At 36.1% G+C, this 282,016-nt stretch overlaps 33 protein-coding genes, 3 long non-coding RNA genes, 3 other non-coding genes and 4 pseudogenes across 53 annotated transcripts; 18 read left to right on the top strand and 25 right to left on the bottom strand.

Moving 5' to 3' along the window:
- Positions 1–10,892: 10,892 nt before the first annotated feature.
- LOC125215324 (ras-related protein RABE1c) lies at positions 10,893–14,383 on the bottom strand. Of its 2 annotated transcripts, none has more exons than XM_048116713.2 (9): positions 14,257–14,383; positions 13,904–14,055; positions 12,831–12,903; positions 12,651–12,751; positions 12,147–12,212; positions 11,973–12,070; positions 11,518–11,580; positions 11,348–11,440; positions 10,893–11,267 (listed from the first exon to the last, which is right to left on the bottom strand). In XM_048116713.2, the coding sequence occupies exons 2-9, from the start codon at positions 13,974–13,976 to the stop codon at positions 11,184–11,186; spliced, it is 651 nt and encodes a 216-aa protein (XP_047972670.1). In that variant the 5' UTR covers positions 13,977–14,055; positions 14,257–14,383; the 3' UTR covers positions 10,893–11,183. The 2 variants fall into 2 exon arrangements, with proteins under 2 accessions (XP_047972670.1, XP_047972669.1); XM_048116712.2 differs by having other exon boundaries at positions 14,129–14,270.
- A 10,151-nt stretch (positions 14,384–24,534) lies between these two features.
- LOC125214729 (actin-depolymerizing factor 3-like) lies at positions 24,535–27,001 on the top strand. Its single transcript, XM_048115863.2, has 3 exons — positions 24,535–24,666; positions 26,153–26,412; positions 26,510–27,001. The coding sequence occupies exons 1-3, from the start codon at positions 24,664–24,666 to the stop codon at positions 26,658–26,660; spliced, it is 414 nt and encodes a 137-aa protein (XP_047971820.1). The 5' UTR covers positions 24,535–24,663; the 3' UTR covers positions 26,661–27,001.
- Positions 27,002–45,292: 18,291 nt separating this feature from the next.
- Positions 45,293–47,883, top strand: LOC125214633 (actin-depolymerizing factor 3-like). The gene is made up of 3 exons (XM_048115737.2): positions 45,293–45,424; positions 46,998–47,257; positions 47,355–47,883. Exons 1-3 carry the CDS (start codon positions 45,422–45,424, stop codon positions 47,503–47,505), a joined length of 414 nt encoding a protein of 137 aa, XP_047971694.1. The 5' UTR covers positions 45,293–45,421; the 3' UTR covers positions 47,506–47,883.
- A 3,168-nt stretch (positions 47,884–51,051) lies between these two features.
- Positions 51,052–54,762, top strand: LOC125211912 (uncharacterized). The gene is made up of 11 exons (XM_048111874.2): positions 51,052–51,329; positions 51,473–51,557; positions 51,896–52,089; positions 52,433–52,515; positions 53,164–53,209; positions 53,308–53,364; positions 53,492–53,546; positions 53,643–53,743; positions 53,860–53,923; positions 53,997–54,130; positions 54,414–54,762. Exons 1-11 carry the CDS (start codon positions 51,252–51,254, stop codon positions 54,585–54,587), a joined length of 1,071 nt encoding a protein of 356 aa, XP_047967831.1. The 5' UTR covers positions 51,052–51,251; the 3' UTR covers positions 54,588–54,762.
- Positions 54,763–55,108: 346 nt separating this feature from the next.
- On the bottom strand, positions 55,109–57,770 carry LOC125215161 (THO complex subunit 4A). Its single transcript, XM_048116495.2, has 5 exons — positions 57,460–57,770; positions 57,169–57,294; positions 56,681–56,749; positions 56,406–56,602; positions 55,109–55,629 (listed from the first exon to the last, which is right to left on the bottom strand). The coding sequence occupies exons 1-5, from the start codon at positions 57,619–57,621 to the stop codon at positions 55,446–55,448; spliced, it is 738 nt and encodes a 245-aa protein (XP_047972452.1). The 5' UTR covers positions 57,622–57,770; the 3' UTR covers positions 55,109–55,445.
- Positions 57,771–62,630: 4,860 nt separating this feature from the next.
- On the top strand, positions 62,631–64,272 carry LOC148930186 (uncharacterized; annotated as a pseudogene).
- A 3,160-nt stretch (positions 64,273–67,432) lies between these two features.
- Positions 67,433–67,535, bottom strand: LOC125198956 (U6 spliceosomal RNA). The gene has a single exon (XR_007172491.1). It is a non-coding gene; the product is annotated as a U6 spliceosomal RNA (small nuclear RNA).
- Positions 67,536–72,530: 4,995 nt separating this feature from the next.
- On the top strand, positions 72,531–73,871 carry LOC125210890 (uncharacterized). Its single transcript, XM_048110516.2, has one exon. The coding sequence runs from the start codon at positions 73,017–73,019 to the stop codon at positions 73,746–73,748; it is 732 nt and encodes a 243-aa protein (XP_047966473.1). The 5' UTR covers positions 72,531–73,016; the 3' UTR covers positions 73,749–73,871.
- Positions 73,872–85,597: 11,726 nt separating this feature from the next.
- LOC125213749 (U-box domain-containing protein 13-like) lies at positions 85,598–91,802 on the top strand. The gene is made up of 4 exons (XM_048114461.2): positions 85,598–86,061; positions 88,460–88,576; positions 88,773–89,222; positions 90,348–91,802. The coding sequence occupies exons 1-4, from the start codon at positions 85,789–85,791 to the stop codon at positions 91,494–91,496; spliced, it is 1,989 nt and encodes a 662-aa protein (XP_047970418.1). The 5' UTR covers positions 85,598–85,788; the 3' UTR covers positions 91,497–91,802.
- A 6,989-nt stretch (positions 91,803–98,791) lies between these two features.
- On the top strand, positions 98,792–101,408 carry LOC125217105 (putative E3 ubiquitin-protein ligase XBAT31). The gene is made up of 8 exons (XM_048118931.2): positions 98,792–99,037; positions 99,149–99,208; positions 99,307–99,378; positions 99,469–99,590; positions 99,675–99,815; positions 99,900–100,007; positions 100,214–100,472; positions 100,548–101,408. Exons 1-8 carry the CDS (start codon positions 98,858–98,860, stop codon positions 100,944–100,946), a joined length of 1,341 nt encoding a protein of 446 aa, XP_047974888.1. The 5' UTR covers positions 98,792–98,857; the 3' UTR covers positions 100,947–101,408.
- Positions 101,409–103,450: 2,042 nt separating this feature from the next.
- LOC125210636 (protein S-acyltransferase DHHC9-like) lies at positions 103,451–108,067 on the bottom strand. 5 transcript variants are annotated; one of them, XM_048110181.2, is made up of 14 exons: positions 107,754–108,065; positions 107,510–107,644; positions 107,135–107,201; positions 106,878–106,971; positions 106,744–106,794; positions 105,938–106,034; positions 105,722–105,805; positions 105,457–105,497; positions 105,271–105,336; positions 105,096–105,155; positions 104,428–104,479; positions 104,038–104,314; positions 103,765–103,872; positions 103,451–103,647 (listed from the first exon to the last, which is right to left on the bottom strand). In XM_048110181.2, the coding sequence occupies exons 1-12, from the start codon at positions 107,923–107,925 to the stop codon at positions 104,208–104,210; spliced, it is 1,026 nt and encodes a 341-aa protein (XP_047966138.1). In that variant the 5' UTR covers positions 107,926–108,065; the 3' UTR covers positions 103,451–103,647; positions 103,765–103,872; positions 104,038–104,207. The 5 variants fall into 5 exon arrangements, with proteins under 5 accessions (XP_047966138.1, XP_047966141.1, XP_047966139.1 ...); XM_048110184.2 differs by having other exon boundaries at positions 107,863–108,038; XM_048110182.2 differs by lacking the exon at positions 105,096–105,155 and having other exon boundaries at positions 107,754–108,066.
- Positions 108,068–110,584: 2,517 nt separating this feature from the next.
- On the bottom strand, positions 110,585–112,043 carry LOC125211678 (fasciclin-like arabinogalactan protein 4). Its single transcript, XM_048111571.2, has one exon. It carries the CDS (start codon positions 111,983–111,985, stop codon positions 110,804–110,806), a length of 1,182 nt encoding a protein of 393 aa, XP_047967528.1. The 5' UTR covers positions 111,986–112,043; the 3' UTR covers positions 110,585–110,803.
- Positions 112,044–113,381: 1,338 nt separating this feature from the next.
- LOC125212552 (mitochondrial import inner membrane translocase subunit Tim9-like) lies at positions 113,382–115,225 on the top strand. Its single transcript, XM_048112758.2, has 2 exons — positions 113,382–113,609; positions 114,772–115,225. Exons 1-2 carry the CDS (start codon positions 113,512–113,514, stop codon positions 114,953–114,955), a joined length of 282 nt encoding a protein of 93 aa, XP_047968715.1. The 5' UTR covers positions 113,382–113,511; the 3' UTR covers positions 114,956–115,225.
- Positions 115,226–116,177: 952 nt separating this feature from the next.
- Positions 116,178–117,139, bottom strand: LOC125211270 (uncharacterized). The gene is made up of 2 exons (XR_007174487.2): positions 116,453–117,139; positions 116,178–116,359 (listed from the first exon to the last, which is right to left on the bottom strand). It is a non-coding gene; the product is annotated as an uncharacterized LOC125211270 (long non-coding RNA).
- A 573-nt stretch (positions 117,140–117,712) lies between these two features.
- Positions 117,713–120,239, bottom strand: LOC125211444 (uncharacterized; annotated as a pseudogene). Its single transcript, XR_016136544.1, has 3 exons — positions 119,910–120,239; positions 118,565–118,778; positions 117,713–118,434 (listed from the first exon to the last, which is right to left on the bottom strand). The product of XR_016136544.1 is annotated as an uncharacterized LOC125211444 (transcript).
- A 3,887-nt stretch (positions 120,240–124,126) lies between these two features.
- LOC125212788 (elongin-C-like) lies at positions 124,127–126,873 on the top strand. 2 transcript variants are annotated; one of them, XM_048113049.2, is made up of 4 exons: positions 124,127–124,306; positions 124,643–124,748; positions 126,372–126,496; positions 126,638–126,873. In XM_048113049.2, the coding sequence occupies exons 1-3, from the start codon at positions 124,201–124,203 to the stop codon at positions 126,448–126,450; spliced, it is 291 nt and encodes a 96-aa protein (XP_047969006.1). In that variant the 5' UTR covers positions 124,127–124,200; the 3' UTR covers positions 126,451–126,496; positions 126,638–126,873. The 2 variants fall into 2 exon arrangements, with proteins under 2 accessions (XP_047969006.1, XP_047969005.1); XM_048113048.2 differs by having other exon boundaries at positions 124,129–124,306; positions 126,633–126,873.
- A 261-nt stretch (positions 126,874–127,134) lies between these two features.
- TRNAS-AGA (transfer RNA serine (anticodon AGA)) lies at positions 127,135–127,216 on the top strand. The gene has a single exon. It is a non-coding gene; the product is annotated as a tRNA-Ser (tRNA).
- A 4,026-nt stretch (positions 127,217–131,242) lies between these two features.
- LOC125211965 (copper transporter 1-like) lies at positions 131,243–131,979 on the top strand. Its single transcript, XM_048111940.2, has one exon. The coding sequence runs from the start codon at positions 131,310–131,312 to the stop codon at positions 131,721–131,723; it is 414 nt and encodes a 137-aa protein (XP_047967897.2). The 5' UTR covers positions 131,243–131,309; the 3' UTR covers positions 131,724–131,979.
- A 2,151-nt stretch (positions 131,980–134,130) lies between these two features.
- LOC125217081 (copper transporter 2 pseudogene) lies at positions 134,131–135,226 on the top strand (annotated as a pseudogene).
- Positions 135,227–135,782: 556 nt separating this feature from the next.
- LOC125213209 (uncharacterized) lies at positions 135,783–138,427 on the bottom strand. Of its 3 annotated transcripts, none has more exons than XM_048113616.2 (5): positions 137,981–138,427; positions 137,841–137,912; positions 137,513–137,780; positions 136,785–136,898; positions 135,783–136,218 (listed from the first exon to the last, which is right to left on the bottom strand). In XM_048113616.2, exons 1-5 carry the CDS (start codon positions 138,248–138,250, stop codon positions 136,133–136,135), a joined length of 810 nt encoding a protein of 269 aa, XP_047969573.1. In that variant the 5' UTR covers positions 138,251–138,427; the 3' UTR covers positions 135,783–136,132. The 3 variants fall into 3 exon arrangements, with proteins under 3 accessions (XP_047969573.1, XP_047969574.1, XP_047969575.1); XM_048113617.2 differs by having other exon boundaries at positions 137,513–137,765; positions 137,981–138,425; XM_048113618.2 differs by having other exon boundaries at positions 137,513–137,759; positions 137,981–138,425.
- A 2,061-nt stretch (positions 138,428–140,488) lies between these two features.
- On the bottom strand, positions 140,489–143,505 carry LOC125213207 (serine/threonine-protein phosphatase PP1 isozyme 2-like). Its single transcript, XM_048113614.2, has 4 exons — positions 143,028–143,505; positions 141,462–142,021; positions 141,161–141,376; positions 140,489–140,733 (listed from the first exon to the last, which is right to left on the bottom strand). The coding sequence occupies exons 1-3, from the start codon at positions 143,224–143,226 to the stop codon at positions 141,206–141,208; spliced, it is 930 nt and encodes a 309-aa protein (XP_047969571.1). The 5' UTR covers positions 143,227–143,505; the 3' UTR covers positions 140,489–140,733; positions 141,161–141,205.
- A 4,496-nt stretch (positions 143,506–148,001) lies between these two features.
- LOC125210795 (myosin heavy chain-like protein) lies at positions 148,002–151,749 on the bottom strand. Its single transcript, XM_048110389.2, has 15 exons — positions 151,575–151,749; positions 151,401–151,482; positions 151,280–151,326; positions 151,077–151,166; positions 150,925–150,978; positions 150,661–150,738; positions 150,504–150,572; positions 150,252–150,407; positions 150,038–150,164; positions 149,533–149,573; positions 149,212–149,301; positions 149,038–149,142; positions 148,617–148,790; positions 148,317–148,426; positions 148,002–148,211 (listed from the first exon to the last, which is right to left on the bottom strand). The coding sequence occupies exons 1-15, from the start codon at positions 151,608–151,610 to the stop codon at positions 148,136–148,138; spliced, it is 1,335 nt and encodes a 444-aa protein (XP_047966346.1). The 5' UTR covers positions 151,611–151,749; the 3' UTR covers positions 148,002–148,135.
- Positions 151,750–160,992: 9,243 nt separating this feature from the next.
- LOC125214484 (methylsterol monooxygenase 2-2) lies at positions 160,993–166,085 on the top strand. Its single transcript, XM_048115533.2, has 7 exons — positions 160,993–161,157; positions 162,623–162,760; positions 163,769–163,914; positions 164,614–164,733; positions 164,840–165,052; positions 165,153–165,233; positions 165,722–166,085. The coding sequence occupies exons 1-7, from the start codon at positions 161,128–161,130 to the stop codon at positions 165,801–165,803; spliced, it is 810 nt and encodes a 269-aa protein (XP_047971490.1). The 5' UTR covers positions 160,993–161,127; the 3' UTR covers positions 165,804–166,085.
- On the bottom strand, positions 166,027–168,349 carry LOC125214483 (tropinone reductase homolog At5g06060-like). Its single transcript, XM_048115532.2, has 5 exons — positions 168,075–168,349; positions 166,984–167,191; positions 166,629–166,845; positions 166,438–166,544; positions 166,027–166,351 (listed from the first exon to the last, which is right to left on the bottom strand). The coding sequence occupies exons 1-5, from the start codon at positions 168,266–168,268 to the stop codon at positions 166,163–166,165; spliced, it is 915 nt and encodes a 304-aa protein (XP_047971489.2). The 5' UTR covers positions 168,269–168,349; the 3' UTR covers positions 166,027–166,162.
- A 1,110-nt stretch (positions 168,350–169,459) lies between these two features.
- Positions 169,460–170,107, bottom strand: LOC125209244 (uncharacterized). Its single transcript, XM_048108847.2, has one exon. It carries the CDS (start codon positions 170,060–170,062, stop codon positions 169,460–169,462), a length of 603 nt encoding a protein of 200 aa, XP_047964804.2. The 5' UTR covers positions 170,063–170,107.
- LOC148930185 (uncharacterized) lies at positions 170,083–173,465 on the bottom strand. The gene is made up of 4 exons (XM_089066378.1): positions 172,736–173,465; positions 171,236–172,444; positions 170,174–171,126; positions 170,083–170,088 (listed from the first exon to the last, which is right to left on the bottom strand). The coding sequence occupies exons 1-4, from the start codon at positions 173,463–173,465 to the stop codon at positions 170,083–170,085; spliced, it is 2,898 nt and encodes a 965-aa protein (XP_088922504.1).
- A 2,536-nt stretch (positions 173,466–176,001) lies between these two features.
- Positions 176,002–180,884, top strand: LOC125215170 (transcription initiation factor IIA large subunit-like). Of its 2 annotated transcripts, none has more exons than XM_048116506.2 (11): positions 176,002–176,306; positions 176,507–176,680; positions 176,775–176,993; positions 177,148–177,196; positions 177,344–177,402; positions 178,298–178,417; positions 179,186–179,302; positions 180,007–180,070; positions 180,154–180,308; positions 180,429–180,512; positions 180,603–180,884. In XM_048116506.2, the coding sequence occupies exons 1-11, from the start codon at positions 176,178–176,180 to the stop codon at positions 180,624–180,626; spliced, it is 1,194 nt and encodes a 397-aa protein (XP_047972463.1). In that variant the 5' UTR covers positions 176,002–176,177; the 3' UTR covers positions 180,627–180,884. The 2 variants fall into 2 exon arrangements, with proteins under 2 accessions (XP_047972463.1, XP_047972462.1); XM_048116505.2 differs by having other exon boundaries at positions 176,003–176,306; positions 177,145–177,196.
- Positions 180,885–181,000: 116 nt separating this feature from the next.
- Positions 181,001–185,236, bottom strand: LOC125216247 (ATP-dependent zinc metalloprotease FTSH 10, mitochondrial-like). Its single transcript, XM_048117905.2, has 8 exons — positions 185,136–185,236; positions 184,783–185,011; positions 184,652–184,699; positions 184,171–184,307; positions 183,061–183,576; positions 182,161–182,934; positions 181,842–182,069; positions 181,001–181,752 (listed from the first exon to the last, which is right to left on the bottom strand). Exons 1-8 carry the CDS (start codon positions 185,184–185,186, stop codon positions 181,336–181,338), a joined length of 2,400 nt encoding a protein of 799 aa, XP_047973862.2. The 5' UTR covers positions 185,187–185,236; the 3' UTR covers positions 181,001–181,335.
- A 3,087-nt stretch (positions 185,237–188,323) lies between these two features.
- On the top strand, positions 188,324–191,930 carry LOC125208916 (uncharacterized). The gene is made up of 5 exons (XM_048108443.2): positions 188,324–188,562; positions 188,646–188,774; positions 189,733–189,836; positions 191,344–191,473; positions 191,570–191,930. Exons 2-5 carry the CDS (start codon positions 188,646–188,648, stop codon positions 191,606–191,608), a joined length of 402 nt encoding a protein of 133 aa, XP_047964400.1. The 5' UTR covers positions 188,324–188,562; the 3' UTR covers positions 191,609–191,930.
- Positions 191,931–192,417: 487 nt separating this feature from the next.
- Positions 192,418–197,804, top strand: OVA1 (methionyl-tRNA synthetase / methionine-tRNA ligase / MetRS (cpMetRS)). The gene is made up of 12 exons (XM_048116805.2): positions 192,418–192,754; positions 193,073–193,216; positions 193,303–193,452; positions 193,580–193,747; positions 194,050–194,174; positions 194,310–194,403; positions 195,516–195,614; positions 195,762–195,942; positions 196,257–196,372; positions 196,666–196,821; positions 197,225–197,353; positions 197,434–197,804. Exons 1-12 carry the CDS (start codon positions 192,467–192,469, stop codon positions 197,599–197,601), a joined length of 1,818 nt encoding a protein of 605 aa, XP_047972762.2. The 5' UTR covers positions 192,418–192,466; the 3' UTR covers positions 197,602–197,804.
- A 75-nt stretch (positions 197,805–197,879) lies between these two features.
- LOC125215401 (uncharacterized) lies at positions 197,880–199,191 on the bottom strand. The gene is made up of 3 exons (XM_048116806.2): positions 198,660–199,191; positions 198,251–198,580; positions 197,880–198,145 (listed from the first exon to the last, which is right to left on the bottom strand). Exons 1-3 carry the CDS (start codon positions 198,718–198,720, stop codon positions 197,967–197,969), a joined length of 570 nt encoding a protein of 189 aa, XP_047972763.1. The 5' UTR covers positions 198,721–199,191; the 3' UTR covers positions 197,880–197,966.
- A 1,113-nt stretch (positions 199,192–200,304) lies between these two features.
- On the bottom strand, positions 200,305–202,427 carry LOC125213604 (tubulin beta-2 chain). The gene is made up of 3 exons (XM_048114244.2): positions 201,980–202,427; positions 201,297–201,566; positions 200,305–201,192 (listed from the first exon to the last, which is right to left on the bottom strand). Exons 1-3 carry the CDS (start codon positions 202,371–202,373, stop codon positions 200,516–200,518), a joined length of 1,341 nt encoding a protein of 446 aa, XP_047970201.1. The 5' UTR covers positions 202,374–202,427; the 3' UTR covers positions 200,305–200,515.
- Positions 202,428–205,153: 2,726 nt separating this feature from the next.
- Positions 205,154–215,996, bottom strand: LOC125215521 (uncharacterized). Of its 3 annotated transcripts, none has more exons than XR_016136634.1 (9): positions 215,853–215,996; positions 214,722–214,981; positions 214,435–214,650; positions 211,876–214,354; positions 211,028–211,773; positions 210,754–210,935; positions 210,551–210,669; positions 210,419–210,470; positions 205,154–207,334 (listed from the first exon to the last, which is right to left on the bottom strand). XR_016136634.1 is itself a non-coding variant. In XM_048116958.2 (8 exons), exons 2-7 carry the CDS (start codon positions 214,926–214,928, stop codon positions 210,588–210,590), a joined length of 3,912 nt encoding a protein of 1,303 aa, XP_047972915.2. In that variant the 5' UTR covers positions 214,929–214,981; positions 215,853–215,996; the 3' UTR covers positions 210,249–210,470; positions 210,551–210,587. The 3 variants fall into 3 exon arrangements, 1 of the variants encoding a protein (XP_047972915.2); XR_016136635.1 differs by lacking the exon at positions 205,154–207,334 and adding an exon at positions 210,039–210,247; XM_048116958.2 differs by lacking the exon at positions 205,154–207,334 and having other exon boundaries at positions 210,249–210,470.
- Positions 215,997–218,096: 2,100 nt separating this feature from the next.
- LOC125213984 (beta-galactosidase 3-like) lies at positions 218,097–222,360 on the bottom strand. The gene is made up of 18 exons (XM_048114813.2): positions 222,094–222,360; positions 221,934–222,029; positions 221,734–221,846; positions 221,571–221,637; positions 221,410–221,502; positions 221,180–221,323; positions 220,981–221,069; positions 220,787–220,892; positions 220,454–220,541; positions 220,261–220,379; positions 219,996–220,160; positions 219,652–219,830; positions 219,453–219,562; positions 219,258–219,367; positions 219,038–219,148; positions 218,840–218,953; positions 218,499–218,701; positions 218,097–218,418 (listed from the first exon to the last, which is right to left on the bottom strand). Exons 1-18 carry the CDS (start codon positions 222,253–222,255, stop codon positions 218,301–218,303), a joined length of 2,187 nt encoding a protein of 728 aa, XP_047970770.2. The 5' UTR covers positions 222,256–222,360; the 3' UTR covers positions 218,097–218,300.
- A 7,577-nt stretch (positions 222,361–229,937) lies between these two features.
- Positions 229,938–233,315, bottom strand: LOC125212335 (uncharacterized; annotated as a pseudogene). Its single transcript, XR_007174647.2, has 2 exons — positions 232,737–233,315; positions 229,938–230,346 (listed from the first exon to the last, which is right to left on the bottom strand). The product of XR_007174647.2 is annotated as an uncharacterized LOC125212335 (transcript).
- LOC148930184 (U6 spliceosomal RNA) lies at positions 230,760–230,860 on the bottom strand. Its single transcript, XR_016137490.1, has one exon. It is a non-coding gene; the product is annotated as a U6 spliceosomal RNA (small nuclear RNA).
- Positions 233,316–234,237: 922 nt separating the features above from the next.
- Positions 234,238–241,803, bottom strand: LOC125213539 (uncharacterized). 2 transcript variants are annotated; one of them, XM_048114140.2, is made up of 18 exons: positions 241,292–241,803; positions 241,114–241,174; positions 240,963–240,999; positions 240,736–240,875; positions 240,381–240,557; positions 240,045–240,123; positions 239,820–239,953; positions 239,302–239,441; positions 238,346–238,396; positions 238,148–238,230; positions 237,996–238,050; positions 237,391–237,505; positions 236,598–237,078; positions 236,304–236,517; positions 236,089–236,159; positions 235,450–235,618; positions 235,232–235,361; positions 234,238–235,103 (listed from the first exon to the last, which is right to left on the bottom strand). In XM_048114140.2, the coding sequence occupies exons 1-18, from the start codon at positions 241,388–241,390 to the stop codon at positions 234,412–234,414; spliced, it is 2,928 nt and encodes a 975-aa protein (XP_047970097.2). In that variant the 5' UTR covers positions 241,391–241,803; the 3' UTR covers positions 234,238–234,411. The 2 variants fall into 2 exon arrangements, with proteins under 2 accessions (XP_047970097.2, XP_047970098.2); XM_048114141.2 differs by having other exon boundaries at positions 240,745–240,875.
- Positions 241,804–243,189: 1,386 nt separating this feature from the next.
- Positions 243,190–244,564, top strand: LOC148930183 (uncharacterized). Its single transcript, XM_089066377.1, has 4 exons — positions 243,190–243,194; positions 243,352–243,428; positions 243,523–243,875; positions 243,959–244,564. Exons 1-4 carry the CDS (start codon positions 243,190–243,192, stop codon positions 244,562–244,564), a joined length of 1,041 nt encoding a protein of 346 aa, XP_088922503.1.
- A 1,598-nt stretch (positions 244,565–246,162) lies between these two features.
- LOC148930182 (uncharacterized) lies at positions 246,163–249,050 on the bottom strand. Its single transcript, XR_016137376.1, has 3 exons — positions 248,808–249,050; positions 248,617–248,702; positions 246,163–246,663 (listed from the first exon to the last, which is right to left on the bottom strand). It is a non-coding gene; the product is annotated as an uncharacterized LOC148930182 (long non-coding RNA).
- Positions 249,051–251,676: 2,626 nt separating this feature from the next.
- Positions 251,677–252,399, bottom strand: LOC148930181 (uncharacterized). Its single transcript, XR_016136556.1, has 3 exons — positions 252,254–252,399; positions 252,039–252,099; positions 251,677–251,924 (listed from the first exon to the last, which is right to left on the bottom strand). It is a non-coding gene; the product is annotated as an uncharacterized LOC148930181 (long non-coding RNA).
- A 1,125-nt stretch (positions 252,400–253,524) lies between these two features.
- LOC125212174 (33 kDa ribonucleoprotein, chloroplastic-like) lies at positions 253,525–254,905 on the bottom strand. Its single transcript, XM_048112262.2, has 4 exons — positions 254,704–254,905; positions 254,489–254,549; positions 254,339–254,375; positions 253,525–254,245 (listed from the first exon to the last, which is right to left on the bottom strand). Exons 1-4 carry the CDS (start codon positions 254,806–254,808, stop codon positions 254,026–254,028), a joined length of 423 nt encoding a protein of 140 aa, XP_047968219.1. The 5' UTR covers positions 254,809–254,905; the 3' UTR covers positions 253,525–254,025.
- A 16,737-nt stretch (positions 254,906–271,642) lies between these two features.
- On the bottom strand, positions 271,643–274,977 carry LOC125212170 (putative receptor-like protein kinase At2g21480). Its single transcript, XM_048112257.2, has 2 exons — positions 273,865–274,977; positions 271,643–273,563 (listed from the first exon to the last, which is right to left on the bottom strand). The coding sequence occupies exons 1-2, from the start codon at positions 274,876–274,878 to the stop codon at positions 271,827–271,829; spliced, it is 2,751 nt and encodes a 916-aa protein (XP_047968214.2). The 5' UTR covers positions 274,879–274,977; the 3' UTR covers positions 271,643–271,826.
- A 1,738-nt stretch (positions 274,978–276,715) lies between these two features.
- Positions 276,716–280,314, top strand: LOC125212171 (26S proteasome regulatory subunit S10B homolog B-like). The gene is made up of 10 exons (XM_048112259.2): positions 276,716–276,899; positions 277,589–277,708; positions 278,097–278,233; positions 278,336–278,497; positions 278,583–278,669; positions 278,744–278,830; positions 278,918–279,055; positions 279,138–279,329; positions 279,395–279,493; positions 279,786–280,314. The coding sequence occupies exons 1-10, from the start codon at positions 276,794–276,796 to the stop codon at positions 279,858–279,860; spliced, it is 1,203 nt and encodes a 400-aa protein (XP_047968216.1). The 5' UTR covers positions 276,716–276,793; the 3' UTR covers positions 279,861–280,314.
- The last annotated feature ends 1,702 nt before the right edge of the window (positions 280,315–282,016 follow it).

The raw sequence follows: 282,016 nt of genomic DNA, 5'->3' as shown, positions 1-282,016 counted from the left end.
AAAACAATACATGTCATTTAATCACGAAGTTGGAGGAAAACAATATTCGACTATATATGCTGATTAGTGAAGGAGCTCATGATGGCTGAGACACATTTTTCATTCACAAATGGCGTTCTATCTACGTTGGACCCGTTCAAGTCGTCAACTTTCACTATGTCGAGGAAAACATTCGACTACATATGCTCATTAACAAAGGAGCACATGATGTCTAAAACACATTTTACCTTCACAAAACATAGTAACAATAGGTAAAATAAGGAATTATTGTTCTTGTGAATAAAATTATTATTGATATATGAATAAAAATGACATTTATTCTTTAAGAAATACTACATAAATAGTAAACATGCGTGAAAGTGCAAGAAGATTAGTTTAAGCAAAAAATAAGAATATCTTATTTTGTTGCCATAAAGTAAGCAATAAAGAAAAGGATAACTAAAATAGATGACAAAAATGGGAAATATAAGTGGCTTTTGGAAGCCTCTTTAATTTAGGCCCTTTCAATTTTATTTGCCCAATACTGACAAACATAGTTGCTAGGATTAGGCCCAAGTGATCCTACACTACAGAAATTAAAATTAAGGAGTACTGGATTGGGCCGGTTCAGGTCAAACACGGGTATGGGTTCATCCATTTAAAAATGGCGTCATAATTGGTAAACTCGCTAGTTAATATTATCATACAAATGTAATTTTGCTTTCACTTTAATTGAAATATTTATGATAAGTGTGACAATGCCACCTATGGAGCAAAAAAAAAAAAAAAAAAAAAAAAAAAAAAAAAACTATCCGGAAATTTGAATAAGAACATTTCACTCCACGACGTGCATATATGAGTATATCTTTATTTTTAGAGTGAACTGCGTGCGTGAATGGTACCTGATTTTTATTTTATATCATTTTTTATACCTGTAAATCACATTTTTAGTATCTGATGCAATTTTCACCCCAAAATACCCTCTAAACAAATTCTTTTTCCATTTTGTCATAAATAATATTTTAGATGTTGACAAAACTAGTACTAAAAGTGATATTATAATATCTTCTCTCATTCTTCTCACTCTTTATACTAGTATTATTAATCAATATTAATATTATTATTTTGATTTTGTAAATTAATAATTAATTTATTGTTAATATCATTTAAATATACTTAATCATAATTATAGTTATAATTATATTTAATTATTATAACAATATTATTGTTATAATAGTAAAAACTAGTAGTAAATATAAGTAATAATTATTATTTTATATTAAATTAATAACTAATAAATATAATCTTAATTAAAATTTAAAATTGTGAATTGTATTCATAATGATAAAGAGTTGAATATTTTTAGTTTGTCTCAACCCTAAAATGAGTATAAATAATTTAATTAAAAATATTTAATTAATTTAATTATTTTAAATAATTAATTTAATTAGGTGTTTTTGTTATTGATTTATATATTATGAATGCAATTAGATGTATGAATAAAACACTAAAAATAAAGAAGAAAAAGAGAGAAAAGAAAAAAGAAGAAACATAAACTAAGAAGGAAAGAGAACGAAGAAAGGAAAATAAAATACTAAAAAGAAAGAAGAAAATGAAGAAAAAAGAAAGAAGAATAAAAAAAGAAATAAGAAAGGAAGAAAAAAAATCACAATTTGGTTCTATTTAATTGAAATATCCAAAAATATTCTTTATAACAAAAAAATCACATATTTGGTACCTAGGGTTATTTTTGTCATGAAATATCAAAAATGATATAAATATTAGGTACCATTTATGTGCGAAAGTAAAAGATCAGGTACAATTTATGTAGTTCACTCTTATTTTTATTGTAGCTACAACTATTTCTATGCTTTGCCACATTTGCCACATAGCGAAATTAAGGTTTTCTTTTTGGTACTGACTTTACAAATATTTTACTAACTATTATGAAAGTGTGAAGATTTTAATAAAATATTCGATATATTTAACTCTTGATGTTTTATCAATAAATTATGTAATATAATACTATGTAAATTGGCTTATAAAATGTTAAAAATATTAAAGTGAATTGAAAATTCAACATCTTATATTTAACGCGTCAGGGAAAGTTGTAGTATTATTTAATTAATAGTTTGTAGTTTAATTATATTTATGTGTGGATTTTTGCTTATATTTATGTGCATTGTTTATAGTTTATTATGTGATTTCTTAGACACCATTTTGCTGCGGAGTCTCAAGTGGTGCAGTTCGTACAATGCGGGTCGGGTCTGGAGTTTCAGTCTCAATCGGTGCAATTCGAATAAATATTTTGACAATGTTAAAGATAGTTAAGTGTATAGAAAATTCAATATTCGTATAAATATTTTGACAATGTTAAAGACATTTGTATGTTATAATCAATGCTTAAGTTAGATTCCATTATTAATAATCCGTATTTTGCATTTATGTGTGAATTTTTTGCTTACATTTGTTTGCATGGTCTGTAATTTCTTAAAAAAACAATAACAAAATTGGCATATCTCTTTATTAACATGCTCACTAAATTAATTTTCTTGCATATTAATTATTCCATAAATTGAACTACGTAGTATTTATATATTCTACACAGGAATATTTAATATGGTCAAGAAATTAATTATTTAATTATCTAGTATTTTTTTTTATAACTTTATATTTTATTTTAACTATTACTATTTCAGTGCATAATTAACTCATACGTACATTGCACATGTATCGCACAAAGAAAATTTAGTTCTTATTAAATAAAAGCTTCAGTTTTTAGAATAGTACATTGTAAATAAAAACTAATTAGATATTTTATAAATGTAAAATATTACTTACGATGCATAAAAAATTCAGGTATTCAACATTCTCATATTTAGTGTGTCAACGAAGGTTGGATCCCTTTATTGTTCATAGTAATCCGTAGTTTGTATTTATGCGTGGATTTTCCACTTATATTTATGGCATTGTTAGTAATTTTTCAAAAAAACAACAATCTAAAATTGCATAATCCCTTTATTAGTAATCGTATATGACTTCCTATGCATCATTATTTTTCATTTTTCTTCATGACCATCTTCTTATCCCTTGCTCAAGTCAAAACATAATTTTTTTTTATTTATGTGTTTATATAATAGAGTGAACTACAAAACTAGCCCATATGTAAGACTGATCGAACGCAGGAGGTATAATAGAGTCAATGACGGATCCAGAAAGCAAAACTCGTAGGGTCGGATATGAATAAGAATTAACGATATATTATACTTAGTATATATATATGTATAATTAAAATATTTATCTGTAAAAATAAAATATTAAATAACTAGTATTTTTTTTTTAAATATTACTACCAAATAGCACTATTGTTTATTACTCCCTCCGTCCCCTATTAGGAGTCACTCTTTGACCGAGCACGGGTTTTAAGAAATGTAAAGAAAAGTTGGTTGAAAAAGTTAATGGAATGTGAGACCCATTTTTTATATTGGTTTTATAATAAAATGTGAGTGAATTGAGTTAGTGAAATGCGGAACCTATTTACTATTTATGGTAAAAATGAAGTGTGACTCTTAATTGGAGACGTACCGAAATGAAAAAGTGTGACTCTTAATGGGGGACGTAGGAAGTACAAAATAGTCGATAAGTACAATATCTATATCTTAAAGTATAAGGAACATAACACACAAACAAATTTTTACATTTTTTATTTTTCAAAATATTTGTATCTATTATTATTAGTTGTATTTAAACTATAAATAAAATCAAAAGCAAATTACAGATAAAATTAATTAACAATAGTATCAAATAAAAGTTATTTTTATAATGTATACCGATTTTAGTGGTACCTAAACACGCATATTAAATGAAGTATTAAAAAATTTAAAATATAAAAATAACTAGGATTTAAAAATAAAATTTATTTGATCCACTTTACAAAATAAAGGTGTCTCTCTTCTTCTCCAAGAACCACTTCTACAGTTCCACAGTTCCACGCCGTTCTTTTCCTAATTCTTTCTCCAAAACAAACTTTGTAGTTGCAAAATTCAAACTTTGTCACGTTATTCTTTCACCGTGTTTGTAGTAATATTATTCTCCATCTCTCTGTTTCTCTAATTATCCAAAAAAAATTTCATTTTTTAATTCTCTTTCGAGCTGGAGCTGCCGTGAGGTCGAAAGAGAAGCTACCGTGGGACGGTGAACTGACAAAATGAAATTTCTCAGCGTCACCATGGACCGATGGTGGGGTCGGCCAACCCCGCTCGGCCCCACCTCCGTCCGTCATTGAATAGAGTGAACTACAAAACTATCCCCTACATATTACTGATCGAACGCAAGAGGTACATATAACTTTAATATTCTGTGTGAGCTTTTGTTGGATCCTTTTGTCCGTTCTTGTTAATCTAGGTAGGTGTTTTGGCTCTATAGTCATTCTAAATGTGGTTTGAGCCTTTATTTTATCAAAAAAAAACGTAAACACTTTTTAAATATTTAATAATGTTAAAAATATTAAAATGTATAGAAACTTTAATGTTTTTATCTTAAATGAGTCAACGAAAGTTGGATCCCTTTATTGGTAATCTGTGGTTTGCATTAACAAAAAGTACTAGCACATTACTCCTATAATCTAAAATTGGCATAATCTCACACGAAATTAGTTTTCTTGCATATTAATTAATTCCATAAAATTGAACCAGGTAGTATTTGTATATTCTGCATAGGAATATTTAACTTGTTCAAGAAACTAATTATTTTATTATCTATTTTTTTAAAAAAAATTAACTTTGTTTTTATTTTAACTATTACTATTTCAGTGCATTATTAACTCGTACATTGCACATACATCGCACGAAGAAAATTTAGTTCTTAATAAAGTAAAAGGTTCATTTTTTAATAGTCTATTGTAAATAAAAACTTTTTAGATGTTTTAAAAATGTTAAATACTATAGAAAATTAAACATCCTTATATTTAGCACATCAACGAAGGTACGATCCCCTTATGCATAGTAATCCGTAGTTTGTATTTATGTGCGAATTTTTTGCTTATATTTATTGCATTGTCAATAATTTTCTTAAAAAATACTACAATGTCAGTAAAATTGCATAATCCCTTTATTAATACTATACTAATATGCATCATTATTTTTTATTTGCTCTTCATGACCTTCTCATCCCTTGCTCAAGTCAAAATATAAAAAACCATTTAATTTATGTGTTTATATACTGATGTTAGGCTAATATATTAGCTTAAATGGGGAATAGTCTATTATAAGTAAAAACTTTATTTTTAATTGTCTATTATAGTAAACACTTTTCAAATATTTTGACAATATTAATAATATTAAAGTATATTGACAATTCAGTATTCATATTGAGTGAACTACAAAATTAGTACCCAGAAAATGAGGTTTGCACATTTTAAGTACCCAACATTTACTAGATCACATTTTAGATCAAAAGTTCATAAATCTCAAATTCAGTCCTCATTCTTACTATTCTACCCTTTAGCCATTGAGGGGTATATTTGTTCATTTAATTTGATTTGAGGATCAAACTTGTGATTTTAGGTAGTACTTATATATTCTACATAGGAATATTTATCTTGTTCAAGAAATTAATTACAACTATTCCATAATTTTTTTTAAATGTTTATACCTTCATTTTTTATTTTAACTACAACTATTTCAGTACATAATTAACACGTATATTGCACATGCATCACACAAAGAGAAAATTTAGTAGTACTTAATAAAATAAAAGCTTCATTTTTTATGAATAGTCTATTATATAAAAAAAAAAGATCTTTTAACAATATCAAATATTACGGTCTTATATTTAGCGCGTCAACGAAGTTCGGATCAATTTATTCATAGTAATCGGTACTATGTATTTATGTGCAGAATTTTCGCTTAATTTATGATTTATTTGCATTTAATTTTGCATTATCTAATTTCTTAAAATTGGCATTAACATCTTTATTAACAATCATAGTACTTACTACTTAGTAAGTGTATATGATTTCCTAGGCATCTTCATTATGCATTTTGCATTTTTCCTTTTTCCTTTTTCCTTTTTCCTTTTTCCTTTTTCCTTATGACCATCATCCTATTCTTATCTATTGCTCAAGTCAAAACATTAAAAAACATTTATTAATGTGTTTATAAAATAATGTTAGGCCATTCTATTATCGAGCTACCCCTCTCACTCTTCTGTCTATCTCGGCTGAGAGTCAGAACACATGTAAGATTTGTTTACAGCCTCAAGCAGTAGGCGTGTATGCCATTTTGTCTTTGCACATTGCCTTAAAACTCCACGCCAACCCTAAAAATCATGTCTTTATTCAATTTCCTCAAACCTTTCCCTGCAAAGCACCTGCACTTCTGCTCAATCTCTTCAATTTGCATGCTGCAAAAACACCCTGGCACCTGCTAATACCCTATAAACATACTTATATCTACATGTTTTTCTGTACTAGTTGCATGCTCTTTGCTTTTTGTGGCTTGTTCATGATCATTTGATGTCTGTGCCATATTTACCACAAATGGGTGCCTGCTTTTTTTTGAATTGTAACAGAGTTTTCCTTGAATTCTTGCTGTTTGTTTCTCGAATTGCCGGGGTATTTTGGGTATTTGATTGAATTGGGTTTTGCTAGTATAGAGTGATGGCGCCTTTGAGAGGAGGTAAGAAGAAGAGGAGAGTTGAGAATCAAGACGAAGATAGTAAATCTTTGGCTTCTGGGTCTTCTTCTCAAGAGGGTTTTGCTGAATGGTGGGATGTTTTGTCCAACAAAATTAAGGGTAACGATTCTTAATGTTCTATTTTTTCATTTGATTTGTGTTTTCTTGATGTTTAAAGTTTGAATCTTTATGATGTTGGAATTGTTGATCACCTTAAGATTTGGTGGGGGTGTTATAGTTAGTGGATTGCTCCATTGGAATCTTTGTTTTGAGCTTGATGTTGTTCTTGACAGTTTGTTGATGGCAGATTAATATGTTCAAGTAGGATCCCTAATTTTACTTTTTTTTGTTTGTAAATTTTGGATCACGGCTAGATGTTTGTGTGTTTTATTTGCCTTGTGACAGCAGGAAATGTGGTGAGAGTCTGTAAATGCAGAAGTGAATTTGTGTTGGTAGATTGTATGTCAAGTTCTCTGATTTGTGATGATTAAAAAGATTTAATTGCGACGACAATGTTTGATGCATTTGTGAATTCAGCAAGGATATTTGAAAATATATATAGTGGTGTGCTTAACAAGGAAGGAGTCTTTTCAGTTTCCTTTTGTAGTGAAACAGAGTTGAGAGGATTTCTTAGTCTCATGTTTTCGGGTGGAAATGCATCATCATTTCCTAGTCTCTTGTTAGTGTCTTGACCGAAAGCCATGATAGAGAAACTGCATTTCTGATTATATAGGAGTAGTTGTTTAATTAAGCTGTGTGCATGATCCGATCTTTTGGCGTTGAGTAAACATTTGAGTCGATTCCTCATTCTACAAGTTTCTCAGATATGCAGATGCTAGTGAATTCTATTTCACATAGACATACTTGGGCCGTTTTTGTCTTAAAGAAGTTTCTTGTCTGATATATGAGGTTATTTTCCGAATAGCATCAGAGTCTGTCACTTCCAAAAGTCCCAAAAAATATGCATCTGAAGAAATGTTACTTAATCTGAGTCTATGTAAAGCTCCTATGAGTTCTAATCCGTTGGTTCTGTTTCTTTGTATCTTTTCTATTGTTTGCTTTTTTATTTCGAACCCTAGGATACAAAACTGTTTGCATTTTTCAATGGATTTATGTCAAAGGTAGCTACTGATTTTTACTTGTCAATATTAGCATCCAGTTTATATTTTTGTTGGCATCTAGGAGAGATACCATATGCCATAGAATGTTGCAAGTAAAAGAGCATGGATTAGGTTGAAGCTCATTGTTATCTTGGAAAACTGTCTCTTCTGATTGGTTATCATTTTATAACATGCAATCACGGTGATTCTAAACTACTATAAACTTTTGCCCTTGATTAAGTAGTGTACCTCCATGAAAATGTTACGTCTCTGTAGACATATTTTTTAAAAGATCTGAAGTTAAGTAACACTAGGAAGTTTCTTGAAATGTTTTTCTTGTATTCTGCTTCCTTGGAGTAAATAGAGTGTTGTGCTTTAACAAAATGCTTGTTATTTAGTTTGGAGGACTATTCGTGGCAAAACTATATCTATATATTGAAATGCTACTTGCTGGCTCCTTTTTCTGGCAGTTGGACAGTCGACTGTCATCTGTTTTTGTGGTTTTTTCTTTAGACAAACAAGAGATGCAATGGCTTATTTGCTCGTATTCTTCTGATTAAACTTAGAAAAGTTAACTACTTTTCCACAACATATAGATCAATCAGAACTCAAAAGGATCAACATATTTACTTTATGGTTAATTGCCAGTGAATACAGACTATGGTCAGATAATACACGAACTTTACGAAGTTGAAAAATCTGGAAATCTCTCGACGATAGCTTTCTTTTGGTAACCATAATGTTGGGTTTTGGTCTTCTGAAGTAGTCAGAAAATGTCCTGGAAGTTGTTGAGCATTTTCACTTTCTTGATGTATTGCTTCCTTAGCAGTATTTTCAGATTGATAATGCCATTTATCTGTTCTACAGGCAATCCATCGATGACGGGGACGTTGGACCCCTTCAAGTCGACTTTCGCGATGTCTAGAAAAACATTCGACTACATTTGCTCCTTAGTAAAGGAGCACATGATGTCCAAAACACATTTCGCCTTCATAAATGGCAATCCTATGTCGCTGAACGATCAGGTAGCCTTGGCACTGACAAGGCTCAGCTCTGGCAACTCCCTCATCACCATTGGGGAATCCTTCGGGGCCCACCACTCGACCGTCTCCCAAGCAACGTGGCGCTTTGTGGAGGCCATCGAAGACAAAGGACTCCGCCACCTTAGTTGGCCCTCCACAGAAGAGGAGCTCTCGGAGATCAAGTGCGAGTTTGAGAAAATTAGAGGGCTTCCCAATTGCTGCGGCGCAATCGCCACAACTCACATCACAATGCTACTAACCTCCTCCGACCCGGAGGCGGACAGCTGGCTCGATTCCAGGGGGAAACACAGCATGATCCTGCAGGCCGTGGTCGACCCTGATCTCAAATTCCGGAGCATCATCACTGGATGGCCAGGAAAGATGAATGCTTCCTCGGTTCTCCAGAGCTCAAGCCTCTTCAAGCAATGCCAGAGAGGCGAGAAGCTCAACGGCCCCAAGATGTTCGTCTCTGAAGACACGGGGTTAAGGGAGTACATAGTAGGCGACACGGGTTATCCCTTGCTTCCGTGGCTCCTCACTCCTTATCAAGGGAACCGGATCAATGACACGAAGACGGACTTCAACGAGCGCCTTCTTGCAACTCATTTTGTCGCGTATAAGGCGCTGGCGAGGCTGAAGGAGGTATGGAAGATGATGAAAGGCGATCTGTGGAGGCCGGATAAGCACAGGCTTCCAAGGCTGATAACCGTGTGCTGCATTCTTCACAACATCATCATAGACATGGAGAAGGATGAGGATTTGTTGGAGTTTCCCTCGGATCTCGTGCATGATGCCGGATATGGGCCGGAGATCTGCGAAGCAGTCGACAAAACGGGCTCCGTTGCAAGGGATAAGGTGTGTAGGTATTTAAGTGGGAGGTAGTGTTGTTGAAGAAAATGATAGACATCTTGAGCATAAGAGGTGAGTAGATAGAAGATTTAGTGAGAAATTCATTGTTGTGATTCTGAATAAGTTTCATGTTTTTTAGTAGTTTGTTTTCGTTGTTCATTCTCAGCATATGCTGCTCTTTACTAAGAAGAAAAAGAGTGTCATGGCAAATATATAGATAGGTTTTGAACAAAAAATAACACATTATAAAGTACTAATACATTAAATCATTTCTATGTAAATTAATACTAATGCATTGTGCAATAGAGTGTAAATTTTGGACAGATGTCTTATTTTTGTTTTCTTCTGAGTAAAGGAAGAGATACTTAATCCACTAATTTGCACGAAAGAACATACGTACCTTATAGATAAATATTAATAATATTGTTTTGTGATTGACATTTAGGTAGAAACTGGAAACCAAACTGATGAAAGGAAAGATCAAAGATAAAATAAAATTAGGTAGGTTATCTGAATAAATACAATTTCAAATTAATAAGATCAAGTTTGGTTTATCTCACATCTCACTTGTATTTGAAATAGATACTACAATGTATGTGGAATGACATCAAAACTTAAAAACTCATTGCTATTTTTCATTCATAAGTTGCTTGAGTATTAAGAGCATCCACGACCCTTAAGCACTACATTATTTTCTATGATTTTAAACACTAGTATATTATTCATGTGTTTTTTTTTTAACTTTTCCTATTTGTTATTTTTTTTTTTTTGGTGAGTTATTTCTTTTTAATTATAACTTTCTATTAACTTAAATTATGAATAAGGAGTACTAAAATTTCATTAAAACCACTAAATTTCCTACTTAAACTAATTACATAATTGAAATTAAAAAAATACAACTAACTAAAATAAAATATAGAGATAAGGAGAAGAATAGAGTTTGAGTGTGAATTGACGCGTGATATGTGTGGTAATTATAGATGAAGATAAGAATTAAAAATAATAAAGAAAAGAAAAACGCACCATTTCGTGGGGAAAATTTAGTTTACGTTTTGAATTGAGATTGCACCTAATTTGTGTTTAATGGGCTGGCATTTGTGTTCTAGAAATCATGCCAACTTTCTGATTCTGATATTCCTAACATTACTTTGTATTTAATTTTTGAAATAGAAATTCTCACGTTTTGAGCAATCGTAAGGTAAATTGGTTATTGATTTATGTATATATTAATATTAAGGAGAAGCAAAAAAATTTCCTACAGTACGTACTAAATTAAATGACAAATGTTTTTTGAACAAGTAGTTTCAGAACATAGGTCTTTGCACATCGCACATAAAAATATGAAATCTGCGTGGACATTTGAATGTAGAATACGTGCGTTAAACTTAATAGTTATAGCAACACTCAAATTCCTTTGTCTCAAATCAACATGAACCTATATCATTACCACACTAGAGACCCCCATTTCCAGAAGCCAAAATTCCACAAATATTCACCCCCCCTGTTTCTTCTTCCCCGCGCGACACTGGTGCCCATTGCTCTTGACGTTCTCTGCTCGTTCAAGAACCACAGCACGCCGACTTCTGTGCAAGTTGCCCGCCTCCAGCAGATCCGTCGGGTTGATTGATTTTGATGGTAGTCGGCTGCAATCAAGACAAGGGTGTGAAAACACAACCTACTAAGGTTGGCAACAAAAGTACACAGACGAGACTAGATTGCTGACCTCTGCTTTCGTGTCAGTATCGGAAAGCCTTTGCTTTATGTCCCTGGCTATTGAGAAGAAAACTTCTTCAACATTAAGATTTGTTTTCGCACTCTGCAGAAAATGATAGTATTTCCTTAGATGAATCTAAAGTTTGTTTATCTACTTAAAGAAAATAAACAAGTACTTACGGTTTCAAAGAATTTGATGCCATACTCATCAGCGAGTGCTTGGCCCTTGGAGGTTGGAACGGCCTAGTTCATATGCACAGCAGAAGGTCAATTACTAAGAAATATAAATATCATATCTACAGTTACAAGAAAACAAACCAGTCATTTTAATAATAGAAGAATTATTTTAAGATCAATTTCTAGAGTCAGATCTCTTTTCTACTAATTCAAAGTTGGCAGACATCTCACAATGTTTTGGGATAAGGGTATGTATTATGTAACCAGAACATCATAAACCTGTAAGCCTTGAGTAACTACTAACTCCGTAGAATTGGAAAACTAAATGCCCCAATCTGAAGATATGAGTGAACGTAAAGGAAAGGCAACCCTAACCACACTTTTCTCTTTTTCCAAGTACTCTCAAGTCAGAATGAACTTGTTGTAATACAAAAATGAAGTTGCTGAAGGAGAATTACCCTTTTGCTTTCGTCCATGTCAGCTTTGTTTCCTACCAATATCTTGTTGACGTTGTCAGAAGCATGCTGTTCAATGTTTCTAATCCAGTTCCTAATATCTGTGAGACAAGCGCGACTTTTAACAGTACTACAGAAATTAAGAAAAAGGGAAAAATGGAAAGAAAGAAACCTTACTGTTAAAAGACGATTCATCAGTAACATCATAAACCAGCAATATTCCCATTGCACCACGATAATAAGCTGGAGGTGCGAAAAAACAAAAAACTGAATATCCGAGCATGATGATTATAAATATGCAAATACATATGTGATTGATAACAGATGAGTATATAATTGAGAAATCCCATACACGAGTGCATGTCTTTTAATACTTACTACTGTCCCAAACCAAACTCTCTTACATAATGCAAAGTAGACAAGATTAATTCCCACTGGTTCATGTTAAAGAGGAATGGAAGTAAACCGAAGTACAACTAGTAGCTTACCTGTCTTTCATGTCTTAATACCAAGAAAATTGAGAAAGAAGATTGTTGGCACATTTAAAAGAAAACATGAATTTGGAAATATACTAGCACAAGCCCCCAATGTTATAAGGAAATATATCTATGAACTAACCACTCTTTGTGGAAAACAAAAAAGAAGAGAGCTAGTTTGGGTTTTAATAAAACCAAATTGCACCTGTGGTGATAGTGCGGAATCGCTCTTGTCCAGCTGTATCCCAAATTTGAAGCTTGATCCGCTTTCCGTCAAGCTCAACAGTTCTTATCTTAAAATCAATTCTACAAAATACAGCCACACATTAGAAGTTAAAAGGACAATTAACTCATCCAAAGTTATGTTTCAAAATAAAAATCTTACCCAATGGTAGTGATGAAACTAGTTGTGAAGGAACCATCAGAGAATCGCAAAAGAAGACAACTCTTACCCACACCTGCAGTTCAGGAAACAAGTATGATAAAATCCAGAATAATTTCATCACTGATATTATAATATTCTTCATATACTTTTTGTGTTTTGGACAAAAAACATTGGAAATTTTATTAAGTTCTGATACAACAGAAGTCATAGGTTCCATTTATCAATTAAGGATAAGCTGAACGGCCCTAACAACACATGCCTAGAGTAAACACAAGTAACTAAAAATAATTAGTACTACTACATGTTTGAGGATGATTTAAAGTAACAGATCATGCAGCTATCTGATACTAACTGCTTAAAAGGACATCGATCAAAATTGAACACTTGTTCCACCAGTAGCATTGGTATAAAGCTCTACCATACAAAGGCAATGCACCTACATGTGGAACATTGCATCATGTTTACCTTAAAGAACGAGCGTACTACCTATCTGCTCATGCGCATAGAGATTGGACAAAGAACTAATAGTGCCCAAAACAAGAACGAAAATTCAAAGTTTTATCCAGCAATTTTTTCAACATTAGTTAGAACAAAGCTGTATGTAACACTCTGTTTAAAGCAGTTAGGTGAGAATGCTAAAAAGAAACAATGTCCCCACAAGAGCACCTTCAATGAATTCCATCTAAACCAAATATACTGGTACCGAAAACAGCATGAAGGCCACCAGCATCAAAACACGGTGTTAAACTCAAAATAGCATGTACATATCTAACAACTATTCAAATTTTTAAGGCCTCAACACAAACAAATAACACACACTTCACACTTATTATAGAATGAAAAAAATCTTTCAAGCTATTTCCGAACCTATTTTCCGCATCAACTCCTAATTAAAGAGGCCAAATAGTCAAATTCATTTTTAAAAATATCATCATCCACCTCAAGTCCAGATCCACACTTTAAGTAGACGAATTTTCCAAAACAAGCACTTGAATCGACGCGCTAAGCATCGAAAGCGCCAAACGCGGAACGACAAAAAACAAGCAGAGGCTATAGAAATGGTTGAGACTCACCGCTGTCGCCGATGAGGAGAAGCTTGATGAGGTAATCATAATCCGCCCTCGCCCTCGCCGGTGGTGCGGCCATTGACTAATCGATTGCAAGCCTCAAAATCAGCTTCTGTGTGGTCAGTCTCGGGTCTCAAGTGCACAAATTATTCGCAGATCTGCATCAAATTAGATCATCACACACACGGAGAGAGAAATCGAACCGTGAGAGACAGGGAGGAAGAGGAATACTTGCAAATACGTATACTGTGTACAAATTGAAATCAATACGATAGGTCAAAATTGTAGAGACAGGACAGATCGGCAACTTTTGTGATTATAATTCTAGAGAGAGAAAAAGAGAGAGAGAGGGAGAAAACCAGTTGGGAGACAGTAGTTGGACAGGTTCGCCGTCCGATGGTTGCTAATATGCGCATCTTGTTTGGAGTGCACTCAGAGAGTAATCTAATAATATCTGTGCCAGATTATATTATAAATAAATATTAAATAAATATATCTCCAGAATAAATATGTAGTGCGTTTAGTTTGTGTGATTCAATCCAACAACTCAAATTTAGATTAATATAATCATGGGATAACTAGTCATAGTTTATTTATTCAAACTAAAATAGTTTCACAACTCTATCGCAAGTTATTATCTTAGTACTACTACTATTTAATCTAGAAAACCAAACACCACCTAAATTTACAACAAGGGCTGCAATAAACTACATGCGAGCGCACGGGTGGTGTGATAATTGAAATATTCCTTGGTTATTATTTTTATATTTTATATTCCATCCATCCTCTAAAAATATGAACTATTTTCTTTTTAGTCCGTCTCAAAAAAATGTGCATTTTCTAATTTTGAAAATTCTTTTCTCACATTAGTGGACTAATTCTCCCCTAATAATAATTTAATTATTTTTTCTTTCTACCTATCTTTTACTTATCAATTTTGGAATAAAACTTTTTTCAAACTAAAATGCATTTTTTTTGGGGTGGAGGTAGTAATTATTACTTTGATAAAAGGTTATAATGATTATTAATTGTAAATGCTTATTATTATTATTATTATTATTATTATTATTATTATTATTATTATTATCCAAAAACAATTTTCCGTCAACTGTAGTTATAATCATTTCAATATTTTAACAAAAAAAATTCATCTTGTTGGTATTGAAATGGAGAGAGCAGGTATATAAATTAGAAAATGGAGTACTAGGCTTAATTAAGTGGTGTATATATGATCTAGCTACAGTACAACGGTCGGAAATGGTCATCATTTAATCAGTAAACATGTTTATTGATTAAATAATTATTCTAGCCAATAATTTCCCATAATGACTTAATTGAATATGTAACAGTTGATTCATTCCTCCTCAACAGTGATCTGGCTGGGCTGGTCGGATTGTATTTAATTTGATAGTTGCAAATTTAGTGATGCGATATTATTCGAATCTTGATTTGTGTATACAAAATTGTTAATGATTAGCAAAAATTTCACTTTCTGGATCATTTTTTTATATATGCAAAATGGAGAACTAGTATTATTGAACTGTAGTTATTACCACATACACCATATTTTATAGTACTGTATAAAAATTAAAAAGCAATAGTACTAGTAGAACTTAAATGCATTGTAATTTGTAACACAATTAGTTTGATAAATCCGTGGCATCTCGAATATCAAAACTCATAATGAAAATTGGATGCGGCTAAATTTATTATCCATAATTGAACTAGGTAGCTAATAGCATATCCAACATTCATAAGTTTTTTTAAAAATATATGTATAAAAGAATTTGAAGTTTGACCAATACAAAACGACTCAAGAACTAAATCACGAAAGTTCATTGTTAGACAATACGGAGTTCATAATTAGTTTGTTTTTAGTTGGTTAACATTTTATGTGGATACTCGCGAGATGAATGAACCATAATACCAAAATTTTTAGTTCACCATATGAAATTCGGATTTTTAATGACTTAGGTCATTTTTGGATCATTTGATTGAATTAATTCATCTTAAAATTCAAATTTCGAACTAAAAAAACAAAGATAAATGACCTTAACAATTGGTTTTGGCATTTAATAGGTGTTTTACTTTTAACGCTGCTATATGCCTGAAACATCTATCAAATTAGTACTATATCATAATCCTACTTAACAAATGAAGACAGTAGCAAACTGGTCAAAAAGACCTACAAATAATCTCACATTATGCAATAATATGACTCCACTAAATTGTGGCAATATATACTAGTAGTCCTATATTTAGAATTCTTACATTATGCAATAATATGACTCCACTAAATTGTGGCAATATATACTAGTAGTCCTATATTTAGAATTCTTACATTATGCAATAATATGACTCCACTAAATTGTGGCAATATATACTACTAGTAGTACTATGTTTAGTATTCTAACGCTGTGCTATTTTACAAATGTCATGCTACTCCCTTATGTCCATCAATAATAGTCTTACTTTATTGTTTTCCCTTCTGTCCATTAATAATCGTCTCATTTTGTTGTTTTTGTTCGTCAATCGATAAATATCACATTTTTTTTAATAATTTTAATAATAAATCTTATTTTTCACTAATTTTATCTCACTTATATTTATAAAACTAATAGTAATACTACTATAAAAATATGATTTGCATTCTACTAACCTTTTCAATTTATTTTACTATATTTTTTAAATTTCATGTCTGATCAAAATTGATCTTAATTTTATTTTTTATATACGGGGAGTTTGATTGATTAGATTACTTAGGATGAAGTGGGCCGGATCGATTGATTAGCCAACATGACAGAGCCGAATGCACGTACCCGAAATAGTTAAGACATAATTATTTAAAATTGTAGTGGACTTGATGCAAACCACCGAATAACAGAACATTTGATTTAATCACACAAATAATAATAATATAAAAACGAAAAAAATGGGCAAAAGTTAATGGTTGAAGGCATATGCTAAGAAGATCCCCTTCCACCGAATCACTCCACCACTCTCTTAATTTCAAGCTAAACACATTTTTTTCATTGCACCACCTATTATTCTCTCTCTAAAATCAACTCTTTCTTCAATAATCTCAATGGTTTCCCAAAAATGGAGGCAGCAAATGCAGTTTAGTAGATGGTTTGAGAGAGGATGATGAGCATCTCTCTCTCGAACTCCCTCTGTTTCTATCTTTGGGATTTGGGCAACTACACAACCTTTGGCAAATGGTGGGAAATCTTCGTAATTCTCAGCCTTTATCAGTTTAAGTTTCTTCTTTTTATTTAGAAAGGTTGCTTTTTTTGTTAGTTTTGATTTCTTGTATCGAAATGAAGGTTTAAAATATACTCCTATATGTGGACTTATTTTTGGAGATGATGTGTTGTAAATTTCTAAAACCTCTAATAGCTATTTGTGGATCAACTAATGCTTGAACATGAGATCGATTCTCTTCACTAGTGTATTTCATACTACTATGTTAATCCATCCACGAATCCGTTTGTTTGGATGGAATGCTAGATTGATTGTATTGTTCGGATGCTTCATTAGAATCTTGGTAAAAGTTGGAGTCCAAAATTAGAAAAAGCTGAGAATGATAAGACAATTGAGAAGAAAAATGATACTAGTAAATTTGGAGAATTTGAATAAATATGATATTTATATGAGGGGATGAGATTAAAAAAATATTAACATGAAAAAAAAACATTTTTAAGTAAAAAATAAGATAATTATGAAGTGTTAATGTTTCTTATTTGGACTGAGATATTGACTTATACGAAGACTTGCACGCCAGGCCTCCAAATTTTGGTTGAAAAATAAACATATGTCCATGCTCTTCTATTGAAGGGCCATTGATCCTTGATATAATTAATTTAGGCATAGTTCTTGATTTTCCACAAACATTAAATTTGATTATAAAAGTTGCGAACTTTTGTTGCTATTTGAGGTTTCTCACAATACACATTTCCAGCAAGATCAATTCCTATGTGATATTAACTGATACAGATGTGTCGTAATCAATGTTTATATATGTGGACATTATCTATCCATAAGTAGCATGTCATGTAACAAACTAAAAGAAAAACAAAATTAAAAAGCAAAAGTTAAAAAAAAATTGCCAACAGTTCAGTATCATTTTTAATTATCATGGTAGAGAAAAGCAAAGGGAAATGAAAAAATGGTCATTATTGATTATCCAAAAATAAAATGTAAAGGATATACTTAGTTGATTTATTCTCCTATCAAACATTTGCATGAAAGTGAAAATTTTGCTCAGGTCTTCGAGGAAGAACGCATTGCCGACACGGCGTTACTGGATAGTGGCCGGTGGTGCGCGGACGACAGCCGCCGTGGAAGAGTAGCTGAGAGGAAGATGAGAGAGGAAGTTATAAAATTAAAGAATAAAAATAGAAAAAAAAAATAGTTACTCTTACTATTTAAATTTGTTGGTGTGGACAAATTAAAAACGACGATATTTGGATTATCAAGATTTTTCGATAAGCCAAGCAGGAATCAATTTCACCGGAGTTGTCAATTGTGGGAAATTCTAAATAACAACCATATTTATAATTTTTAGAATTAAATTTAAGTTATTGAAAAATTCCGAATTCAACTAATTTTTATAATATTAACGACCATGTGTCCTTTATTAAAATCATTGAAAAAATATATGAAAGCATGAGCTTTCATGTACAGCTTGAAAGGGTGTTCTATTAGTTGGTTGCACGTTAAAAAAGGTCTTGCTATAGTATTTTGGGCTCCTACCCCACGAAGATAAGTCTACATAATTTATTCAGCGAATATGTATATATATTAGTAATATACAGAGTTAATTGTTGAGAGTTTAAATTATCAAATAAATCATCGAATTTGAAAAAAAAAATGCAATTAACTCGTCCAAACAAATTTCGATGGCGTCTGTTATCAAATAAAATATATATTATCTTACTAGGGATGTAATTAATTACTCATTAGTTACTAACTAATTACCAATCCCAAAACCAATTTTCAATCATTAGATTAGAAGATCTTGTGTAGGGGTGGGTAGGTAAGGTATACCTTACCGAAACCACCATACCGTATACCTTAACGTAAATACGGTATGTGAAAAAGTCATACCTTTACCTTACCAAAGTTTTCGGTATACCGAACTTCGGTATACCTTATTTTCGGTATGATAAATTTTTATACCGATACCGTACCTCATTTTCGGTATATACCGTACCGAAGTTCGGTATACCTTACTTTTGCGGTATACCTGACTTTCAACATCAATTAAAATAGAAAATTAGAGTTTTTAAAATATTATTTATAATTTATAATTTTAAAAATAAATTAAATATAATTTATTCATAATTATATTTATATTTCACAATAGATTTTATAATTTAAAAATATATAAAATATATTTTATATATAATTGTGTTTATATTTTTGTGGTATATACCTTAATTTACGGTATATACCTTAATTTACGGTATATACCGAATTTCGGTATGCAGCGGTATACCGCGGTATTTGAAAATTCATACCGTTATCTTACCGGAATCTTTCGGTAAGGTATCATACCATACCGAAAGTCACGGTATACCGAAAATTCGGTATTTTCGATATTTTTTCGGTACGATAAGGCCGGTATTTCGGTATTTCGGTATTTTTCCCCAGCCCTAATCTTGTGATTAATATAATACTAAATGTAATATATTTTAAATTTAAATAATTATTAATTAAATTAAAAAGGTATTAATATCAAATCCTATATATAGTAATTATAACTAACTACTTTCTCTCTCCTCAAAATCATCTCAAATCTTTAAATTTACGTAACTCTCTCAATTTAAATTATTTTTTCGCAAAAAATATATCAAATTAAAGATAATTTAATAAGGATTCCAACGAGATCTCAATTGCATATGTTCCGACGACGTTCGGATGATGAAATTTAATATTTTTTATTTTAGTTTTCGTAAATGTTGATACCCAGATTTTTATCAACAAATACATCAAAAAATCTCAATAAAACCATGTAAAAATCTCAATAAATATGTGTTGATATTTTCTTGTACTAATTTTGATATTCTTATATCATATTGTTGATATTTGTAATACACAATGTTGATATAAAAAAACACCCACGAAAATTATCATATGATAACATAATGACGATATTACCCTTTTGTTGATATTTTGTTTACTATTTATTGAGATTTGTGAGCTTTAATCTCATCCACTCATTTTAAAATTCAAGGGTGGAGATTTAGTCTTGATTTTGGATTAGGGTGCTATAAGCATTAGAATAAGACCCTATCTTATGATATGGACATATATTATGCATTTAATATCCTCCATAAATTTAGAATATAGTTTAATATTATTCTTATTATTTATATTTATTTCCACATATTTGATTAATTTGTTTAGAACTTAGTAAAATCACTTTGTACTCTTTGATTATTGGTAAAAATTATTAAATAAAATATTTTTTTATTAAAGCTTTCCCCTAGAGAATTTGGTTTCTCTCCTTCCATAAACACATGTGTGGAGTCTTTGATTATTGGGAAGAATGTATAAATAAAATATTTTACTATTATTATGTTTTCCCAGAAATTGGTTTCTCTCCTTCCATAAACACACGCCGGTTGTATATGGAGTATTAATACTATATGCCACCTTTAAATATTTCAAAATTCCATTCAGTTGTTCAACCGAAGAAATTAAAACAAAATCGAACACAATCGATTTAAAAGAAATAACTCATGCTTTAAATATTAAATTGAGAATGAGATACGGGTTTATCATTGTTAATTCTTATTTCACAAAGTTTAATTTAGATAGTTATGTATTGTTCATGATTTATCACATTTATCAGTTATCTTACTCTAGCGTCAATGAGCCAGACAACTACACATTGCCTTTGAAATTATCTCTAAAAGTTGGAATAAATCATTCTGAAAATTTAAAAGGTAATTTAGTAAGTAGATAATATTATAATTAATATTAAAATTTAAATTGATTTAAATAAAATGCTCAGGTCAAACTAAATATTTAGGGTTATTGTTTTAAGTATCTTTATTCAATTCAGCAGTAGAGATTACAAACTCTCCATTTGCCTACATATGGTGTATGGAGCGTCGACATGCTTTCTCCTCGATTGAATTTTCCTTGAAGCAAATTTAATAAGAAATTGTGGATGTATATCATGGTCAATTTTAAATATTCAAACTAAAATTATAGTATGACAATATTTTGTGTTAAATTCTCTAAATTATGTCTCACATCGACTTGGTGATGATCCTATCTAATCTATATAAGTATGGATAACCCTCCCCCTTATGAGGCCTTTTAAGGGGTGAGTGGCCCATTTCTAATATGGTATCAGAGCGGGCCCAAGTCGATGATGGTTTTCTCTTTACCTCTTATCTACCTCACGAGTGGAAGACCGATGTCCTTTCTGGCCCACATCGATGATGGTTCTCTTATCTCTAGCATTGCCTACCCACGTGATGGAAGACCGATGTCCTTTCCGGCCACACGTGAGGGGGCGTGTTAAATTATCTAAATTCTGTCCCATATCGACTTGGTGATGATCCTATCTAATCTATATAAGTATGGATAACCCTCCCCCTTATGAGGCCTTTTAAGGGGTGAGTGGCTCATTTCTAATATTTTGAGCCAAAATGGGAGACTCATATAAGAAAAAAATCATAATGAGACCGGTGATGGTGGATTTGTCAAAAATTATATTAGAAGATAGCCTAGGTGATTCAGTTAGAGATTCCAGAGTTGGTTGTTCCGTGTTCGTTACATGCTTGAGAAAAAAATTGTTGGCTAAACCCCTTCGTTTGTTTGGCTGGTTGTTTAAATGTTTAAATTGTTTTGATCTATCTCTTTCTATTGTTGGTTTCTTTGTTGGGCTCATTGTATACCATGACAACTGTGCAAGTGGACTACGTTTTTTTGTTTTTTTTTGTTACAAGAGCCATAACCCTTAAGAAGATACTATAGCCTGTCCAGCTCGAACATATGAGGTTTTCAAACGATCGCTCAATAACAAGTTCCGCACCCCAATTGGTGGCGCATCATGTAGGTACACACCTGTATCCCGACCTGACGACCAGCTTGCCAAGAAATCTGCAACTGAATTAGCCTCACGATATACGTACTTGATTACCACAGACCAGTTTTTGTCACACATACTCCAAATATTTCAAACGAGACTGAAGCAACTTCCATCCTCTCTATTCGAGTTAACCATAAAGACCACTGCTTGGTTGTCACTCTCGACTTCAAGGCGTATTCCGTTGTCCCAGGCAAGTTGCAGACCATCATATATGGCCCATAATTCAGCCACAATTACCGAACCATGTCCTAAGCTCCTGGAGTATCCTTTAAACCAGACCCTGACATCATTCCTAATAACACCACCGGCTGATGCCACTTGAGATACTCCCTTCACTGCCCCGTCCGTATTAAGATTCCAGCTACCTGGCGTTGGAGGGGACCAACTAACTAACTTGCTTACTGGAACTGTGTTCTTGACTTTGCGTGTAACATAGTTTTGCACAGCTTGCGCCCAAGACCTGCTCTGGCTTATCATGCTATCCACCGACCACGTCTCACCCCCAAACACTTTAGCATTTCTGTTTTTCTATAGTCTCCAACAAATTAAACCAAATATAGTACTCCAAGAGTGGCCATCTGCTACTTTGCTTAAGTTCAAATTTTCAATCAACCAAGCCTCAAATGATATAGAGATAAACCTGAACCAAATATCTCTTGGGACTATCTTACTCCATACGGAAAAGGCAGTCGGGCAGCGTCTCAGGATGTGATCAATGGATTCTTGTGCTCCCCCACAAACAATACAACTTGCCTCATCAGAAATATGTCTACGACACCTCTCAACATTGGTAAGTAATCGGTCTTTGAATGCAAGCCATAAAAATTGCCGAACTCTCTAAGGGCCTTTATAACTCCATATCGAGACCCAACAATTATCCTCTGTACCCCACCGATCACGAGACAAATAGCCATATGCTTCCGCCACCGAGCACTTCCCATTTGATTTCCATCGCCAAACACAAAGATCATCGCCTGCTTCCTCGTTTGGGGGACATATACTAGCAATATGCATAGCTGCCGACTGAGTAATAACAACATTTAAATCAGCCCACTTCCAGTTCCCACGCTCATCCACAAAATCACAGACATAGGCATCAACTTCAACAATCGCATCACTCACCGTATGGTTGACTAATGGCCCTAAGCTCGGGATCCACAAATCTAGCCAAAATTTTGTGAGCTTCCCATTACCAATCAACCAACAAACACTATCATGGACCTCATTCCAGACTTTCGATAATGAGCCCCAGAGAAAGGAACAATTGACTCGTTTTATTATAGTTGGGCTACATATTGATAGTTGATACAAGTTTTGTAGTAGTTGTGTAAATGCTTCATGACAAATTGTTGATACCATTGATTTGTAGTAGTTGGCTCAGTTGACTACATTTTTAGGGTGTAAATGCTTCATGACAAATTGTTGTAGTTGTAGTATTTTTTATTTTGCATTTTTGTTTTGTAATTTGCTTTGGCCGCTAATAACTTGTTTGAACTTTTATTTTTTACATGAAATAATTATATACCTTTACGATTATTCTAAATATAATTGGAGGGGAGTGATGAATTGCTAACTCATTATTTAATTGTTAACTACAACTAATTTAAGGCCATATGATTTTAAAAAATGTGTGGTCTACAATTTGCCACGTGTAATTTTCGTTTTTATTAATTAAATTGAAATTTTTTTTAAAAAAAACGTCAAATTAGGGTTTTGGATGAAAATGTCAATATAGTGTTTCGAAAATATCAACACAATGCTTTGAGAATGTCAACACAAATTTAGGATTGACATTGTATATGCTTTATATTGACATATTATCTTGGCTGTATTGACATTAGCATGTGTACGAAAAATACGAAAATTCTAGATTTTTTTTAAAAAATTTTGATGTCGGAACATATGCATGTAGTATATCGTTGGAATCCTTATAAAATTATCTTTAATTTGATATATGTTATATGAATTTAAAGTTTTGGGATTTCTTTTAAAAGTTAGTTATAACTAACTTGACATTAATATCCCTATTGATTTTTATTGGAATTAATCATATAGCTTTATTGACGTTTTTTGTTGATCGTATTGACATTTTGTGATTAATGATCTAGGCCTTTAATTTGAATATCTAATGATTATTATTGAATTATAATTAATAATTAAGCATTGAGTTAGCAATATAACACTCCCCTACAATCGAACCTTTATTTCTACTCTAAATTTAATTGGAATGATGCCGTTTCTCATATCAAAGACGTCGACATTGTCTCGTTATTACCGTACATCACACATGCCTGGATCTGCTTTTAGAAAAATTGATTGATCTCGTAATGATAAAATATGGTAATATGACATTTAAGTAGTACTAAAATTTGAAATTTAAAAATATGACTTTTCTAATAATTATGTTTTTTTGACATAACTTTTTAATAATCCAACGTGATTCCGTGAATAGACCCATCGGCGCGTGTGAAGGGTAATCTCGACAATTCAGATTATTCCGCTCTTCAAAAAGCATAATTTATTTATTTTCTGTGGAATATTGTTGTCTGTGAACATATTCATTTCTGGTCTCATCTCCATCCACCCCTTTTCTTTCGCAGCCCTAAAATTTCTCTCTCTAAATTTCGCCCTCGATCTTCTCCGATCATCCCTCGCTACCATGGTAATGATTTCTCTGCTTCCTGTCTCATTACAATTATATCCTTTTTATGTACTTCTGTTACTGTTTTGCGGCTGCGATCTCAATCATTTTTGGTGTTTTAGTTCCGATCTTTAAGGCGCTGTTACCGAATTCAGAACTCTAGTTCAGCTGCCAGCTGAATTCTGATTTATTTTTTCTTTTTCTTGCCTTTCTCCCGCTTTTCTCGTATGGATCGTTAGATCTGATTTGGTGTTACATTATATGAATTGGCTTTAATTTTGCATGATGAAGACTTTATTTTACGCCGATCTCGTATTGGTAAAATATTAGATCGTAACTGTGACATATTTGGGGTCAAATTGATTTTTATCTAGCTGATTGGCTTGTTTGATGATCGCTGAGATTTGGTTATATGTGGCTAACAAGTAATGACCATGCCATTATTTACTGGGGGGAGGATGAATTATATTTTCATATTTGTGACTAGAACAGTTAGCTGTTATGTAAGTAGGTAATTTGTATATTTTGAAAATGATTATGTGTAAGTATTTGAGCTGAATTATAGCTATAACTATATAATACACTTTTCAATATTTAAACTACAAACAAACTTGTACTTTTTTCCTACAATTGTCACGACCTTTACCTAGCATACTGTAGTTCCTCGCGATATTATCAGTGAACTCCATAGGTTCATGTTTGAGTTCTTTTGGATTCTATGTGTGATGCCGTCAAATCAGGGCTCCTTTGTTAATTGATGGGATTTCAGTCTACGTTGTTTGATAGCAATGTCGTGGAACAAACAAGAATAGTAACACATGCCCTTTTATCTTATTTGTGTTGATATATGATTTTGGATTCCCTTGATTGAGCTAGCTGCTCTAGCCTTCAAGTCCTCCAGCTCTCGAATCTCCATAGTGGCCTTGTTATTAACATTATATTATGTGTTGCTTATGAATAGAGAAAATACATGTAGCTAATAGTAGCTATTTCATCTCTTTATTTTTGGACATCTTGACACATCAGTTAAACCTATTTTTGACCAGCTATCAAACTAATGATTCTTATAAGCAAGCTTTTCTTCACAAGTGTTCTTTTCTTCCTTTCTCTTCTGCATGTATAGTTTAGAATGACCTTCCTCCTCCACTGCCTCAATCTCTCTCTCTATATATATATAAATTTTTTTATCATATCTATGCAGTTTTACTTAGTTTTTTTTTTGGTATGGAAAAGGTCAATTAAATGGCTGCCTATTGGCAAGTCTGCAGGGTAGATTTTGGCTTTGAAAGCTTCCAATAGTTTCATCACTTCATGGTTTGTTAAAAATACATAATTTCTTGAAAGCTTTTTCAAGGTGGGTATTGCAGCAAGCCCCATTCCCCACTCTCTCTCACACAGCGAGATCCATGATATTGATTGTTATGAGTAAACAATTAGAAGGGTTTTGCAACCCACTAAATATTGATTCGCTATCTGTTCCAACATCTCACTTCCCTTGTGCTTGCAGGCCAATTCAGCATCTGGAATTGCTGTGCATGATGAGTGCAAGCTGAAGTTTATGGAGTTGAAAACTAAGCGATCGCACCGTTTCATAGTTTTCAAGATCGAAGAGAAGCAGGTCATCGTGGAGAAGCTTGGAGAACCAGACAAAACTTATGATGACTTTACTGGACACCTTCCTGCTGACGAGTGCAGATATGCAATTTTTGACTTTGACTATTTCACTGAAGAGAATGTCCCAAAGAGCAGGATATTCTTCATCGCCTGGTAATTCACCTTTCTGTTGAACATAATTAATCTCCATCTCTGTGTCAGTTTAAATGTCCTTTTGTAATTATGTGTGCGTTTTACTTGTGCTTATAAGGTCCCCCGACACTGCTAAAGTTAGGAGCAAGATGATCTACGCAAGCTCAAAGGACAGGTTCAAGAGGGAGCTGGATGGGATCCAGATTGAGCTGCAAGCAACTGACCCAACTGAGATGGGTCTGGATGTCTTCAAAAGCCGCGCAAATTAAAGGCTTCTAGAGTAGCAAGTGGAGTATGATACTAAGCTCTTTGCTTTGCTCTACAGAATGTTAATAGTTTGTGGAACTATGGTGCTGGCTAAAGCTATTATACCTTTTCTGGTCGAAGCTTATATTCTGTAGCCATGTCTTTGTCTAGAAGAAGCTGTGATTTTTGATCCGTTTTTCTGTGTGGAGTTTATTTTCTGGATTTCGTGGGATGGATTGGTTTTCTGTATTGCAGAAGGAAAAAAGTATTTGTCCAAAATTTCTTGTAACTCTCGGTTTATGTTGCCATGAGTGTGAAGTATCAAACACTTGGTAACAGAATGAGCATTCTTGGTTTGGCGTTATTGATTGCAATTCAGGTTCCGTTATTGTATATCTGTGGTAATCTGCTCGCATTTTGAGTCGAGAAAGTCTCAGGTGGCCCCTTTTCCGGTAGTGTTGCGTGCTCCCTAATAGCCCGGAGGGCCGGAATCCACTTCTATGAAATGTTGTGCCTTAGTCCTTTACTAACAGGAAATTTTTGATTAACAAATCTGGTATAATTAGTAATTAGCGATTGGTTAGTTATGTGTTGTTTGATTATGATGCTATTTTCTAAACACTACTGATATACTATCAATGTAACATTAAATATAAAAGTGTCTTACTCGATAAATTAAGAGTAAAGGTCAAATGTGATCCCTAACATATGACCGTTTTATCAATTTGATCATAAATATTATCTTTTTGATTATTTAGTATTCACAAATGAATTCAGACCCGAATCGGTCCTCACTTAAAAGAACCGTCTAAAACTAACGGTCAATGGCATTAAAGCATGTTTTGACCAAAATTAATCATTTGAATTAATAATTTTAATTATATCAGAAAAATAAAAAATTCAAGGAAAAAACGCATCAATGGCGCCCATCCCCGCCGCCGGCTACCAGAAATCGAGCTTCGCTATTTATTTTGATGCTAACACAAAATAATTAACCCAATCTTATAATCCAGATAAATCACCCTCATCCCCGCCGGGTTCCCGAAATCGAACTTCGCTAACGCATCAATGGCGCCCAGCGGCACTATCTGCACCACCACCGCCTTCTCCGGTAGGAACACCATTTTCGTCAGCCCCGCTCCGTGCACCCCCGCCATCGCGTCGCAGGAATTCACCAGCTGTGAGAATTCCGTCAGATTCGCCTCCGCGCCGCCGCCGCCCTCGGCGGAGACCACCTCGAACCCTAGCTTCGTCGCTGCGCGCGAGATCTGTTTCTCGTTCGTCAGTATTCGAGTTTTTTTTCCTTGAAGTGATCATCAGGTGAGGCCTGCGGCGGTGGTGGGAGATTGTTTGTTCTCTGTTGTAGGTGTAGGCGCGGGGTGTTGGAAATAAGGCTGGTTTTGATGACCTAGAATCAGCCACATCCAAGAAGCTTCGGTTCCTTGAAAGCAGAAACGGTTAAGGGGAATTAGTTGTGAGAAGTTTATTCGTTATTCAGTTTCTAGAGCTGAATTAGATTTGGGAAGCTAAGATATAAAAGGGCCTCTCATCGGGTAAACAAAAACAGAGAGTTCAAGAAAAAGATTCATCAAGATAAGTTGAGTTTCTTCTTTGAGTGAGTCGACAGATTGAGAGAAACACTTGTATCATCTAGCTGAAATTGCATCTTTCTTGTTGAGTTTTCGTAGAATAGATTGCGTGAGGAATAGCTAGTGTTGGTGAGAGTGTTCAGCTCGTTCTTGAGCTTGGTCGTTGTCTTGTAATTGTTCCAAAGCTGTGACTAATACAACCTCCATCTTCCCTCCCGTGGACGTAGGTTCGAAAGAGCCGAACCACGTAAAATCTCTGAGTTCTTTTCTTGTTAGTTTATCTGTTGCATTGAAGGTGTTTGTTGTTTTGTCCGAGTGAGTGCGATTCTCACTGACTTGATCGTAGCTCATTCTTCACAAATTGGCGCCGTCTGTGGGAATCTCAGCCCACGACGATGACTACGGCTAAGTTTGATTTGGAAAAGTTCACGGGTAAAAACGACTTTGGGCTATGGAGGCTTAAAATGAAGGCCGTGATGATGCAGCAAGGTTTGTGGGACATCTTGAAAGAAGAGAAAGAAGAGGCAGATGAGAAGGAAGGAGTCAAGAAACAAGATCTTCAAGATAAGGCGTATTCTACTCTAATCCTCAGCCTGAGCGATCGAGTTTTAAGAGAGGTTTCAAAGGAAGAAACCGCAGCTGCTGTGTGGAAAAAGCTTGAGTCATTGTATATGACTAAGTCCCTAACAAATAGGCTTCTCTTGAAGCAGAGGTTGTTTACATTCAAATTCTCTGAGTCAAGAAACATCGGAGAGCAACTTGAGGAGTTTGCCAAATGTATAGATGACTTGGAGAACATTGATGAGGCCATCAAAGATGAAGATAAGGCCCTCATGCTCCTCAATGCCCTTCCAAAGAGTTTTGAGCAGTTTAAAGATGCCATCCTGCTCGGGAGAGACTCGAAGGTTACATATGAAGAAGTGCACTCTGCATTGAAAATGAAGGAGTTCCAGAAGACTGCTTCAAAGCCTACTGATCAGATGGCTGATAGTCTGAATGTGAAGTTTGAAAACAAGAAGAAAAAGAAGTTTGGCAAGAAGAAATTCACAGGTGAAAAGGTTGTGGAAGGAAAGGAGACAAGATCTTGTCATTACTGCAAGAAGCCCGGGCATTTAAAGAAAAACTGTTTTTCTTGGAAAAGGAAGCAGCAAGAAGAAGAAAAGGAGGCCAATGTAGCTGAAGTAAATGAACCGGTACAGACTGCAGAGGCTCTGAATGTGCTTGAGGGCGATATCAGAAATTTTTGGATCATGGATAGTGGCTGCAGTTTTCATATGTGCCCACACAGAGATTGGTTTCAAGATGTTCAAGCAGCAACGGGTAATGTGTTGTTGGGTAACAATCAAGTATGCAAAGTGAAGGGGATTGGGAGCATCAAGCTAAAGATGGAAGATGGTTCAGTCAGAATGTTAACTGATGTAAGATACATTCCAGACATAAAGAGAAATCTCATATCTCTTGGAGTTCTAGAGGATAAGGGCTACATCTTCATCTCAGCTGCTGGAATCTTAAAGGTGATGAAGGAATCCAAGGTAGTGATGAAAGCAGAGAGGAGACAAAGTCTCTATTACCTCATGGCAGATGTCATAAAAGGAGAGGTGAATCTCACAGAAAAAGACAACCTCAAGATGTGGCACTTGAGATTGGGGCATGTATCAGAAACTGGGCTCAAGGAACTGGGAAAGAAAGGAGTGATCGATCTCAGCAATTCAAAGGGTCTAGGGACTTGTGAGGACTGCATTCTTAGCAAGAGCAAGAAGAAGTCTTATGAATCTGGAAGGCACACCTCAACAAAGCCTCTAGACTATGCACATAGTGACATTTGGGGGCCTGCTCAGACAGCTTCCATTGGAGGAGGCAGGTACTTTCTGACCTTTATTGATGATTTTTCTAGGAAGATTTGGCTATATATCTTGAGAGAGAAATCAGAAACATTCAGTAAGTTCAGAGAGTGGTGTACTGAGGTGGAAGTTGAGAAGGGGACTTCATTGAAATGCTTAAGAACAGACAATGGGATGGAATTTCTTTCTCAAGAGTTTGATGGTTTCTGTAAGCTTAAGGGTATAAAAAGGCACAGAACGGTTCCTAATCATCCACAGCAAAATGGAGTGGCAGAGAGGGCTAATAGGACAATACTAGAAAGGGTTAGGTGCATGCTCTCAAGCTCAGGGTTAGAAATGAAGTTCTGGGGTGAGGCTGCTGCCACAGCTGTTCACTTGTTGAACAAGTGTCCTTCATCAGCAATTAATATGGATACACCTGATTTCAGATGGTATGGGTCACATGGAGATTATCTGAGGCTGAAGCCTTTTGGCTGCAGAGCTTACTCATACATCAGAAGAGGAAAGCTCGAAGCAAGGGCAATGAAATGCATTATGCTCGGTTACCAAAAGGGTGTTAAGGGCTATAGGCTATGGTCTCTGGAACCTGGGAATCATAAAGTTGTGATAAGCAGAGACATAACATTTAGAGAAGTTGAGATGCCTTGCTTGAAGGATAAAGCTCAGAGTGAGGAAAGTGACCACAATACTTCAGTCAAGGTGGAGCTACTGGAAGATCAGCAACAAGAGAATTCTGAGGAAGATGGAGATGATCCTGAAATCACTGAAGTTGAAGATGACAATGGGACTGAAAATAATCAAAATGACCTAAGGGACTATCAACTGGCTAGAGATAGAGTCAGGAGAACAAGGATCACCCCACCAGCCAGATACAGTAACTCAAGTCTGGTCTACTATGCACTGTGTGTAGCAGAGGGAATTGATAGCTCAGAACCAGCAAATTTCAGAGAAGCCATGGAATCAAGAGAAAGGCAAAGATGGATGAAAGCTATGCAAGAGGAGATAGATTCCTTGATCAAAAACAAGACTTGGATATTGGCGACAAGAGAAAGCTTTCAGAAATTGGTTGGATGTAAATGGATTTTCAAGAAGAAAGTTGAAGCATCTGAAAATGATAGAATAAGGTTCAAAGCAAGGCTTGTAGCTAAAGGCTATACTCAGAAGGAGGGAATAGACTACAATGAAGTTTTTTCTCCGGTAGTAAAGCACAGCTCAATCAGAATTTTGATGGCATTGGTAGCACACAATGACTGGGAGTTAGAGCAGATGGATGTAAAGACAGCTTTTCTGAATGGAGAACTGATTGAGAAGATATACATGGAGCAGCCTCCTGGTTTCATCAAGAAGGGAGATGAGAACAAAGTATGCCTGCTGAAGAGAAGCTTGTATGGCCTGAAGCAGAGTAGCAGACAGTGGAATCTAGAGTTTGATAAGTATATGATGAATATTGGTTTTGAAAGGTCAAGCTATGATTCTTGTGTGTACCTGAAGAAAAAGGCAGGTAATACAGTTGCTTACTTGCTTCTATATGTTGATGATATGCTCATAGCTGGACCAAGTATGATTGAAATAAATGAAGTAAAAGGAGACCTCAGTTCCAGATTTGAAATGAAGGATCTAGGGGCAGCAAAAAGAATACTTGGTATGGACATTGTAAGGGACAGAAGGAAGAAGACTTTGTGGCTCACACAACAAGAGTACATCAGAAAAGTGATAGAAAAGTTTCAGATGGCTGACTCAAGATCTGTTACAACTCCTATGGGGCAGCATTTCAAGCTAAGTGTGAATCAGAAGCCTCAAGATGATAAGGAAAGGAAGGAGATGGCTGATATCCCTTATGCAAATATAGTTGGGAGTGTGATGTACACAATGGTGTGTACAAGGCCTGACATTGCTCATGCCATCAGCACAGTGAGCAGGTATATGCCAGATCCTGGTAAGACTCATTGGCAAGCTCTCAAGTGGATACTAAGGTATCTAAAGGGATCTCAGAGTTGTGGAATTTTGTACAAGGGTGGATATGATAGCAGTAAAGAGGCTGCAATGGGGGTACTGTGATGCAGATTTTGCAACAAACCTTGATAGCAGAAAGTCTCAAACAGGCTATGTATTTACTCTATATGGATCAGCTGTATCTTGGAAGTCAGGTCTGCAGTCAGTTGTAGCTTTGTCAACTACGGAGGCAGAGTACATGGCACTTACAGAAGCGGTGAAAGAAAGTTTTTGGTTGAAGGGAATTCTAAATGATTTTGGAGTCCGACAAAAGGCCATTACAATTCACTGTGATAGTAGTAGTGCAATCAGCTTGACTAAGCATCAGATTTTCCACGAACGTAGTAAGCACATTGACATAAGGTTACATTTCATCAGGGATGAGATCTCAAAGGGTGAAGTGAAGGTGCATAAGATTGGGACAGATGATAACCCTGCAGACATGCTTACTAAGGTTTTGCCAGTTTCTAAGTATTTGCATTGCTTGGATCTGGTGAATGTTCTTCAGAGGTAAGAAAGGAAGTGGTGGAGAGGAGATGGAGCAGGTATTGGTCATGCTGCAACCAGGGTGGAGATTTGTTGGAAATAAGGCTGGTTTTGATGACCTAGAATCAGCCACATCCAAGAAGCTTCGGTTCCTTGAAAGCAGAAACGGTTAAGGGGAATTAGTTGTGAGAAGTTTATTCGTTATTCAGTTTCTAGAGCTGAATTAGATTTGGGAAGCTGAGATATAAAAGGGCCTCTCATCGGGTAAACAAAAACAGAGAGTTCAAGAAAAAGATTCATCAAGATAAGTTGAGTTTCTTCTTTGAGTGAGTCGACAGATTGAGAGAAACACTTGTATCATCTAGCTGAAATTGCATCTTTCTTGTTGAGTTTTCGTAGAATAGATTGCGTGAGGAATAGCTAGTGTTGGTGAGAGTGTTCAGCTCGTTCTTGAGCTTGATCGTTGTCTTGTAATTGTTCCAAAGCTGTGACTAATACAACCTCCATCTTCCCTCCCGTGGACGTAGGTTCGAAAGAGCCGAACCACGTAAAATCTCTGAGTTCTTTTCTTGTTAGTTTATTTGTTGCATTGAAGGTGTTTGTTGTTTTGTCCGAGTGAGTGCGATTCTCACTGACTTGATCGTAGCTCATTCTTCACACGGGGGAAGGAAGGGAGAGATATGCATTGAAGGAGGATGAGGAGAGAGTGGATTTGCTGCAGTTTGAGGAATTCCGGCGAGGAATTGTTTCCTCTGGGATGGAATTTACGCAACAAGTAACGCACTGCAAAATTCAAAAATCTTGAAATTGGGGGCAACCAGCATTTAGCCTATGATGAACTCCAAAAATTCATGCCTTTTTAATAATTATTTTTCTATTTTTCTGATATAATTAAAAATATTAATTAAAATGATTAATTTTGGTCAAAACCTGCTTAAATGCTATTGACAATTAGTTTTAGACGGTTCTATTGAGTGATGACCGATTCGGGTCCGAATTCATTTGTGAGGGACTAAATAATAAAAAAGATAATGTTTAGGACCAAATTGATAAAACGACTATAGGTTAGGGACCACATTTGGCCTTTACTTATGAATTAATAAGTCTTAGACATTTTTCTACCCACCAAGCAATATTGATGGTAAGTCAGATATTTTCGACCACAAAGCAAAATGGTTGGTTTTTTGTTCAAGACCAAAGATAAAAGGTAAAGTCACAGATGAATAATAGCACCAATTTGTTTGGTTGAATAAATATTTTTAACTATTATGGACTAACAATAAGGACGAACATAACCTCATAATATTTGGTCTTTTTTTTAAGTATAGGTCAACCTATGACTATTTTACCATTTAGATCCTAAACTTTATCTTTTGAAACTATTTTACCATTTAGATCCTAAACTTTATCTTTTGAATTTTTTAGTCCTGCACATATGGAAATTTGATCATTTTGGTCCTCTGTCAATAGTTCCGTTAAAAACTAACGGTCAACCACCTGATTTTGACCTAATTAAACTCTTAATTCTGATTTTTAATTCACTAATTAATCTCCTGATTAGTTTAACAAAAATCAATTTAAAGTTAGAATTAAAAATAATTCTATTTGACGGAGATTGGAAGTCGAAGGATAGATACTTCATTCTAGGATGCGGAGAATGATTTGGAGCGGCGGAGTTGAGGGATGAAGGTAGTGGTGGGTTTCAAGGGCTTGGGCTTGGGCTTGGAAGTGGAGGAGAAGAGGGATTTGATTGCGGCGGCGGAAGAGGGGCGACGAGAGGAGGAGCTGTCGAGGGTGGTGAGTCGCTCGCAGAGGAAGGACGGGCAGAATCCGGTGAATTGCTCGATGGGGTGGCGATCGCAGCAGAGGAAGTTCTTGCACCGGCGACTTGTTCTTCCTCTCTCTTTCCCTCTCACTAACGACTGTCTTCTCCTCTTCTTGCTGCTCCTCTTTCAAGCTCTTGAAATTCAGTTTCCTGTAACCAGCCTCCTGCATATTTCTCCAATACAGCACATCCAACTCATTCTCATCCACAATCAGCCCCTTCACATTCTCGCCGTATCTCCTCAAGCCTTACTGCTCCATGGATATTTATTAAAATAATTAGGACATTAATTACTGAATTTAAAATCAGAATTATAAGTTTAATCTGGTCAAAAATAAGATTGACCGTTAGTTTTTATCGGAATTATTAACGGAGGACCAAAATGATCAAATTTCCATATGTACAAGACCAAAAAATCCAAAAGATAAAGTTTAGGATCAAAAAGATAAAATGATATGTTCAGGACCAATTTTGACCTTTACTTTTTTTTTTTTTTTATAATTGATGAACAATACACATGGTAGTGCCAGCTATTTTCTTGAAATTTGAGTTGGATTAGAGTGCCTAGCTATTAGAAAAAAAGACTCAGAACTGGAATTACAACTTAAATAAGTCAATGAAGAACTTATAAAAATCTATTTTTTGTTGTAGAAGCCATTATCAGATTGTCTTGAAATTTCAACTAGAGGTAGAAGACTTGTTAAGCTTCATTTTGACCGAAGGAAATCAAATTTGAACGGCTAGATCTTCAGTTATTTATTTTTGAATGTGGTTGCTGCTTCTTAAAATATTTATTCCATCTATTTTGAATTTGTGTTGATTATCTAGTGATTTGTTGTGTCGTTAAAAACTAGATATCATTGTCAACTTTTAGGTTGCATTTTTTCCTTGGTGATATTGAATTTGGTAGATCGATGAGTCTTGTTGTTTTTATCTATTTACACATTGAAAAGAGCTAGTTATTTTCTTTTCTTTTATTTTTCAACTAAAACGTTGTAATTTGACGAACATGCTATAGTTAAACCAAAACACTTATGAAATTAATGTTTGGTCAAATAATTTTTAAATTGCTGAATAAGTAGTGATTTTTGCAAATACTCGTATTACTAGTAATTTGTAAAAAATGAAACAAGTAATCTGCACAAACAAGATGAATATCCATATAAAATGTCAGACCAATTAACCTCATGACTCACTTCCATTACCATCATCATAATTTGCACACTGAATCATCTCTCTCTACCTATAGAAAAAAAAAATTAGAGAACATAATGCCTTGAAGCAATTTTGTGCGTTTTGTCATAATATCAATATAAAGTAGGATTACCACAAGATGCAAAAAAACAAGCAAAAATAACTATAAAAGCTAAAATATCTGTAAGAAAAACATGTGGAAATGTAAGAGGTTTAATCCTTTCATTTCCTTAAGATCTTTGGCCTTTCATATGTTGTAACCTCCAATATGTTTATGAGGTGCCTTAATGCCGAGACCTCTCGTGTGGCCACTCCTATCCTATAAATAGGTGTGGATTTGAGAGATGAGAACACACCAACAAAAAACATTCTCTCTTCTCTCAAGTTCTCTACACCATAGTGTGCATCATAGGAGCATTGTATAGCTCGATCCTCGGAACTCCATCAAGTTCGCCGGTGCCTAGCGGGTTTGAGGTGCTTCTACACGCTAGGAGGAAGTCGTTTTTATCTTTGGGGGCAATACGCCATTCCGTGAGCACTAGCCGGGGCGTAATTTGTCTTGCGGAAAGAGGGCTTCCCTCGACTCGACTTATAGTTCGGTTTGTTTTATTAATTCTGTTGTAATTTTCATTCCACTTATTGTTATTATCTTCCTTCGATTGTAATAGTTAGAGTACCGCCTGTAACGGCTTGGGAATTTTATCCCATTATTTCTAACAATCGCAAGACAAATTAGTGTACTCTTCTAAGACAGGGTTATACCAATCGAAGTTGGAGGAAACATGAGCTCCAAAGCTGGAATGAAGAAACGAACAGTCGCAATGTCGATGTGCAATGAAGTGGTTAATTCCTTGAGATATATTCTCTTGAGAATTGTGTTTATCGTTTGTCATTTGACAAGCAAGACCAATTTTGACTTGGTAGTAATAATTGGGATGCATGTGGTGTTGAATATACCAATGCACATATGGTTCAATATAATTGTGTACTTATTGATGGAGACAATATTGTGCAAATTATTTGAACGTGTTGTTATAAACAACAAAGATCACGAGGTGGTCGCAATGGTCTTCGACGTGGACCATGGTAATAATCCAAATGAATGGTTTGTTGATACGGGTGCCACATGTCATGTGTGCTCCGAGAGAAACGTTTTTCTACTTACAAATCTGTTGGAGGTAGAAAAGTACGCATGTGAAACCAAGCCTCTTCTGAGGTAGTTGGTGTGGGTAATGTGTTCCTAAAACTAGGATCTGGAAAGGTTCTTACCCTTAAGGATGTGCGCATGTCCCAGACATTCGAAATAATTTGGTGTCAGTCTCACTTCTAGTAAATCATGGATTTTCACTAGAATTTGAGTGTGAAAATGTTATATTGACCAAGAATGGAAAATTCATAGGTGAAGGCCACCTAGTGAATGGGCTTTTTGAGCTGAATGTTACGGTCATTCACAGTGGAAAAGGAATATGCAATAAAGAAGATGACACATCCTCTTATTTGCTTAAGAGCTCTGGTTTATGGCATAATAGATTGGGACATGCAAATCTAAATGCTATAAAAAGATTAGTAAATCTTAATTTACTAAAAGTTGATAAGTTTAACTCACAAGAAAGATGTGAAGTGTGTGTTGAAGCCAAAATGGCTAAGCTGCCGTTCCATTCGGTAGAGCGGAGCACAAAACCTCTTGAGTTGATCCATATAGACGTATGTGATTTGAAATTTGTGCAAACAAGAGGTGGTAAAAAGTATTTCATCACATTTATAGATGATTGCACAAGGTATTGTTACCTTTACTTATTAAGAAGTAAAGATGAGGCAATTGAAGCGTTTAAAGACTTCAAAAATGAAGCCGAAAATCAACTTAATTGTCGAATTAAGTGTGTTCGAAGTGATAGAGGTGGTGAATATGTGGCGCCGTTTGCAGAATTATGTAATGCAAGTGGTATAATTCACCAAACCACGGCTCCATATTCTCCTCAATCGAATGGTGTTGCTGAACGCAAAAATCGAACACTGAAAGAGATGATGAATGCTCTGTTGATTAATTCAGGTTTACCCCAGAACATGTGGGGGGAGGCTGTGTTAACGGCAAATTATATCCTGAATAAGATTCCACTAAAAAGTAGGGATGTGACTCCCAATGAGTTGTGGAAAGGCAAGAAACCTTCGTATTCATACCTCAAAGTGTGGGGGTGTTTAGCAAAGGTAGAAGTGCCGCCTCCGAAACAAGTTGCTATTGGCCCTAAAACAGTCGATTGCATCTTTATTGGCCATGCACTTAATAGTAGTGCATATCGTTTCCTAGTCCATAAGTCAGTTGTGTCTGGCGTGGCTGAAGGATCAACGATAGAGTCAAGGAATGCTATATTCTTTGAGAATGTTTACCCTTGCAAGAGGCAGGAAGATCTTTCTAGTGAAAGAATGATGGATGAATCCACTAGTTCTAATCCTCCAAAAAGGACGAGGTTAAGTCCCGAGGATGTAGAACCAAGACGTGGTGAAAGAGTTAAAATTGCTAAGACTTTTGGTCCCGACTTCATAACCTTTATGTTGGATGATGAACCAAAGTCGTTGGCGGAAGCGCTGTCTGGCCCAGATGCGCCATTCTGGCAAGAAGCAATCAATAGTGAAATTGAATCAATTATGAGAAATAACACATGGGTATTAGTAGACTTGCCAGAAGGTTGTAAGACCTTAGGGTGCAAGTGGATCCTGAGAAGGAAATATAAAACTGATGGTACTATTGAAAAGTACAAAGCTCGCCTAGTTGTAAAAGGCTTTAAGCAGCAAGAAGGACATGACTTCTTCGACACGTATTCATCCGTTACGAGAATCACTTCCATTCGGGTGCTTCTTGCGATTGCTGCTTTGCACAATCTTGAAATTCACCAAATGGATGTGAAAACTGCATTTCTGAATGGTGAATTGGAGGAAGAAATTTATATGGAGCAACCTGAAGGGTTTGTAGTACCTGGCCAAGAAAGGAAGGTATGCAAACTAGTGAGGTCTCTATATGGATTAAAACAAGCGCCTTTGCAATGACACTTGAAGTTTGACAATGTGATGTTGTCAAATGGGTTCACTATCAACGAGTGTGATAAGTGTGTTTACATTAAGAACACAAATAATGACTTTGTTATTGTGTGTCTTTATGTGGATGATATGTTGATTATGGGCAGCAATAGTGCCATTATCAACGAGACCAAAAATATGTTGAATAGAAATTTTGACATGAAAGATATGGGTCTAGCTGATGTGATTCTCGGAATCAAGATTAAAAGGAATCCTGAGGGAATAGCTTTGACACAATCTCATTACATTGAGAAAGTGCTTAAAAAGTTTCACTCCTTTGACTGTGAGCCAGCTAAGACTCCATTGGAACCCAACGTGCATTTGAGTAAGCACACGGGTGAGCCTGTAGCTCAAGAAGAATATTCCTAGAAGCTGAGTGGCTTAGAAACTTCCTAGAAGATATTCCATGTTGGAAGAAGCCAGTGCCGACAGTAGTGATACACTGTGATAGCCAAGCGGCTATAGGGAAAGCACATAGTGGCCTATACAATGGTAAGTCTCGACATATTCGTCGGCGACATAATACCGTGAGGCAGTTGATCACAAGTGGTGTTATCGCAGTTGGCTATGTAAGGTCATTTGATAACTTAGCGGATCCGTTAACGAAAAGTTTAAACCGTGATCAAATGCATAAATTGCTAAAAGGAATGAGACTGAAAACTACATTTTAAAAGATGATTATAGTGGTAACCCAACCATACGATTGGAGATCCCATGGGCTTGGTTCAATGGGAAAACAAAGCTATATGACTCTAGTTGTAACACTCAGAAGATATTTTATCTTCGCCCATTCTTTTGAAAGCATTGAGTGTTGTAACCTGCATGTGGTAAGAGGCTAAGTTTTGACTTTTAATGATTCTTAGAAGCCTCGAGGAGGTGGGTATTGCAGGATACCTGGAAAAGAATCACCTATGTAAGTGAAGAAGTGTGGGCCGCTTCAACGTGTGAATCACTTATGAATCCAAAGTGGTGTTCCATGGCCAGTAAAGGACACAAACGTGAGAACTGATGAGTTTGTAAATAGTATTGTGTCAATATTATTGTCTCGGTATACACCAAGGAGGAATGGTTCAAGGCATCATGTCCACCAGGCCGCCGGTATGCCCGATAGTGTTGACTATGGAAAGTTCAAAGCCCCAAGCTACTATTCCAAATGCAATATTGTTTCCCGAGGATTGAGCAAAGAGTCTGCATACATGCATTTGTGTCTAGTGTTGGTTTGAGCTTGCAGCGCTCTAACCAATGTGGGGGATTGTAAGAAAAACATGTGGAAATGTGAGAGGTCTAATCCTTTCATTTCCTTAAGACCTTTGGCCTTTCATATGTTGTAACCTCCAATATGTTTATGAGGTGCCTTAATGCCGAGACCTCTCGTGTGACCACTCCTATCCTATAAATAGGTGTGGATTTGAGAGATGAGAACACACCAACAAAAAACATTCTCTCTTCTCTCAAGTTCTCTACACCATAGTGTGCATCATAGGAGCATTGTATAGCTCGATCCTCGGAACTCCATCAAGTTCGCCGGTGCCTAGCGGGTTTGAGGTGCTTCTACACGCTAGGAGGAAGTCGTCTTATCTTTGGGGGCAATACGCCATTCCGTGAGCACTAGCCGAGGCGTAATTTGTCTTGCGGAAAGAGGGCTTCCCTCGACTCGACTTATAGTTCGGTTTGTTTTATTAATTCCGTTGTAATTTTCATTCCACTTATTGTTATTATCTTCCTTCGATTGTAATAGTTAGAGTACCACCTGTAACGGCTTGGGAATTTTATCCTGTTAGATGATTGTCATTGCTGAGCAGAAATGAGAGCTGAATCAGCAGCTCAAGTCAAAGAGGAAGAATTAAGAGAAGAATGACTTGTTCTTTAGCTGTGACAAGCAGTAGCCGTTGGATTAGTTTTGATGCTATGATTAGATCTGAGCCGTCAGATCAAACTCAGTTTTTCCTATTCTTTTAGTCGATTGCTCTTATTCTTTTTCCCCAATTTTTGTAATCACTCTCACTGATATTGGAATAACAAGATTCACTTTATCTCACAAAAATCTAGTTCTCTCTCGTTCTTGATTGTAGATTCAAGCTCAGAAGCTAACAATTGGCGCCGTCCGGTGGGAATCGAATCTACGATCAAATATTTGCAGCGTTCATCATGACATCGCAATTGGAAGCTGAGAAATTCACGGGCAAAAATGACTACGGCCTGTGGAAGATGAAAATGCGTGCAGTTCTCATTCAACAAGGGCTTGCTGCGGTCTTGACTCAAAATGAAAAGGGGAAAGAAGCGGCGCTTGATGAGAAAGCACAAGCGAAGCTTGATGAGATGCAGATGAAGGGGCATAGTGCGGTCATCTTATGTCTCGGCGACAAAGTTTTGAGGGAAGTTCAAGAAGAGACCACCGCGGCTGGGATTTTAAAGAAATTGGATGAAGTATACTTGGCGAAATCGCTAGCCAACAGACTCTACCTGAAGAAGAGGTTGTATGCGTATAGTTTTGCTGCGGATAAATCCATCATTGAGCAATTGGAGGATTTTAACAAGATCATAGATGATCTTGGATCTGTTGATGTCAAAATCATAGATGAAGACAAATCCATTCTAGCCCTAAATGCATTGCCGAGCTCGTATGACCAGCTGAGTGACGCCATCATCTATGGGAGAGATAAGCCGATTACCTACTCCGAAGTTCATGCTGCTTTGATGGCAAAGGAGATGCAAAAGGGAGCAGTTAGAGGCTTGGATCAACAGGCCGAGAGTCTTAATGTCAAGAAGTTCAAGAAATTTAAGAAAAAGCCTGATGGTTCAAAGCTCTCTAGCTCCGAAATGAAGGAAACTCGGTCTTGCCACTGGTGCAAGAAGCCGGGGCATCTCATCAAGAAAGATTGCTTCGCGTGGAAGCGGAAGCAGGCCGCTGATGGTGGAAAGGCTGTTAATACAACTGAATGTGGTGAAGAGAGTGAAGAGTCTCTTGCTTTAAATGTCATGGAAAGAATTGATTGTGGACTCTGGGTCATGGATTCAGGGGCTAGTTTCCATATGACCTCAACTCTGAGTTGGTTTGAGGAGATTGCTGAGACAAATGGTTCTGTGATTCTTGGAAACAATCAGGTTTGCTCTGTTCGAGGGATTGGCACAGTGAGGATGAGATTGAATGATGGGAGTGTGAGACTATTCAATGAAGTAAGATACATTCCTGAGGTGAAGAGGAATTTGATCTCATTGGGTGTGCTTGAGAAGAAAGGGTGTATGATTATTTTTGTAGATGGAAAAATGGTTGTCAGTAGGGGAGGCAAGGCATTATTGCAGGCTGAGAGGAATGGGAGTTTGTATTATATGAAGGCTTCTATTGAAAAGAAGAATTTCAGTGAGATACTCTCTGTGACTGATGATAGCTTCAAAGCCTGGCATGCACGTTTGGGCCACCCAGCTGCTGGCAGTGTTAAGGAACTAGTGAAGATGGGAGTGCTGCGAGGAGTGGGCGCAGATGATCAGTCTCCTTGCGAGGAGTGTGTTCTTGGAAAAGCCAAGAAATTGCCCTATCCCAAAGGTAAGCACACTTCCTCAAAACCTTTAGATTATGCCCATACTGATTTGTGGGGACCAGCTCAAGAAAAATCTATTGGAGGGGGGAAGTACTACATGACTGTGGTAGACGATTTCTCTAGAAAAATGTGGTTATACATTCTTAAAGAAAAATCAGAGGCTTTTAGTAAGTTTCAGGAATGGTGCTCTGAAGTTGAGAGGGAAAAAAGGTGTGCGTTGGGTTGTTTGAGAACGGATAATGGCCTTGAATTTCTGTCAAGAGAGTTTGATGTTTTCTGTAAGACCAAAGGGATAAAGAGACATCGAACGGTTCCACTTAATCCCCAACAAAATGGGGTGGCTGAGAGAGCAAACCGAACGATAGTTGAAAGGGTTAGATGTATGCTATTGGCTGCTGGTATGGAGAAAAGATTTTGGGCCGAAGCAGCAGCCACAGCGGTAAAGCTACTCAATAAATGTCCATCTTCAAGTATAGGTGGAAAGACCCCTGATTTTCTATGGTATGGGAGTCATGCAGATTACTCAAAGTTGAAGATTTTTGGATGTAAAGCTTTTGCACACATTAAGCAAGGAAAACTGGAAGCTCGAGCCTTGAAATGTGTCATGCTAGGCTATCAATCAGGAGTGAAAGGGTATAGATTGTGGTGCATTGAGCCAGGAAATGCAAAGATCATCATTAGCAGAGATGTGATTTTTTGGGAGAATAAACTGCCATTCAAGACCAAGGCTGATGTTTCTGTGAAAGAAAATGTTACTTCTGGAGTTGAGGTGGAGCCTCAGGAACAAGAAGTGGAACATCAGGAAGTTAGTGCTAGTGAATCTACTGGTTTGCAGGAGGCTCAGCATGATGCATCAGAGGATCTCAGTGACTATATGCTTGCAAGAGACAGGGTCAGGAGAGTTGTGAAACCCTACTCAAAGTATTCTGACAGTGAGATGCTATACTTTGCTCTATTTGTAGCTGAAGATGTGGATTATGCAGAGCCTTCTTCATACAAGGAAGCTATGCAGTCTAAGGAAAGTGATAAGTGGATGAGGGCTATGATAGAGGAGATAGAATCTCTATTGAAAAATGGAACTTGGGTTCTGGTTGAAAGAGTTCCAGGAAGAAGAGTTGTCACTTGTAAGTGGATATTCAAGAAGAAAATTGAAGGTGGGGAAGCAGATAAAGTCAGGTTTAAGGCCAGACTAGTGGCTAGAGGTTTCACTCAAGAAAAGGGTGTAGACTTCAATGAGGTTTTCTCACCGGTTGTTAAGCACACATCCATTCGAATATTGCTAGCCATAGTGGCTGAAAGGAACTGGGAACTCGAGCAATTAGATGTAAAAACTGCATTTTTACATGGTGACTTGGAAGAGACAATATACATGTCCCAACCCGAAGGTTTTATCAAAGCTGGACAGGAGAATAAAGTATGTCTGTTAAAAAGAAGTTTGTATGGACTCAAGCAGGCAAGTAGGCAATGGCATAGAAAGTTTGATATGCACATGTTACATAATGGTTTTGTGAGATCCAAATTTGATGAGTGTGTCTATATTAAGAGTGAAGGTGGAGCTCCTGTAGCATACCTTCTACTCTATGTAGACGATATGTTGATTGCTGGGACTTGCAAGAAAGTTGTACAGAAAGTTAAAGATGATCTTGGGGTGGCTTTTGATATGAAGGATCTGGGGCCAGCAAGAAGAATTCTTGGCATGGCAATAATCAGAGATAGAGATAAAGGAAGTATTTGGCTGTCACAATCAGATTATGTGTCAAGAGTTCTTGATAAGTTCAAGATGAATAATGTAAAGGAAGTAGGAGTACCAATGGGGCAGCACTACAAGTTGTCTGTTCAGCAGAGTCCCAAGAATACTGCAGAGGAACAGGAGATGCAAAACATTCCCTATGCTAACATAATTGGGAGTGTGATGTATGCTATGATTAGCACACGCCCGGATATTGCTCAAGTTGTGTCTGTAACTAGCAGGTTCATGATGAATCATGGAAGAGAACATTGGTCTGCACTAAAATGGTTGCTAAAGTACTTAAAGGGAGCTGCTGATGTTGGAATTTTGTTTAGAGGCAGCGAAGGATATGAGGGAGATCCATTAAAAGGTTTCTCTGATTCAGATTTTGCAGGAAATGTAGATAATCGCAGATCTCAATCAGGCTATATTTTCACCCTTTATGGATCAGTCATCAGCTGGAGATCTAGCCTTCAGAGTGTTGTGGCATTATCAACGACTGAAGCAGAATTCATGGCACTAACAGCTGCTGTAAAAGAAAGTGCTTGGTTGAAGGGAATTCTGAATGACTTTGGTGTACAGCAAGACACTGTAGCTATTGGATGTGATAATAGCAGTGCTCTATGTTTGGCAAAACACCAGGTTTATCACGAGAGAAGTAAGCACATTGACGTGCGGATGCATTTTATCAGAGAAAAGATAGAAGAGGGGGAAGTAAAGGTGTTTAAGGTTCATACATCAGAGAACCCTGCTGATATGTTGACAAAACCGCTGCAGAAAGGGAAGCTTGAAGTTTGTATGAATCTGATCAATCTTTGCAAACTAAGTTCAGACAGCAAGTGATCAATCAAGGTGGAGATTTGTTAGATGATTGTCATTGCTGAGCAGAAATGAGAGCTGAATCAGCAGCTCAAGTCAAAGAGGAAGAATTAAGAGAAGAATGACTTGTTCTTTAGCTGTGACAAGCAGTAGCCGTTGGATTAGTTTTGATGCTAAGATTAGATCTGAGCCGTCAGATCAGACTCAGTTTTTCCTATTCTTTTAGTCGATTGCTCTTATTCTTTTTCCCCAATTTTTGTAATCACTCTCACTGATATTGGAATAACAAGATTCACTTTCTCTCACAAAAATCTAATTTTCTCTCGTTCTTAATTGTAGATTCAAGCTCAGAAGCTAACATATCCCATTATTTCTAACAATATATTCAATAGATACTAAACCCCAACACCATGAATTGATAAAACGAAATAATTTCTGATAAAAAAAAAGGCATCGGAATAAGAACAAGCTTTGAGAGAATAATCAAACGTAATGTAAATAAATTATGAAGGGTAATTTCGACAATTCAGATTATTCCGCTCTTCAAAAAGCATAATTTATTTATTTTCTGTGGAATATTGTTGTCTGTGAACATATTCATTTCTGGTCTCATCTCCATCCACCCCTTTTCTTTCGCAGCCCTAAAATTTCTCTCTCTAAATTTCGCCCTCGATCTTCTCCGATCATCCCTCGCTACCATGGTAATGATTTCTCTGCTTCCTGTCTCATTACAATTATATCCTTTTTATGTACTTCTGTTACTGTTTTGCGGCTGCGATCTCAATCATTTTTGGTGTTTTAGTTCCGATCTTTAAGGCGCTGTTACCGAATTCAGAACTCTAGTTCAGCTGCCAGCTGAATTCTGATTTATTTTTTCTTTCTCCTGCTTTTCTCCCGCTTTTCTCGTATGGATCGTTAGATCTGATTTGGTGTTACATTATATGAATTGGCTTTAATTTTGCATGATGAAGACTTTATTTTACGCCGATCTTGTATTGTTTATATTAGATCGTAACTGTGACATATTTTTGGTCAAATTGATTTTTATCTAGCTTATTGGCTTGTTTGATGATCGCTGAGATTTGGTTATATGTGGCTAATAAGTAATGGTCATGCCTATGTTTATTGGGGAGAGGATGGATTATATTTTCATATTTGTGATTGGGTTAAGTTAGCTGTTATGTATGTAGATAATTTGTGTTTTGACTGATGATTATTGGTAGGTCGTTGAGCTGAATTGTAGCTATAACTATACTATACACTTTTCAATTTGCAAACTACTACTCCCTCCAGTCCCCAGTAGAAGTCCCATTATCAGTGAACTCCATAGGTTAATGTTTGAGTTCTTTTGGATTGTTTATGTGATGCCGTCAAATCACGTCTCCTTTCGTAATTGTAATTACTACTCCCTCCGTCCCATAAAAATGGAGACTCTTTCTATTTTGGTTAGTTCCATAAAAATAGTTCACTTTTATTTCGTACCATTAGGATCATATTTCAGTCTACGATGTTTGATAACCATGTTGCATAACAAATAAGAATAGTAACACACACACACCCTTTTATCTTTTAATATATCATGAAAACTCTTATTTTTGTTGACATTTGCTTTTGGGTTCCCTTGATTGAGCTAGCTGTACTAGCCTCCAAGTCCTCCAGCTCTCCAATCTTCATAATGGTTTGGTTATTAACATTATACTCCTTGTGTATTATGAATAGGACAACATACATGTAGGGTTATTGACATTTTGACGTTCCATTTAAACATAATTATTGGCCAGCTATCCACTAATGGTTCTTATAAGCAAGCTTTTCTTCACGAGTGTTCTTTTCTTCCTTTCTCTTCTGCATGGATAGTTTAAAATGACTTTCCTCCTCCACTGCCTCCATCTCTCTCCTCCTGTCTCTCACTATCTATAATATTTTAATCATATTACTCTATGCAGTTTTACTAAGTTTTTTTTGTATGGAAAAGGTCAACTAAATGACTACCTGGTCCTATTGGCAAGTCTGGGGGGTAGACTTTGGCTTTGATTGAGACCTAAAGCTTCCAATAGTTTCATGTTCTAACATATATCCTCAACATTGTTTGTAAATACATGATTTCTTGAAAGCTTTTTAAAGGAGAGTGTTGCTGCAAGCCCCATTCTCTCTCTCTCTAACAGAGAGATCCATGATATTGATTGTTTTGAGTGAATAATGAGATGGGTTTTGCGGCCCACTAAATATTGATGCTCTAACTGTTCCAATATCTTACTTCCTTTGTGCTTACAGGCCAATTCAGCATCTGGAATTGCTGTGCATGACGAGTGCAAGCTGAAGTTTATGGAGTTGAAAACCAAGCGATCACACCGTTTCATAGTTTTCAAGATCGAAGAGAAGCAGGTTATCGTGGAGAAGCTTGGAGAACCAGACAAAACTTATGATGACTTTACTGGACACCTTCCTGCTGACGAGTGCAGATATGCAATTTATGACTTTGACTATTTCACCGAAGAGAATGTCCCAAAGAGCAGGATATTCTTCATCGCCTGGTAATTTACCTTTCTGTTGAACATAATGAATCTCCATCTCCATATCTGTTTAAATGTCCTTTTGTAATTATGTGTGCCTTTTACATGTGCTTATAAGGTCCCCCGACACTGCAAAAGTTAGGAGCAAGATGATCTACGCGAGCTCAAAGGACAGGTTCAAGAGGGAGCTAGATGGGATCCAGATTGAGCTGCAAGCAACTGACCCAACTGAGATGGGTCTGGATGTCTTCAAAAGCCGCGCAAATTAAAGGCTTCTAGAGTAGCAGTGGAGTATGATACTAGCTCTATGCTTTGCTCTACAGAATGTTAATAGTTTGTGGAACTATGGTGCTGGCTAAAGCTATAATACCTTTCCTGGTCGAAGCTTATATTCTGTTAGCCATGTCTTTATCTAGAAGAAGCTGTGATTTTTGATCTGTTTTTCTGTGTGGAGTTTATTTCTGGATTTCGTGGGATGGATGACATCTATTGGATTGGTTTTCTGCATTTCAGAAGGAAAAAAAGTATTTGTCCGAGTTTTTCTTGTAACAACTCTCGGTTTATGTTGCCATGAGTGTAAAGTTATCAAACACTTGGTAACAGACTGAGTATTCTTGGTTTGGGGTTATTGATTTCGGTTCAGGTTATCTGTTATTGTTTATCTGTGGTAATCTGCTCGCGTTTTGAGTCGGAGGGCTGCCTCAGGTGGCCCTTTTCCGGTAGTGTTGTGTGTGCCCTAAAAGCCCGGAATCCATTTCTATGAAATGTTGTGCCATCGCCCTTTACTAACTGTAAATTTTGATTAAAAAGATTTGGTATAATTAGTAGTTAGTGATTGGTTAGTTATGTGTTGCTTGATAATATGCTATTTTCAAAACAATACTGATATATCAATGTTAATATTCAACTTGAAAGTGTCGATAAATTAATAAGTCTGTCAATCTCGACCCACCAAGCAAAATTGATGTTATAAGTTGGATATTTTCGACCACGAAGCAAAATCGTTGGTAATGATAAAGGTAAAGTTGATATCTTACACAAATGAATAATAAGTTTGTTTGGTTGAATGAAAATATTGATTATTTTATTGCCTTTTATACACTATATTTTCTGGTATGTTGAACTAACAATTAGGGATATACCCTCCAATCTCCATTTCTCCATAATATCTGATCTTTTATTTTTGAGTGAACTACATAAACGGTACCTGATCTTTCACTTTCGCACGTAAATGGTACCTGATCTTTATTTTATATCGTTTTTGGTACCTATAAATCACATTTTTTGTACCTGATGTAATTTTCTTCCCAAAATGCCCTTTAAACAAATATATTTTCACATTTATGTTACGGAGGGTATGCATAAAATTAGTACCAAAATTGATATCATAATATCTTCTCTCATTCTCCTAATTCTTTATACAATTATTATTAATCAATATTAATATTATTATTTTAATGTTATAAATTAATAATTAATTTATTTTTAATATCATTCAAATATATTTAAATATAATTATATTTAATTATTATTATAATACTAAAAACGGATAGTAATTAATAATTTATTATTTAAATTATGAATCACATAATATTATATAATAATAACAATTATTATTATTATTATTATTATTATTGTTATTATTGTACATTAAATTTGTAACTAATCAATATTGCCTTAATAAAAATTTAACATTGTGAATTGTATTCATAATGATATAAAAGGTTGAATATTTTTGGTTAGGTGTTTCAACCTTAAAATGGGTATAAAATAATTTAATAAAAAAATATTCAATTGATTTAATTACTTTAAATAATTAATTTAATTAGGTATATTTTTTTAATATTATGAATGCAATTAGATGTATATATAAAACACTAAAAAAGAAGAAGGAAGAAGAAACATAAACTAAGGAGAAAAAAGAAAAAAAGATAGGAAGATAAAATACTAAAAAGAAAGAAGAAAATAAAGAAAAAATAAAGAAGAATAAATTAAAGAAGAAAAGGAGAAATGAGAAGGGAAGAAAAAATAATCACATATTTGGTACTATTTAATTGAAATTTCTAAAAATATCCTCAATGAAAAAAAATCACATATTTGGTACCTAGGGTTATTTTTGTCACTGGGTACCAAAAACGATATAAAATAAAGATCAGGTATCATTTACGTGCGAAAGTGAAAGATCAGGTACCGTTTATGTAGTTCACTCTTTATTTTTTTTACTACTAAGATGACATGACCGTGCTATTGAATTTTATTGAAAGTTGTGTTAGGCTACACCGCCCAACTAGCGGGAAAAAAATTCAAATAAAATAAGTCTCATTTGACAATTTAAATAGGTCAACGTAGAACTTATAAAAATTCACTTTTATTGTAGGAAGCTTCATGATCGGAAGTCCAAACGTTGTCTGATCGTTTTGAAAATTTAATTGGAAGTAGAAGATTCGTCAAACTTTATTTTAACCGTAGGAAATCAAATTTGAATGGCTAGATCTTCAGTTATTAATGTTTGAACGTGGTTGTTGCTTCTTGAGATGTTTATTTCATCTATTTTTCAGTTGTGTTGATTATCTAGTGTATTCGTTGTGTTGTTACGGACTAGATATCATTGTAAACTTCTTGGATGTATTCTCTCTTGGTAATATCGAATTTGGTAGACCTGTGTGTCTCGTGGTTTTTATCTCTTTACATTAAAAAAAACTTTCCACATAAAAATATAGGTGTTGTTATTTTCTATTATTATCATGTAACATTTTCATCTCATTGATTAGTCTATATTAGATACTTGTGCTTTTAGCAAATTGGGGAAGATTGTTTGTTCATTGTGCTTAAAATTAGGTCACACCCCCAACAATTTGAGCAGCAAATTTAATATCGTTTGTAATAATATGCTTTAGAGCTATTATTGGGCAAGTAATAGACTAAAAATTACCTTAGTTTTATTCGTCTACCATTTTGTTATAAAAAAAATGAGCTTATTAGATTTAGATTTTTAGCCCATTTAAAAAATTATTACAGATCCCAATTTTGTTTATTTTAATTTCATGAGGAAGGCAGGACGATCATATATAGTGATAAAAAAAACAATGTTAAAAAACTATTACCACAATTAGATCATTTATGTAGAAATAATTGGATCAAATTAGTGAATTTGTCAATAAAGGTTTCTTCTTGTATTTCTTCAAATGTTGAGTCGGAAAAAGAATTGGTTATAGATAGTCGCACGAAATTAAAATTGTGTAGTTATAAATTTGCCATGTTTTTGTTACTGCTTGCTTTTTAAATTCATTGGAATTGAATAGCCTTGTCGGAACGTAAAGTCAAGCTGTCAACTTCCATTTTTTTAAAAAAAAAATCTTTAGCAGCAATCCTCACCTACTCAACGTGCTTAATACGGAGTATGCTACTAGTACAAATATTTTACATAGTTGTGACTCAAGTCACTCAACTAGCAATGTGGTTTTTAATTTTTGTTGATTATTGCGAGATATTTATGTTCTTGTCAACTAAAATGTTGTAATTTGACAAAAAGGCTACTCCAAGCATTTATGTGAAATTAATGATTTGGTAAAATAATTTTTAAATTGCTGGATAATTACTAATTTTGCCAATATAGTATATTAATTTGTAAAACAGGTTGACCTCAATTTATCACTGAAAATAATCTCATTTTCTCTTTCTTAAAACCTTATACTAAATGAAATTATTTTGTTTTTGGATAGATAGAGTATTGATTTGGAGATATTTAAGTAATTTAATTTGAATCAACTGCATCGATTTGACACTATAAATAATGATTGTAAAGCACGCCAAGATCTTTACAGGTGTGTGCATATGAATTTCATAGCTGACTCATCGAAGCAATCTCTCCAACTCTCACACGCCAAATGCTTCGATTCCATAAAGCTTCCCGTCGGTGTATCACTGTGTGATCAATTGCATTACTCGAGCGAGAGAGAGAGCGAGAGGTGTTAAAATTTTCGTATGATCGGCGAGTTTGAAGATTCCGATCAGAATGTCGTCGGCGTTGACTCCTCGCGCAGCTGCTTATCTCGGTGCCGTCGCTCTACAAATTGAGAAGAAGCTCCAACGCGTATGTAGTCGACTCACACATCGACTGAATTTTTCTCTCTCTCGATCTTCTGTTTTTCTCTCTCTCGATCTTCTGTTTTTCTCGTTCGCTAATCGGTAGTTAATTCAGTCATCGTGATAAAGTGCGTGGTGCTTATTCTTCAGGCTTTAGCTTCGGCATCGCAGAGCCGGAACTTGCTGCAGGAGTTGTTCGCCGACATAGCTTTGGAGGTGGATGATCGCGCTAAAGGTATATCTCGCATTTGTTATTTGTCTAATTGATCGGAGTAATTTCATGAAGTAGCTCTCTATAGCCTATAGGTGAATTGTATTTTTCGGAGTTAGGGTGGGAAATAGACGGAGTCAGCTTCAATTATAGCTCTACACATGATCTAGGGAAATTTTGAAATGCTATTCGTGGAGAAAATATTGTAGAAATTTTAGATGTATACCTGCATCAGTTATGCCTATAATACAATTTCAAAGTTCATCTGGTTTAAAATGCTTTTTTAGTCCTTAGGTAGCTGAATAATGCTTATAATTCATGTTTGTTTAGTGATGCTTATTATTTTCTGTTGGTTGGAACAGAGATTATTTTTGAAGAGGAAGGTGTAGTTTATGGTGCAGAAGATAGATATGGTCGTGCATACTGCTTCTACGATGTCCTCGCTGATTATTTTGTAAGCACGCCGAAGAGTGGAGATTCGATAATTGATCTCATAGTACAACTCTGGAGCCAGTCATTTGCATCTAATATATTTTGCCTTTTGTTCTACAAGAGGGTATGAATTTAACTCCTGATTGTCCTTTCCTTTTTTGTAGTGTTTAGATGTATCGGGGTGTATCTATGTTGGGGTTAGTTCTCTGGAAATCCCGCAGTGAGGCTGGGGAGAGGTTTTATAGTAGTATAATTTAGAAGTTCATTTATATGTGAGTGAAAATCAGATATAGATTTGGATAGAGGTAATGTCCGTTCATATGGTAATTATCTTCCTAAATTCCTAGATCAGCTTCCAATAATAAGTGACTTCATAACTTCTAATTATTTGTTGAAGCTAACTTGATCATCAAATATTTCCATTTTTCAGTTTCACCGATATTTATAGCTATGCTCCTCATTTGCAGATGTTTGAGGTTCGGTTTGATAATCTTGATGTCATACTGCGTTACTCATCTGCTCTAGTCCAAGGTGCTAAAAATGTCTTCTGGTAAAAATCTTGCCCTTTACTTGTATGAGAAATTTAGTCCCATAAGCTTCTTTATAGAGAAAAGGTCGGTGGGGTAATTACCAAAAACTGTTAAGTATGCTGTTTTCGTATCAACCAATCCTCACTCTTTTTAGTACTACAATCTTACTTTCGTGTGGAACACAAGCTGGTTATATTCAATTCCATGTAAAAGAAAGGAACATGATTAGAGAAGTCTGGAACTTACTTTTCTTGTGGATTGTTGCCATTTATTGTATCAACCCATACATTTCTTGCTGGTTGTCCTGCATGGTGGCTGTACGAAGAAAATATAACTTTGAACAGCCAGTGGATGCCGCATAAAATCTTTCAATTGCCAAATTTGTTGTTTCTTAGGTAACAATCCCGTAGGGACGTGCATTTGGTTTTCTAGCACTTGGAATGGATAAATGGACAAAAGAGGGAAATAATATTTGTACATTTAATAAAGAAGGTATTATGCCCTGGATGTCTCACATGTGAAGTTTCAGGAGAAAGGATCACACTTATAATTTCTAAAAAATTGTAATTATGTGTATCCATGTGTGTGCATATGTATATGATTTATTCTTAAGAAGATGTTTCTAAGTGAAATTTCCTTATCATGGAATTTGTAATTCGTACTTGCAGGACTGACGTTCATACGAATGCAAGGCGCTTCTCAAGTCTCTTTATTGTGAGATTTTTTACCTAAGAAACTAAATAACATGTCATTTGGTTCATAATATACGATTAGTTGTTATCTAATACGCTTCCTTCTTTTGATTTTTGTAGTATCTTCTTGAAGAAGTTGCTTTCCGTCCAGAGAGATTAAAGACGATCTCCCCACAGGTATAGCATTTGTTTTCTCTGTTATTATGTAATTCCTTGTAGGCGTCCCAAACCTTGATCTTATCTTTTTAACCATTAAGTTATAATACTTCATAAATAACTTCTGCTGTTAAAAATTTCTTGACAGGCTCAAAGAGACCTTTTTCTTCTTCTCTCAAGATTCCTATTTTTCTATGACACAGGTAAATCCATTTATTTTTGTATTGTTTGAACTTAGATACATACCAGTCTTCCAATTCGATTGTACTTCTAAGAACTGCCCTCTTCCCTCTTTGCAGATGATCGACTTGAAATATTTTTGAAGCAATTTCCAGATTTTCCAAATGCCATTTTAGTTGGTGGTGCACCAGACATATTTGTCAGTGAACTAGCTAATCAGGTATGTAAAAAGATCATGAGATAAAAGACGTTTGATTGTTGTCTTCATTATCATAAATTTTTTTCCTATTTTCAGTCTTGCTTTATCTAATCTGTTATTCTTCATTCTGTTGCCAGCTTCAGGAATTGAAGGTAGAACCGGTTCTTCTTCATTACTTATCTCGTGTAAAAGTTCTTCAAGGTATTGTCTCATCTACCTTCTCTCTCTAGCGCGCACACATTGATTTTTGGATATCTGACTAATATCTGTACAGGCCTAGAAATAAGAGTAGCAACAAGTAGAAGATTAAAAACATGCTTATATAGTTTCACATCCCCTGGTGGTCCCATGTACCCGACAAGAGATGTTCGTCATGCAGCATGGGATGCTTTAGACTTTCTTTTCCCTGTAAGCCACTATATTTCACATGTTTACTATGATAGCTACAATAGCCATGTGTTTCTACTCTTAATTGCAGTTTTGAATATAACACTCTTTTCATTAAGTATCTGGATATACTCTCACCATTTTAATGATTGAATTAGTTCATGGAAGTGAGGCTATATGAGCTGAATGTGTGAAAAATGGAAGAGAGAACTGATATATTATAAAGACAACAAACAATGAACCCTTGTTAACTTTACAAATTTGATACTCAAGAAGTGCGAAATTGTTTCGTATTGTTTTGCAGGTTGGGAAATATCCTAGACACATAATCAGTCTCTTCTTTCAACTACTTTATCCATGGTACTGGCCTTCTACTTGTTGGAACTTGATACGTTCTTGTGTAAGAGCTATCCTATATTATGTGTTGATGTTGTTATTCTCCTCCTGGGAAAGACTGACCAAATTGAAACCGTCATAGGTGTCGATAACTAGTTGTGAAAGGAATATAGAGAGGGTTGTGCGAGTCTAATTCTAATGTTGGACCCTGCCTAATGTAATGGCATTGAATGCTGTGTTGTGCAATATGTAATAATAAATGTAACTCAATTATGTAGCACTCGCAAACTCTGGCAATATTATAAAGACTTCATTCACATATTCGGCTACAACTCAAACATCAAGACAAATATGCACACAAATCTCATGCAATGTATGATTATTAATACTAGTATTTAATGTGGATTGGATATTCTACAACTAAATACTAGTACTACCTAATTAGCATCACATCAAATGAATCAATTGATCTGCACAAACAAGATCAATATCCATACTTCTCTAAAATACTGTTACCAACATATTCATATTAAATCCACGTTAAATCCAATGTATGACTAATAACCCACGTTAAATCCACATTTAAGCAACATATAAACGCACCCTTGCTAATAACCCACAAACTCATACACCCCTAAACAGTGAAAATGGAAACACAGAGGCTGGGAGCTTCAACACAACATGTGTAAAGATAAATGAATATACACCCTTCATGATACAACTACTGGGAACGTAGTGAAGACTCGACCAATAGTCCTGGTCCACAGTATAAGCAGACAGCGGAGAACAACAGCAACGGCGAAAGTAAATTACACACTTATCTCTTTAACCATGTAAAAAGATACAGTGAATGGAATAAAACAAGTTTCCTCACTGTCTCTACTTTAGATATCTGCCTTCTTTAAAAGTGCTAATATAGGTCGACATAGAAACTTCGTTGAACTTCAAGTACCAAACAGGCAGGGTGAATGTTAATCCAGCAATTATGCCAAAGGAAGGATTAGTTTGTCTGCATTGCATCTGCATGGTACTTCTCTAGATCAGCATCAAGATCTTCAGCAGATACCTTCTCACCACCGCGGCCCCCTCTTCCCTGTCCACTTCCTTGTCCGCGACCTCTTCCAAATCCACGACCTCCTCCTCTTCCACCCCGTGGCCTTCCAAAACCACCTCTCCCTTGTCCACTGCATATGGAAAGTAAGATAATTTAGATAAAAACAACCGAGATAGTAATGGAGTCTTATTCATTTAACTACAACATCTTTCATCTCCGAGGATTTCATCCTAGATGGAAGCAGAGTTATAGAAGTGTAACAAACTTATTTCCATTTTCAAACGGACATGGTTGCTTATTCAATATTTTCAATAAGTTCCTGAAACTTATGTACATCAGTGACTTAGCTTAGTTTCCTAGTAAAAACCTGCTTTCAGAAGCATCAATTACTCTTAGTTCTTAATGTACTAGTAGAGGTAGCAAGCTAGTCACATATTATCAGAAAATAATATGAACACCTAGAACAATATTAAAAGAAAACAGCAACTCAATGAATACACTTTTTAATCAAAGATACCCAACTAGTTACCTCAAATGACAAGTGCCAGAGTAATTATCTAAACATTAGTTCTCTCAACTCATTCCTTTTCAGTCTAATATTCTAGCAATCAAGCAGAAGAACAATTCTATTACGCAAGAAATGGTTAACCCTAATCCAGCAGTCCATGTCATGTTACATGTTTCTTCATCCAAGTTAAAGACTGGAAACACCAAAAACAGATGAAGGAACAGTGGAGCACCCTATTGATTCACTTTCAAGATGGCAATTCCAAGAGCCCAAGAAAAGGAAAATTTACATATGAGCTATCTAAAGTATATCATATCAATCGAGACCCTTAATAAAGAAAGTAATTTTAAAATGCCAAAATACTAAATCACTCATCGAGCCAGGAATAGGATACAGACCTTCGAGGAGCTACATTTGAATCGCCAAAAGCACCAGCAGAAGGAAAAGCTCCAGCACCAGCACCAGCGCCAGGAGTAGTAATGTTTGTTCCAACAAGTTCTAGTTTCATTGGTTTACCATCAAGCTGGACATTATTATACCTCTTTATAGCAGCCATGGCATCTTGTCGTCTTGAAAAGACTACTTCAGCAGTACCCTGCAAATAAACATTACTCCTAAACCGTTCCAAGACACAAAACTACAGAACAAGCAAGAAATGATCAAATTCAGCTACCTTCGATCGTCCACTCCTATCATAGTGTACAACATTTCTTTTCAGGTCTCCAACCTCCGAAAACAGCTCCTATTATTGCATAAATATCCTTATGAGTTCAAATGTAAAGCACCTTTCAACAGTATTATAAACTCAGAACGAATTTTGGGTGCCTTCCTCAGTATCTTAATCATGTCAATATATAAAATTTCAGCGCGAGTAACCTCATGACTAACAGTTCTATTACCATCATCATAATTTGCATAAAACAAACTATGTACTGTAGAATATAATGTCTTGAAACAATTCTCTGCATTTTGTCATATTATCATTGCCTACTAACTACAGTACCACAGGATGCAAGGAAACAAGTAGAAATGGCTGGTTAAAGTTAAAAGACCTTCGGTAGATACTAAACCCCTCCACCATGAATTGAAATAATTAGTGATATTAACAAGTGATCAGGAAACATATGGGCATTGAAAAAGAAGAAGCTTTGCGAGAAACACCTTAATATCCTCATTCGATACCCCATAGTCCAAATTGGAAATATACAACTTCGTCCCTGTCTCTATACTGGAAGATCGACCGCCACCAGCTGCGAACATGTCATGGCCCCACGCCGTCTCAGGAGCCTACATCACAAACACGATTCATCACTAAATTTGTATAACACCACAATGCGGCCATACGTGTGCAGAAACAACAAGCTAGCAGTTCCCTCCTCCTCAAATTAGGTCTTGGAGTGAAAAAAGCGACAAATTGAAGAGCGAGTTGAGAGAAAACGAAGGCGATCTGACCTTGGGAGCGGAATAGGGGGTGACGCGATTGGCGAAACGGTTGTTGGGGCGGCGCGCGGGGCCAGGGCCGGCGGCGCGGGCTCTACCGCCGCGGGTGGCGCCGGACTTCTTGTTGTTCTTAATAAGATCGTCGAGAGACATGTCGAGTGCAGCGCCTGACATCTTGGGATTGGAGAGAGGAGGATCTGAAGAAGCTGCTGATAAAATTAGGGTTGTGAAGCGGGAGGAGTTGAAATGGGTGGGGTTTGGAGAGAGAGATACCGGATGTAGTGAGAGAAAGTGACCAAGCAGGAGCTATTTTTTCAACTTACTTTCTAAATCTTTTTTTATACTGCTCACTTTCCAACTTAAATCTCTCTATGTTTACGTATTTCCAATCAGATCCTTCTACTTTATGCTTATTCCTTACGAGTGCGGAGTTTCCATTTTAAGGACTGTGAAGGTTTTAAGAATTAGATTTATAGCATATCATATGTACTTCAACCAAAAAAGCGTATCATAGCCTAATTTAAACTAGGGGCCAAAATATCTGAAAATAAAAAATTCAATCTGAATTAAATCATAATTTAAAATTTGGTTTTGTTCTGATTAGATTGAATTATTTAAAAATTTTGATGTTCGGATTAGATATTCAAAATTCGAAATATATTTATACATATTATGTATATACATATTAAATCTTTATTATTATTACAGATTTTGGCATTGGATTTTCAGATTTTCTTATCCTTGGAATACTCAATAGCATATTTTATCAATATATCACATCATTAAAAATAAGAGTAATGTTACGCGGCCATAATGTGGCTGGCCACATGGTGGCAATTTTGTAAATAATGGAAAATATAATAATAATTAAATAATGGTTTTTGATAGTGCGTACGTCCTTTTACATAATCACCCTTTTCCACCACTCTACCAAATACTACCCCTACGGCTACAACTCTTTCCCTAAAATAGTATCGGATCCTTAAAGCCATGAAAAAGTAATTATTAAACACAAATGATTTCAAAATTAAATCTTAATATCGTGACATTTATAATGTAACTTCAAAACTTAATTCACCTAATGAATAAATTAAAAGTACATACAAATAAAACAATAAATATGATATTGTACTAATCATATGAACTTTATAAATTATAATTTTAAAAAATTAAATGTGATAGAATAATAATTATTATTATTGTTTATTAATGTTTTTGTTATTGTCGTATTATAGACTTTATTACAGTGTCATATATAATATTATTTTTAAATTTTATCATTACCTTCAAATTTTAACACTATATTTTACTTTATATCACTATATTTATATTAATTTATTATATTTTATTAGTATTATTATTTAATTAACAATGTAAAACACGACACTACACTATGACATGTACGGTAAAAATAATATATATATATATAGGGGTGCTTTAGGCTCCTTTGCACGCTAAGTGTCTTATTTCATACTTAATCTCAACCCTTCGATCCTTGAATTGGATGGTTGTGATCAATGCATTATTAGTCTATAATATTGCATTATTAGCCGCTGTGCATTATTAGAATGAAAATGTGCATTATTAGTCTATAATGTTGCATTATTAGCCGTTGTGCATTATTAGAATGAAAATGTGCATTATTAAATGACACGTGACATTAATCTAACCGTCAGATGACAAAATCGTGGGGCTAGGATTAAGAAGGAAAAAGGACAAAAGATATGAAAAGTATTTGAATACATCCCTATATATATATATATATAGGGTCCTTACAGCATCTTCGCGTAAAACACAGCACAAATCACAGCCCTTGGATTATTAGATTGGATGGCTGTGATTTGTTACATTATGATACTAAAAATCTACATTATTAGGCGAGGTACATTATTAGACTAGAAATGTACATTGTAAGACTAAAACTGTACATTTCTAAACTAAAATGCTACATTATTATCCGAGCTACATTATTAGTCTAAAATTCTACATTATTAGATGACACGTGGCATTAATCTAACCATTAGATCATATGGACTGCAAGTGTTTTGAGTTTTACTTATACTTAGCGTTCTGACCTGAATACATCCCTATATATATATATATATATATATATATATATATATATAGGGTGCCACTAGGGTGCCACCATAGATAGGATAACACCATACCACCAATATAGTCCGTTAGATCTCATCTATGGACGCCTAGGATTAAGTTTCGTGAAAAAACACGGGTTTGCAGTCTACTATATTAGATATTGCAGTCTACTGTATTAGATATTGCAGTTGTGGTAAACTGCAATATTGTTGTGGTAAGACTGCAATATTCAATTAATAGCACTGCAATCTGGTAACGTAAAATTAGAAATTGCCTATTTTACCCCTCCGTGTTTTTACACGTGGCAGCATGACAAGCACACGATTTTCAGATCCAATGGCCTAAAATGGTGGTATGGTGTTATAATAAAGAGGGTTGTCATCTTAGTACATTCCTATATATATATATATATATATATATATATATATATATATATATATATATGGGTGCACTATGGTGCCACCATAGATAGGATAACACCATATCACCAATATAGTCCGTTAGATATCATCTATGGACGCCTAGGATTAAGTTTCGTGAAAAAACACGGGTTTGCAATCTACTGTATTAGATATTGCAGTCTACTATATTAGATATTGCAGTCGTGGTAAACTGCAATATTCAATGAACAGCACTGCAATCTGGTAACGTAAAATTAGAAATTTCCTATTTTACCCTCCGTGTTTTTACACGTGGCAGCATGACAAGCATACGATTTTCAGATCCAATGGCCTAAAATGGTGGTATGGTGTTATAATAAAGAGGGTTGTCATCTTAATACATCCATATATATATATATATAGGGGTGCGTTATAATGATAACCCCAATTTGTGTGATAACCCTATAACTAAATCTCCACCACACATTTTTAAAATATGTGGTCTAGATTTAATCTAACAAAACTATCATTTTATCAAATAAAACTATCATTTTCGAATATATTAAGGGCAAAATTGTCATTTCATTTTAAAATTTGGTGGGAAAGAAGAAAACTGGACTCAAACGCTCCATTCAATTTCTCTCACACTCAAACCCTGCATTCAATTTCTCTCACACTAAAACCCTCTGAATCGCGTTTCAAACCCTACGAATCGAAGGAAAAATCATCAAAATTCTGGAATATGTCGAAGGAAAACGCTCGAGCATCATCGAAGAAAGGTTGGATGAAGTTTATTACTTATTTCACTTTTGATTTTGCTCGATTTATCATTTTGCTTGAGATTTTCTCGATTTTTTTTAGATTTTTTAGTGTAGATATTTCTTATATTTATACAATATCGTTCATGCATGACAATATTGAGAACAACCTATATATTTAGATTTACATTTTGCTGTGTGTGCTGCTGCTGTGTGTTTTTCTGTGTTTGTGTATGTGTTTTGCTTTGTTTATGTGTGTTTTGCTGTGTGTGTGTGTGTGTTTGTATGATCTGTTTAAATGTAGAAATTGTGTTTTTGCTTGATAAAATGATACTTTGGGTGCATAAAATGATAGTTTCTGAATAGTGTTTTGTTCTACTTAAGTGACAAGTTATGCCCTCTCTGCTTTTTTGAACTCATTGAAATTTAGAAAATGATAGTTTCAGAAGATAAAATGATAATTGCCCTTGATAAAATGATAGTTTCAGATTATAAAATGATAGTTTCATGGGATAAAATGATACTTTATGTTTGTGTGTGTGTGTCCTGATGCTACTGCTGTTGTGTTTGTGTGTGTTGTTGTGTGTCTCTGTGTTTTTGTGTGTGTGTGTGTTGCTATGTGTTTGGATGATCTGTTTAAATGTAGAAATTGTGTTTTTGCTTGATAAAATGATACTTTAGGTGCATAAAATGATAGCTTCTGAAAATGATAAAATGATACTTTGTGAATAGTGTTTTGTTCTACTTAAGTGACAAGTTATGCCCTCTCTGCTTTTTTGAACTCATTGAAATTTAGAAAATGATAGTTTCAGAAGATAAAATGATAATTGTCCTTGATAAAATGATAGTTTCAGATTATAAAATGATAGTTTCAGATTAGAAAATGATAGTTTCAGAAGATAAAATGATAATTCCCTTGATAAAATGATAGTTTCAGATTATAAAATGATAGTTTAAGATTATAAAATGATAGTTTCATGAGATAAAATGATACTTTGACTTTATATAATTACATAAACTGTTTAACACATTGGAATCTTTTGTTTATTAGGAAAGAACATTCGTGATGTTGATGATGATGAACATAGAACATTAGCAGAAGAAGTAGAACATATAAAAAATAAGAAGAAAAGAAAGAATGATGATGCAACTGATGGTAAGACAACTTCAAAGAAGGGCAAGGAAAAAGTTGTTGAAGATATTACAGTCATTAAGAAAGCAACTTTGGCAGGAAGAAGGAATACTGACTTCTTCGTTGACATGCTTCAATCTCTAAACAAGAATCAAAGAAGAGCTGTTCGAGAGATTGGGTTTGGCGCACTCCTAAACTTCAATATAAGAAGTTTCCCAAGAGCATTGGGGTATTATCTGATCTACAACTTTAACCATAAAAGTTCATCAATTGAGTTGAACAGTGGGGAATCACTGTTTTTGGATGATGAAGATGTTCACATAACTCTTGGGTTCCCGATTGGATCTTTACCTATCAATAAAACCAAATTTCAGAAAAATATCCACATCAAAACTGAAATTGCTAGATTCTGTAAAGGTGGAGAGAAAAAAAATGGTGCCAAAGTATGTTGTAGAGCAGATGGAGAGAGACAAAGAAGGTGGTGAATTGTTTAAATGGACTTTTATGGTTCTCATGGAGTATGCCTTGATTAACACTCCTGCTGATGGAAATATGAGGCCAAAAATTTTAGATTACATAGCTGATGTTGAGAAGATCAAACAATACAATTGGTGTAGCTATGTCATATCTAGATTGCATGAAACACAAAAGAGATAGAAAAAAAACACAGCAAAGATATTTGCCGGGCCAGTTATCTTTGTAGTGGTAAGAATATATTTGTTTTCCATTGTCTATGAATCTATTTACAGAAAAACTAATATTTAGTTTTTGTTTAATGTAGGCTTGTTACGTGGACAGGATTGTCTTTCAAAAAAAATGGTGCCAAGATGTTATCCAACAGTTAAAGGATGGACTGCCGAACTGTTGAAAGAAAGACAAAGAGCAGAAATGGAGAATTCAGCTTTTGGTCTAGGTCATAAGTATGACCGATATATAAAGAAGCCATATGAAGAAAATGATGAAGATGATGAATCTCAAGATGTAGAAGGTTTGAAGACAAATGATCATGATGAAGAGAGGACAACCAGTGAATGGGAGAATTTCATAAATGAATGGAAGGGAGCTGCAAAGGATGTTAAAGCCTCAATGTTGAAGATTGTTGATGTCCTTGAAGCAGCGCCGGATAAACTCAGGAATCTCAATAGCTTTAAGATAATATGTGATACAACAAGAAATGCAATGAGATTGAGAGAGGAAGGTGTGCAGCATGTTATAGAAAGTCAGAATACAATGACACAGGCTATAAACAATGATGAAACTGATGATCCTGAATGGATTGATATCATGATTGAGTTAACTAAAACTGCTGAGAGGACATATATACTGAAAAATAGGAATGAGTTCCCTACCTTTACTCTGATACCTGAATGTGACGACAGTCCTAATGAGAATCAATAATTTAATCGGGAAAAGGATATGGAGAAGGAAAATGATGATGAGGTGCAAAACGAGCAAGAGAAACAAAATGAAAGTGAAAAGGAAATGGCTGATAAAGCAGCTCGAAAAGAAAAGGAAAAAGTTTCAGAGAAAGAAGTTCAGAATGAAGAATATGAGGTAACTTTTAAAAATGATAGTTTAAGTACATAAAATGATTGTTTATATGGTTAAAATGATATAGGTTTAATGATGTTTTTTGGTGGTTCTGTTTTATTTGAAAACTGATACTTTTGCATCATAAAATGATAGTTTAAGCGGATAAAATGATACTTTTGTTTCATAATGATAGTTTTAGCTGATAAAATGATACTTTTGGCTGATAAAATGATAGTCATAGCTGATAAAATGATACTTTTGGCTGATAAAATGATAGTCATAGCTGATAAAATGATAGTCATAGGTGATAAAATGATACTTCTGAATTATATAATGACAAAATGATACTTGCAACAGATAAAATGATACTTTTGGCTGATAAAATGATAGTCATAGCTGATAAATATAATTCATTTTTATGTTATATTCTGAAGGTATTGCATTATTTTTGGCTGATAGTTTTCGATTTTTATGTCATAGCTGATAAAATGATAGTTACTATTGGTAAAATAATATCTCTTCTGTCAAAAATAATTTATATTTTTTTAAATGAAAGCTTGACAGAGTTGATAACATAATATCCACTGTCATGGAGGATATAAATGGTGAATCAGGAGATGATGAAGTTTTAAAACAGAGAGAAGAAAATTTGAATAAGGACAAAGAGAAGAAGATGGTTTCTCCAGAACCTCCAGTCGAAAAGGAGAAAGTGGTCAGAACAACAAAGAAAATTGTTGAAGCAATGTGCTCTCCCTACAATGTCAGAGCAGTAAATCTGAAATGAAAACTGAATAAAGAAAAGAGAGATATAATGTACTGGTTGATGACACATGAAGAAAGTGAATAGTAAGTTTTGAATTACATAATTATATTCTTATTCAGTTCTTTTAACTAACATTAAATATGAATTTGAAATCAGTTATGAGGTAGTTTATGAGAACGACAAGATCACAATGTTCAAGATTGACTTCCACAGCCTTGCTCCACGTACATACGTTAGGATCAACATCATAGATGCATGGGTTGTGTTCCTCAACTACAATGAAAAATTCAAATCAAAGGCATCACCGAGTCGTCATTTCATCAACACCGCACCTACGGTACAGTAAACGAGTAAATAAATAATAGTATTACATTAAAAGTTAAATATATTTACAAAAATGTAAACATGACAGATTTACAACATTACTGCAAGGAGATCTGGTTGGACTAAAGCAGAGAGTCGAGAAAGATTTTGCTCAAACTTGAATGAATTTGTGTCAAAGATTGAAAAGTTCAAATGGGAAAATTATGACCTGGTAAGTCATAATTAGATATACATTACAGAACAGGGGTGCGTTATAATGATAACCCATATTTATGTGATAAGCTAATAACCCTATCATTTTATGGGTCAAAAGTATCATTTTTACTAAAAATGATATTAATACACGATAAAATGATACTTTTAATCCATAAAATGATATTCTGTTCTATAAAATGATACTTTTCGTCCATAAAATGAGTGTTATTAGGTTATCACCATAAATATGGGTTATGATATGATCACATCCCTTACAGAACAACATACCTATATTTTTGAAAATGAGATTTGCATATAATGTTTTGAAAAATAGATATTCTTTTCGATCTGGGCGTACGAACATTATTATATCATCTGCTTCAATCTCAAAATGCAAATGATGGATGTGATTGACAATTCTCTAGTTAGTGAAGAGTTAATTGAGAAGAAATATGAAGATACACCAAGTACTCTGGTATGTTTAGTTAAATGCATTCAATATTTATTAGTTAAAATGCATTGAATATAATTCAGTACGGAACATAATATCATTTTTAATCAACCTCGTGTATGTTTTATGTTATTTGAATAGAAAAATTTCTTCCGAATTTATCTTGGAAATGGAGTCAATCCATCAATGGGGAGAACTGTCAAACTGTCAAAAACCAGTTACATGAATATGCCATGGCAGAACGATACAAATAAAGTTGACTGTGGAATTTATGTGATGGGCCATTTGGAGACTTACATGGGTGGTCCTGTTCGTAACTGGAATTCGGGTTTAACGAAGAAGGGAACAGAGTCTTTCATAAAACTCCGTGCCAGATATACTGAAGCATTGTTTATTGGAGATACTAACAAGAAGGCTTTTGACACATTTACAATGATCCAGAAGAAGTTTGAGAATGACAGCAAAAAAGGAGAAATTGATGTTGAAAAGATGATAAGAGAATTTAAACCCCCTGAATACTAGCTTGTTTGACTTGAGAATAACGTTTTGTAATAGTGGTTTCGAATATAATCACCCAAGATTATCATTTTGTCATTATATAATTCAGAAGTATCATTTTATCTGCTGCGAATATCATTTTATAATTTTATCAGTCAAAAGTATCATTTTATCAGATTATATATCATTTTGTCAGGTTAAATTATCATTTTATCCGTTGATAGTATCATTTTATCAGCTTATACATCATTTTATAAGGTTACTGTCATTTTATTTGCTGCGAGTATCATTTTTTCAGGTTAAAGTATCATTTTATCAGTTTATAAACAAAAGAATCATGTTATCAGCCAAAATGTCATTTTATAAGCCCAAAGTATCATTTTATTAAACAAAAATGTCATTTTATACACCAAAAATACCTAAAGAATATAAATGGCTTCAATCTGTCTTCTCATTGACTCTACCACAATTTCTTGAATCATGACGACCCAGCTCATGACATTTACCACACCGTCGTAGAGGCTTATTTGCTTTCCTTATTGCACTCTCCCTCCTTGCTACTCTGTCACTAGCTGATCCTTTGGTACTAACAACGTCTGGAGGATGTACATAATTACATCAAGTACTGCCATTCCATAAAAATCCTCAACCATCTTCTTCTTTTCAATGACTAAAGGTGCTGCACAATTTCCAAATATATGCTCTTCCAAATCATCAAGACCAGCACTTAACAAAGACAAATGATCCATACTTCCCTTAGACTTTTGGACTAATCGATAAAAGTTGGAGAACAACTTTTTCTTAACTTCCTGCTTTTCATCCAAATATGCAAGATAAAGATAACATTATTACTATAAATACTATCATTTCTCTGACTGAAAAATAGAATTTTTATAAATAAGGTTAAAATTGGAGCACACGTTCAAATGGTTGTTGTTCCTCAGATGGTAGACCATGGGCTGCTTTTAGTAAAGAGCTCTTCAACCACCTTCGACCAAAATATTTCTCAAGAATGAGATTAGCAGACTTATTCTTCAACAAACAAAATATATGACAACATAACAAACCAATTCTGGAAAACTTCTTGCAACTACAGTCGAATGTGTCTTGCTTACAATCATAATTAACATCCCATGTTCTACCATATTGGTCCTTGACCTGATGCATCTTGATGTTATCCTCAACAGTAGTTATAGAAACAATCTCACATACCATACTTATTTCCTGTTGTACATGTTTGAAAATAGAATCAGTGTAGATTGTAGATGCATGCTTCTCAATAGGCAATTGGGTTGACAAATCAGGAATAGTTGAGTAATCCAAGTAGTTCAATCGTGAATTGGCATTCCTTTGATCTCCCACAGCATAATTAAAGAAATTGATGAACTGTACAAGATTTGCACGTGGCTTTGTGTAGTTTTTAAAAAAGCTATTCTCCGATTCAGACATCGATGTAGTCCTAAGAAGCGACCCCATGGGAAAATCTCGAAAATAAGCAGGAGCCCAGAATTCTCTATCTTCAAACATTGATCCAAACCAGTGCACGTCTTCTAATCCATACCGTTCCATTATATCAAACTCATCAGGCTCTAACAAATCAGACCAAACACATGCATTCAACTCTTTTTTGAAATCTTCATTACCAAGTAAAGATTTGGGCAACTTATCTGACACCTTAACCATGATATGCCACATACACCATCGGTGCCTTGTTTGTAAAAGTACTTGTTGAACAGCAAGTTTGATCCCCCAATCTTGATCAGTGATAATCAATTTGGGTGCTACCCCCATGCATCGAACAAAACAGCCAAACAACCAAGAATAGGAGTCTCTACCTTTACTTTTTTTAAAAAAAAAAAATTGGACCATTTCTCGATTTATGCGTGTCATCCTTGCGCAGGGGCCATGCAAATCTTCTCTGTATCGTTCCAATTTTATCGGATGTCCCCGAAGGGACAGTCTCTACCTTTACTTGATAACAAGCCAGCTCCAAATGTAACTGGTCTAGAATGGTTATCTTTTCCAGTGAATGAAGCAAAAATCATGCAATACCTACAGAATATAACATAAAAATGAATTATATTTATCAGCTATGACTATCATTTTATCAGCTGTGAGTATCATTTTATCAGCCAAAAGTATCATTTTATCAGCTATGACTATCATTTTATCAGCCAAAAGTATCATTTTATTAGTAAGAAGTATCATTTTATCTGCTGCAAGTATCATTTTGTCATTATATAATTCAGAAGTATCATTTTATCACTTATGACTATCATTTTATCAGTTATGACACGTCTGAAAAGTATCATTTTATCAGCTATGAGTATCATTTTATCAGCCAAAAGTATCATTTTATCAGCTATGAGTATCATTTTATCAGCCAAAAGTATCATTTTATCTGCTGCAAGTATCATTTTGTCATTATATAATTCAGAAGTATCATTTTATAACATAAAAGTAATTTAATAAACAAAAAGTATAATTTTATGTCTATTAGCAACAAAAGTAATATACCTGTTAGTGTTGTATGTTGAGTCAAATGAAATTACATCTCCAAACATATGATAATTTCGTCTTGAAATAGCATCAACCCAGAAGAGTCTAGTTAACTTTCCATGAGATCCTATCTCAATTTCATAATAGAAGGCATCAGATGATTTCTTTTGAGAACGCATATAATCAAAAATCATTTGAGCATCTGAACCATCAATATTGGACATAATATCACGATAACCATTTCTAATATCAATAATATCACATCCAACATTTTCAGGTCCACCCATTATCTCCTTCAAAAGTTTGAATGTGAGAGTGGGACCAATATTACACCTGCCACAATCCTCCATAAACCTCCGATGGATAGGATCCAGATTGCGATTGGCCATCATAAAATGCCTATGCTCATCTGCAACCATTAAGTGATTATGATACTCAACAAACTGATAAACCTCATATCCTCTGCTCTTGCCATCTGAAAAATATCCCAAATTGAGCTTAGCAAGACATTCACACCTAAATGACCGACACCTACGCTTCTTAAAAGACACTTCAGTTGATTGGGATGCATGACCAGGTATAAAATTCTTAGAGCCTTGTCTGCTGCAAGCCAAATACTGTCACTTAGTAATACCTTGAACTGATTATACTCATTTTACGAATACCAAAACCAACTGAACGAGCATAATGTTCATAGAAACCAACTGCTTCTACTAATGTATTGAATTTCATACCAATCATTGGCTTCAAAGCATCATCACAAACAGGAATGTACATACCTACAAATCAATAAAAGTATCATTTTATCATAATATCATTTTATCCGACAAAACTATCATGTTATGCAGTAAACCTAACATTTATAAGCCAAAAGTATCATTTTAACACATAATCGACAATACATAATATAATCAAATAAGAATTTCAGTACATCAGAAACATAAACCAATCGACAACTAATATTAATCTAAAATCAAATTCAATACATGAATATGAACACAATCAATAAGCTAAATAATAGATAATGATTGTTACCTTCGTTATTTGCTACAGATTCCATCGAAGCAAATTTTCACAGCAATTGAAGAGGTAATCAATGAAAATAAGAACGCAAAATTGAAAACATCTTCCCGATCACAATTATGGAAACAAAATCTGGAGACTAGGAATAATGAACAAATCGAAGAAAATCTGGAGATGTTGAAATAAAATAGGCGAGAAATATGGAAGATGAAGATGAGAGAATCGATCTGTTAATTGTGAAGATGAAGATGAAGGTGAGACAATTGAGTTCAAACAGAATGAAACCGTGAATCGCGCGTTTGGAGTAAAATTCAGAAATTAAATGAAGAAATTACATTTTTACCCCTCTGCGCCTTTTTTATGAAGTAATTCTAAGTTTGAATCTCAACCACAAGATTATCAAATATGTGTGGTCCAGATTTGGTTATAGAGTTATTATGTGATTTAGGGGTTATGATATGATCACATCTATATATACATATATATATATATATATATATATATATATATTTAATGATAATATTAAATTATACTCCACTACATTTACTTAATATTATTAATTCTTTTTATAAACAAAAACCTGAGCAAATAAGAAAAGAAATGTTACGTATAAAGAGTGTGTCTTATAGAGAGCTAAGGAAAATATTTCTGGATATATATAAGGAAAGGGTAGAATAGTCCTGGAAATTTTGATAATTTTTAAGCGCATTAAATTTGATTGAAATGGGTCCAATTTTCTATTAAAAATCTGATTATGGCCGGCCATAACGTGGCCATTTAGCATCGCTCTAAACATAAACACCCTGCATTTAAGTAACTACTGTAAGAATGCTGTATATTACTAATTGGTTGACACTGCCCTTAACTCCAATGAATTTTAGAGAAGTGTTATTGGCCTATTTTCTGTGTGTGTTCATGATAATAATTTTTAATAATTTAGTCATTTGTGTAAAATTAATGCTATTTGATTGCACATTATGTTTGGCTGGTTGATATTAGAAATTAGAGTGTTATTTAAATAAGTTTATATATGTATATTTCAGTAAAAGATTAGTTAGAACTAAGAGTACAATAATGTGAATCAAATAACGCACTGATTAAGTATAAGGCATTGATTAGAGTGAAATAAATACTCCAGATTAACTCCAAGATTAAAATACAGATCAGTGAACTCCAGTGCATTGTATTTTCTATGAGTTTGGAGAATGTGACATTTATTGAATTCAGCAATCCTAAATCACAGTCTATAATCCGTTGCTTATCATGTTTCAACTTTAAAAGTCAAAAGGTGTAAAATTCTAACTCACCCCACTATGAAATTATGATGTGTCATGGGGATTTAATCTGTGCAAAATTTGATTTCGTGTGAAATTATTTAAACACTCAAAGTTATGTATTTTTCGCTACATTTAAAATGTGTAAAATAGATATTTAAATTTAGATATAAGTTCGTGTATTAATGTGCCATTATCCCTTAGAGCCCAAATTAGGGCTTTTCAGATTTCATACTTGTTAGGTTTATGGGAACAAGATCGTTATAGGCCCATTGATCTAGGCTAACTAGACTGGGCTTCTCATGAGAAGATTGGGCCTCTGTAACAAATAAGACCCAAATCCAATTTCAGTGCAGGAGCATATTTGGAAATTTGATTTTCCAATTTTACTGGTAATAATCAATGATCTATCCGTTTATTAATTTCTGGGGATTTCGTAAATGAATAATTACTCCCTTATATTCTCTGGTATACATAATATATGTGTATGTCTACATTGTACACCGCATGTGTGTGTATCTGTGTGAAATTCAACTCTAGATGTTACTAATATGACTATGATATGAATATCATGAATAAACTATAAAAGTCCAAATCTGTATGCTGCACCACAGTGCACTTTATCTGACTATAAAATATGCCAAAGAATCAACATAGTAATATTTTGTTGCCAACAAATGTAAACGCATGTGACACTAGTACAAATTCAGATGAACCAAGTCATATACTAGTATATCGTGATTTCGTTGCATTTTTTAAATGACTTTTTCTTCCTTATTTTAGTACTCCACTGAAAGATACGCTGCCTTAATTTTTACTACTATCCTGTACAAATGTACAATCAACTTGGATAAGCGTGAGTTGTAATAACAATAAATTTAATAAAAAAAACTTCTAGTACGGATGAAATTGAAATATATGGGTAGTGGCTCGCATGTTTCGTCCTGGTTATGGAATGATTTTATTCTATTATTAGATAATGAAATTAATTTATAGGTGGTTTAGTCCACTCTGATCAAATTTATCACATACGGAGTATATAATAACAATACAATATATACTAGCTATTTTTTTTTTTAAAATATTACTTTCATGATCAAATTTGCAACCAAAATCAAAAACAGCTGTGTATAAATTTCTGACAAATTCTGAAATTATTAGAATAATTTTTTAATCATTTTACAAAAATAATTATTTTAAATTATTACCCATTGCTCTTGCCCCATCATCAGTTATCTCTCTTGTTCTTAATTCTTAATTAATAGTGTAAGTTTTTGGAGGCAAAAATATTATTGTAGAATAGACTCAACACTTCACAGTTCACAGCATTGTCATCCTTATTCTAACAATTTGGCCCACCTCGTTTTGGTACTATCAAGTTTCCAAGGACAATGAAACATAAATAATTTTGACAACTAATATAATATTATATCCCTTGATATAATATTTGACATTCATAACATTCAAATTATCAATTGAAACATTAACATAAATGACATGCCAGTTGGCATATAATAAAGTCAAATTCTGTGTTTTTGTATATCATAAAATTTTCTAACTCTTAATTTTATAGTGTAATCACATTTTCTCAATTTATTAATTACTTTCTTTTTGTTTGTTTTCACATTTTCTCAATTTATTAATTATTGTATTCACATTATTCTTTTTCTATGTATTGACTCATTATTATTCTTTTCAACTTTACTATTCTACTTTTTTCTTTTTCACCCTCTATCAGTTTCGCATTAAAACTCATGTCGTTTATTAATGCAATTATTTTTTGATGGACTATGAAATTAAACTAAATAGAGTATGTCATGTTTAAACCATCTCTAACCATTTACACCAATCTCAAACTCATTTTTGAGTATACGTCACACCAAAAAGTAGTTTTACTTCAACCATTTACACCAAATTCAAAATTTACACCATTTTGAGTTTTTGTCTCATAAAATTTTTGCAGAAACATCATATCTGGTGTTGTTTAACAAAAAACACCAAAAATGGATTTGAGTTTGGTGTATAATTGGAGAAGATTTCTACATTAAAATTCATTTTTGGAGTACTGGCGATTGGAGATGGTTTTAGTTATATGAATGTGGGGATGGCGAAGCTCTTTCAACTGCAAATACTCTCTATGCCCATTGGAAGCCTTTTGTCCGTTTCTCTCTGCATTAATCCATGCTTTTGGCTTTTCCCATCCCATGTGAGATTTCCAGCCAACAAGATGTGACCCTTCCAACTCTTCTCTCTCTTGCCCAAAACCTTAATCCCTCTTTTCATGTTAAATAACTTTCTTCTCTAGCTTCATACTATTGCTTTTCTAAGTTCATCATATGTAGAATTGTTTAAAAGCTAGTCAGATTTTTTTCCATTTCCCTTTTTCGCTGTATCGTGTCGCTCAGGCAATTCACCATACACCTTGTCCACAATTGCCACATTTGAAGATGATGCAATTGCTGGGGGTACAAATGTAATTTCCTAATTTACTCCCCCTCTCCTTTTCCAGCCGTCGTCTTATTATAGCCATAGCAATAGGTATATTTTTCTAGATTTTTTTAGGGGGGAAAGTTTGGAAAGCTTTCTCAATTTCCGGTGGCAGAAAATCCCCATGACTCGAGCGTGAGATTTTCATACCAAAAATGGGATCTTTCAGCGGATTAGGGATCGGTTTGAGCTTTGTGTTTGGCTGCATTTTAATGGGCCTTGTAGCAGAGCTTTACTACCTCCTCTGGTGGAAGAAGAAGCTCTCCACCACCACCACCACCGCCGCCGCCACCACCAAAGAAATGCAAGAATTCAGCCTCCTCTTCTGCTGGCGAAAGCCCAAATCATTCAGCAACAGCAGCAGCCAAGAACTCACAAATCCAGCAAACAACCACCAAGAAATCCAAGATTTGGAAATTGGGGGAAACAAAGAGCTTGCCCTCAAATGCGAAGAAGGAATTGAAGCGGAATTGATGAGGGTGCACAATCTCTGTGGCCCACCGAGATTCCTCTTCACAATCAAAGAGGAGAGCAAAGAAGATTTGGAATTATCAGAAGATGGGAGATCAAGAAAGGGGTCGAGGACAAGAAGCTTGAGCGATCTCTTCGTCGACGGCGGCGGGATCATCAACCCGCTGTTCGAGTCGCTCCCGGAGGCGGAGCTCCGGCGCCTGCGGTCGTCGCCGCCGCCAAAGTTCAAATTTTTAAGGGACGCGGAGGATAAGCTGCTGCGGAGGCTGGCGCAGGAGGAGGCGGAGAGGAGAATCATCGACCAGAATCTTCAGCAAGATTCGATTTTGGAAGATGGGTCTTTTCTCAAATTTCTTAATGTGAGAGACAAGATTCACAATCAGGTATTGCCATTGCCTTCTTCTCCAACAAATTAGTGTAAAAAAATTGGAATGTTCTGAGTTAGTTGAAATTCATTAGTAGTTTGCTACTGTGTGTTTGATGATACTACACTACACAGATTGTTTTTATTTTGTGGATGTTTTTTTCTTCTTCTTGAATTAGTGGCATTCTACTGATATAGAGCAGAAATTCTTCTGAAAAATGTGTTCTTGAAATCTTGATTGATTTTTAGGCTTTTTGTGTGTGTGTTTTGAGTGGTGGTTAACGTAGGTGAAATTATCATTATTGTGAGGAGATTTATGAATTTTGCTGTGTCTGGTTCTGGTAATTTGGTGAGGAAATTTGAAATTTTGAGAATGAGATAGAATTGAATGAGATAGAAATCTATTTGGTGTTTTCTAAAGATAAAATAGGTAGATTTATGAAGTGAAAAGGTAGGGAGACAAGTGGCATTGGCTATGTTGAAGTTAGGACCAAATAATCATTTATTTTCCTTTCTGTCGTTTGTTAGTAGTAGTATATTTTTTTTATAAAGGAGAAATGTTTGTGTGTTTAGTTTGCTTTTGTGATTCGCAAATATATCTCGTTATTAACAGAAAAAAGAAAAAGAAAAATATAACTACTCCTATTTTCTTCAACATTGTTGCCTATTGCTCTCACATTTCTACATTGTATAATCTTGAAACAGTTGAAATAAATATATATGTCTATTAAGGTGAAGTTTGGTTTACTCAATATATATTTCAATGGAGGTATTATAATTAGTATATTGCAGAATTTGTATAAAAATTTACGCAACAAACATTTCAATAAATGTATCATTATAGTAAAATTTTAGGTCACGAATATAGTTATAAAATAATGTAATATAGTGGTATTGTTATAAAGTTTACGCAATAAACATTTCAATAAATGTATTATTATAATAAAACTTTTGGACACGAATATAGTTATGAAATAGTAAAGCGGAAATGTTAAAAAAAATTCCGCAATAAACATTTCAACAAATGTATCGTTATAATTAAACTTTAGATCACGAGATATATTTACTGAATACTTAGTGTATTAATATATGCATGGTCACATATATATTGTGGAATTGTTATAAAATTTACGCAATAAACATTTCAGTAAATGTATTACTCCTATAATAAATGTAGTCAAGAGAGAATGCAATATTGCTAGACAAGGCAATGTGGTGGTTTGGCAATTGGCACCAAATTAAATACTAACCGAATTTGAAAACAAAATTTGGAATAAACAGAAATTGAAAAGAAAAGGAAATCCAATAGGAGTATAATTGAATTATAAGTGGTAGCATGAAGTATCCTACCATTTCAATTCATGTCCATTTTAATGAAGAGGTCAATTAATCGCATTAAAATTAGTCTTGGATTCTTTATTTAATTGCGCAGCCTATCATTATACTTTTGGCCTGACAACCATAAAGAAGGTAAGCCAAAATTTTACTATACACTGACCGAGAAAAATTATTACTATCATTAGCATTTACATAAATACTAAACTATTTTATCATTTAATAATCACTAATGTTATTGAAATTCATAGATACGGACATACGGTAATAGGCAGTGTGTAATTTGCTTCTCCCCCTTTTTAAAAAAAGTTATTGCTTGAACTTAATTGATTATTGCAAATGATTGATCTTAGCTATGGTAGGGGCCTAGGAGCTCCATTTTTAGAGATGTGGATCTTGCTTTTCCTTTATACTCTAATTATTAAAATTGGTTTATGTTGAACATGCACTTCTATCATTCCTTTAATTTTGGTTTTGTAATTTGGTGCACATGAGATGTCGAGTAGTACTATTTATGTTTGACTGTAAAGTGTGGGATGATGTTTTTCTTTTTTAATGAAGCTATTATATCGATATGAGAAGGTATCTAATATAGCCTAAAATGTTTGTGATCTCTTATTAATTATGATATAGTTGTATTAAAAATGTTAATTCATTAATTCCACTTTTGATCTCGAAAACTCAGTCACTAATGTGTTAGTACAAGTTCATCTATCAATGTCACTAATGTGTTCGATCACAAGTTGATTTTTTGGGTATTAGGAGTATTATTTAAATTTAGGTTATTTTTTTAAAACATGGACGTTGATAGTATGGAAGTTGATATTTCAATAATGTGCATACACTAATTAATTTGAATGATTAGATCACTCCATATTATGATATTAATTTGAAATGATATGTGCCGTACAACTTCGTGTACAAACATTTGAATGTATTTAATTAATGTACTAATTATTAGGTCATGCCCTCACATGTGAAGTAGAGGTGTATAATCATGCAATAGTTCAAAAAGTAGGGAAAATGTAGTACGGAGTATAAATTAAAAACCCAAATTAATTGTGCACGCGTGGGTAATATAGTTTTTATGATAAATAGCAATAGTCATTTATTCTATATATTTTTCTCATTGTTAAAACATACTATAAATACGATGTGAAAAAAAACAAGTAGGAGTATAGCCACAAGTTAAATCTAATTTAATTTTGAAAGAGTACATTGAATCTCATCATTTTCTAAGTTAAAGAGTATAATAACCTCAAAATAAAGCTAAAGAGTCAAAAGTTTTTTTTCACTAGTGCTGCTTTAGCCGAATTAATACAATGTAATTGCGCTAGCTAGTGATATGGATGGGCACTGTAAATTTCATAATTTAAAAATTAAGAGTAGTTTCAATTGTTGACAAATTAAAAAGCATACGGCATTTGTCAACTTGTTTATAATAAATATAAGATATTCCTACTACTATTTTAACCTATAAAACAGTATAGTAAACTTACAATACATATTCAAAATTCAAAGCCGCAGATATTCACAAATTGTGATATAGTATTAGTAGTGGTGGTGGTGTATGTCATAAACTCATAAGTGAACTGATACAAATATGTACATTACCTCATACACATACATATACACACTGTAACATATTTTTTAGACTAATGTCGCACATATATATACATGTGAAAATTATCAATTTAATTACAAATTTTCTTTTAACTTCTTGTCAATTCGAATCTGGAATATAAAATTGCAAATTTTTTAAACTTTTTTTGCAACAGCCTCATGAAAGACAAAACAACATTATTTTAATTAATACTCAAAATTGAACCGTAGCATTTTGCTTAAAACAAAAGTAGTTAAAAATGAACCAATTCTATTTTTTTTAAAAAAAATTCGTCTCATTCTCCATTAACAATTAATCATTTTTTCTTTATATATCTTTCTTACTTTACCAATTGTGTATTAAAACATGCGTCGTTCAAATGTTGTTTATGTTTTAGGGATGGAGGGAGTATTTGATTTTGTCATATTTATTTTGATGTTGATCATTGAGAAGCAATTGTAAAAAAATAAAAAGTTTGTACAATGATTTTGTATTCTGATTTTAAAATTGTAGAATTGATCAAAGTTAACAAAAAGTTATAATTTAAATCACAATTATTAGTTTATTACATAGTTGCTCTATATATGAATCACACGTAACTAGTTGTTCTATATATGTATATAGGTGATGCCGTTGCTTGAGTGCTTTTTTTTTGGATTTGTGGAGCCTCATTTCACTACTTTCATCAAAAGTCATAATATCCTCTTGAAACTTCACACCTAAGACAATTATAGTAGTACTAGTATACTAGTACAAAAATAAAAATTCATACCTAATGAATCATACGTGGACTCATACAAGTTGATAGCATCATAATTTATTTTGGTATTGCACGGATTCATAAAGTCATATTATGCCTACAATGATGACAATATGTTACATTACATACATACTAACATCTCCATATGGAGTACTATAATTTACATTAGTCTTGCACATTATACTTTAGTACTACTCCTACTATAATTAATTTGCATCAACACGATTTTATATTTTCACAAATTCAACGTCACATCGAAAAGTAAAACGTCGTTAACCTACAATTCCGACTATTCTTCATCTCCATCTATTTGAGGTTTGAATTTAATTAACCACTGACTCCGCTCCAAAATCTGTCACTTTCATGCAAATCGTTTGCAAACATTACAAGCTACTCTACAACACATATATTAGGAAATTTGTTATGTTCATTTCCCTCATCATTGTCTCCTTGAATTTTTCTCTAGATTCTACAATAATTATTGTGTTATGTTTATATATCTGCCACAAAAAATCTTGCGTCACACCAATATATCCCGTGCATTTGTTCATCTAAAGTTTTATTTGAACCGATTTTATTTTGTCCACATATTCAATTTGATTCAGTCATGTTTAAATACACATTTAATGTAGGCATGTAGCATAGATGGTCGATCAACCTCCTATTTCTTTTATCGTGCAAATTATGTAATTAAATATTCTTAATCTTCAACATATATTTTCTATTTATGGCGATACCACAATTATTGCTATTTGGTAATGTGTTGTTTTTAGTAAGTAAATCATAAATAAACAATAGACTTAAGTGTAAGTAAAATTATGAAGTTTTTGTCAAATCTATCTATATATAAAGGGACAGTTTTTTTGAAGCCCATGTGGCACACTTTTGAGCGGGAAAACTATCTATTGGGCAATCTAAAAGACAAATATTATTGGATAAAAATTGGTCCAATGAAATGCAGAAAAATTGGCTTCTACAATAAGTTTAAGACATTTATATAGACAACATTAATTGAATCTGCATTTTTGTGGGCTGATTTTCTGAATTTTGATTGCAGCATAGCGTGGTGCTTGGAATCCGGCGACAGCTCCGACGAGAGGGTGGCAGGCTGAGGGAGACGGGGCGGTGGCAGAAAGGCGGCGGCTGGCCGAGAGGATAGGAGGGATCCGTAACGAGAGAGACGGGAGGAAAGTTGAGAAGATGAGAAAGAAGAGGAAGGAGAGAGAGAAGTACGACGGCGGCAGCAGCACATTCATTCAAAGATCTGATCTTTCTCGCTGGAGAATAAGAAAAAAGGAGAGGAAAAGATAAGAGTGCCGGAGTCGGGAGATGAGGGAGCTGGCGGGTGAGGTGAGCCTGGCGGCAGCTGAGGTTCGGCTGTGTGTTGAAGGGGCACAAACTGGAGGTACTACTGCGGCGACATGGAGATTGTTGTTCAGTGGGCCGACAGACAAGAGGAGTTGCCGGCGGCGGCGGCAAGTTGGTGTTTAGCGGGTTCCACCGATTAGAGGGAGAGATAGAGAAGGAAATGAGGGAATGAAGGAAGCAGTTGGCGCTGCTCACCGGCGAGGTGTGTGAGGCGGCGGCGGTTAATGGAGAGAGACGGTGAGAGAGAGTGAGAGTGGTGCATCATTAGTTTAGGGTTTCATAAAATGTGGCTGTTGTATGCTAATTGGGCTCTAATTTGGGCTTATAGTGTATGATATAATTTCAGCTGTAATAGTATAGTAGTAGTATAGATTTTATAATTAATGTTTTTATTTATTTAAATAGCATTTTAATTTGGATGTTGAACTCTATTATTATTATTATTATATTTTAAATGGTTCTAATTTAGACTTCTAAATTATTGTATTTTGTATAATATATATTTTATTAAGTTAAATTATTTTTTAATTGAATAATTTGAGTTTTAAATTTGGGTGTCATGACTATAAAATTATTATGTCTTAAAAGTTTGGTTTTATTTGACTACTAAGTATTACTATTATTTATTCGTTCAAATAATTTGGTTTTATTTGACTACACTCATATCAAATATTAAAGGGATATTGGCACTTAATATCACGAGACTTTCAAAAAGTTGGGTTTTTCCCACGAACATTAAAATTGGCAAATAATATCACGAACTTTACACCGTGTTTGTTTTTTCCCACGAATGAAAAAATTCCCACAAATAATATTATGATGCAGATTTTTTTTCGTAATTTCTCGACAACAATTTTGAAAGCTTCAAGTTTTTCAATCTTTGAAGATAGTTTTTCTTGAAGCACACCCTCCAAAATTATTCTTCAATCTATTAAAATAACATGAATTTTTTCATTCATAGGAAAAAACAAACTCGGGGTAAAGTTCATGATATTATTTGCCAATTTTAAAATTCGTGGAAAAAATCCAACTTTTTGAAAGTTTCGTGATATTAGATGTCAATATCCCAATATTAAAATAGTATATAATCATCTGCTAAAATATGAAATGTTTATATTCTTTTTACTTCTCAAAAATTTGGAATATGTTTATACCGAATTCAAATATGGCTAAACCAAATAATTATGAAACACCAATAAATAATGATATAAAATGAAACTAAATTAATATCATTATCAAACAAATAACAATATTTGTATGTCTTATTCTATTTCATCCACACATCTCCTCTTTTGTTATTTCTTTTATTTTATACTACAATCATATCAAATATTAAAATAATATATAATCATCTACTAAAATACAGTAAAATGTTTCATTGAGAGTGGGTCGAGAGAAGTATAATTGTACAAATAATTTTTTGTCGTTGTTTATAATATTACAAATACTTATGTTAATTACTCCCTCCGTCCCCTATTAAGAGTCACACTTTTCCATTTCGTTCCGTCCCCAATTAAGAGTTATACTTCATTTTTACCATAAATAGTAAGTAGGTTCCACATTCCACTAACTCAATTCACTCACATTTTATTATAAAACCAATATAAAAAAATGGGTCCCACATTCCACTAACTTTTTCAACAACTTTTCTTTACATTTCTTAAAAATCGGGGACGGATAGAGTAGTTCTTATCTATAAATATATTTTTATACTTATTTACTCTATACTATTTATTATAAATTAATATATCTTCATTATTTAAAAATCTTTTGTCCTGTGCATAGCACAGGTGTAAACACTAGTTCTGATTAGTTGTGCACTTTTCAAATTTGGAATGACAAATCACCAACTTAAAAAATTCATCAATTATCCCATGATAATATTTTTGATGCAAATTAAATGTTAAATTGATGCACACAGGAGTATTTTGGTGTTGTCAATAAAGAGTGACGTAACTATGTATTAATGTGACAACATGGGCAACTCAACGATGTCATTTTAAGCTTAAAAAATTAAAAATAGTTGCACAAAAATAGTAAATTAGAACAATTGATAAAAAAATTTATTACGTAGTATAATATTTGAATCTGAGTTCATAAATCCATCTACATATTTGGACACATCAGAATTTTGATCAAATTTTGTAATGTTATTATAAGCAAATAAGGTCATCCATAATGGGACGGACGATGCATTGTCCGTCACATAGTCTGTCACTGCAGCATCTCACCCTATGCCCAGTCGCATAGTCCGCCACTGCAGCATCTCACCCTAAGTCCAATTCTTAGTTCGCGCCCTATGCATTGTCCGCGGACTATGCACACATTTTTGCATAGTCCGGCCTATCGTCCGCCCCATTGCAGGGGGTAAGGACGATAGTCCGGACTATGCACACATTTTTAATTTTTTTTATTTTGTTTTTTTATTTTCTTCTCTATATATAACCAATTTTTTTACTTCATTTCACACCTTTCACTCTCTTCCCTATCTCAAATCCTCTCTAAAATCAATAATGAATTCCGACGATTTCCATATCTGCAAGCATAAAATATCAAAAATAAAAAATAAATACGGACAATAGGATATGCTTTTAATTTGTGGTGTTTTTATATTTTTATTCTTGCTAATTGATATATTTGCAAACATAAAAAATAAGATTAATGAATTTTTGTAGTATTTAAATATTCAAATAATAAATAAAATGCTTAGGGCGGGGCTTAGAGTGGCTATAGTCCGCCTCATTGCAGGTGAAAGGGACGGAAGATAAAATGTTGACGTGGGTGTGCATAGGGCGAGGCTTATGGCGTCGTACAGTGGGTGCCCTAAGTGACAATATTTGCAACTCTTTTTTAATATATAGTACTCCGTACTAGTATTATATTTGAATCCGAGTTCATAAAACCATCCACATATTTGGACACATGAGATAATCCCTCACAACACTCCCGTAAATATCACTATCTCGATATATAGTTTTTGTGTTTTATTGATGTATAAAATTAAGAACAAGAGGTAATATATATAATCACGAGAGAGAGAGTAGTGTGAATGGGCAAACTTTATCCCAAAAAACAAGAAGCGTGTCGCTATCGTCACGCGATGTTACCGAAAAGTCGCCCCCACTTTGATAGCACTACCCATGTTTAATTTAAACGCAATTTGCTGCCCCTCTTTCCAAAATAACCAACTCTTCTTCTTCCAATTTTCAAACACAATTTTTACGTTCACAATACTAAAACTTACAAGCATCAATATATCTGCTGTACATAAGCTGTCCTGGTCCCACACGGTAGTTTTTCTTCTTCTTTTACACAACTAATAAAATATTAGTGCTTGTTGAGTTGTTAATATAGTTTCAGAAATGAGAAAATGAAGACATTGAACAAGATCATCGTTGGCATCGAAAGGTAATGGTTGGGTGATGACATCCATCATTTGCATAAGCGATTGGCGAAGAATGAATGGGTTAGTCGACCTGACCCCACTTGGATTTGCCACTGCATTCGGTAATTAATGAGATTTCAATAGATTTTAGAACCGATGATATGGTTGCCTGAAGGTTTAACAAATGGGATACCAAATTTCAAATTAAGTGTTTTTTGTAAACCAAAAAATCGACTTTAATCATGTAGCAATATTAGTAGACAAGTGTGATAGCCCATTGGGATTTATATGAGTTTGGATCCATGAATTTAAAAACCCATATTGATTGGGTAAACGGCCATTTTGATTGGGCTGAATTAGATAATGGGCCTTAACCTAAATCCATATGTAAGCTGAAATTTGTGTAATATAAACGGTTCTATATGTGTCACAAATAAAATCAAATTATTTTATAATAAAAGTTAGAAAAATATATGCATCACAACTTCATTTATTCCGATGTGACCTCACCATCCTCTTTTCATACATATCTTAAACTTTCAATTATTATTATAATAACAATAACAATAACAATATTAATAATAATAGCTCCGATATCACCACATTTTTCGTATTTAATGTGATATGAAAACCTAAGAACATCATAATGCGATTATTTTAGGGTAAATATGAAATACTATTTGCTATTTCTTTATAAAATCTATCAATAAATTTGAAATTTTTGTTTTTCCATTACGCATTTACGCTAGCTATCAAAGTTGAAAATGGAGGGAGTTTTTCCTTACACTTTCATTACAATAATCATGCAATAGCATATTTTCATTACCCTTTTCTTACACGTATAATTATGTAAGAATTGTGTAGGTGATCACAGATTTAATTAACAAAGCCTATTATTTTTACCTATTAATACATATTTTAGTGATGAGCATTTCTCGGAAAGTGAGGTGTAGTATTTTATGCAAATCTGCATGGGCTGGACCTAAAGTGGGCCCTACCCAACTCATCACACCACCATACTTCTACTTGTAAAGTTTAATGCATTTAATACTTTTTGAGGTTTATATTTATACACACACAAACAATTTCATATTTTACGTTGAAGGTTAAGACTTTGGGAATTTGCAGCTGTATAAATCTACAACTTTCGAATATTTAAAAATTGCTTTAGGTAGTTATTTCTGCATAATGTAAAAGTACTAGTAAAGGTGCATTTTATGCAAAGTTGAGGTGGTCAACAAAAAAAAAAAATTGCTACTCCTTTTTATACAATTACCCTAAACTCAAAGTTAAAATTCAATTTCCATTTTATTGAAGTACTAGGTCAATTCTTAATAATTATCTTTACGAATAATGATACTATAAGATAATACCATAATTATGCATTTTATCCTTTTATTTGAATTATGATTTAGTAAAACAAGAGTAACGATATTTGTTTTACATAAAACAAACATGCGTATTGTTAAACATACAACTAGCTAGTTTCATTAACGCAGTTACACATGAAGAAAATTATAAGACACGAGAAAGAGACCGATAAATAATAAATGTTATTGCATATGATCACAATGTGATCGTTTAGCATCACTCAGTAATTAATACTCTATTAGATTTGTACCCAAATTAGTGACTTATAATGCGTTGATTACTGAAACACATGCCTAAGATTGTTAATGCTGATGTGGTGATTAGTGCTAAGAAATTTCGAGGCAAGTATTCAAACTTTGTCTATTTTTAATGTGCCCAAAAAGAATTTGTCATGGTTTCAATAGTCGATCCTAATTATTGAAGCATGACATAATTTAATACATTTGAGTGCAGTTAATGCGGACGACAAGTGCACACCATTGTCTAAGGGGGCATCTTCACTTCATATAATCATTAGATTATACTATACGTCTATACCACATGATTAACATTTAACTGATGCACCAAGTTTTACATATCTATAACTTTAAGATGATATTTGGAACAATGCAAAAATATCTTAATTTTTCATTGTGTTTTTTTGTAAAATCAACGCTCTCAAATTGTATGACTAACCGGATAGTTGAAGTATAATGCTTCACTGAAGTCAAAATGACACAAGTCTCAATAATTTCATTTCGACTAGTTTTGCACATGTAACCCCTCAATGCATTTCCTACATACATTATTTGAAAATTATAAAATACTATATAGAAAAATCACCATTAATTTGATGTTTCATTTTGGAATAAATATTTTTTATCTGTCAAATAGTCCAAAGACGTGTATTATACATTTACAAGATGAGTGAAACAACCAAAATAGCAATTAATTAATATAATGCGTGTCATAAAATGTAAAATTTCTAAACTAACTAATATAGCATAAGGCAATTAAAATTTATCGTATTTTGCCTTGTAAATATATACTATATGCTATTTTCTGAGAAATGACTTTTTGACCTAATATCTCGATGCCACAATACAATTATTATTCCTATAAATATTTTCCCACACATATGCTATTTTAACTAATACTCCATATCCTTGAATACCATAGAATCATAGATTATAATTGTGATATGTGTGTGAGATAAACCATAAAAAATCACAGTTATAAGTTATTTATCTCAAATTGTGGATTATAATTGTGATTTGTGCGTGAGATAAACCATCAAAACTCACTGTTATGAGTTGATGGCACACGTATTACTATTTGAATGGCTTTCAAGTTCAGTTGAATCAATTAAAATATAGATTAAACTTGTTTTTCTAAAAAAAAACTACTACTACTAGTATACTATCGATTAAATTTTTAACAATATGTTAGCTAGGTTTAACATAGTTAAGCAACGTCCAACTAGATGATGGCCTAACTGATGCTGCCATCACTTCCTTAATTACTAATTTTAGCAAGTATTTAGGGATACGCTCAGATTCATTAATTTCGCATATAATACTCCTTTCTTAAAATTCAAAATGTATCTTTCCAACTCTATTAAAGAAGCAAAATCTTCTGATATTTATCCCAATATTCTATCTTCAAAGAAGTAAATCAATACACAAATTTATGAAATAGGAGTAGTATTTATCTACTCCCCCATATATAAAAAAATATCTTATTTTATCATTTCAGATTATCTGTGATTTAAAGTCTTATTTACTTTTTTTTTTTTTTTAGTTTAAGGGAGTGAATTCCACTATTCAATTAAATCTTACACTGACAGGTTATTATAAAACGAATAAGTGAAAGCTACTTTTTTCATTTTTTAACTACTTATTTCATTTTTTTTTATATTTAAATAATTTATCGTAATTAGTCAAAATAAAATTATAAATGAAGCCGAATAAAGTAAGATGAAAATATGAAATGAATATTTGAAAGCAGAAAAAGTATGCGTAATATATTGAGCCGGCAATCGGAAAGGCAGTAAAAAGTAAAAAAAAGAAAAGAAAAGAAAAACTCACTTCCACCATTGTCGTCGAGCTTAAAACTTAAAAGTGAGGGGATCTTCACTTTCTCTCTCCAACAAATCTCTCTCTCTCTCATGGAGAATTTCTCTACCTATTTCAACCAAGCGCCAGCTCAAATTTAGCTCCCGCTCCGTTGACTCCAATTTCTTCTCAATTTCACCGATTCTTCTTGACGAATTTCCCCTAGATCTCCCGGCGATGGACGAGGACGACAAGGCCGCGCTGTCTCGGAAGCTGATCGATCTGGTTGGCGAAATCTCGGCCTTCTCCGACTACCGAGCCTCCGTGAAGAGGCAGTACACCAATCTAGCTCGGCGGCTGAAGCTGTTGACCCCAATGTTCGAAGAGATTCGCGATTGCAAGGAGGCGCTGTCCGAGGATTCGATCAGAGCGCTGGCGGAGCTCGCAGGCGCGCTGGAATCGGCCAAGGAGTTGCTCCGCTTTGGCAGCGAGGGGAGTAAGATTTATCTGGTCGGTATGGCGTGCTTTATGATTTTTTGCTCTTTTTGTGTTGGTTTTGGGCCATTAGTTGTTCCTTGTTTATCGGATCAGTGAGTGATTGTTTTTGTTTGTTTGATTGATCTGCTTGAATTTTTGTTTGGGCTACAATTGTTCATAGGTTTATCTGAAGTTGATTGTTTTTGAGTTTTTAGAAACAAACCAGCATTGTTAGTAAGAACAAATAAGGATTTATTGGTAGCATCTCTTAGGATCCGGTGAGGCAGATTTTGGATCTCATAGATGCTAGTTTCAATGGTATTTGAGGCTGTTGCACGACTTGTTTATGTAGAGGATTGTCTGGCATTAGTTGGAGAAAATGATGGAAGCAAATTGAAAAAGTTTCATTTTGTATTGGAGATCGGAGTCCATGCAAAATCTCTTTCCGTTGGTAGGGTCTTGTTTGCATTAACTGTGTATAGCGTAGTTACCGCCGCAATTTCTTTGGAATATGCTTTGGCCGGTTGAAATTTGGTTCGACGTGTTAAATGCGCCTAAAGTTTGCAGCTTCGCTGTCATGTCTACGTTTTGCAGCTAGTTTTCCAATCCTTTTCCACTATTTTTCTGTTTCATCTATTAATCATAACTCCATACACCACAATGACACCACCATGGTGAGGGAATTTATGCTATAGAGATCCCGACTAAAATAGTCTGAATCGAAAGCTTGAGAAACTCTACAGTCAGATGTAAAGTGCTAATGGTGTCTCTCCATTCCTTGGGAAGACAGCCACAATTTCTTGCTAATAATGGGTGCCGTCACATTTTTGGAATATTCTATTCCGTATTACAAATCTAATGTAGAAATCATATGGTCTTTACTTGTTTTGGTAATGCAATTCTCGGTGTTTTATACTGAGTCAGCTTGCATAATCTGCTATCATGCTCCTTATATACTAGAGTTAATGTGCTACGCTACAATTCTCAAGTAAAAAAGTTGATGAAATTTGTTGAACTATTTTGCAAGATAGTTTAGGGTGTTTACAGTCTTACTCAACCTTTGAGCTTGGATGGAGACGGAATGCGTCAGCATGTCAGATCGTGGTTATTGTTAAGATGTCTCATGTGGGAAGTCCACAAAGTTGATTCTTAGTCAAACTTAAGAGTCCAAATCTGTATTACTCAACAAAAATCCGCTGCACCGGAGAAAGAAACATAATTCGAAACAAGATTATTTTGACGTGTCCTTTTTCATTAATTGGCAACTTTAGCTGCAGTTATTATGATAGGTTGAAAAGGAAATTATTTCGTTTGTCCTGTAGTAAAGTCGCGATGTTCACACGATCCCTATATGATTTATGGATGGTATTCACATGATTCCCATAAAATTTTGTGGATCTACATAATAATAATAATAATGCCTCTTGGGGCGTGATAAGTTATACAAGATCTGTTTAATCATTTCCTCTTCTAGATCCATGGCTCTAGGCATGTTTTAAGAATGTCAAAGTTTCTCTATCTGTTCATGTATAATTTATTGCACATAAGTCTATATATTATTTCATACGTTACGTAGATTAAGTCAACTTTGGTATCTAGTAGGGGCATCTCTTCAGTCTGCCTGTTTTACCCTAAGTTAGGGTGATTATCTAAATATGCTTAAGAATGTCAGATTTCCGTGCCCCATTTTTCAAATACATTACTTGGAATTGTTGACATAAAAGCATGAAAACATTGAAGCTGCATACATTCCTTTCCCAGGAATGTAATCAAGCAATTAGTTCGTTCTACTTCCAAACCACTTCTTCATCTATTCATCCCATAAAGTGTGGTTCTAATTAATTGTACAGTATTTAACATCAACTTTTGTCTGCTCTTGGTTTTTCTTGGGGGAAGGGATTTGAAAATGCATGTGCTATTTTACCCATTTTATTTATGAATTCACTCTCCACTCCAACTGTCCAAAAGTGTCACTAATTGGAAACTGCAAATTTTTACAACAACTAAATAAAGTTTGCTACTTAGCAAGGAAAACACTGTTTTTTATAGTTAGTCGCTTGCATTACCAAGTTTTATCTACTTTTTGCTTATATGAGGACCTTAGGAGAATTCCGATGGATTAGGAGAAAAATAATCTCGATGCATGAGATGAGAGAAAATAAGGGGAAGATATTGGTGAATACTCGAAGGATTTGATATGCCCCTTGATCAAAGACAATTGTTCAATTGCTAGCCACGAAACGTACCTATTTACTTAATGCTAGTTTAGCTTGAGATACTTTGCAGCATGTTTTCCTCCAGAAGGCTGTGCCTTATGTTCTTCTTTATTTGATCTCCTTTCTCAAAACTTAAATGCGATTGACGTTTGGCACAGACAAGAACTTTGGTTCATCCAAATTTAATAAAATCTCAAGTGTATCTTTGCATGCAGGTCTTAGAGAGGGATCAAATCATGAATAGATTTCATGAAGTGACAGCTGAGTTGGAACGAGCTCTAAGTGGCATTTCTTTTGAGAAACTTGACATATCTGATGAGGTTAAGGAACAGGTATTTCTTTTGAGAAACTTGACATTTCTTTTAATTACTGCAACCCTGTATTCTGTTATTTTCAGTTCCATTGTCCAATTATGGGTTGATTTAAAACTTTCACTCTTGTTGTCTGATGGTATAACAATGTGACGTTGAGTCTTTGACTTACCGAACTATCTAAAATTACTAAGTATATATCTTTAAATATTCCCAGGTTGAGCTTGTTCTCGCTCAGTTCCTAAGAGCCAAGGGAAGGGTAGATGCACCAGATTCTGAGCTGTATGAGGATCTGATGTGTATTTACAACAAGAATAGTGACGCTGGAGAAGATATAGATGTATTAAGGAGATTGGTTGACAGACTACAGCTTAGTGGTATTGCTGACTTAACTCAAGAATCACTAGCTTTGCATGAGATGGTTGGAGCCACTGGTGGAGACCCAGAGGAGAGCATCGAGAAGATGTCAATGCTGTTAAAAAAAGTTAAGGAATTTGTGCAGTCAACAAATCCGAATATTGATTCCACCACAGCTGAGAATTCTACCCCAACAAGTAGTGGTGGAAAAGTACTGACAAATCAGAAGAGCCTTGTTATACCAAATGACTTTCGATGTCCTATTTCCTTAGAGTTGATGAAGGATCCTGTCATTGTCTCAACAGGACAGGTACCTTCCTGAACAAAGCTGTGCCCTGACTTCAACTAGTTTTTTGTCATAAATGCTCATCCGTTTAATCTCTGAATGATGCCTGGTAATATAATGCATTTCTCTGCTGCTAGTTACTTCCAATGCAGTAAGGGCTACAATGTTGACTGCCTTGCACCCACAGTATCATTTCCCTTGACTTTTGAATTGATAAATCTAAATAATGGAATTATGATTAGATGCTTTAACTTCTTTGATAATATTTCCTTTCAAGTAATAGCTAGATGACAACATCTGGAGTCAGCTCTATACGGGTCCTTTTTTTGTTTCAATCGAAGTCATGCCCATGTTCATGTTTGAGGCTCTCTCTACTTCAGACCGTCGTCCCTTCAAGTTTCTGGAAAAAAAGTTCTTGTACTCATAGCCACAATAGTATTCCATGTTGTATCATTTATACTTCATTGTCACACACAAAAAACAGTGTATCATTTTGTCCTTTCTCAAAACTTTTCTCTCTGGATAAACTCTGAGTTGCAAATTGCAAACTTCCTACCATCAAGGCTTTCTACTTCCCCCATCCTCTACTGATGGTATAAGTTCTCCTTTTCTCCCCTATCTGGAAGTAGTTTGTTTCTGTCATTCAGGTGGAAGCATCTTCCTCTCTTCTTTCAAGGATCTTTCTTTCTCTCTGGCACATTTGAAGATTTTGGTTTGAGGGTTTGTTTGTGTCATTCTGAAGCTTATTTTAGATCCGTCAGATTCGCGAAACTATAAGGAAGTTTTGTTTATGGTCAATTGCTCACTCTTGTAAGTTTGATAGTCGCTTACTAGGTCTATGACCCAGATTTAGACATGCACAGATTTTATTGGATTTTCTTTTAGTATTTTATTCCCTGTTTGTTTTTGCATGTGGATTTCTTTTCTGATTGAGAAGATTGCATACATGAAAATCTTTGCAGTTCTTTGCATTTCATTATGATAGACGCACAATCGTAAAAGATTCCCAAGATGCTCACACTCGCACACGCACACGTGCTTTCCCTCATACACCATCATGTGTGCTTTATGGTCAATGTATTTGTATAATCTTCTTAAGTTGTATGATCAAATGACAAGATTTTTACTTGTGTATTCCTTCTCCTGCAGACATATGAAAGGTCGTGTATCGAGAAATGGCTGGAAGCAGGGCATAGTACCTGTCCCAAGACACAGCAAGCTCTCACTAGCAATGCTCTAACGCCAAATTACGTTCTTCGAAGTCTCATAGCACAATGGTGCGAAGCAAACGGCATTGAAGTACCCAAGAGACCGGGCAGCTCTCGCCCCAAGGCTGGATCTGCATGTTCCCCTGCAGAGCGTTCCAAGATAGGAGCCCTTCTCTGTAAGCTTACATCCGGCAACCCTGAAGATCAACGGTCTGCAGCAGGTGAAATCCGCCTCCTTGCAAAGCGTAATGCTGACAACCGTGTGGCTATAGCTGAAGCTGGCGCCATCCCTCTGCTTGTCCAGCTTTTATCGACTCCTGATTCCCGCACACAGGAGCATGCTGTTACTGCGCTTCTCAACCTTTCCATATTCGAAGATAACAAGGGAAGCATAATATCCTCTGGTGCCGTGCCTGGTATAGTGCACGTGCTCAAGAAAGGGAGCATGGAAGCGCGGGAAAATGCTGCTGCCACGCTGTTTAGCCTCTCGGTGATTGACGAAAACAAGGTAACCATCGGTGCTTCAGGGGCAATTCCTCCATTGGTGGCGCTCCTCAGCGAAGGCACCCAAAGGGGGAAGAAAGATGCCGCAACAGCGCTCTTCAACTTGTGCATATACCAAGGCAACAAGGGTAAGGCCGTGAGGGCGCGCGTCATTCCCACATTGATGCGACTGCTCACCGAGCCTCAAGGCACCATGGTGGACGAAGCGCTCGCCATTCTGGCTATACTGTCCAGCCATCCCGAGGGAAAGTCAGCCATCGGAGCCGCCGAGGCAGTACCTGTTTTGGTGGACGTCATCGGCAACGGCTCACCCAGGAATAAAGAGAACTCGGCCGCCGTGCTGGTGCACCTGTGCTCGGGCGACCAGCAATACCTTGCTGAGGCCCAGGAACTCGGCGTGATGGGGCCGCTGCTTGAATTGGCGCAGCATGGGACGGAGAGGGGCAAGAGGAAAGCAACCCAGCTGCTCGAGCGGATGAACAGATTCGTGGAGACACAGAAGGCGGCGCGGGCAGCGCAGGCGGAGAATCAAACACAGAATCAGGCGTCCCAAGCGCCGTCGTCCGGTAACGCTGAGATGAGTTGATGATTCTTGATTTTGTGTTGATTGTTGTTGGTTTTGAGTTATAGCTTGGTTAGAGGGGCAAAGATGGAAGATCATCTGCCCATCCTAATTAAAGTAATTTATTGTTTTTAAGTAGAGAGAGAAGAAAGTGAAAGTGGCCAAGCTATGACATATTGTGAATGCCAATTGAACCATGCATAATACAAGTGATCATCCTCAGTTTTTATTTAACAACATTGTTGTCTTCATACCTTGAAAAAAGTGACTCCTTTGCCAAGACTCGGCCCCAACATAATGAGAAATTAAGGTTTCAATTTCATTTTATTATTTTCATAATGTTGCATTCTCTTTTGGTACTTAGCTCCTCGTTGCTCGTTTATACTTTGATCCATGCCATTGTATTTATTTCTTTCTAAGGTAGAATCCTAAGGACGGTTGATTCAGTATGATACACGTTGAATCGAAAAATTGGGATCAATTTCAACAAGTTTTGCTTTTGAATTGGAAACTTGTTCGAAATGGATCCTTTCACTTTTTCATATATTTACAAAGGTGTTCCAGTTGATTGGCATTAGGCGTGATTCAGTAGAATTCTCCATTTTATTATTATCCTACTCTATGCTTAGCAAGTAAACACATAACTTAGTCTTATAGTAGTAGTACGTATTTTTCTAGTTGAAGTTGTAAACCAACCAACGTTATAGCATTTTCTTCTTAGAAATTCGCTGCAAAAACATGACATAATTTTAGTTGATGGCCCAATAGTGTTATGTAAGCAAGTTATCAAGTTATGTTAAAATCAAAATTTTAATTAATTATAAAGTCAGAACAAATCAATATAACTTGGTTACAAAAATCAGAACAAATTCAATATTTCGATAATTTATATGCAAAATCATTATTTAAAAAGTTTAAAAATTCACTGTTACATTATCCTGTATACTAATAATCTATATATAGACGCTTTTTCAAGTTTTTTATTCTCAGACAGTACACTAAATATTAGGATTAAAAAACACTATTGGTAGGATCGTGTATATATATGTTGGTCAAACTATGACAATATAAAAACTAAATATGAGTAAAATACTGTTTGCTAAATTTATTTGATTATGGGACATTAATTTGTATGTCAAAAGTTCACATACCTAGTAGTCATTTTACAGAGCCCCAAAAATAGGGGGATTTAACACACTTCCAAAAAAAACAAAGAAAAAAAGTGTATATATCTGAAACTTGCATCGACTGTAAAAAGATATCTGGACATGCAAAGAAAGTTCAAATTTAAATGAAAGATGAAATCAACAATCAGATTTTGAAATATAGGATCCTATTCCTAGCTATCCCATCAAAAAGTATGTTTCTGAAACTAAAAGCCCCAGAAAATAAAAAGGCAACAATCGCATTATAATTGTCTGGTAGCATCTTATAATTCCATTGGTTCATCCATTCAAGAATCAGTAAAATGAAGTTATATCATATCTATAATATGCATAATCTATGTAACCAATTTTGGTAACACTAAAATAGATTACGAAACATGATATGGATATGAAAATAATGGTTAAATCCAAATGAACTTGATCGAGTTACATTCCTTTTCCATTCAAGAGTTCTTATGTGTTTCCATCCCGAAAAGTGGATAAGTTCTTTTTCTTAAATCTTGAATAAAACGCATACAATCGTTCCTTCAACTATTGGAGATTCATAGCAGCAATGAAAAAAGGGAATATAAAGGGGAAAAACAATAATAAAAAGAATTAGTTACACCAACCGCTATGATGTGCATGAAGGAAAACTGCATACATATATATAATTAATTCTGACTAATTTCCTAGTAATTAAATCTGCTTCAAAACACAAAAAAGAAAAATAATCATAAAAGCTGGGTCCTAATTTTCTTGATCTTACCACACATAAAATCCCTGATAACATTAGAAGGAAACATGGAGTCAATTTCATCAGACAAATCCAGCAAATAAACCCTCGCCTTTCTCTTGTGCAGCAGTGGCACTGCCTTGGGTTTTCTCGGCGGCGGAGGAGGGCATTTTGGTAATACCAAATCTCCACCATCCTCCGCTTTTGGCGTAGTGCACCCTCCATCTTCCTCTTCAATATCTCCTCTAGCTTCCACCTTGATCTTCAGAGCCGGAGTTGAAATTGTTAGGGTTTCGACTTGTCGTTTCGTCGTCACATGCAAATCTTTGTCCTTGCAACTCATCTTGTTTGCAACTCCCATTGATCAAGATTTTCACTATGAAATGATAATGTTGCTCTTGTTGAAATATCTAGGGTTTGGGACTGGGTGATATTGATGTATATATATATAGAAGGAGGGGTGAGAGTTTTTCAACAAATATAATCATCGATTTTCTCTATTGATTAATTTAGTTGACTTCTTTTTTTCATGTTTTGCCTTTTTCCCAATGTTTTTTTGTTTGTAATAGTGTGATAATTGAATTAGAAAAGGTTCTTTTTGGTGAGGAATCCAATGCAAAGCAACCGTTTCTTATTCACTAATCTAAATCACATTAAAAAGGAGCAAAAGAGTGTGATTTTTCGCATTGCCTTTCATGATTCTCTACTAATTTTTGTGCATCTTACACTTTGTTATGGGAAAAGATGCACTTTAAGCTATACCTGTTTTTGTTTTTTTCTGCATGTAAGTATCATAAGCCTGATTTTTCTTTCTTCAAATTTAATTTGACTATGGATTTCGCCTATGTATGTGTTTGCATTAATTTATATGTATAGTATCAATGTTGTATCTATTTTGGTAAGTTGCATTGTGCATTAACTCTGTAGGAAAATAGAAGAAAAGGTCAAGAGTCAAGACCTATCACATTTCATTGATACATTAATCTGTGACTAATGTCGGAAATGAATTGAAATGAATCAAAGACATTCATTGGATACTTCCTCACCCGATGAAACAGAATAATTAAAGGTGAAATAATATTTATAAATAAAAAACAAAGATATGCCTTATCTACTAAAAAAAGTAGGTTATATCCCATGTGATATTTGGGATAATAAACCAAACCTAATGGATTAGTTGCCACCCAATCCCTTGACACCCCATCACTTCATGGCCCCAATAATTATAATGCACTTCTCATCCAACTCTACCATCACATTTAATATTGTTCCACTCTTACATATCTCCATTCACATAGAATAAATGAATGATTGACCAAAAACACAATTTCTTCTAGTCCCATCGGAAATATTATTATTCCTCTATCTAAGTACCTTCAATATTCCAATTTCCCACTCATTCATTCTAGTCTCTAGAGTCTAGAAGCCAACCACCTAGAACTAAACTATAATTTTGTAAGTTCGTTTTTTAAAATTGTAAGCTATTAATTGAAGTTGTAACTAAACTAGAACTAATTAACCCTATGTTTTTGTCATGAGGGCCCACGTCAAAGAAGCATGCTATGTTGTTATTCAAGTGTACAATAATATTATTGGAGTGGCAACATGCATTATTTCTTAGCATGGTTCGTTTTCATATCATCTTAGGATTCCCACTTACAATTTGGATTCAATTTTTTTTTCATTTTCTTTATAATTTGCCGCCTATGTAGTGGAGGGGACATTATTGTTTTCTGAATTTCATAATGTGGAGCAGAAAAGAAAAGGGTCATGATGCCAATAATTATGAAATAGGAAGATGAAATGATGAAATATGTAGTCTAGCTAGGGAGACAATAATAATGTATTGAGCGTTACTGAATTAAATGTCAATTCTAAGTACTTTAATACCTATATATAGTCCGAGATTGTGACATATTTATTTTGAGATAACACAAGATTTAATCAGTTAAATTTTCCGAATGTTTCTTTATGGTGCCCGAGCTTAAAATGGACTATATGCAATAGGGTGTTAGAAAAAATCGAATCAATACATTTTTGCTTTGAAAATTGTGTTTTTCGATGACAAATAAGTGGTGGCGCAATACTAATTATAAATCATTCGTCAGAAAGGAAGAGAGAAACCGAGATCAACGCTGGTTTAATTTAATTCCCAAAATATAAATTTAATCGATAATTAAGTTGATCTGATGATAAAGTGGGGCATTAGGGTTACAAAGCAAAGTGCACACACTCTCATGCCACATAATTACATATCATTAACTACTTCCCATGCATGTCCCAATCGGCCATCATCTCACTCTCTCTCCATTTCATTATACACATTCTAGTAATACTATTATATTCTTACATTTTTTTCAATAAATTCTAATCGACATGCTAGTTTTATATGTCAAACAAATACGTACTATAGTCGACAATAAGAATATCAAATTAATAATATGTTGTGTCTAAAAAATATGAGAGATATTGTGGTGCAGCCATTTACTCTACGTACGTAAAAGCTCCTAATTAATTCGTAGTATTAAATCAGAAGATGTATGGTCCGAATCCTTTTCATCTTCTTATCGTGTCAATAAAAACAGCAATATAGTCATAAATGAGCTAAATTTGGAGATCATTCGGTGACAAATTAATTATTTAGAACATACACAAAATCGTATATAGGTATAATACCGTACATCAATATTATTTGTTAGCAGTGTCATTTATTTTCAGAAATGGTAGTAACTAGAACCACTAATATGTCGTAGACAATAGTAATTAATATGCATGCATGTATAATTGTTACAAATTTATAGTAACCGTGAATGGGATAATATATTTATAGAAAATAGTCACCTACTAAGATGCAATGGAAATATGGAATATAGTCAATTTGGATAGCTGCTGATCCATCCTTTTTGGCCCAACTGTATCTTAATTGGGCTAAATATTTCTTTTCATAAATGTATGAGGTTTTTATATATTTTTGTGCTTATTATGCTGATAACAATAAATTCCTAAGTAGTAGCCTGTGTTGGCCGGCCCAGTATAAAATTAAGATTTGGAATTGAAGCATCTTGGCCCAGTTCATTCCATGGAAATGGGCTAAGGTTATTATTAAATACTAGTACTAGTATTATAAGTTCACGCCACACACCACACAAACTGACTAGGCTATAATTTTGAATACCAATTATAATGACGTGAAAGATTAATCTAATTTTGAAATGAAAGAGATAACTTTGTGTTGGACATTTCTGTTGACTGCCAAATCTTCATTAATGTAGGATTAATCTATTTGTTGAATTTTTTTGTTATCAAAACATTAGGCATAGAAATAAAAACACCTGGATATATCTTAGTGTTAGAGATAAAATGATTACTTTTGAAAAATTAACTCTTATTATTTCTTCCACTTTAATATCTATTCATTTAAACTCATACATACTTTTTTAAAAATTCTTATGTAAAATAAAATAACTCGGGGCAGAGGAAGTATATGGTTACATGGTGTATAAATAAAAAACTAAAATAAGTGGCTGCTTTTAAGGATCTAATTGACATTAACTAATATTGTGAATTGTCAAAGACGCGTTCACTGCAAACCATTTGCATTGGATCAACGAGTTGACTAGTTGGACTTGTTTAGGTATTCAATAATGAAAAATATTTCATGAATATCAATTAATTAAAATATATTAATATACTCGTTCATTTCTTAATAAATGTCTTCTTTTTTTGTTCGTTCCAGAATAAATTATCCATATTTCATTTTTAAGTATAAAATCATATTCTAAAAATCATACCTCTATTATTATTGGAAGGCTGATATTTTTATGAAAGTAAGTAAAGAACATTCAGTTACCTCATTCTGAGTTTCTGACAATATACATCGAAATTTTTCCTCCAATAATGAACACCATAGTACTACATTATAGTGTAGAATAGTTGCTATGTATAATTGCATTCACCATTATCAAGTCAAGTGTGTCTACAATTTCTTAGTCATCCATCTACTTATTGACCAATACAAATGGACTTGTCCAAGTCTTGGTTGATTTTAGTTGGATATTACAGTGAGCACATTAATTTATAGTGCTATATCCATTCATCCTTGCCACATTTTTGTAGGAGTACTTTTCTTAAGTTTATGTTAATACTTCAATCTAACTTATATTAATACTATCCAAATTCTCATTCCGAGATATGCCAAACATGTTTGATTAAAATCTTTGGCGACAATACATGATTGAGTGATAGAGACTTATCCATCCTTAACTAAATGTTAATTGATTAATCTTTGACTTTGGATATGGAACAACTTTAGATCCTTACCAGTTGTCTAATTATTTTAAGTGCTTAGAGTACTGGTTGACTGTGACCTTAAATTAAAAAGAAAACAAACTCTTTTATCTCCAATCAAATTGGTCAAATTTCTTTACCGTTGGAATCCATATCTCAAACGCGTATTTATTTGGAGATAGCTTAATTAATAACATGGGTTAAAAATCTTAACATTTTTTTATGAAAATGGAAAAAGATATAGTTTTATAAATTTAATCCAAGATTGCACATTACATACTTAATACTTTGAGCATTTTATCAAGCACCCCACAAACATCTTTCTGAATATGTTGGACCAATAAAACATACTTTGCGTGCATATATACATTTTCTTATTGTGATTATTTGAATGTTTAATATATGATTTTGTTGTTGATTGATTGCCTCTGGTTTGATGCATAATCATCGTCATTCCTATTATGCCCCGTTGATTGCAAGACATTTGAAAACACACCTCAACAATTTATGAGGGTAAATTAGGTATTCCATTTAAAATGATGGCTTTCATATATTTGGCGTTGAACAAGCGCAATCAACCATTTGAAATCAAACACTCTTGTAACGGAAGAGAATAGTAAATTGTAACTAATTTGTCACAATTACCTAAATTATAGTACTCCTACAATTTTCAATTATTTGATACATTTAGTACAATTCCGATACAAAATTGATAGTCGTTTGATATGATTTTCATTTTCTCCCACCATTTATAGTGAAAATTGCTAATTTTTACTAATTTTATTTTCCAAATTCAAATGCCTCTTTATTTCGTTTTGCTTACTTTGTGAAAGATTATTTTCAAATCCAACTATACTAGTGATGAAATGATTAGAAAACAAAGAAAGTCTATGTCGAAAAAAGTGGTGTTAATTCCACAAAATTGTGTGTAAACTTTGAATTTAGTAACCATAAAACATTGACGCCTAAAACTTTGCAGATTTGAACAATCAACAAAATCATTTTTCAACTAAAAAGATAAAAATAATCGAACTGCCCGCAAAATATCTGAGCGCTGCCCGTCGTCAAATACGGTCAGCTTTTGTGTCTCTCTCCTCTGATCTTTGGTTCCCGGGCAGCACCATTTACAAATAAATACTGAGACACGCTTTAATTTCCTCTCTTCAGTCCACCACCACCAACTTCCGCGGTGGTGCGCCGCCGTTTCCGTCGGAGAAATGGGTCAGGGGATGAGCTGCAATACCAGTGAGGAGCAGGGGCTGTTTGGTGCGGTGCAGTTAGGGGATTTGGAGTTTTTTGAAGCCATTTTGGAAAGGGATTCATCCATCATTCATCGCTCGACCACTTGTGATCGTAACTCTCCTCTTCATATCGCCGCCGCCAATGGCCAGATCGAGGTCGGAATCTTTAAAATGTCTTTTTGTTGTTGCTGAATGCTGAATTTTGTAAATTTTTTTTTTTTGTGTGTCTGTTTTGTGAAATTGGGAATTTTGTTTTGTTGGCTTCAGATTCTATCATTGCTTCTCCAACGATCCGTGAAGCCGGATGTGTTAAATCGGTACAAACAGGTGAGTGATTGATTTATCTCAGTTCATTTTGGTGAAAAGTTCTTCATCTTTAGTGTTGATTAGCTGTGTGATTGTTTGATCTTTGATTGAGTGTATAGACTCCATTGATGGTGGCTGCAATGCATGGAAAGATCTCCTGTGTAGAGAAGCTGATTGAGGCTGGTGCAAATGTATGCAATTTTCATAAATGTTTCATCATTTATTGAATCAATCAAAATAGGAATTTCTGCTCGTACCTAATTTTGATTACATCTTGTTAGATTTTGATGTTTGATACTCTTAATGGAAGGACCTGCTTGCACTATTCGGCTTACTATGGCCATTCTGATTGCCTCGAGGCCATTCTATCCGCTGCTCGAACCTCCCACGTCTCAGCTTCGTGGTAGGTTCTCGTTCAAGGGTCAGTTTTCCATCACTAGTGATTAATTAAAATGAAATTTGAATGGTCTGTGAACAATTTGTGCAGGGGCTACTCTCATTTTGTGAACATTAGAGATAGCAAAGGGGCCACACCGTTGCACTTGGCAGCGCGTCAAAGTCGCCCTCGATGTGTTCATATGTTGTTGGATAATGGAGCCCTTGTCTGTTCTCCAACTGGCCGATATAGGTAATGTTTTTCGTAGGCAGTGCTTTTACACACTTGCTTCGTGTTTGTTTTGTTGTTTCGTGCTTGATGATTTGTGCTCTGCAGCTTTCCTGGTAGTACTCCTCTTCATTTAGCTGCAAGAGGTGGCTCTCTTGATTGCATCAGAGAATTGCTAGCTTGGGGTGCTGATCGACTGCAGAGAGACGCCTCAGGGTATGTGATAAATATCGTGCTTCACTTGAATTCGCTATTTCGTGACAGTGGTTCTGCTGTTATTCAAGAATTCATTTTCTGTCCATTTATGTGCTTCTTGTTATATATGGTTGATTTAGTTGTTTCTACAAAAAAAGAAGATAGGCAAATGATGTTAATTAATACTAGAAGACTAACCTCCATCTCTTGTTTTGGATACAATTCAGGAGAATACCGTATGTGGTAGCTTCAAGGCACCGCCATGGAGAATGTGCGGCTCTTCTGAACCCTTCATCAGCAGAGCCTCTTGTCTGGCCGTCGCCTCTGAAGTTCATCAGCGAACTCAATCAGGAGGCGAAAGCTCTATTAGAACAAGCCTTGATGGAGGCCAACAGAGAAAGAGAAAAAACCATCTTGAAGGGGACGGTTTACTCTCTCCCGTCGCCATCAGCATCCGACTCTGGAATTGATGACGATATATCTGAGGTAATTTATCTATCATGACTTATATCAGGAATCTAATTCAATAGAAATATTAATCTTGACTATGTCACTCTGTAGGCAAGCGAAACAGATCTTTGCTGCATATGCTTCGATCAAGTTTGCACGATCGAGGTTCAAGCATGTGGCCATCAAATGTGTGCACAATGCACGCTCGCCTTGTGCTGCCACAATAAGCCCAAACCAACAACCTCTTGTCCTACCGTGCCAGTCTGCCCCTTCTGCAGGAGCAACATAGTCAAGCTCGTTGTGGCTAAGGTCAGGGTCGAGAATGAAACTGAGCGTGACATCTGCTCCTCAAAGCCACGCAAGTCTTGGAGGTCACGAAATTTGAGCGAGGGAAGCAGCAGCTTCAAGAGCCTCTCTGCAGTGGGGTCGTTTAGCAAGATGAGCCGGGGATCAGGCAGGTTCGCTGCCGGGGACGAGCTTCTTGATAAGCCATTGAGCCTTGAGACTTAGATTAGGCCGGGGATCAAGAACTTGGACTGGGTGAAACAAGCTTTGGATTGTCGAGAACTGCCATAAGGGCAGGTATACATAGCTCTCTCTGCATCTGCTTTGTAGATTTGAAGACAAAATAAGCAAATGCATGTTTGCATGTTTTTGAATTTGGAGGTTTAATTGTTTCTGCTTTGTCACATTAGTCATTGGATTTACTTCCAAATTCAGGTTTAGGAAGGTATTCTTTGGAAATCTTGATGATAATATTCAAGAATTGTCATTCATTTTTCTGCTGCTTTCCTTTGTAAAATTCATTTGTTTTAATAGAATGCGAGAATTTGGATCCAAAATGATGCAATCAGTTGCTGTATATTTTGATGTTTGTATGAATTTTGTGGGAAACCAGAGATGAGAACAAATGAAACTGAATTTTCTAATGTTGATGGTTGTGGTGATGAATTGTCCCCCATCTTTGGTAAATTGTTTTTGTACTTGACCACAGTTATATTCTTGTTATGCTTATTTTGTGAGATGAGACATTGAGATAAGGTTATTTTTAAGGGGACCCATCTAAAATTATGATCTGTCCTAACTGCTGACATTTATTTATTTATTTATTTTGGTGTATGTTTTTTCCTTGGTAGTGAATTATTTGTTGGAGACAGCCTCACGTGGTGCATGGTATGGCATGGCACGCGATTGGTTAGTTGTTTGACTTATTTTGATAATAATAATAATAATAATAATAATAATAATAATAATAATAATAATAATAATAATAATAATAATAATAATAATAATAATAATAATAATACGTGTAATTATTTCATATTAATAACATTGGTTATAATTTATGATGCCACAAGTTGGTTGGAGACTTGGAGTGCATCACTTCGTCAATTCATTTTTCTACAAAGAATAACGTGACAAAAAAATTGAAGGGGTCAAACAATTTATTATTTTGTTCACTTGGTTCGATTTTGAACAATAGTAGTATATTAATAAAGGTGTATGGGTTACACCACATAAAAAAAGCACTATTGTTTTGGAGTTTGGAGTGTGGAGAAAGTGATGAATGAATATTCCTTCAATTCAAATGTATCGTGACAGACTTGAATTAGGTAAAAGAGAAGTAGCAGACGCCCATTTACCTTAAAATAATAAATTGTAAACATCCTAATCAAGTGAATGAAACATCCATATACATTAAGCAAATTAATCTCATTCTTCTCACGCGGGAACATTAAGTAAATCTATTTAAAATTGAAAAGTTTCAAAGATTTACTAAATCGCAAGTCACTGTGGGACTAATCAAAATTCAAAGACTAACTATTTATAATAAAAAAAGATTTGGATCTGAATTTGGTCTGTTTTATAGGGTGGCTCAATAAAAAATTCATTTGTATCGAGAATATTGAAATCACTAAAGCCACTACTGTTTACAATGAAATTGTATTTGGAAAAAAGAAATTAAATTATTTTTTCGCCTCTCATTAAGTGAACCTTGTATCTTCATTCATTTTTCAAATTTAACAACTAAAGATAATTCTTTATTCATATTTAAAATATAAATTGTCATTTGAACCCTTGCTTATAATAAATGTATAGTATATTTCATTTTCAAATACAATATATTAAATTGTTTACCTTATCTTGTCTTTTTGCACACCGCTCACTTAGGAAGATATTTCATAAAATGATATTAATTGTATATAGGTGGTAGTGGTTTGATTTTGTCAATTATGCACCATACAAACAGTAGATGGATGATAGGGTGGTTTTAAATTATGAAATTCATGATCTCACATGTTAACTATTTATGTTCATATTTCTCTAGTCAGCCGCCAACTAAGATTTCTTCAACTTAATTTTAACTCTACACATCCATCCTCATTAAACATAAATATTCTTAACTATTCATAATCAATACTTATGTGCCCACCAATTAAACTACCTTGATGGCTTGAAGGGCTTGCAATGTTTTGAATTCAAATGTAAGAAGTTTCAAAGTTACAGTCTTGTAAGTCAGGTTTAATCTTTTTATAACGAAATTTAGAATAAATGAAGGAATGAAATGATAGGTCGGTATTTTATCATTCTGAGTCAGTAAAATATAATCATAATCGACCTGACAAATAAATTCACAATTTCGATTTTGAATAGGTAATTGGCGGTTTTAGTTCAAAAATCGACATTTTTCAACAATTATCGATAGAACTAGTTTGCCGATATGAATCAGAAAAAAAAATGAAGTTACATTATCTTTATTCTTTTAGAAAATGGCATCGCTATCACAGCTCGTTTCTTGTACGTCGAAAAGACAGCACCACGTCAACTAACCTCCGATATTTTTGGTGTGACATTTCTGGTAGTTGGGATAAATCATTGATAAATATTGAGGAATCACTATCAGTTGCTTAAATTAAATGGGTATTAGTAGAAAATTAGACAAGCAATGAGGAAATTAGTGAAAATAACAGTTTATATAGCATTACTAATAATTACACTTCACGCCAACTATATGAAAATAACATAAACATCACATATATTAGGATAATAAAGCCTATAATTTTTGCCGAAAAATATATATTCCAAAATACACTTGTCTAAAACTATAAGTGTCCTTGCTGTTACGATTTAAAACACAACACTCAAAACAAATCAAACAGTTACACAGATTGCAGCCTGTCAGTGTCACCATGTTGAGAATGGGGCTTATCTGTGCAAGAAATGATAGGAAAAAAACAAGATTAGTAAAGATTCGATAAATGTCAATTCTTGAATGATTCATGTAAGGGGGCTACAAAAGTGTGTGTTGTTTGGAAGCATTAAACACCTTTGATTCGATTCATAACTGACTCGTTGTCCAGATTGAATCGATCATCAGCCTCGAGTCCATCCGACAAGGTCCGAGCTCAGCGGTTAAAACCATCAGGAAAACCCCCTGTAAAATGATGCGATAATTGATGATTAAGGCGACAAGTTGATGGTGGAAGATGCGACGAAACACTTAAGATAATGTTTCTAGAGAGAATTAGTGGCATGACCGTACGATCACATGTGGACTGGCTTATTTTTTTAACAGTTAAAAGGGAAGCAGACTTTTTACCAGTTTTATGGAGTGCATGAGCTTGGTGTCTGGTGACGCACCACCAGAAGAGCCTCGTCAGAATCGGGCATCCTCTGTTCTCGGTTTAGATAACAAGTAGGGCGGGCTCTCCAGTTTCAGCTTTAGGCATTATGTAAAAGATGAAGAGAGCTTTTGATGGATGATGATGATCACAATCTGCAAGGAAGATATGCATCTGTTGCAAAGAACTCCTTCAGATTTCTTAAAATTCCTTTGTCGTAAGGGTTAATAAATTGTGCGTCGGGATGGGGCTGGCCTGTACAATATAATAACGCGACTAAGAACTGGCAATGGTGTGAACTAAGTAAGTTCAACTAAAGCATATATGCATTTAACAAGAGACGCCCGAGAAAAATTGCAGTAACTTACCTTCATGGGGTACGACTTTACTCCGGAATTCTGGATAATTTTTCCAATTTATCTGCAATAATTTGTACAGATCAACTATATATGTGCACGTTTTGTTCTTATCAATTTCCAGCATCAAGCATGTTACTTCTGTAACTGTTATAATGCAGACAACCTAAGTAATAATTATTCTCATGTGACAAGAAAGCAAGCAAGTAATGCCAACTGCAAACCACTTGAGCAATTCATAGATCATCTTGGCCTTTTGCCATAGGACCCTTCAGTTTTTGAACTGCTGTTTAAAATTGAAACCCATTTGAAAGTGGCCCTTCCGGGCATCATAGCATAATTTTTTAAAAATAAAATAAAAATGGAAAGCATGCACCATATATATCCAGAACCCGAAATATAGTTGATCTATCTAATCAAGATCTGCTCAAAAGTTGCATTTGTAACAACAGGCTGAACACAAGCACAATTCAATCAGCTGCCCCCTTCTAGTTGGGTGGGAAATAAAGTAAACTAGCCCTAACTATATTCCCATTTCAGTCTTTTTGAGTGAAAAGCCGCTTTCAATCCCAAGTGTATCCCAACATCAAATGTCAAGGTTCATGCATAGTTTGAATTATCAAGCTCTACCAGTTCGTAGAAGCTGAATCTCTTTGCTCTAGCATGTTAATAAAGCTTACCCATTCATCAGTTTTGATGTTAAAACATGCGCAATGGACATGCCACATTATGAAAACCACCTAAGAGACGAAGAAGTTCTCTGTTAGATGAAAACATGAGCTATCATACAAAGATTTTGACTGGATTTGACAAATAAAAATTACAACAGTATTAGGACAACCTAACAGGGGTTACCTGCCAAACCACTTGAATCACGCAAAATAATGCGGTACCAACTACCAAGTTTCTGGATGTAATAAGCTGGAAGAGTTAAATCATGTTTGACAGAAACTAGTTAGCCAACGATCCAACCAATGCAGCAAAGACAATATGATGCTAATGAATGCATCAACTGGCGAGAACTGGAGAAATATGACTTACCTTCTCTCCAACAAATTTTGAGGTCTCGGACTTAGCCATGACTGTAGCTCAGAGGATTAAAGAAAATACTTGAGATTAGTTTGAGAAGAAAATGCAGAGGGATGTTGATAAATAAGGAGTTTCTGATAACTGCCACAAATATACTTAATAAGTTCTTAGCTATGCTAAATCCTAGTAATTCTTAAGGTATATCTTCTGTCCTCACATCTACACAAAATACTCCGCATAAGAAAAAGTAAAAGTGAGGTGAATGGTTTGAACTCACAATATGAAGCACACACTACAAAAGAAGCCTCAGATATCGCAAAGCCAACAACAAGCACGATAAAAAGAGCATGATTTCTTTGACCTGCATGGCAGCCATAAATTTCCAAATCTATTAAACAAATAATAACAATATGATCAGTTGAACTATAAACACTTCAGAAACAGTGATATATTGAACAACAAAAAATTAATAGGCAAAGCATGATGCAATTACCTATGCAGTTTCCAAAAGCAGGACAATGATGATCAAGTCCCATAACATAATTCTTGCAGTACCTGCAATATCTTACCCTCCTGTATCTACTAAATTCCTGAATAAAGCATACAGTTTACAAAGCAGAGAACTGTATAATGAAAATCATGCAGAATCTGTGTTTATCTAGTGTAATCAAGCTCTTTTGAAAGAAGATTCCAGTAGCTTGGCTCATATGGAACCCTATGTCTAGGTTTCTCCACCGCTTCATGCAGCTTTGTTGTGATACAAGCTAGCCAACATATATGTCGAATTTAATCCAATTGTTCAAATTCAGGTCATTGTTTAGCAAACTCTATCCATAAATGGGTTGAGTCAAGGGAAACCAATGAGAATGATTTGATCATAGATGAACTAAAGAGAACAAGAAATATAATGACCTAAGAACACTCTTATGTTACCACACTGTATTCATGCCATGCACTATATTTTCTTTTAAAGCCATTCTCTTCAGTTGGATAACTGCTAAAGAACAACAGAAAGCATAAGACCTTCTAAGATAAGTATTACCCAATCTGAATTCTTAGTGGCAATACAATTCAGGTTAACATAAAAAACTACCTAAGAAAATCACAATTATAAACTTTCAAATGATATCCCGATTCACCCCTGAATGTTAGTTATTGTTAGAATGCAATCTGCAGAACAAAACTAAAAGCAAATGGAGCTGAGTCTGGACACACTGCATCCCAAATTTGGGAGTGTAGATGGTAAATGGCACAATAAGTATCTCTTTAGATAAGGATAAGAGAGAAGAAACATCATACTTCTTCAGCAGGGGACTCTTGATGTGCAACAGAAGTTGAAACTTTCAATTCCTATACAAAAACAATATTATATCTATAAGTTATGGTGGTAAATCGAAAAGCATAATAAAAACGAATAATCAAACTTGTGCCACCTCTCCATGGGATTCAATTTCATTGATAGAATTCCGGACAGATAGGTGAGCGCAAGAATGATGGGTCAAAATTCCAGGGTCTGATAACATAATACTGCAACCAATAGTATGATGTAAGAATACGACTGTTATGAATAAATGATCACAACATATAAGAAACATACAAAGACAAACATGCTGAGATACATAAAATTCAGATTTATTGCATCTCTACCAAGAAAATGTAAGAATCATTGACTGGCAAGTAAGCAACTTACCAGCATAGGCCGATTAACACCATAATCATTTCAATGTTCATTACAATGTCCAACAAAGATGAAATAACTGCATCAAGTAAAGAAATAGCATTACTGATATGTAAACACAAAAACATTACATGTAACTGCATTTGTTAGGAAACAAGGAAAATATAATTACAAGCACCTTCCAACTACAGCTACATATATGTCAAAATAAATATTCCAACCTCAAATTTGCATCACTAAAGAAACTATTTAATGAGTCTCGATAGATTCCTTGCACATTCATCAGTGAAGATCATGTAATTTTCCAACTAAGCAATCACTTAAACTTTTACACATTTTGACAAGAACTTGAGCTACAGCTGTTAAGTTGAAGAATCAAAATAGGACCTCGGCGAACCACAGTTATGTAAATAGCCCATACGAAAAGAATGCTGAAGAAAACAAAAGCTGGCGCCGAAGCCCTCACTCCAGCAACCCTCTTGCACAATCTCCCCAATCCCATCACGAGTACGAGCAACACCGCTGCAAAATTGGATGAAAAAGAAGAAAAAATTCAAAATTATTGCATCCAATCGAAACTCGATGCCCATGGTTAAGAAGAATTATACAGAAACAGGATAAGAATTATAACCTGAGAGAGGAAGAAGGGAGAGGAAGGATGAAGCGGGGAGGAAGAAAGGGAGCAAAGAGAAGGAGAAGTGAGTAAAGGAAACTGAGATCAAAGAAACCAAGCAACTAACTGTGGAAGATTTGTTCCATTTTGGATTGTGGCGTGGGATAATTTCTTCTTCTGGTTCTAGCATTTCGTCAAAATTAGGGTTCCGATTCAGAAATCTATTTCGTTGCTTTCAGTAGTAACAGTACTAATTTGTTTGGGCGAAACGAAATAAATTTTTCCCGCAAAAACAAAAGTTTACGACATGTAAAAGTTTGGAAACCATTTGTTTTATACTCCATCATCCTGTCGTAAAAATAGTACAGTTTAAAATGATAGGAGTTTTAATATGCAATTGATAAAATAAAAGGGAAAATTAAAAAATATTGGAAATACTAATATTGTGTTAGTAAATTGTGCGAATGTATCTTTTTTGGAGTGATTGTTAAACTGGGAATTGCATCTTTCAAATGTTGTTGTTGATCATTCTTGATTTATATTTTGACTTGATGAAGTTCTAATTCTAGCCTTATCTCTTTCCTCTTTCCTCCTTGAGAAGAAGCCTTTGTCAAGCAACCTCAACATTCTATATCACATTTGCTCTTCACATTTAAACCCCAATTAAATCAGCGCAAAATCAATAATCTTGTCACAACATAATCATCGTCAGTTCATAACTACACACGTGGCCTGAACTAATGAAAGAATTAGATTATATTTTACGCTATTAATCAAAATAGAGCATGTATGTACCCCTTTTCAATAATTTCAGTAGTATAGTATGTTCCCATTATTCCACTAAACATTTTTTCCTTTTGAAACTCTTGAGCAACACTCTCATGTATTCTTGTACAACCAAAGCTTAGTAAGAAGGCCTCCAAACTCTCTTATCAAACTTGCCAATCTAATAATTAAGAACATGAAGATGAAAGAAAATGAAGGTGTTGGATTCATGTTGAATAATTTGTTGCTATTGCTTCCCAACAATTGACAGTGTTCATGATTTGATGATTCTAATCTCTTTTTATATTTACTAATAAATGATAGAATCAAATTGCTATGCCCTTCTAAATACTTGTTCCGCATCTATCGATAGATTTAAGAAGATGATATTAGGTTGCTCTTAGTTTGCCATCGATATTAATTAGAGATATTGCCCCCATATCTATATAAAACTTTGATTTATCTAACGTAAATCTGATTTCCATCTTTTTTATTTAGCTAGATCTGATTTGGAACATATAATTGATGATTCGGTAAAAAAGAAAAGTAGTCGTAAAGTAAAAAAGTAGAATGGACAGTTGTGGGTAAAATGGGGAGGTTGATTGAATTAGTAGTATTAGTAGTATGATTTTTTGTTCTTAGAGCATCCGCAACGGTCGTCCTTGCCGCTGGCAAGGCGACCACTGCTTGCCGTTGCACGTTGTCCATCCGTGCCAGCGGCAGGGCGGTGCTCTTAAATAAGAGCATGTCCGTGCCGCTGAGTAGGCTGACGTGGCGGGCTGCGTTTAGTCGTTGGCATTTTTCGTTTTTTTTTTTTTTTTAAATTCGAAATTTAATATAAAAAATTGTTTTTAAATAAACAAAATATTTTCCCATTTCCCAATAAATTATGTAATTTTTTAATTTGTAGGATTTTAATTATGTATTTTTTTATTTTCTAGGATTTTAGTTATGTATTTTTATTTTCTAGGATTTAATTATGTAACTTTTATATTTTAATGTATTTTTATATTGTAGAAATATTTTTAGTAATTGAAGTATTTAAATTGAATAATAGAATGGTGGAACCCTTGAGCTTGTCCTTGTGGAAGACCATGGATGTGGGTGTTGTGCTCTTGTTTAAGGACATGGAGTAAAAGTGGGTACGGGTCCACCTCCGTGCTTTTAAATAAGAACACGGATGGGGATGCTCTAAGATAGTCAGGGAGGACTGGGAGTTGGGCTTTACCTCTAAAGAAACAAGGTTGAATTTGATGTTAATAATTTCATACTAGTAAGCAGTGGTGGATCTATGATATAAAAATGGAAATGGCAGAATATATATTATGGGTTTAGTTTAAGACAAACATTGCTATTTTTTTGATACTTCTGGGTGGTGGGAAGCAAATGGAGGTGGCGGATATGGAAATTTTATGACCGAATAAGTGAAAATTAGTCGCACCGAGGGAGCAGCCGACCCCTTCCCCCTGTATTTGCCACTGCTATTAAGTGATTCAATTCATTTAAACCTTAATAAACTATAAAACATGGGTTAAACACGAGTAATGGAGCATTACCAATTACTAATGTGTGACTATTAATTTGCCTCTGAGAACCGTAATGGAGCATTATTACTAATGTGTGACTATTAATTTGCCACAAGGTTCTCAGATAAACTAAAAGTTTCAAACATAGTTGAAAAGCTCTTCCAGTCTGTCAAATCAATAATTTACCCAAATCGAGAAGCAAAATAAAGAAGATAAAAAGGTTTCAATTTATACATAGTGGTCCGACCATTTTAGATCCAATATTGTTTTACATAAAACTACTTGAACGTAATCCACTTAAGCCCTCGCCCTTTTATTTAAAAAGCTATGGATTTATTCAATGGTTTTGCCATGTCACAAAATTGTGCAACACAAACCATACCCCAAACTCACTAGGCAAATTTTGTATAAGTAGTACTACTAGAAAATATTAACCACTTTTTTTAAAACGAGCATCTTTTATATACTAACAACCTTTTTTAGTCCGTAAATGTAGGAAAATTAAAAGAAAATTGGCAAGATAAATATATCATCGCATCACACCTTTTCTGTGAAAAGTACAAGAAACCGAAATTCTGCATTAAAAACTAGTAAAATATTGTACATCAAAATCTAGCCTCCAAAATTGTCCGAAAAAATTAATCTTCTTTACATCACAATGTACCATCAATCTGCAAACACTCAACCAATTTGGTCACCACATTCATAATCTGGATTCTGGAGCGTGTTAAATTTTCCTCTTCTTTTACAAATTTTCAACTCATGAATAATTGAATTTCAATTCAGAAAATAAAAAATTACCGTACACCACAATCCCCAAAATACCCCCACTCCTCCGCCCCCAGCCCCTCCCGCCGACAAATGATTCGCCGGCCCATAATTCTCCGGCGACATCGCGATATCCGGCGGCGGAGCATCGCCGCCGCCACTAGGCTTGAAGAGATCAATCGGATCCCTCCCGAAAAACTCCCGCGGCAACAGCACTCTCGAAACCCCAAAAATCGCGACGGGGTTCTGATCGAAAACCGTCTGCGTCACCGACGCCTGCACGATTCCGGTGTCGATTCCAACAGATCCGTTGACGCGGGAGATGTTGAGCGTGAAGCTCCCCGCGCCGTTCTGCTCCGTCGCGAGCGTCGGCTGGACCGGGTTCACGATCGATTCCAGCGAGCCGAGCGGGTAGTACGAGTGGAGCACGTGGAATCGGAGCACCGCCGCCTTCCGATCCGCCGCTAGGGATTGAAATTTCGCCGAGGGAGGGAGGTCGGCGAAGGCCTCGTCGGTGGGGACGAACATCGTGATCCCGGCGCCGCCCTCGTCCGCCTCGAATTCGGAAATCACGCCCGACGCGGCCAGCATCGCCGCCGCGACGTTGAAGTCGTGGCCGTTGATTAGCGTGCTGGTGATGTTGAGCCCTAGCGGGGGGCCCGTCTCCGAGGCGGCGAGATCGGGATCGGCGGGGATGAGGAGCGAATTGAGGGAGAGGATGGAGATGTTGTAGGGTAGGGTTTTGATTGGGGAAATTAGGGTTGCGTTGGAGGCAGGGGAGTGGAATGTGATCGAATTCGCGTCGATTGTGATGTTGACGGAGCCGGAATTGGCGGCGGCGCGGCCGGTGGTTTGGAGAAGAGTGGCGACGAGCTTGCCGGCGGGGGGGATGCGGCGGAGGTCGGAGAGGGAGAGGTATTCGAGGAGGACGTGGTAGCGGAGGACATCGGCGAGGTTGGGGGAGGAGGGGGCGCGGAGGAGGGCGTTGGGGACGGCGAGGAGGGTGAGGGAGGAGCGGGAAGCGAGATCGGCGGCGATGCCGGTGGAGGAGAGGAGGGAACTGAAGTCGGAGAAGGAGGGGTAGGAGGAGAGGAGGAGGGTGATGTTGAGGGAGGAAATGGGGGAGGGTAGGAGGAGGAAATAGAAGAGGATTGTAGGGGCAATATGGGGAATGAAGATTGAGAAAGCCATTTCTCAAGTGGAGTGGAGTGAAGTGAAGAAGGGAAGGGAAGGGAAGTGGATGAGTGTAATGGGAAATGGGGATAGAATCCTCTGCTGTCATTATAAACACAGCATGAGGTGGGACACTGCTGTCCCATACGACGCCGTATAAACGACTACACACTACACACTCATTGTATTTAATAAATTAAGCAACTCTTTAATTTACTCCCTTTCCATAATTAATTGTCTACTCGATTCGATTTAAGATAATGGAATTGGGCTCTATTTACTAAAAATAATCAAAGTTAAACGAATATAAAATGAGATAATTATTTGTGAACCACATTTTTTTCACCGTTAAAATTATGCTTTGGATTGAAGATGGTTTTCTTTATAAATAAATTGGATTAAGTTTAGCTAATTGAAATTTGGTGCTGAAATAAAAATCAAAATTTGCTCTCTGGAATCCTGAGACTAAATTAAATAGGAGTAGAACTATGTCGAATTTCAGATTTTCCTACTTTCATTACTAGTTTGTCACACACAATTCAAAGTTTGCTATTCGCCAATAAATTTTCAATTTGATAAATTGATACGTATCAATTTTAGAGCGAGTACATTTGCATGTTTTTTTAGCATCACAAATTTTCATTTTGCTAAATTATACTAGTACCATTCAAACTATTTACGACAATACGTTGTTACATGTGCATTGTTTAATTAATAGATAAAGTACAAGATTGCAGATGTAGTGGCACTGAATTGTACTTCTATGTTTATACTACTATTGACATAGCCCAAATAAAACAGTGTGAAATAAACTAAAAATAAAATTAGATATAGTTCCACTTATAATACGTCTCATTTTTGTAGGGATTAAATTTGGTTTTTATTTCAGCACCAAAAATTTCATTTAAATCCTACTATCACTTATAGTTTCAAATTAAAGCATGATTTTCTGTATAATTTCAAATAAATAAATAAATAAAATAATTACTAATTAATACTCCATTTTTAAAGATAAATAGTATACTCTAATTTTATTTTATGTATATCTCATATTTATAAGTACAAACTATCATTTTCTTAAAGCTTCGTGTTTGAAATTTGAATCTTGAGGCATGTTGAGATTAGACCGGCAAAGTAGCAGACTAGATCATACAACACTTAGGAGGGTATTGAAGTTTTGATGTTTGTGACTTTTAATAAGTAAGTACTAATGATATCGTTGTTATTCATTGATTTGAACATTTATTTAGCGTGATCATTAATGAGATTCACCATTGAAATGAATATTTGGGGATGACATTTTACCATGAACATTCGTGTACTATTTTTTATTTTTAGACATTTTTTAAGGATAATAGAAATACTTTTCTAAGAAATTAAACTACTGCGTATAAATTGTGTACCCTTTTGATAGGAGGCGGCGCCAGAGTCACTAAACCCTAAACCCTAACTTGCGACCAAATCCAGAGCTCTATATAAACGAAGCTCTCAATTTCCATTTCTGGATCTATAGAATTCAGATCCGTATATCGAAGCTTCAATTCATGGATAAGAACTTGTTAGAAACGGATATCTCATCTCTCCCCGAGTCCGATCAAGCACGAATTTCATCGATTATCGACCAGATGCAAACGCGCGACAGGTACAAAATTCTGTAATTTTAGCAGCAGCCTTGTTGTTAGAACATTTGAAATTGTATTTACATTGCTTGTTAATCTTTGGTTTTACTTGCGCGCTTCATCTGATTGTGTATTTCCCCCTTCCTTTTTTTGGAACAAAAACTTGCAAGTTTTCAAACAAAATGTTTTGGGTATGTGTGTTTGCTTTTGGCAGCTTCACGTTTTATAGGTTGCATTGGTTATGAATTTGTGCAACTTTATACATGAAGCGAAAATAAAGTATTCTCCTTAAAACCAGTGCATTTCTCGACTCCGGTGCAATTGGACGTTAAGGGAATGACATCTATTTTCCACCATCTCTTTGACATATAGGTTGAATTGGTTACTTTAATTTCGATATATTGTTGATTTAGAATGGCCTTATGTGTTTCCATTTCTTTTAGAATGGCTTTTGCGAATGATCTTCGGTAGGAAGGTCTGATTTTCTGACAAGAGTTAGAAAATGTTGCAACTCAAAGTTGGAATGTTTTTTTGCTCTGTTGCCCAACATACAATAGGGTAATGGGTAGATTTGAAGAGTCACTCTTATGTAGTACTAGTATGCTTCTGTTGTCTTTCTTGAGTTAAATCCAAAAATTATGCTGCTATATATGTCCTATCATCCAAGTATTGACATTTCCAAGCCTTAATTTGGTTTTCTGTTTGCTTATTGATGTGATTATAGTTTCAGAACATATTTCAATAGCTACTGGCAAATAAGTACTTATGTGTTTGAACAAGAGATATTTTGTTCCTTTTTTTGTAGTAAGTGATTAGGGAAATGTGTCAGCAACTGGATTATGGATTATGATCTTTCCGTTAAAATATCGTTCTCTACAAATTCTGTTAAGTAATTATGTTGCATTTCGTCAAGAGTAGCTTGCTCAAAAATGTACTTCTGCAACTCCTAATCACATGGAAATTCCTCAAGAAGTGATCTTCTTTTGCTGCTGAAGTTGATTATATTTGTTTTTTATGGTTCTACCACAAGTTATTCGAGCCTTGCTTTGCCTATCTTAACAGTGTAATTTTCCTTTTAAAGAATTCTCACTGCATTATTAGTGCTAGTAACAACTAACAACTGTATTGCTTGCACTGGTTATTTGGGCTTTTCAGCTGATGAATCCTTTGTTGGCCTCTCTGCAGCCTTGGTTTGTATAGCAAGCTTTCACAAAGATGCTTCGATGACTGCGTAACTTCCTTCTACCGTAAAACTTTAGGCAAGCAAGAAGAAATTTGTGTGAGGAGATGCACGGAGAAGTTCTTGAGGCTCTCAACAAGGGTGGCGACGAGGTTTGCTGAACTCAACCAAGATGGATCGCCACAATAGTCGAAAGTTTTGAGATAAGCAAGACGTAATATGTGCAAAAAATTCTTCCACCCTAAGACAATGAGGGTGGCAGCCTCCTCGACTAGAGATTTACTGAACTCATTGATGCTCATTCTTACTCTCCAATTCATTTTGGAACCAACACAATCCTTCAAGGTTACAGATATTATTGACTTGAGAAACGAAAGTAGTTCAATAGCGTAGAGGAGTCGTCATTTGTTTCTGTATGTAATTGCAAATGATTAAAGTTTATACTACTATTTTGTAGAATTATGGGGTAGTTTTTTTATAGTTTTCTCATTGCAATATAATTTTTTCACTTATTTAATTAAAATACTACTAATTTGGTTTCGCGTAAGCTCATGAGACCGAAGGAGTATATAGCTACAGCTACACAATAATTACGAAATAGTATTCCATCCGTGTTATGATAGATGTCATATTTTTATTTTTAGTTTGTCCCACAAAAGATGTTATATTTTCATTATTAAAAAAAGTTTTCTCTCATATTAATATAAAATTTATATTTTTTCTCACCGTTTAACGCATAAAACCTCCTAAAACTGCGTGCCCTCCCATAAATGTAACATCTTGTAACATCTTTTGTGAGACGGGAGTACTAATTAAATATTAATAAATAAAAAATGTAGTACTAGTATTTAATTGATACAGCGGTTTTTGTTTTATCTTAATCAACAAATACAAAACAAATGATAGTAATGAATTACTTCAATACATACCATTCATATCAAACGTTTGGTACATTTCGAAAAGAGAAATCCAAGATTTGAAAGTTACATTCTCTCTCGTATAACATTTTCTTCAGATTTATTGAAAAAACTAATTTATTATTGTTTGAACAAATAGTATTCTTTTTCATTCTATCAAAAATGATTCACTTTCCTTTTTAATTTGTCTCATCCAAGATGACTCATTATAAAAAATAATCCAAGATGGCCCATTATTAAAAATAAAAACTCATTATCTCTGCATTATTTCATCTCTTTTATTTTATTCTCTTCACCTAAGTACAAAATAAAACTGCATAAAATTTCGTCCCGTCTAAGGAATGAGTCATCTTTCTTGAGACGGAAGGAGTATTAGACTAGAGTCTAGACAAGTTTCATATTTTTGAAGGTGTGGTCTTATAGAAAAAAATTGCAACAAACAAGATACCCACATAATAGTAAAAACCTTGATGCTAAGAAATAAAAAAATGGAATGAATAACAATGAAGCATCCATAAATCTAAAATCTGTTTACATTTAAAGTTCCACATACGTAATCCACCTTTCAAGTTACAATCTTGAATCACGCCCAAATAAAGCCACTAGGCACTAAGAAATAGTATCATAAAATAGAGAATCCAAAATTTGATTGGATTACTTGAAGCAGTATGTATACCTACATTTTTCATAGCGTAGAAAAAAAGAGAAAGTGTTAGTACTTCAATTATGCATAAAATTAATTGATTAGGAGTTGGGATGCTTTGCTTACTAGGATCATTAGTAGTGAGGGCAGCAGTGGCACCGAAGTCACAAGCAACATCATCCCGGCCGTTGGATTGGTAATAAGCATTCATGGCATAAGCCGCGTGTGATCTAACGGTGTCCGGCTCAAAGCAGACCGCGCCACCTTCAATAGGCCCGCAGTCGAGGCTATCTAAGCCGCACACGAAGTCAATGTTCGCTTACAGTTGTGCATCCACTGCTTCGCACACACCATTTCTTCGTAGCTTCCGGTGTTGATGCGACGCATCTCATGATATGAATGTGTGTCGAGTCTTTAATAAGGATTATTGACAACGTGTTTTAACATCTCCAAAAGACATTGATTTATTCACAAATTTGACAATGTGAAAAATTAAAATAATTTAATATTCTAAAATTTGACCAAACTTTATGATTTAAATAACATAGGATGAATTAAAACTGCAGAATTCCGACATCATAAACGGGCTGAAAAGCCCGAAATTCTTTCCGACGTACCCGACTTCAAATCCTCATTAAAAAGAGAAAACACATAGGTTTCGAAGGTTCGATTAGGCATCAGCGGCGTTCCGACGCCGGAGTTCAAAAACTCAATCAATCTACGACGCCGCATTGTCCACTCCAACACCAATCTGATCCGGGTCGCCGGCAGAGGGCCAGCCCCTCTCCGCCACCACAATATCCACATCCCCATACCCGAGCTCGGCGGGTCGGACACGGAGGTCATCGCCGGGAGGAGGTGGGTGGCGGGGTGGTAGGGGAGGACGTTATGCGAGGGCGGCAGCGGGTTTTGCGACGGATGGGACGGTGATGGTGAGGGAGATGTTGGTGGCGGCGAAGGCGGTTATGATAGGACCAGGAAGAGTAGTAGTATCATCAGCATTAGTACTTAGTAGGGGAGAAAATTTGGTTTTTGAGGTGGGATTTAATTTTATTACTATTTGGTACTAATGTGGAGTATTTGATAAGTTTACATAGGAGTAGTAATTTGTATGAGGAGACGATGAGTGAAGCGGAGAAAGTGAAAACGTGACAACGTAGTAATTACATAGTGTGATTGTGTAGTTGCCCCCCTTTTAATTTTCTAGTTATGTGCTAACTTGGAATATAAAGCATGATAGTTTGATTTTATAACACTTATAATCTCCCACATTAGATAAAGGCACCAATACAAGATGGAGACAAACAATATTACAGTAGAAAACAAATACAACTAGATGGAGACAAACAATATTAGTATAGAAAAAACAAATAGTACCACAAGATGGAGACAAACAATATTAGTAGTATAGAAAACAAATAGAATGGTTCGAATCATATGTCAAATGTTACAAACTACCAACTGCGAGCGATATATTTTGTCAAAATTGAGATTTAATACATCAATCTCTACTGAGTCCAAATCCATACGCTTCGGCAGAAAAACATTTTGGGTCACCAACATCACTAAACTAGAAAATCTTCAGCTTAAACAAGGCTTCTGCAAATGAATATAAACCTCATCCAAAAAAAGTTATTTCATCTAAAGCCGGAAAAGAATAAAAAATAAAAGAACTATCCAAGATCCAGTTATTCATATTCCATTCCTCTCAATATCAGACCGAACAAAGGACTTGAGCTGCTGCAGTAGAGCGATGCAGTGGAGATGAGACAAAGACGATGGGGCTGTGTGGGAACGAGGAGGAGAATTTACTGTTCTTTCACAAGGCGATTCCCATTTTGCCTCCAAGTAAGGCAAGGCTCTCCATGGAGGAAGAGGCATTGAGTTCTGCTCAAGAGAGTACCTGGATGCTTCAACCATGATTTGAAGCAGCTGTTTGAGGTTTGGCACGGTGCCCACGTAAATGGCTGGAAGAGAACTCAGAACAGCATTATATGATTTTACTGCTCTTGCTATCTGGAAGTGACTTCGGAAGTCTATATCAATGATGTATCTTTCAGTTCCTCCACTGCTATCTTGAGCTATCACATCTACGAATTCATGTTCACCTGGATTTCCAGAGATTGAATGGAACGCTAATTAGCAACAATTTACACAATGAACATATTTTAATGTTAACTGAGTTGATCAAACGTCAGACAATAAATGCTTAGAGCATACAAAAGTAGATGAACATACCTCCAGGAACTTTTCCATCACCTTGCCATTTGGTTGCACATAATGCTGCATCATAACCAGAAGATTGTAGAAGTTTCACCAGAGAGTAAAGAATGCAGCTAGCGTTGCATGGATCTGGCTTCTCTACTTGCCAAGTTTCTGATATTGAGAGAATTGAGGATTTGATAACCATCATCAAATCCCTTTCGTACTGGTCAACTGATCGATTATAGAACTGCAAAAATGAATCTGTTAAATACAAACACAATACTTCAATAAAATGGCTAATTGCAGCTAAAAAGACTCGTTTTCCACTATTAACCTGTCAACTTCAAGTTGAACAGATGTGCAACTATAAAAAATCCTAGGGAGGGCCGGAGGGGACATCAATTCCCACCAGTTACATTGTGATCAAGTTGCTAATTGAACAATTCAATAAGACATAGCATAATACCAATTCAATTCAACTATGACATATTCAGAAACCTTGTACGCAAAATTCATAAGAGTAGAACAGGTGGAAAGTTCAAATCAAAAATCACTTTCTCAACCAACCAAATCTTTATAAAAGGGGGATTAAGGTCAAATGGTAGACCATCACAGTTAGGGAATCATGATTAGTGGTTATCTTCGTATGCTAATGATAGTAAATAAGTAGTTTTTCCTGGTTCCAACTTCCAACACACAATTCTGAATTCACAATGTATCAAAGCACTTTACATGGACATGTAAGTCATTGACCGATGAAACCATGTAACATAAAAATTAACCTCTTTGGATGCTTGTGCTTTCTCTCATATGGAACTCCAAATATCATAAACTACCTACAAACTGATGCTTACTGGTAAACTTGAATGTAAATAATATTCTAAGTTGCATATGAAACGATGCCTACAATTGACGTATTTGAATATACCGGTACGACGAAAATTGAGAGGGATAGAATTTCAAACAGCTGTTTGTTTTTATGAACGAATTTTTACATTCATTTGACATGTAAAACTATGTTAGGTCACAGCGATTACTCAACAAACTTGGAAAAACTATGTCTTCTCACCCTGTTTTCAAGAGCATGTAAAATCTAGCCTGAGTTGTGTTTAGAGACCTCTGTATATTGTAAAATAAATTCGAATTCCAATTGCAAGGAACTATCGAGGATTAATTTCGCATCAGCAAGCACTTTTGCAAGCAGAGGTACCAATTCCATCTCGCATTTAAAATAAAAGCAATCGTCCAATTCACCATACTCATCCAAGCCAAACCTCTTCCACAATCAATAACGCATAATCACCACACACAAACCACGCGCACCGTAACACACGAATAAATAATTCACAATAAGCAAACCATAAAACACACTACTCACCGAAATCCGGTCGGTGAGATAAGCCAAGTCGGATAAGCCGGAATCGCTGTCGCTGCTGCACCACGAGTCAGCTCCGGCGCTTCCGATCTCGAAAAAATCGCTAACCATAACGGCCAAGTCGAGCTCGCTTCCGTCACTCCGGGACGAGAACTCGCCACCGCTGCCGAAGCGTTGCAGCCAATTGTTAGCCAACAAATTCATTCCGATCGCCACCGGTGCTTGGCTACTCATTAAAATCCAGGCCTTGTGAAATACCTCTTTCGAAATTATAGCAAGTTTCGTATAATTTGATGAGGTTTGGCTCCCTTCAAATTTGATCTGGAAAATGAGTTTTGAGTGGAATATCAAAGGTTTATACCACGGAATTTGCGCGTTTTTTAATATAACTAATTGACTTCATTGCCCTTTTTGGTAGTAGTAACTCTTTTCAATTTTACAAATTACTACTACTCCATTCTCTCCTATTTTATTCAATTCATTCATAAAACCATGTAAAATGTGCAATATTTATTTTTGTGTATATAGTGTTATGCGGAAGATAAGCACTAGAAAGTGCGATAATATGTCACATAAAATAAAATCTTAGCAATATAATGAATCTAAGGAATTTATTGTTTTTGGAATTCATGTGATATTATGGAATGCAAACAAACTATATATGAATAAAAGTAATTGTATAATATGTCAACATTATGTTTATTTGAATGTATTAACAATGTCAACATTATGTTTATTTGCATGGGTGGTTAACAGTGTCAACATTGTTAACAATGTATTACTAACAATGTCAACATTATGTTCTTTTGAATATATTAACAAATCTTCACTTATAGAGGCATTTCGCAATCATGAACGAGATGGTGAAATTATTAGTAGCTGCATAATATTCTTGTTGTCCCATTAAAAATAAAATATTTTTTTTTTTGAATTGTCTCATTTAAAATAAAATATTTTTTAAAATGGAAATAACATCATGTCTACTTTTTCATCTCTTTTAATTTATTTTTTCTTTATTTGTTCACAAAATAACACTATATACAATCTTGTAATGAAAGGTAAATATTTCATTTTAAATGAAATGGAGAAAGTATATACGTAGATGATAAATATCTTAATGAAATTAAGGGAATAGTGAAAGTCATACAAGGGGTATGATAGTCAATTAGGTGGCCGGCGAAATAAATAGAAATTTAATGTATTTATGCAGAGTAAAGAATTAAAAAATGAGCGTATGAACGCGGCGGTGGATATCGATTCAAAAATGTGGGACGCGGATGGATTAGGTGGACCACGACCCAAACAATATGCTTTGAATATGGCTGCCCAGATACAATTCAAATCTGCGGCCTACCGCACACCTATTTATTACTCATTTCGTCGTTCTACTATATAACACACTTTCCTTTTTAGTTTGTCCAATAAAAAATATCATATTTTCCTTTATAAAAAAATTCTCTCTTACATTAATATAAATATATTATTTTCTCTCTTCATCTAACATACAAAACAACATATCATAAAATCCTCTGTCATTCTCCAAGTATGTCATCTATTATGGGACGGAAGGAGCACTTAACTATGATTGTCTATTAAGGTGTCGTTTGGTTATGATAATTAATTATCATACAATAATTTATTAAATATTAAGTTGTGAGATTAGTTTAATAAGAAGAGTAGGTATAACTAATTATCACATGATTATCCATCTAATATTAAATTGTAAAGATTCAGCCTCATGATCTAAACATAATACTACTACTTATTTAATCGTGCGATAAAATGTTGCAAACCGAACAACTTGTCAACTTCTATGAGTAATTACCAAGGAATAGAGTAAAAATTTATGTACCAAACACACATTTATCAACTATCAAAGCAGTGTAGGGCCATGTAGCGCGGGGAGACATATAAATAGATGGACTAAATTACTACTCCCTCCGTTACACAGTAATAGAAGCGTTTCGTTTTAAGCATTCATTTTAAAAAAATAATATTAATAAATAGTTAAAGTGGAGAAATAGTAAAGTAAGAAAGAGAATATTGTAGATAAGACTCTTAACTACATAATTCTTTCTCTTACTTTACTTTCTCTCCATTTTAACTACTCCCTCCGTCCCATAAAAGTTGAGACAACTTTTGGGCACGGAGGTTAAGAATTTATATTAAATAAATAGGAGAGATGAAAAAAGTAGATAAGATGAGAGAGAGTAAAGTAAATGATGGAATAAAAAAGAGTGATTAGATGTTTTGTCTTTTGTTAAAAAAGGAAATGACTCAACTTTGTTGGGACAGACTAAAAAGGAATACGACTCAATTTTTTTGGGACGGAGAGAGTATTTATTAGTATCATTTTTCCAAAACGAGAGCTCAAAACAAAACGCCTTTATTACTATGGAACGAAGGGAGTACTATATATCGACTTGTTGACTCAAATACTAAAATAAAATTAGAATAATAATTAAGCAATGAATGATGATTATTTTGTTGAGAGATTGTAGAGATCCCTTGCATGAGGTTGACTCATTCGTAATCGTTGACTCGAATAAGACGTTGCAAACGTGCAAATTGCGTGCATTTTTATTAGAGTCCGCCTCCGGTCTCATTCATATGATTATTTTTACATGTCTTATAATTGCGTGCATCATTAGTAAAAGGTGATTTTATTACTTTATAAAGCTTCATTAATAAAACCAAATCGAGAAACAATATCAACGACAACCATATACAATCATATAATTGCCCAATAAAGCTTGGGCTTTTCACATTCTTAAATAAATCCTTCAATGTGTGATTGACTGCACACGGCCCCAGTTGACTAATTAGGACGTCTATATATGCGGGCCACGAAATATCCATGTATAGGAGTCTCATTTATTGACAATATGAATTTTTAAAAATATTTAAAAAAATATGGATGAAAAAAATTAGTGCAACATGGGGTTTCATTTATAATAATAATAAATCAGGAATTCTAATTGCAGATGGACTAAAATAGGAAAACGACTCTTATCCACGAACGGAGTGAGTATATTAAAATTAAATATTGAAATAATATCACTTCCTCCGTCTATAAGAAATAGTCTCATTTGTGGACTACACAAATTTTAATGAGAAATTGGTTAACTAAAAAATAAAGAAAAAAAGTAGGTAAAGTGAGAAAGATGAGGAAAAATGGATAAATATGATAAAGAAACTTTTCATTTTTATAAATTCAACTACTTTTTGTGGACATTCTAAAATTGTAAAATATAATTATTTTTCGTGGACGGTGAGTACTATTTTCGGTCAAATTAATTGGTTGCAACCGTTGCCGTTCCTCCATCCTCTAATATGCGTCCAACTTTGACATGACACAAGTTTTTAAAAATGTAAAGGAAAGTGAGGTAAAAAAATTTGTGGTATTTGAGTCCTACTTTTAATTTTATAATATTATGTGAGAGTATAATGAGTGAATGGAATGTGTAGTCCATTACCAAAACATTAAAAGTAAAATGAAATAATTAATAAAGAGTGGATCAAAATGAAAAATTTAGAACTAGTATTACTCCTTTTGGCACGGATTTTAATACACTATTGGTAAAGTAAGAGAGATTGAAAGAAAAAGTAATTAAAGTATTGCTAGCGTAAAATGAATCTCATTTTATTGGAGAGAAAAAACTTTTCAAAATAAGAAATTGCATATTCTTTTAAATTAGACTAAAAAAGAAAGAGGAGATACTTTTATCAGACGAAAAAAATACTATCTTTTGTTCCCAGGTTCTCCCTCCACTTGCAAAATAATTGGACATAAATTTTGGTGGAGTATACATAGATTATTTTTAACTTAAAAAAAAATATCATGTACTAGTATATAGATAAAATTACTATAAACCTATAATATTGACTAGATATAAATCCAACGTTTTACTAAAGTTGATGGTGATAGAGTGAAAAAAGAGTGAAGGGCATTTGTAGCACAATAGTGTAATACAAATTATATTAAATTATTAGGTACAAAATGGAATACAAATTGTATTAAATTATTATTAGGTGCATTAATTACACCGTATTTTATTAAAAAAATACACACTAAACATATTATAAATTGATGATATATAATTTTAGGTTATAAACAATATAGTGCAAGATAAATTGTATCCATATTGACGTATTACTCCATTTAATAGTAAAAATTAGTGCAATTAAGATGGGAGTATATTAAATAAATGAACAAAATCACACTAATCACACGAAATTTCTCATTTGCGAGCAACGGAAAACAGTTGGTTGGAGCGCTTGATCGGCCGCCGCGATGAAGAAGGAAGATATGGTCATGCTGATCAGCGCCGAGGGTTTCGAATTTGTCATCGACAACAAAGCGGCCATGCTTTCTCAGACAATCCGCAGTATGCTCAAAGGTCTAAATTCCTGAAACTGAAAAGTATCAATTATGTAATTCTTGCCTATTAATTCGTTTTTGGATGATTTTTCATGATGCTGGGGGTTAATACTTGTGATTGAGTTCGATTTCTGCGTTTTATGAGAAATATGTAGATATTGAGATGCGTGTTGTAAAGTTGGATTGGGTGTTTTTGTTTTTGAATCTATTTTTTGAGGAGTTCACTTATGCTTTGCGTCTTGCAAACGAGACAAGAGTCCTATGCATCTGATAATGATTGATAATAGAATCATGAATTCTTGAGATTTCTTCGTTTGGGGGTTTCAGATTTCTTGATTTTTTTTGCGTGTTTTAGGTGGTTATTACGAAATGGAGCACAGAAAGGTAAATTTTCCGGAGATAAACACAATTATCCTGGAAAAGACCTGCCAGTATTTTCATTGGTCTCATCAGTACGCTAGGTTTGCCCACTTCCTATATACTATCGATGTATTCAGTTTGAAAGATCCCGTCACTCGTTAATTTTCACTTACTATGTTAATACTGTGTTTAATCTTACTTGAAAATGTTTTTTTCCTTTTCAATTCATGTCTTCTGCTTTGGTTGCTTGGTAAGTGGGGTGCTTGGTAATTTGTACTGATGATCTTTGGCTACTATTACGTTGATGGTGTCAGTCCCCTAGTATGATCCTTAGAAATTCTCCTTTTCCTCTAATATGATCGTGTTAGGTACTTAGGTATAAGCAAATAGTCTATGTTTCTAATAAATGACTTGTTGGATGATTGCAAGTGATGCTTCATGTATGATAATATAGTTAGGCGGATAGTTTGTTTCTTACTGAGGCAAGCAAAGGGGGGTGGCCATGTTTTCGCTAATTTTGTATTGGTGGCCACAGTTGCGGTTGAGCAGTGGCTGTGACGTCAAGTCTAGATATAGTTTGTGCTTGGCAGATGCTAAGTAGAACTGTAGCTACTAAAGGATGTCAATTTGTTCTTATGATAAATTGTTGATTTTAGGTCATACGTACGAGCATACATAGATTATACTCTATACCAACGTATCTGGCACACATGATTGATGTAATTAGAACACTGTGATGATGTTCTCTAAGGATTGGGGCATTGGGTGAAGGTGTTGAAAAGCTAAGAAAGAAACAATATAGTTGCATCAGGCTTAAAATATCCAGTCTAAAATAGCAAATTCAGAGTACAAAATTATTTTTCATCTTCAATGATTTGTATTTGGGTTTTATTCTGAAACCAATAGCAGAATTCAGACATGTTTTGATTTTATTCAAGAGGAATCTCCATACATTTACAGCATGCTAAAACAAAAGTTTTTTAATTTTTTTATTTCCCAAATCCTTTCTAAGGCATTGTTTGTGGTGCTTTTGTTTGTACTTTGATAGTAAGTTAGTAACACTCTTGAATTGCTAGTACAACCTTCATAAAAAAGACTTCATATGATAAGCATCACTAATCGACCAAATTCAAACCCAATGTTTTCAGTTATAATTCGCTAATCGTTTTACTCGTTGTATATGCCCAGGTGTCTCATACTACTATTTTTGTGTTAGCATTATCGACTTTTGCTGTAAGGATGACCCAGGGGCCACATATCACTATTTTCTTTTAGGGTTTAAGGTCTAATAAAGAGAAGATTTGAGTAAGTCCAAACTGCATATTGTAACTATGGACTTTTTTGAGATATTGATTCAGAAATTTGAAGGAAAGATAAAGGAGGATTAAATATGTTAATGTCTTACTTGAATAAAAGGGTGCAATTAGTTTGTTTAAAACGGAATGTCATGTACATATGTTCATTTTTTGATACTAGTATCTTATTTATTTTTGAGTGAGGAGTACTCGTTTTACTTTATTTGAGTTACTTAATGGCATTTAGGGATTAAAGAGAATGGAAATTTTAAAATTTTCAACAAAATGAAGGTGTAAACTGGTTTGTTTGAGGATGGAGTGTGAGCAGCCACCCCAATTTACAGAATTATAGTTTCTCATTTCCTAATACATGGATTTCTTTATACTACTATGATTTATGATAATGACAAGTTGTCCTTTTGTTTATAGTGGCAAGGAAACTGAGTTCCACATTGAACCTGAGCTTACGCTGGATCTTATGATGGCCGCTAACTACCTCAACACCTGATCAGTCTCCAAATACCAGCATCTCTAGTACTATAATACTAACCCTTGTAAGTCCTATACTTACTCATCATACTACTTCATATTAAACTGAAATTTTCTTTTGATACATTCTGCAGTTTTTCATTCCCTTTCAAATTTGATCATTTCTATTAGCCAACTGTTCATCTGCTTATCTAATGTCAGGGAAGATTGACGAGGTGTTGCTGTTCATGTTCTGACATTTGACAGCCCTTATAGTATCCAGTTTACGCCTTTCTATTATGCTTAGCTACAGCCGGGACGTAGTAAGGTGTTGGTCACTCTGTTAGCGTAGCGATATTATATCTGCGAATATGGCACTTATACCATTCTGTTAAATGAAACTATGACGAGATATTTTAGTCAAAGTCACTGCATATATTCAAATCCTATGTAAATTCGTGTTTGTATGCCTTTTACCTTCTTGATTTAGAACTTGCTATATACTATTAGTGTTGCCATTTGTAGTTGAAATCTTATGAGTTCTAATCTCACTGTGAAGATGGGGAGATAGAATTTTTTTATAGGAGTAATTGGTAAAAAACCAAAAGTATATAATGCATGTAAAGTGTTGCAATTTTGGTTTTATCAAAAATAGGAGGCTGGCAATGTAAATACATTTACTACTTTATAGTATAAGTAATTAAAGGTTTAATTAGTGCATGAAGTGAGCGTGCCGGAGTGGTTATCGGGCATGACTAGAAATCATGTGGGCTCTGCCCGCGCAGGTTCGAATCCTGCCGCTCACGTTTTGCTATCTGTGTGAGTTTAATTTCATGAAATTCAAAAGTTGTGTTGTAAATAGAAAATGACGAAAGTTTGTTATCATACGCAATTGAATCGTGTGGTAAATAGAAGGATGATTTTTTTTATTTTTTTTTTATTATTGACTTGGTTTTGAGGAATGATGCATAGAAGGTAATGGTGGTTTACAATGTTACAACTCTCAAATAATTTGTTATGACACTTTTTGACATCAGCTTGTTTATTTTATTAGATTAATACATGGATTTCCACAAGAAAGGTCAAGCAAAGTAATATAATGACCAAATAAGTCTAATTACGTACTTGAATAGTTTTATGGTCTAACTATTAAATATATGCATATATTAGTACTTTTTAAATTGCAACTGTACTAACAAGAAGTAGTAATATAATGTGTAGTACATTAAAGAAAATAGCGATAAGTGAAGAAAATTATTGGATTTGATTGTTTTGGAAGTCAACATCTTCGTGGCACAATTTATGGAAAAACTTTTCCACTATTAAAACTGATTCATCTATGTTCCTTTTCAAAAAAGTTATATATACATCCTAAATTTGATTTAGATACCGAATCTTTCTTATGCGCAATCAAAGTCCCACGTTGATTCAGTTATGATATTAGATTTGTAAGTGTTAATTACATCTCATATATAAATGGTCCTACTTCCTTCGTCGACCAATACAATAGAAGTTTTGACCCGGCACATATTTTAAGGAAGGTAGTAGAAAGCTAGTTCAAAAGGTGGAAAGTGTATATTATTTTTATATATTAGTTTTATAATGGGAGTGAAATCAAGTTAGTGGAATGTGAGGTTGATTACAAAAGTAGTAAAAAGCAAATGAGAAGTTTATTAGTGGACGGACGAAAATGATAAAATGAGAAGTTTTATTGGTGGACAGAGGGAGTAAATATATATTTTTATATGTTTATGTACTATTTGAAGAGGACCTAGAAATTAAGATTTTTACCCATTTATTTCTTTCAACGCTAATTAGTAATTAATGTGCATAAAAATTTCGAGGAATGAGTGTAAAGTCATCAAAGTAGATATTTAGGTAGTACAAAAACTAACATAGTAGTACCACAACAAAGTTGGTGTGAAACATCCATTTTAAAACCTTCAAACTAGCTTCCCCTTTAATCAAACAGCAAACACCAATTCAATTTTCTTCTATTTCAATCACTCACTTTTCAAAGATCAAATAATAGAACATCATGGAAGGCCACATGACATTTTCCCTTGGAGATGGCTCGGAAAATTTGTATCTAAATATAGTAGATTTGGCAATTGTATTCATGATGTCTCTGCTGGTAGAGTGGATGTCACACACCACTTATTTGAGCAATTTTTCAGACAAACATAATGTCAGACTCGGTCTCATTCAGACCGGATTTTACATCGTTCGGATGGTGGCGGCCTACATCGTGATGCTGGCCGTGATGTCGTTCGATGCCAGGATCTTGTTGGTTGCGGTGGCCGGATACACTCTAGGGTTCCTGCTCTTTGGAAGTGGGGTTTTTGATCATGAGACTGAGTTAGGGTATCACAAAGCATCAGATCTTCCACCTTTGAGCTGCTAATATATTGCTTTGTCTTTTTTTTTTTTTTAATTTGGTTGTATATATAAATTTTTTACTGTTACAAGGACTTGGTGATCATGTGATCATTTTGAATATATATAGAATATATAATAATTTCTCACAATGCTAATGTTGTGGAAAGTGATTGGTTGGGTGGTTATTTTTAGTTGAAGTTGATGGCAATTTGGCATATATAAATTCTAATTCTTGTTTTTCAATTGAAGAATACAACTAATGTATGGTATGGTAGGTTAGGCAGGTAATGCTATAGACTACGAATTAGTACGAATTAAAGTCAAATGTGATTTGGAATTTTGAATAAGAATACTAAGGAATTTAATTTGGGGTGATAAATATATGATCAATTCATTATTGGATATGGATTCTTTATTTTAAGCGAGAAGTTATACGGTGGTTTCGGAAACTAAATTTGCAAGATTGGGAAATGGGCTATAATTAGGGTGAGACTCTTGTGCGAATTAAAGTCATATGTTCTAGAAATATAATGGTGATTACTGATTAGTTTGACAAATCTTTTAAGAATATTGCATTCCTTTTGATGGAATAGATACCATTGAAGTTTATGAATATTGCTCGATTGCATAGATACAGATTGAAGTTTATAAATAATGTTCGATTGTATAGATATTATCTGATATTTAGTAGTACATGAAATAAAAAAAAGTATTAGTAGTATCTGAGTAGTACTTTCTATGTCCATTATTAGACGTAATATTTCTTTTTCCGTCCGTTAGTTAACAAATACGGAGTATCTCATTACTTATTTTTGACAATTTGACTACGTGACATTCCACTAATCATTTCAAGTCGCATGTTATTACTATCTTTGTTCAAAAAAAATTTTTTTACTAGTTTTGCCATTTTGGCTTTCCACCAAAATTAGACTAATTCTAAAAGTAAAAAAGTTATTCCCTCCGTCCGCAATTAAGAGTCACACTTTGACCGGGTACGAGTTTTAAGAAATGTAGAAAAGTTGGTTGAAAAAGTTAGTGGAATGTGAGACCCATTTTTTTTATATTGGTTTTATAATAAAATGTTAGTGAATTGAGTTAGTAGAATATGAGACCTACTTCCTATTTATGGTAAAAATAAAGTGTGACTCTTAATTGAAAGACGGACCGAAATGGGAAAAGTGTGACTCTTAATCAGGGACGGAGGGAGTATAAACCAATACTAACCATACACATCATTCTAAATGTGGATCCCATAATCGACTAACACATTATAAAATTAGGACTAATCTTAGTACTAACTTTATTCCCATGTTCTATTATAAAATCAAACAAATTTGTAAAAAATAGAACATCTATTAGCGAACTAATGAAAAGTATGAATTTTCTAATTTTAGACCCTACCACGTTATCTACATTACTAATAATGTGAAACCAAGTCTCCCTAACACCACTTTTACTAGTATTATTTTTCCTATTTTACTAATTGTGTCTTAAAATTTACGTCCAATCAAAAGTTTACACTTGTTCTGATAAAAGAGAGTACTCACTTCGTTTCACACTAGTAGTGTCATTTCATTTTCTGCACAGTTTTGAAAAAAGTAAAGTATAAAAAGAAAAACAATGTAGATAAGAGTCTTCTAGATTTTCTAGGGGTGAGCAAAAAACTGAAAACTGAATATCCGAACCGAACCAAACCAAAATTTTGAAATTCGGTTCGGTTTTTTGTTTTTTCGATTTATTAGAAATATGCCACTCACACCTTAAAAAGCCTCATAAGGGGAGGGTTATCCACACTTATATAGATTAGATTGGATCATCACCAAGTCGATGTGGGACAGAATTGAGAGATTTTAACACGCCCCCTCACGTGTGGGTCGGAAAGGACATCGGTCTTCCATCACGTGGGTAGGCAATGCTAGAGAACCATCATCGATGTGGGCCGAAAAGGACATCGGTCTTCCACTCGTGAGGTAGATAAGAGATAAAGAGATAAACCATCATCGACTTGGGCCCGCTCTGATACCATATTAGAAATGGGTCACTCACCCCTTAAAAGGCCTCATAAGGGGGAGGGTTATCCACACTTATATAGAGAAGCTAGGATCATCACCAAGCCGATGTGGGACAAGATATTAGAATTTTAACATTCGGTTCGGTTTTAAAAATATAAAAATTTCGATTTTTCGGTTCGGTTCGATTTGGATTTTGAACTAAATTCGGTTTTGGCAAAAAATCGAACCGAAAGCCGAATGCTCACTCCTTGGTTATTCTCTCCCATATGATACTATTATTTATTTTAACCATTTATTATCATTTAAAAAAAATAAATGTAGAAAATGAAATAGATTTTATTGGTGTGGAACGGAAGAAATTGAGATAAAGATATTTAGAATAGTACACAAAATAAGACAAATAATAGTAGTACATGGCAGTGTACTATCAAAGTATTTGAGTATTTGAATGATGACAAGAAGTTAATCTTATTTTGCCACCCTTCTCTCATTCTGAGCCTCAAACAAAATGGACCACGGCATGCCGATGATGCACCGGCGCCACATGATGATGCACATGACCTTCTTCTGGGGCAAAGACACCGAGATCCTCTTCGACTCCTGGCCCGGCTCCGGCCACCTCGCCATGTACCTCCTCGCCCTGGCCGTCGTCTTCTTCCTGGCCGTCGCCGTCGAGTGGTTCTCCCACAGCGAGCGCCGCCCCGCCGCCGCCCTGCTGCAGACGCTCATGTACGCCCTCAGGATCGGCCTCGCCTACCTCGTCATGCTCGCCATCATGTCCTTCAACGGCGCCGTTTTTGTCGCCGCCGTCGCCGGCCACGCCGTTGGGTTTTTCTTCTTCGGCAGCAGGGCTTTTAGCAAGGGGGCGGCGCAGGATTCTGGCAACGGGAAGGCTTCAGATCTGCCGCCGATGAGTTGTTGAGTAATGCTTAGGCTAGGTTTTTATATTTTGATTTCAAGGTTTTTATATTTTGATTTCAAGGTTTTTATATTTTGATTTCAAGGTTTTTGTATGATTTGTTAATCATTCATGTTTGTTTCGAAAAAATTGCACTTCAGTTTCTTGGATGATTAATGTTTTTTAGGTTTTGACCTTTTGATTTCTGCACAAAATATCTAGTCTGTATGTTGGATTATTATTTCGTTGGGGTAAATAAATGGCGAAAATTAATGTTGTATATATTTAATTATGGAAACCATTCTGAAGTCTGAACTAAATAGTTCTTCCAGTTTTTGAGTTTTTCAGGGATTGTAAATTATTCTTATTTCTTAATTGCAAATCTTTGAATAACAACTGGAAGTGGGACTATTGTGAAAGAACAGCTTAATTTTGCATTTTTGTGACTTTTCTGTCTGGATTTTCAATAATTATAAATATGATCTGAATAACTCCATAATTAATTCTCACTATATTTTTCTGACTCAAAATTTTAGCCAATTAATCCAAATAAAACGTCTTCCTTTATTCATTTTTGCATCAATAATTTGTAATATCATTGCTATTTTATTTTAAATGATAATTAAATAACCTTTTTCCAGCGTTGTACGTCTGACATAGTTGGCAAAAAAAATTAGCTTATAGTACTATAAGCCATAAATTCGAGTTATATTTGTGAGTAGCAATTATTATGTACGTAGTTGACAAAATTTTAGTTTGTATAATAAAATGAATAATAAAGATCTATCTGTAGTCAGTAGTATTATTAATTTGAGTTATAATTTTTTTAAAAAAAAAGTAAAAATGAAGCTATTTTTTAAGTACTACTACTATAAGTTAAAAACTCCAGAAGACAGAAGACATTGATACCGATCTTTTTTGTCGTAATCCTATAAAAACAAGAAATCATCTGTATAATGAGTTAGATTGCATTTATAATACTAGTATGATGAGTTTATTTCATTTCTTGAAAGTCGATCAAATTTGATTGTGTGTGCGGATGGAAACAAAGATGAGCAGGTCATGTGATTATTTACAAGTCATTAAAATCAGCTCTTTTGAATTTTGTCCAATCACTGCATTTTTAGGATTATAATTTATATTAGCGTGATTTAAAATCTGATAAATTAATCTAAATGCAGGATTTCTATATGTTTGGAAGAATTAGATTTACTTAAATTTTTCGACCCACCACATATTATTCTTGAACCGACCCAAATTAAAGGAATTATATATAAACATAATAATATATTGACTCTTCCACATATATAATTCCAAGAGTTATAAAGAGCATTTATTGGCATTAAATACAAGTGGGCTATGTATCATTAGCACAACGACTACTTCATCACAATAAAAATGGGCATTTTATATGGACGAAATGAGTTGAAGTAATTATTATTATGAATAAAAGTAATTTTTAATTAAAATTAATCCAAAAGGATAAGTAATGATCGATTTGGATTCATCAAAGCTAAGATAATCACAGTATATTCTAAATTATAGAAAAATTATCATAAAAATATATTAATATAGTAATAAAAATTTATTACTATAATTGATACGGAAAATAAGAGGAGTACCCACTACCACCTAGTGAGCTGCTAACAAAAATTAAATTGGCGAATTGACTTTAAATTCTCACAAATTAATGAATAAAGTCAACACTTTTTATTCTACTTTTGTTAACAATAGTTAATGCACATTAATTTTCCCATCTCTATGCCAATAGCTATCCCTTCTATCCATACGTTTATTAATCTATTAACGCAAATGCCACCAATAAAATAACTGAGCAAATATTTTTCCTTAATACTACCTCTGTCCCCGATTAAGAGTCACACTTGCATTTATGCACTCATTTTGTAAAAATGATACTACCTCTGTCCCTGAAAATTTGATACATATTACCATTTTGGTCCGTCCCTAAAAATTTGATACACTTCACTTTTACAATTTTTGGTAGTGGATCCCATATTCCACTAACTCATTCATACTCACATTTTATTATAAAATTAATATTTACTTTAAAAGTAGGACTCACATCCCACCAACTTTTTCAACTCACTTTCCATTACATTTCTTAAAACCCGTGTCGGGTCAAAGTGTAGCAAATTTTGGGGGAGGTAGTAATAAATAGTTAAACTGGAAAAATAATAAAGTAAGAGTGAGAATAATGTAAAGAAGACTCTTCTATATCTTATTCTCTATCTTATTTTACTATTTATCGACTTTAACTATTTATTATTAATTTTACAAAATGAGTGCAGAAATGCAAATGTAACCCTTAATCGGGGACGGAGGGAGTATATCCCATGAATTATAATACAAACATATATAAATAATAAACTCATGAAAAAAAGTAAGAAATCAAGAAACACGTGACTTAGTCAAATTAAATTACCAGCCATGTTAAGCAGGCAGTACAACTCATCTCCATCTCTATTAAACCAACATTACATAACATTCCACTCAAAATCAATCCATCATACAGACAATCAAAACGCAGCGTTTTAGTATAACATAGATGGATCACAACATGCCCGGCATGGACCATGGTGATGGGGGTCATGCCATGACCTTCTTTTGGGGCAAAAATTCCGAGGTACTCTTCTCGGGGTGGCCTGGGCCCCACACGGGGATGTACGTGCTGGCCCTCTTCTTGGTATTCACGCTTGCTTTTATCGTTGAGCTACTTTCTAGTTATCTGGAAATAGCTCATGAGAAAGCAAGTTGTGGCCTCGTCTCGACCCTCGTGCACGGTCTGAGGGTCGGGTTGGCTTACCTTGTTATGCTGGCATTAATGTCGTTCAACGCTGGGGTTTTCATCGTCGCTGTAGCCGGGCATAGTTTAGGGTTCTTTGTGTTCGGGAGTAGGGTTTTCAAGAGATTTTTTGGCCACTCGGAGAGTCTCGGATACGGATGGTTATGACAATCGGATCGGTTGCTGGCATGGCCATCTCTATACAATGAAGGTTCTTTTTTTAAAGATGAATTATGTATTGTGTGTGAAATTAAGAATGTTTTCTGTAAATTCTTCTTATTGATTTGAATCCATATTGGATGATATGATAAAGTTGGATCGGATCCTGTATTTTAATAAAATTATTGTTCGGTTTACAAAATAAAGTAAAATCTTAAAAGGAAGCTTCTGATATTTCATAGTAAGAAATTCTTTAATGTTTATCTTCAACTTTTACTTTATCCTAGCATACATTGTAGGGAGAGGCGGAGCTACATTAGCGTGGGGGAGTAAGGTCTCCAAAATTGTACTGTAGACAAATATACTGGTGTATTAGTAATGTCATCATTATTTAATTAAAATATAAGTAGTAAAATACAACATGTCCTTATTGAGCAAAATCGAATATCAATTCCTCTCTATGTTGCGGGCTCAAATTGCTTGATCCCATACTGATACTTTTGAATTGGGCCTTTTAGTAGTACTATTGGCCTTTGTGCTCCACCTAAAGTATCACACCTATAATGGGCTTTTATTACAAATATTTTTAAGTAGTACTACTACTTTACTAATCTACAATAATTTTCTATACTTATTTTTTTATTATTCAAAACTATTTTATGTCGTTAGAAAGTTTTCTACCTAACACCTCTCTCTCCATATAAAATATTCTTGTTTTTTTGGATCATCTCTATTTATTTGTGATAAGTTTTTTTTTCTAATGAAGATGGATTTCATTTTTCAATAAGAATATTTTAACCATTTTTTTTCTTTCATTTCTTTTATTTTACCAATTTTACTCAACTACTATTAAGACTAGTCTAGTGGACTAGTAGCAGCATTAGTTATTGATTACATGATTTTAAACATATATAGTACTTTCCTATTTTTATTGGATTGAGTTTCTTATACTACTTTTTTTTAAATTTCAAATAGCAAATGTCATCTGAAAACAATCAATCTGATCACGTTCGCACTTGCCCCATTCAAGATCCTCAAATATGCACAGATTTTCTCATACAAACAAATCTTGTAAATTGGTAGTAAACATAAACTAAATACTAATTTTTCTATTCAAGAAATGACAACAATACCAACTGATATTTTTATATACACAAATTCAAAGCAAGGCTATATACATATACAGCTAACTTTGTAACATGAATAAGCGACACATACCCTACATATTTACAATCAATATGCAACTTGCAACTGTTTAATTCATATCCAATAGGAAGGCTGGCCCTCATTTTCATACTAAATTTACAGACAGAAAATGAGAGCCATATTATTATTCTGAACCTCATTTAATATGATTTTCCCAACCTGTTCATATGAATTTCTATTTATTTTTGTTCATGTTGCCCCTTAGCAGAGTGGTCAGTTTGGACGAACCCTACATTATTAATGGGCGTGGGACGAGGTTTGATAGCTAGTACGTCCATTCTTGTGGCAGTTGCACCTCGCTGATATCCGGAGATGATCCCAACTCAAGCCCATTTGACTCCGTAGGTTCATCTTCATCAATAAAATCAAATAAAATCAGATATAGCTAGTATCTTTTTATGACATCAAGTATGTGTTGAATTTGTCAAATATGTGCATGGTGGTATTATGATAAGATAAATATAGAATTAAGTTATATGAAGACGTGAAAGGAACGATGTAACTTGACAAGTCCCAACTGTTGACATTTATATTTATATAATACTGATGACGATGACAGTGAAAGCTTGTTCAACTAAATTATTTTTTTAAGCTTAAGAACAAATAATACTAAAAGAAAGTTTAAGAACTACTCCTAGCTAGTAAATATGAAATATCAGCAACACATACATGTAAAAGACATTTCTTCATAACTTGATAGAAATAGGTATCCTCACATTTTGGTCCCTTCAAGAAGTCCGATCCCCAAAGTTCAATTATGTCAATCACACAATATTTATTTCAACTGCTGTTGAAAAGTCAACTCAAGATTCATTGTTCTTGCATTTTAAATCGAAAAAAATTTAAGGTTGGAACCAGTCTTGAAAAAAGAGTAAGAAACAAGAATCCATTTATATGAAAGCGAGATAACAAGGTACCTGTGAGGGGCCCACCACCCAAGGGTGGGCCATTGGAATCTTGTTGAATTCTGCTGCTAAAGTGTTTTTCCAGCACTTGAAGCACCCGTGTTGGCATCAACACCATAGAGCAACCTAGTAATTATTTACAAAAATAATTATAATATGTATAGTTACTACTATTTACCACTAAAAACCAATATTCATGCAATCTTGATATCATTGTATCGTTGTTATTTGTTGAATAAAAGTAAAAGAGATAAGGATCTAGATATCCTATCTCTGTCCTATTCATGAAAAAATTAAATAAATATCAACATCGAGAAACTTCAAAATATAAATACTAGAAAACAAGCAAAATGGGAGGTGTGTGGCCCTAATTAATTGCTTTCGGCTTTACTCAATGAAGAGGGAGCCACCACGAGAAAGATTCCAAATCAAGCTTATTGGATGATGCATATTCCAATCACATTCCTTTACAAACATAAATATAATTCGAATAAAAGATGCGAAATCAACGGTTGACAACAAACAATCTTGGAATCTTCACTCCTCAATAGTTCAAGATTCCAAATCGGTTTTACAGTTATATAGTACACTTCACGCGAGATTCATTCAGATGTTACTAGCCCAAAATTACCTCTAGTTAAATTTCTCTTTTTTTGAATAATTTTAGATCTGTCTTCAAAATTGGAAGCCAATTTTGATCTTTTGCAAAATGAGTCATAATTAAAAAATTAGAAATGAACCTGATTTCTTATTTAATTCAGTCGGATCACGGGGGAGGAAAACTCCGGTTCCAGTACACCCGAGTCGCGGCCCGGATCCGCCAAGAAAAACCGCCTGCATACCCGACCCGGGATATCCATTTATCCCAACTCCGCCCCATTCTAAGCCGCCTCTGTATTGCTGCTCTGTTTTCTGCAATTGGTTCGGCTGAGCCGACTCGCTCCGCCTCACTCGTCTTCCCCGACGACGCTCCTTCCTCGCCGGCGCCTGATTCTTCAACTCACACACCTAAATTAGTAATCGGTGATTTTAGAAACAAAACAAAAATTAAATAATATGCGAGTTTACCTGAATAATAGGCTGAGTCAGTTCGTCCAACTCGGTTTCGGCGCCGCAGTTTTTGTAGCCATTCGTCTTGGTCTACAACAATTGCAATGTGAAATTAACGGCGGAGAGCATAAAAGCAGGAGGTCGGTAAGTAGAAGTACCTGATGGACGGATTCGGCGGGATGTTCTTCGTCGTCGTCGAGCATACGCTCCGCCATCTGGCGAGTCAATTCGGCGATGAAATCGGCGTCGTCGGGCTCGGAGGAGGAGGAGGAGGAGGAGTCCCAGGAAGAGAGGAATTGAGTGGAATTGGAGCTAGGGCTGGAGGCGGAGGCGGTTATGATGTGGTCTTTGTCGGTTGGGTTGGGGTTTTTGAATAAATCGGAGAAGAGAAGCGGTTTGCGGTGATTGGTGTTGCAATCGAAAGCCATGATTAAGGTTGCACGGCAGTTGGATTTGAGAGCATAAATTGTGGTTGAGAGCGAGGGATTATGGTTATGATGAGCAATGGAATTCTGTGTGAGAGAGAAATTGAAGGCCGTCACGTTGTATAATTTGGATTTGCGTTATATTATACACATAACTACAATCTCATTTGGATTTGGTGTACTCCATTAATTACATTACTACAATCTGTACCTTAAATTATGTGTATTTACTATATAATCAATATAAATGAATTGGGCTGGCCGCTGGTATGCGTGAGATTTGCGACTTATTTGAGACGCCTGTTTTGTAAAGTTTTGATTTCCCACTCGTCCATTTTTGCCAAACTATACATCTTCTTAAATCTAATACTACTATTTTCATGTAAACTTATACTTCGGGTAGTGATAAAATACAAACTTATATATTATACAAATTCAAAACTTCTCAACACAGTTTCAATACAATATCAACACAGTATAAAATTTTAAGATTTTAATGTCAACACAGTATCAACACAATATCAACACAACATCAATCATTGACTACCGTTGAAATTCTGTTGACATTTTCATGTTGATAACTTTTTGTGATCTGTTGACATTTTTCAATGGTCCAGATCATAGTTTTGAGTTTGTACAATATTTAGAGTTTTCATTTGATCACATCCCACTATACATCTTCTTAAATCTTAATACTACTATTTTTATTAAGTGGAAAAACGTGCTTCTCTCAGTCGCGGACATCATGAGCCGCTTGCTTGAGCCACATTAGGTCCGCCCCCCTAATTAACAACCTCGAACCAAAAACCAGTCGGTTCAGCCACGAGGATACTTGTAGTCTGAAGTTTAAATCACCTAATAGTGAAATTTATAAAATATAAATATAGGAGTATGATTTATTTTTACATTACTAATGCAACAGCAATACCATAAGTGGACGTTATTAGGACGTTTATCAATTATCATTGAGGATTAGTCTAGAATACAGATTGAATATAAATAATTTTTAAAATTTGAGCTAATTAACTTGTTTGATTCTTATTTCATCAGTATCGTGATAAGGATAAAACTATGGTCAACTATCGTTGATGATGCATTAATATCAATTACTACAAAATTATTCTCACTTTGAGCCATGCACACGTTTTCTCATATTACAACTGTATTTAACAAATTCGTAAATATCTAAAATAGTTTTTCAATTATAAACTTTGTTTTTTTATAACTACATGCGTTAATACCATCTAACTATTGACTGACTAACTCAAAATAGAGAAACGTCTCGAAGCTATAGAGTGACTAAATATACTCCATAATCTTTTCAATTAAAGTAGTACTAACATGCGATTTCTTTTGTCTTACTTTCTTTTTTCTTCATAGTTTCGGTTTCCTCGTCAATTGTTTAATAGTATTCTCTCCGTCCGAATAAATATGAAACATTTGAATTTCGTCACGTGAAGTTTTGGAAGTTAAAGAAGAGAAGGTAGAGTAAAAAAGATGAAAAAATAGAGGTGTTGTCTCCATATTGGAAACGTTTTATTTTTAATTAGACAACCAAAAAAAGAAAACGTTTTATTTTTAATGGGACAAAGAAAGTATAATCTTATGACTGAAATACTTAATTAAAAATATTCAATCGCTTTATATTATTATGAATATAAGTCATAATTTTAATTTTTTGTTAACTGTATTTTATTAGTTATTAATTTAAGAAAAAATAATAATAAAATATTATTACTATTTAATATAATATGATTCATAATTAAATAGTAAATTACATTAATATTAATTATTATTAATCATGATTATAAAAAAATCAATATTGAAAATAAATTATGTACTCTTTAATCTGAATTTCTTTAGAACAATGTGAAATTTCTTATAAATACTCATTTAAGCATAACTAACTACTTTTTCAAGTGCCTTCTAAATAAATAAAAAGATATCTCAAGTGGCATGTGTTAAGAAGGTATGTAGCCATATTTGATAAACTCGCGTTCTATTTTTTCTTTTATTTTCGGAAATTGAATTATCCAACAAAAAATCATTTAAAGTGTAGAATGTTACTGTAACAAAAAGTGTAATAATTAAAAAAAAACAATAGCAGCTAATTTCCTAATGCTGTTGAATATAGATTATAAAGAAAATTCGCCCAAATCTAAAAAATAAGCAGTTGTTGCACAACAAATTTTTAGCAGAATTTGACTAAAAAGATGAGAAATTGGATGAAAATCAGCAACATACTACAAATTGTAATTGCGATATATAGATGTGTATTTACACAGTCGAATCATAAAGAAGTATAGAGAAAAATTAAGGAAAAAGTCGATGAAAATTAAAAATACATAGCTTACGAAATAAGCCTTTCTGGAGAACCTCAGGACAGTGACAAACAAGATCACCTAATTCGCCTTGAATGGCACTGGAACACTCCCGTCTCTACATTCTACACGCATTAGGAAGCCTGTTTCTTCTGAGTGACACATCTGTACAAGGTAAAAGCATATATGATGTACGATTCGTGGGAGAAAAGTTGAAAACAAACCTCAAGATCAATACTCTAATAGTAAGAAGCAACCAATTGCCTCTGAAACTCTATATAGCATACAGTAAATACCCAGTTCATACATAAATTTCTTTTTTGTAAACCACATTACCGTACACGGTCAGTCTATCTGGTCAATGCTGCAGTACAAAAGACACGATAAAAAAGAAGGAAATACAAGAATAAAGATGAGGCTGCCATTGCCATATTATGCAAGGTACAGAACAGATTTTAAAAGGATTTTAGACTGATATCTTATGATTTCTTTAGAAGCAACTAATCATCGATGGGGAGACTCCCATCTTGTCAACAGAACACAATTTCCCTTGGAAGCAAAAGAGACAATTGCAAACAAAATCACCACAAACCTGGGCAGTTAAGGAGAACTGAGACAAGTGTTATCATACTAGCTTCTACAAGAACCGCTTTCGATCAGATGGTTTCAGAATCTGAAAAGAGCACATCAAACTCTCATCGACACTCATCATGGCTCCAGCATTATCGAATTCACCACAATAGTTGGGAGCAGAAAATATTGTTACTAGCTGTCTATCAGCGAAAAATTCATATCCATCTTCAACAACCTGCTCAAAAAAGGCTCCAGTTAGATGGCAGAAATAACATTAAAGAGTAAGGTAAATAATCAACTAGAAATGGAAGAAGTAATGCCTGGTGAGCACGACAAACAAGGTCCATATCGCGTTGCATCAAAAATTCAGCCACCTTATCGGCACCAAATGTGTATGAGACTCCCCGGTCATTCATTCCCCAACCTTTCATTTCTCTACTGGGATCCGACCAAAGTAAATCACAAAGCAGACCAGAATCCGGGACATCAGATGGACGAGGTAAATTTCTTATTTGATCCAAGTCTGTCAGGTCAGGAGAAAGCCCACCATGCATACAGAGTATTTTATCATCTATAAGAGCTGCCACAGGAAGGCAGTTGAAACAATCAGTAAAAACTTTCCAGAGTCTAACATTGAATCGACGTTTACATTCATCATAGAATCCATATATCCTATTGATGGAAGCACATTCATGATTTCCTCTTAAGAGAAAGAAATTCTCAGGATATTTGATTTTGTAGGCAAGAAGAAGGCATATAGTTTCTAAACTCTGTTTGCCACGGTCCACATAATCCCCTAAAAACAGATAATTGGCCTCTGGCGGAAATCCCCCATATTCAAATAGCCTTAGAAGATCCCCATATTGCCCATGGATGTCACCTGTAATCCAAAAAAATACAAGATATTAAAACATATACACAGAATTACACACACAGACAATAACTTTTAATCAATTTTAATTATAAGGGGTAGAAAACAAGGCAACAAAATAACTTTATTTTTCACATAGAAAAACATTAGCTCCATCTTATGAGCTAAGTGATATTTCTCCAAAGTATGATGGAGGCAAACTTGAAAATAACAGGAGCACTGAAAAAAATTTCAAAGCAGCTATCTTCTACCGATTTGACTTATACCAAGAAACAATAAATGACACTGTGACAAGTCCCAAATTCTTAGCTTCTTATATCCAGTGACAACACAGCAAATTGACAATGAATAAAGAAACTAGCTTCTCACTAACTAATAGCATGATTCTAAGAACATAAACTTGAAGGTGCAAAAGTCAAATTTTATGCTTCCATCACCTTCGAATGTTATATGACTACAAACTCATAAAATCAGGTAGTGTAGCTAGAGCAGAAGTACAACATCCAACTCATAACCAGCGTCTAGTGATTCTATTTTATCAAATGCAAGATTGGTGAAATACGTATCGCATGTTGGCTCAAGGCCATATAGATGAAATTCGATACAAAACAAAATGAGCACACACTAAAAATTCAAAAAATAAGAAGAAAATGCACTCAATACATTCTGAAATATTAGGGCTCATATAAGTTTGAAAAATAAGATGGAAATGCACTTCTTACAAACCAAATTCCTCTTTATGTAAGTGATTGCAAGGAATCCAGCTAAGCAATCATACATACTGTTTTTACATCCAAAAATCAGACCGCACGAAACAGAGGAATGGAATCACATGCAATTCGACCGCGCATTAAACGTACAGTTTAACAAAATAAAAAACATAACTCATGGACCATATCCCCATTAAGAAAAAGGGCCAAACTTTGACCCTAGATTCATTCATTCATCAATTAATTCATAAAAGGTCCCAACCCAATCACGAACAATTCAATTCATAAAAGGTCCATACTCATACCGCATATCTTTATCGGAGCTTCTAGCTCGAGAAGAACAGGCTGAGAGAGGAAGATCTCCCGCGACGTCGTACAGAGAGAGCGGATCTCATTCTCCGAGAGCTGCACCTGACGCACAGTCCGCGCATTGCGGAACTCGAGCAACCGATTGATTATGTCATCCAACAAGGCGGGCTCTATTCCCTGCCCATTCGACGCCATAACAAACCCTAGAGAGGGATAAAAGGATCGGCCCCAATAACAAACCCTAGAATCCCAATAAGCAAAAGTGGGTCGACAGATTGGTCAGCTCTTCATGGCGAGAAGCGATTAAATGAGGGGGATCTCGATTCCCGATATAGGGAGGGGTGAAAGTGAAATGAGGATTTGGATGTTTGAGGAGAAGAAAAGGCTAAAAATGGGAGATGAGGGGGAGGCGACTATATCCTATGCCTATGCCTATGCGAGAAAATGGATTCATGTGATGATTAGACGCGCTCGTGTTGGACTCCTAGTATTTTTGCACGCATATTTTATAATTCTAATTTCCATATTTAATACGAATACTAGTAACATAAATGTCACTTTCCTTAATTAATAGATGTCTATTTTATGTAAAGATTTATTGAATTGGTGTTCAATTCATGTGGCATTTAAATCATTTTTTATTTTTATTTGTCAATTAGTTATTGGTGAGGCACACCAACTCACTATGCCAACTTAATATAAAAGGACCATAGAATTTTTACTCATTGGGGAGGCCTCTCTCTCTCTCTCTCTCAACCAAATTGAGTCAAGCGGATTTTCAATTCAAACATAGGGCCGTGCTTGGATTTAAATTAATTTCGTTTAATTTAGTTATTCAAAATGCTACTTCAATAAAATAATAGTATAAAATGCATTAAAAACATAAAGTATAATACCTTCTCAAATACCTTCTTCCTTGGAGAATGTTTTTTCATGATACTACTCCATCATTTGTTAATAGAATTGCATTTTTATTTTGACATGTTTCAATATAAGAGCATCTCCAATAGCGGCTAGCCCACCGGATAGCCGATTCGCGGCGCTAGCCGGTCGGTTAGCCTAACTACTGCGACTGGCGAGCGCCGAATCGGCTAGCCATTAGGCGAGCGCACCCCGATTTCAAGGCGCTGGCCGCCATTGCAGGCTGGCGATCGGCGAGAGACCGGCCAGCGCAATTTATTATTATTATTATTTTTTTTTTAATTTTTGAAACACTATATATTCGCGATTTTCACGTCATTTTCATTTGCACCACTTGTTTTAACGAGTTTCCTCTCTATCTAAATTTTTGTACAAGAGCAGCAACGGTAGTGGTGGGGATGCTGAGGAGTACGAACGGCGAATGAACGAGGCATTGGAGGACTACATGAACCGCGAGATAGAGCGGTACCTCGCCCTCAACCCGTTGTCCACCGCCGAACAGTGATTGATCGGGATCACGTAGCTGCACATCAGCGGCTATATGACGACTACTTCTCAGAGAACCCGCGGTTTGGGGCCAACCTGTTCAGGCGGCGTTTTAGAATGTGCAGAGAGCTGTTTATGCGTATCGTTGACGCTTTGGAGTAGCGATATTTGTGTTTCCGGTTCAGGCACGATGCGGCTGGCAGACCCGACCACACCCCTATTCAAAAGATCACGGCTGCAATCAGGCAGTTGGCCTACGGAGGGCGGCAAACATGTGGGATGAGTACCCCACATCGGTGAATCGACAGCCCTGGAATGTCTGATGTTTTTCTGTCAGGACGTGATTGCAATTTTCCGTGATCAGTACCTTCGAAGCCCTACCCCCCAAGATTGTCATGATCTGATGCAGATGCACGGGGAACAACATGGGTTCCCTGAGATGTTAGGCATCATAGATTGTATGCATTGGGAGTGGAAGAACTGTCCGACTGCCTGGAAGGGGGCCTACACGACCGGCCACAAGGGAAAGAATCCCACGATGATCCTCGAGGCCGTAGCTGATTACCGGCTGTGGATCTGGCATGCGTATTTTGGGGTAGCCGGGTCAAACAACGACCTCAACATCCTCAACTCGTCGCCCCTCTTCAACGAGCAGTGTCAGGGCATCGGTCCGGCCGTCTCATTTGTGGCCAACGGCAACCGGCATGATATGGGCTACTACTTGGCGGATGGGATATACCCTAGGTGGCCCGTCTTTGTGAAGATGATCAGGCACGCAAATGATGACAGGAAGGCCTACTTTGCGGAACTGCAGGAGTCGGCGCGCATTTGGTGTGCTCCAGTCTCGATGGGCGGCAATTAAGGGTCCAACGCGTTTGTGGGATGTCGGCTGCATTGCTGATATAATGTACGCCTGCATTATCTTGCACAACATGATCGTCGAAGACGAAGGCGTACAACTGACTAATTGGGCCAATGACGATACTGATGCAGCCGGTCCAAGCCACGGAATGGCCACCCCTAACGTACAACGTGTGGTACCTCACGATGAAGCCGACCGCCTCCAGGCACATGCCGACATGCGCCAAGTGAATGCTCATATTTAACTCCAAAAGGATTTAATTGAAGAGTTGTGGGCACGGAAGACTGCACGGTGATAGTTTTTTTTCTTTATTATGTAAATTTTTTTTTAATGAATGTACTTTTTTTTAAAATGAAATTAATATGTCTCGTAAATTTAATTCCGTAATTTATCGTAAATTTAATTCCGTAAATTTAGCTGTTTTTGAATTATTTTTATTGCGGCTAGCCTATTTACTTAAAATGATGATGTGACAGGTGGAATTTTAGTACTGATGACGTGGCAGGAAGAGAGAGTGGCTAGCCTATCTCCATTGGAGATAGCTCTAATATAGTCATTTGTATTTACTGTAAAAATTAACAGCTTTAATCTTTCTTATACTACTATTTTTTCTCATACTTCACTTCTTTTAGAAAAATATTCTCCCCACTTATCTACTTTAATTTGTATCTTATTTTTTTTTCACATTAACACGTTAAAAAGAGTAAGTATTTATTGATTTTCAGTATAGAAAAAAAAGCTACTATTAGCACCAGTATACTAGAAAAACATTTTAGCAGGTATATTCATTGTAACAACATACTATTACATATAATTAAACAATAACTGTTGGATAAAATTTAGATTTATTTGCTTCTCCTGAATTGATCGCGCAGTTAACTCGTATTGATGGAGAAGGACGTCAGTATCAGGGCGGTGAATTCCTTTAATGACCGTGATGAGACGGAGGAGATGGCTTGTGGTGGCTGCGATGATGTGAAGGAGAAGGCTTGTGGTGGCCATGATGAGGCGGAGGAGCAGGCTTGTCGTGACCGTGATGATGCACAGGAGAAGGCTTGTGGTGGCCATGATGCGGAGAAGGCTTGTGGTGGCCGTGATGGGGAGGAGGAGAAGGCTTGTCATGGCCATGGTGGGGAGAAGGCTTGTGGTGACCGTGATGATGCACAGGAGAAGGCTTGTGGTAGCCATCATGATGAGGTGGAGGAGAAGGCTTGTGATGGCCATGATGCAGGGAAGGCTTGTGGTGGCTGTGATGTGGCGCAGGAGCAGGCTTGTGGTGGCTGTGATGATGCGCAGGAGGAGGCTTGTGGTGGCCATCATGATGGGGTGGAGGAGCGTGCTTGTGAGGAAGTGGTTTAGGGTGGGGGTTAGAAGGTATACTCTTGTGCTTTGGATGGGAGGCTAGAGTTTCATTATTTATCCGGGCGGCGCCGCTGCTCACCGCCGCAAATAGGAGAAAAGAGAGGAGGAATAGGGACTTCATTTTGGCTCAGGTTGATGTTTTCCAAAAGCATAACATACCTATTTATACTAAGGAGAAGTTGGACTGCAAAACGAGAGTTCATTATGGATTTTACGTTGATGTTTGATTTGATTTATTTTACATGTAACATATAATTCCTTATGTGCTATTTATTAGTTATGTTGTAACATGTCACTTGATTAAACACAATGTAGTACTACTAACTTACATAAAAATAATTGCAGTTAATAAATACATGTGGTGGGTTACTCTATGGAATGAGCGTAGCCAATAAATGAACATATTTAAAGCTTCGGTTACGTTAATGCTAATATAGTGAATTTGGTTAAAATAGCAACCAAAAAAACTATGGAAATTGTATGGTGAAAACTATGAGGGTTTTCCTATGATCCTATCATGCGTCTAGTTTCAAATTTTATAAAGGGGTAACTGCTTTTAAAGTCACCAACTTTCCATGAATTCCGGTTTTTCCTATAAACTTTAAAAAGTTCGTGTAATGTCACGAACTTTATTGTCGGTTGTCATTTTCCCATGTCAGGTTTTCCGGTCTGATTCAAACTGTTCGTTTCCTAAAAAGACAATGTCCATTTTTTTTTCTTACTATCGTTATCTTCATCTTTGAAATAGCTTCGAGTGGGTACCTTGTACGCCTCAATCGGAACTCGGATGAAGAAGTTATGGCCATTTGATGAAGGCTGCGACCTTTGTGCGACCTTGTACCATCATAATGGCCATAACTTCTTCATCCGAGTTCCGATTGAGGCGTACAAGGTACCCACGCGAAGCTATTTCAAAGACGAAGATAATGATAGTAAGATAAAAGAATTTGGACATTGTCTTAATAGGAAACGAACAGTTTGAATCAGACCGGAAAACCTAACATGAGAAAATGGCAACCGACAATAAAGTTCGTGACATTACACGAACTTTTTAAAGTTCGTGGGAAAAACCAAAATTCATGGAAAGTTTGGTGACTTTAAAAGCAGTTACACCTTTTATAAACTACTATAACTCAAACTAAAAATCAATTTCAATCGCATATTTGTCATATGAATTCGATTCGAATATTTAGTTTCCCTTTTTTATATTAGTTCTGGCCCAAAAAGTAAAAATCTTGCAGGATTTTGAATACTGCAAGTTTGCGCGCTTTGTACAACGGAAAATACAAAGTCATTTATATATATGACTCAAATACATACAAATGAATATACAGTAAAATAAAAAAGGGAAATATCAATCATAAATGACAGAAATTTTCTGCTCATCTTGTTATCCACATTTATCAAAAGAATTGCTATCGATCAACAAATGGAGTTTTCTATTCATACAAAAACACAAACACTAGTGGGATGTTACTGTACAGTAACCGACCCATCTTGCTTCATCTTCACAAGACCATTCTCAATATTCCGCAACACAGGTTTGTAGCTGAAAATGCATAACAGCCGTGCATAATACGTTTAGAAAGAGAAGCGAAAGTGCAAACACATGCAAAAGGAGATAGACTTAGAAGTAGTAGAGGATAATACGTACAGGCGCAAGAGACCGTTGTACGCTTCTGTCGCTTGCTGGAGGCGTGTCGAGAGCTGCAATACGTCTGCAGATAGAGCCTCTGCTCTGCTTTGCTCTTTAGCTAGTTGTCCCTATAGCAAGTTAAAACACCGAGTTACCCCAAAAGCAGACATATTCCAAGGAAGTAAACGGTTAACAAGAGCACTGATATTTAGTTACAGATACTCAAGCTCCAACAATGAAAACTTTGCACCCTCTCTTCATGAAAACCGAGATCTTATCAACAAAAGAAATACCAAAAGAATTGCTTCACTGACAAACCTTCAGGGAAATATATTCAGCCCCGTATTGAGATTCAATCACATTATCACCTCTGCTGGAGCCAGAAAGTGATTGGAAAGCTTTATCATTCAGACCTGGTAAACTGGCTTGCTCCATCCGCAACTTGTCCACTGTTTTTCGAAGTTCCTCATTTTGTTGTATATGAGCTTTGACCTATAGAAATACCAAGGAAAGTGAGATTTTGGACAGTAAATTGAGAATGCCTTTCAAGAAGGAATGTGTATAACACATTGCAGTAAAAGTAGCCCCAGATCCTTTAATAAAGAGACAGGGATCTTCTTCACAGAATAGTAGGATAAACTAGAATGGAGTCAGTCATCCGGCTAACCAGTGAATGAAGTACAAGGATATAGGCATATAGCCATATAGGTAAAACATGAGCCGATAAAATAAGAGGCACCTGATTCTCCCAAGTTGCTACTCGTTCCAGTGATTCTTGATAATCAGATGAGAGACTGGAATTTTCTTCAAATAATCTTTCTATTTCCGAAGATTGGGAGTCAATCTGTAGACAAAAACTGATGTATAATAAGTTGTATTCTTGATGCTAAATGGGCCGACAAAAATCATTTACCTCCATTAGAAGTTTTTGCCTGCTAGATTCCAGTTTCTCAACAGCTACTGCCATATCATGCAGTTGCTTCTCAAGTCTCCCCTTGTCTTCCTGCAAACATGCTTAGCATATGTTCAGATAAGCAGAAACCGCAACTCCATCAAACTATAAATGGGTGGTAATCTTAAGAAACAAAACCAAAATCTATCAACCTATTTTAAACTAACTGCATTGATAATAAATTTCATCTTCTATGCAACAACATCACATCTAGTTTGTCATACAGTTTGTTGGAACCATGTTTTTTCCAGAACTAACCAGGGTCAATCAAAAAATTCATACCAGTGTGAATGTCCTTTGGTGCTCCTGTTCTGTTCCATTTTCTGCATTAAGACAGGCAAATTAAAAAGAAAATTGATGGCAAATAGAAAGAAGAAAGATGTCAAGAATAATAGTCAAATGGCAAAATTGCATTCCAAAAAAAAATCTGTTGACCTCTATGAAGAGTTTATATTATACAACAGTATGATGTCACTAACTGGCCAGAGTAATATATAAAAGTGACCATAGGGTCCAGATGGAGAAAGTGAAAAAGTTGTCAGATACTAAAACGCAGGAAGCCTCAAATAGTGAACAAATAGTTCTACATCCACCAACAGAATAACGGAGATTCCCAAAGCCTTCCACCTCAGGTAAACAGTTCATTCATCTAGGTTTCCTATTATGACTAACTAATTCCTAATGTGAGGAGCTAGGACCAACAAGAAAAGCATTGCGAACATAATAATTTCTGGTTGACCATATTTTGAGAAAGGACGAGTACGAATGAAGTGGCCCATGGTGATACCTGAAATCCTTTTAGAGGCAGAGGCAAGCTTTTCTTCCAACTCTTGCTTCTGAACAATGAGAGCAGATGCACGGGCTTGCTCCTCTACTAAGACTTGATGCTCTTGTTGTCTAAGTACTGCTTCTTGCTTAAATTTCCAAAAACAGATGGAATATGATATTCAGCTCAATATAATCTCATCAGACATGCAAAAGAAGTCGCATCAAAATCTGACCTCAAGCTTAGACCTCAAACTAGACAATTCTCTTTCCATCGCTTGCATCTGATCAATTGAATATCCAGTTGCATTGTTGCCACCTGATGGATTGTGCATTGTTTGCTGTTGCAACACATTTAATTCGGCTCTTAGTGAAGCAGCATCCTCTTCCGCCTAACGCAATAGGATCAAAAGCATAAGCATATGAAACGATAAGATGCAGGTGAGCTAAACTTTGTTAAATCATTCCCTAAGACTGCCCTGACTTACTCTATATTGTTCTTCTTCAGCTTCTTTTATGCGCCTTTTCAGGGTGCGAAGCTGAGTAGAAAGATCCTCCTATAATAGTATAAGGGTTTATTATAAGGGTGGCGGAGAGCATCAAGAATCTGGTGTAACCAAATAGACTAGTAGTGTAATTCAATACCCGTGCAACAACTGCAGCATCCTTTTCCATTGCAACATCCTTGAGAGCTTTTCTCAGTAAAGGCACTGTGTTCTGCTCCTGCAAATGGAGAGAAGAAGAAGCAGTTGTTCACTCAGACGTTCATTGGCCTTCAAATCAATACTTGGGATGTCATAAATAGAACATATCTACTATATTGTTATCACAAGTAATCTATCCCATGATCAATTTACACTAAAAGATATCGAGCAAGCCATAAATTTACATCAAACCAAGGCATCATACCAGATCATTTAGTCGTTTCTGCATCATATCATTCTCCACTTCTTTCTTCAGAAGCTGATCAATGCAAAAATAAAAATAAATTAATCATAAACACACATCTAATCATACAGTTTATCATCTATTAACGATGTAACGGTTGCGTATTAAGATACCAATGAGGTGAATTCCTTGTTCGCTTCCTCCAGCTCTGTATTCCTCTGTTGCATGTCTTTCAATTGAGATAATAAACCACTGATATCATTCTGCATTGTGTAATCGAAATCGACAGGAGATATTATCAGATCGCACCCAAAAACAACCTAAAAGTAAAAAATTCATCCGTTTTTCCTTCCAAAGCTAGCAAAAAAATTGGTACCTCCGTAAGTCGAGTCGCACTTTCCGATTTCTTGATACCAGTAGCGTCTAAATGCAACAAAACAATAAAGAGGGGGATTTAACAAAAAGAGTACCAAAAAGGTAGAAAAAAGAGACATTACCGGTAGGGATTTTGGCTAGATCCGGTCCGGATGAGGTCTTGCTAATTCTCTCTGCTGCACGCTTCTGTCGAATGTCTTCCAGCTGCAGAAATCACAAAAACAAGCATACGATGGTCGGATTAATCGAAAAATATTACAAAATCAGATCGCAAATATGAATAATCATATCGATACCGTTCTTCGACCGAGAGATGCATGACGAGCCTCCATCTCTCACTTATTTTTACATAAACAAGCGATTGCCGCAGAAAATTTGAGAGAGGAGGGCGAGATTGTGAGTTTTTTCAGCCGCCGGCCAACAAACCGACGATGGAGGAACAAGCTGTGAAGTTTAGGGCTTTTAACGGGCCGTTGTATGTCTCTGAAAGGAAAGGAGAGAAACTGTTCGTCGTCCACGTCGGCGTGCTTGCGTGGTGAAACATCCAGTAGATTGCTTACACGTGGAATGAAAAAAGTCCTAGTCGTTTTAGATTTATACTCCGCAATAATACTACTTAGAGCATCCGCAATGGTCGGCTAGCGACCGGCTAGCCGATTCGTCGCGCTAGCCGATCGGCTAGCCGAACCATTGCAATCGGCAAACACGAAATCGGCGAGCGGATCGGCGTGGGCTGGCCGATCGCTCGTCGCTGGCCGAAGCGCTGGCCGATCGGCTAGCCGCCATTGTGGCGGCCCGATCGGCCAGCGCCGATTTTTGATTTTTTTATTTTTTTTTAAAATCATATATAAACGCGATTTTCGTTTCATTTTCATTTGCACCACTTGTTTTAACGAGTTTTCTCTCTCTCTAACTTTCTGTACAAGAGCATCATCGAGCGATGAGTAACGCGGGTGGTAGCGGTAGCGGTAGTGGTGGGGATCCTGAGGAGTACGAACGGAGGATGAACGAGGCTATGGAGGCCTACATGAACCGCGGGATGGAGCGGTACATGCGTATGGTGGAACAGCAGGCGATACCTCGCCCTCCACGAGTTGTCCACCACCGAGCAGTGATTGATCGGGATCACGTAGCTGCACATCAGCGGCTGTACGAGGACTACTTTGCAGAGTACCCGTGGTTTCCCGCCAACATGTTCCGGCGGCATTTCAGAATGCGCAGGGAGTTGTTTATGCGCATCGTTAGGGCATTGGAGCGTCAATATATGTGTTTCCGCTTCAGGCACGATGCGGCTGGCAGACCCGGCCACACCCCTATCCAAATGTGCACGGCGGCAATCAGGCAGTTGGCCTACGGAGGCGCGGCAGACATGTGGGATGAGTACCTCCACATCGGTGAGTCGTTAGCCCTGAAATGTCTGAAGGAGTTCTGTGGGGGCGTGATCAGCATTTTCGGTGAGCAGTACCTTCGAAGCCCTACTCCCGAAGATTGTCAGAATTTGATGCAGATGCACGGGGAGAAGCATGGGTTCCCCGGGATGTTAGGCAGCATAGACTGTATGCATTGGGAGTGGAAGAACTGTCCGACTGCCTGGAAGGGGGCCTACACGACCGGCTACAAGTCAAAGAACCCCACGATAATCCTCAAGGCCGTAGCTGATTACCGGCTGTGGATCTGGCATGCGTATTTTGGGGTAGCCGGGTCGAACAACGACCTCAACGTCCTGAACTCGTCTCCCCTCTTCAACGAGAAGTGCCAGGGCGTCGGTCCAGCCGTCTCATTTGTGGCCAACGGCAACCGGCATGATATGGGCTACTACTTGGCGGATGGGATATACCCTCGGTGGCCGGTCTTTGTGAAGACGATCCGACAAACAAGTGATGAAAAGAAGGCCTACTTTGCGCAACGACAGGAGTCGGCGCGCAAGGACGTGGAGCGCGCATTTGGTGTGCTTCAGTCTCGATGGGCGGCAATTAAGGGCCCAACGCGTTTGTGGGATGTCGGATGCGTTTCCGAGATAATGTACGCCTGCATTATCCTGCACAACATGATCGTCGAAGACGAAGGCGTACAACTGACTAGTTGGGTCAGTGACGATGAAGCCGGTCCAAGCCACGGAACGGCCACCCCTAGTGTACGACAGGGGGTACCTCTCGATGAAGCCGACCGACTCAAGGAATTTGCCAACATGCGCCAAGTGGATGCTCATATTCAACTCCAAAAGGATATAATTGAAGAGTTGTGGGCACGGAGGACTGCACGACGATAGTTTTTTTTCTTTATTATGCATGTAATTTTTTTTTATCTATGTAACTTTTTTAAATGCAATTAATAAATTTTCCCGTATACGTGTCTAAATTTAATTTCATAAATGTAGTATATTTTGAATTGTTTTTATTGCGGCTGGCCTATGGCTGGCCTAAATCTGATGTGACAGGTGGTTTTTTTAGTATTGCTGACGTGGCAGGGAAGAGAATGGCTGCCCTAAGCACCATTGCGGATCCTCTTATAGCTACCGCAATTTAAGGTCAATTACATGTTAATAACTTTTTACAGAAAATAAGTGTCCACAATCTTAATCATATCGATCATATGTCTATTAACTTTGTTTCTATAATTAATTTAATCACTATCACATGTCTCAGTCTAACTTTAAGTCGTCAAAATTTCGTTGATTTTAGAATTTTTGGTTTTTAAGTATAAATCACATGAAGTAAGCTCTATTTGTTGGTTAGCAGTCAGCTCATGTGAATTAATTAAAAAGAACGATGCATTTTCACCATTTGTAAGCACATTTGTTAAATATATTGAGATTTAGTTTTTTTCTCTGTCCACTTTTACAATAATATTTTTATTTTGATACCTCATAATTCGTTTTTACATAATGCTGATAATTTTAGATAACAGGGTATCCTTCATGCATGGATTATTGAAACCGAAGAATAATATTATGCAGACAGTGTATTACCTTTTGTGTGAAGTTAAAAAATCAATTTGTCAAAACAATTAGATAGCGCGGAGAAGTAATTTTATGTCACAAATTAAAGGACATAAACGTTAAAAACGTTCATTCTTCTCGCATGTCAACATGGTGATTATGTTATCTCATTTATACTTCCTCCGGCACAAGATAGTTAAGTTATAGTATTTCTTTTTTATTTGTCCTAAGGTAGTTGAGTCATTTACTTTTTTGGCAAAAACTTTATTCGCTCCCTTATATTTATTCTCTTCAGCTCTCTTACTTTAAACTCTCTTACTTTCCTCTATATATCTACTTTAACTATTAGTAAATCAGTTTATTAAATCTCGCGTCCAAGACAAATGCTCCAACTACCGAGTGGTCCAAAACAAATGCAGGCAGAGGGAGTACTTAATACATAGTAATTTTTTCCTATAAAATCTTTTGAGGAGGTGAGTGATCACTTATTTTTATATGGTATCAGGGCGGTCCAAATCGATATGAATCTCTACTGTTTACACGTGGGGAAGTCTGATGTCCATTATGGCGTGTGATGTGCATTCTGGCTCACATGTGCAATGGTGTATTGAACACTTTCTTTCTTGTCTCATGGTGAATTGGCGATGATAATGTTAGTTACCCATTCATTTAATAAGAGTAATAAATATTAGTAGCACTTTATCCAAAAAATTAAAGAGAAGCTAAAATATTTTCAGGGGGATCACCTATGACATCTCCTACTATCTGTGTGTGTAATAAAGGCCACTTATCATGTTTGTGTGTGTAATAAGAAATATTATAGGAGATGTTATAGGTAATCCTCCTTAAAAAAATAAAAAATTTAAATTCAACAAAATAAGATATATATACACCATATTAATTCATTGGCCTCAACAGTGCTTGTGCATAACAAACGCTCTATATACGACCCCATTCGTTTCAAAAGCAACACCAAAATTGTGCATAGAATAAACGCATCGCTAAAGATGTGGAGCAAAAAAGTCTGCTTTTGCTTCACAATCTGTAAAGCTAAAAAGAAGAATGAATCAAGCTCAAGCTCAGCTGGCAAAAGAGGACACCGGAAGCGTAGCGGCGGAGGATCGCCGCCTGGCGACGGAAACGGAGCAGGCGCTGCCGTGGCCGCTGGATCTGCAGCTGCGGCGGTTGCTGCCGCTCACCACGCGTCCGTGATGGAAGGCAGTACTCACGGTCACGGTGGCGCCGAAGGTTGCGGCGGCGACGGTTAGTGGCCGGTGTTTGGCGTTTGTTTGATGCTTGTTTTGATATGTTGGAGTTCCTTGCATTTTTTTTTTCCTTCTACTTATTCATTTTTACTTTTATTGGAAATTTCGAGTGATTGTACGCGTGAATTATTATTCGAAGTTGTTTGATTGATTTTGCATCTCTTTATTCCATGGTGAAACTCCTATTGATGGAGCTATTTCTAAGTGCAAGAATATGATTCCATTTTTTTTTGTTTTGTTCATTTTATATATGTATAAATAAGGTCATGATTCCAAAATCATATACTTGTAATGAAATATTAACAGTGTTGGCAATTGAAACTATAAATAGATTATAATTTTCTCGTATGGTGTATAGAGAAAACTGAAATTATTATATAAGCTACTCCTCTTAATACCAATTGATTTTAAAATGTAACCTCGTGAATTCTAACGTAGTATCATAACGGATCACTGACTGTGGGGCAAATTTAACTTGAAAAAATGACTGACAATGACTGATCCGACAATATATCTTTAACTTAAAAGAGCCGAATTTAATACATATATAAACTTACAATGATTTACCCAACAATGGAACCATGTGGATTTCCAACAACGAATAAAACAAAACTTATTTCTGAATATACATGATCATCCTCGCAACAGCAAATCATGTGTTCTCACACACAACCAGTTCAAATGGCCTATAATATCAACTAAATTTAAATTGAAAATTTTATTGAGCTTATTTTTAATTTTATTGGCTAATTAATTCCATTTCGTTCTGAGGTTTAAGCTAGTTCTAAAATTGTTTGACTGACTAATCAGTGTAGTTATTAACTGAACCGATTGATTATCTACTCCAAATATAATCCCATGAAAATCAAGACAGGTCACAAGTTAATTAAAGTTAGATTCAATGAAGTATGTTGATAATTAGTAAATACCAAATAACAACCCCTATTAATTTTTGGATGTCCATTTTAAAATGTTCAATTTTATTTTACTATTTTTAATAATCAGACTTTACGTTTCACAAATTCATTTAATTCATATTTTATTCTAGAATTAATATAAATGACTCGTATTTCAATAATTTTTCTACAGACATTCTTTTATGGAGTAGTACTTTTATTAATAGAGTACTATTAGATTAAAATGAGATATTGAATAGGGAATGAGAGCATTAGCAATGGTGGGCCGATGGGAGGGCCTTCCCCATCGGCCACCATCGGCCCCTCATTGTGGAGGAGGGGCCGTCCGGCGGCCCTCCGTTCTCTCTCCAAGTTGGCCGATGCATCGGCCTTGGCCGTTCCGAACGGGCCGTCGATCGGCCCTCCATTGTGGGGAGAGGGCCGTCGATTGGCCCTTAGCTTTTTTTTTCTGATTTTTTGATTTATTTTTTACTTCATTTCTTCCACTATAAATACACCTACCATTCTTCACTTTTCCACACCAACATCTTAAATCTTCTCTCTATTTCAATACATTTTCTCTCTATACATTTAATCAATGGCTTCCGGTAGCGATTCTGACGATGAAGTCATAAACCGAGTGGTGCAGCGAGTCCTTGCAAGGGCAGCTCGACGTCAGGAAGAAGCGAACCAGGAGGCAATTCCAAGGCCAATCCATCGTCGTGAATCTGTCGACCGTGATCACGTTGAGGCTCACAACCGGCTCTATGCGGATTACTTTGCCGACGACCCACGGTGGGGCCCGGCGGTTTTCCGTCGGCGTTTCAGAATGCGGCGAGAGCTATTCTTGCGCATCGTTAACGGGTTTTCGGCGCGTTACCCTGACTTCCAACAGCGTTGGGACGCCGCCGGAAAGCCTGGGTTGTCACCTTTGCAGAAGTGCACGACTGCAATTAGGCAGTTGGCATACGGAGGTTGCGCCGACATGTTCGACGAATATCTTCACGTCGCCGACACAACTGGTCATGATTGTCTGAAGAAGTTTTGTAAAGGCGTAATTGAGACTTTCGGCCCCAGCTATCTGCGGAAGCCGACCGTACAAGATTGCAATTCCTGCTTGATTTGCACTGGAGGACGCACGGCTTCCCGAGTATGTTGGAAAGTATAGATTGTATGCATTGGCAGTGGAAGAACTGTCCGACCGCTTGGAGAGGCCAATTTACGAGCGGGTACAAGGGCACACACCCAACCATCATTCTGGAAGCCGTTGCAGATCAGCGCCTATGGATTTGGCATGCCTACTTCGGTGTGGCCGGGTCGAACAACGACCTTAATGTTCTGCAATCCTCGCCTCTGTTCAACGACCAGTGCCAGGGAATAGGCCCCTTGGTTAACTTCACCGCGAACGGCAACCAGTATCAGATGGGGTATTACTTGGCGGACGGCATATACCCAAAATGGCCCGTTTTCGTGAAGACAATTAGTTTTCCAACTGAGGAGAAAAGGAGTTATTTTGCCCAACGACAAGAGGCGGCGCGAAAGGATGTGGAGCGGGCTTTCGGTGTGCTCCAATCGCGTTTTGCATTGGTCAAAGGTCCGGCGCGATTCTTCTACAAGGGTGATCTCACTGATATCATCTACGCCGCTATCGTATTGCATAACATGATAGTGGAGAGTGACGATGAAGATGTCGCCGACGTCCCCGTCGAAGACATTGCAGGCTCCAGCCACGGTGTCGCTAGAGAGTCCCATCGGCAGGGTGTACCGCACGGATTCGCCGACCGTCTTCGGGCATTTGTTGATATGCGCCAAAAAGAGGCCCACAATCGTCTACAACACGATATGATTGAAGAAATTTGGGGACAGAGGGGTAGGCGCTAGTGCTTTATTTTTATTTTTAGTTTTTATGCAAAATTTGCTTCTCGTTGTATTCTATTTTCTAATTTTGTAATACAACGAAGATTTGCGTATTAATATTTTTTTGCATTTAAAATTATTTAATTTAGATATAAAAGTGCTTCAAAATTAAAACAAAATAAATGATGATGTGGAAATGAAGTGGAAATGGGAAGGCCCTATGAAAGGGCCCTTCCATTGTGGGGAGATAGGCCCTCTCAAAAATTGATGATGTGAGGGCCCTTCCATTGCTAATGGCCTGAAGGGAGTATATATAAAATAAACAACTTTATGCATGATTTTTGTTACCAAATGCATCCAACTTCAAATTTAACAATCACCCCTGACCTTGGAAATTGGAATGCTCATGCAATACAGATTTTACAGATTAAAAATGAGCACAAATCCAATATTTAAGGATAAAAATTCAAAATGTATGCATAAATATGTGGAATTATGTGGCAAACTGATCATTCTCTTAAAAGTTTATTTTAGAATGTGAGTATTTAGTAGTCATTAGAGAAATGCGTCCTATGACATCTGAATTGATACGAAAATGCCTATTTTAATTGTACAAAGTTTGAACTTTAGACCTGAATCTGCATAATTTGTGCCTTAAATATAATGACACGATTTAATCTTTCTTAAATGTTGATGGGTATTATTATCAATATAAAAACAATTTTTTTCTTCTACTATAATTAGTTCGCATGCCTACGGTATATTAAACATGAGATGAGATCCCCTGCTATTCTGAAAATCACAGCACAATTTGTCGTGCTTAAAACGCAGATATTAAGGAACAAAACTACACATTTTATACCCATTCCATTCTCTCTCTTTTTTTTTATATTTATGTTTTCATTCTTATTTTTTCATTTTTTATATTATAAATAATAAAAAAATAAGCGCAAGCATAATTTAAAATCATCATTACATAAATAAAATTATCATTTCAAAAATATGTTATCCTTATTTTTTTATTACTTTCATTGTTAATTATTTTATTTATAGTATAATTGACGTTTATAATAAATCAAGGCATATGTTTTTCATTCAATTTTAAATATTTATGAATTGAGCATTTATAAAAAATATATATAGAAAAATTAGAGAAAATGAAATGAGCATCAAATTTGTCATTTTGTTATTTTAAGCACAGCAAATTGTGCTGTGATTTTCAGAACAGCTGGAGATCTCATCCCTGTTAAACACCCTCGGTTTGTTTACACTTAACAACCACATTAGCTTCGGATGTCTTTTAAACTTTAATATAGTTATAATTTTAAATATATTCAAAACTTCAATATTCAGCTCAACTTCTTCCAATTAAATTAAAAACAAAACATTAGCTTAAATAACTCTAGCCACGTCGCAATCATGATTGTTCAGATCATTAATTCTTAAAGTCGAACATTGACAGTAATCGTGTAATCATTTTCAATTTTTCGCCACAATACAGCCTAAAGTCGAATAAAAATGAAATACTCAAGGCCTATATTTGAAACAAACGGTTAAATAAACCATCATTACAGATGACTGATGTGTATGAATCCACGTTACAGAAGCTATTTACAGATTTGCACATACCCCTACTTTTGTCGTTTTCTTTTTGGTAGATCCCATTGATTGAGACATTAATCCTTAATTTGAATAGCATAGTAAATCAAAGGCTCGAAAATTTACTATCGCTAAACTAATATTTGTTCATGTATAATTATATTAATGGGTACTTAGCATAAAAATCACGCATTCTAGATTGTTTTCTAATTATAATATGCTTTGTCATTACAGACGCAGTCAAGAAAATGATAGATTCTTGTTTTTGAAATCGGCTGAATCGATATGCTAGTCTTGGTTCAATTGATAAAAACGATTACGGTTTGAAAATTAAAACAATTGGTAGGATAACATGATTTATTGAGAGAAATTATATAAAAATCATACTTACTTTAGATGACTTTGTAAATAAAATCTCTCTTTTTCTAAATATTCTCTTTGCAGCTGAGATCTTGATAGAGCATGAGTATTTTTGTTAAACAAATTTAACACATAGTTTGTTAATAGGGGTGTCGCCAATAAAATATTTTCGGATTTTGAAACTGGATGGAATCCGTTGAATCATTATACTTACTAATTTTAGTTCAGCTGGTGAAAAATTATTACGATTTGAAAACAGAATTGATCAAATTTATAGGAAATAACGTGACTAATTTCCTATCAATATAATCGACCAACATTGTTGTAATTAGAGTATGCCTTTCTTAAGTCATATAATTACTAGTACAAAAGTACATTTTGTTCTCTGCAACTAAAATGTTGATAGAACATAAGCACTTACGAGCATTGCAAAGTAAATTTAGTGTTTTCAAATGTTTGTTACTAGGGATACCGTCAAAAAGACGAGGGTTACAGATTTTGAAACCGATCAAATCGGTTGAATTTGTGTGCTAATTTTAGTTCAGGTGATGAAAAACGGTTATATTTTAGGAACTGAAATGGGAGGTTCGGATTTACAAGAAAATAACATGATTTATTGAGAGAAAAATGAAAAAACATATTAGTATATTCCACACCGTTATACTATTAGGTCTGTCGTTTTCCAGAACCAGAAAGTTCTTCCCTGCCTTTTAATTTTGCTGATTTTTATCGCGCTCGCGAGCTGACGTGTATCAAACAAAAGCTATAATAATTTAATCGCAAACACACATTCACATATCTGGAGCAGATATATAAAGAGAGCTCTCCGTGACAGTCTGTCGTTTGCCTACTCTCTCTCTCTAGCTCACACTCATCGCTCATCTCCATCGACACTTGCACACACTCATCGCTCAGAAGCTGCGGCGCATTCGCCATGGCGTCCGTCGTCGACTCCGCCTGGACTGTAATGAATTCGATTTACTCATCTGATGTGCCCTAGATTAGCGCCATTGTGCCTTGAATTGTTAATTGATTGCGTCGGATTCGTTGTTTTTGTCGTCGGATCTGTTTTCTGATTGCTAGTTGTGTTTTTTTTTTCCGTATCTGACTTTTTTCATTTTGAGATTCGGTGTCGTGCCTGATTGTTTTTTTACTATTCTGTTGTGATTTGTCTTTTAATTCGCTGTCATGCTTATCTGGTTCTCGACGATCTTGAGCTGAGAAGAGTGATGTCTGTGAATGATGCATGTATGATGTACATGGATTTTTGTAGTGTTATAATACCAATGTGGATGATTCTTTAGATGATTTATTCATATACACTTTTAAATTATGTGCTGGATTGTTTTTTTTTTTCTCGTGACATTTAACCTGGATAAAAGGAAGTGTTTCGTAATGAAGTTTACACTGATTGGAATGTCAAATAACTAAAAATTTGTTGTTGATTGACTCGGTATTTTAGAACAAGTGAATCGGGTCTTTAGGGGGATGCTGAAACATCTATCTACTTTGGCACCTCCAAAAGTTTGCTGAAGTGTGAATAATATGGGGCTGGGTATTGGAGGTTTTGTTTGAGATGGAAAAATATGCCATATCCTTAATAGAACAGTTATAACTGTTTCCCAGTGTCTAATGAACCGGAGTAATGTTCCTGGGCTAAGTAAATGAGAATTAGTGAACATGTTATACTGAACTGGAGTCATATTCTGCATAGGAATCATGTTAGTTGGGTTTTACAAACAACAGAAAACAATTGAAATGACACCTAGTTTATATTCCATAAAGGAAATCATAAAAGCATTTAAGAGGAGAAAATCGCAATGGAGCTTTGCTTCAAGGTTTCCTGTGCTGATTGTTTGACTCCCCTTCTTCAAGTGGAGTACACTCTAATATTTTTGTGGCTACACACTAACTTGACGTGGTTGAAGGATTACCTTTTTATGTTAGTTTAGAACTTGGGAGGCCATTGGAGATGTACCTTATGGAGGAAATCTCTCAATGTGAAGAATGATTTTTGTCTTCTCCCTTTATATACCACTCCTGAAACTAAATAAACTCTGCATTATTGTATATTGTGTGCTTATCCTTGGGAGGAGAAAGAATCAAAGGTGGACTCTGAAAACTATGTATTCCAGTTTAGGACCTAGAAGTAAATCTCATTGTTGTAACATTTCATGGGTTGTGTTAAGGCATGGGTTGTACATATATACAATTGGTATTCGAAATAGCTCATACTACTAATCTGAGTTTCAACCAGACGTTGTTATGCATTGGAAAGTAGTCTAACTTTTGAATTCTCAGTGTTATGCATTGGAAAGTAGTCTAACTTGATGAATACTGACCTGGTTTTACTCTCTTTATGGGTAATTTAATCATTAAAAATTTTCTCACTCCTTATTTTGATCTGCTGTTATATTTTGTTGTTGCAGTATCTCATAACCAATTTTAGTGACTTTCAACTGGCATGTCTTGGAAGTTTCTTTCTTCATGAGAGTGTATTCTTTTTGTCTGGACTTCCATTCATATTCTTGGAAAGGGCAGGATGGCTGAACCAGTACAAAATTCAGGTATAATCTAGTGACTTCATAGTTGAAAGGTTTTTTGTGAACATTGATTGTCTCTTAGTCACGCGTCCTGTGATACAAAACTCGTTTAAAATTACTACTCCCTCCGTCCACGAATAAGAGTCCCGTTTACTTTTTTGCACTTGTTTTGTAAAAATGATAATAAATAGTTAAAGTGGAGAAATGATAAAGTAAGATAGAGAATAATGTAGACATGACTCTTATTTACATTATTCTCTATCTTACTTTATCATTTCTCCACTCTAACTATTTATAATTATTTTCACAAAACAAGTGCGAAAAAGTGAACGGGACTCTTATTCGTGGACGGAGGGAGTATAATCTAGTGACAAGGAATGAACTGAGAAATTTATCAATCGCTCACCTTGTGTTTTCTGTGAGATTTTGCTACTCTGTGTCTGTTGTTTCGGTACCTCGAGAACTGGAATTTTGGAGTAAAGATCTTAACCAGAACATTGCAGTATCCTCTTTCACTCAAAATAACATGGTGGAAAATAGACAAATAAATTAATTTTCATTTGTCTTTGATTATTGAAACTTTATAGTATACTTGTTTTATGATGTAGTTGCTGCCATGTTCACTGTAAAAAAAGTTTCAGAAAATTTTCTGGTGAGAGGACAAGCAGAATATTAATAACATTCCCAAAGAGTTAGTCATTTCTTATGATTGATCATAAACCTTTTGTTATTATTGGTCATTTTTCATTGTAATTCATAATAGTTTTCTTTGTCTAATTACTTCCATTCTAAACCAATATTCTGTCTCTAACTTAGAGCAAAAAATGAAATTGTAGAGCAAAGAGATAAATATTAATATTGTTGAAAAGGGGTATGGATGGAGGAGGAGAAAGGTGGTGCAAATTTGTAATTACACGTAACTGTCAAGCATCCAAAACTTGCTTCCTGTTTTGTCCCTCTTGCTTGTCTTACATTATCACATGGAAATTGGAATTTGATTATGATTATGAGATGCTTGCGGTGTCTGTGCAGACTAAAAACAACACAGTTGATGCTCAAGAGAAATGTATCACCAAGCTATTGCTCTATCATTTTTGTGTCAACCTACCTGTTATGATCTTGTCATATCCCGTCTTCAGATTTATGGGCATGCGAAGTACCCTTCCGTTGCCATCCTGGTATACTCAGGTTCTTTATACTCTAATGCTTGAATTGGGCGGACTGGAAGTCTTTACTTAATTATGATAATCTTGGTCTGAAGTAGTTTCAGACTCTAGCATGAACTGAACCTCGGTTAAACAATGATTTGTTGTTTCAGATTCTTTATACTCTAACACTTGAATTGGGCGGACTGGAAGTCTTTACTTAATTATAATAATCTTGCTCTGAAGTAGTTTCAGACTTTAGCATGAACTGAACCTTGGTTGAACATTGATTTGTTTCTCTTCCAGATGCAATTCTTTTTGGAAGATTCCGTGCTCACTGATTTCTTGATAACCAAATGATTAATGGTGCCACTGTATTGTCAATTCTTTCAGAAATTATACTGATATGAACTGGAAAAGACGAGTACAATCCAATATGAATTCAGATGAATCAACTCACACATAGAATAGTACACTGTGGAAGGTTTAAATGCAGGAAGATTTAGAACGGGATTCAGTTTAAATTGTAGTTGGGGCTGTGGTATGTCAATAACCTTCCTGTTTCCTATAGATAAAAATAAGGAAAGAAACTCCAAAGTGGGAAAAATGTAAGGTGAAAATATAATTTAAATTCTCTCTTTCAAAGAGAAAAGAAGAAACTCTGCTGCTGCCTGACTTCTCTCGTTATAGGTTGCCTTTACATGCTGTTAACTCAGATACATGTTTGTGCAGGAAAGTGGTCTCAACTCAGATTTTATTCTACTTCATCCTGGAGGATTTCGTATTCTACTGGGGACACCGGATTCTACATACAAAATGGCTTTACAAGCATGTCCACAGTGTCCATCATGAGTGAGTTAGCATATAAACGTTCTTTAACTAAATTCATTCCACTGGCAGTAAGAAGCAGTATCATATTTCTATGCCAAAAGCATTCATATGCTCAATGCTTGTGCAGATACGCAACACCATTTGGATTGACTTCTGAATATGCTCACCCTGCTGAGATTTTGTTTCTTGGATTTGCTACAATACTTGGTCCTGCAATCACGGGTCCCCACTTAATAACACTCTGGCTATGGATGGTTCTTAGAGTGCTTGAAACCGTGGAGGCACACTGTGGGTACCATTTCCCATGGAGCCTCTCAAACTACTTACCTTTATATGGCGGGTTCGTATGCTCGTATCTTTTCTCTTTTGAGTACCACGAGCCTTTATTATTTTTTCCGTGTGTTTAAATTGTTAGTTCATAATCCCTTTCTTGTTTCCAGTGCTGATTTCCATGACTATCATCACCGACTGCTGTACACAAAGAGTGGCAACTACTCATCAACTTTTGTCTACATGGACTGGTGAGTTTTCTAACTCTCTGTTTTCTTATGTACCGCTTCTCGAGTGTTCTCATCATGTTGTAAATTCGTCATAAGATAAGAAAATTCTCTCATTTTTAATTCATCATATCTTTACACAATCATTTTCTATAAAGAAGAATGTCAGATTTCTTATTCCTCAGTTCCACTCCAATGAAAGATGATAACAATATCATGACTATTGGTGTAATAATATTATCACTCATTGGAGCGAAAAGGTGGAATAAGAAAGAATGAAACTCTTCTTTGAAGAAAATGAGGGAAAAGAAAGGAGGAATTTAAAGCGAGAGAAATGTTCACATGATATATTGACAACCAAAGAGAATGCATTTTTAGAAAATTGAATTTTCTACCATCATTTTGTGGCTTTTATCTTTCATTCTTTCTATATAACAAACAAAGTATTTGTATCCAAAAATTGCTATGGGTATTGTATTCTCAACCGCTGCTTCTTACCTATAAATTTGCAGGATATTCGGTACCGACACGGGTTATAGAAAGCTGAAGGCACTGAAAAGTGAAGGAGAAGAGATGGCTACAAAAGACATGTAATACCGACGACTGATCTTCGTTGCTGCACCGTAACATGATAGATGGATGACAGTCTTGGAGCATCATCTTCAATTGTGGGATATGGTTCCAGAGCATCTTGGTTGAAGATTGAATTTAGTTTTTTCTCGTTTTTTATCAACAATTTATGCTGTGTGGAATTAGGTTGTGGTTCGTTATGGATTTTTTGTGTCCTGCATATAACCCACATGAATGCAATTCCACCTTATTCTGAATCATTTTTATTCAACATTTCGACTGAATATTCAATTCAATTCATGCAAATCGTGAATCTTACAAAAGGCTATGCCGTTAGAATCTCTAATGTCTAATTGCACGTCACTAGGTTTCTTTTACAAAATTTACATAAATTTTGGAGAAAAGCCATTTACAGACATCCCACCATCAACACAGATTATCTGGCCGGTGACATACGACGACGCAGGTAGGCAAAGGAAAGCTACCACCGATGACACCTCAGTTGGATCTCCAAGCCTCCGCATCGGGGTTCTGTCGTATACTTCTTCCAAGTATTCTTTGTTGTTCAGAACCTAGAGCACGAGAGTGGGATCATAAACACAGCAAAAAGACTGATACTGAAACACCAGAAGAAAAGGAAACACAAAACGAAACCTACTTGCTCCACCATGGATGTCCGAATGTACCATGGAGCAACTGCATTCACTCTAATGCTGTCACTTGCCCACTCACATGCTAAGTTCTTTGTGAGCTGGTTGATTGCACCTAGACACGAACAAGATATGTTGCTGGTTAGATTAGTACTCAGCGTTTAACTCCAGCATGAATTTCGAGACAAGAGACTATTACCTTTGGATGCTCCGTGGACAGACATGTTCTTCAATGATACGAAACCAGAGACTGAAGAGGTGAACACAACAGTTCCTGCATCCGAGGCTTTCAGTAGAGGATACGCAAGTTGGCATATGTGAAAAGCAGATCCGAAATTCGTTCCCATGACCAATGAGAATTCCTTGGATGTGAACTCAACCATAGGTTTCCGGATGTTTGTTCCAACGTTGTTTATCTACTGAGGCCATATACATAAAAGCAAAATAAGGGTTGTGCAGAAACTGATTCACCACTAAGCTACATGATCATTGATGCATGAGATATGTCATCATCTCATTCCATGCTCTAAAATGATACTACACTATTAACTTACAAGAATGTTGAGCTCCCCGTTGAACACAGATCTAACATGATCGAGTAACCTTTCCCTGTCAGGTTCAGAAGAAACATCGCACACTGAGCCTGTAACTCCAAGACCCTGATCTTTCCAGTCCCTCAGACTTCTCTCCAGCTCATCTTCGTTCCTTCCACACGTGTGCACTGTGGCGCCAAGAGAAGCCAATTCCTCCACAATTGCATGCCTAGAAGGTCAAAATGGAAAGAACAAGAAGAAAAAGTCCGCCATTAGATATTGCATCTTAAACATCAACGAAGGTGATACTGATATTGATAAGCAATGATGAACAGCGTGTTCCTCATTGCTTGATCCCATGCATTTGAATAAAGAACAAAGCAAAAATTATGCAGTCAAAGTCGAGCTACCATCTCAAAAATCAAAACTCACCAATGGAATCATGCTATGCAGTACAAGTATTTAAGTGAGCTGGGAGAGTAATAGTTTCTGCAAAACTACAATGTTTGAATCGTGTTATACGATGTGTTTCAGCCTCGACTAGTCAACTCACAAATGACTAGAAGCAGCAAACTACAGTAGCTGTAACTGAACTTTGCAAGTTAACAGAATCCCCACCTTAAGAGTATTTAAGTGAGCCGGGAGAGTAAGAGCGTAAGCAAAACTGCAATGTTCGAATCGTGTTATGCTATGTTTTACAGCCTCGACTAGTTGTTGACTCACAAATGAATAGAAGAAGCAAACTACAGTAACTGCAACTGAACTTCGCAAGTTAGCAGAATCCCCAGCTTCTTACTCCCTTGTTTAATCTAATCTCTTCTATGGTCTATTCTCTACTTAATTCTTCCTTCAATCATTTCTCGTCGAAATCTAATTCAGATTACACTCATCTTTTCACATGGCGTTAATGCAATTTTTAGCAGGGACATATAACAAACGCATTTTTCAAAATTGAAAAATCCAAAGGCAGAGCCATGAATTTGAATATGAATCGAATTAGTTAAAACGAAACGACCGCACATCCAAAAATTGCATCTGTCAAAGAACACAATTCGCTAAATGTCTGAAGCAAAACAAAAGCGAAATTATTTGTAAATTGGAGCTAGCCATACCCGATTCCCCTGGTGCCTCCGGTGACGAGGGCGGTGGAGCCACGAAGAGACCAGCGTGAGGGTTTCGTGGCGGAGGCGGCCGTCGTGAAGCGCAACAGGCGTTGGTGTCCAAGTGAGGAGCCAGCTGAGGACGTGGATCTCGCATTGTAAAGTTTGACGGACGCGGCGGCGCCGGAGTAAATGGCCGGCGGCATGTTTCCTTAGTAATTATTCCGTGCTAAAAGTCTTCTGAATTTCGGTAGAGGCGATGTATCTAAATATGGAGTCCTACTTTTTTTTTTTAAATCTATTCCAAAAAAGTTAAAAGCACTTCTTTTTTATTATACTACTGCTTGTTTTAAAAATCATACTAATAAATAGTTAAAATTAATATATATTCACTCTAACTACTCCCTCCATCTCAACTAAAATTACACATTCCTTAGCCGGCATAAGATTTTGGGAGTTATTGGTTAAAATGTTTAATTTGAGATAGAAAAGATGGTGTAAGTATTAAAATAGAGAGATTAATATTTTAATAGAAGACAGAAAAAGTTGTTGGATGTATTAGTTGGAGAGAGAAAGTTTCCGAAAAATGAAATGTGTCATCTTAGTTGGGACAAACTAAAAAGAAAACATGTCATCTTAAATGGACGGAGAGAGTATTAACTACGACTTTTTAAATGAATGCGAAAAGAAATTGACTCAACTTTCTTGTAATAGAAGAAGCAGTAAAGAAACAACATTTACACAGATAAGAATACAAACAAAAATTACACCAAAAAGATACTCTATGACTATACGAAGGAATATAAATAAATTAATCTAGCAATTAATTAAGAATAATAACGAAGAAAATGATAGTTAATAGCTATTGGCGGTGGGATACAAACACATGTCTCCACCAGGGGCGGACCTATAGTAGAGCCTGGGTTCCCGTGGAACCCCTATCGTTAGTAAGATTCATAAATATATCCACTTTGGAAGTGGACACTTTGGACTCCCTCTCGAAAGATTTGAGTTCGTATCCATTGGAGGTCAATTTTATGTACAACTAATTTTACCACCCGTGCTATGCACGGGCCATAAAACTTGTAAAAAATTCTAAGATAAATGAAATAAAAAAAGTAGATGATAAATATTGTATAATTATGCTTGCAGGTCGAGAATAAATGTCTAACTAAAAAGCACATTGTAAATATCAAGACAAATTTTATTATATCTATTTCCAATGAACAAATAATTTTTTAGAATTTTAAATGAAGATATGAATGGAATAAATAATTTATAATACAAAACAAAGATGAAATAATGATGCTTATATACATAAATAGTAAAATAGGTTCATTTAAAAAACATAAATATTCATAAATAGGAACTTACACAAATATCAACAATTCAATAGTTCATAAGTTTTGAAAAACTTTTTTATAAACAATGTTAATAGTAGAATCACCACTGCTTTCATCTTCTTCATCTTTACACACCAAAATCTTCAAACCTTCACGACTTGTGACTCTTGATATAGCAACACACAGTTGTCCATGATTGAAAACAAGTTTTCTCAAAAATAATCCAACATGAGAGAGTGATTGACCCTGACTCTTGTTAATGGTCATTGCATACGACACAGCCAAAGGAAATTGTCTTCTTTGGAACTTGAAAGGCAATCTTGGATCAGATGGTATTAAGGACATTCGAGGAATCAACACTTTACGACCAATATTATGGCCACCCAATACTTGTCCCTCCAACACATAATCACCTAATCGTGTAATTATCAATCTTGTGCCATTACACAACCCGTTAGACAGGTCTATGTTCCTTAACAACATCACAGGAGTACCAACTTTCAGCAACAATTCATGGTTAGGTGTACCTGAACACTTCAAATTATTCAAAAACTCAACAGAATGTATCTCAGCAAGACCATTTGATGTGGAATCAGAGTTTGAAATGCTATCAGAACTAAAGTAAACTCGACATTGAGCCTGATCCAAAGAAATCATGAATTGGTTAACCTCATCGACTACCTCTAAAGTAGGAGCAAGTATAGCACGACCATGCAAACAACTGATCAATTCTTCAGGATTCATGTAAGAAGGATAGATGTTTGAAACAATGGTTCCAAGAGGATCACCAGAATTTGGCAAAACAATGTCAATAGGAAGTTGAATAGCCACTTCACCATCATTTGGACCACCAATAACACCATCTCCAATAGAAGCAACCCAAGAGAAAAATTCCTTCAACTCAGAGGCTTCATCAACATTTTCAACATTCAAAAGCCTCATATTTTTGGCCAGCCTTAAAACTGTGCACCTCTTCCAAAGATAAGATGAGTTAATGGTAGCATTCACAACATCTTGACGACTGCCTTTAGGAACAGCTGACAAGATTTGTCTAAAGTCACCACCAAAAACGACTGTTTTTCCACCAAACGGTTTGTTACTATTTAACTCATTGCATACACGCATAATATCTCTTAAAGTTCTATCCACAGCTTCTATGCAATGTTTATGAATCATCGGAGCTTCATCCCATATAATAAGCTTAGCTCTCACAATCAACTCAGCAAGTGCACTCCCTGGTTTAATATTGCACATAGAATCTTCATTCACATTAATGGGAATTTTAAACCGAGAATGAGCTGTTCTACCACCATGCAATAATAAAGAAGCTATGCCACTGGACGCCACATTTAAAACAATATCTCCTTTCGAACGAATCCCTGCAGACAATAATCTCCAAATGAAAGTTTTCCCAGTACCTCCATAGCCATAAACAAAAAATATTCCTCCATCATTTGAATGAACAAATGACATTATAGTGTCATGCACAGAAAGTTGTTCATCAGTGAATTTTGAAATAAATTCCAAATATTCCCTTGCTAAACCTTCACGATCATAACACAACTCATCACTGATCAGTCTATATTCACTTGATTCAAAATACTGATTATCGGGATACGGCAAACCATGGAAATCACGCAAAGTTTTGTCAACATTCAACAACAATTTTTCAATCTCTGCCAATGCAAAATTCTGAATTTCATCCTCACTCAAGATCATACCTATAGTAATTAAGAATACGTTGTTAGAATTAAACTTATATTATAAATTAAAAATAATAACAAATAACATAATAAACATGCAATGAAAATAATTATAAAAATAACTTACCAGGATAATTTGTTAATTTTCGGCGGTTATAAAGAACATCTTTAGACAAATATTTCCAACAATTTTGCCAAACAAAATCCGGGCGTGAAATAGATTCCGATGTTAACAAACTCACAAAGAGCAATCTCAAAGAGTGAGCTGAAGCCCTAAAAGAAGCCTCTGCAATTCCATCAACATATTCCTTATCATCATCCAACAACCCTAAAGCAAAGCAAGCATCTCTAAATGTCTCATACTGAACACCATTAACACATCTGATGTCTTCATAGGAAGAAGCTCCTTTAACAATATTCAACAAACATCTGAGATAATACATATCACCAGAACCGGGAGCAACATAAAACAACCTTCCAATCGAATATCTTTGTTTCCTAGGTTCCCAGTGATTTTTCTTCCATACAAACTTCGTCGGAAATTCACCATAAGTGAGATCTCTACCTTGAGAATATATCTTATTTGCTTCCATCCAAGCCAAGAACTTACTTTCATGAATTGTCTTACGATTCAAAACAGTATCCAAGTCATCAGCCTCATCAAAAATGACATGTTGTTGATCTGGAAGATGAAAACTCAATCGTTCAACAGGAGGATCCTTATATTGAATTTCAAATCCAAATATTCTCCAAGCAGCTTCACAAGATGATATATACCTACAATCGCAGTACAAACTTACTTCGTCAATACATCGTTCAGCACCATCCGCACCAGATTGGAAAAAAGAAGTCGTCACACGGTCATAACCCTTATTTATGTACTTAAACAAATATTTAATAGATTGCGACTGATTGCACCACTCAACGTTGACATGACCGCCATACTTCATAAGAAGAAAACGGTTGTGCGGAACAACATATCTATTATCTAAGGGCACACCATCCTTCATGACAACACGACCATTATCTCTACATCTGTAAACAGGATAGCCATCATCATCAATGTTTGTGGCCGCGAGATATTTCTTGGGAAAATATTTGGAACAACGTCCATTGAGCATGCAAGGAGATGATTTTCGAGCAACACCACACGGCCCATGCATCATGAATTCTTTAACATACTCATGATAGTGAGGATCAGTTACTTGGTCGGGAAGTTCAGCTGAAATGATCTCATCAATGCGTTGAGGCTTAGGCTGTTTGTCCTCATTGCTTAAAAACAGCAAAATATGGGCATGAGGCAATCCACGTTTCTGAAATTCAACCGTGTACACAACTACACAAAATAATTGAAATAAATTATTTTTCAGAAACAACTAACAAACAATTTATAAAACAATGTCTTTAATTAGATGTCCCATGTTCAAATATGAAAGCACAGCTCCAAATATTTTTTTACTCTTAAGATCTCTTATCAAACTATCCAACTTGACTTTAAAGATCCTACAAATAATATCTGGACGATCATCTGATTTCAAACCCTTAGATGCAAGATATCGACATATCTCTGGCCACTTAGGATTGCATGTAAAGGTAATAAACAAATTTGGATAACCAATCCACCTACAGATCGCCATAGCATCTTGATAATTCTGAACCATATATCGAGCTCCACCAACAAAACTGGAAGGCAAGATAATTCGTTTCCCATGCCTTGAACCATCTGTCTCACTACGAAGAACAGCTTCCGCCAAACCACTATATAATTCAGCCCGCAACCTTTTCTGATGGGTTCGTACATAAGTAAGACGACCAGTTTCAATCATTGTATAGGCATCAACAACAAACTGTTGAAACAATCGCCTTCCAAATAAAAGAATAGAAAACTCAGAATTTCTTTCATGCAAGCGAAACGCAAAAAATTCTTTAGGACTAATTTTTTTTCTATGGGTCGAAGAAGAAGAAGAATTTCGGGAAAATCCAATATCTTCTCTATAACCATCCTCCCCATAAGGAAACAAAAGTGGATACTGAAGTGGAAGATAAGAAGGATGCAGTTCACTAATGCGTTGCAATTGCCCTGACTTCTGTACAACAACAATATCTCTGTCACCCAAAGCTTCATCAAAATCCCCAACGACAAGCATAGCAACCTCAGAAACAGAAGGTAGGTTATGAGTTCTTCCATCCCTATCTCTCTTACCAAGCAACCTCAAACTTACATTGGGTTGATTTTCATGTCCAATCTTTTCTTTGACCATACGAAAAGACTTTACTAACGCATTTTCTTCATCCAACATATGTTGTAAATCACTAACAATCTCTAAATGAAGATTATTAACAGCATCCCTTTGCATGTAAAATAAAAATTAACTAAATTAATTTTTTTACAAAAAAGCATGCAAATTAATATATGGATCTTTAAAAATGAAAACTATTCACCTCACGGACGTTATTCTGTAATTGATCTCATTGTCCGTATCATACACATATAACTGGGTTCCCATGGAACCCCTATCGTTCGTAAGATTCATAAATATATCCACTAGCGGAAGTGGACACTTTGGACTGCCTCTCGAGAGATTTGAGTTCGTATCCATTGGAGGTCAATTTTATGTACAATTTATGCTTTCATTCACATACCACCTTTTATACGCTATTCACAAGTTTTAATTTTAACTTGCACACATTTCATTATTTTTTGTTTCGCACACACTTGGCAATAAAAAAATTTCCTTATTTATTACTCCCCGATAAAATGATAACAATATCATTTTTAGATTTTTCTCTTTCTTACTTTATTATTGTATTTATTTACTTACTTAGTAAAGGGCACTATATAAAATCTCGTGCACACACTTAATTTTTTTGTTTCACACACACTTTGCAATAAAAAAAATTCTCCTTATTTATTACTCCTCATTGAAATGGAAACAACACAATTTCTATATTTTTCTTATTTTATTACTACTTATTTGCTTAACTTATAAAATAACACTAAATAAAGTTTCGCGTCGGAACACAAAGGTTTTACATTTGGTGGGACAAAGGGAGGTATTTGTCACCATCATTTTATCATTCGCTATTTCTTATTTATCTATATATCTTGTAACTTCCTACGAACCATGATACAACTACTTGCGGTGAGGCAAATATCGAAAATTACTCTACAACTCTTAATAGTAATTGGACCCTCCAAAGTTGAAATCATACGTCTGCCACCGATCTCCAGCATGCAAGTCACACTGGTTAACTATAGTTCGGACATAGAATATACGAGTAACCAAAAATAGTTGGGGTTCTAAGGATCCTATGATTTAATGTAGGTCCCCCTCTGTTGAGTTGAAGTATCTATTTTCTGAACAAATAATACTAATTTCGTCTCATATTAAGGTCACATTTGTTATTTTGGTATGTCTCACAATAAGAGTCATATATTACTTTTACCATATATGATAAATAGGTCTCACATTCTACTAATTAGGCTTGTCAAAAGGATATCGGGTATTGGGTACCCGATATCCAAACCCGAAAAAGTCGGGTAATTGGATACCCGATATCCAATTTTTCGGGTTTCAGATCGGGATCGGATAGTGAGATTTTTGGATTGTCGGGTATCGGGTTACCTGATATTCGATCGGGTATACCCGAATTACCCGATTTTTTAAAATTTTTTAATTTAACAAATTATGTATATGTAAATACTTTGTTTATTATAAAACCAAGTCAGTCTACTACGATTAATACTTGGAGACATTATTGTGTATGTATGTGTTAATACTTGGCAACATAATAAAAATCTCAAAAATTTGGTTTAATTTCGAATTTTCGATGGACTTTCTTTAATTATTAGTGTTAATATTTATCCATAGAATTTATTAATTTTATTTAATGTAAGCTGGTACATGATATATTTTGGCAATGGTTTGATTTCAAATTCACATGAAAGGTAATTATCTTTATGGATTAATTTTGTTTAGTTACTTTTGTTTGAGGATGAATTGCTCATTTTGTGTCTAGTGTCAATTTTTTTATACATGTTGTTTAGTGTCATTTTTTCTCTTAAATTCGAACTATTTTAAGTTTGTATTTCTAAAAGTTTGTAGTTAAATTTCTAAAATAAAAAATAAAAATAAAAAATCTAAAATTGGGACTGGATACTCGATTTTTCGGGACTGAATACCCGTGTCAGGTATTTGAATACCCGAAATCAGTTTTGGATCGGATATCGGGTATTAGTTTTTGGAAAATTCAGGGTCGGCTACACGAAATTTTGGATCGGGTATATGCGGATGCCCAATTTGACATGCCTACTACTAATTCACTTTAGTCTCATTCGATTATATTTAGTTACTGATTCTAGTTTGTATTATTCGAAAACTAAACACTACAATTTTATTCTATTTTATAGTTCTATGAGCATGTTTTTACATATTTATTTAAGACATTTAAACGTAATTTGTTTGTAATTATTTAAAACTAACACTAGTAAGTACTTCCTCCGTCCGCGAATAAGAGTTTCGTTTTTCCATTTTAGTCCGTCCGTGAATAGAAGTTCCGGCCGGTTCATAATTACCATAAGTGGTAAATAGGCCTCATATTCTACCAACTCATTTCAATCACATATTATTTAAAACTAATATATTCAAGTGGGACTCATATTCCACTAATTTTCTTCTATCCATTTTTCTTAATATTTATTAAAACACGTGCCGGAAAGGAACGATACTCCTGTTAGCGGACGGAGGGGTACTTTTTAAAGCAAAAAAATTTGTGATGACTTTGTGACCGAGTTTTCTTTAATTTGTTAATAAAGAGCATTAAATGATGCCACGTGGAATTGAGGCGTGAAAACGGATGCAAACCTATTTATATTCCACTCTCTATTCATAATTTCTGTTCCGCCCTTTTCCATCTCATGCCCCTCCTCTCGCCGCCTTTCTCTCTCCTCGCCGGCGACCTTCTCTCTCTCTCCAATTCACTCCTTAATCCGTTCAATCCACCCACGTAGATTTCGATTCGGAGCTTCTGCTTTCACGTTGCTCGATTCTAGGTTTTTCTCCTAAGAAATGGCGGGCACCGGCACCAGCACCAGCAATATCTACATCCACGTCATCGAGGACGTCATCAACAAGGTCCGGGATGAGTTCATCAACGACGGAGGCCCCGGAGATGACGTTCTCGCTGAGCTTCAAGGAGTAATTTATCATCCGCTCACTTAATTTGGATTTTGAGCTGTTTTAGGGTTTAGTGGTTGAATTTTGTTTTGTGTGGTTTTAGGAGTGTGTTGCGATTTCGTATTTCATTAAAGGATGATTGAGTAGTTCTAGTGTTTTGAAATTGCTGGATCTGCAGCTGGAATAGCATTGTTGATTGTTTTTTGGTGGACATTTCGCAGATATGGGAATTTAAAATGATTCACGCTGGCGCGATTTGGGGCCCGATAGATAGGTCCGCGAAACAAAAGGCAGCAGGAGGTCCGGTCACGCCGAACCCCGTCCATGATCTTAACGTACCCTATGAAGGCACTGAGGAGTATGAAACTCCCACTGCTGATATGCTCTTTCCTCCGGTGAGTGCTTGGTACTATTGTTAATGTCGAGGATTAAAATGATGGTATTATGCCTTGACTTTGTACTGTTAATGTTTTTGCTTGGGGCTTTCAGACCCCACTACAAACACCTATGCAGACGCCATTGCCTGGAACAGCTCAGACTCCCCTTCCTGGAACAGCTCCAACTCCTCTTCCTGGAAATGACAGCAGTCCGTACTTCAGCATTCCCACTGGTGGCACCCCGATAACCCCCAATGAATACTCCTCGAATAATGATAATGGTGGCGAGGGTCAGATGAGAGCTGGAGCTGGAAGGCCCAGCCCATATATGGTATGCTGAGCATGTTTCTGATTCATTTTTTTAAATATAGCTAGGAAATTCTGATTGATACCTTCAAATAAGTTTACAAGCAATTTCTGCACACTTTTTTTTCCTTTCGGCGATAGGTAGCTCCACTGAACTCTATATATTACTCTTGCAGCAGCCACCTTCATCTTGGTTGAGTCAAAGGCCTCCTCTTGATGTGAATGTTGGTGAGTGTAATAGGTGATGATTTATAACAATGATTCCTCTTAAGTAACTATGTAGATGTAGATGGCTGCAGTATATAATTTGTTTTTTTAATTGGTAGAAGGCAGTAATCCTCACTAGTTTCATACTCAACTTGTATTTCTTTGTAGCTTACGTGGAAGGTCGGGAAGAGGGTGACAAGGGAGCACCTAATCATCCACCAACTCAGGTTGTTGTCATTTGATGTTCATCTTTATTTCATGTTTTTAATTGGGTTCGATAGATGATGCCCATCAGTTATAAATTAGATATATGCCCGATAATGTGAAAAAATCACCCTTGTTAACATACGGAAATCTCATCTATGCAAATTGCTTTGTCCTATTTCGATGCTGGGAGTTCAATAACACACTCTTTTTGTAACGGTTAAGATGCAATCTTCTCTCTGATGTATTCTGCACTCTCATCTAATTGTTCAGTGTAGTATTAATTTTATAGCTAATACTGTATACTTGTTCAGAATGTAATTGACCTGACAGAAGAACACCTAAAGTGAATCACCTCTGCTTTGTAGTTTGTAGTGGGGCAGAGATTCGGGTAATTGAATATGAAATGTAATGGAGTGGTCTTTTTTCTGTTGGTCTCCCATTTTAAACTTAAATATGTGTTTCTTTCTCGTATCTTGCTAGATATCTGCCCACACTTTAGTTACAGTTACTAGATAGAGAAGTCGTTGCATTTGAAGTGCATGTATGAGGAATATAATAGGAGAAGTTGGAAACTTCTTGCCTTGTTGACAATCGAACTTGTGTCTTCCCAGTTTTTTAGGACAATATATAAATGCGTTGGCAGGTGATGCTATCATCCCTTGATAGTCTTATTCTTATCCAACTATTAATATACTGAATCTTGCAGCAATGTTGATCTCCAAACTACCAGATTCAGTCTCTTTCTGGTTTTCTGTTTGAACGATATTGTTGCATATGCAAGAAACTGGGAGCAAGGCTCGCTAGGATGCTGTTTTAATCCATGCACACCATCACTATTAATCTGTTTATGTAAAAGCAATGTTGCAAATTGATTCATTTCACTCTGAAAGGATATAACTGAAGAACACAATGCAGGATTTTTTCTTGATGCCTTCTGGAAAACGAAAACGTGAGGATGTTCCTCCACAGTATCATTCCGGTGGATACATCCCCCAGCAGGATGGAGCTGGAGATGTTTCACCCGAGGTGTTGAAGGTGAAGTTTTGATTCTAAGCCACAGACTAGCAACAATTATATTGCCACTAAGTTGACACAGAGATTAAGTTGAACTAAGCCTCCAGGCACTTGGTTGATAGAATTCATAGTTCGTTGATGAACCCCTATATTGGTCTTATACTTTCAAATCATTATTTGAGGAGTAAAAAATTGTTAACACAGACCTTTCTGGATTACGTGGTTGTCTAGTTCATCTTATTTTTATACCTGTGGGTGCATGGTTCATCACATGCATGATGTATACCTTCTATACTCATGGGGAGTTTCTACAGTAGACCTTATGTCTAGATGGCTTTTTCCTTGTTTGGGGAGAAAATAGATTCGAGGTTTCCCGATATGGGAACCATTTTTGTACTTACAAGAAAGGTAATCACGCATCCATGAAATGCGTATTCAAGGGAAACGCTCGTAACCTTAATACACATATTTGAAATGTGTAACTGGGAAGACAAATTTCCGAAATGCGTAACTAACTTTACCTCATAGGAGTAATAGGAAAATTCTCCCCTTTCGGACAGAATGCACTTTCACATGTTAATATGGTTATCTTGTAGAAGAAGAACATGCAAGCATGGCTTGCAACAATTGATAGCCATTATTACCATGGAAGATTAGGGATATGACTTTGGTCTGTGATGATTCACCTGCCTTCACTCTGCTAACGGCTTCAGTGAACTGTTACGCATTTCAAACGTGTAAAACATTTGTTTTCTTCTATTTTTAATTGTGACTTCATACTTTTGGCAGGTGGGTCCAGGGAGCATTGCACAAATACCTGTTCAAGAAGGATCACTGTCTTGTAGGATTCCTCAGTCAGACGGACCCATACCAGATCCATATGATGATGCGCTTTCTACTCCCAATGTGAGTTTGCCTCTGTGAGAGTCTTATTGGTTGTAGTATTTGAACTTGCATGCAGTTAAATGAAGTGGATCTTTGTAGGAAATGATAGCCACCTGTGTGTAGTCATCCATTGTTTTGCTCCTATGCAATTTTCTGAGTGCGGCCCTGGGATGGGGGGTTTGGCTTCTGTTGTAACTTGTAAGGACTTCATTTAACTGATTTTTCTGGGCCTCTTTGGTTTCAGAACCAGTTGCTGGAGGCTGTGAGAATTTGTATTTATTAACAATTTTTTATTCTATGCCAATGTGTTAGATGTAAATAGAGGTTTCAATCTTTTCTCAAACTATTTTCGTCGCTAAAGTAGCACGCTTATTTATCCGATAGATAGAACATATTAATATGTCAAGGATATCTTTTGTAGTTGTGTGAGAGTTGATTCTCACGATGGCCTGATAGAGACCTGAAGTTTGCATGACTTATCTTTATGTTAAAAAATAGGATTACTCAACACAATGACGAACCTTTAGTTTTCAGATTGACTTTTTCATAATTACTCCTGTAAATTTATGGGTTAAACATGGCCGATGTTGTTGATTCCCTTTGTTGTATCACTTAGTATATCATTTACATATTTCATTAACTCTGATTATTAGACTCTCTCTCTCTCTCTCTCTCTAATACATCTCTCTCTAAATGAACCTAATTCCTTGTTTGTTTCTTAAAAGATGTACAATTATCAAGGAGTTATCAATGAAGACTACAACATAGTGAACACGCCTATGCCCAATGGTAAGTTGTCACCTAAATTGAGTGCCTCCATATGCCAGAACTGTTAATCACAGTTGTTAATGTGAAACCATCTGCATTTCTAGAGATGCAAGCAGCAACTCCTCTCGTTCCAAAGGAACCTGTAGATGATGATGACGATGAACCGTTAAATGAAGATGATGATGATGAGTTGGACGACCTGGAACAGGGGGAGGATCTAAACACGACTAATGATCTGGTTCTAGCTCAGTTTGACAAGGTACTGAACTGAACCTGTGAAATCTTATTGTGTACTCTGGTTATTTTCCAATGATAGTTATCTCATTCTGTTAGCGGTATCCTCTCGATATTCTCATTGATATACTTGTATAATATACAGGTGACAAGAACCAAGAGCAGGTGGAAGTGCACACTGAAGAATGGCATTATGCGCGTAAATAACAAAGACATTCTGTTCAACAAGGTTATGATTCCTTTGTATGTTCCTCTTCTTTGTTCATTACTCACGTGTGTATTTTATCTGTAATGGTTTGGGCATTGGGCTTTTCACCAGGCAACAGGAGAATTCGACTTTTGATTCGTTGGAGAGACACTTAAGCTGGCAGATCGCTCAGGCTCCGGTTTCAGTAGAGAACATGAATATTCACATTGTATTTGGTCTCTTTCTTGTATGAAATGGAAAAAAGTGAGAGGAAATGTTTCGATGGCCGCAATGTACAGAAGGGAGAGTTTATAACTTGAAGGATCGCTCTATAATTTCATTTTTGTGTACTCAGTCGGATATACTATGTTCCTGATATCTTCCATCTTTTTTACATTTCGATTATCTGTTCAATTTTGTGTATGTGATTTTCGAAATGTAGGTGCATGTTAAATATCTAACCTTTTTTCGCTATGTTTAAATTTTTGGACTAATTTTGTATCAATCCACAAATCTTGTACCCGGTAAATATCTAACATAAAGCAAACTACAAATCTTGTACCCATCTTTGGGATTTGTGTGTAAGAGAAAAGTTGTACTGCAAATCATACAAATGATGCAAAAACACTACACTTCTTGACATGAAAAACACTACACTTCTTGACATAAAAAACACTCGTTGCCCAGAATATATCGATCCAATTTATAGGAGAGTATATACAATTTGGCAAAGATCCAAAATTTGAATATACATTCTTGTCGTTGGAAAGTGGCGTTTCCAACTTCAGGAACAAGAGAAAATCTATACACTTTAGTTGTTTAGTATCAATTGGTGATCATCAAGCATCATTCTGTGATGTATTATTCATACGCTCTGCTCCTTCTCGTCCTCGTCTACAAATCCGTGCATGTATCTATCGTAATTTGTCATCTCAGCCGGTTTGAAGGGTCTCTCCCCCAGCACACGCACCATGTCCTCTTGGTGAAGAGTTTCCTTTTCCAGCAACAACTCAGCAATTTCAGCCACGTGTTCCTTGTGTTCCTCAATCAACTGAACTGTCCGTTGGTACGCTGTTCTAACCAATTTACGCACTTCAGTGTCTATTAGATTGCCTGTTTTGCTGCTATAGGGTTTGCTCATCGCATATTCGTCATCCCTCTTGGGGAAAGAGAGAAGCCCAACTTTGTCGCTAAAACCATACACCGCTACTTGCGCATACGTCATCTTGGTGACCTTCTCCAAATCATCCTGAGCCCCAGTTGATATGTTTCCCAGCAACACCTAGAGTTGGACAGGGACGTAATGAATGTTTACAATGATGGGAGTAATGACTGTTTACAATGAAAAACAATATTATTCCACACAGTTACCTGTTCAGCAGCACGTCCACCAAGAGCCATGCAAGTCATATCAAGAAGCTGCCCTTTCGTCATTAGACGATTGTCGTTAGGAACATACTGAGTAAAGCCAAGTGCACCAGTACCACGAGGAATGATAGTGACCTTCAACAAAGGTTCCGCATATTCTAAAAACCAACCAGCCACTGCATGACCTGATTCATGATAGGCTACAATCCGGCGTTCAATTTTACTTACAACCTGTTCAAGCACAAACAAGTCAAAACTATCCATTATTTTTATCATGATAGAATTTTGCTATTCAAGACAAAATCAGCTATCTTCAACTTACCATATTTCTCTTCTCAAGACCACCGACTATTCTGTCTATAGCTGAATCAAAATGTTCCATTTTCACCATTGCTTGATCAGATCTAGCAGCAATTAGAGCAGCTTCATTACAAACATTTGCAATATCTGCACCTGCAAATCCAGGAGTGAGGGCTGCCAGTTTCTGAGAGAAGAAAGCAGGTTCATTGTCAAGTTTAATATTCTTCAGATAGATCTGGAATATTTGCTCCCGACCCTTGATATCTGGCTTATCTATGCTAATTTGCCGATCAAACCGACCAGGTCTCAACAATGCATCGTCTAAGATATCTGGTCTATTAGTGCCACCAAGAACGACCACATCAGCAGTTGTTCCAAATCCATCCATTTCCACAAGCAACTGGTTAAGAGTGTTTTCTCGCTCAGCATCACCACCGGAACTAAACATCCCTCCATGTCCCCTTGCCCGACCAATTGCATCAATCTCATCTATGAATATGATACTAGGTGCGCATTGCCTTGCTTCTTTGAACAAACTTCTAACCCTGGATGGCCCAACTCCCGTATACACCTCCATGAAATCAGAACCAGATATGGACAGAAAAGGCACCCCAGATTCACCAGCTGTAGCTTTTGCTAGGAGCGTTTTACCAGTCCCAGGAGGTCCAACCAACAGAGCACCCCTTGGGATTTTGGCACCCAGTTCCTTGTACTTCTTCGGGTACTTCAGGAAGTGAACAAACTCCATAATCTCTTGTTTTGCTTCATCACAACCAGCAACATCTTTGAAGTAAAGCTGCAGAAAAGAGGTCATAACCATAATGTTTAGCATTACAGACTAGCTCCTTACAAGGAAAATGTAATAGCAAATGAAAAACCAAGAAGGTAATGATGATTTTATTAAGAAAACTTAAGAGAAAACCTTTTTGTCTCCCCCATGTCTAAATTTAAAGTGAGTTTTCCCAGTGTCAAATAGTTTCTTAGAGTCAAACGTTCCCTGACCACCATTTTTGTTGCCACCACCTACTCCGGGTCCAGATTGCATTTTTCGACTTGCAAAGAGAAATGCTCCCAATAATAAGAGATTGGAAGCAAACTTCATCAGCTCTTGGCGCCAGACCACTTCAGAAACATATGTAACAGGTACATAATCATGTGGGTGTATGCCCAATGCTTCTTGGGCTTCCTCCAATTTTTCTTCAAATGTTTCAGCACTTCCAATGTTGAAGTAGTATTTATATTGACTTGGAATTATTGCTTTTGGCTGTGTGTCACTAACTGGAGTATAAAATTCAGATCCTTCAGCTGAATCAGCTCTGCTAGAATGATTTTGCGGCGAGCTTCTTACATAAACTTTGACAACAGATTTATTTGAAATAACAATATGGTCGACTAAACCTGGTTCCAGAAGATTAACTTTGAACTCTTGAAAACTAATCTGCAAGTTAATAATGAAATGAATGATAAGTTAATACATTAAGATAATGACGACATTGCACAGAAACGGACCAAAAGAATTGGTATGAGGAACCCCTAAAGTAAGCCACCTAATGTGGCATGAGTAACTGCAAACAGGACTGGTATGAGGAACATAATTACAAAGCAAGTAAAGATCGAAATATATTTTCAGTTAACAACCGAAAGGCGAGCCAGGACAGGGTACAAGAAACTTTAAAAAAAAAATCACACACTGATAGTAAATACTAACTCATATGACCTTCAGCTGCTTAGTATTCACAGATGGATAGTCAAGACTTTTCGGCATGTTTGTTTATGTTTATGATTAAGGCAATAACTGAGATCTAAGGCAAAACATAGAGAACAGACTCATATTCCTATAGTACTTAACTTGAATTTTTTTCAGTTATATGTGAATGAAGAAATCTAGAACATCCTTATTCTGCCAAGAGCATTCAACAATGAAGAATTGCATATTTGAAGCTTAAATATCAGGTTTAATTAAGTCATTCTATTCTCTATGTCGTATTAACAAATAATATTGCACTAACTAGAAATTAAGCTAATTGGATACCTGTTTCTTTCCCCTCGGCTTTAATGGCATTGCTGGAGAGAACATCGCAATAGCAATCAATGAAGCCATTATACTTCGGACATCCATGGTAAATATCATTTTGCTTTTGCCACCATCCTCAGATTTCTTCCCTTCCTCTAAAAGATAGAATAAGTTTAATCAGAATACTAAACTGAGAAACTTGTCTATAATATTAAAGACAATATTCAAACTGTTAAAAGTGTGCAAGCAAAAACTTCCATCCCAACACCCGAAGCAATTTGCATTAATAACCATCCATAAGAACAGCAATAAATATCAAAATGAACTCAACTCCCAATATTTTCTTTGACACAAGAAAATGTGTTTTAACTGGAGAACTACTTGAAGAATATTTGATGTTAGGTTCCCTCAGTATGATTAATAACTAGTCCACCAAATTTCTTCCCATACAAAATACAAGCGACACAACACAAACATTAGGATTCCGATTTCTGCTCACTCTTTTTCGGAATCTCCTTCTTGTCTTTGGGATGAAAATTCTCGGAATCTGCACAAACAGGAATGAAGATTATAAGCTATCAACGTCACAAAAAGTAGAGTCAGTCAATTCGCAAGAAACTGTGTCCTTACTCTTCTTCTTTGGCGCTTTGCTACAGAAAAATCGGTTAATTCCGGGATTGCCAGAAAAGTATTTAAAATCTGATAGAGAAGCCCTAGGATTCGAGCCTTTGTTAGCTCGAGCCGCAGCCAAATAGCCTCTCAGAAACTCTAATTTTCCCTCAAAATGATTGAAATAGCTATTCAAACTCTCTTTATTGCAAGTAAGGGACCTCCTCTTACTAACTCCATTGATCACATTCTGCAAACGCACAAAAAGACCCAAGATCACACTAAAATTCTGGAAAAAAAAAAGAATCGAAACTACTTATAAAAAAAATAAGAACACGGAATCGAAATCTTTTTACACGGAGATAATCACATACTCGGTAACGAGAGGCGCGAGATAGCGAAGCTCCGATTCTCGAATTGATCATTTTGCAGTTCCAACGATTCGCGCCAAATTTCTTCTTCGTTTCTTCCTTCAATTTTTCGAAAAAGTTGAGCGAGAAACTGTTATTTTTGAATTTTGTAGTTGGAAATCAAATATCAGCCGGTCGGGTCAATGACCCGAATGTGAAGCGGTTGGGTCAAATTTTATTTGTATTTATTTATTTATATTTTAATATTGTGATTAAATGAGCAAAAAATAGAAACTTGAGATCATATGCAAAATTTGAATTGTATTTAATACAACAAATAAAGTAGCTACATGAGTTACTCCGAGGATCATAATCATATGCATATGAAATTGTGATTGCACTAATGTTTATAGTAAAAGGCACATTTTAAAATTTAAATAGCAGCATGTTATGTCGAATTATTAATAAGCATTGAAAAATATTTTGGAGTCTTAAATTTGCCACTCAACAAATTCGTAATTTCGAGGGGTGGGGATGATAAATATTGTTTTGTAACACAATTTCAATTTCAATAACCCTTCTTGATAATCTCAATTCTCAAAAGGGAGAAAATCCAGTGATGAAAGTATTGTTGAAAGAGATTGCGATGCAGATATGTTGATTACCACGACAACTTCAAAGGACATAGATTGATTGGGACTTAAGAACTAAGGACAAAAATACACATTGGAGGGTGTTATATCCCACATGCAAGAGTTGAAGTTTGGAAGCAAATCGCATTAAATCTCGAACGATGGCTACATCTCCTTGACGATGATTTGATCATCTAAATCATCCAAAAACAGTAAGTACCTACATAACTACACTAGTAACACAAACCTCAACATTAGTAGTAGTACCATCCTAATTCACACCATAAACAACACAGATGACAGACCCACCCTTTTTATTCCAACATCAGCATGCCTAAAACACTTGTTCTCCAATATAAATGTCCTAACATTTTCATAACATCATCTATCAACATCGTTATTGTGTAGTTTAATCTAGACTTTGCTTTCTAAATTAATAAATAAATAAACCCTACACGAGGAAAAACAAAATCATTTAAAAATAACGACAAAAGCACGTTAAACTCGAATCATAAACTCTGAATTAAAAATCATTAAAAAACATAAATTAGTAAGCTCCTAATAAAAAATTGGTCAGAACTCGTAAATTATAAACTCTAAATCAATGATCAGACAAAAATAGAAGCCCTAAATAAAAAATCATAAATCAAAACTCAAAAACCCTAAAAACATTCCTTCGCAAAAACTTGCATGGGACCACCCACTTTCATTCATTTTTTACTCTCTGCTCTTAGACAAGAGCACAACACCCACATCTATGCTTTTCCGCAAGGACATGCTCAAGGGTTCCATCATTCTATTATTCAATTTAAATAAAAACATTTCCACAATATTAAAATGCATTAAAAATACCCGAAATACTATTACAAATTACAAAAAAAAATTAAAAATTACATAATTAAAATCCAAAAATTAAAAGTTAAGTACATAATTAAAATCCTAAAAATTAAAAATTATATAATTAAAATCCTAAAAATTGAGATTGAGAGAGTTGTTTGGTATAGTGTCAATTTTTTTGTGTTTGAAATGGGAGTATTTATAAATGAAAGTATGAATTTTGGGGTAAAAATAATGAAAAAAAAAGTGTGAAAAAAATAGATATAATTTATTAGGAAGTGGGAAAATATTTTTTTATTAAATCTGATTTTTTTAGATTTTTTTGAATTTTAAAAATAATAATAATAAAAAATGATAAACCAACGACCAATTAGAGCATGCCACGTCGGCTGCTCGTGCTCTTGCCGTTGGTATGGACGTGCTCTATGGAGCACGTCCGTGCCAACCACTGGCAGAGGCAATTAAGGGGGAATGGTGGTTCCCCAAATTTTTTCCTTTTTCACTACTATTATTATATATATAATTGTATTAGTAATGTATCTTATAAAATTTCCAAAAAATAGCTATGAATATTGAAGGAAGAATTATCTAAGGAAATAAAATAAAATATAAGCTTGCTTCCTAGAGATGGCTTCTCTTCTTTTGACAAATAAAGTGTACTCAAACTTGTAAGTTTTTATCCTTCCAATTTTTCAAGCATTGATTTGAGGTCTTTTGATTGTCAACTTGTTATACTCATGGAGGATATGAGAAGAGATAATGGCTTTCAGAATTTGTAAGATCTTAGTTCTTTTTCAATGAAGCTTGTTGATACAAAGAGGGATGTGGCTTACCCCTTTGTCTTTTTGCTTATTAAGTTGATTTTGATTCTTCCAGTTGCTACCGCAAGTGTAGAGAGAGTATTTTCTGGAATGACGTTTGTAAGAATAAGTTGCGAAATAGAATTGGAGATCAACCCGATGATTGTTTGGTGACTTACATTGAGAAGAAAAATGTTTCTACAAGTCTCTGATGATGATATAGCCCATCGCTTTGAGAAAGTGAAGACTCGTAGAAAAATAAATTAGATGTTATGTATAGTTTTTGGCTTATTTTATTTTAAAATACACGAGTTAAAAATTGAATAATATTTCAAATATTATTTTACCACTATTTTCTATTTTTTAGTGTTATTTAATTATTTATCATACGACTCGTACCCCCAGATGACAAATCTTGGATCCGCCACTGGTGCCAACGACAAGAGCACATCAGCGGACAGTAGGGTACCGTCGGCACGGACGGCGTCCTTCCGCAAGAACACTCTTGTGGATGCTCTTAATTAGAACTGTTTTCCAACACTATCGCGACAATAGATGATCACTTTCTTCGACACATCACTCCAAAATTTGAAACGCCGGATGGGAGTTCACTATTCCTGTCCCCATCACGTAAATCCCTCACAATCGACTACCAAACTCGATGTCTTACATGTTTTGTGCCTAATGACACCACCCTTTGTTTGAACTCAAGAAAATCAGCTAAACTGTCATTCCACGTCATTTAAATTAATATGTCATTAATGTGCAATTGATAATTTAACGTAGAATTCATATTAGTATTATACATCTATTTGAAATTTATGGAAAAAAATATTTTAAAAATTAATAATATTAAGTGTTAGACATTTTTTTGTGATAATATCGTTATTATTACAATCACCAAATTGACTTATCATAATCTAAAATTAAATCTAAGGTTAAATTATTAGAGAGAGAGAGAGGCAGAGAGTGAGAAGGAGAGACCAAACGACAGTATAAAACTCACAGCTGCAGCAAGTTTATCGCCGGCTACATCACGTGCTCTGCAAATTCTATTCGCCTTTCCTCAATTTCTCGATTGGTTTATTCGATTGTTTATGCTGTGAATCATATCTCTTCCGATTCACCCTTTTCTCCAATCTGAATCTCGAATTGCCCCAATAATCAGCCCTAATCCTCACTGTGAGTATCTATTTAAAGCTAGTGATTTCACAAAAATTATTCATCTGAGGGGTTTTATCGGTTTTAACGATTGGTGATTTCAGATGAGAGAAAGGAAATCGGCCAAGTTGAATCAACAACAGCCGCAGCCGCAGCTGCAGCATCATCAGAATGGTCATTTGTCGCCGTTTAAATTGGCGAAGTTACTAGATCCTGATGCTTCATGGGATAAGGTTTCAGCTCTTTCCGATTTATTGTTAGTTTCGTGACTAGCGGAGCTGATTCTGTGATGCTTAACTAGTCGATTTTAAGCTCAGTTGATCGGCTTTCAAATTGAGAAACTAGTGTATTTGATTCAGGTGTAATATTAGAAAAGTTATGCAATTTATGGATGGATGTTGTAGCTTTACACGAGGAAATCTTTTAGTAACAAATAGAGTAAAATCCTTTCTGATTGGGTTCGGTTTTCCTTAAATCCGTGTCAGGTTAATTTTAGGAGTATAAGGTCTTCTCTTTGGGAGTATTAGTTTGGCTAATTTTCTACACTGGAATAGGAAAGAATAAAAAGGTGTATCTTGTAACGTGTAGACCAATACTAGTTCGGATGGAAATTGGTAAAATTGATAGAGTGCCTAATTATATATTCAATCTTGCATATGTTTTACTAGGAAACCTTTAAATGTGTTAAATTAAGTCAAAGAAAAGACAGCTAAGCTTTTTAACCTTGGTTTTATACCCATCCTTTTGGAAATATCCACATTGGGTTTCTGTGTGTTTATGCACAGTCATCCTTAATGAATGTGAGATAGGCCATGAGAGATCCTAAGCTGGCCTAACCTAATTATGCAATGAAATCGATATGTGAACATGTGAGAGTCACAGGTGGTTATAGCAGGTTCGAAAATATCCGATTCTTTCATAAACCCGACTCTTTATGGACATTGATCCACTAACACATAAAACATCTAAAATTGTCATTTTAATTTAAGTATAACTGCACAGTTCCTAATATCAGTGATCAATACACAATCAATTTGGAAAGTCATCTGATAATTCCTAGTTGTCCCTTGAAACTTTGAGTTGCCTATGTTAGTAGTTGATACAATTCATTTAGAAAGTCTGCCACTAAGTAATTATTTGATCTGCTGCTCATTGCAATTCAAATAAAATCACTATTACTATCTGATACAGGATCAGCTTGGTGACGTGCTGCATTGGACTCGGCAAGCATTGGGCCTTTTTTGTGGATTAATATGGGGTGCGATTCCTCTAGTTGGGGGACTCTGGTTTCTCCTGTAAGTACTCTCATCTGAAATCTCATTTCTCTCCGAGGTTGATGGTTTCTCTAGGTTGGTTTTAGATTCCATACCATAGCTTTAAAAAGTTTACCTACAAATCCGGTTGCAGCATGATATTGCTGTCACATTTTATTTTTAGTTAGTATAGTTTGTAAGATATAATTTGCCTCATTACATGCCAAAAGAACCAAATTAGTCCATTGAACTCATGTTTGTATAGTATCTTAGAGGTCCTTCATGTTTATAGTATATATTCAGTGTCTTGACACCCTGATAAATAGGATGTTCCTAAAGATATGCAGTCATTCAATTAGATGGGGATATCCTGGTGTTGTTGCAGCCAAAGAAAAATAATTGTTTGTCAGAATTGCAGTTGCTTGGAGAGTGGTTGAGTTTGATGGTGCTGGAAAGTAGATATGAAAAAAGAGAATATGGATTTGGAGAGGACCTAGGGACTGGTGTGGGTTGTGGTTGAAATGGTTGTAGAAAATGAGATATGGATTAGGAGTAGTGTTATTGTGTCTATTATGAATTGTGGACTAAATTAAAAACCGGTTTATTCAGTAGGGAATTTGTTCCATGTTCTTGATTTTATTCTCTCTTCTATTTTTTCTTCCTGATTCTGGATTCTTTTCTGTCATAGTTGAAAAGAAGCATTAGGACCATGCCTATGTTGCATACTTTTAGCAAACTCGCCGTTGTATCTGAAGAATATTTGTTATTCTCTTTGTTGGTGTGTCTGTCACTCTGTGTGTGTGTCAAGTGTCAACGAATTAGTCCCATTTAGCTTCACAATTTGTATAATTTCTGTAGACAATTCACCTTTTTTTGTTGTGCCATTTTGTGCCACTTTTGGTTTTGCATTCATGTTGCATGCACTCCTTATGACTTAGGTTAGTAAACCTGGGCGCAATCTTTATGTACTTAATGGCTGTGTGTATGTTTAAGTTTTGTTTCTGCACCCACATGGTAAATATGAATGAATATTCATGATCCTCTAAGATACACTACAATTGCCGGAAGTTTGAATTAGTGAACTTTAGAAGGGGCCTTTAACCAAAGAACTCCATATATTTCTCTGGTTGACATTAATGACGCTTGAAGATTCCATGGTCAGTCTCTATGAAGTACTCCGTATTACACATCCTGGCATTTTCTGGTTGATGGCAAAGCCAAAAAGTTTTGTGTGTTAATACTGTTGCTTACAGATTTGGAAGGTTCATGTTATAATGTAAAACTATGAAGGTGGCTATTGACAGAAAATATTTTTCCAACCTCAAATATTAACAATGCAAGATGCAATTTAAGGGGAAAAAGGAAATGGTTAAAAAAAAGAAGATAAAGAACTTGCTAGCTGGGTGAATAATTGTATGGTGTTGTTTGTTAAAGTTTGAGCAAGAAAGCCAAATTTGTAATGTATAGAAGTATTAGTACGTACGTATTCACTTGGTGCACATGAAATATCCTTCATTTTCATGATATCTATTTTGAAATTGAAATGCAGGTTTGCAGCATTATCTACTGGGATTATCTATGCATATTATGCCATTGTACTAAAAGTTGACGAAGAAGAGTTTGGAGGCCATGGAGCCCTTCTTCAGGAGGGACTTTTTGCTTCTATATCCGTCTTTCTGGTATGATGCACATTATCCTCGTGTTCATTCATTGCGATAGGATTTTTTCAAAGTTGTTATTCGCATGCTACTAACACCAATTTCCCTGCTGTTCAGCTCTCGTGGATTCTAGTATACAGTTTGGCACACTTTTGAGTCTTGTCCGCTACTTGGATCCCGATGCGTTGCTTCTCATATGCAGAAAACGGGAATCAGGCCTTTTAGATTTGATGTGTTATGAAGTGATTGATGAACCTTCTATGCCTTGAACTCATCTTAGGGAGTCGAAGACTTTGTTGTATTTGTGGCTGTTTTATCAGCTTACAGTATAGGCTTGTCTTTTTTCCTTATTATTCTTGTTATTAAGATTTTGTTTCTCGTTTAATTTGAGGTAGAATTTCCTGAATCACACTCTGTGAATGCCACGGAACGTGACCAATTATTATTTTCTATAATAAAACATTCACGGTTTTTAGTTTGTTTATTTGTCCAGCTAGTTTATCATTCTATAATAAATGTCACATCACATGTATTACGTATAGATTAGTGATGCTATTGTTATGTACACGTGATGAACAATTCCAAATCATTTGATACTATTACGAATTTACGATAATAGTACTATGCAATTTAATTGTATCAAATTTAAGACTCTTACCACTCAAATGATATTATTCCAGCGATTTACATTCAATATATCTATTAATCTAAATACTAGAAAATAATTTTATAATCTTGGGAACATTTTATAAATTTTTCGAATTTGCATTGGTTTATTTACAATTTACATACAGTAAAAACTAAAAACCATTTTGGGAAATGCTACAGCCTACAAGCAATAATTAGTAACTTTACTAAAATACCCTTTTTATTCATGCAATACGAAGAAGTAAGTTTACTTAAATACCCGGCAACACGAATAAGTAAATTTACTAAAATACCCTCCTTCCCTCATCTTCTCCATCCCTCACTAGTCTCTGCTGCACAGCCTCTCAACTCTCAACCACAGCATCAATGGCGTGTAGAGTTCAATACTCCATTCACAACAGCCTCCGTTTCTTCTCCTCCTCCCCATCCTCTCTCAATTTCCTATCCACTGCAAGACCCCATAAAATTCGCTTCAGAAATTCCAAGTATTTCTCCATTTCCAAGGGCGCACTCTACTGCACTTGTAACGCCGCGTACACTTCAAATACGGCCGAACCATTCGTCCTCACCACTCCGCTTTATTACGTCAATGCCCCGCCACATATGGGCAGCGCCTACACAACCATCGCCGCCGACGCCATCGCCCGTTTTCAGGTAATAATTCAACACTGAAGTTTTATTTTTTTTAGCTCTTCATGCTTCTAGGGTTTTTATGTTTTCGATTCTTCATAGAGGCTTGCTGATAAAGTCATAATTCATTAAAAAGCTAAAGTTATAGTGCATTGAATATTTATAAAGTGTGCTATTGATAGGGGTTTACAATGTGCAAAGTGTGTTGTTAAAGGTGATGCTTTCAAGCTGGATATTTGTAGTGCTACAAGAGCTGCTACTGGAAATCATTTTCCTATATCTTTCTGATTAGAAAATTCAGTGTTTATGTGATTACTGATAAGATTTTTATTTGAACTGCAGAGGCTTTTAGGGAAGAAGGTCGTATTTATAACTGGCACAGACGAGCACGGGGAGAAGATTGCTAATGCTGCTGCTGCCAATGGTTTGAGTCCTATCAAACATTGTGATTCTGTCTCACAAGCTTACGGGGCACTGTGGAGAGAGGTATCTTCCTTCGTCTTGTTTGATGTATAGTTGCTTACAGGTGTACTTTTGTTTTAAATCCACTGTTTGATTCATCTTCTTGACAGCTAGACATATCTTATGACAAGTTCATTCGCACGACCAATCCCAACCATGAAGCAATTGTCAAGGAGTTCTATTCTCGGGTTCTGGCAAATGGTGATATCTACCGTGCTGACTATGAGGGACTGTACTGTGTAAACTGTGAGGAGTATAAGGTATTTTCTGCTGTTGAAACAAATTTTCATGCCAGTCTCTTATTCAATCATTTAACTTGTCGCAAAAAGTTGAGTTTACATGCTGTTGAGCCCGTAGCTTTACCTTTGTGAATCTGTAAATCTGAAGGATGTGAAGGAGTTGTTGGAAAATAAGTGTTGTCCTGTACACCTCAAGCCATGCCTTGACAGGAAGGAAGACAATTACTTCTTTGCATTGTCGAAGTATCAAAAACAGCTGGAAGAGATTTTGGAGGAGAACCCTGATTTTGTACAACCTTCGTATCGTTTACACGAGGTGTGAAGTTATCAAAAATTATAACTTTATACATTTTAAGGTGTTGTTACTTGTGTCATTCTTAGAAAAGTAAGGGTTAGAACTTAGAAGTCACCAACTTCAACATTTCTACAAATTTTGCATGCCTTTCTAACAGCAACCCCACACTCTTTTCAGTTTATTGCATTACAACTTTTGATCACATTTTCATAAATTTGCATTTTGCAGTGATGCTGCAGTGACCTTGTGATAATTTTCTGTAAATAGTCCTATGCTAGCTTCATTTTCTTGTTAACTCTTGTTTTCTTGATAAACTCTCTTAGGTGCAAGGTTGGGTCAAAAATGGCTTGAGGGATTTTTCCATTTCTCGAGCTTCAGTTGATTGGGGCATTCCAGTTCCTAGCGATGCCAAGCAGACTATATATGTATGGTTTGATGCTTTGTTGGGGTAATTTGTTGTGCCTTATGTCTCAATTAATCATGATATTCTGTTGTGTAGAAATATATCAAATATGCAAGTACTTTGTTAATCTGTTTGCTCTGCTTTTTCTAAATTATGATGTCCTATTGTCCTGTCAAACAGTTACATATCTGCTCTTTCAGAGGGCGAGGAGCAGCCTAGCTTACAAAATGCAATTTTCTCTGGTTGGCCTGCATCACTGCACTTGATTGGCAAGGTAGTGTTTTACTCACCTGCTGCTTATTTGTATTTTATTGTAGGTTGTGGGGATGGCCGGATGGTATAATATTATGTACAAACCATTAGCAGCTTATAGCCCTTTTATTCTTTCACTACTCAAGAAACTAATGGAGACTAGAGTGTTCCAATTTAAGTGGAGATAATTATAATTTATAGCTTGAACTTGAGGGAAGTTCATTTTATAGCCTTAACTGTGGAAATTATTTATAAGAGCCTGAACTTTGAGCAAAGTTCATTTTATAGCCTCAACTATCTACAATATTTTATAATAGGTTTAAGTTTATTGAACAATTTATAGCCCCAACTATTGATAATATTGTAAATAGTCTGAACTTTGTTCCATAGTTTAATTTATAGCCTGAAGTCATTTTCCAGTGCCAAATATGTGACTAGGACAATCAATTGTTGGCTTGTATTTATTATTTTCCACAACATATCCGTCACCAGAAAACGACTTCGGGCCATTAATCAAACTGCAGGGCATATTTCACGTTATGAAATGAACTTCACAACAAAGCTCATGCTATTAAAAATATTTTCAATAGGTGAGGCTATAAAATGAACTTTGCTCGTGTTCAAGCTATAAACTATAACTAGCCCACCTAAGTATCTAGGTGACCTGGTAGAGCCAGACAGGACAATATTCTTGATTCGTGTTCTGAGTCTCAGTGCATGTATTTGTCAAATAAAGTCCCTCATTAGGCAACAGCATGGCAAGAATAATCAGTATAATATGATTAATAATTCCGTTATATATATTCTTGCCAATAATTTGCCATGTCTAAAGTATTGTGATAATACACTCTCGTGGGAATTTTTGAAAATTTTTTAGTGTAGCAAAATGATTGATTTAAGGATATTCAACATCAGGATGGTAATTGAGGTAGACGGTTCAAATTTAAATGCTTGACCCTTTGAATTCTTGATCTTTATGTTATTAAGTATTCACAATTAGCACTTCCAATTTTATGCATTTTAGGGTTATATTTTTATGGGACGGAGGGAGTACTAAGGAAATGGAATTGCCCAGGATTACAATTGTTCTATGAAGTATTCATTACATAACTGACTGGCGCCACTTATATGCAGGACATATTACGGTTTCATGCAGTTTACTGGCCAGCAATGCTGATGTCAGCAGGAGTAAGCCTCCCAAAGAAGGTTTTTGGTCATGGATTCTTGACAAAGGTATTGATGTTAATACCAGATAATAAAGTGTCCCTGCCTATCTATGTTGTGTTCCTTACTTTTTCAGTAATAATAGTTTGTATGCATTTGAATCATGTCTTTTTCTCATTTAGTTTATTTAATTTAACAATGGCCTGAATGTGTTAGGATGGCTTGAAAATGGGAAAGTCACTGGGGAATACCCTTGAACCTACTGATTTGGTGCATAGATTTGGACCTGATGCAGTCAGGTATTTCTTCCTTAAGGAGGTGGAATTTGGTAATGATGGGGACTACTCAGAGGAGCGTTTCATCAACATAGTTAATGCAAATCTTGCAAACACCATTGGTACTAGTTTGGCTTCTGCGTACATTCACAATTGACATTCCTGCCCAATTTCGTTTACTGGACCCTTTTGTCAGGGGTCCAACCATATGATTCTTTTATAAATATTGTGTAAAATTGAACTTAGTTGAGCATGTCAATTAGCTAGGACAGGAGTTTAAAGTTTGGCTATTTAATGAAATAAAGTACAGACTTAACTTCTAAATGCAGCACTGGCATCTTAAAAATGATTCTTGAATCTATGCACACTTACACATTTGAAGCCTTGTGGTGTAAGATGTATATCTTGTAGAAGTCTGATCTTGTCTTTCCTCCAGGTAATCTTCTTAATCGTACACTTGGACTTTTGAGGAAGAATTGTCAATCCACTATAGCTGTTGATTCAGCAATTGCAGCAGAAGGAAACGCACTCAAGGATGCAGTGGAGAAGCTGGTAAAGTTCACGTACAACAAGATCTGATTTTGGGAAATATGTGGAATCAATTACCATTACTAAAAAACTACTGACATATGTTTTCTGTTAATAGGCTATATTCTATATATAACTGCTTTTAAAGGATATCATGTAACTAACAGTCATCCTTTTTAGCAATCTACCCAGTAACCACCGAAACTGCTTCATTCTCAGGACTAATTTACTTTCCCCATTTTATTTATTTATTACTTAACGTGGCAGTTTTCATAGCTAAAGCTAAAGGTTTTGTCCTTATTTCCAACTCCATGTAGGTTGAGAAAGCAAGACAGCACTATGAGAATCTTGAACTGTCATCAGCTTGTGCGGCTGTGCTGGAGATTGGTAGTGCTGGAAATGTATATATCGATGAAAAAGCACCATGGTCTCTTTTTAAGCAAGGGGAGTCTGGGTTCACAACTGCATCCAAGGTTTCTTATCTAGTCATATCTATATTTTTTTATGCTCACTGTTTTGAATATCGTGATTCTGATCTCTTCAACTTGTTTCAAAATTAAATCGAATTTGTATATAAGTTGGTTATTACTAGTCCCCTTCTTATCATTTGTACATTAGTCCACTGCACTAGATGTGTAAAATTAATGAATCCGCTGTGTAATTTACCACATTGGAAATCAAAAGCAAAATTCCATCTCTAGGACTAGTATCCTTCCCATGGAAAATTTCATTTGTTTTGTGAGTTCAGTAAATTACGCAGAGTGATTTTACATAGCAGATTCAGTAATTACACAGGGACTAACGAACTAATAATAAGAATTGGACTTATTGAACCCTCCTATATATATGAATACTGAATTATTTTTATGTGAATAGGATCTTATAATTGTACTGGAAGCCATGAGGATTGTGGCAATTGCTTTATCCCCAATTACTCCGAGTCTGTCTTTGAAAATTTACACCCAGCTTGGCTACTCTGAGGACCAATTCAGTTCCATCACTTGGGTCAGTCTCTCTCCTACGCACAGATATTTTTACCTGTGTTTAAATTGCCTTCGATACTATTTAATAATAATTGTTTGCAGAGCGAAACCAGATGGGGTGGGCTGAAGCAAGGCCATGTCACAGCTCCGCCAAAACCTGTTTTCTCGAGAATAGACCTTGAAACTGAACCGACCAATACAACTGATGATACTAAGAAAACCAGCAAGAAAAAAGATAAGCAGAAGACACGAAAGGTAGTTGAGGCCTAGAGATTTTGTTAATGGAGGATGGTTTAACATTTTGATTTGTCCAAAGCTAGTACATCAACAGTATATCATTGTAGTTGAGCTGATGAACACTGCCACATCTTATCGGGCACTTGTCCTGGATTATCAGAAATAAGAAACATCTTTGCTGGGATGATGTATTTTTTTTGTTATTATGAATAGAACAATGGCGTTTACAGCTGTCTTCTCGTGTGTGTGAGTATGCACGCAGATGTTCTGAATTTGTATAAGAAAACTAGGAGAAAAAGTAAATGAATAAATGAAAAGGAACACGGCAATTTTTTTATTTAGTACTTTTATAAATAAGTATGTAGATTACATAATTTTGGAAGCAGAATACAGTTAAATTATATAGGTGATGGAGCACAATCATCAGAGGAAACTGTGGTGCTTGAAGTGGGAGCATAAGCGGGACTCCCTGCTGCAGAGACTGGACCAGAAGCTGCTGCACCTGAACTCTGAAGCTGGATAGCAGAACGCCGAGAGCTTGTTGTCTCAAACTTGCACAGGTCAGCCAGAAAGACTCCTAAAGGTATGAAGCAAATACAAAAATTATCTTATGCTGTAACTTATTCTTTTGTTTTCCTTCAAATGTGCAATATTCAAATTAGGTTTGAAGGTGGTGACTTACCTTCTGCTAGAGCCAAGTTTTGGTAGAGATCAACAATGTTTGGGCAGTTATAGTAACACTGTGGAGAACAGAGTTTGAGGGCGAAGCGAGTCTCGAGGAGCGAGTCGGAGGAGATGCCGACAGACTTCCTCTCAAGCCCACATGCACTCACGCACTCGTCAGTCTCTATGTATGCTGGTGGCACATTCATGGCTATGACCTCAGAAGTCTTGCACTGTAGCTCCACATCCCCAACATCCGTTTGGAGGGTTTCCAACACGCATCTTCTCCCAGACGACGCTATGGCGAAAGAGCACATTCCAGATGGCAATTCCTCACACACAAGCTCCCCTACACAGAGAATTCTAAAATGAAACAAGGTACAAAATATATCATGCAAAACAGGAAAGGAAAAGAAAGATTTGCTCACCAGTACCAAGAGCTCCTTCAAGGATGAGAGCAAAGGCAAGGAAGGCTATCAGGCGACTCATTTTCAACGGAAGTATAAGCAATCGACTTTGCTAAGAGAAAAAGGTATGTACAAGAAACAAGAGATGGATAATTTGCTGTGGTTGTGGAGGGCAAGTAGGGGGAAGATGGGGTTTATATAGAGGAAGCTTGGCGTTGACGTCAAACGTCGTTGCTGGGAATAATTGGCGTTGAGTTTCTTCCATAGTATATTAGTGAAGGTCGAGGCAAGACATGGGTCGTCGTAGAAAACAGTTAATGCCACTTTTTTGTTTGATGCTCTATGTTTGTTGCTTTGCACAGCTGGTTCAAGTAGACTGTGTAGTGAAGAATGAATTCATCGAAGTTGTTTGATGGTATAAATGCCGGCTGTCCATTCAAATATGCTTTGTAAGAAAGACAAGTGTATTGCCTTTTGTGGTGGCGTTGTTAACAAAACAGGCCAATAGGGGAAATAGCAAATAACATCCCAATGTTTAGTCATATCACAAAAGCAACATTTTTGCATGTTATTATAGGTGTTACATTTGAAAAAGTCGGACGCTTGTATAAAATATTAGTACAAAATATTTTTCTTTTGTATAAAACATGAAATGAAAGATGATTTTTTTTTACCAACATAAAAAAAATAGTATTACAACTATTTGTTTCAACCTTAAAAAATGATAGTAATATACATTTTGTACTTTGCGTAAGGAAAAAATTGACCGCATTTAAACATGGATGACAGAATGTGTTAAAATAAAAGCTAATAAATTTTTTTGTACCATTATGTAAACATTCATATTTTCCGTGGTAACATAAAACAAAGTAATAATGGTCCGTTCAATACATGGAAGTGGAATTGAATTAGAATTAGCAGAACTGGAGTATATTTCAATTCCAGATCATTTGTTCGGTAAAAATGGTATACGAAATTGAATTATGTTTAGGATATTATATGAAGTGTGTATTGTGTGTAGTATGTGTGCAATGTGAGTGCAGTGTGTGTAGACTGTAGAGTGTGTATGTGCAATGGTATATTGTGTGTAATTTGTGTGTATAGTGTGTGAAGTCGTCAAAATGCTCAATTTTATAACTATTTGAAATTCCAATCATCTACTTCTGATATTGAAATTCAATTCAATATAAACACTTTCTTTTTTAGTCTGTTCTCTAAAAATATAAACGTTTTCTTTTTTAGTTTGTTCTAAAAAATAAAAACTTTACTCTTGGAAATTTTTCTCTCCAAAAGGGGAGGCATTTTCCAACTATCACATTTTTCTTTCTATTTTTTTCTGACGTTAACAATTTAGCATTAAAGTCCGTGCCATTTCAAAAGTTTATATTTTTAGGGGAAAGAGGGAGCATGAATTTAGAATTATAAACTCCAATTCCAGTTCCACAAGCACAATTACATGATTCTAAACGGAGCTGAATAGTTTGTAATTGCAATTACCGCACATATTTTTGTAAACATAACAATTTGAAGTTTGGTAAGCATATTAGATTTAAAGTTGGTTTTGCATCTTAAGATATACTCGATGAAATCAAAACTACCAAGAAAAAGATTTCAGAGATTTCAAGGCAATAGGAGTAAATTGAAACAAATCTTTAAATGCTTCACATGAAGAAACAGAAGAAATTTAATTCCCGATAAACAGCAGAAACAAATTCAAAAAACGCAACATACGCATTTGAGTTTTTTTTGTTACCCTATGTTTTTCCACTTAGCCGTTGCGCAACTGGAAGTTGAGATTACAACCACAGTCAACAGCAACTAAACCCTAAAAATAACACAGCCCGTTATCACATTCATTGAGGCTGTTTCTTCCTCAATCAATCCTCGTACTCACCCTCCTCCTCATCCTCATACTCACCCTCCTCGTCAGCCGTTGCATCCTGGTACTGCTGATATTCCGCCACCAGATCGTTCATGTTGCTCTCCGCCTCGGTGAACTCCATCTCGTCCATCCCTTCCCCTGTGTACCAGTGCAAGAAGGCCTTCCTCCGGAACATGGCTGTGAACTGCTCGCTCACCCTCCGGAACATCTCCTGGATGGAGGTTGAGTTGCCAACGAAGGTCGAGGCCATCTTCAGCCCGGTTGGGGGGATGTCACAGACAGTTGATTTCACGTTGTTGGGGATCCACTCGACGAAGTAAGATGAGTTCTTGTTCTGCACGTTCAGCATCTGCTCATCCACCTCCTTCGTGCTCATCTTCCCCCGGAAGATGGCTGAGGCAGTCAGGTAGCGGCCGTGGCGCGGGTCAGCAGCACACATCATGTTCTTTGAGTCCCACATCTGCTGTGTGAGCTCGGGGACTGACAGCGCCCGGTACTGCTGGGATCCACGCGAGGTGAGTGGGGCAAATCCCAACATGAAGAAGTGCAGACGTGGGAATGGGATGAGATTGACAGCAAGTTTGCGAAGATCAGAGTTGAGCTGGCCAGGAAACCTTAGACAGCATGTGACACCAGACATGGTTGCGGAGATAAGATGGTTAAGATCACCAACTGCAGACACACGAAAACATGAATCAATAAATGCAGTCGACACAACAGTATATGATGATACACACAACAATTATATACGAGGTCTTTGAGCAGGAGGAGCTTACAGCTAGGTGTTGTGAGCTTAAGTGTCCTGAAGCAGATGTCATAGAGAGCCTCGTTGTCGAGAACCATGCACTCATCTGCATTCTCCACGAGCTGATGAACGGATAGTGTGGCGTTGTAAGGCTCAACAACAGTATCGGAGACTTTGGGAGATGGGAAAACGGAGAAGGTGAGCATCATCCTGTCTGGATACTCCTCCCTAATTTTAGAGATCAACAGGGTACCCATACCAGATCCTGTTCCTCCTCCCAAAGAGTGACACACTTGGAATCCTGCATCGGTATATAACGTTTTTATAAGAAAAATGCTGTACGCCCCAATTCATAATTTGTACATCAAACACAAATGGTTTAAATTCGTTCATATAGGCATATAAACAAACAATTAAAGCTCAGCATTTCAAACGATTGCAGTCAAAATGTAAAGGGGATCTGGAATTTGAGAAGACTGTTAAAAATTGGAAAGGGGATCTGGAATTTCAGATAATTGTATAAAAATTGGAAATAAGATCTGGAATTCCTCACTAAGGTAGAAAATGTTTTCAGAAGATTGCAGAAAATTAAAACAAATATTTAATTTAATTAAGTCCACAATTTCAAAAACAATTAGGTCAAAAAAAATACGAGATCTGCATCTGAATCGAATAACCAGAAATTAAAGGAGAAATAATTCACGATGGCCATACCTTGCAAACAATCGCAGTTCTCAGCCTCTTTCCTGACAACATCGAGAACGGAATCGATCAACTCCGCGCCCTCGGTGTAATGCCCTTTCGCCCAATTGTTCCCAGCTCCGGACTGTCCGAACACGAAATTATCGGGCCTGAAGATCTGGCCGTAGGGGCTGGAGCGGAGGCTGTCCATGGTCCCGGGCTCGAGATCCATGAGCACGGCCCGAGGCACGTATCTCCCGCAACTGGCTTCGTTGTAGTAGACATTAACCCTCTCGAGCTGCAGATCTGAGTCGCCCTGGTATCGGCCGGTGGAGTCGATGCCGTGCTCCGCGCACACCACCTCCCAAAACTTGGATCCGATCTGGTTTCCGCATTGGCCGCCCTGTATGTGGAGGATTTCACGCATCTTTTCTTTTTGTTGAGAGAGAGAGAGAGGAGAGCGAATTAGGGATTTGAGAGAGAAAGGGAATTAAAAATGAGGTGTGTGGAGTCTGTCAAGGGTTATATGAGAGAGAAATATTTGTTGGTATTTGAAATTTGAAATTCAAAAGAGGGAAAGTGGGGAATGAGCTGTATTTCCCCAATTTTTAACGGGTCAAAGCAACGGCTACATTAATCATTTTTAAAGTATTTTTTAAATGGGTTAAAAATTAATGTTAGTAATAGTACTATAAGAAATTATTTAATCAGATTCGATAAGGTAAATTATGATTGCTGCTTAAATATTTGATTTGATTGATTCTTCAAATTTAAAATGATGTGCTTGTACTAGTAGTTATTTATATCAACAAATCTATGTGATAAAATTTATACAATCAAAAACTAGTTTATTTGAAAAAAATAGGTTTATTTATGCATTTAATTAAAATATGTAGATGCATATATAGTACGTGGAAAGTGTATAATATTGTGGTCATATATTTATGATTTATGTCTAATTTTTTTATTTTTTAGAACCACTAATTTTAGTTAGTGCATACTTTAATTCAAATTTTAAAAATAATAGAAAGAAAATTCAAATATAAAAATAAAAATGAGATTAAAGGCTAGTAAGTCTTTTTAACTTAACCACTTGCTACATTTATGATTTTAATATATAAATAATACATCAAATTATTAATATTATCTTATTTTGGTTGAACAAAATTTGAATGTTTATCATCCCTCTATTTATATATTCAAAATAGGTTCATAAAAATAAATACTAGTACCTTTTTCTCAAAGTACGGATTTTAATGCGTGATTAGAAAAATATGAGTGAGATAGAAAGAAAAATAGTTGAAATGTTAATAGTAAAATAAAGAAATCCACCTCATTAAAAAAAATATTGATAAATTGAAAAAAAAATATTTTTATAGAATACATACAATATTACTTTTGCTTAAGACAAAAAAAAAGGTCTTACATACTATATGACGTCCAAGGGAATATGAGTTGTTTAGGGATAAGTTTGCTCATTGATAATAGTATGAAATTGAATATAACAACTCACACGTATTCATGAAAGTTTACTCGAATTCAATATTCGTAAACAACATTAATTACAATTTGATAATATGAAATTATGGTGGTAAGGAGTGATATACATCCATGAAACTATAATATTTTCGCCATAAAAGTAGTCAAAGGTAAAAGATGGTATCTTTGACTGGGATAAAAATATTATATCCATAGACATTGTTTGTGTGTAAGATTAAATCTCAAGATAAAAATATTATATCCATAGGCATTGTTCATCTCTTACCTATGAGACAACACATGCATCCCTCTATCTTTTTACGATCTCATCCTTTAACTATTCATTCAATTTCATTTTTTTATATCCAACAAATTCAATTAATAAAAACACACTTTATTAAATAAGATAAAATTTAAATTTAAAATAAAAAATAAATAAATAAGAAATAATTTAAAATACTATAAATTAAAAATTGCACACTTAAATTCAAAATACTAGAGTGTTTGAGTGAGAATGGAGAGTTTTTTTTTGGTAGATAATTTGTGGGAATGATTTGATATTTACAAAAGTGATTGGGGGACTAAAAAAATAGAAAAAAAAATTAAAAATTTGAAAAAAAAACAGCTATAAACGACTAGTATATTTTTGGGGTTTTTTTAAATTTATATTTTACTTTTTGAATTTTTTCTAAATTTAAAAAAAAACAAAAAAAAAACAATTTTAACAGATATAAACGACGCCCACTCGCGGGCCGGCGAGTGGGCTGTGACGGACGAATGGGAGAGCGCCACGTCGCCACGAGACATCTTGTGAACCTCCTCTTCCGGAAGATATAAGAGACGAGATAGAGACGAGACAGGTACGAGACGGAGCTTGCATCACCGTCTCGATGCCATAGGGACCGCATCGAGACGCGATACGAATGCCCTTATGATACTGAATATCACAATTTAATTATGTGATAATTAGTCATAGCTACCTAACTCTTTCCAATTAAAATAATTTCCCGATTCAATCCTACTGGTACTCCCTCCATCCCATCTTAAATAAGACGTTTTCTTTTTTGGCACGTTACAACCTTAGACATTTCCTCTTTTGATAATACTTAACTCACTCATTTTTCTCCTACTTTATCCTCTTATCTCTATAACTTTATTATATCTACTATTTTATTATCACTCTTACTTTATTCTCTTTTTCTCTTTCTTACTTTATTTTTTTTATATAACTATACTACTAATAATTTAATTAACCAAACACTACTACCTAAATTCATGAGCCAAAATAAAAATGATTCAATTAAGCCGAATGGAAGGAGCACTATTTTATTTAAGAAATCAAATACCAATTATAGAACAAAGTGAATTTTACTAAATAAAAATATCTAAAAATAATCATATCCTTATTCGTAAGAATTGTCAACAAAATTGCAAGCATCGATGGATTACCAACTTTGATAGTTAAGCAAATGAGTCATAATTAGTTGTTAAAATGTAAACTTCAACAACTCTATTAATGCCTAATCATAAATATGAATATAAATGAGCATTTCTCTTTATTTTGTGTTTTACTTACAGCTTTCGCTAAACAAGTTTAGTCGTGCAAAACGTTACTCTGAATTTTTAATACACAACGAATTCTATGAAATAAAGAATCTGTGGTAAATGGAGCTATTACTATTTATTCTTATTATTTTCTCCACATAATATGATACATCTCCACCAATATATGAATCATGAATTCCAAACTAAATGAATTTATTATATAATCATCAACAATTTAGATAGGCTCTTTATACAGTCCCAAGAACCACATAACATTAAAGAAAAAAATAATTGAAAAAAAAAACAGCACCAGCCTATCTCCCTGAAATAAACTACAGCTTGAAGCCACGCTTGCCGACTGGGAGACGAAGTGAACGACAGACAAAGGAAGAACGACGACTCTTGCATAGTTAATCCTAGAAGTCAAAGGAAAACAAGCTACACTGCCAAGCTAGGCAGTGCATTAGCATGAAATATAATCACAGAGCATGGTTTGTGTTGGATATTAGTGTTTTAATTGGTCCGAGTATCCAGTCATAAATCAAGTCCAAGGTAATTCTATGTTCTGCATTCGTGTTTGCTACACAAATGGTAATTACGGCATAACCAAGTCCAAGGTAATCTTCAGTATTCGTGTTTGCTACGCAGATTGTAATTCTACATCATAACCAAGTCCAAGGTCATCTTCAGTATTTGTGTTTGCTACGCAAATGGTAATTCTATGTCATAACCAAGTCCAAGGTAATCTTCAGTATTCGTGTTTTCTGAGTCCTACATCATAACCAAATCTGAGGTTGTAGCGTCTAAAGGAATTAGTTGCCGGAGAGCCTAATATAATCATAACCATATTGGATTACTGAATTACCCACATTCAAGGCAGCATTCTATGTGTCATGAATAAGTGCTATGATTCTGGCATGAGAATCACACGATGAAATCAAAAAACTAGATATGTCCAAACAACTCAGTTCCTATGTAGATCTAAAGATTTCAAACAGGGCCAAGATGACTACAGATCAAAATAGACTGTCAGCGGGACATGAAAACGCCAGTAGATGCCAGTTTTAAGGAAATGTACGAAGCTGCTCATATTTAGTTCCCAGTTTGAATAATTTTCATATCATTGATGAAAAGAAATAGAAGTAGGTTAAAAGATAAAAGGCAAAATGTGGAAAATTAAGAAAGGTCAATATGGCAAAATTACAACTACAAGAAAACTATGTTATACCAGTTTCCAGAAAGAATGCTATACTAGCAGTAGCAAAATCTATTATGTCCCATTAATTATTTGCATGTTATTCATTGAACTGAGGTAAACACAAACAACAAATAGTATTTAAACATCTTGAGCCTATCTACACGCTTCTGTCTCAGTCATCATCATCTTTTTTCTAAATCTTTTACGATGTCATTTTGAAGTCATAGCTTATCAGATTAATTAGTCATTTTTCTGGATACGATTTACTCAGATGTTAACAGTCACAATCAGGCCAAAGACTGTTTATCTATCACCCTATCTCCATATTTATTGTTTTAGTATTCTGAATAGTCAATAATCTGATCTCACTTGAATCAGGAAGTACCCAACAAGGGACAGATTATGAATTTATGAGCACTAAGGAAAAAAACCCATGTCTAAGAAGATACTCTACTAAAGTAGGAGGGGTAATTAGTTAAATCCACAAATACACGAGAAAGGATTTTATGTGAAACTGAATGAAGCCTAATGTAGAACATTTGCATTCAACTGTTATGGGAAGTTACCAGAATTGTTCAAATGTCTAGTTTGACATCCTAAAAATATTTGGATCTCGTGGCATCTACCAAAAACACAGAAGACTTGCTAGCAAACTAATTTTATTTCCATTATTATGTTGTTACAAGATAAAGTTCTCCATGCAGACAAACTTTAACTCAGCAACTAAATTACACTTCACCAACCTATTTCAGTTTTTTACCCATGAAGTGTTTAACAAAATAAAGTCCTTATCCAAGAGATCATTAAAACTGCTCCATTAGACCTCTATTTACTAAATTCAAATAAAATTATGATGCACTATCATTTCTACAAAAACAATGTATTCTATGTTTATGCAAATTTGGAAGCTTGTCTTCTCAAAAGCTTCCAGACCATATAGGAAGCAGGCAACCAAAGATACTATGACCCAATTCAAATTCCAAATACATCATAAAGAACACTCTAAAAAAGATTATTTTAAGAACCACTGTGGTAAATCCAACCTGTAAACTCTGCACCAACCATGTCCTTACCCCCAATTCAAAAGCGGGCAACCATCCTGCTTAACTTTCAGCCTTTTTACTCTTCTGCTTCCCCGAAGAAAAGACAGGTTGAATTGAAATGATCTATTATAGAGAAATTCCAACCAGAGAAAACAATCAACCTAAAATACATCAACTCAAGAAGAAAGTATCATTATCAGGACAAAGAATAGTCTCATACCATATAAAAAGGTTTCAAAGAAGAATTGGGAAAAAAACTTTAATATGAAAAAAAAAAGCAAAATCCATCAATTAATTACCCTGACTTTTATCAAAACAAGGAGGTAAGAAATATTTATCTCCTAAATAATACACCCTTCGTCCCACCTTAGATGACACATTTCTTTTTCGCACTTGTTTTGGGAAAAAGATAATAAATAGTTAAAGTGGAGAGAAGTAAAGTAGGAGAGAGAATAAGGTAGAAGAGACTCTCCTCTATATTATTCTCTCTTACTTTACTTTCTCTCCACTTTAACTATTTATTATCAATTTCCCAAAACATGTGCGCAAAAATGTGTGCCATCTAAGGTGGGACAGAGGGAGTACTATACCTGATTTCAAGTCACAGATTGCCACTAATTAGATGAGTTGGCAATAGTTATTTTAATTTAGAATGTCAAATGATGATTAACACTCTGAACAGATAGAAAAATATTCTGGCCATCCAAAATTCTAATGTATAGACAACAAGTTTTATAGGTGATTTTACTTTATAGCCAGATATGAGGGATATAGTAGAGAAATCGTCTATAGGAATAAGATAAGATTAAAGTGATATCAAAAGTACTATATAGATAAGAACTAAATATCTGTAACCTACCAATTCTCGCACACAGTTACCATTTTCAGTATTAAATGTTATGTGACTGCCCTATATAATCTGTTAACTTTATTGTAATGGTATGAGGCCAAAATAAGATAGAATATACCCTAGTTTTTGCATGTTACGTTACTGCCCTATATCATCTGTTATATCTGAGTATGTGAATAAGAAGATGGAAGTTCTTCCTGTGTGGTTCCAGGTTCGAAAGAAAATTTGAAAAAGAAAACAGAACAAAGGAAAAGACTGGATAGAGTCGTAAAATAAATTGTGCCAGTGCAAACACTTCACAGGTGATTAATTACAATACATACCCACAAAAGCTAGGATATGATGTCAGCAACAATAAATGCCACCTTAAAATTAATGATTATTTTGTGTTCCTACTTCCTACAAGCACCATCACACAGACCAACCAATTAGTCATCACTACTCACACCATCTAGGATATGATCTGTCTGATTCAGTAACAATAAACGTGACCTTAAAATTAATGATAAGTTCGTGCTCCTACTCGCGCCATCACACAGACTAACCAAATAGTCATCACTTAGCGTATGTGGCAAAATAAAAATGCCAGAAAGGAATTTAATAGTGGATATATAGCTGTCACTATCCAGATACTATATCACGTATCTATTTCTTCAGTTTAATGGGCTAAAACTAAAACTTCATGAAACTCCTGCAGTGTTTTGTTTTTCAGCTAAAATTAGTAGTGTTTTTCAATAGTACACTTTGCAACATACATTTTTCTTTCTGATTAATATATGCATCTTGTGTTGATTATTAAGGTTATCTTTTCCTTTCAGCAATGAAAAATTGAATTTAGCTTCGGATGAAATATACTTGATTGGAATCAGGAAAAATAAATAAATGTAATAGGCCTGCACTGATGTGATGGTGAAACCTCTGGCACTCACTTAGACAAGCTGCTACTACTGAACCTAATTATGTGAACTTCACGAAAACTATGATGGATAGAAATCGATTCTCTCTTATCACAGGCCTTGTAGCTTAGTGGTATCCCTTGCCTTTAGACAGGTAAGTGAGTGACCTAGGTGGCAAGGTACCAAATACGTAGGTAATATGATGCAAATTACATCAACAACAACCATAGGTAATTTGGATGAGAACAAACGACTTTGTGACCTAGTAATAACTTACACAAAGTCACAAAGTAGAAATGCAAATTAAAAAAACTGAAACAAGAAATAGGATATAGGATATATATTCTAATAGCAACCTTGAAAGATATATCTTTTGTATTAAACAGTCGTCTTAACAGTGGAGCTAGGATATTTTAGTGACAGGCAACTCAGCAGCCAATTAGCTGAATTATTTTATAGGACAAAACTGTAATTAAAATGCTTAAAGGGCATTGATAGCTGATACAAATACATCCAAAATGCTTAGTGACCTATTGTTTCGATGTGAGAAGCCTTTTTAGCATTGAGATTTCAAAAGTGGGTATTGCTTTATGACTATTTTAACTAAATGGTAATTCTTCTTCTCTGGAACCTATTTTTTTTTGGCATTTACTAGCAATTCCATTTCCACTATACTCATATTGTGAGTCTATGCACAGTAATATCATAAAATATAAATAGGTAATACACAAACCTATTGCAAGTTATCTTCAATTTCTAAATTAGTATAAATATGAAAAAGAAATTTAATCCAAGACAACAGACATCTAAAAATCATACTCCAAGCTTGGACCAGATCCTAGAGGTGTCCCTTTAGATTATGGTTGCTCTTCAGCCATTAAATCAAATACTCGTTTTTACTTTGAATAGAAAGAAATAAATAAAGCTCAAGTTTGCTACCATGCATGAGCAGCAAAGCATCCTTGGTTCTTTAAATTCATCCATACATCCTTCTATATCTAGATTAGTTTTTGGGTAGAAGCAAGAGGTAGTCTTACAATTTTAACATAAAATTTAATCACCAGTTTCAGATCATTCAATTCAGGAAGCATATATGCTAAATACTTGAGACTTAGTCCATCATCAAATGACATAGGGTTCCCATTCTAATACATGCTGATATTAGTTTCATTAAAAGAAAAAGAGACATATAGATCTCTAGCACTTATGTTATTGTTACACCAGGTGCACTTTGCGAGAAGATAAGGAGAAAGTTTTCAACTTCAGACCAAGTTTGCTCTGGAAACCATGCTGATCAAAGAAACAAATGAAAAGGCTGTTATAGGATATGTGATCACGCCATTAGGTATTCTGATAACATCATAAGAACTAAAGTGCAATACATTTTAACAAGCATAACAGAACCATAAGAAAACTATCCATGCTTGGAAAGTAGGACTTTGAGAGTCATAATTGACAAACCTAATTGCAAAAAACCTTCAATCCTGAAACACTCCAGATTGAAAGCAGCACCCTGAAATGATGAAGCTGAATATAAGAAAACTTGTCAAATTCAAAGAATATGCATACAAAAACATAGAAATAGAAATCTACCAGGATAAGATTTCCAACTAAAAAACTTCAACCAGGATCAAGGCTTGCTTCCATGGCCAACAGTGCCCACTTTTCTAGTTCTGCTTCCTCCTTCATGTATCTTATGGCCACCAGGAGCTCTGTGCAGCAAATATGAAAATTGATGATAATACTACACTGCATTTAGCAACAGTACACAGTATGCAATTTCAGATGATTATTACCTTGGCTTTTTGTTTTGCAATTTGATGCGTTTAACCATATCCATAGTCATATTCTGGTGCTCCCTTGTCTGAGAATGCATCTCCAATCCTTCCACTGTTTCACAATCAAACTCACAAATCCTGCACCATCCATTGCTAATAGGTTTCCTCTTCCTGGACTGATCAAACGAATCCAATCCACCCTGAAAGAAACCAATAGCATGTGTGACTAATGAAAATGAGTTGAAGTTAGGCAACTCCTAGCAACCAGGCAATTTTGAACTTTAACACTTACAGAGAAATGTACAGCATTTGGCATTCCATGGTACGGATAGTTGTTCCTCATGGGTGGCTCCCCGAGATGTTGGAAACTAGGCAAGTCACCTCTTGCAGACTGAGAGAACGGAGGACGAGGAAAATTCCCTGTAAGTTCTCCTGCACGGCCATGACCAGGCAAAGGACCGGGCCCAGCAGTCTCACCCATATTGAAATGACCAGACAAATATCCTGGGCCTGGAAATTTTCCCTTCATCAAATGGCCAGGTCCTTCAGGGCCAAAAACATCATCTGCACCAATTTGGTTGGGGTGCAAGTCAGGAACCATATGCTCATCATACCTAGGATTCCCATGGTCATCAATGTCACCTCTTCGTAGGTGACCAGGCAAAGGAGGAAACCTGTCGTCACGAAATTGATTTCTAACCAAATCAGAAGAGAGATTGAAAGATCTGGATCCATCTCCGAATCTATGTGCTTCCCTGGAATTATGGTCCTCGAAAGCTGAATTGCCACGAGGGAAGCTTGAGGGGCCTCCAAATCGCCGGGATGGCGAGCCAGGATAATCCCTGCCAGGACTATGATAAGGAAATGGCTTTATACGATGGCCAAATTCAGGCCCGGGACCAAACATATCCCCATGCACAGGTCTACCAGATTGATCATGTGGCACAAATCTTGAATACGGGCCTGTAGCGCCGGGATCCAACTTAGATACAGCATCATAACTATGCCCATGGAGTGGTTTATCAAGCAACGTTGGTGCTGCATTTAAAGATGGGGAGGATCATCTCTTAGAAGAGTAAAAAACAAACAACCTGAATATTACGAAGGAAACAGAATTTGAACATCTTTTCAATAGTTTACCTTGGTCAAATGTGCGGGTTGGCTCCTTGGACATGTGATTTGAATTTTCATCTCTAGAACCAAACATAGAGGGGTCAGGAGCTGCACCCCCATTCATTCTAATATTCGGCTCGTCGGTATGAGATTTGGTGAGGGAGCGCCAATCACCACAACCTGGCATCTGATCGCTCGACATTGGCCTAACATGTTGGGAACCATATTGACTTTCAAAGGGAGGTTTTCCCATAGTCCCACGTGTCTCAGATAGTGATTCAAAGCTCTTAGGTAGACCACCCAGATTACCCGGCACCTTCCCTTCACTTAAGTTAACTGATTGCCCGGCATGATGCAAAGCTCCTGGACCTTGCACCCCAACTGTTGATGAAGGCTGCCCCTGACCTTGTGCTTGAGACCTTTCTTGGTGGAAACCATGAGAACGTGGGGGTAAAACATTCCCTTCTGCACTGGAGACAGAGATATCTGAGACAGTTTCATTACCAAAATTTCCAGATGATATTCCAGCAGTTTTTGACAGCTTCATGACAGTTTCAGGGTCTGCTTGCTTCAGTGGAACAGGATCTAACAATGTCCGGACGTCTTCTTTGCGGTTTTCATTTTCCACCCCTTCATTTGCTTGCTCCCTCAAACCCATGAGATCACCCTTCTCCTGCTTGGTAACAGACTTCACTGAACCATCCTTTGCTGAGTGATCAGCATCCTGGACCAGTGTTCCATTAAATCCAGTCCCCATTTCCTCTTTCAGGGAGTCACCTTCAAATCCTTTTTCAGCCGGTTCCTTTTCAGGAGATCTAATTTCTTTAACAGTTGCATTCTGCTGAAGTTCGGCAGGCTTTGCATGATTCTGATTTTGACTGATAGAGGACTGAGTTGAACCTCCATGGGCAGGTCCAGAATGACTGGAAGCACCAAAACCACCAGATGTCATATGTTGGCTTGGAGGAGGTATCCCCTGATTTGACATCAAAGGAGTCCCAGGATAGTTTTGGGATTGTTGTAGTTGAGGGGGACCAGGTGGATGCATCTGCATCTGAGATTGAATATGTGGCTGTTGAGGGAGATGTCCGTGCTGGTGTAACTGACCTTGAAATGAGGCAGCAAACTGCTGCTGTTGAGCGTAATTATGAGGGGGTCCTTGTTGAACTGGCTGCATGACAGGACGATGCTGAATTGGATGGGTAGGTTGTTGTCCATGAGGTAGAAATTGCTGGTGCGGTGCATGAGGAATGCCAGCTACCTGATTTTGCAGCGGCACCGGTGCAGATGGCTGTTGCTGGGAAAATGAACTGTGAGATTGGGGTGGCGGTAAAGGTGTAGGTTGCTGTAGGGTTTGAGCATATCCTTGAACTGAATGCATAGACCCACTAGTCGGATATGGAAGCACAGCATGCTGCTGTGGAGCTCCTGTATGCATTTTCTGAGCTGCCTGCGGTTGTTGATATGAATGATGCCCACTTACGGGAGGAGGTGGTGGATGCGGAGCCTGAGGAGGGGCGGCCGGCACTGCAGGCTGGTTTGTTTGAGAATGGAAAGCAGGATGTTGAGGATGTGACTGATAATGTTGTGCTTGGGGTTGACTCTGAACATTTGACTGGCTTGATGGTTGCACATAGCCTTGAGTTTGAGGATGCATTTGGGGTTGTACATGGGAACCTTGAGGGTGATGAATCTGCCCTTGACCTTGCTGGTGTTGAGGCACCTGTGCATGCTGTGCAGGAGGCCGCGCTCCTACTGCCTGGGGAAACTGAGGTGGCTGTGGAGGAGGTGGTGGTAGCGCCTGCTGAGCAATCTGCGTTTGGGGTCGATGAGGTTGTTGCTGTGGGTGAATCTGATAGTTTGGAGCTAAAGATTGACCAGGTGCATTAGCCTGGGCCTGCCCTTGAGATGGTAGTTGTGCCTGAGCCTGCGGCATCATTTGGAGTTGAGGCTGAGGTGGTGGTTGAGCCTGACCTTGAGCCTGCAGTTGAAGATGAGGCTGTTGAGAAGCTTGACCAGCGGGGTTGATCTGTTGAGGTGGCTGAAGCTGCAGCAGGTGTGGTTGTGGCTGCACTTGGGCCTGGGATGGGGCTTGGCCTTGCGGCTGGGGTGGCACTACAGCTTGGGAGTAGACATGAGACTGGTGTTGACCTTGCACTTGCAACACATGCTGCTGGTACTGTCGAAATTGTTGTTGCTGAGGAGGATAATAATGTTGCTGCTGGTAAGGATCATATCCCGGGTATTGCTGATAATATTGTTGATACTGTTGTTGATACCACTGATCTGGTGCTGGCATAGCAGCAGGAGCAGCAGTTGGGACATTTGCCTGCAGATTAGCATTTTGCCCGGGTAACTGTGTCGCAGAAACATTTTGAGGATTCTGGGTCTGAGGTGCTCCTGATTGAGCAATAGTCTGGTTCGCCACCGCAGTAACTGCCATCGGGGTTGTGACGGATCTGGTTACGCCTGATGAAGCTACAGCCTGTTGCCCATCATAACCGCCCTGGCATTGAACCTTAATATCAGAATCAAATAATTATAATAAATTATTCTCAATAGGAATGTATGCGCTTATTTACTTACAGGGCAAATCTGTGCATGATCGTGCACTTGACGATGGATAATCTGGATGCCACATCTGTTGCATATAACGGGAGAATTTCCAAAGGAGCACCCAGCACAATGGGATGGGCAATCAGATAGAGTACCCTCCCATGAGCATCCACTTCGGAAGTAGAGGCAGTGTACCCTAACTTTCCCAACCTTTTCGGCTAGAGCTTTGTCAGACTCTGCTAGTGGCTGTCAATAATAAACAATGTTAGAGAATGAAGGGTAACAATATCATTCATAACAGTCATTTCGGATATAACCTTGGAATCAGGTTCTGTCACCAGGTATCCATCATAAGGGCAGGCCTTGCTACCATTTGCAATGTGCACTAAACATGCTTTGCAGTATAGGTGGGTACATTGTGCTTGAAATGCTTCATTAGGATAAACAAGCGTTCTACAAACAGGGCAAAAGTATTCCCCTGGATAGGAATGAATATCAATTATGCACTCGATATCAAAACCCATGGCAGCTCAAGCACCAAATATGCACCAGATATGCACCAAAAAGCTCTGAAAGCCTGCATTAGCATATATAACAATTAGAAACAGTACATACTTAGGTTACCAAAATGAAATAACTGCCATCAAGAAAAATATCCGGTAGATAAGGAACTAATAAATGCCAAGAGTAGGCGATGGGCACGTGTTAAAAGAAAAGCAAGGGGTGGGTGTCAAAGGCGAAGCAGCAGGCGCGTGTTAACAGTAAATAAGTAGGCGCGTGGCAGGAGCAAAAGAAAACAGGGCGCGTGGCAGCGGCGAAGAAGCAGGCATGTGCCATAAGTGAATCAGAGGGCCAATATCCGAGTCCGTTAATACTGTTTCCATATCACCATACAAGGCAGCTAAAAATGCATGAATACAGAATCATAACCCAATTGTTATCACATATAAATCCCAAAAACTATGACACACGATGTTAAGGTTACCACGATAATGGCTGATTCTTTCAAGTCACCAAAGAAAAGTTACCCATTCTTCAGCGAGACAATTCACTGAAAAACACTTGAATTCTTAGCTAGGGCAGATTAAATAACATACTGTAGTTCACTACTTTGGTGCTACCGCTTCTTTCCCAAAAATTTATGTCTATTTTTGTTAATCAGAGCAATCAGATCCGAATAGTTAAGGAAACATCAAGCTAAAACGATTCTTTCTTAATAAGTTTACACATGCAATAACTCAAACCAAGAATCAAGATCACCTAGGATCCTCATTTGCTGTTTTTCTTAATAAGTTTAACGCATGCAGGGAAGGAGCATAGATGAAATGGATTAAACGCATCGATTAAATTGGAGAATGTGGATGTTTCTGTTCAAACCCTCATTTCGAAAATTGAAAGAAACCTCAAAACTTCCGAGCTAAACACTGAATTTACTTGTGTTTTGTTACCTCAAACGGATGTACGGTAGCAGCGGTGAAACGACGGTAGGATGCAGAAGCCGATGGCCAGTGAGAGAACGCAGGGAGTGACGATGGAGAGTGAAGCTAAGAATGAGCAGAGCAGAGCAGAGGTGTTATGCCTAGGGTTACCCCCCACAAGGCTTATATATTTTCGAGTATAAATTTTACCCCCAAAAATATTATTTCCGGTGCCCCTTGATTATAATAAATTGCAAAGGCACCCCTATTTTTTAAATCTCAGAATCTAACAATTCCAATTGAGCAATTATTTCTATCTATTTATAAATAGTCTTATTTAGGAAAGATGCGATATTCAATTTATAAAATAGGAGAGATTTTTTTTTTTAAAAATAACAAAATGAGTGAGTGAAAATTTTATAAATAAAAATAAACTAATTTATGGACATAACAAAAGGAAAAATTGAAAATTATAGTGAATCATTTTTTAAGAATAAATTTATACTCCATATGCCTATGGTAATTTTGTAGTATGATACAAATTCAATAGGTTTATCCAATCATAAAGATTGCCACGGTAAATAGTTAGTGAAGTTTATATCTCTTAAAGTATATTTTGAGATTTAGTTCGAGATTTTTCATTAATCCATTAACTGAAGAATGTGAGAATGTTGTCGAAGAGAGGCGTAGAATTGGATGAAGAGATGGATTCTTTTGTCTATATGATGGTCGATGATGATTTGACAGAATTTGATGATCATATTAATAGCAATTCATGATGAGATTTTTTCAATTTAATCGTGCATGTTGGTGATTTGGCAGTGTTTTGGTATATCTGGTGTGCTTGTGACGATAGTAATTATATATCTTTGTGTTGCACTTATGATCGCAGTGATTTGACTTATATATTTTGTTTGTATCAACAGTGATTCTATATCTATGATCGACAACCAATATGATTATTTGGATGACATACAGACTAAACTTACCACAACACTTATCTGCATGTATAAGCATCATGTTTATAAAAATATACTTTCTCGCTCTTACTTTTAGTGGAACATTTCACATTAGACATATGAGCATAGTGGAGAGAAAAAAAATTAACTACAAATAATGATATTTTCATATTAAAAAATACGTTAATTAGAGAAGGACATCCAAAAAGGAAAAATTTGTCACTTAAAGGAATGGAAAGAGAGAGGAACAAGCAAGTAAAGAACAATAAATTAAACACCCTCTATTTAATTCGAACAAATACAAATATCATTATTAAATTTAAATTTGTGGTAAAATGAAATGAAATTTAAAATCCTCATTAATTAAAAATAGGTCATTAACATTAAAACATTTGCCATTAAATTACTCCAAACAACTTTCTTTAAGTTTATGCATAAAAGAAAGAAAATGGCACAAAAGAGTATATTGTAGGAAAGAAAGAACAATATTTCATTTTTAGTCCGTCAACTTTGTTATAGTATTATTTGTGGATCTTATTCATTTCAAAATATTATTGCCCATTTCTAATCTTTAATGCAATATCCTTGTAAGAAATTTTTTATATACTTTTTAATTTTTTTATGAAAATATCCTTCAGTCCTTAAAGACTAAATTTTATATCGTATTATAGTTTTATCTTTTATCTCCCTACTTTTTCTATATCATCTCTTCTTATTTCCTCCCTTTATATCTCCTCTCTCTTTCATCTTCTTTATTTCTTTTTTCTCTCTTATTTGTTCTTTAAATAATTTAGTATACATATTGTGAAGGAGAAAGACAAAATGCAGATAAGAAAGAAATGCAGATAAGAGAGAATCATAATATAATTATTATTTAATTTGAAGCATAAAGAAGAGATAATAAGAGAGGGGATAAGAGAAGGGATAACAATTAAAGAAATTTAACAAAAATAGCTCTTAAGGCATAACGACATTTTGGTCTATGAAAATTTCAAGTTTGAAAAAATACAAAAAATCTTTATATCAATATTACATCAAAGTTCAAAGACGTGTAATAATATTTTTAAAAATATTGACCGCAAATATTATTATAACAAAATTCAAAAGCTAAAAATATAAGTCTTTCTTTAAGAAAATAATGAATTGTCTTAAAATTTTATTTAAGAACCCAGAAAAGGAAAAAATGGTGGCGTGCTTAATTTATTTATGCTTGTCACTTGTCCGCACCTATATTAAAACTCGTTTGGGGTGTAATGTGGTGTGAAAAGAATTTGTTTGGTACTCATTTTGATACAAATATTATAATTTGAGAACCTTTTTGATAAATATGGACATTAATTTCTTGCATAATACTAATACACTGGTGTTTCAAGAATATCCATAATTTACAAATCAAATATTCCTCTTTTCCTTGCATATTACATCAGTGTTTCAAGAATATCCATAATTTACAAAGAATGGAGTATTCAAATTTGGGGCTTAATTTTTTATAATAATCTATTCTTCTAAGTCTTATATTCTATACATAAGCAAGTGATCTTTTAACAAGGGAAATCTTGGAAGCATCACCACCAATTTCCTCAAAAACAATCAACAAATTTTGGGTTGGCTTCAGCCATGACCTTGGAACATGGTACCTACACAAACAACCATCATATTTATAAATAAAATCATAATTCAACAATAAATGTATGCTTTCAACATAAATTTTACATACCATCTTTGTGTTGGCTTCCCACATCCATCTTGGCACTTTCCTTGTCGATACGTTCCTTCGTACCTACAACCGCTGCATTGCCCCTTCGCATAGGTTGTCCAGTATCTTCCGATGCTCTGCCCGTTGATCCACACTTGCCCCTTTCCCATGCTAATCATGTCCAAAGCCAACGGCTCGTTCCCATTTGGTGCGTTGAAGTAAGCCTTTCAAACAAGAAGAGTGCTCTTATAAGGCCCTTTAAAGGGGAAGATGATCTCAATTCAAATATGGTGGCAGAGTAAAGCCCAAGTCAACGTGGATTTGTTTAGTACACATTGTTATAGCTGGTCCTAACGTGTTACCTTGTACCACGTTAGTGGCTGTTGCCTGTTTGCTGCGAGAGATGCTTTCATCCATTCAACGGACGATATTTTTCTTGGCGAATACAAGTTTATGGCTTCTCCCTTCATTCCAACCTGAAAAGCAAAAAAGGCATAAGTCTCTCATTTAAAGTTTGTGCTTGATTTAAATTACAAGCACGAGTAAAGTAAAATACGAACCTTGTAAGACCATTTTTGTCGTGACAAGTCCCGTGTACCATGGTCTAGCCCGTGTAAGGTAACAGGTCCGAGGACTCCAGTGCTCCATGTTTCAAAACGGTGGCCAATGTTCTTGTATGGGAAAGAAACAATCGTATCAGTGTAACGAAACAAGAAGCTATATCAAGTGAGGATACAATGTCTTTCATGCATTTAGAAGGAAAGGATCGGAAAAACAAACCGGTAACCCAACGTTCACACTAAGCAGCGCGACGCTGTTTACTCCAGCGTGGAAATTGGCAGATTTCGAGAAAGTGAACTTTTTGTTTTCTTGAGTTCCAAAGGCTGATCCTGCAATAAGGGAACATGCCATCTCACGTTTAGATATCGCATTTCTTGTAATAAACAACAAAAAAGATCGAGTAAGTATTATCACCTAAGAATTTTCCATTTACAAAAACATGCAAAGCATGGCCTGCAGAATTTACTGAGAGAACCGGACCCTGCCCTCCATGTAGAAAAGATTCGCTCGGACTTATCTGGACACTGCACGGAGAGGTAGACCATATGAGTTTTGTGGGGTTCTTGCAAAAATCTCTCGGAGAAAATGGAGAGAATCGTGTGTTTTTATTTACCTGGTCGTATACCATAGATAGTCACTAGCATCTCTAGTGACATTTAATTGCTCCAAAAGACCAAAAACTGTAATTCTTGCATCGCTATCGCTGGAGGATATGTCCTCATTGAATGACTCCCACGAGAGCATCGGGACGTTTGTAGGCAACATTTGTGGCAAAGATTTTTTTGATCTCATCTACATGGTGCAAAATCCATTTGTGAGATAGCATCAACAGACTAATAGATAATGAACTTAGAGTTTGCAACCTCAAAGGTGTAAACAGATGAAAGAAACAAGCAGAACATGTCTGCACCAGAAATATCATTTTAGTAAAAACCGGAGATTGATGAAGCAACTTACAGTGCCAGTGTTGAATGCAACCGTCTTGCAATCGGGGAGTATGCTGATCGACCAAGGGGGCAGATCATAGTGCATTTTGTTGAATGTCACCCTTGCGCTTGTGTCCCAGTGGTAATTCGATAAAAATGCTGCACAACGGCCTGACTTTGTAGCAAATACGTGTGCCTGGAGAAAGAATCATTAGATGTCAAGAAGGCATGAAAATTCAAAAGCATGCTCCAAATGCATACAAGTTTTTGCAGATCAAATGAGAAATACGACACACCTGTTCGTAGTTTCCCAAATTTGTTACTTTAGGATCAGCGTCGACCAAAGCATGCCCACATAGCTTTATGGCCATATGAAGCTCCTTTAAATGGTTGTATTTGGGCTGTCTAGGTAAGCCTAAAGATAAGACAGTGAAATATCAGTAAAAATCTCATATCATAGAAAAAAGTCGAACGTTGCTGTTCTATTACCGTATTCATCAATTGGAGCATCATAGTCATAGCTGGTTGTAATGAAAGGACCTCCAGCTGTTCTGCCAAAGTTTGTTCCTCCATGGTACTGGTTACACAATGTTTTTAAACACACACGAAATCGATTCACTATCTTGATATTCTTTATACACAATACAACTATAATCTTTGTGGCTCTAAAACCAAATGTGCTAGTTTTTAGCCCAACTTCAATTCAATTGCAAGAATGGCTATCGTGAATCGTTTAGCTTACTTACTAGTCGTGATGAGTGATGTGAATAGTAAGAATTAAAACTGCATAGTGCTTATCATTCTTGATTGGTATTCAGTTACCATGTAGTAGTTTATGAATGAGCCTCCTTTCTGGATGAACCTAGCTACAGCAAACGCCAGATCTTCAACAGGGCGATGGTGAATCGGCCCACCAAATTCTTCAAACCTCGAGATAACAAAAACAAAAACAATGATAAGCATCATTGAGAATTCTCAGTCAAGAATTGAAAGGGAGTGGTGAATAACAGATGTACCAGCCGGTCCATGCCTCAGTCCACATAGTCGGTTTATAAGGTTTGTTTGGGGAGAAATAGTCGCAATAAAAACCATTGCACGTGTTGATCTGTCGATAAATGTTATGAAGCATCACCAACCGCACAACTATAATGCTACACCTTGAAAGTTTGAATGATCAATGTGCAAGAAAGCGTTAGGAATATAACAATGTGTTACCACTGGATCTGGGGCGTCGTCTTCCTTACACATGACCCACGGCACTCCAGTGTCTAAGCCGACAGCCATCTTTGCAGCCCAAGACATGTAAGAATGGCCAGCACCACCATAATTCTTGCTTTCCAAACCATATTCATTTTCAATCTACATATGCAACTAGCATAATTCAGTCCAGGCGATTCGGGTTGCAAATTCGGACTATTTGAACAATATCAAGTTCATAAACATGCCTGTGAGAGAATGATTGGGCCACCTTGAGACTGAAACAACCTCTCAGCTTTCATCATTCCAACAATTTTCTCAGTAAATTTTTGCATAGCATTCTGCAAAATTCGACATTTAGAAACTCGATTGCTTCACATCTAACCCATATTAAGCACATAAATCTCACCTTGAAAGGTTCATTGTCAGTTCTGAAAGTAATGCCATGAACATACTTCAACCAAACAGGGAAGCCTCTGCCACCAAAAAAAACACACAACACACAATGAACATAACCACTACAAGTCTACAACTACAAACACTTTCACCATGAGAAAAAAAGATAAACAAACCCAAAATTCCACTCTGCACAAACATAAGGCCCAATGCGAAGATGAAGATACATCCCTGCTTTTTGGACCAACTTCACAAACCGAACTAAATCATTCCTCCCTTCAAAATTGTACTAACAAACAAGAAAAAAGAGACAACAATAAGAGAAGAATCTCACCAAAAACATGAACATAATGCAAAGAGAAATTAAAAATCTCACATTTCCGGGAGAAGGTTCGTGGAGATTCCAAAACACATACGTGTCAATAGCATCCAATCCTCCATCTTTAGCCTTCTGAATCAGCCCTTCCCACATCTGCATTGTGAAAAGCTTCAGCTTTAACACTCAAAGAAAAGGCTGAATCTTGACGTTTTCTTACATCGGGGGAGCTTCTTGGGTAGTGAATGGAGCCGGAGAAGAGGATTTGCCTTCTGCCATTGATGACGAGGCCTCTCCTGTCGTAGGTGACGGTGCAAAAAATATTTGGAAACGAATTCAGCAGCAGAAACAGTAAAAAATATTTGGAAACGGCTGCTGCCATTCTTGAGATTTACTGACACAAGCTTTCAAATTTTGGGGCAGCTTTAAAGAGGGTACTTTCGACAGTGATTTATTGTTATAACAATCCGTAAATTATGTCTATCTCTCTCTTCGTTCACAACACACAACACAAGTCTCTGCATTCACGTCAAGATCAAGATAGATGGGACCTTGATTCTTGCTTTTGCTTCATATTTATTAATTATGCATGATAAAAAAAATTAAATATATAGGTGGAGTGATTGTGAAAGAAAATAAATATTTTGTTGGATTTTCTCACAATTTTTTTTTTTAAAAAAATGTATGGATCAGTTTCACTAAATTGGAGGAGTTTAAGAAAATATAGGCATGTTAGTGCGTCAGAAAATTAAGGTAGAGACAAAGAGATTATGATTTCGATGGATTAGGAAAGCTGTGCTCGTTTAGGTATTTGTGTCTTCTCATTCTTTAATTTGATTATTATTAGAAGATTAACGCTTTCTTTAGACCCGATTCTCCACTTATAAAAGCAAAAGGGAACGCTTTAATGATTGCTTATACTCTCTCCATTCGCTATTGGGAGTCTCATTTGTTATCAACACGGGTTTTAAGAAGTGTTAAGAAAAATGAGTGGAAAAAAGTTAGTGGAATAGTGAAATGAGTGGAATGTGAATGGAATGAGTTAATGGAAGGCGAGACCTTATTACCATTTATGGTAAAAGTGAACCGAGACTTCTATTCACGGACGGAGGGAGTATTTCTTTAGATTTTTCCTCCAAAAATTTATTTTCTCTTTCATGAATTTTATAAAGCAAACCTAAAAAATGGATTTCATTTATCAAAGTAACAGTCACTTAAGTTAAATGTACATTTACTCTGAATTAAACACATTACTCTATTTTATACTACTTCAAGAATTACTACTAATATCATTAATTTTTTAAATTATTTAAAATTAAAATTTGATTTATTTATTTTCTACGTAACTTCAAATAAGTCCATCAAATACTCCTATGTTTTTCTCATATATGCGAATGCGTGCATAAAATGTTACTTATATAAATATTTCAATATTGTGGAGCAGAGAGTTACTCGACTAAATCAATAACAGAGCATGATAATATTATATCCTCAGCCACTTTATTAATTGCTTGATCAAGAAGTCCAAAATTTAGATAATAATTAGGTTTATGAGTGTTCATTTTTAAAGTACATGGTAAAGGTACTTTTTTTCTAAGAAAAAAAATCAAGAAGGGAAAAACAAGGGTCATTATATTGTTTAGCATTTTAAGATCTAGATTCTAGATTAGATGCGGAGATTATAATAAGAGGGCAATTAAAACAACATTATTATCATCTGTCGGTGATCAATTTCCATTTGATTATGAATAAAATGCGACATGGACTAATATGATAAGCCGTGAAGAAACTTTGCTATCTTTAATAATCATCGATTGATTAATAATGATAGGACCCCTTCCCACCCCAACACCCACCCACGCCACCCCCACATAGCTATATAGTCTTAATTTATTTTGATGGACATATGCTAGTTGGTGTTGAATCTATTCATCATCCATGTTCTTGTCATGTAAATAATAGAGCTATCAAATTATTTTAGTTGTCAAGTGTTAGTTGTAACCAATTTTAATAATCGTCAAGATCCCAATAATTAATTTTACCAAAGTTGTCGCGACAAATAAATTTACAAATTAGACTATAAAATACTAATAAAAAGGAGTATTAATTTCAATTTCACACTATATGCATGGGCGGATCGAAATCCAGTGTATGAAAAATAAAATCCTTATTTATATGGCCTATATCTAAAATTAACCCAGTCCAAAATATAGTATAATTTTAATATTTTGACATGTACAAAATTTAATGCGTGAAAGTACTAACTCTCTATCAAATTTTATTCCGTTCTGATTGTATGTAAATGGGTATAAAATGGAAATTCATTAACTCGAAATTAGGAGAAATCTGGAAAATAGTAAAAGAAATGGATATTTAATTACTTATTTATAATTTATACATGAAGCATTGCATGAGGGAGGTATAGTCCCACGATAGTTTGATTTAGATTTATAAAATAAAATATGAATCCATCCATATTGATTGTTTTATTTTTGTCAAGTGCACATATATAATAAATGAAGTTAATCGATAGATGCATGTGTCTCACTGAATAAATAATATATTTATCAGTTGCGAAATACGATTAATTAGGCCCTTACATTATGGCTTGGTAACCCTAGCAAGATAAATGGTCCATCTAACTGGAGAATATAGATAGGATCAAGTACATAAGAGAGCGTAGTCGTTTTGACAATATCCATATTGTCGGTTACGTTATGGTGATACTAACAACTTTGAATTGTGGTCGGGTTTTTTTTTTTTTTTTTGGGAATGTTTCATTACAATTAAGTTATTCCGTTAAAACAACTGTGAATCCATGACTGGTGTCCGGTGGTGGTCATATTTTTTTGGAATGTTTCGTTACAGTTAAGTGTATTTTTTTAGAAAAAATACACTTTACTTAATTTAATTTTATTTTATTATTACTTCACTTAATTTAATAGGAGTATATATTTATTTTTTAATCTCAATACCCAAAAAATGCATTAACATTAATGAGATTGATGAAGTACTATACTATTATATACCACTGCACTATACCTCTTAATTAAATACTATCTCCGTCTCATCATAAATAAGCCACTTCTTTTGGTACAAGATTTAAAAAATTGATATTTGGAGAGTTAAAATGGAGAAAGGAAAGTACGAGAGAAGGAAAATAGAGGAGTGAAAAGAATAAAGTAGGTGCATAAATAAAATACTTCAGAGAGAAATTTTTTTTTGTTAAAATTGAAATGACTCATTTATAATGGAACGTCCCAAAAAGAAAGTGACGCATTTATGGTGGAACGGGGGAGTGCTATTCGGAGTAGTATTTTGTCCACAATTATAGTCATTTTCTTCGTTTTGATCTATCCAATAAATTAGTCTCTTTTTAAAAAAATATTATTTTATTATACAATTAAGATCAATTATTAAATACAATTAAACACTGCTAATCATATAGAGTAGATGATTGTAGATGCTTGATAAGAATATGAAAAACTCAGGGGACATGTGGCATCAACTTAGTATTCACACATTCCAAGTAAAGTAACCACACCATGGCATTCATCAAACCCACCTCCATCATTCATTGTTGTAACCTATTATTGAGCTTGCCCTACCAAAAAAGCCAAATGAGATAACAGGATAAGCATCACGCCCACTATTCTATACATATGGAGAGAGAAATTATATAGCCCCACCACGACACTGCAAAAGAGCGAGACAAAGTAAAGAAGGGATGTAGCTAGCTAGATTGCTTACTACAAGAGAAGAGTAAATGAGTGGTGGTTATAGGATTTTATATTAAATGATCTTCTCATGATCAAGGCAACGTGAAGGGGAAGAATAATAAAGTACTCACTACTACTCTATCTATCTCAAGCATAGAGAAAAGGAAATTCTTGCCACCACAAATCTCCAACTCACTCTCTTGTGCCAAATTGCACTCAATTTTCTACTTTAAGCTTTTAAAAATCAGCACTCTTTTCTGCATATTTTGGATGAGCAAATAAAAGCGTACAATGCATGCCTTAATTTTTACTATACTGAATGTATTTAACAGTGCTCCCTCCGCTCGTGAAAAATGTCTCATTTTTTTCATTTGGGATATCCGTATTTTAAAGTCTTTTTGTTTTTTCCATTTTAAGTAAATGGACCTTATCGTTCATCTAAATTATTATAATCACATTATATTATAAAATCAATATACTCCATAAAAGTGGAACCCGCATTCCATTAACCTATTTTTCTATTTTACTTCACAAAGTTAAATAATTTTTTAGAACTCATGTCGAGTCAAAATGAAACTATAAATAGCGAATGGAGTGAATACTTCTTAACATGTATAAAAAGAGAAATGATGCCACTAAAGCATAATATCAATAAAGCATAAGGGCAGAATTGTACTACCTTCAAAATTAATTTCACTCTGTACTCCCATGGTCAATGGAATCAGAGCTATGATTTTTAAGAAAACTGCAAAATTAAAAATATCGATAAATTTTTTAAAGGTATAGAACAAAATAAATAAAGTTAAACGTGTATTAAATGAGAGTGATGTTTATTTTTTTAATACTCATTTTATAAAAATATTAGTAATAAATAATTAAAATGGGAAGAAAATAATTTTTTTTGGAAAGAATAATATAGAGAAGACCATCAGAGGGAGTATATATCATATTTTGAAGACATTAATGCCACCTCTATAAATTAGGCTCCACCCATATTTATTACTCCATTGCTTCCCGATAAATACGTAAAATAGGATCCAATATGATAGAGAGCCCAATTTGTTTTAATGGGGGCCCAAATCAAAGCCCAAGGTAAATTGTATAACTATTAGTACTTTAAAAGATTTCGAACATGTAGTACAAAACAAAATCTACTAACACGACCGGGCCATGAAGTCATGAGAAAATTTACTTTATGCAAATAAATAAGAGAGATATATGAAAATGGGAAATTGAAGGAAAAATCGTTACTTAGTTAGTTAATAAAATGATGTATAGTAATGTAATCTTTAACTATTTTATTAAAAAATTTGTAGTTTTTAGGGACGAAGGTAGTAAATTCGTGTTTAGTTAAAGGTTTTATTAAGAGCGTCTCCACTAGGAGAGGTAAATGAAGAGGTAAAATCATATAACTATCATATTTATTTTTTTTCTATTAAAAATCATTCTCTATGGGGAAAGGTATTTAAAAAGTTATTATACATTTTTCTATTTTAAAGATGTATTTTTTACTTCTCCGTCAATGGAGAGGTAAAATCTTAACTACCATATTTGCCTTTTTTCATAAAAAATCATTCTCCGAGGGAGAAGGTATTTGATAAGTCGTATTCTTAGCCTTGGTTACTATTCAGTATGTCGTGATTTGCATGTATTATCCGCAAAGAAGTTGCTTAAGTGTGCAGGATAAAGGGGTCCAAGTCAGTAGGAGACGGTTCGGATAACTCAGGTGAAAAGAGTGCTATAAGGGTGCAATACTGACCAGGATGCATGCCAGAGAAAAGGCTCGAGATGGAGAAGAAGGATTGCTGGGATGATCAACCATAGACAAGGGCAAGAGAGTCATTTCGCGAAGGAAGTCTACCCTAAAGGCAAGGGCAAGCCTTCCTATAAAAAAAGCCACTTGGAGAGAGAGAATGAGTTCTTAGTTCGGAGTCCAACCACTACACTTAGTTAGAATTCTCTCTCGAAGATCAGTTCCTTCAGCATTGTCCACATTCTTCTCGTTCCTCGCCACAGCCATGGTCACCTGAAGTTCCAGACGTCCATCGGAGAGTCATCATCCACCGTTCCAGCCAGTTCATCCATAGCACTAGCAGTTTCATCGCCCAGAGTGGCAAAAACAATCTTTACTCACTTTCTTAGTTTAATCTTACTTGCTTTCGTCATTGGATCTGTTGCAAACTTAAATCTTGTTGCCTTTTGAAGTATTTCGTTCAGATCCAAACGTTTTAGTTATGAAGTTTGTTTTACGCATCTCTCTTTGGTTTGAATCTGCTTCATTCTGCCTAGGAAAGTTAGATCTAGTAATCGCGTTTATTTTCTAACTGTTTACGCATGTCTTCGTTTGAGTAGGCTAGACATGGAGTTTGTTAATTGGAATTTCAAGTTCATGTCTCAGTTTAAGTTTTCGTGCATGAGTTTCTCGTTTTGCGTTCCCGTTACCACCTTGCATGTTAGCCAGTAGGAGTAATCTGGAGTTATTAGCCGCTAATCTTTGAGTTTAAGCTTTTAAATTGATGGATCTTATGTTTGAAGTTGTGAATCTGAGTTTATCCATGGAGTTTGTGTTCATATAATTTCTGTGCATACTTGTTGAAGAAGAAAACATCACAATCCATTTTTTCTAGGACCACTTTTGCTTTTTAGTTACTTTTTACTTTTGTCCTTTGATTTAAGTTTGTACCCTCCAAACCTGAACCTGTCAGAGTTGCCACCCAGCCACCACATATCTCCTGCTGTTCTAAATTTCCTTATTTAGTAACTGTCTACTTTCCACCTGTCCCTGAGACACCTTGTCCCCTATTTTCACGTACACAACCATATGTCGGTCACTTTCACGCCCACTAGTCAGTAGAGTACCATCTTTAAATTCCGCCTAGGTAGAACTCAACCCCAAATGCGTGGTAGCTAACCAAAACCCTTCAGATTATCACCACAATTATCCGAACATGTCCATCTCTGTAGGATTCGACCCTTACCTCCACTATACTAGCCAGTAGAAGTGGGTTGAGGAATTTATTTGATACCAGGTTCCGGTCGTCGTGCCAACGACTCAGCTTGGTTGGGATTCTCATCCTGGTCAGTTGGACGCACACTTAATTTAACACAACACCGAAAACCTGCACTTTCAGTATTACACTTTATACTTTTTAATCCATTCTGTAATACTCACTCCGTCCATAAAAAATAGAGCACAACTACCATTTTTGGCCGTCCACAAAAAATAGAGCACAATCATTTATGGAAAATTTTCAACAAATAATAACCTCACACATCATTCCACTAACATTATTTCTCTCTTACTTTTTCTCCTCTCTCTTACTTTTCTCCATTCTCTCTTATTTTTTTCTCTTCTCTCTTACTTTACCAATTCTACATTAAAACTCATGTCATACACAAATTGTTCTATTTTTAGTGGACGGAGGGAGTATTATTTTATTTATTTTTTTAAAAATTTACCTTTCTATATACCTTTATCTTTTGGAATGTGTTATTTTTTGGAAGGATATACTCCCTCTGTTACATACTAATAGAGTCATTTTGCGATTTTGGTACGTTTCATAATAATAGAGTCATTTCCCTTTTTAGTAAAAATCAACACTTTTTTCCACACCTACTTTACTCTCTCTTACTTTTTTTCTCTTTTCATCTCTTTACCTTTTTCATTTTCCATTTTATTATCTCTTTACTTAACTCACCTAACACAATTTTTCTTAATCTCCGTGCTGAAAAGAAGCGTCTCTATTACTATGGAACGGAGTGAGTATTTCACTTTATGATAAGGTAACTAGATATTATACCTGTTTCATTTACCTCTTCTTGTTGGCGATGCTCATATTTAAGTTAGACTTTATCGGATTGAGTTTTATTATATTGACACACAACAACGCTTTAATAATTCTAGTTATTTGCCACAATAAATTTCATTCCATCATCAAAGTCAAAAATACAAAGATCTCGAATAAAACATAGGTAAATATACGAAACATTTAGAAAAAGAAATTGAGAATGGGTCCCCAACGAAGCCACCACGTCTCCAAACGTTGGAACATACACGTCTCCAAACATTGGAAGATACGATAGATGATGCGTTTGTGCATAGGATCAGTCGTAAGATCTTCTGCACGCCTTATTTTTCTCTTCCAGATGAAATAACACACTCTTAGAGGAAGAAACATTCCCTGGTAAGTAGTCATGGTAATGTACCAACTCTTTAATAAGACAACATCAATATAGAGGGCGAGTTCCAATGATTTTTCTATCGGGTCTGGAGTGATCACAACTATCGATGTAGCATAACACAACGTGATAGCTAACACCGCCAAATTCATAGCAGACCAACCCATCCTCAGGTTAGACATATCAGATTTTCCATCGGTGTTCACTATCAGTGCGATGAGGGATGAACAGAATGCTATCACGTTCAATTCTACCACATAATCGTATATGTGGCGATGAGTGTATGCGATCACAGCCTCACCTGCCTTGTGTGATGGCGTGTCATCCTGCCACACGCCACCAGGTGGGTTCACCGTGCTTTGGAATGCTATCGATGCGGTCAACATCATCAACGAGTCAGCCAACTTCATATTGTGAATTGGTGCTGCTTTCAAACTTGACAAGACTCTTTTGATTTCAGAATAACTCTCAGTTATGTTCCAAGGGGAATCATTCAAGATTTGTGCTTCTGTTTTGCCCATGGAATTGAATGTTTGGCTCTTTATTTCGATGTTTTCCACTAAATATTGTACAGTCTGTCATAAACAATAAAATACGGGAAATGAAACCATTGAAATTTTTGGCTGCTAAAACTTTTATTGGCGGATTAACTGTTGTGACAGAATAGAGCAGTTATTCCAGCATTGGTGCGCCCTACTTCTATATAAATAGGCACACAGACGACAGGCTAGGCTAGAGTTGTCAACTGGGCCGGGTTGGCCCAGCCCTGGCCCGACCCATAAGCGAAACAAAGCGGGCCTGGGTTGGGCTCATTAGTTGAAATGGGCTCCAATTGGGTCATTTTGCAAACCCAGGCCCGGCCTAGGCCCAGGACCATTCGAAGCCCAGCCCAGGCCCAGGACAAGCCCAGGCCCGGCCCAGGACCGGGCCCATCAGAGACCTACCTTCTATAATTAGTTTTTTTAAAACGTGATTAGGTGATTAATCACTAATAATAGTATATTTCTCTATTTATGCATGTCATCTTGTGTACGAGACATGTTAATTTTGTCTATATCATTCCAATATTTTGGATGTCTCTGAATGGACTCAAGTAGTAATAGTTTAATATCAACATAAGTTTCCAACTAAATCATGTATGAAACATTCAATCTTGATTACATCTAATTTTCTTTTACTCCCTCCGTTCCCCAAAATTCGTCACCATTTGACCCGACACGGGTTTTAAGAAATGTAATAGAAAATGGGTTGAAAAAGTTAATGGAATGTGGGTCCTACTTTTATATATTAGTTTTATAATAAAATGTGAGTGTGAATGAGTTAGTGGAATGTATGGTCCACTACAAAAAATGATAAAAGTGAAAGGTTACAAATTTTTAGGACGGACGGAAATGAAAATAGGTGACAAATTTTCAGGGACGGAGGGAGTATAATTTTTTTAATCCAAGATGTAAAAAAGATGATTCTGAAGTTTATCTTTAAGAATATTACGTATTCAAACCTTAATATATGATGATGATTGTAGAATTCTTTAAATTTGTTAGTTAGTTCATATACTTGTAGCTTTAAAAATACAATATCAACCCATATGTCATCATCTACTAACAAAACTAACAATATTGATTATTCCTTTAGTTATACACTTACTTTTAAATAGAATAAAGAACATGAAAAATATTGTTGATACAAAGTCAATAAATGAACTTAAACACATTATTAAATTTAGATTTAGTTACTGAGATATAAAAATAAAGTTATATGTTTTATTTTTGCATATACATACAGGGTCTTATTCTAATGCTTATAGCACCCTAATCCAAAATCAAGACTAAATCTCCACCATTGGATTTTAAAATGAGTGGATGAGATTAAAGCTCACAAATCTCAATAAATAGTAGACAAAATATCAACAAAAGGGTAATATCGTCATTATGTCATCATATGATAATTTTCGTGGGTGTTTTTTTATATCAACATTGTGTATTACAAATATCAACAATATGATATAAGAATATCAACATTAGTACAAGAAAATATCAACACATATTTATTGAGATTTTTACATGGTTTTATTGAGATTTTTTGATGCATTTGTTGATAAAAATCTGGGTATCAACATTTACGAAAACTAAAATAAAAAATATTAAATTTTATCATTCGAACGTCGTCGGAACATATGCAATTGAGATCTCGTTTGAATCCTTATTAAATTATCTTTAATTTGATATATTTTTTGCGAAAAAATAATTTAAATTGAGAGAGTTACGTAAATTTAAAGATTTGAGATGATTTTGAGGAGAGAGAAAGTAGTTAGTTATAATTACTACATATAGGATTTGACATTAATACCCTTTTAATTTAATTAATAATTATTTAAATTTAAAATATATTACACTTGGCATTATATTAACCACAAGATCTTCTAATCTAATGGTTGAAAATTGGTCTCAATTTGGGATTGGTAATTAGCTAGCAATGGATTACATCCCTATACATACATTTAGGATATCTTTAAAATACTTAAAAAAAAAATTTAAACAAAGCCCAACCCAGCTCGGGCCGGGCCCACATGGAAAGTGGGCCTGGGCTTAGCAAAATTAGAAAAAGCCCGGTCCAGCCCAGCCTGCCTCAGACCTGGGCCTGGGTTGGGCTGGGCCTCAATATAGGCGGCCTCGGCGGGCCCGGCCCGGCCCACTTGATATCTCTAGGCTAGGCCCAATACAAAATTAAGACTTAAAACAGAAACATGTAATAGCGAGACCCTCGTTCAACTAGCAGCAAACTATACGGATTCAAAGCATACTAACATTAACATATATCGATGAAAATAGAATCTACCGATAATTTTATTGACAGATATTTTGCTCTTTGGACTTTGGATGGTTTCCGCCGGTAAGATGCAAGTTTTTTGTAATGGTATTTTAAAAATGAATACATAGAAAATATGAAGTGATGGTTTAATTACCTCAAATTGGTTGTACCTCACAGCCAAATGCATTATTGTCTCCCCATCCTCGTTAATAGCATGCACAAGCTCTTCTCCCAACTTCTCTACCAAAACCTTCAAAGTCCTAAGCTGGCCGTGTTTCACGCACAAGTGCAGCACGGTCTCTCTGCGATGTACCCTCTCCATAGCAGGCGAAAGACTCTCTTGGAAAAGACTTTCCAAGACCTCAACATGGCCTTTCATGGCTGCAATATGAACCGGGTTCATATCATGACAGTCTCGCCACCAGCAAGCCTCTGGAGCTACTGATAACAGCTTTTGACAAATCTCAACGTGTCCTTTCATGGCCGCAATATGAAGAGGCGACAACTTCTGGGAGTCTAAAATCCAAGCTAGCTGCGGGTTAAGGTTAACGACTACCTCAACGATGGATGTTTGTCCATGCATTGCCGCTATGTGTAGAAGATTTCTCGAACATGGAAACGAGATTCCATGAACAAGATATGGATCTTCTTCAAGTAGCCGTACAAGTGTTGTGACATCTCCTTTTGATGCTGCCTCGTAGAGTTTTCTTTCTGCTACTACTTCACTCACCATTTCTTTCTTTTTTCTTTTCTCTCTAGTTTCTGCTTTTCTTCTTCTTATTCACAAATGGAGTAATTTATATACACATCCAAATGACTTCGTTTGTCCCACAAGTAAGTTCTACCCAATTTCCTCACTACTTCACAATATGTTAAAAATAATTCACCACGTAAAAAATTGATGTTCTATTTTTTTTATTACTAAAGCCACATCCGCATTCTAAATCTCTTTATTGACTTTCCTACAAAAATCCATGTAATATTTTTGTCCATGAAATAATTTACTCTTTGGACCTACATATTGATGTCATTCACCACTATTGACACCCATTTTCCAATATAATATTTTTGGTTGTATATCCCTTTTCATACTAATCTTATCTTATAAGTGGAATACTGAATAAAATAGCATATCTACAAAGACTGATGTTATTAATCGGAAGATTAGTGTGAATTCGTGACTAGAGTGTTAAGTAGGACCCAGGAAATTAAGCATAAATTTCTCTGTTAATAACTCTGTCAACATCTAATTACAAAAAAAAAAAAAAAAAAATCTAATTCAAGCCGTGGAAATGACGTACACAAATTTTAATTTTTATATGTCGAGCGTTTAAATGCAACCTACAGAAAACACGTAGGAATATGTTAAGTTATTCGTTTGAAATGTTTGATCAAATCATGAACATCAGTTCGATGTAGGAATAATTTTCATTTTATAGTTTAATTGGAGAATCCTTAGAAATCTCTAACTGAGCATAGTCCATCTAAAGTATTTGAGAATAGTATTGACATTTTTTCAATCATTCCAATGAGATTTTGCTTAAATATATTGGTTACGCTTAAGTATAAAGGCTACATCCGGCGGTACATATCATAACATACATAATAGATCGTATAGCCAAAACGTGTATGATATTTTCAACAATACAATAATATGTCTCGAAGGAAGATTTTTATTTCTTATATATTTCTCCATTGATATATTTCTCCATTGATATATAGCCAAAATGAGTTTTGTTAATTTTCTTTTTTTCATGTTACAACAAAGTGTATTTGGATCAAAATTTCAAGGAAACAAGCATACAGCTGAAATAGGTAAACACCGAGGATTATGACTGAAACCATCTTTTAAGGCTCTTAGTGCCTTGCTTTTTGCCATCAGACTGGGTAGAACTGCTTCCAGTGAATTTGGACCTGTACTGTTCAATCAGCTTGTCCAGTTTATCCGTTACATCGCGCCCCACTGGGTCGCTTCTTTTCCTGCGTTTCCTGTTCCTCTCACCACCATCACCTTCCGTTGATTGATCGAATTGCTCACGAGGCATTCTTTTTCTTGGCATCCCGGTATCTCTTCCTTCTTTCTTAGTCACGGTATTGCTTTGTATAGGCTCCTGACCACCAGCCTCCCTACCTTTCCTCTGACCAGAAACATTCATGTTGGAGTTGGACTGGTTCTCGGGAGGAGGAACTCTGCTCTTTGAAACTTTTCTAGGACCTTTCTGCCATTTCTTGCCGCCTTCCTCAGCCACCATTCCTTCGGTGCTTTTGTTCGCCAGTTCCCCTCTTTTGTTATCGTAAGTCCTCACTGAGGCATCTCCGTCTCTAAAATTGTGTATTCTTGGGTTAGAGTTTCCAATGGAACCCCCTCTGCCTGAATGAGTATTATTTTGCCCAAAATTCCCTCTAGCGTCGTGTGGACCCTGAAGTTGCTGTGCTTGAATCTTTTCTGCCCGAAGTTTCAGCTTCTGCACGTTATCTAGTGCAAACTCCACAATGGGGCGATGTTCAGGTCCGAAGATTTCTATAAGCCATCAAGAATGTTGCATTAATTTTATTGAGACAAATTGCAAAAGTTCCGGTGATAGATATTATCGTGGTACTCATCTAAAACCGTAATTGAGTATTGTAGTAATTGATAGAGAGACTGACCAGGGTTATTATTGAGAACTCTCAGGGCCACGAGTGCATGTTGATGCTCTGTGAACTCTAAGAAAGCCACTCCACGTGGGCGACTTTTTTCACCTTCTTTTCGGACTTTTGAATCCTTCAAGATCTTTATCTTTACTTGCAGAAACAATTCAATAAATAAGATGTAAAAAATAAACAAATCAACAATAACTGCATTAGCTACTAATAACGGCTCCAACCTGTCGAATTACAGGCTTTTGCTTTGTTGCACGAGAAATTACTGCATTCAAAAAAAGCTTTTTCAAATCTCTTTCATTCTTAGTCTTTGGCACATTGTATACAATAAGCCTTGTGTCTGATACACGGAAGTTTGGAGATTGAAGCTTAGACATCTTATCTTCGTGCAACCTACAATATGAGACAGCTGGATCATCATATATGAAAAGTGAGAAAAACAACTATCACTACACATATTAGCTCCATCGTACTAAAATTAAGGAAAGAAAAATAACTCAAGATAGGAACAACAATATTTTTTTTAGTTTCCGAAACCAATACAGCTAGGTATGAATAATATGACAAACATCAAGCACATTAAAAAATGTGCTTATTACAGAAGATGCATAACCAATTCTATCAGTGATACTAATCTTTGATATATATCGGATCTTATTCACTTAGTAGATGTTTTTTCACTCTTTAATAGCCTAACAGGCTTCAGGCACATAAGAAGCAACCTTCAAGTCTGGAAGGTAACAATTATACCGATAGTTGGTGGAACAAAGAACTATTTAATTTATGCACTTTTCATGTAATCATACAAATGTCCATGTTTTCAAATTCTGGTCTGAACATATTTATAGAAGAGTAACACTTACTTCTTCCTTTTTGTCATATCACTTGCTGAAACTCCTTCGGCAGCAGGCATTCCTTCCATTATATAACCCTCCTGTCGAGAATTGACCAAACGTAAATATGGGTGTTATTAGTAATTAGCATAAGAGAACTATATATAAATTGTTGTGTTCTATATAAACATTCAAATGTTAATAAGAAGACGACTGATAGGAAAGTAGAAGAATCTGGAGAGAACCTTAGCCAGGTATACATTGCGGTGGTCACCATCCTCTTTCTTTGCCTTATCTAGTGCCTTATCATTAGCTGTTTTTTTGTCCAGAGCCTTAAGAACTTTCACTGGCCGGCCTTTGATTAAGATCCCCAGACCAGCTACTGTGTTGGCTGCTGATAGTGCAGCATTAACTGCATCTGTTGTTGTAAACTTGAGAAATCCAGTTCCTCTTGGGCGCCTGCAGAGATGATAAGTTTACATAAACCTTGATTATATTTAAATAATAGTAAATCATAAAATAAAATGCAGAATCCTTACTTTGTTACAGGATGAAGAACCAACATAAAGGTCTCCACTCCACCAAATGCAGAAAAACGTTGTTTCACTTCCTCAACGGTGATATCAAAGGGAAGGTTGCTAATGAAAATCGTTCGCTGCAACTCTTCTTCCCCTTGAGGGTATGTTATTTTAGGTTTTTCTTCACTTACACTAGTGGTGGTGGCAACCTGGGTGCCCAATACATCAGATGACTTACTTTCAACTGACAAGGGTTTATCAATGTTTCCTTTAGATAGCTCTGAGTCATCACCACCAACAACATTTCCAGAAGATGACGAAATAATGTTCTGAAGTACATTTTTTGTTATCTCCGCCTCTTCTTCAAAATTAATTTCACTTTTATTCTCATTGTCAAAGGAATCGGACTCATCAGCAGAATTATCACCATCCAGTTCAGATTTTCTAAATGGTTCTACATCATTGTCGTCTGATTCACTACTGCTTCCATCACCTTCCTCCTCTGCAAAAAAAAATAAATCTCACGCTGAGTTTAACTTAGTATCCAAATCCAAAATGCCATCTTAACTAGTACCGAAGATAAGGCTACCAACTAAGTGATAAAGTACAAAAAACTAAAAACAAGATGGTAAATTTATGCAGTGTTGCAGTGGCCAGTGTGCACTACAAATAAAAGATAGCTAAACCCACTGCATAAAATTACTAGCAGAATAAAGCACTGGGTAAATAAAAACTCATGGAGAGTGAGTGTTCAATTATAAAAGAGATGAAAGTGAATAAGATAGAGAGAGCATGAGAAAGCTATGTAGAATACCATCTCCTGTGGGGGCAGAAGTATTATTTCCAGATGCATAGATCTTTTTTGAAACAGCCCAGTCAACAGCAACTGGTCTTTTACCAATTTTTTTCCCATTTAATTTTTGGATGGCCTGCGCGAGTGAAATCAAAGATGTAGCGTACTTATCATGTTCTGAAAAGCCTAATGTTTACAGCAGAATTTTGGAAGCCAGAAAGTCTGCACGTTATATATAACACAGATTTAAACACTTTTCTACCATTTCCCCAAATCCATATATGGCACACATGTTTTCATATTATTTATGCATGTATGACCCCAAGCACAAGATTATCTTTCCATCAAAACTTACAACAAATCCCTGGAGAATAATAGCAGCAGGCAACAACAGCACAGGCTGTGCATGCATCAAGATATTACTACATTAGGTACATTATTCATCATACAAGCTGAACCTCATGCATTAGGCAAGTTTTATGTTCTCAATCACCAATCTTGAAGCTATCCTCTTTCTTTATTTTGGGTTCTTTATCTATAAAAAAAATGACAAGATACCTCCTAGGCCAATTGACTACAGTACTGAACAGGAAATTTCATATCAAGTTTCTTTCATTAAAACATACTTTTTCTGCATCTTGCTTTGATGTGAATTTAACAAATGCAAATCCTTTGGATGACCTGTAAAAGGAAAATAGAAGCAAAGAATAAGTAAAACAGTAAATGCAGGTCAAGAGAAGAATAGCTCAATCAAAGAGACAAATTTTCATAGGAATACCCAGTCCCTGGATTTTGTGGAATAACTACATCCCATACAAATCCTATAGTACCAAACATCTCTCTTATCTCAGCCACTTTAGCCTGCAAAGCAATAGTCGACAAGAATGACCAATTACCGAGAAAGATCCTCCAAAAGTATAACAGACCAGTGATTATCAAACCTACAAAATAAAATATCTGAGTATATGACAAGAACCTTGAATGGAAGATTTCTCACAATAAGCTTCCACTTCTGAGTTTTAGAGCCCTGGTACAACACATATTTTTTGGTCAAAAATCATGATAAGGCGTCCAGAAGAAACAATGTATGATGTCTAATAGGAATTGAAGGAATAAGTGGCAACCAGAATATAAATGTACAAGCTACAAAACATACAGGTTAAGCCAAGAAAGCAGAACATCTTATATGGAGTAAATGATAGAACAAGTTCAGTAACGATTAAACAAAAGATGCCATAGTTTGGAATCTCAACCTGAATATGACCGGTAATTTTCAGAACCAGATTTGACCAAACTCAACCCGTACAATAGAACGTTTACACAGCTTAAAGCAATCCAAGTATTACAAACAACCAGAAAACTAATATGCAATCAAGAGACCTGCTTGCATAGTGTGACATTTAGGAGGACTGAGACAAAAAGTTCAGCAAAAAAAAGAGGAAAAATTAACCCTAAAGAATTATGACACAGACCAACTTTGTGGTTGCCAGGTTCACAAATTTCAAAAATTTAATAACCATATCTATTAAGGTGGAACCAAGAAGATTAACATTGGTGCCAAACTACATTGCGCTTTTAAGTTATGCGATAGGGAACAGCTATAAGCTGACTAGTACTGAACAATGGAACAAGCCAGAATTCAAAACCAATAAAACAAAATCCAAATTTATTTTTTATAGTTAAACTTGTTAGCATAAAGTAGCCATGTAGAATATCCAAAGTTTAGAGACACATTAAAATCCTACCAATCAACCCAACAGCCAAAGACATGTTCTACACAACAAGAATGCTAAGTTTAGAGACATGGTAAAAATCCATACAACAAGTGAAACAGAAGTCCATATTAGTGCATTTTTTATCAAGTGGAGTACAAAATTGCCACACAATTTGCACATCAAATGGGAAAATCCTGAGAACAAAATGTATCTCTACCTCCCCACCAAGTTGGCGTGCCCAAACAGATCTCCCTTGTATCTCTTTCAGGTGTAGTAATGCAACACACGCACGAGCTGATTTTACACTTGTATAAAGTACAGAGGAAGCATTCATTTTGCATCCATCTTGAGCTAACCCTGAAAATTTTGAAATAAACAAGTAGATATTACCACACCAATACCATATACAGGCACTCAAAGGCTAAAGAACATGATAAATTATAAGGTAGGAAATGAAACAGAATTTACTGGTAACATTCTATCTAATATTTATGAAATCCCATACTGCAACCTAGTGTGCACTATCTTGTGGAACGGAAATAATTTTCTCCGATTTTTTGGAATTAATTGGTGCAGGTAGCAATCTTTAAAATCGCAACTTGTTTATATTATTCACACTACTATCAGTACCATTTGCTTGTAAAAGCCAGAAAAGGATGAAACAGAGAGATCACTGAGAATCATATGCCTCATGAATCATGATTGAATATTGAGTTTCTTCAGGTTTATTATTACCATGGTGTTGAAGTTCTCCCTCTGGAAGTGGGTAAGTTACAGAGCATACAGTCCCAACCTCTCTTGCTATAAGATGAACTTCCTCGGCCATATCGTTATCAAGGAGATTGCCAAATATGACAGTCTTAGCAACCCTGCTTATCATTAATTTAAGACCACAACAAATGAATCAATAGATTGAAACTAATTACAGTGATTGCGTCGTAGGTTATGCTTGAACTAAACCTTTGCTTTTCTGATACTTTTGCTTCGGCAGGGGCAGCAGTTGAAACATCCTTCCTTTTTCTTTTCTCCCCCACAGCAACTAATCATTACAAATTGATAGTGATGAAATCACAACTGGAAATATAATGTGTGAGCGTGTAAGGGAATGTGCTTGGTTTGGGGTTTTAGGAGATAGGGAATGGCAATGAAGTGTGGTATTTTTGAGTCAGGTAATGAGTCATCATTTGCAACCGGGAATGGAACATACTCCCTACAAGAGGGGTGTATGAAATACATTCACTATCCATCCCCTAAAGTTCCAAGCACTCCCTAAATCTGAGCAGTCAGAAACCGAACCTTTTCCTTTAATACTTGGAGTCTTTTCAGGTTTGTATGCAACTACATTTTTAACAGCTTTGTCTACCACTGCAGTTTCAACGGCTTTGCCTGCAACTGCAGTTTCAACGGCTTCGTCTGCAACTGCAGCTTCAACAATTTTTTCATTCTTTGTTTGGCCAGCTTCCTCAGATTGGCCTAAAAGAGTGAGAGAAAAACAATAGATTGAAACATTTCCATTACTCCACCAAAATGATCACATATTCACGTGACAGGGAGAAGACAATAACTAGCACATCAACTCCAACTATAAATTTAGTTACACTCTAGGTGACGGTAAAATTTTACATATAACAGCACGTTGTAAATAACATACTCACAAGACCTTGATTCTCTTGAGCTCGGCGTTGCTCAAGTGGAGCACGATGTGTAGCTAGTTTAGCCACAATCTTTCGACCACCGAGAGTTGAACCATTTTTCAGCTCAACAGCACGATTAGCATCTTCAACAACAGCACTGTAATCAGATTATACATCCAGTATATTAGCCACACCTTGTGCCAATTCAGAAAAATGATCACTCCAAAATCCAAAAACAACTTACAATTGAACATAGCCAAATCCTCGGTGTTCAGTTGACCCTATCATACAAAAAAAGTGCAATGAGAAGCATAGATGTAGAAGGAAAAAAAATGTTTAAGCTAGCATAAACTATACAAGTATCAAATTAAAAAAAAACAGCTCAGGTAGCATACCCTTCTTCATAACCATAAAGCACCGTCGTATTGGTCCGACATCACTGAACGCTTCTTCCAACTAATGTCAATACGATAAGAGACAAATATTAACAAATATGTGCATATTTACACACATGTATAACAAATATTACAGGAAACAAACAAAAGAGCACGAAATAAGTATGTGAGAAGCTACCTGAGCGTTAGTTAATGAAAACGGCAAATTCGCAACGAAAATGGTTGAAGGAGATTGTTGATTTTCGCCTCCGCCTTTCTTACTCTTGTTTTTTCCCATCGCTAATTATACTCGTGAAAAAAAAAATTACCATATGAGGAAGAAGTAGGAAAAAAAAAAAGCACAGTTCGAAGTTGTCGGGTCGCCGGCGGTTGAGGCGCCGATTTGTGGTGGCGACTGGCGAGTTCGTGATGAGGATTATCTATCAATATAAAAAAGTGCCGGTTTTTTGACTTGCCATGTGGCACGTTTTGGCAGGAAAGTCACTCATTGGTAAAAAAAAAGACAGAGATTATTGGATAAAAAATGTCCGGCAACAGCTCCGACCAGAGGGCAGCAGGCTGAGGAGTGAGGGAGATGGGCGCGGTGGCGGTGGTGGCGAGGCGAGTTCCGCCGATTGAGAGAGGGAGAGTGGAGGCACAGATCTGAAGAGAGAGAGATTGAATTGGGCCTCATTCATTTAGGGTTTATAGAGATTTTCATTATTTTGGGCTTTTAGTGTGTTAGGTTTTAATTTTATGGATTGGAAACGTCTATAATTAATTTCCGTATTATTTAGTGTTCTAAATTAAAAGACGATGTTATTAGGTGTGTATTACTATGTTTTATAAGGTTTTAGATTAGATTTTACTACATGGGGAAGTAGACGACATTGTTTTGCCAACTACATAAGTCTCATTAGGGGTGGGGAAACGGTTCTCGGTTCTTGGTTAACCGAGAACCGAACCTTATTTTTTCGGTTAACGGTTAACCGAGAACTGAAAAAATAAGGTTAAGGTTCGGTCCCGGTTAGTGGGTTTAGGATTTAGGCGGTTCCAGTTCTAACCGAGAACCGAAAGGTTAGAACCGAAGAACCGATTAGTGTGTTTCATTTTGATTTTTTATAGATTCATTTTAATTTCATAAACTCAAACTCTATGTCCCCATAATTTGTATGCATTTTAGACAAGAGAATACACAAATCAAAGAGATAACTAATCTCATGATAGCTACTTTGTTTATTAAAATTTAGAACTTACCGTATTAGATAAATATAGAGCATTAGCAAATAACTTAAACATCCCATAATGATATAAGTACATTGACTTATCTTCCTCTCTCAGCTAAATTCTCGTAGCACGCCGACACCGTTGCTCTCTCCCACACTGGCTACGACGAGGCTGCTGCTTTCTCCTTGTTGCGCTGCTCTCTCTCGTGCCGGGGACGACGAGACTGCTGCCCTCTCCACAGCGCTGCTCTCTCCGACGAGGCTGCTGTCCAACTCTCCACGCCGATGTTCTCTCATTCGGTTCCTTTGGTGGAACCGAAGAGCCTTTCGGTTAGGACCTATCGGTTCTTCAAGGAACCGAACCGACAAAGGGTGCGGTTCCGATTCTAGATTTTGGAAAAAATGGGATTCGGTTTAACCAACCGAATCCCCATCCCTAAGTTTCATGCTTTATTTCCTCCTTTTTCACACTTCACATGGCAGATTTTTTCATTCATGTGTTTCTATAGCCTCATAAATGGGATCCGTTCGGTTTGCCCGATTTGAGTTGAGCAGATTAAATACATGAGCAGATTAAATTCAGTATGGCCCACCTTTTTCATTTTTAATTACGCCGTTCGGGTTTCATGAGTTCGGCCCAGATTGAGGTCAACATTTTTTCAAAAGTGAATAAACATAGTAAAAAACGAATGTAAATGACTACTTTGCCCTTTAAAAATTTGAACAATTGAATCCCCGCGTTGTTGAAAAAAATAGCGGCTACTTCAGTTCCTTTCAAAATTTTGGAATTGCTTCAAATAGAGGAGAGTGTTGTTAGCATCACTTCCACCCCAAATTCGACTCCCATCTCATTAACAGGTGGATCTACAAAATGAGGTAAGACCTCCACTACTCCATACATGCGTGCACATACGATGTTGTAGCAATATGATAGTTTTAACTGTGGTTGTAGAGATATTGTTCATGCTATGAGGTGTTACCCAATTTCTGAGTTGCTTATTGGGGTTGTTTTGTTGTTCTTGTGTCCATACAGTTACACGGTGGGAAATCCCTTGCAAGGTCAGATTCGGAGTGGAACTGGAGTGTTCGAGGTGGGACAACCCTCGCAAGGTCAAATTCGATTAGTATTTTGCATCACTCTGTTTCCGTAATGTTACATATAACGCACAACAATGTAGTGATTGGTTTGTTACTATATTCACAGCTAAGCCCCGTAGTCCACGGCGGAAATTTCGCAAAGGGGATCAATCCCGTCGTATGTGGACGGTGAGAGAGGAAGAAATATTGGCTGCTTGTTTGATCGACCTTGTGGCGAGAGGGTGGAAGTCCGACAATGGCTTCCGGGCTGGTTATTTGGGGAGGATCGAGGACGCCATCCGCAAGGAGTTTCCAAACACGGACATCAAAGGACAGCCTCATGTAACATCGAAGCTAACTGCTTGGAAGAAGTCATACACTAGCCTAGGCAAAATACTTGCTAGGAGCGGCGTTGGGTTCAATTCTGACAATGAATACAAGATCGAATGTGACGACGACCAATGGGAAGCAATCGTTATGGTAAGTACTTGTATGTTCGCGATATCAGATAAGGTATACTTCAATGTTGCTCTATAAAACTAATCATCTATCCACTACACAAGGCCGACAAGGAAGCCAAGTCTATGCACCACAAGTCTTGGCCGCTGTGGGAATCATGGAAGCTAATCTTCGGCAAGGATCGAGCTTGTGGAGGTGGTGCTGAGCAGGTCAATGATGCAGCTGCTCATATGCGTCCCCCTGCTGCCGCAGTGTCAGAGGTGAATGAGAATGATTACAATAACAGCTTGGACGACCTTGAAGCAGAACATACATTTCCCTCTTCACAGCCAGTGGGAACTCAGGACACCAGCATTGGGGGCAGCGGCAAGCAAACTTCCACGACAAAGTCAGGTTCGCGTAATAAGCGTAAGGTCGATGGTACTGACTGTGCACTGATGGAGTTCTTGTCTAATCTTCACCACGATACTAACTCCCGATTGGAAGTGATTTCCGCAAGGATTGGGTATAAGTATGACCTTGGGGAGGCAAGGAAAGTTGTGTTCGATAAACTGGGTACTGTCGATGGTCTCACACTCGCCCAGAAGTATCGGTTGTGTAATATCCTAGGCGATAAACCACAACGGATGGAGGTATTTACGGGCATGCCATCAGACACTCGTCTTGGGTACATGCTTATGCTGATCGAGGACAATGAAAATGGGGCTTGACTGGATTTCGAGCATTGATTTTTGGCAGCCGTCCACTTTGCTTACTTTAGGCGGCTATATATGATGCATATGTTATTATATTTGTGGCAAACTCTAGGATGTTGATGGCGTATGAACGTAGCTTGCATTTTGTATGTAATTTTGAGGCTACGTTCACATATGTGTACCCATCAACGAACTCCTTTTTTTGTGCAACAGAAAAAAACATGTGTAGTACCAGTGTCCACCTTTCATCTACTAATGGATTCCAGATTGTGTTACAGAATGAAGTTCATTGCATTCAGAAATTGATGCATACAGAGGATGATTCAACAATAGTAGTTCATAGGTTTATCCTATTGGATAATAAATAACCATACATGCCAGTATGGCCAAAACATAGCATTCTTTTCCTCTGGAAATTAGCCACGTCACAAAACTACACAGCAACATGATACCATAATCATACTAAGCTTACACTACTACACGATCCATCAGTGATCTACGGTTCACAAAAGGTAGGGCCTTCAAAAAAGTTGGTCTTAATCCAACATATGTTAGCGTAGCTGATAATTGGGCACCCACGAACTGATCCATATAACACTTTCTACACTTTTGGTTTTTTGTAGATATACGGCCACCGCTGCTTTGGTGAATTAGACGCACACGAGCTCGCGTTGGATGACATATTTGACGGGCCAACATGGTCTTTGTTTCGCCCGGGCCTGATCGGCAGCTCCCTTCCTTTCCCCATGATCCTACTGTGCAGTTTCCCCTCCGCATCGAGGTCAATGAAACATATGCCAACGTCATTTGTAGACTCCCGATCAGTAGGTGCTTCGACTTCATCCTGAAAAAGCTTCCGCCGAACCGTTGGTGGTGGGAATACAGCTGGCGAGTTCACCTCTGTGTCGTTCTCATTAACCTCGTAGCAACTTGGCTCGTCATCAGATAACTTCTCAGTCCGGTCGGATAGCAATACAACTGTTACCTCCTTTTCCTTCTTCACATCATCCGACCCATACAAGCATTCTAGCTTCGAGTGAACTGGATGTCGATCTTCTCTCGCACTTGTTGTTGTGCTGTCAACAAGAACCACTTGGGGAAGTCAGGGAGTGTCCATCGCGTAGCTCTTTTCAGATTGATGATCGTGTTCAACACAACCTCATCGACTTCTGGCGACCAGTTACCATAGTATAGGTATGATGCTTGAGGTGGGATGATCATGGCTTTAGGTGAGTTACTGGAACATGTAAGTTGTTGTAGTTACATCTCAGTGAGTATCGTCTATTAAATAGATAGTTTAACATTGATTGAGATAAATGACATCTATCTACCCCCATTACTTATGCATCGAGCCAAAAAAAAAACATTAACTCCACCTCATAGTCTTTTTAGCATGATAGGGATGATTGACAGTTATCTACCCCCCCATTACTCATCCATCGTGCCAAAAAAATTCAGTCAATTAACTCAACTTAACTGCATTGTACTCCTTTTTTGATTTACTAGCGGTTAAAAAATTTACCTCATCATTTTAGTCCCAAACCATATACGAAATAATACATAAACAACAACACAATTAAACATAGTACGAAGATCCTCCAAAGGTTCACCTAGCAAAATATGATACAAATTGTAAGTTGTAGAGCATAATTACCTACCATTTACATACTTAACGGACGACAATGACATATGTTACTGAATGAAGTATTAGTTCACATAAGCTTGCCAATTAAGATTCCTACAATGACCATCAAAATACAGACACAGACAATTAACAGTGGGGTCTTCATATCATCAGCAGCTTTTCTGGCGCAATAGTGGCGACCTCCTGATGGATGCTCCAATTCATGGCGAATCGGTGGTGCACGTTCCTGACCCAGACGTGGATTATTGACACGTTCATCAATGTAAGATTGATAAGAGCTTCCGCTAATCCCTCGGATGTACTCATCACGCCATTGAAAGGATCCCGAATGGTTGAGATTAGCGGGGCATTTCATATAATAACGGCCCGCGTTGACTGCGGTTTTCCCTGCACAGCGCATTGCCATCTTTCCCCACCCACACCCACATTCGGGAATGCGATCAGCCTTGGCGAGCCGTGACGACATTTGCTGAGAGTAAGCCAACAAATCTATTATAGCAGTTATAAAGTAAAAAAAATAAGCCATGATCAATAATGATGTAAACATCAACACAACAAAAGCTGCTTTAATAAGCAAAATGTAGTTCTCAGTATTTCATAACAAAACAAGTCAAATTTATTCAGGAAAGATTCTATCTATTGTTCCACATCTCCATGGCTATGGCGTCACGTAGAGCAGTCCATTCGGGTGATGTTTCGACACAGTCAACGTAGTTGTGAGCGGCATAATTTTCTCCTTGAACAACTGGTGGACCATCACCATCAACAGCAGCTTCTACGGGATCCACCCTCATCTCACGGCGAATGAAATTATGAAGAAGGAAACAAGCCATGATCAATCTGATTTGTGTTTGAATTGGGTAAAAGGACGCACTGCGCAAAACCCCCCAGCGCATTTTCAGGACAGCGAAGGCTCGCTCAATAATGTTACGAGCCTTGCTATGACGCATGTTAAACAATTCTTTATGGTCCTGTGGAGCTGCATCGCCAACACCCCATTCTTTGAGGTGGTACCGCACCCCCTTGTACGGCGTCAAGAAGCCGTTGCAATTAGCGTATGCGCTGTCGCATAGATAGTAACAACCTGTGCACAAGAGTAGCAAGCCCAGTTAGAACATTCAATGTTGTAAGAAGTGGCACAATTGAAAAAGTTATTATATTTTGTGAGGGTCTTCCTAACCTGGGGCACTCTGAACCCATTCGTCCTAGATAAGGCATCCCTTAACACTCTAGAATCCCCTGCAGACCCTTCCCAACCAGGCAGTATGTAGACGAACTGCATATTTCGATCACATACAGCTAAAGTGTTTGTGGCAATGGACCCTTTTCGTGTGCGATATCGGGGTTTATCGCTGTTACTAACCAACACATTGACATGAGTACCATCTAAGGCACCCAAACAACCCTGCAATTGAAAAAAACACATCACACACAGTCAACATAGGTATACAGTCAGCTACCAAACAAAGGCAAAAAAACTACGAACCTTGAACCATTTCCATCTATGGTCAATGCAATCGTCCGGGACTGGGGTAGGCCTTTCAAATAATACATCGTGAAGACTCAGAACAGCACCTAAAACTTTGTTCACATAATAGGATACCGTTGATCCAGACCTAGCGAAATTAAAACGAACAATCCGGTTTTTTTTGTGGTGCGCCAGAACCCCAAGAAACATCGCAACTTGTTCTTCAATTCCTAGACACTTTCCTATGTGTAAACCCCCCCGGTCCGTAAGTATGCGACACAACTTTCCAAAAGTGTTGCGATCCATGCGAAGGTTATCAAGGCAATCTGTGTCCGTGACATTTATAAGCCTGTCCAACCGTTGTAGCTGCTCGGGAACCTTATTCAAAACGCTGTATTGCCTAGCTTGTTCAACAATCCTACGTCTCTTTCGTTTAGTGTGAGCCTTTAGGAAACGTTGTACGAGTAGTGTTGTCTCAAGCCGATATACATGCATGATGACTTCAAGCATCATGTGTATGTGGTTATAATTGACCGATGGTGTTCTCATCCTCCTGATGTCTTTAACCAATCCACAAAAATAGAGTGTATGCTCCACCAAGTAAGTGCATATGCAGGTTATACTAAATCAGGTGTACAAGTTTTCACAGAAAAAACCAAGCTGCTCATATGTTTTTGAACCGTTAACCAGTTGTTACATAAACAAGATCAAGTCTCAAAATGTTGATGGATAATCCAAAATTGACACCCATTGGCAGTGTACAACATAGTATGAACAAATTTAAAAACCAAATCAATAAACAAGCATCGGACACCATATCCACAAAAATTCAGAACAACACATAGAAGGTGAGAGAGTTTAAGCTTAGTACTCGGGGGTAATTCAAACAAGATTTCAATAATACGCACTAATCTTGTGGAAAACATAGCAAGTGTTTGAGTTTGAGCTAATTACCCCGGTTAATACTGGTGAATCGCGTCGGTAGTACGAAATGTAAATGTGGTCAAAGTTGAGTAGTTTACGCAGCCGAATCTCTTTCACTGCGACACAAAGGACCGACCCATTAAACATGCATGCATTTGCTGCGCTGCATAAACATCTACGAAAATTCGTAACTTGGACTCACTACAAAATACAAACCACACCTAAAGTCCTTCACCCGAAGCTGGGAGCTGTTGTTACGACTCCGAAAACAGATCTGGTTGGGTAGATCCTCCGACGTCGTGCTCTCTCTCGTGCACGAGTTGTCCCCTTTAGAAGATTGGTTAGAGATACCGGAGCATGGCTGACGACGGTGGCTAGGGTTGGGCGATTTCAATTTTCGGGCGATCTCGATTTTGTAATTGAGGAAAATGTGGTGGAGAGAGGGAGAGAGAATGTGAAAGTGAGATGGGTATTTCGGGAAATTAGCAGCTCATTTCAGGGTGTTGTTTTCGAGGACATCACAAATACCACCGCCCAACCAATATTTGAATTTGAACATTTAAGAAAGGAACAGTGTGGGCCTGTCAATATACTCGGGCCTTGCAGGAACTTATCAGATACACCGAATGGACATTTAAAGCTAGAAATAAATGCAAATATGTGCATATCGGCCAAACCGAACGGATAAAAATAGTGCTTCTTTCGCTTGGAACCGTAACTTTTTTTAATTTCATTTATTTTGCACTTTCTGAAATTTTGATGTTTCTATTTATTTATTTTTTTGTAATAGAGAAATATAAGTCAGTTTGAAATATAAAAAAAAGTAGTTCTCCTATATATAATAGAATTATATGGTATTCAATGTTATATTTCTTACAATTATGTTTTAAACAATAAACTTAAACTGGTCAATTTATTGAATTAATAACTGAAATAAATAATTATATTTTTTTATAGTAGTATAATATATAGCATAATAATTTATAATTTTAGAATGATATATTTTAATATATTTAGAAAACTACTATTTTGTAAACACTACTATTAAAATGGCTTCTATGCTTTGTTACAAAAAGTTGTAACGTAGTGTTTGTAAATGTAAATAAAACAAATTTGTAGGCCTATATTTATTGCAAACAAAGTGGCATAAAACGGCTAATTAATTATTACTCCTATTACCTACTTATTAGACTATATTTAGTCACAACGAAAGAAATAGAGTACTAAAAAAAGATTGAAAAGTGCATATATTTTTATGGGAGAAAAAGAGTAAATTTTTATTTATAATACTCTCTTTGTCCCATAAAAATATGTATATTTAAAATGATATGAAAATTTATAGGACGGATGAAGTATAAAATTATCACCATATTATCCAATCACTATTAGTTTATTCCATCAGCTACTCTACTCTGTATTTATCTTTCCTATGCTATTCCTCCCTCTTATTTTTCAACACAATTTCTTTCCTACTTTATTCCTCCCTCTTATTTTTCAACACAATTTTTTAATCTTCGTGCCCATAAATTTTGTTGATGTAGAAGTCGAAGTATGTTTTTTAAATCTTTAAAATCTTATGAATACAAACTTTAAACAGTTTCTATTCTTGATTTGCAATAATTTTTACATTTTTTCTATATATTTTTTAATTTGATTTAATTCATTTTAGTTATATTTTCTTATTTTTTGAAAATCATTTGGCCCGTGCATAACACGGGTGGTAAAACTAGTGCCTATGAAATGGTTAGTGGTGTTTTACGTATTTACCCTTAAATCAAATTTGAATTACTGTAGTTGACCTTGGCTTAACTTAATAGACTTTTTTTTTTATTTCTGCACTTTTGCACCCTAATAAAAACTATATCACATTTAAAACTATCACTACAAGTTTAAACATAAAAAAATACATCATACTACTGAATTTAGTAACCCTAATATTCAACTATTAATAAAAAAATTTAAAATTAATTACTTAGAAACTATATCAACCATATTCGGACCTATATAATTATTTTATAATAATAAGAAAATAAAACCAAGGAAAATAAAAGTTGAACAGGAAGTGAAACAAATAATTTCACCCAAGTGATCTAAAACACTTTGTGAATCCAGTTGCTAAAGATTAGGCATTTAATAGTAGCATCTTCAATACTAGCAAAATCCATCCATCACTCTCTCTAATCTAGAGGTGGCAAATCGTGTGTGTCGGGTCGTTATCGTGTCGACACGATAACGACACGAACACGATAACAACAAACACGAACACAACCTGTTAAGAAAACCTCAAACACGAACACGAACACGACCCGCTACCCTCAGACACAAACACGACACGAACACGACACGAACCCATTAACGACACGAACCACTTCGGGTCAACACGACACGATTACGACTCGATAACAACACGAAATGAATTGTGAGAGTCATTTAATAAGTATTGAAAAATGAAAATAATAAGAATTAATAATATTAAAATATTATTTGATAACGGATAACACGAACACGACACGAACACGCATTGTTAACGGATAACACGAACCCGACATGAACACGACACGAACACAACATGAAATTTTCGTGTCCTTAATGGGTCGACCCGATAAGAACACGAACCCAATAAGCTCTGACCCAAACCCATTAATTTCGTGCCGGTTCGTGCCGTGTTATCGTATCGTGTCAAAAATTGTCAGCCCTACTCTAATCCCACTATGAAAATCTATGTAGATGTATATTACCAAAAATATGACGGGAAAATAAAAAGATAGCTATGGTTGTATTCCCCACATAACAATATTGGTTTCATATTGTAACAATATTATGATCTCATATGAAGCGAATACTCCAAATTCCAGAGCACATCGCCCATGGTGAGCCTATCCACCCCGTACTCCGTCAAGCATTTCTTGGTAGCCTCGGCGAATTTGGCCTAAAGAGTGAGAGAAAAACAAAAGATTGAAACATTGCCTCCAAAATGATCACATATTCACGTGACAGGGAGAAGACAAATAACTAACACATCAACGTAAAATTTTACATATAAGAGCATGTTGTTCAATAACATACTCACAAGACCTTGATTCCCTTTAGCTCGACGTTTCTCAAGTGGAGCACGATGTGTAACTAGTTTAGCCACGATCTTTCGACCACCAAGAGTTGAACCATTTTTCAGCTCAACAGCACGATTAGCATCTTCAACAACAACACTTTGTAATCAGATCATAAATATCCAGTAAGTATATTAGTCACGCCTTGTGCCAGTGCAGACAAATGATCACTCCAAAATCCAAAAGCGACTTACAATTCAACATAGCCAAATCCTCTGTGTTCAGTTGACCCTTGCATACAAAAAAAGTGCAATGAGAAGCATAAATGTAGAAGTAAAAAATTGTTTAAGCTAGCATAAACCATACAAGTGTAAATTTAAAAAAAAAATAGCTCAAGTGGCATACCCTTCTTCATAACCATAAAGCACCGTCGTATTAGTCCGACATCACTGAACGCTTCTTCCAACTAATGCCAATACGATAAGAGATAAAATTAGTAGCTACAGAGTATAACTTACGGCATTTGCTACATAAATATTAACTACAGTAATACTGTGTGATAACAAATACTATTACAGGAAACAAATAAAAGAGCAAGAAATCAGTATATGAGAAGCTACCTAAGCGTTAGTTAATGAAAATGGCAAATTAGCAACGAAAATGGTTGAAGGGGATTGCTGATTTTCGCCTCCGCCTTCGCCTTTCTTACTCTTGTTTTTTCCCATCGCTAATTCTACTTGATAGACGAAACGAGGAAGAAGTAGAAAAAATAATCACAGTTCGAAGCTGTCGGGTGTCGCCGGCGTAAGTATCACGGCGGTTGAGGGGCCGATATTTGGCGGCGAGTTCTATGAGGAGGATTTATGAAGGGTTTTTTTCAAGCGCCTGATACTGTCTATGAAATGGTTAGTGATGTTTTACATATTTACCCTTAAATCAAATTTAAACTACCGTGTTTTGTCCTTGGCTTAACATAGTAGACTATGATGTTCGATTTGCAAGATAAAATAGTACAAGATACAATCTAGGATTGAGTCGTGAGATTATTTTAGTCATAAGGGGTTAGCTATGACTAATTATCCCATGATTATCCATCTAGGATTGAATCTAGAATTGAGTTGAGGGACTAAACTCATTAACCAAACACACTACTAATTTAATCCGGGATACAATCTTGCAAACCAAACAAACTTAAAAAATTCATAGGAGTATCATACTATTGAGTTTACTAGTGAGCACGGTGGCGAGGTGGGTGAGGCGGTAAGGGGTATAGAAGATGATTTGGTGAGTTCAGCAGCGCGGCGTCGCCGGCAAGGTGCCTGATGCGGTAGTGAGGAGAAGAGCACAGCCGCGGCAGCGGCTGGGTGGTGGGTGCAAAGGCGGTGAGCGCGGCGACGGCGGGGTGGTGAGCACAACGGCGGCAAGTGGGAGAGGAGATGGTTTAGTGTATTAGGTTAACTTGTTTTATATGGGCTGTCATTGTGATAGTACTACATGATTTAAATTTTGGACTTTTATTTTGGGTATGTGTAACATCCCAAAGAGAGGTCTAAAAGTAAAACAACTATTCTGAAATCAGATATGTGGAACTATGCCATTTAGTAATGAATGTAAATGTGCGAACTAATAATATAGTACAATAAGAATGCTTTAAAAAAAATATATGTTTGTTTGAATAGGAGGTTGAAATAAATTACGACTCTAGTTTCCATAATTCTATACGATGGATGCATATTTTTGATTAAATATTATCTTCTCTAATATTAGGTATTGTAGTAATCATGTATAACATGTACAAAAATCATGATTGACATATTTTTTAATAGTAAGTTATTTTCAAGAAAATCTAGAACATGCATGAGCTTTGTCTTAAATAGTGCCAAGTGTAATGTTGATAGCGATATATATCAATGCGTCATTGGTTAAAAAAAAAAAAAAAGGAAGAAAAAGAGGGAAGTGGGAGAGAAGAGGGAGGGAAAAAAAAACACACACAACAACCATGGGAGAGAAAGGAACCGTGTGGATCAAGTTCTATCTACGTCCCTGATTGTCGATGTATTGATCGCCGATCGCACAAACCTTAATAAATTGAGTAAGCACTTCCCACCCATCGTCGCTTCTACTTGAAAAATAAATTTAACGATATGAGAAAGAAGTAGAAAAAACACAATTCGAAGTTGTCGGCCGGCGTATGAACCACGGCGGTTGAGACGCCGATTTCTGATGGCGAGGTATGTGATGAGGTGAGGATTTATGAAGGGTTTTTCCAGTGTTTGATACCCGTCTAGCGGCCGTTGAGAGCTGCAAATTGCGCGAACATGGCAGTTCCCGAGTGCTCTTCGATGGCTTGAGCTTCTTCTACAGGAGCTCTGCCTCCAAAATGATCACATATTCACGTGACAGGGAGAAGACAAATAACTAACACATCAACGTAAAATTTTACATATAAGAGCATGTTGTTCAATAACATACTCACAAGACCTTGATTCCCTTTAGCTCGACGTTGCTCAAGTGGAGCACGATGTGTAGCTAGTTTAGCCACGATCTTTCGACCACCAAGAGTTGAACCATTTTTCAGCTCAACAGCACGATTAGCATCTTCAACAACAGCACTTTGTGATCAGATCATAAATCCAGTACATATATTAGTCACGCCTTGTGCCAGTTCATACAAATGATCACTCCAAAATCCAAAAGCGACTTACAATTGAACATAGCCAAATTCTCGGTGTTCAGTTGACCCTAGCATACAAAAAAAGTGCAATGAGAAGCATAAATGTAGAAGTAAAAAATTGTTTAAGCTAGCATAAACCATACAAGTATCAATTTAAAAAAAAATAGCTCAAGTGGCATACTCTTCTTCATAACCATAAAGCACCGTCGTATTAGTCCGACTTCACTGAACGCTTCTTCCAACTAATGCCAATACGATAAGAGATAAGATTAATAGCTACGGAGTATAACTTACGGCATTTGCTACAGAAATATTAACTACAGTAATACTATGTGATAACAAATACTATTACAGGAAACAAACAAAAGAGCAAGAAATCAGTATATGAGAAGCTACCTGAGCGTTAGTTAATGAAAACGGCAAATTAGCAACGAAAATGGTTGAAGGGGATTGCTGATTTTCGCCTCCGCCTTCGCCTTTCTTACTCTTGTTTTTTCCCATCGCTAATTCTACTTGATAGACGAAACGAGGAAGAAGTAGAAAAAATAGTCACAGTTCGAAGCTGTCGGGTGTCGCTATTATGTGGATTTATATGATGGTATATGATTATATATAGGTGCATACATATGAGACTATAAGATGTTGAGTACGATTATGAAAGTTATAGATTATATGCATTTCAAAATATAAAAACGAACCTTCATGAAGAGGAGGAGGAGGTACCCCTTATGGGTTATGCGCTAAGATAAGAGCTATACATGAAAAAAATGTGTGGACATGTGGATTGCCAAAAATGTGGTATGATTTGGATATATATGCCCTAATATGGATATGTGTGTGCTCGAGATCGAGCTATATACATATGAAATGTGATGCAATTGATATGTGCGCCCAAGTGAATGCCAAAGATGCCTCATCGATATCGATATGGAATTGATTGGATAATGTAATATAAAGAAGTATATAACATAGTTTGATATATGTGTTTACCCATTATACTAATTATATTATTGAATATAGAATATTGCGTACTCATTGGCGGTGTAATGTGCAATCACGAAGTATTAGTTGACGTTCGGATATGTGTGGGTGATGATATTGAAAAGAAATGAAATTTGCTTCAATTACGTGATCTGATAATTTGTCGAAATAAGCTATTCGTATGTTGTGTTCAAATTTGTAGGAAATGATTGTTGATATATGAAATATGGCGTGATTGGAGGATATGATATGTGATATATACAGTGTGTTGGAATGAAATGCTATGTAACTATGGTGTGACGGGAGGACATAATAGATGATATATGGTGTGATTGGAGGATAAGATATGTGATATATACAGTGTGTTGGAATGAAATGCAATGTAATTATAGTGTGACGGGAGGACATGATACATGATATATAGTGTGATAGGAGAAAATGATACGTGATACGTGGTGTGGTGGAAGGAATTACTATGCGATATGTGGTGTGATGGGAGGAATTAATATGTGATAAGTGGTGTGATGGAGATTTGATCGGTCCTATGCGGGCGTAGTACCCGTGTGTATCCTAAAAAAAATACTTGAGAAGAATGGGAGCAAAATATATGATGATATATTTATTTTGATACGTTAGAATATCATTCTTCGGTACATGTGTTCAGATATGTGGGACTGTTGATGATAACAGTGTGTTTTGATATGTGAGAATGTCGTGATCGGTATATGTGTTTCGGTATGTGATAAGATAATATTTGTGATACGTATTCGTGTGTTATGTAGATAAGATTATGACGTATTCCTTGAATAATCTCGATAATTTTTTTTTTCATACGCTATTGCCAAGTTGTACGCTTTTAATATGAGATGATATACGATTATGACTTCGATAAGTTCCAGGAAGTCAAGGTTAGACTTAATAAACAATAACGTTATGGGAGGTTATAAATATTAAATGATGTTATAAGAAAATATGAATGTTGTGGAAAAAAAAAATTTAAAAAAAATATGAGATTAGATGACATAATATAGTTAATGTGTATAGCTATTTTAATGACATGAAATTTCGTGGACGAAATTTTTTTTAGGGGGATAGAATTGTAACATCCCAAAAAGAGGTCTAAAAGTAAACCAACTATTCTGAAATCAGATATGTGGAATTATGCCATTTAGTAATGAATGTAAATGTGTGAACTAATAATATAGTACAATAAGAATGCTTTAAAAAAAATATATGTTTGTTTGAATAGGAGGTTGAAATAAATTACTCGAGTTATTTTAATCTGTAACTTCAGCGAAATCGGAATAGTTCGCTTCATTGGTATACTACTACATTAGGATGAAATCGAAGCGGGTTCAACTATTTCTTATTGATTCCTGTCAAAAAGGAACAATTGGAATGGAATAGAAAGCCCATCATTTTTTTTGCAAATCAATCTATTTTTATGTTATTTTGTACTGTACAATTCTTTTCTTTGTGGGATCATTTTCCTTCGAGAGGGAAGACTCTAGTTTCCATAATTCTATATGATGGATGCATATTTTTGATTAAATATTATCTTCTCTAATATTAGGTATTGTAGTAATCATGTATAACATGTACAAAAACCATGATTGACATATTTTTTAATAGTAAGTTATTTTCAAGAAAATCTAGAACATGCATGAGCTTTGTCTTAAATAGTGCCAAGTGTAATGTTGATAGCGATATATATCAATGAGTCATTGGTTAAAAAAAAAAAAGAAGGAAGAAAAAGAGGGAAGTGGGAGAGAAGAGGGAGGGAAAAAAAAAACACAGCAACCATGGGAGAGAAAGGAACCGTGTGGATCAAGTTCTATCTACGTCCCTGATTGTTGATGTATTGATCGCCGATCGCACAAACCTTAATAAATTGAGTAAGCACTTCCCATCCATACTACTTTTATAGCAAGAAAATTAGTGAAACTTTGAAATGAGGTTTTCATAATTATGGTTAGATTTTGATGGAGTACAAGGGTGTTTGGAATGTTGATTTAATTCATGAATATGTGATTGATGAGTAAGCTTTAAGAATGTTTTGGTCGATCATTTAGAACCTATTGAATTCTAGCATAAAGATTACACGAAGAATGAATATATTGCTTAGGGTTTATGTTTTTTTATGATTAAATCTTCAGGCTTGATTAGATGTATGGTTATTGTGATGATTAAATATAGGTGGAAATAGAATTTGATGTAAAGGTTTGAATTGAATTAAATCCCCTGTTTTTCAGTGATCTATTCCGAATTATTTGGCATGTGTAGAACGGTGCAAATTCTGGTTTAACAATTTTTAAAACAACTTTGATGAGTCTAGTAGAACTCTTAATATTATGGAGAATTTTGGAGTTCCTTTCCTGTATCAATAAATTGTTGTAACACTACAACTATAAACTGTCGTAGTTTTAATAATGTGTACCGTTTTCGTGCATCGTATAATTAATCAGAGTACTTAAGACAGGAGGAAACTTAATTAAACAATTTTCGAATAAATTATAAGGTGCTCCCCGAATTTTTCTAAAGAATTGATGAGAACTTTCACTATCTATAACAATTATGTAGAAAATGTTGACGGAATTTGTCCAAATTTGATAGTCTATGGGAAAATGATTATAGCTACTGAACCATTTCCAATTGTGAAATCAATCTAGTTGGATTATAAAATGTCTAAAGCTTTTCTATTGAATATAGAATGTATACGACGAATCGGTCCAGTATGGTTTTTATATTAGGAAGGAAAAAGGAGGTGTTACACAGGCCTGCTTAATCTGTTCTCCGGTTTTCGTGTATCCGGAATCGGAACCGGAACCGACCGGGTAATTGAGGAACCGGGAACCGGTTTACCGGTTCCGGTTCCGATACCGGTTCTAATGTTTCAAAAAAGTTCCGGTTCCGGTTCTACCCGGAACCGACCGGTTCTTACCCGGAACCGAATAATAAATCAATTTTAGATTTTTAATTTTAGATTCTAATAATATTATGAATATCAAATATAAATATACTACATAACTTTCCCTAATAAATAATAATATTATAGGATCTTAGTCTTACGGTAAGTTTAACTAAATTACTCCTATTTATTATCTTATTGGAGTATTGGTTGTATACTAGTTAGTATTTTGTTGTGTTGATTTTATATATTAGGTATTTATTGAATTATTATTTTTAGGTATTGGAATATTGGATGATAAATATTATTATCTTGTTGATTTGTATTTTTGTGTGTTTATTTGAATTTTTAGGTATTAATTGCTATATTTCTAGATGTTGAATTATTTAAAAAAAAAACGAAAACTATAAATCGGATCCGGTTCGTAACCAGAATCGGTCGGTTCTTACCCGGTCGGTTCCGAAAATTTGTAACCGGGTACCCGGTCAAACCGGACCGGATAGAACCGGAACCGGCCGGTTAAGCAGCCCTAATTTTGGGCTTATAATTATACTACTAATAATTTATGGGCTTTTATTAATATACATAATTTAATCTTGATTGTTATATTTATATTTAAATATATTAATTTAAGTAAATATGTTGAAATTACTTATAAACATATATTTATAGTCCATATATACAATTTATAAGTATATTTACTAAAAATATATAGTTATAATTGAGTTGATTTTGATGTAGATTTTACTATATAAGATATTATTATTTGACCAAATTTCTTTTTTTATGCTATTTAAATTATTATGTTTATGAATGTTATCCTGTATTGAATTTAATTTTGATGAAAGTAAATTTATTAATTGTGAAAAGACTTTATTTTTTTATTCGTTTGTTCATGTCCGCTTTATTCTTAAAAAAACATGCTTTTAGTAATAAACAATCATGTTATGATTTTAAGAATCAATTTATAGTTGAACTATAAAATCTTAATTAATGTCAATTTTTTGGAGTAGTTATATGGTGAAGAGTTGATTTTCTTGCTTGCTGTATCCTTTCAATTTCTAATTACACACTTCCTAGATCCAGTAAATCAACTAGATCACAAGGTCTAGAGACTCACAAGACTGGAAGTCTGGTCGTTGGTACGCAAGCAAACCTTCAAAACCCTCAACCACAGATACTAAACTAGCACAGGGAAGTAGGGATCGATCCCACAGAGATGGACTCGTATAGTACATGCATAGAGATTTGGAAACTATTTTTGGGTTGGCTGCTGCCACGCATATTTTGGGTTGAGGAATTTAACTAAGTGAATTTGGAAATAAAGTATGCTATGCTAACTGCTAGATCTAGGCAAAAAATGAATTATGTATAAGAACTAAATCAAATCAACTACTAGATCTGGGACTTCTACGAACATCTCTAGACCAAGGAGATTAAAACAAGTGGGGACCAAACTCTGAAAAAGGTAAGTACGGACAGAATCGAATCTGCAGCCTAACTAACTAAAGCATCAACTGAAAATGACTTCATCTTCTTCAACGAACACAAATAAATGCAGAGATCGAGAAAAACAAACTCAGATGTAGATTGGAAACATAATTTTAACGGTAAACGAAACAACGACGGAAATCACACTACTAGACGAAGCAAACCAAGCAGAACAAAATCCCCATAATCTCATGCACAAATTTCACCTCCCCTGTTCAGATCCACACTTCGGATGCTAAATCCACTCCGGATCCAAGCATCCGAACAAAAATCCAACCGAACACAACTTCAATACCACGATTCTCGAATCTCCTAAAATATTCAGCAACAAATTCAAGAGAACATCTCAAATAAACAAACCAAAATAGCAAGCGTCATAATAATCAACACGAAATCCAACTTCATCAAGGCAAATCAAACGTAAACAGAACGGATAAACTGATTCAGCAACAAAACAACAAGCTCGACTTCCAAACGTGAAGTTCGAGACGGAACAGAGTAGTAAACAGAAATTAAGAGAACAATTGTTTCTTCGCCCTCAAGGGACGGTGGTGCACTGATACGTAATTCACGAAAACGAAAACCACCCCAAATTTCCCATTTCCCTAGTGTGTGTGCTAAGAGCGTGACTGTGTGTGGAGTGTAACCGATCTGCCATTCTTGTTGCGCACTCCTTTATTTATAAGCTTCGAGGTGGGGCCCAGCGAGGTATTGATTGACTTGATTGCCCTCAGCTTTTGGCTTCCTTCCTCTAGCTTTTCCTCGTGATTCCGTTCCTGCTCCTCGCTAGATATCCTCCTCCAGCATCTCCTGGATCTAGCGCTACACACACACCTGGCTTAACAAAACTTGTTAGATCCAGCAGAAATGTGATGTTTTTCACTACATAACCAATGCATGAAATTAGCCTTATCAAACTGCTCACACTTAAACCATACTTGTCCTCAAGTATAAAGACAAGAAGAAAAGAAGAATAAGGCGAATTTCAAGCATGGTTATCCCCTTGACCGACTCTACAGACTCTAGACAAAACTCCTACACCTAGACACAACTGAGGCAAAGCTAGACACTAAAACAAAGAGTACATAATCACATAGGATGAAAACATATAAACACATATGCATGAACTGGTTTCAACTTTTAGGCAACCGTCCCCACAAGATTAAGATCAATCCAACAGGCTGCACTCCTCCAAATAGGCCCTTTTCTCCCCTCTACCTAGCCAATCTGTCAGCTCGTCAAGATAGCCTTTTACTTCCCCAATTGTTAGATTCACTCGATCGCTCATTCCTTACCAGGGATGTTAGGACCGATTCTCTCTTAAGTTATTGCCAAACCACTGAAACCTCGGGTTATGAGAATTCCTCCTTCTATCCTCCGTCACTATCCCCCTTTTTTTCTTTTTTTTTTTTTTTTTTTTTTTTTTCTTTCTGGACTTCGTCCAGCTTATACCTCCTTGATTTCCTGGACTTCGTCCAGCTTATACCTCCTTGATTTCCTGGACTTCGTCCAGCTTATACCTCCTTGATTTTTTTCTCTCTTTTTATTTCCTCCTCTGGACTTCGTCCAGCTTATACCTCCAAATTTTTGCGATTATATATTTTCTCCTTTCCCTTTTTTTTATTATTTTTTTCTTTTCTCTTTTCCTTCAGCATTCAGTGGCAGACTTTTGACATGTGTTAGCTCTAAGTGTTATCACAGGCTTATAACTCACCTCTAGAGTAGGGCTTCACAACTAGGCAAGTAAAGGCATTTACTATCGTTCTTGCTTCATTCAGATTGGTTCGGCTTACTAAAGAATCAGGCTTCTAAGTTGGAATACCTCCTATTTTCAATTACTCTCCCTAAGGGAATCTGCCGTATTATATCCACTAGTTCATGCGATACAATCCTAGACCTACAACTCCTCAAAGCATAATAACACTGCATTGATTCCTCTCCCCCTCCCACTTCACTCAAGCTTGTCCTCAAGCCATCGTCGTGAAGGGGGGAAAACAGAGAATTCAATGCAGAATTAAACAACAATTTCACTTCTCACACTTAGACCGAGCAACGGGCTAAGTGGGAGAAGAATAAACCAACAGAAAACATAGAACTTCTCACACTTAGACCAAGCATTGGGCTAAGTGGGAGAAGATAGCATAAAACACAGCAACGCATGGAAATAAAACACAGAAAAAGAAACACAAAAACTAAAATTTACTTGGTCTGGGGAAATTGCTCATTTCTGGGGCTGGCTCCCGCGAGAGCCAGACGGTGGTGGAACACTGGGGCGGTTTGTTTTCACTTTCTTCTTCGCTGGTTGCTCCAGCTCTTCCTTTCCTTCTGCAGCTTGATCGAGTCCTGGTTTCCTCATTAGCATTTTCGTCCTCGGTGGATTTGGAACTTTCTCGGGAATAGTCGGGGTGGTCAACTGCTGGAATGGCTTGATCGAGGGACTGCTGTGGATGATCTTCTGTGCCTCGCCACTTGACCCAGGAGTCGACTTCGACTGGGTCAAGGGAAGCGTCTGATGCAGCCATTTCAACATCCGCGTAGATATCTCCACAGCTTCCGCCACTCTTTCACTTTGTTTGGCACATTTCGTGGCCAAATCTGCTACGTTGCTGCTCAGAACTTTTACTTCTTCCCGACTCCCATTGAGTTCCTTCCGTATTCCCCCGAGTTCCTTCATCATCTCCTTTTTCATCAGTTGCATTTCCTTTTTCATGTCCTGCACCTCCTTCCTAAGCTCTTCCACCTCTTCACTTGGCATGGCCTCCTCAGCTTCCTCCGGCTCCGCCTTCGCTTTATCTCCCAGCGAATAGAAGTAAGTCTTGTTGCCTTGAGTTTGCAACAAGCCCTTGTTGAAGAAGTAGTCTACGCTGAAAACCTCTGGGCGGTCGCACATCACGACCTCGGGAGCAAGCTCGGCGATCTTCACCTCAATGTTTCGTTGCAGGTAGGACATCAGCGACCGTACTCCTCCATAATTGTCGGCATTTTGAATTTCAAATTATAACTTCCCTCCTCAACTGCTCCTTCATGCACTCTTCCTCTAATTGATTCCCTTGACCGCGACCTAAAAAAAATATGAAGACCCCAGACTCCTGGGTCAAGGTTAAAGTACGAGACATAAATCCCCTTTGAGTTTGGGTCTTCGAAAATATTTTTGGAAATTTTTGAATTTTTATTTTGTTTGGATTTTCTTTGTCTTCTAAAGCAATTAAACTATGTACAATTACCTTTGAATATTCTCGAATCCCCTGGATCAGTGTGTAAAAACATAACATTTCCCTTGACCCAGGAGTTCATCGAGAATATTCCTTTGTCTGGCTAAGTGATAACTGAGAGCGCACGTAGTGGTATTTCCTCCACTACGCATAGCTCAGAATTATCCCTATAGACTTTCAATCTATGGCCATTAACAAGAAAAGGGACCGAGTTAGGAGCACTTCCCTGGATTTCCACTGCTCCGTGTGCGCGGAGGCCAACGATGGTATATGGACCTACCCACTTTGACTTCAACTTCCCTGGCATTAGCTTGAGTCTGGACTGAAATAGAAGTACTTTCTGCCCCACCTGAAGTTCCTTGACCCGGAGGTTCTTGTCGTGCCAGAGCTTCGTTCTTTCCTTGTACCACATTGCTGAATCGAATGCCTCTAGCCGTAGTTCCTCCAGCTCCTGTAATTGCAGCTTCCTTTCTTCTTCACATGCCACAGACTTCATATTCATTTCCTTAATGGCCCAGTATGCCTTGTGCTCCACTTCCACGGGTAAGTGACACATTTTCCCAAACACCAACCTATAAGGTGACATCCCGATTGGTGTCTTGTAAGCAGTTCTATACGCCCACAAAGCATCGTCAAGGCGTTTACTCCAATCCTTCCTTGTGGTGTTAACTGATTTTTCCAAAATACTCTTTATCTCCCTATTAGAGACTTCAGCTTGCCCATTCGATTGGGGGTGATATGGTGTAGACAATCTATGATGCACGCCGTATTTCCTCATGAGCGCTTCTATAGTGCGGTTGCAGAAGTGTGTTCCTTGATCTGAGATAATCGCTCTAGGAACTCCATATCTGCTGAAAATGTTTGACTTCAGAAACTTGGCCACCTCTTTAGACTCACAAGTGGGCGTAGCCTTCGCCTCTATCCATTTGGAAACGTAGTCTACAGCGACCAATATGTAAGCATTTCCGTACGACGACGGAAATGGGCCCATAAAATCCATCCCCCAAACATCGAAAATTTCGCAGATCACTATGGGCACTTGGGGCATCTCATCTCGTCTCGAGATTCCCCCTGTCTGTTGACACCTTTCGCAGCATTGACAGTATTCAAAGGCATCCTTGTTCAATGTAGGCCAGTAGAATCCACTGTCTAGAACTTTCCTTGCGGTTCTCCTTGGTCCGAAATGCCCTCCACACGCCAAGGAGTGACAATGATGGAGTACATCTCTTTGTTCCCATTCAGGAATGCAACGTCGAATTATCTGATCTGCACACATCTTCCAAAGATAAGGATCATCCCAGAAGTAATATTTGGCTTCGCTTTTAAGCTTCATCTTCTGGGCCCGGGAGGCTTCCCCTGAACTTGGCACCTCTCCCGTGACCAAGTAATTTGCCAGGTCTGCGTACCATGGTTCTGCGTTACGTACGCGCTTTCCTCGATCAGATTCTCCTGGACCTGTTAAAACTAAGACAGATTCCCAGCTTATCGGTCTAGGTGGTTCGTCCATATAGTACAAATGTTCTTCGGGAAAAACATCGGGAATAGCCTCGTCCGTATCTCCTTGATGAATTCTACTCAAGTGGTCAGCCACTCGATTCTCTGTTCCTCTTTTGTCTCTTACTTCCCAATCAAACTCCTGTAGAAGTAGGACCCATCGAATTAGCCTTGGCTTTGATTCTTTCTTAGCTAGCAAGTACTTTATTGCTGCATGATCAGTGAAAACAATAACCTTTGACCCAAGAAGATAAGGGCGGAATTTTTCGAACGAGTAGACGACAGCCAACATTTCCTTCTCCGTAGTATCGTAATTCTTCTGAGCTTGATTTAGTGTCTTGGACGCATAGAAAATTACGTAGTTTTTCCCATCTATCTTCTGCCCTAGGACGGCTCCCACAGCGAAATCGCTCGCGTCGCACATTATCTCAAAAGGGTGATTCCAGTCCGGTGCCCTGATAATTGGTGCGGACACTAGTCTCTCCTTGAGCAATTGAAATGCCCTCTTGCATCCCTCATCAAACTCGAACTCCACATCGTTGTGCAGCAAATGAGTGAGTGGTTGCGCAATTTTTGCAAAGTCCTTGATAAACCTTCGATAAAACCCTGCGTGACCGAGGAATCCTCTAACTTCCTTTTGATTTGTAGGGTAAGGTAGCTTTGCAATCACTTCCACCTTTGCCTTGTCCACTTGTATTCCTCTTTCAGAGACCACATGACCTAAAACAATCCCCTCAGTTACCATGAAGTGACATTTTTCAAAATTCAGGACTAGATGTTTCTCTTGACATCTTTGCAGCACTAGGTCAAGGCTGGCTAAACAAGTATCAAATGAGCCTCCATATACAGTGAAATCATCCATGAATATCTCGATGCATACCTCTAGTAGATCCGAAAAAATACTCATCATACAACGTTGGAATGTACCTGGTGCATTACATAGACCAAATGGCATCCTTCGGTAGGCATAAGTTCCAAAAGGGCATGTAAATGTGGTCTTTTCCTGGTCCTCTGGGTTCACGAAAATCTGGAAATAACCGCTATATCCGTCGAGGAAACAGAAATACTGTTTGCCAGCCAGCCTCTCTAGCATCTGGTCAATGAATGGTAAAGGAAAATGATCCTTTTTGGTGGCTTCATTTAGTTTCCTATAGTCGATGCACATCCTCCATCCAGTGACCAGTCGAGTAGGCACCAACTCATTCTTGTCATTCTTCACCACTTGTATTCCAGATTTCTTCGGTACCATGTGAACCGGACTGACCCACTCGCTATCTGGAATAGAGTATATGATTCCAAGGGACAGTAGTTTCAGAACTTCCTTGAGCACTTCCTCCCTCATGTTTGGATTCAGTTTCCTTTGTGGATCACGCCGAGCCTTTGCCCCTTCCTCTAGTCTGATGTGGTGCATGCAAAGATCAGGGCTAATTCCAACTAGGTCAGAAAGTGTCCACCCTATGGCCTTCTTGTTCCTCCTTATTACTTCCAGCAGCGCACTCTCTTGGTCTTCAGTCAAGCGGCTGTTAATTATCACTGGACAAGTTTCTCCTTCCTCCAGGTATGCATACTTTAAATTTTCAGGCAAAGTTTTCAACTCCTTCTTCGGTGTGATGGCTTCCTGAGGTAAAGGGTTCTCCGCCTTACTTCTTGGCGCCATTTCCTCTAGATTCGCTCCCTCGTCTGGGCTCTTCTCCTGAACAGATCTGGCTGATTGGAATGATAGTGGCTGGTGGCAGAATGCCATGATCGCTTCATTGATCTGATCATCTGTCAAGTCCTGTGTGAAAAAAGTTTCACACCATCCTGTCACCTCCTTTTCTACAGTCTGGCTCAGCTCCGAATTGTCAAACTGTTCCTGCATTAGTTCAGTCTCAAGATATTCTTGGACTAGGGGGTTAATTACATCTACAACATGCAAGTTTTCAACATCAAGCGGTTTTTTCATAGCTTCTTCAATGTTGAAGGTGTATTTCTCCCCATGATAGTCCAGGCATATGGTTCCATCAAACACATCAATAACAGTCTTCGCGGTGCGAAGGAAAGGTCTCCCCAGTAACACCCCACTAGACTCAGCAGATTCATTACCCCTCATTTTTATCACATGAAAATCAGCTGGGTATAGGAAATCATGCACTCTGACTATGACATTTTCCAATACTCCCTCAGGCGATATGCATGTTCTATCGGCCAACTGAATCACTACTTTAGTATCGACCAAACTGACTCCCACCAATTTTTTATATATTGACAGCGGTAGGACATTTATCGAAGCACCTAGATCACACATGGCATGCTCAATTTTAATATCACCTATAGAAATAGGAAGAGTGAATATACCTGGATCTGTACACTTTGACGGCATCCTCCTCTTTTGTATCACGGCGGATACATTTTCTCCTATAACAATCTTCCCATCAGGTTTGGTTTTTCCTGCTATGAATTCCTTGATGAACTTGCTGAAGGTGGGTATTTTCAGAGCCTGCAAAAAGGGTAGGTTAATCTCCAGCTTACTAAATATTTCCACAAGGTCCTCAGTATCATCTTTCTTTTTCTTGGCTTCTCCTCGATATGGGAATGGTTTGGGTCGCTTTACTGCATTCGTGGAACTCCCTGCTGGGGCTGCACCTGTCTCCCTGCTTCCCTCTTTAAGTTCCAACTCAGGTTCTGGATCAAGGAAAAATGGGTCACTTAGTCGAGGCATAGATCCCCTTAAATCTCCCTCCTGGAGGTCATCCTGTATAGGAATTTCTCTGAGTCCAGGATCATCTCCTCGAGACTTCTGATTCCCCTTTTCTCCGTTCATCTGTGAGGGTGTCTCCTCGTTTATCACTTGCTTCGGTCCTTCATAGCCTTTCCCCGATCTCAAGGTAATTTGACTAATATTTGCTCGGTCTGGTGGTTTGACAGTGGCAGGCAATTTCCCTTCATTTCCCCGCATTTCGTTCAGCGACGTGGCCAACTGGGACATCTGCTTTGCCAACATGTCCATGGCAGACTTCTGCTCCTGCTGGGCATCTTGAATTTTGTGCACCACGTCATTGTTAGCCTGCATGTTATTCTGCATGTGTTGTTGGAAATTTACCAGGTCATGCACCATGTCATCAAGATTCCGCTGTGGTCGGAAACCTTGAATTGAACTGGGATTAAATCCTTGATTTTGATTGGTTCCAACCACCTGGTTCTGGCGAAAATTTCCCTGACCTCCTTGATTATTGTTGTACTGGGTTGCTGGACCTGGGTGACTCTGTTGGAAATTTTGATTGTTTCCTGAATTGTTCCTCTGATGCGGTGGCACATAAGAATTCCCTTGGTTGCTCTGGTTCCTGTTGTTCCAGTTATGCTGATCCCCTTGGTTACGGAAATTCCAGTTGTTCAGCCCCTCTTGCTGCTTCCCTGCCCAGTTAGAATTATGCTGTGGTCCTTCCTGATTCCGGCTGGGCCATGTCTGCTGGTTCTCCGCTGGACCTGGGTGTTGTGACTGTGGTTGTTGGTTCCCTTCAGCCCATCTGAAACAAGGATTGTCCCTCCATGGTGCCTCCTTAATCTTCCACTGGTTCCAGTTGGTATTTTGATTACTTTGATTCCAATTCCCCATTGCATTCACTTGAGCTTGGAAATCTCCATCGAGTGAGGGATTATTGTAAAATTGAAGCTGATGTTCCTCTTGACCTGGGTTTTTTTCCTTATCAGTCGACCCAGGGGTATTTTTCTTTTCAATGGCATTTAGCAGTGCCTTCTCCAGTCGATCTATTCTGTCTCTAACCTCTTCTCCTTCTCGTTCCTTAACTGTGTTCGCGGAGCTTCTCCTCATGATAGCACGCGGGCAGTCATACGCCTTCTTCGCGTCGATTAATCTTCCCAGAATCTCGCGTGCCTCGCTTGCCTTATTCTTGGTGAAATTCCCCCCGCTCGAGGAATTCATTAAGTCCTTGGACTCAGGATTTGCCCCTTCGTAGAATAGATAAAATGTTTCAGCCTCCGTCATCCTGTGATTTGGGCAAGCGTCAAGCAGGCCTTTAAACCGAGACCAATATTGGCTTAAAGATTCATCGTAGTCCTGCTTACACTCTTGAATTTCTTTTTTCAAAGCGTTTGTCTTATTGGACGGAAAGAAATAGTCCAGGAACTCCAATTTGAAATCCCTCCATGTGGTGATCGAGTCAGGTGGAAGCCTCAGCAACCAAGTGTTTGCCTCTCCTTTCAATGCAAATGGAATCGCTCGCAGGCGATAGTCCTCCTCGGTAGTTTCGTTAGGCCTTTTCTGGATGCTACATAGCTTACTAAACTCGTTCAAAAACTCATAAGGACACTCATTCCTCCGTCCAGAGAATGTAGGTAAAACGCCCAGCACATTCGTCTTGATCTCAATAGACCGCTGACGTTGATTTGACACTATGGCATGAGCTGGCTCTCCGTCGAGATGTGCAGTTAGCGAACCAATCTCTGGGTCTAGGTCCACTAAGTTTGCCATTACAGACTCCTCTTCCTCCCTTTCCGAATGCTCAGTTTCTGACGACGACCGTGAATCCTCTTTCCCCGATGAATTCCACTCTTCTTCACTCCCTGATTCAAACGGAAATGGATCTACAGTTGACAACCCCGATCTGGTAGTTATGGCGGATGTTGATTCCTTAACTTGCCACTTCAACTGCACGTTCCTTGACCAAGATGGGTTGCTCCAGATTCCTGACCTTGAGCCCTTGCTCATAAACTGCCAAAAGCGAAATTCAAAAGATTAAAACTATTTACACCAAATCTCTAAACACATAAACAAACTACGCCATCCATCCCCGGCAACGGCGCCATTTGAAGAGTTGATTTTCTTGCTTGCTGTATCCTTTCAATTTCTAATTACACACTTCCTAGATCCAGTAAATCAACTAGATCACAAGGTCTAGAGACTCACAAGACTGGAAGTCTGGTCGTTGGTACGCAAGCAAACCTTCAAAACCCTCAACCACAGATACTAAACTAGCACAGGGAAGTAGGGATCGATCCCACAGAGATGGACTCGTATAGTACATGCATAGAGATTTGGAAACTATTTTTGGGTTGGCTGCTGCCACGCATATTTTGGGTTGAGGAATTTAACTAAGTGAATTTGGAAATAAAGTATGCTATGCTAACTGCTAGATCTAGGCAAAAAATGAATTATGTATAAGAACTAAATCAAATCAACTACTAGATCTGGGACTTCTACGAACATCTCTAGACCAAGGAGATTAAAACAAGTGGGGACCAAACTCTGAAAAAGGTAAGTACGGACAGAATCGAATCTGCAGCCTAACTAACTAAAGCATCAACTGAAAATGACTTCATCTTCTTCAACGAACACAAATAAATGCAGAGATCGAGAAAAACAAACTCAGATGTAGATTGGAAACATAATTTTAACGGTAAACGAAACAACGACGGAAATCACACTACTAGACGAAGCAAACCAAGCAGAACAAAATCCCCATAATCTCATGCACAAATTTCACCTCCCCTGTTCAGATCCACACTTCGGATGCTAAATCCACTCCGGATCCAAGCATCCGAACAAAAATCCAACCGAACACAACTTCAATACCACGATTCTCGAATCTCCTAAAATATTCAGCAACAAATTCAAGAGAACATCTCAAATAAACAAACCAAAATAGCAAGCGTCATAATAATCAACACGAAATCCAACTTCATCAAGGCAAATCAAACGTAAACAGAACGGATAAACTGATTCAGCAACAAAACAACAAGCTCGACTTCCAAACGTGAAGTTCGAGACGGAACAGAGTAGTAAACAGAAATTAAGAGAACAATTGTTTCTTCGCCCTCAAGGGACGGTGGTGCACTGATACGTAATTCACGAAAACGAAAACCACCCCAAATTTCCCATTTCCCTAGTGTGTGTGCTAAGAGCGTGACTGTGTGTGGAGTGTAACCGATCTGCCATTCTTGTTGCGCACTCCTTTATTTATAAGCTTCGAGGTGGGGCCCAGCGAGGTATTGATTGACTTGATTGCCCTCAGCTTTTGGCTTCCTTCCTCTAGCTTTTCCTCGTGATTCCGTTCCTGCTCCTCGCTAGATATCCTCCTCCAGCATCTCCTGGATCTAGCGCTACACACACACCTGGCTTAACAAAACTTGTTAGATCCAGCAGAAATGTGATGTTTTTCACTACATAACCAATGCATGAAATTAGCCTTATCATATGGATACCTAATTTTTCTTTTAAATATAAAAAGTACTAGTCATTAAATAATCAAATAAAATTAAAATTAATAATCGTATAGTATCTTTCGAAGAAATATATTATAGATGAAATACCTTATTTAATTCCAATATACATATATTTTTAAGTATATTATGACTCGATTATATATCATATTTAAACTCATTTATTTTAGTGACAAAATTTTGATTTGCAATATGTGGTATGTATAATTGTATCTTAGACGAAATTTTGAATAAAATGAAATGTATTTGAAATTTAAATAGTTAGGGCATCTACCATTGTGGATGGCCGCCCTAAACCTCATCCATTACACCCACCCTATGTATAGTCTGGACTATAGTCCGCGCCATAGGGGGCACCTGGATTATAGCGGGCACCTGGACTATAGCCTGGCCTATGATTATCTAATAGTATTTTTTTTGTTTTGATCCATATTTTCCATTATATAAATACACATTATTTTGTCTTCATTTCTCAGGCTTTCCAATCTCTTTCCCCAACTTACTTCCTATCAAAGAAATTTTGTCACGTAACTGTTGAAATTATATTTTTTAGTATTGCGCGTTGGATCTTTTCGGCTTTTTAATAAACGAAGTTTTCCATATTGTGGTCTTAAATTTATGTCTAAATTGTGTGAGTAATTTTTGTTTCTACTCACAAATTACAAATGTATTAAATTTTGTTTCGAATATGATATTTTTTGGATAAGGACTAGAGGATCGTTCTTCTTTTTTTTTTATAAAGTATATATAATGATATTTTTTTTTAATTATGTACACTTTGTATTCATTAGCCAAAAAAATTTTAGTCCGTGCGTAGCGCGGGTGCTAACACTAGTTTTATTATAAAACTAATATATAAAAGTAGGACCCATAATCCACTATTTTTTTCAACTTACTTTTCATTATATTTCTTAAAATCCGTGTCGGGTCAAAGTGGGACAAATTTTAGGGGATGGAAGTTGTATATGTTGGTAATGTACTTAAACATAGTAACTTATATAAAAACTAAAGATGATGGGACAGCAATGGATAAAAAGATAGTTATAGTTGTATTCCCCTCATAACAATATTGGTTTCATATTGCAATAATCAACAGCTTACACAACCAAAATGGTATAGAATAGATGATCTTTTCCACTTACACACGGCATGCACTGATAAAACCATTGTAGTAGTAGATGAAATAAAATTTATAACGAAGGATCTCGTGACATCTAGCGGCCGTTAAGAGCTGCAAATTGCGCGAACATGGCAGTTCCCGAGTGCTCTTCGATGGCTTGAGCTTCTTCACCAGGAGCTCTACCCTCCTCAATTGTTGACGGCGGAATAATATCTGTTGCAGTTAGTGGCGCAGGCTCAGGCACCACCGCACAAGCAGGCGCGTCTTCCTCTTGTGTAGAGACAACAACGTGAGGCGAAGATGGGGTTGCTGCCACGTCTCCATGTTCCTGCAACCAAGACTCCTGCATCTGAAGCGAATACTCCAAATTCCATAGCACATCGCCCATGGTGGGCCTGTCCACTCCGTACTCCGCCAAGCATTTCTCAGCAGCCTCGGCGAATTTGGCCATAGACTCGGGGCTGATGTGGTCCACCAATGTTGGATCTATGATCTTTTCGAGGAGGCCCTTCCTCTTCCACTGCATTGCCCATTCAGCCAGGTTCACCTGCTCCCTGGGCAATGCAGGGTTGATGGCTGGCCGGGCGCATAGCGCCTCAAATAGCACGACCCCAAAGGAGTATACGTCCGATTTATCTGTAAGTTGTTGTTTCCTGAAGTACTCAGGGTCGAGGTAGCCGAAGCTGCCCTTGACGGCCGTGCTGACGTGAGTTTGCTCGGCTCCCGGAGCGTCCTTGGAGAGGCCAAAGTCGGCCATCTTGGCCACGAGGTTCTCATCCAGGAGAATGTTTGTGGTCTTGACGTCGCGATGAATGATGCCCTGAGATGCGCCTGTGTGGAGATAATGCAGACCACGGGCAGCGCCGATGCATGCCTCGAGCCTCTGTTTCCATGATAATGTGGGAAGATCCTTGCCATAGAGATGGTCTCTGAGAGGTCCGTTTGCCATGAATTCGTACACCAGGATCATCTCAGCGTTCTCATCACAGTAGCCAATCAACGAGACGAGATGGCGATGCCTGAGCTTCGACAAAATCTGGATCTCTGTCTGGAACTCGTTGATCCCCTGCTCCGACTGCGGATTGCCCCGCTTCACCGCCACTTTCACCCCGTCGTCGATGGTTCCGAGATACACGTTTCCGAAGCCACCAACTCCGATGATGCCAGTGGATTCCCAGTTGTTGGTCGCCTCCTGCAGCTCGGCAAAAGAGAAATATCGGCCTAGACCCATGTTGGAAGAGAAAACCTGGCTTTTTCTCGAGCCTAAAGAAGTCTTGCTGCCCGACAAAAAGCTCGCATCTCCCGCGTGAATGGGCAACAGCCAAGAAGAAAAGCTATTCTTCTCTTGCCAATCCCGAGGTCTCTTCTTCCACTTCACCGCCATTGCGCCTAATCCGATGAACGCTCCGAACATCATTGCGAACCCCACTGCAGCAACCGTTCCGTTGACGCCGCCACTGAGCCTTTCACCGTTGACGCCAAACTCTCCATCCAAACTGCCTACGGAATTGTTCATCTTGAACACCTCAATGCCGTTGAGAAGGGCATTTTTGGTGCCCACGTTTTGGCCCATCGGCCCTACTTGGACTGTCAATGGATCCATTTCTGTAACCATACTTGAGTTCAACACGAAGTCCGCGAAATAGGCTGCGGTCAGGCCGCCAGCCACTGTCGACAGATCGAGTCCGGTGATGGCGGGCTTCCCGTTCAGGTACACGTTAAAGTAGAGCTCGTTCACAGCCTTGCTCACGATATCGGCAAAGTGGAGGCGAATGAAATATTGGAATGAGTGGTCGACCTTCATTCTCCATGTAATGTTGAAACTGGGAACCTACAAAAATAATGCAAACATTTAATCAATTTTTTCTTTTGTAATCAATTTGAAATTGTAAATCCTAGATAATTAGATTTAGGTAGAATAAATCCACAAGCTTTTGCTTTTAAGTTACTCCATTCATATCTTAAAAATTATGCATATTCTATTTTAGTGAACATTTTTCTTTTTGATAATATGAGATTTATTCTCTGTTACAATACTTTTATCAATTTTTTCTTTTCTGTTGATCTCTCTCACTTACTAATTGTACATCCCGTTCAAAAGTTTATACTTTAAGGGAGTATAAAAACGTCACCTGAATGTTGGCGTCCGCCATTTGGGTGGCGGTGGCATAAACCATTGGTGGCGCGATGAGTGGCGACTCGCCCTCGGGGTAGGTAATCACGTTAGGTTTAACGGAAGCAGCCGATCCCATGAATTTGGGATCGAGGTATGGCTGATCGGGCTCCCAATTCCGCCCTAGGGTATCATTTTGCGCCGTGATCAACGGGCCGCCAGAGTTAAGACGGTAAGCCGTCTGATAAGCCACGTTCGCCAACCCGGAATAATCACCCTTAGGGAAAACGGCGGCGGCGTTATTGCCGAGCAAGAGATCCGGCGCGGACGTAAACTCGATGGCGCTGACGTAAGCAAAGCTGCCCGAGTCGGGCGTGAAGGCAACCGAAAATCGCTCCGTCGTAACGTTGACGAGAAACTCCCGCATGCTCCACGTGGCACTCGGGGGGTTCTCGAAGCTCTGTATCAACACGAGGCGCTCCGTCGTGACCTTGAATTTAGCGGTCTTGAGATCCTTCCCAATGTTGTTCTGGACCGGGGCGAAATGCAGCCGGATCCAGTGCCACCCGGGTCGGGTCACGTGGAAAGTGTACGTCGCGACGCTCTCGAACACGCTGGCAGTGTTGTAGATCGGCGAGGGCACGGTCGGGTCGGGCTGCGCCGCCGCCGCAGCAATCGGTGTGGCGGTGTAGGCTAGAAATTTAGCGGATTCGGGATCGCCGACGAAGACACGGTTGCCGGTGGTAGGGGTGGGGCTGCCGCAATCGAAGAGGTAGTTGTCCGGCGGCGTGAAGGCGCCGGAGTTGGCGGGGGCGTTGATCGGAGCGGAGACTACGGCGGCTGGTAGGGATATTAAGAGCAAGACCAGGAGGACGGCGGCGGGAGGCCGCCGTGGAGGGGTCTCTTCCATGACGCCAACTGGTCCTCCTGGCGGCGGCGAGGGGCGGGGGAGAGGATGAGAGAGAGGGGGGCGGGAGAGTGGATGTGTGAGAGAAAAATTATAAGCATTTCTGCGGATTTGGTTTGTTTTCATTTTTCTCTTTCTTTAACTTGCCGGAAATTCATCATTGCCTCTTATTTCATTTTGGGACTCCGATCTTCATGGGTTGACGCTGGAAGCTATTGCCATTTTCTATTTTTTTGAAGATATAGGTAAGTTTTATTTTTACGTATGGTTAATAGTAATAAGAATATTTATACTACGAATTTTTAATTAATGGGTTGGAATTCTGTATTGAATTTTCAATACTACTTCACTTCACATCTTATTTTTTAGTACCGTCTTTTGCATGATAGTTGTATACTAGTAGCTAGTATTAAAATTTAAAATACATTCTACGAGCTATGATCATGAAAATTTGTACTATGAACTATACAGCTGAGTGAAATTCAAATAATAACTTGTCGTATAGATTGATCGTGACGATCTAATGGTAGATGTATTATTTTTATGATGAATGAATACATGTCATTGAGTGAAATCTCAATTGTTTATAGTGCAGCAGTGAATACGATAACTTTGTAGCGTTCACAAAATAAAAATGTACAAAAACTATATATTACCAATGTTGAATTTATATATTAATCAACATTGACTTTATTAATATCCTTTAAATAACACGTATTCGACAACAAAATTTTTCAAATTCAAGAATAAATTTAGAACATACTCTCTCCTCATCCTTTGAAAATAGACTATATTAGCATTTTCGAATGTCTCTTAAAAATTAACCAATTCCATATAATGAAAAAAATTTCCCTCTAATATGGCAGGTTCATTCTTCACTCACAATACTCAAATCATTTTTTCTTTCTATCTCTTTCTACTTTACCAATTTTGCATTAAAACTTGTATTGTTTCACATATGATCTATTTTTTAGTGACAAAGTGAGTACTAGGTAATTTGCACAACTTAGCATGCCCGTCAAAATTCAATGTCCAATCACTTCACATGGAATGATATGCTACATACCTTATGTGAGCACCACTTTTGTTTAACGCACGTTTAACGTTGTTCGGTTTGATTTATATATATAGTTATATTCTAAAATATTAAAAAATGTTATTGAAATTTTTTATTTCACAAAATTCATAAAAACTAAAGCTCGATTTGCTAATTTTCTCTATAATTTCAAATAAATTAATAAAATAACGAATCAAGTTTTGATTTTTATGAATTTGGTAAAATAAAACAATTTCAATATCATTCTTTAATATATTAGAATCAAACTAAATATATAAATCAAAATGAACAATGTTAAACATGCGTCAAACGAGAGTGGTGTTTACATTAGGAGCTCACATAAGATATGTAGCATATCATTCTCCTACTGTAGCCGATAAGCATAACAGGGGATGTTGTTCCATACACTAAGAAGTACTTCCCCCTCCCACAATAATTGTCACTCTTTTTAATTTCGGTTCGTTCCACAATAATTGTCACACTTTATTTTTACCATAAATGGTAAGTAGATTTCACATTTCACTAACTTACTCCACTCACATTTTATTATAAAATCAATATAAAAAAGTGGGTCTCATATTCCACTAACTTTGCAACCAACTTTTCTTTACATTTCTCAAAACTCATGTCCACAGTAAAAATGACAATTAATGTGGAATGGAGGAAGTACTATTTTTAAATTATAATATTAATTGTTATTATTGAATAATTGGACGTGTGTATACATTTAGCACAGCAGGGATCCTTACTCTAAAAATATTTAATGATTTTCTATTTTGTTCAATACGATGATATTTATGAAAAGAACAATGTTAAATAAAAATTTATAAGTTTCCAAAAAACCTTTTTAAACCTTAAAAATAAACAAATACTACTAGTAGTACTAAAATTATAAATAGAAGTAAAAAAGCTTTCTCTTTCTTGAGCTGTAAGGCGAGGTGCAGAGATTAGGAAATTTTCGGTATTCGCCTCAGAAAAGAAGCAATGGCAACAACCGAGAACGACGACGCCGCACGCCGCAAATCGGCCATCTCAGATTACCGGAAAAAGCTTCTCAATCACAAGGAGCTCGAGGGGCGCGTTCGATCTGGTTTCCATTTCTTAAACCCTAATTTTTCTGTTGCAAATTTCACGTATCTGCAAACTGCGCTTAATTATCCTACAATTGCGAATACATCTTCAATAATATGACCTTCATAGGATACAATAGCGCGAGCAACGATAATTCGATGCACAAGATTATAGGTTTATGGAATTATCTATTAGAATGTGATTGGGGTCGACCTAGATCAAGGGTTGGTTGGAATTTTGTGGTTTATTAGGTTTAGGAGCATTCTCTAGGGCTTGTAAACAATCGTAATGCACGGATTCACGGGCACAAACACGACTGGATGCATTGCCTTTTGTATTAATAGTTACTTAGTATTAGTATTATATTTAATTTCAGTGCTTTTCAATACTAGTATTAGTATTATATTTAATTTACATGTTTGGAGTGAGTACTTAGTACTTATGCTGAAAGAAGTCTGAGAAGCTAATGGGCAGTTTGGTAGTGAAGATTAATAAATAAAACATGATGAGTTATCTACCATAACTAACTGTTTCTGATTGCAAGAGTATTATGACTCATCTGTATTAATTCTTTTATGTATGTTCATGCGTACTTTATGTGTATATACATGTATTATGCATATAATATTTTGCTTGTTAATGGATCTTTGTTTTCAAGTTTGTGGTCCACTATTTTAATGACCAAAAGAAATCATATGACATGAACAGTAAGGGAGAATTTGAGAGCTGTAAAGAAGGAGTATGCTAAAACAGAAGATGATCTGAAGTCCCTTCAAAGTGTTGGACAGATTATAGGTGAAGTGCTGAGACCACTGGACAATGAACGCTGTAAGACAACTTTTTTACTTTTAGCTTTTGATTTTCAGAAAGACGTGTCTGTAATTTAAGGATTTCATCATTCAAGATTATTTTTCTGACCTTCATCAATGTTGTAGTCATGCTTTATAATCATTTTCATTTGAGAACTGAGAATTTGGAATTTAGTGTCTTCAGTGGTTGGTGTTGTGGATAAATTAACCTAGAATTGCATGACCGCGATGTTTTAAATATTGTATACTAGGGTCATGATGGATGTGCTGAACAAGTTCTCTAAGATTTCTTTGACTTCTTTAGGTGGATTAGGTCACTTTTAGATAATAATTTGTCAGTATATTGTTAATAGTATTAGATTCACATTTATTAAGAAGGGAGAATAACGTCATTATTACTGTTTCAGTGATAGTCAAAGCAAGTAGTGGCCCTAGATATGTGGTAGGTTGCCGCAGCAAGGTGGACAAGGAAAAACTTACAGCAGGCACTAGGGTGGTTCTCGATATGACAACCCTCACAATAATGCGAGCTCTACCTCGTGAGGTACAAATATGTTCTAAAAATTATACTTATGCATCTATTAGAACTCATCGCTGATGGTTCTATTTGAGTTTCTTAGCTCTTACGGTTTGATCTATGTTGCAGGTGGATCCAGTTGTCTATAATATGCTTCATGAAGATCCAGGAAATGTTAGTTATTCTGCTGTTGGTGGTTTGTCAGATCAAATCCGAGAATTGAGAGAATCTATAGAATTACCTCTAATGAATCCTGAACTCTTCATCAGGGTTGGCATCAAACCACCGAAGGTACAGACTCTTAAGAACAAAATCGTTTCTGGTTCTGATGCTCTTTGGTTTATTGTTTAACAATTTTCCTGTTTGCCAATTTTAGGGTGTACTTCTCTATGGGCCTCCTGGAACTGGCAAGACATTGTTGGCCAGAGCTATTGCCAGTAACATAGATGCGAATTTCTTAAAGGCAAAAATATACCAGACCCTCTATACTACAGTTTCATATCCTGGTCAACTTCTCACCTGTTTGTAGTCTTGCAGGTTGTATCAAGTGCAATTATTGACAAATATATAGGTGAAAGTGCAAGGTTGATCAGGGAAATGTTTAATTATGCTCGTGATCACCAAGTATGTATTCAATATGTATACTATTTCATCCGTGCATAAGAGATTAAACAAAGGTGTAACTTTCAAAACCACTTTTTCCTTGTGAAGCCTTGCATCATATTTATGGATGAGATCGATGCCATTGGTGGTCGTCGTTTTAGTGAAGGAACAAGTGCCGATCGTGAAATTCAAAGGACTCTGATGGAGTTACTAAACCAGCTTGATGGGTTTGACCAGCTCGGAAAGGTCTAGTTCTAATTCAGGCAAAGCATGAATTTTGTGTAGAATTGACAATTCAGTATGAATATTGATGCATCATTACATGCAGGTTAAAATGATAATGGCTACAAATAGGCCTGATGTTCTGGACCCTGCACTTCTTCGTCCTGGAAGATTAGATAGGAAAATAGAAATCCCATTGCCAAATGAGCAGTCACGAATGGAAATTCTCAAAATTCATGCTTCTGGAATAGCCAAGCATGGAGAAATTGATTATGAAGCCGTTGTCAAACTTGCTGAGGTAAGCTTAAAATGCTTATTTAACTTGCCCTAAAGTGTTCTTTTGCTGACATCCTACCTTTACAGGGTTTCAATGGAGCTGATCTTCGGAATATTTGTACGGAAGCTGGTATGTCAGCAATTCGTGCAGAGCGTGATTACGTCATCCATGAAGACTTCATGAAGGTAAATTATTTCATTTGACATCAAATCTAGACCAGTTAGAAGATATTCATGGCGCATAGTTAAATTTTACTTGGCATGGAATTCTACATTTTGAATATGTTATGCTGTTATCACAATGTGTGAATTTTTTAAGGGTATATGATCTCTTTTTATCTACTGGGTTTTATCCATGCATAATTTGTTCACGAAGGAGTCATCATACATATTGCATTGTTGAAGTTCTTCTCCATGGACTAATGTGTTCTCCAGATTCTTGCAAATAACTTTATATTTCATTCCTCGAATATCACAGGCTGTGAGAAAACTAAATGAAGCTAAGAAGCTAGAATCAAGCGCACATTACAGTACTGATTTTGGCAAGGAGTAGAAGCCGTGTCCTCTCTTGGTATCAATGCAGTTAGCAGTCGGTATGGCGACTTATTCTCCTTCTGGAAGATCTTTCTTATGAGCTACACGTTTCAAAGCATGATTTATTCATCACTGCATCTTTGTATTGTTTTTTACTTCCCAGCAATCAAATTTCATATTTCGAACCTTCTTATAATCCATTTGATTATGATGTTGGACTTTACATCATGTGTACAAAACGCGCACATCTGTGTGTAGATTTTGTATGCATGTAGAAAGTTGAATGGTAATGAAGCTCATCGGTTGTAGGATGGAATCTGCGGTCTGCAAATATTGAACACATAGCAAGTGTGTCTTTGTCTTGCTTCAAACTGCTGAACTTGTATGCTTGCTGAACAATATCCCCATTTTGTCTCAAGATAATGTATTGAAATTAAGATATTCCACAATAATGTTATGTTAATGTTTCATCATTGAGTTCTTAATAGTAGTACTTAATAGCATGTGAATCAAAGCAACAGCTGAAAATCTACATTCACACGATAACAACGAACATTTACAATGAAGAAGTCATACAGCAGCCACACTACAAATTCTCTAGCAAAGCATAATTGCAAAATGGCCTAAATCGAACAAAACGAGATTGGAAATTGAAGGAAAGGAAAGAATTGAGTAACACTAACGGCAGGCGTTGTTGGAGAGGAGTGTGGCAGTAGAGACGGAATTTGAGGGTGAGCACGATTGATGCGAATGAAGCAGAAGATACATGGGCAGAGAGCTACCCTCAGCTTGCTTTCCTTGAGCTTCTCGCCGGTGTCGTAAATGGACTTCCTCTCCCTCATTTTGAGGTTGGGATTTGGAATTCTTGAGTTTCTTAAACGAAAAGCAATTGGGCAGCCATTAATTAGGATAGAGATTGTGAAACTGAAGCAATGGCGGAAGGAAGGAGGAAGCAAGATTTGGGTGCGATTTCGATGGGAAAAGTTCTCACACTGTTTTGGGATTCGCTCTTGCACAATAGTTTTTTTTTATTTGTTTACAAGAGAGGGCATAGCCCTTAAGAAAGTACTACAGCCTGTCCAGCTCGAACATATGAGATTCCCAAACGATCGCTCAATAACAAGTTCCGTACCCCAATTGGTGGCTCATCATGTAGGTACATCCTGTATCCCGACCTGACGACCAGCTTGCCAAAAAATCTGCAACTGAATTAGCCTCACGATATACGTGTTTGATTACCACGGACCAATTTCTATCACACATACTCCAAATATTTCGAACGAGACTGAAACAACTTCCATCCTCTCTATTCGAGTTAATCATAAAGACCACTGCTTGATTGTCACTCTCGACTTCAAGACTTCGTATTCTGTTGTCCCAGGCAAGCTGCAGACCATCATATATGGCCCATAATTCAGCCACAATTACCGAACGATTGTCCTAAGCTCTTGCACAATAGTTAACTCCATATTTGTTTTCAAATATTTTATTTTTATTTTTTAATTTAGAGTATGAGTATTTCAATTGACATATTTTCATTCGTATTAGTATTAGTATTACTATTAGTATTAGTATTACATTCATAATATTTTCATATGTAATATTTTCATTTCGTTCCTTTATTTTTTTTTAATATCTCATTCCAATTGACATATTTTCTCTTATTTTTAGTGGAGCATCTTCAGTTTTGCACAGAATTTTATATAGCCTTGATTTGAATTGGGGAAATTATAAAGTAGGATAAAAAAATAAAGTACTAATTAATAAAATTAGTAAGGTATTTAAATTCAGTACTACAATTATTCATTTAAAGTAAACGAACATAAACTACATGTAGTGAATAATAGTGCAACTCGTAATATGTGAATTAGCCCGAATAATCAACTAAATTTAGTGGGTTTGAGTTGAAATTTTTTAACTCACAATTAGCTCGCAGCCGTGTGTGGCTGATGCGGAGTCTAAGAGTGTCCACAATACCAGCACCGCAACCGCCGCCGCGAGGCGCGGCACCTTTTGTTGCCTTGGGGAGCGCCGCGGCGGAGGAGAGAGCACCGAGGAGGCGGCGGTGGTCGCGCGGCGGTTCCGCATCGGCCTATTGTGATCCTCCGAGACCGCCACGGCGGTCAAAAATATTTTTTTATTTATTTTTATTGACATTTTCTTAATTTATTTTGT

The sequence above is a fragment of the Salvia hispanica genome, chromosome 3, assembly GCF_029641045.1.
Source record: "Salvia hispanica isolate PSC_SH4W2 chromosome 3, Shi_PSC_v1, whole genome shotgun sequence".
NCBI classification, from domain to species: Eukaryota; Viridiplantae; Streptophyta; class Magnoliopsida; order Lamiales; family Lamiaceae; genus Salvia; species Salvia hispanica.
The sequence above is the reverse complement of the archived record's forward strand: the minus strand, read 5'-3'. Positions and strand labels throughout refer to the sequence as shown.

Bases quoted from the DNA above. Each gene is read 5' to 3' on its own strand.
- LOC125215324 (XM_048116713.2), bottom strand. From the start codon at position 13,976: ATGGCCGCACCACCGGCGAGGGCGAGGGCGGATTATGATTACCTCATC. The intron at 12,752-12,830 runs GTAAGATTTTTA...TGTATTTTGTAG, and splicing joins AGTTTCATCACTACCATTGG to AATTGATTTTAAGATAAGAA. The intron at 11,441-11,517 runs GTAAGTACTTGT...CATTTTCTGCAG, and splicing joins GCATCAAATTCTTTGAAACC to AGTGCGAAAACAAATCTTAA.
- LOC125214729 (XM_048115863.2), top strand. The intron at 26,413-26,509 runs GTAATTCACCTT...TGTGCTTATAAG, and splicing joins AGGATATTCTTCATCGCCTG to GTCCCCCGACACTGCTAAAG.
- LOC125214633 (XM_048115737.2), top strand. The intron at 47,258-47,354 runs GTAATTTACCTT...TGTGCTTATAAG, and splicing joins AGGATATTCTTCATCGCCTG to GTCCCCCGACACTGCAAAAG.
- LOC125211912 (XM_048111874.2), top strand. From the start codon at position 51,252: ATGTCGTCGGCGTTGACTCCTCGCGCAGCTGCTTATCTCGGTGCCGTC. The intron at 53,365-53,491 runs GTATAGCATTTG...ATTTCTTGACAG, and splicing joins TAAAGACGATCTCCCCACAG to GCTCAAAGAGACCTTTTTCT. The intron at 53,924-53,996 runs GTATTGTCTCAT...ATATCTGTACAG, and splicing joins TCGTGTAAAAGTTCTTCAAG to GCCTAGAAATAAGAGTAGCA.
- LOC125215161 (XM_048116495.2), bottom strand. From the start codon at position 57,621: ATGTCAGGCGCTGCACTCGACATGTCTCTCGACGATCTTATTAAGAAC. The intron at 56,750-57,168 runs GTGTTTCTCGCA...ATGCAATAATAG, and splicing joins TATCGAATGAGGATATTAAG to GAGCTGTTTTCGGAGGTTGG. The intron at 55,630-56,405 runs GTCTGTATCCTA...TTCCATATGCAG, and splicing joins TCAAATGTAGCTCCTCGAAG to TGGACAAGGGAGAGGTGGTT.
- LOC125210890 (XM_048110516.2), top strand. From the start codon at position 73,017: ATGGGATCTTTCAGCGGATTAGGGATCGGTTTGAGCTTTGTGTTTGGC.
- LOC125213749 (XM_048114461.2), top strand. From the start codon at position 85,789: ATGGACGAGGACGACAAGGCCGCGCTGTCTCGGAAGCTGATCGATCTG. The intron at 86,062-88,459 runs GTCGGTATGGCG...CTTTGCATGCAG, and splicing joins AGGGGAGTAAGATTTATCTG to GTCTTAGAGAGGGATCAAAT. The intron at 88,577-88,772 runs GTATTTCTTTTG...AAATATTCCCAG, and splicing joins CTGATGAGGTTAAGGAACAG to GTTGAGCTTGTTCTCGCTCA.
- LOC125217105 (XM_048118931.2), top strand. From the start codon at position 98,858: ATGGGTCAGGGGATGAGCTGCAATACCAGTGAGGAGCAGGGGCTGTTT. The intron at 99,038-99,148 runs GTCGGAATCTTT...TGTTGGCTTCAG, and splicing joins CCGCCAATGGCCAGATCGAG to ATTCTATCATTGCTTCTCCA. The intron at 99,209-99,306 runs GTGAGTGATTGA...TTGAGTGTATAG, and splicing joins TGTTAAATCGGTACAAACAG to ACTCCATTGATGGTGGCTGC.
- LOC125210636 (XM_048110181.2), bottom strand. From the start codon at position 107,925: ATGCTAGAACCAGAAGAAGAAATTATCCCACGCCACAATCCAAAATGG. The intron at 106,035-106,743 runs GTATGATGTTTC...TGCTTTATTCAG, and splicing joins AAGAGTCCCCTGCTGAAGAA to GAATTTAGTAGATACAGGAG. The intron at 105,806-105,937 runs GTAATTGCATCA...GCTGCCATGCAG, and splicing joins TGCTTTTGGAAACTGCATAG to GTCAAAGAAATCATGCTCTT.
- LOC125211678 (XM_048111571.2), bottom strand. From the start codon at position 111,985: ATGGCTTTCTCAATCTTCATTCCCCATATTGCCCCTACAATCCTCTTC.
- LOC125212552 (XM_048112758.2), top strand. From the start codon at position 113,512: ATGGATAAGAACTTGTTAGAAACGGATATCTCATCTCTCCCCGAGTCC. The intron at 113,610-114,771 runs GTACAAAATTCT...GCCTCTCTGCAG, and splicing joins CAGATGCAAACGCGCGACAG to CCTTGGTTTGTATAGCAAGC.
- LOC125212788 (XM_048113049.2), top strand. From the start codon at position 124,201: ATGAAGAAGGAAGATATGGTCATGCTGATCAGCGCCGAGGGTTTCGAA. The intron at 124,307-124,642 runs GTCTAAATTCCT...TGCGTGTTTTAG, and splicing joins AATCCGCAGTATGCTCAAAG to GTGGTTATTACGAAATGGAG. The intron at 124,749-126,371 runs GTTTGCCCACTT...TTTTGTTTATAG, and splicing joins TGGTCTCATCAGTACGCTAG to TGGCAAGGAAACTGAGTTCC.
- LOC125211965 (XM_048111940.2), top strand. From the start codon at position 131,310: ATGGACCACGGCATGCCGATGATGCACCGGCGCCACATGATGATGCAC.
- LOC125213209 (XM_048113616.2), bottom strand. From the start codon at position 138,250: ATGGCTTTCGATTGCAACACCAATCACCGCAAACCGCTTCTCTTCTCC. The intron at 137,913-137,980 runs GTACTTCTACTT...CAATTGTTGTAG, and splicing joins CCGCCGAATCCGTCCATCAG to ACCAAGACGAATGGCTACAA. The intron at 137,781-137,840 runs GTAAACTCGCAT...TTACTAATTTAG, and splicing joins TGACTCAGCCTATTATTCAG to GTGTGTGAGTTGAAGAATCA.
- LOC125213207 (XM_048113614.2), bottom strand. From the start codon at position 143,226: ATGGCGTCGAATGGGCAGGGAATAGAGCCCGCCTTGTTGGATGACATA. The intron at 142,022-143,027 runs GTATGAGTATGG...TTTGGATTACAG, and splicing joins AGCTCCGATAAAGATATGCG to GTGACATCCATGGGCAATAT. The intron at 141,377-141,461 runs GCATTACTTCTT...TTTTTTGAGCAG, and splicing joins TTGTTTGTCGTGCTCACCAG to GTTGTTGAAGATGGATATGA.
- LOC125210795 (XM_048110389.2), bottom strand. From the start codon at position 151,610: ATGGAGGCTCGTCATGCATCTCTCGGTCGAAGAACG. The intron at 149,574-150,037 runs GTATCACCATGG...GTCTTAATGCAG, and splicing joins TGCCTCTAAAAGGATTTCAG to AAAATGGAACAGAACAGGAG. The intron at 148,212-148,316 runs GTACGTATTATC...ATGCATTTTCAG, and splicing joins TACAACGGTCTCTTGCGCCT to CTACAAACCTGTGTTGCGGA.
- LOC125214484 (XM_048115533.2), top strand. From the start codon at position 161,128: ATGGCGTCCGTCGTCGACTCCGCCTGGACT. The intron at 161,158-162,622 runs GTAATGAATTCG...TTGTTGTTGCAG, and splicing joins TCGTCGACTCCGCCTGGACT to TATCTCATAACCAATTTTAG. The intron at 164,734-164,839 runs GTGAGTTAGCAT...ATGCTTGTGCAG, and splicing joins GTCCACAGTGTCCATCATGA to ATACGCAACACCATTTGGAT.
- LOC125214483 (XM_048115532.2), bottom strand. From the start codon at position 168,268: ATGCCGCCGGCCATTTACTCCGGCGCCGCCGCGTCCGTCAAACTTTAC. The intron at 167,192-168,074 runs GTATGGCTAGCT...TTGACCTTCTAG, and splicing joins GGAGGCACCAGGGGAATCGG to GCATGCAATTGTGGAGGAAT. The intron at 166,545-166,628 runs GTAATAGTCTCT...GTTCGTGTCTAG, and splicing joins TGTCCACGGAGCATCCAAAG to GTGCAATCAACCAGCTCACA.
- LOC125209244 (XM_048108847.2), bottom strand. From the start codon at position 170,062: ATGATTTCTTTGGATCAGGCTCAATGTCGAGTTTACTTTAGTTCTGAT.
- LOC148930185 (XM_089066378.1), bottom strand. From the start codon at position 173,465: ATGCAAAGGGATGCTGTTAATAATCTTCATTTAGAGATTGTTAGTGAT. The intron at 172,445-172,735 runs GTAGGTGGATTG...TATTTTGTGTAG, and splicing joins TCAAGATGCTATGGCGATCT to TTGTGTACACGGTTGAATTT. The intron at 171,127-171,235 runs GTAAGTTATTTT...TAATTACTATAG, and splicing joins AAAATTAACAAATTATCCTG to GTATGATCTTGAGTGAGGAT.
- LOC125215170 (XM_048116505.2), top strand. From the start codon at position 176,178: ATGGCGGGCACCGGCACCAGCACCAGCAATATCTACATCCACGTCATC. The intron at 176,307-176,506 runs GTAATTTATCAT...GACATTTCGCAG, and splicing joins TTCTCGCTGAGCTTCAAGGA to ATATGGGAATTTAAAATGAT. The intron at 180,309-180,428 runs GTACTGAACTGA...TATAATATACAG, and splicing joins TTCTAGCTCAGTTTGACAAG to GTGACAAGAACCAAGAGCAG.
- LOC125216247 (XM_048117905.2), bottom strand. From the start codon at position 185,186: ATGATCAATTCGAGAATCGGAGCTTCGCTATCTCGCGCCTCTCGTTAC. The intron at 182,070-182,160 runs GTAAGTTGAAGA...GTGCTTGAACAG, and splicing joins GTCTTGAGAAGAGAAATATG to GTTGTAAGTAAAATTGAACG. The intron at 181,753-181,841 runs GTAACTGTGTGG...GTCCAACTCTAG, and splicing joins GTGGACGTGCTGCTGAACAG to GTGTTGCTGGGAAACATATC.
- LOC125208916 (XM_048108443.2), top strand. From the start codon at position 188,646: ATGAGAGAAAGGAAATCGGCCAAGTTGAATCAACAACAGCCGCAGCCG. The intron at 189,837-191,343 runs GTAAGTACTCTC...ATTGAAATGCAG, and splicing joins GGGGGACTCTGGTTTCTCCT to GTTTGCAGCATTATCTACTG. The intron at 191,474-191,569 runs GTATGATGCACA...CCTGCTGTTCAG, and splicing joins CTTCTATATCCGTCTTTCTG to CTCTCGTGGATTCTAGTATA.
- OVA1 (XM_048116805.2), top strand. From the start codon at position 192,467: ATGGCGTGTAGAGTTCAATACTCCATTCACAACAGCCTCCGTTTCTTC. The intron at 196,373-196,665 runs GTAAAGTTCACG...AACTCCATGTAG, and splicing joins AGGATGCAGTGGAGAAGCTG to GTTGAGAAAGCAAGACAGCA. The intron at 197,354-197,433 runs GTCAGTCTCTCT...AATTGTTTGCAG, and splicing joins AATTCAGTTCCATCACTTGG to AGCGAAACCAGATGGGGTGG.
- LOC125215401 (XM_048116806.2), bottom strand. From the start codon at position 198,720: ATGAGTCGCCTGATAGCCTTCCTTGCCTTTGCTCTCATCCTTGAAGGA. The intron at 198,581-198,659 runs GTGAGCAAATCT...TTCTCTGTGTAG, and splicing joins TGAAGGAGCTCTTGGTACTG to GGGAGCTTGTGTGTGAGGAA. The intron at 198,146-198,250 runs GTAAGTCACCAC...TCATACCTTTAG, and splicing joins AAACTTGGCTCTAGCAGAAG to GAGTCTTTCTGGCTGACCTG.
- LOC125213604 (XM_048114244.2), bottom strand. From the start codon at position 202,373: ATGCGTGAAATCCTCCACATACAGGGCGGCCAATGCGGAAACCAGATC. The intron at 201,567-201,979 runs GTATGGCCATCG...ATACCGATGCAG, and splicing joins GAACTGCGATTGTTTGCAAG to GATTCCAAGTGTGTCACTCT. The intron at 201,193-201,296 runs GTAAGCTCCTCC...GTGTGTCTGCAG, and splicing joins TAAGCTCACAACACCTAGCT to TTGGTGATCTTAACCATCTT.
- LOC125215521 (XM_048116958.2), bottom strand. From the start codon at position 214,928: ATGGGTTTTGATATCGAGTGCATAATTGATATTCATTCCTATCCAGGG. The intron at 211,774-211,875 runs GTAAACTATTGA...CTTTAAATGCAG, and splicing joins AACCCGCACATTTGACCAAG to CACCAACGTTGCTTGATAAA. The intron at 210,936-211,027 runs GTAAGTGTTAAA...GGTTTCTTTCAG, and splicing joins CAAATGCTGTACATTTCTCT to GGTGGATTGGATTCGTTTGA.
- LOC125213984 (XM_048114813.2), bottom strand. From the start codon at position 222,255: ATGGCAGCAGCCGTTTCCAAATATTTTTTACTGTTTCTGCTGCTGAAT. The intron at 221,070-221,179 runs GTAACACATTGT...ATTTATCGACAG, and splicing joins ACGACGCCCCAGATCCAGTG to ATCAACACGTGCAATGGTTT. The intron at 218,702-218,839 runs GTAACACGTTAG...CTTGTTTGAAAG, and splicing joins AGCCACTAACGTGGTACAAG to GCTTACTTCAACGCACCAAA.
- LOC125213539 (XM_048114140.2), bottom strand. From the start codon at position 241,390: ATGGGAAAAAACAAGAGTAAGAAAGGCGGAGGCGAAAATCAACAATCT. The intron at 241,000-241,113 runs GTATGCTACCTG...TTTGTATGATAG, and splicing joins CTTTATGGTTATGAAGAAGG to GGTCAACTGAACACCGAGGA. The intron at 240,558-240,735 runs GTATGTTATTTA...TCACTCTTTTAG, and splicing joins AGAGAATCAAGGTCTTGTGA to GCCAATCTGAGGAAGCTGGC.
- LOC148930183 (XM_089066377.1), top strand. The intron at 243,429-243,522 runs GTCAAATTCGAT...CTATATTCACAG, and splicing joins GGTGGGACAACCCTCGCAAG to CTAAGCCCCGTAGTCCACGG. The intron at 243,876-243,958 runs GTAAGTACTTGT...CCACTACACAAG, and splicing joins AATGGGAAGCAATCGTTATG to GCCGACAAGGAAGCCAAGTC.
- LOC125212174 (XM_048112262.2), bottom strand. From the start codon at position 254,808: ATGGGAAAAAACAAGAGTAAGAAAGGCGAAGGCGGAGGCGAAAATCAG. The intron at 254,550-254,703 runs GTAGCTTCTCAT...TATTGGCATTAG, and splicing joins TTTCATTAACTAACGCTCAG to TTGGAAGAAGCGTTCAGTGA. The intron at 254,376-254,488 runs GTATGCCACTTG...TTTGTATGCTAG, and splicing joins CTTTATGGTTATGAAGAAGA to GGTCAACTGAACACCGAGAA.
- LOC125212170 (XM_048112257.2), bottom strand. From the start codon at position 274,878: ATGAAAACAAACCAAATCCGCAGAAATGCTTATAATTTTTCTCTCACA. The intron at 273,564-273,864 runs GTGACGTTTTTA...TTATTTTTGTAG, and splicing joins TGGCGGACGCCAACATTCAG to GTTCCCAGTTTCAACATTAC.
- LOC125212171 (XM_048112259.2), top strand. From the start codon at position 276,794: ATGGCAACAACCGAGAACGACGACGCCGCACGCCGCAAATCGGCCATC. The intron at 277,709-278,096 runs GTAAGACAACTT...TTACTGTTTCAG, and splicing joins ACCACTGGACAATGAACGCT to TGATAGTCAAAGCAAGTAGT. The intron at 278,831-278,917 runs GTATGTATTCAA...TTCCTTGTGAAG, and splicing joins ATTATGCTCGTGATCACCAA to CCTTGCATCATATTTATGGA.